At 34.6% G+C, this 288,358-nt stretch overlaps 23 protein-coding genes across 23 annotated transcripts; 16 read left to right on the top strand and 7 right to left on the bottom strand.

Moving 5' to 3' along the window:
- Positions 1 to 5,195: 5,195 nt before the first annotated feature.
- LOC133326902 (uncharacterized) lies at positions 5,196 to 5,878 on the bottom strand. The gene is made up of 3 exons (XM_061535514.1): positions 5,803 to 5,878; positions 5,394 to 5,505; positions 5,196 to 5,311 (listed from the first exon to the last, which is right to left on the bottom strand). Exons 1-3 carry the CDS (start codon positions 5,870 to 5,872, stop codon positions 5,206 to 5,208), a joined length of 288 nt encoding a protein of 95 aa, XP_061391498.1. The 5' UTR covers positions 5,873 to 5,878; the 3' UTR covers positions 5,196 to 5,205.
- Positions 5,879 to 35,003: 29,125 nt separating this feature from the next.
- On the bottom strand, positions 35,004 to 43,277 carry LOC133326899 (major facilitator superfamily domain-containing protein 6). Its single transcript, XM_061535512.1, has 4 exons — positions 43,217 to 43,277; positions 42,999 to 43,144; positions 38,298 to 38,459; positions 35,004 to 36,293 (listed from the first exon to the last, which is right to left on the bottom strand). Exons 1-4 carry the CDS (start codon positions 43,275 to 43,277, stop codon positions 35,004 to 35,006), a joined length of 1,659 nt encoding a protein of 552 aa, XP_061391496.1.
- A 14,621-nt stretch (positions 43,278 to 57,898) lies between these two features.
- LOC133326898 (transferrin) lies at positions 57,899 to 68,074 on the top strand. Its single transcript, XM_061535511.1, has 4 exons — positions 57,899 to 57,992; positions 65,894 to 66,261; positions 66,323 to 66,625; positions 66,692 to 68,074. Exons 1-4 carry the CDS (start codon positions 57,899 to 57,901, stop codon positions 68,072 to 68,074), a joined length of 2,148 nt encoding a protein of 715 aa, XP_061391495.1.
- Positions 68,075 to 71,558: 3,484 nt separating this feature from the next.
- On the top strand, positions 71,559 to 78,784 carry LOC133326897 (uncharacterized). Its single transcript, XM_061535510.1, has 3 exons — positions 71,559 to 71,576; positions 73,072 to 75,609; positions 77,678 to 78,784. Exons 1-3 carry the CDS (start codon positions 71,559 to 71,561, stop codon positions 78,782 to 78,784), a joined length of 3,663 nt encoding a protein of 1,220 aa, XP_061391494.1.
- Positions 78,785 to 86,539: 7,755 nt separating this feature from the next.
- Positions 86,540 to 86,972, top strand: LOC133326880 (lysozyme 2-like). Its single transcript, XM_061535492.1, has one exon. It carries the CDS (start codon positions 86,540 to 86,542, stop codon positions 86,966 to 86,968), a length of 429 nt encoding a protein of 142 aa, XP_061391476.1. The 3' UTR covers positions 86,969 to 86,972.
- An 18,969-nt stretch (positions 86,973 to 105,941) lies between these two features.
- LOC133326896 (thyrotroph embryonic factor) lies at positions 105,942 to 110,269 on the top strand. Its single transcript, XM_061535509.1, has 2 exons — positions 105,942 to 106,066; positions 109,494 to 110,269. The coding sequence occupies exons 1-2, from the start codon at positions 105,952 to 105,954 to the stop codon at positions 110,267 to 110,269; spliced, it is 891 nt and encodes a 296-aa protein (XP_061391493.1). The 5' UTR covers positions 105,942 to 105,951.
- A 6,365-nt stretch (positions 110,270 to 116,634) lies between these two features.
- On the top strand, positions 116,635 to 117,076 carry LOC133326878 (lysozyme 2-like). Its single transcript, XM_061535491.1, has one exon. The coding sequence runs from the start codon at positions 116,635 to 116,637 to the stop codon at positions 117,061 to 117,063; it is 429 nt and encodes a 142-aa protein (XP_061391475.1). The 3' UTR covers positions 117,064 to 117,076.
- Positions 117,077 to 119,137: 2,061 nt separating this feature from the next.
- LOC133326903 (lysozyme 2-like) lies at positions 119,138 to 119,575 on the top strand. Its single transcript, XM_061535515.1, has one exon. It carries the CDS (start codon positions 119,138 to 119,140, stop codon positions 119,573 to 119,575), a length of 438 nt encoding a protein of 145 aa, XP_061391499.1.
- A 5,954-nt stretch (positions 119,576 to 125,529) lies between these two features.
- On the top strand, positions 125,530 to 129,377 carry LOC133326895 (nuclear pore complex protein Nup75). The gene is made up of 7 exons (XM_061535508.1): positions 125,530 to 125,556; positions 125,713 to 126,420; positions 126,483 to 126,955; positions 127,013 to 127,358; positions 127,432 to 127,622; positions 129,016 to 129,172; positions 129,249 to 129,377. The coding sequence occupies exons 1-7, from the start codon at positions 125,530 to 125,532 to the stop codon at positions 129,375 to 129,377; spliced, it is 2,031 nt and encodes a 676-aa protein (XP_061391492.1).
- A 7,715-nt stretch (positions 129,378 to 137,092) lies between these two features.
- LOC133326894 (CTTNBP2 N-terminal-like protein) lies at positions 137,093 to 140,979 on the bottom strand. The gene is made up of 5 exons (XM_061535507.1): positions 140,148 to 140,979; positions 139,422 to 139,608; positions 139,211 to 139,344; positions 137,503 to 137,796; positions 137,093 to 137,451 (listed from the first exon to the last, which is right to left on the bottom strand). Exons 1-5 carry the CDS (start codon positions 140,977 to 140,979, stop codon positions 137,093 to 137,095), a joined length of 1,806 nt encoding a protein of 601 aa, XP_061391491.1.
- A 1,678-nt stretch (positions 140,980 to 142,657) lies between these two features.
- Positions 142,658 to 144,711, bottom strand: LOC133326893 (nitric oxide-associated protein 1). Its single transcript, XM_061535505.1, has 2 exons — positions 144,225 to 144,711; positions 142,658 to 144,163 (listed from the first exon to the last, which is right to left on the bottom strand). Exons 1-2 carry the CDS (start codon positions 144,709 to 144,711, stop codon positions 142,659 to 142,661), a joined length of 1,992 nt encoding a protein of 663 aa, XP_061391489.1. The 3' UTR covers position 142,658.
- An 8,313-nt stretch (positions 144,712 to 153,024) lies between these two features.
- On the top strand, positions 153,025 to 202,909 carry LOC133326901 (longitudinals lacking protein-like). Its single transcript, XM_061535513.1, has 4 exons — positions 153,025 to 153,144; positions 154,023 to 154,109; positions 154,180 to 154,379; positions 202,898 to 202,909. The coding sequence occupies exons 1-3, from the start codon at positions 153,043 to 153,045 to the stop codon at positions 154,372 to 154,374; spliced, it is 384 nt and encodes a 127-aa protein (XP_061391497.1). The 5' UTR covers positions 153,025 to 153,042; the 3' UTR covers positions 154,375 to 154,379; positions 202,898 to 202,909.
- LOC133326892 (uncharacterized) lies at positions 157,910 to 161,704 on the top strand. The gene is made up of 4 exons (XM_061535504.1): positions 157,910 to 157,955; positions 158,113 to 158,238; positions 158,525 to 158,717; positions 160,906 to 161,704. Exons 1-4 carry the CDS (start codon positions 157,910 to 157,912, stop codon positions 161,702 to 161,704), a joined length of 1,164 nt encoding a protein of 387 aa, XP_061391488.1.
- LOC133326891 (heat shock factor protein) lies at positions 170,361 to 193,848 on the bottom strand. The gene is made up of 10 exons (XM_061535503.1): positions 193,744 to 193,848; positions 182,062 to 182,170; positions 181,452 to 181,986; positions 180,490 to 181,372; positions 179,275 to 179,621; positions 179,064 to 179,169; positions 174,557 to 174,739; positions 173,958 to 174,027; positions 173,791 to 173,862; positions 170,361 to 170,476 (listed from the first exon to the last, which is right to left on the bottom strand). Exons 1-10 carry the CDS (start codon positions 193,846 to 193,848, stop codon positions 170,361 to 170,363), a joined length of 2,526 nt encoding a protein of 841 aa, XP_061391487.1.
- Positions 198,920 to 205,693, top strand: LOC133326889 (polycomb protein Pcl). The gene is made up of 6 exons (XM_061535502.1): positions 198,920 to 201,136; positions 201,209 to 201,381; positions 202,217 to 202,424; positions 202,498 to 203,157; positions 203,215 to 203,664; positions 204,854 to 205,693. Exons 1-6 carry the CDS (start codon positions 198,920 to 198,922, stop codon positions 205,691 to 205,693), a joined length of 4,548 nt encoding a protein of 1,515 aa, XP_061391486.1.
- A 3,843-nt stretch (positions 205,694 to 209,536) lies between these two features.
- Positions 209,537 to 212,939, top strand: LOC133326888 (golgin subfamily A member 6-like protein 6). The gene is made up of 6 exons (XM_061535501.1): positions 209,537 to 209,549; positions 209,673 to 209,860; positions 210,149 to 210,446; positions 210,517 to 210,652; positions 212,098 to 212,235; positions 212,603 to 212,939. Exons 1-6 carry the CDS (start codon positions 209,537 to 209,539, stop codon positions 212,937 to 212,939), a joined length of 1,110 nt encoding a protein of 369 aa, XP_061391485.1.
- Positions 212,940 to 216,744: 3,805 nt separating this feature from the next.
- LOC133326877 (polyadenylate-binding protein) lies at positions 216,745 to 228,207 on the top strand. The gene is made up of 3 exons (XM_061535490.1): positions 216,745 to 216,935; positions 226,293 to 227,795; positions 227,872 to 228,207. Exons 1-3 carry the CDS (start codon positions 216,770 to 216,772, stop codon positions 228,129 to 228,131), a joined length of 1,929 nt encoding a protein of 642 aa, XP_061391474.1. The 5' UTR covers positions 216,745 to 216,769; the 3' UTR covers positions 228,132 to 228,207.
- Positions 228,208 to 231,937: 3,730 nt separating this feature from the next.
- Positions 231,938 to 232,240, top strand: LOC133326887 (essential MCU regulator, mitochondrial). Its single transcript, XM_061535500.1, has one exon. It carries the CDS (start codon positions 231,938 to 231,940, stop codon positions 232,238 to 232,240), a length of 303 nt encoding a protein of 100 aa, XP_061391484.1.
- A 1,619-nt stretch (positions 232,241 to 233,859) lies between these two features.
- Positions 233,860 to 236,853, top strand: LOC133326886 (gustatory receptor 10a-like). The gene is made up of 2 exons (XM_061535499.1): positions 233,860 to 234,939; positions 236,670 to 236,853. Exons 1-2 carry the CDS (start codon positions 233,860 to 233,862, stop codon positions 236,829 to 236,831), a joined length of 1,242 nt encoding a protein of 413 aa, XP_061391483.1. The 3' UTR covers positions 236,832 to 236,853.
- A 610-nt stretch (positions 236,854 to 237,463) lies between these two features.
- LOC133326885 (glycerol kinase) lies at positions 237,464 to 242,070 on the bottom strand. Its single transcript, XM_061535498.1, has 8 exons — positions 241,989 to 242,070; positions 241,731 to 241,859; positions 241,522 to 241,651; positions 240,388 to 240,602; positions 240,091 to 240,303; positions 239,563 to 240,008; positions 237,744 to 238,108; positions 237,464 to 237,672 (listed from the first exon to the last, which is right to left on the bottom strand). The coding sequence occupies exons 1-8, from the start codon at positions 242,058 to 242,060 to the stop codon at positions 237,464 to 237,466; spliced, it is 1,779 nt and encodes a 592-aa protein (XP_061391482.1). The 5' UTR covers positions 242,061 to 242,070.
- Positions 242,071 to 251,652: 9,582 nt separating this feature from the next.
- LOC133326884 (ankyrin repeat domain-containing protein 13C) lies at positions 251,653 to 253,472 on the bottom strand. The gene is made up of 2 exons (XM_061535497.1): positions 253,275 to 253,472; positions 251,653 to 253,211 (listed from the first exon to the last, which is right to left on the bottom strand). The coding sequence occupies exons 1-2, from the start codon at positions 253,470 to 253,472 to the stop codon at positions 251,664 to 251,666; spliced, it is 1,746 nt and encodes a 581-aa protein (XP_061391481.1). The 3' UTR covers positions 251,653 to 251,663.
- A 1,374-nt stretch (positions 253,473 to 254,846) lies between these two features.
- On the top strand, positions 254,847 to 264,432 carry LOC133326883 (WD and tetratricopeptide repeats protein 1). The gene is made up of 4 exons (XM_061535496.1): positions 254,847 to 255,068; positions 261,350 to 261,843; positions 261,913 to 262,182; positions 263,196 to 264,432. The coding sequence occupies exons 1-4, from the start codon at positions 254,847 to 254,849 to the stop codon at positions 264,391 to 264,393; spliced, it is 2,184 nt and encodes a 727-aa protein (XP_061391480.1). The 3' UTR covers positions 264,394 to 264,432.
- Positions 264,433 to 276,704: 12,272 nt separating this feature from the next.
- LOC133326882 (gustatory receptor for bitter taste 22e) lies at positions 276,705 to 284,623 on the top strand. The gene is made up of 2 exons (XM_061535494.1): positions 276,705 to 277,649; positions 284,462 to 284,623. Exons 1-2 carry the CDS (start codon positions 276,705 to 276,707, stop codon positions 284,621 to 284,623), a joined length of 1,107 nt encoding a protein of 368 aa, XP_061391478.1.
- The last annotated feature ends 3,735 nt before the right edge of the window (positions 284,624 to 288,358 follow it).

Genomic DNA, 288,358 nt, shown 5'->3' with positions numbered 1-288,358 from the left:
AGATTTAAATGTCGCACACACACACAGAAAAAAAGGGTTAGGACTTCATGTGTCGCAACCGGAACCCCTTTCCATTGGACTGCCACTAACATCTCGGCATTCCGTCATTGCCATTACCATCCGCAGCAAATACTCAGTTTTGCGTTTGTTCACGGACTTCATTTGACTCACAAATCATGCTGTCACTTTGTTAATAGCCATCGTAAGTATTTTTCGTCATTGTCGTTGTTGTTGTTTTTGTTATTCTTGTTGTTGGCATTGGGTTTTGTCTAACAAAGCCAAAAAGTGACATTTATAATTAATGCGTTGTCATCTTTTTTGTTCGGGGTGCTTCCACGCCACGGCTTTTGTTGTTGCTGGGAAGTAACGTTACGCTTTTACTCTCAACCCTCCTCTCACCTCCCTTGGGGACAATGACTAAAGAATAAGACATTGAGAGTGTTGAGGGGCATTATGCGAACTTCCTGCAGCCTGTGATAGACTGATTGTCCACAGACTGTTGCTTTCTTTCTTCCTTTAGCCAAAAAAAGGATAGTTGTCAGATTACTTGTCAGCGAACAGTGTGGTGGCAGGCCGATGAAATCAATTTAGGAAAAACAATAAATGAATGAATGAACAGAAGTTGGGGTTTTTGATTTCAAGACGTCATTGTCATTGCCGCCACCACCTCTATTTGCTGGCAGAAGTTTGTTCCAAAAATACTTGTTGGGCAAATTTTTAGGAAGAATGAATTTTATTATTTTCTTCTTCTTCGAAATTGGATGCTCGTTTCCTTATTAGGCAAATGATGACTTTTAGTTTTTGTTTGTATCGCATTTCATGGAGGTTTTGAGAAAAGGAGACAAAAAAGCGATAATTACATCTTTAACCAGTAAGGAAAGTAGTAGAGTCGGAATGGGCCGACTATGTGATACCCATCACCACTTTGGGTATATTGTTCCCTCGAAGGAACATACTCATGTCTTTCTCCAACCTACATTTGGGCAGATTTAGGGTCGCCTGCGTACCATGAGATAAATTTATGGAAAACTATTTATAGCTACATTGATACACGCTATTCGGTACAGTTTCAATCAGACACCCGTTCGAAATATATATGGAAGCTATGGGTGGATCTGCTCCAATTTCAACAAATCTCAAAAAACGTTATTCACGTCTCAATTTGATACGTTGTCTACATTTCGTGTTCATCGGACAAACATTAGGAGTTTGATGCACCATTTATATAAAATCGTACGAAAATATATATGGGAGCTATATCTAAATCTGAACCGATTTTCACGAAACATAGCACACACCTTTCTAGGCTTAGTTCAGTAATCTGTGGCAAATTTCGTGCAAATCGTAAGATATTTAGGGACTTTGGTGAACCATTTACCTTAAATCGGACGAAAATATATATGGGAGCTATATCTAAATCTAAACCGATTTTCACGAAACTTGGCACACATCTTTATAGGCTTAATTCCGTACGCTGTACCAAATTTCGTGCAAATCGAAAGATATATAGGGACTTTGGTGCACCATTTACCTTAAATCGGACGAAAATATATATATGGGAGCTATAACTAAATCTAAACCGATTTTCACGAAACTTGGCACATATATTTCTAGGCTTAATTCAGTACGATATACCAAATTTCGTGCAAATCGAAAGATATACAGGGACTTTGGTGCACAATTTACCTAAAATCGGACGAATATATATATGGGAGCTATATCTAAATCTGAACCGATTTTCACGAAACTTAGCACACATTTTTCTAGGCTTAATTTAGTACACTGTGCCAAATTTCGTGCAAATCGAATGATTTTCAGAGATTTTACTGCACCAATTACCTAAAATCGGATGAAAATATATATGGTAGCTATATCTAAATCTGAACCGATTTACAGGAAACTTAACACACATTATTGTAGACCTAATTAATTACGCTGTGCCAAATTTCGTGCAGATCGAAAGATATTTAGGGACTTTGGCGCACCATTTACCTTAAATCGGACGAAAATATATATGGGAGCTATATCTAAATCTGAACCAATTTACAGGAAACTTAACACGCATCATTCTAGACATAATTCATTACGCTATGCCAAATTTCGTGCAAATCAAAAGATATATAGGGACTTTGGTGCACGATTTACCTAAAATCGGGAGAAAATATATAAGGGAGCTATATCTAAATCTGAACCGATTTTCACGAAAATTAACACACATTATTCTAGACATAATACAGTATGCTGTGCCAAATTTCGTGCAAATCGAAAGATATTTAGGGACTTTGGCGCACCATTTACATTAAATCGGATGAAAATATATATGGGAGCTATATCTAAATCTGAACCGATTTTCAGGAAACTTAACACACATTATTCTAGACCTAATTAATTACGCTGTGCCAAATTTCGTGCAGATCGAAAGATATTTAGGGACTTTGGCGCACCATTTACCTTAAATCGGACGAAAATATATATGGGAGCTATATGTAAATCTGGACCGATTTTTGCCAATTTCAATAGGGTTCGTCCTTGGGCCAAAAGGGTGACCTATGCCAAATTTTATCCAAATCGGATCATAAATGCGACCTGTACTTTGTTCACAAAAATACATGGTCAGACAGACAGACGGACGGACATGCATAAATCGACTTAGAACGTGATTCTGTGCATATTCTCAAAAGGAACCATGTGTCTATCTCGTTTCCTTTTGCCTGTTACAAACATATGCACAAAGACATGATAACCTGTACCACAGTGTGGTGAAGGGTATAAACATGTATCCATCTCGTAAATAATGATCGCCTATAAAGACTTACTCCAGGTCGTTTATAAGACCCAGCTCAAATAAAAAGTCCGACTAACCTCCGTAAGAAGAGATCCTTAGATCGCCTTTAAAGACATGCCTTAGCCCAATCACAAACACTCCCACCATCTTGTGTAAAAATACTATCTTCGTCCATAAGAAATTCTGTCTTTTTTTTTAACACGTCCAAAGATGCACCCTCCATCTATTCACTGAAGATACACCTTTTAGTTAGTATTTAAAGACTTTTTCCCGACTCGTATAAAAAGACCGCCATAGCTCTCTAAAGGGAAACCCTACAGATCGTCTATAAACACTCACTTCAGCTCATCTATTAAGAGACTTCCTTCCGCTCATCTATAATGATTCCCGTTTATAGAGATTCTCTTGCAAACGTTTTTTATACCCTCCACCATAGTATGGAGGGTATATTAATTTTGTCATTCCGTTTGTAACTCATCGAAATATTCATTTCCGATCCTATAAAGTATATATATTATTGATCAGGGTAAAATTCTAAGACGATCTTGCCATGTCCGTCCGTCCGACTGTTGTAATCACGCTATCTTCTGAAGGAATTGAGATAGGGTGCTGAAAATTTTGCATAGGTTTGTCTTTTGTCTGCAGGCAGGTCAAGTTCAAAGATGGGATATATCGGTCCTCGTTTAGGCATAGCTCCCATATAACAGTACCCCTCAAATTTTCGGTATTTTGGGGTTCTTGAGCGTGTTTTTCCACCGAATACCCTGAAATTTGGCACATTGAGTTATTATTGGGTACTAAATGTCTCCATAAAAAATTATAAATATTGGTCCACTATTTCTGGTAGCCCCCCGTATAATGGTACCTACTAATTTTCTGTATTTTGGGGGTCTTGATCGTATTTTTACACCAAATTGGCTGTAATTTAGCATTTTGAGTTCGTAATAGGTTTCAAATCGCTCCACAAAAAAATTATAAGTATAGGTCATTTTTTTCGGATAGCCCCCATATCAGGGTACCCCCAAATTTCGGTATTTTGGGGTTCTTGAGCGTGGTTTTCGACCGAATACGCTGAAATTTGGTACATTGAGTTCTTATCGAGTACTAAATGTCTCCACAAAAATTTATAAATATAGGTCCACTTTTTCTGGTAGCCCCCCGTATAATGGTACCTACTAATTTTCTGTATTTTGGGAGTCTTGATCGTATTTTTACACCAAATTGGCTGTAATTTAGTATTTTGAGTTCGTGATAGGTTTCAAATCGTTCCACAAAAAATTATTAGTATAGGTCCATTTTTTCGGATAGCCCCCACATAAGGGTATACCCAATTTTCGGTATTTTGGGGTTCTTGAGCGCGTTTTTCGACCGAATACGCTGAAATTTGGTACATTGAGTTCTTATTGAGTACTAAATGTCTCCACAAAAAATTATAAATATAGGTCCACTTTTTCTGGTAGCCCCCCGTATAATGGTACCTACTAATTTTCTGTATTTTGGGGGTCTTGATCGTATTTTTACACCAAATTGGCTGTAATTTAGTATTTTGAGTTCTTAGTAGGTACTAAACCTCTCCACAAAAAATTTTTAGTATAGGTCCACTTTTTTCGGATAGCCCCCATATAAGGGTACCTCCCAAATTTCGGTATTTTGGGATTCTTGATCGGGGTTTTCAATCGAATTCGCTGCACTAATTTCGTTAGAAATAATAAGATGGGCAAAGTGTGGATGAACTCAAAATTTTTTGGAAACAAATTTGGTCCAAAGAACCATGGGGTCTAGGACCAATATTTAGCACCATGACCGTAGAAACCGTTTGTAGAAATGTCTGTATAGGTACACTTTTTGGTATGTTCCCTATATTCTTATTTCAAGTACCTGTCATTATATCTATGGTGGAGGGTATCCAAAGTTCGGCCCGGCCGAACTTAAGGCTTTTTCACTTGTTAAACATAGTCTATGTATATGCTGCTCCTGCTTCCTTTAAAGACTCTAAGAACCTTGAAGTCGTCATCATATCGCCTATAAAGACATCTGCTTGTCTACAGGCATCATTGAATATCATTTGGTCTATATAACCCACATTGTCATTTTAAAGTCTCGGTGACCCTCACATCGTCTATAAACATTCGTTGATCTTTCAGCTGCCTTTTCGGAGCCTTTAGGGCTCCATAACCCACATAAGAGCTACATAGGCATTCAACCCTTGTCTAAAGTCTGGAAGGATCTTCATCTCCAAGCATTCTAGGTCGTATACAAAGTACACCTTTCACTTCACTTTTCAAGTCCCATTTTTTTTTTTTTGCAGGAAGTTTTTTTTCTGATTTCAAAATTAAATTTTCTTTTTATCTATATCACATTTTTGAGTTTATTATTATTTAAAAAAAAGTATGTATATAACAACAAGAACAACAAAAATTTTATTTTCGATCCGGACACTTCCAATGGGGACAACATCTTGGATATGGCTTTGTCAGGTCAACGGGTACAAATTCACAATCTTTGGGGGCATAGGCATTTGGGCAGCTACACAAATAAAATAATTAAAAAATATTACAATTGATTTGAAAATCTCTATAAATTTCCACCCCTCCAGCACATCACTTACCCCTCAATCTCGTATTCATCATAACGATTGCCCTGGCACACGACCTGACTACATTTGCCAGGTACAGTTTTTGCTTCGCCCTTTTTCAGCAGCAGACCAAAGACTTCACAGTCTGTGTGGGGGAAGAGGAGAAAGAGCAAGAGGAAATGAAATGACAACAAAGCACTTTATAAAAAACAAACAACAACAATAAATTAACACATTCACTTGTTGTAAATAAAATGACAACAACATCACAAATAATAAACAATTTAAAATTATTGATTTTTTTACAAGCAATGACATGTTCGTTTATGGAGTCATTTTTTATTTCAAATTTATTTTATTGTAGGGACTCCCCACACACATGCGAACACTTTCACACACACACACACATGAACACTTTCTTGTTGTTGTTTATTACACCTACCAGCCTCACAAATCTCCAATATGGATAAACAAATTAATAATAAACCGAACAATTTGAGTATTTTGAACATTCTAAGGCCGTTCTGCTTGGAGCTTTTCTGGTTCCGCCGTATGTGTATTTTGAACCCTTGGGGCTTCCCGTAACAAAAACAAATGATTTATTCGATCGCCAAGAAAGTCAATTTCCAACTATAGACAGCTTGCAAAAAACACAATTTCTAATCTATGGATCAAGGCAGGTGGTGGTGGTGCTGCTGCTGCTGTTGGTATTGGTTCGTCGGGTATCGTCCGGCTACAAAGCCACATTGGTGCTGCTCATTCTCCCAAAAAAATAAATAGGAAAATAGCAATGCCAACCTTACCCAAGCAGCAGCGGGAGAAGTACTGGAATGCCCCATGTTGTTTTTGTTTGTTGGTTTGACGATGATGATGTTGACGATGCTGCCGAGAAGATGAATGATGCCGGATGATAACCTTTTATATAAACACCGTATGGCATTCAATTGAATCGGAGTATTCCCCTCTAATTAGAAATTAAATAATATATATGGATGGTTGAATAGGCTGGCTGGCTGACCGGCAGATACAGTGCTGTTTGAATGGCTGGTCGGCTCAACGGTTTGATGAATGCCTAAGCAGAAGTTACCGAACAATATGTTTGGCGCTTCGACGTCAACGTTCTCGTTTAATGACTAGACATTATTTGTCCGCAAACATTTTTCTTTCGCAGAGAGAGATAATTGCTGAAGATAAGCCTCGGCGGGCATTAGCCGAGACATTCACCTTTAGCGATGGCGAGCATTAAAACAATAACAATAGGGTCGGTGTTACAAAAGTTCGTTAGGAGGGGATTTTTATACCCTTCACCACTCTATGGTACAGGGTATTATGTCTTTGTGCATATGTTTGTAACAGGCAATAGGAAACGATATAGACACATGGTTCCTTTTGAGAATATGCATAGAATCACTTTCTAAGTCGATTTATGCCTGTCCGTCCGTTTGTCTGTCCATGTTAAATTGTAAACAAAGTGCAGGTCGCATTTATTATTCGAATTGGATGAAATTTGGCACAGCTCATTCATTTGTCCCAAGAACGAACCCTATTGAAATTGGGAAAAATCGGTCCAGATTTAGATATAGCTCCAATATATGTTTTCGTCCGATTGAATGTAAACGGTCCCTATATATCTTTCGATTGGCACGAAATTTGGTACAGAGTACTGAATTAGGTGCAGATTAATGTGTGCCAAGTTTCGAGAAAATCGGTTCTGATTTAGATATAGCTCCCATATATATTTTCGTCCGATTTTAAGTAAATGGTATTCCAATGTCCCTATATATCTTTCGATTTGCACGAAATTTTGCATGGGGTACTGAATTACGTCTATAATGAAGTGTGCTAAGTTTGGTAAAAATCGGTTCAGATTTAGATATAGCTCCCATATATATTTTCGTCCGATTTTATGTAAATGGTGCACCCAAGACCCTATATATCTTTCGATTTGCACGAAATTTGGCATATGGTACTGAATTGGGTCCAGACTGATGTGTGTTAAGTTTCGTGAAAATCGGTTCAGATTTAGATATTGCTCCCATATATTTTCGTCCGATTTTAAGTAAATGATATACCAAGGTCCCTATATATCTTTCGATTTGCACGAAATTTGGCATAGGGTACTGAATTGGGTCCAGAATGATGTGTGTTAAGTTTCGTGAAAATCGGTTCAGATTTTGATATTGCTCCCATATATATTTTCGTCCGATTTTAAATAAATGGTATACCAAGGTCCCTATATATCTTTCGATTTGCACGAAATTTTGCATGGGGTACTGAATTAAGTCTAGAATGATTTGTGACAAGTTTCATGAAAATCGGTTCAGATTTAGATATAGCTCCCGTATATATTTTCGTCCGATTTAATGTAAATGGTCCACCAAAGTCCCTAAATATATTTCGATATGCACGAAATTTGGCACAGCGTAATGAATTACGTCTAGAATGATGTGTGCTAAGTTTCGTGAAAATCGGTTCAGATTTAGATATTGCTCCCATATATATTTTCGTCCGATTTTAAGTAAATGGTGTACCAAGGTCCCTATATATCTTTCGATTTTCATTAAATTGTGCATGGGGTACTGAATTGCGTCTAGAATGATGTGTGTTAAGTTTCGTGAAAATCGGTTAAGATTTAGATATAGCTACCATATATATTTTTTGTCCGATTTTAAGTAAATGGTATATCAAGGTCCCTATATATCTTTCGATTTGCACGAAATTTTGTATGGGGTACTAAATTAAGTCTAGACTGATGTGTGTTAAGTTTCATGAAAATCGGTTCAGATTTACATATAGCTCCCATATATATTTTCGTCCGATTTAATGTAAATGGTCCACCAAAGTCCCTATATATTTTCGATTTGCACGAAATTTTGCATTGGGTACTGAATTACGTCTAGAATGATGTGTGTTAAGTTTCGTGAAAATCGGTTCAGATTTAGATATACCTCCCATAATATTTTCGTCCGATTTTAAGTAAATGGTATACCAAGGTCCCTATATATCATTCGATTTGTACGAAATTTTGCATAGGGTACTGAATTACGTCTAGAATGATGTGTGCTAAGTTTCATGAAAATCGATTCAGATTTACATATTGCTGCCATATATATTTTCGTCCGATTTTAAGTAAATGGTATACCAAGGTCCCTATATATCTTTCGATTTGCACGAAATTTTGCATGGGGTACTGAATTAAGTCTAGAATTATTTTTGTCAAGTTTCATGAAAATCGGTTCAGATTTAGATATAGCTCCCATATATATTTTCGTCCGATTTAATGTAAATGGTCCACCAAAGTCCCTAAAAATCTTTCGATATGCACGAAATTTGGCACAGCGTAATGAATTACGTCTAGAATGATGTGTGTTAAGTTTCGTGAAAATCGGTTCAGATTTAGATATAGCTCCCATATATATATTCGTCCGATTTTAAGTAAATGGTATACCAAGGTCCCTATATATCTTTCGATTTTCACGAAATTTTGCTTGGGGTACTGAACTACGTCTAGAATTATGTGTGTTAAGTTTCGTGAAAATCGGTTCAGATTTAGATATAGCTCCCATATATATTTTCGTCCGATTTAAAGTAAATGGTATACCAAGGTCCCTATATATCTTTCGATTTTCACGAAATTTTGCTTGGGGTACTGAACTACGTCTATAATGATTTGTGTTAAGTTTCATGAAAATCGGTTCAAATTTAAATATAGCTCCCATATATATTTTCGTCCGATATAAGACAAATGGTGCACCAAAGTCCCCATTTATCTTTCGATTTGAATGGAATTTTGCACAGCATACTGAATTAAGTGTAGAATGATGGGTAATAAGTTTTGTGAAAATCGGTTCAGATTTAGATATAGTTCCTTAATAAAATAATTTTTTGTAAATGGTCCACCATATAAGGCGTGTATTTTTTAAGACCTACATAAGGCTTGGCTTTTTAAATATTTTTCCACAATTATACTTCTTTGTTTATTTGTAATGCATTTCCTCCCCTGTGTAATTAACATAAATCAAAAACCTCTAATCGACGCACATGTATTCTCGATGATAATTAAATTTTTTTTCTCAAAATGTATAAACAAATTTATTTGAGTTTTTTTTAATCAATAAACAAAATCCATTTGAATGTTAATAACAAAAAATGTATTTATGAAAACTAGTTTTTCGAATTTTTTTGGTGAGGTTTTGAGAAGATCGCATCGAAGCTAAAGCTTTGCTCAATGAAAGCTTTAAGCTGAGTTGTTAGCTATTCGTACTATGGATTAGTCTATGAGACAGTGACAAACAAGGTTGGCTTAAGAGAGTTTGTGGGGTTTTAAACTTAATGGTAAAAAAGAGATGCCAGATCTTTAGAAATATAATAGTGGGGGAGGGGACAAAATATAAAAAAAAAACTTAGAAATATATATTAAAATATTAATAAAATAAAATTATTATGAAAAATTAGCGCGGTGGGAGGGAGGCAGTAAGAATCTACAAAAAACCATCTAAAAAAATTTGCTGTAATATTGGCTTCAGAATCTGATGAATTTTGTCAATTTATTCGAAAAGTATTTATTTTTTAATTTTTTAATATTCCAACATTTCCAAAAAATTCTAAATCTATGAATCACCCCGAAATAAAATTCTCCAAAATTCCAAACTTGAATAATTAGATTTGCATAATCGACAATCATTGACGACGTTTCATTAGAATTTTATCCAATATTTTTTTTCTTGGATGATTCAAACCAAAACGTGTCTTAATTACGTCACAGTGTTAAAGGTGACATCCAAAAAAAAAATTAAATTATCTAAATTGAAAAGTATTCTTTAATAAATCCACGCCTTGTAGAGGTCGCTGAAAAATATTCTTTAATAAATCCACGCCTTGTAGAGGTCGCTGAAAAATATTCTTTAATAAATCCACGCCTTGTAGAGGTCGCTGAAAAATATTCTTTAATAAATCCACGCCTTGTAGAGGTCGCTGAAAAATATTCTTTAATAAATCCACGCCTTGTAGAGGTCGCTAAAAAATATTCTTTAATAAATCCACGCCTTGTAGAGGTCGCTGAAAAACATTCTTTAATAAATCCACGCCTTCTAGAGGTCGCTGAAAAATATTCTTTAATAAATCCACGCCTCAGTTGGCCCTTGAAAAATATTCTTTAATAAATCCACGCCTCAGTTGGCCCTTGAAAAATATTCTTTAATAAATCCACGCCTCAGTTGGCCCTTGAAAAATATTCTTTAATAAATCCACGCCTCAGTTGGCCCTTGAAAAATATTCTTTAATAAATCCACGCCTCAGTTGGCCCTTGAAAAATATTCTTTAATAAATCCACGCCTCAGTTGGCCCTTGAAAAATATTCTTTAATAAATCCACGCCTTGGCCCTTGAAAAATATTCTTTAATAAATCCAGCCTCAGTTGGCCCTTGAAAAATATTCTTTAATAAATCCACGCCTCAGTTGGCCCTTGAAAAATATTCTTTAATAAATCCACGCCTCAGTTGGCCCTTGAAAAATATTCTTTAATAAATCCACGCCTCAGTTGGCCCTTGAAAAATATTCTTTAATAAATCCACGCCTCAGTTGGCCCTTGAAAAATATTCTGGCCCTTGAAAATATTCTTTAATAAATCCACGCCTCAGTTGGCCCTTGAAAAATATTCTTTAATAAATCCACGCCTCAGTTGGCCCTTGAAAAATATTCTTTAATAAATCCACGCCTCAGTTGGCCCTTGAAAAATATTCTTTAATAAATCCACGCCTCAGTTGGCCCTTGAAAAATATTCTTTAATAAATCCACGCCTCAGTTGGCCCTTGAAAAATATTCTTTAATAAATCCACGCCTCAGTTGGCCCTTGAAAAATATTCTTTAATAAATCCACGCCTCAGTTGGCCCTTGAAAAATATTCTTTAATAAATCCACGCCTCAGTTGGCCCTTGAAAAATATTCTTTAATAAATCCACGCCTCAGTTGGCCCTTGAAAAATATTCTTTAATAAATCCACGCCTCAGTTGGCCCTTGAAAAATATTCTTTAATAAATCCACGCCTCAGTTGGCCCTTGAAAAATATTCTTTAATAAATCCACGCCTCAGTTGGCCCTTGAAAAATATTCTTTAACAAATCCACGCCTCAGTTGGCCCTTGAAAAATATTCTTTAATAAATCCACGCCTCAGTTGGCCCTTGAAAAATATTCTTTAATAAATCCACGCCTCAGTTGGCCCTTGAAAAATATTCTTTAATAAATCCACGCCTCAGTTGGCCCTTGAAAAATATTCTTTAATAAATCCACGCCTCAGTTGGCCCTTGAAAAATATTCTTTAATAAATCCACGCCTCAGTTGGCCCTTGAAAAATATTCTTTAATAAATCCACGCCTCAGTTGGCCCTTGAAAAATATTCTTTAATAAATCCACGCCTCAGTTGGCCCTTGAAAAATATTCTTTAATAAATCCACGCCTCAGTTGGCCCTTGAAAAATATTCTTTAATAAATCCACGCCTCAGTTGGCCCTTGAAAAATATTCTTTAATAAATCCACGCCTCAGTTGGCCCTTGAAAAATATTCTTTAATAAATCCACGCCTCAGTTGGCCCTTGAAAAATATTCTTTAATAAATCCACGCCTCAGTTGGCCCTTGAAAAATATTCTTTAATAAATCCACGCCTCAGTTGGCCCTTGAAAAATATTCTTTAATAAATCCACGCCTCAGTTGGCCCTTGAAAAATATTCTTTAATAAATCCACGCCTCAGTTGGCCCTTGAAAAATATTCTTTAATAAATCCACGCCTCAGTTGGCCCTTGAAAAATATTCTTTAATAAATCCACGCCTCAGTTGGCCCTTGAAAAATATTCTTTAATAAATCCACGCCTCAGTTGGCCCTTGAAAAATATTCTTTAATAAATCCACGCCTCAGTTGGCCCTTGAAAAATATTCTTTAATAAATCCACGCCTCAGTTGGCCCTTGAAAAATATTCTTTAATAAATCCACGCCTCAGTTGGCCCTTGAAAAATATTCTTTAATAAATCCACGCCTCAGTTGGCCCTTGAAAAATATTCTTTAATAAATCCACGCCTCAGTTGGCCCTTGAAAAATATTCTTTAATAAATCCACGCCTCAGTTGGCCCTTGAAAAATATTCTTTAATAAATCCACGCCTCAGTTGGCCCTTGAAAAATATTCTTTAATAAATCCACGCCTCAGTTGGCCCTTGAAAAATATTCTTTAATAAATCCACGCCTCAGTTGGCCCTTGAAAAATATTCTTTAATAAATCCACGCCTCAGTTGGCCCTTGAAAAATATTCTTTAATAAATCCACGCCTCAGTTGGCCCTTGAAAAATATTCTTTAATAAATCCACGCCTCAGTTGGCCCTTGAAAAATATTCTTTAATAAATCCACGCCTCAGTTGGCCCTTGAAAAATATTCTTTAATAAATCCACGCCTCAGTTGGCCCTTGAAAAATATTCTTTAATAAATCCACGCCTCAGTTGGCCCTTGAAAAATATTCTTTAATAAATCCACGCCTCAGTTGGCCCTTGAAAAATATTCTTTAATAAATCCACGCCTCAGTTGGCCCTTGAAAAATATTCTTTAATAAATCCACGCCTCAGTTGGCCCTTGAAAAATATTCTTTAATAAATCCACGCCTCAGTTGGCCCTTGAAAAATATTCTTTAATAAATCCACGCCTCAGTTGGCCCTTGAAAAATATTCTTTAATAAATCCACGCCTCAGTTGGCCCTTGAAAAATATTCTTTAATAAATCCACGCCTCAGTTGGCCCTTGAAAAATATTCTTTAATAAATCCACGCCTCAGTTGGCCCTTGAAAAATATTCTTAATAAATCCACGCCTCAGTTGGCCCTTGAAAAATATTCTTTAATAAATCCACGCCTCAGTTGGCCCTTGAAAAATATTCTTTAATAAATCCACGCCTCAGTTGGCCCTTGAAAAATATTCTTTAATAAATCCACGCCTCAGTTGGCCCTTGAAAAATATTCTTTAATAAATCCACGCCTCAGTTGGCCCTTGAAAAATATTCTTTAATAAATCCACGCCTCAGTTGGCCCTTGAAAAATATTCTTTAATAAATCCACGCCTCAGTTGGCCCTTGAAAAATATTCTTTAATAAATCCACGCCTCAGTTGGCCCTTGAAAAATATTCTTTAATAAATCCACGCCTCAGTTGGCCCTTGAAAAATATTCTTTAATAAATCCACGCCTCAGTTGGCCCTTGAAAAATATTCTTTAATAAATCCACGCCTCAGTTGGCCCTTGAAAAATATTCTTTAATAAATCCACGCCTCAGTTGGCCCTTGAAAAATATTCTTTAATAAATCCACGCCTCAGTTGGCCCTTGAAAAATATTCTTTAATAAATCCACGCCTCAGTTGGCCCTTGAAAAATATTCTTTAATAAATCCACGCCTCAGTTGGCCCTTGAAAAATATTCTTTAATAAATCCACGCCTCAGTTGGCCCTTGAAAAATATTCTTTAATAAATCCACGCCTCAGTTGGCCCTTGAAAAATATTCTTTAATAAATCCACGCCTCAGTTGGCCCTTGAAAAATATTCTTTAATAAATCCACGCCTCAGTTGGCCCTTGAAAAATATTCTTTAATAAATCCACGCCTCAGTTGGCCCTTGAAAAATATTCTTTAATAAATCCACGCCTCAGTTGGCCCTTGAAAAATATTCTTTAATAAATCCACGCCTCAGTTGGCCCTTGAAAAATATTCTTTAATAAATCCACGCCTCAGTTGGCCCTTGAAAAATATTCTTTAATAAATCCACGCCTCAGTTGGCCCTTGAAAAATATTCTTTAATAAATCCACGCCTAGTTGGCCCTTGAAAAATATTCTTTAATAAATCCACGCCTCAGTTGGCCCTTGAAAAATATTCTTTAATAAATCCACGCCTCAGTTGGCCCTTGAAAAATATTCTTTAATAAATCCACGCCTCAGTTGGCCCTTGAAAAATATTCTTTAATAAATCCACGCCTCAGTTGGCCCTTGAAAAATATTCTTTAATAAATCCACGCCTCAGTTGGCCCTTGAAAAATATTCTTTAATAAATCCACGCCTCAGTTGGCCCTTGAAAAATATTCTTTAATAAATCCACGCCTCAGTTGGCCCTTGAAAAATATTCTTTAATAAATCCACGCCTCAGTTGGCCCTTGAAAAATATTCTTTAATAAATCCACGCCTCAGTTGGCCCTTGAAAAATATTCTTTAATAAATCCACGCCTCAGTTGGCCCTTGAAAAATATTCTTTAATAAATCCACGCCTCAGTTGGCCCTTGAAAAATATTCTTTAATAAATCCACGCCTCAGTTGGCCCTTGAAAAATATTCTTTAATAAATCCACGCCTCAGTTGGCCCTTGAAAAATATTCTTTAATAAATCCACGCCTCAGTTGGCCCTTGAAAAATATTCTTTAATAAATCCACGCCTCAGTTGGCCCTTGAAAAATATTCTTTAATAAATCCACGCCTCAGTTGGCCCTTGAAAAATATTCTTTAATAAATCCACGCCTCAGTTGGCCCTTGAAAAATATTCTTTAATAAATCCACGCCTCAGTTGGCCCTTGAAAAATATTCTTTAATAAATCCACGCCTCAGTTGGCCCTTGAAAAATATTCTTTAATAAATCCACGCCTCAGTTGGCCCTTGAAAAATATTCTTTAATAAATCCACGCCTCAGTTGGCCCTTGAAAAATATTCTTTAATAAATCCACGCCTCAGTTGGCCCTTGAAAAATATTCTTTAATAAATCCACGCCTCAGTTGGCCCTTGAAAAATATTCTTTAATAAATCCACGCCTCAGTTGGCCCTTGAAAAATATTCTTTAATAAATCCACGCCTCAGTTGGCCCTTGAAAAATATTCTTTAATAAATCCACGCCTCAGTTGGCCCTTGAAAAATATTCTTTAATAAATCCACGCCTCAGTTGGCCCTTGAAAAATATTCTTTAATAAATCCACGCCTCAGTTGGCCCTTGAAAAATATTCTTAATAAATCCACGCCTCAGTTGGCCCTTGAAAAATATTCTTTAATAAATCCACGCCTCAGTTGGCCCTTGAAAAATATTCTTTAATAAATCCACGCCTCAGTTGGCCCTTGAAAAATATTCTTTAATAAATCCACGCCTCAGTTGGCCCTTGAAAAATATTCTTTAATAAATCCACGCCTCAGTTGGCCCTTGAAAAATATTCTTTAATAAATCCACGCCTCAGTTGGCCCTTGAAAAATATTCTTTAATAAATCCACGCCTCAGTTGGCCCTTGAAAAATATTCTTTAATAAATCCACGCCTCAGTTGGCCCTTGAAAAATATTCTTTAATAAATCCACGCCTCAGTTGGCCCTTGAAAAATATTCTTTAATAAATCCACGCCTCAGTTGGCCCTTGAAAAATATTCTTTAATAAATCCACGCCTCAGTTGGCCCTTGAAAAATATTCTTTAATAAATCCACGCCTCAGTTGGCCCTTGAAAAATATTCTTTAATAAATCCACGCCTCAGTTGGCCCTTGAAAAATATTCTTTAATAAATCCACGCCTCAGTTGGCCCTTGAAAAATATTCTTTAATAAATCCACGCCTCAGTTGGCCCTTGAAAAATATTCTTTAATAAATCCACGCCTCAGTTGGCCCTTGAAAAATATTCTTTAATAAATCCACGCCTCAGTTGGCCCTTGAAAAATATTCTTTAATAAATCCACGCCTCAGTTGGCCCTTGAAAAATATTCTTTAATAAATCCACGCCTCAGTTGGCCCTTGAAAAATATTCTTTAATAAATCCACGCCTCAGTTGGCCCTTGAAAAATATTCTTTAATAAATCCACGCCTCAGTTGGCCCTTGAAAAATATTCTTTAATAAATCCACGCCTCAGTTGGCCCTTGAAAAATATTCTTTAATAAATCCACGCCTCAGTTGGCCCTTGAAAAATATTCTTTAATAAATCCACGCCTCAGTTGGCCCTTGAAAAATATTCTTTAATAAATCCACGCCTCAGTTGGCCCTTGAAAAATATTCTTTAATAAATCCACGCCTCAGTTGGCCCTTGAAAAATATTCTTTAATAAATCCACGCCTCAGTTGGCCCTTGAAAAATATTCTTTAATAAATCCACGCCTCAGTTGGCCCTTGAAAAATATTCTTTAATAAATCCACGCCTCAGTTGGCCCTTGAAAAATATTCTTTAATAAATCCACGCCTCAGTTGGCCCTTGAAAAATATTCTTTAATAAATCCACGCCTCAGTTGGCCCTTGAAAAATATTCTTTAATAAATCCACGCCTCAGTTGGCCCTTGAAAAATATTCTTTAATAAATCCACGCCTCAGTTGGCCCTTGAAAATATTCTTTAATAAATCCACGCCTCAGTTGGCCCTTGAAAAATATTCTTTAATAAATCCACGCCTCAGTTGGCCCTTGAAAAATATTCTTTAATAAATCCACGCCTCAGTTGGCCCTTGAAAAATATTCTTTAATAAATCCACGCCTCAGTTGGCCCTTGAAAAATATTCTTTAATAAATCCACGCCTCAGTTGGCCCTTGAAAAATATTCTTTAATAAATCCACGCCTCAGTTGGCCCTTGAAAAATATTCTTTAATAAATCCACGCCTCAGTTGGCCCTTGAAAAATATTCTTTAATAAATCCACGCCTCAGTTGGCCCTTGAAAAATATTCTTTAATAAATCCACGCCTCAGTTGGCCCTTGAAAAATATTCTTTAATAAATCCACGCCTCAGTTGGCCCTTGAAAAATATTCTTTAATAAATCCACGCCTCAGTTGGCCCTTGAAAAATATTCTTTAATAAATCCACGCCTCAGTTGGCCCTTAAATATTCTTTAATAAATCCACGCCTCAGTTGGCCCTTGAAAAATATTCTTTAATAAATCCACGCCTCAGTTGGCCCTTGAAAAATATTCTTTAATAAATCCACGCCTCAGTTGGCCCTTGAAAAATATTCTTTAATAAATCCACGCCTCAGTTGGCCCTTGAAAAATATTCTTTAATAAATCCACGCCTCAGTTGGCCCTTGAAAAATATTCTTTAATAAATCCACGCCTCAGTTGGCCCTTGAAAAATATTCTTTAATAAATCCACGCCTCAGTTGGCCCTTGAAAAATATTCTTTAATAAATCCACGCCTCAGTTGGCCCTTGAAAAATATTCTTTAATAAATCCACGCCTCAGTTGGCCCTTGAAAAATATTCTTTAATAAATCCACGCCTCAGTTGGCCCTTGAAAAATATTCTTTAATAAATCCACGCCTCAGTTGGCCCTTGAAAAATATTCTTTAATAAATCCACGCCTCAGTTGGCCCTTGAAAAATATTCTTTAATAAATCCACGCCTCAGTTGGCCCTTGAAAAATATTCTTTAATAAATCCACGCCTCAGTTGGCCCTTGAAAAATATTCTTTAATAAATCCACGCCTCAGTTGGCCCTTGAAAAATATTCTTTAATAAATCCACGCCTCAGTTGGCCCTTGAAAAATATTCTTTAATAAATCCACGCCTCAGTTGGCCCTTGAAAAATATTCTTTAATAAATCCACGCCTCAGTTGGCCCTTGAAAAATATTCTTTAATAAATCCACGCCTCAGTTGGCCCTTGAAAAATATTCTTTAATAAATCCACGCCTCAGTTGGCCCTTGAAAAATATTCTTTAATAAATCCACGCCTCAGTTGGCCCTTGAAAAATATTCTTTAATAAATCCACGCCTCAGTTGGCCCTTGAAAAATATTCTTTAATAAATCCACGCCTCAGTTGGCCCTTGAAAAATATTCTTTAATAAATCCACGCCTCAGTTGGCCCTTGAAAAATATTCTTTAATAAATCCACGCCTCAGTTGGCCCTTGAAAAATATTCTTTAATAAATCCACGCCTCAGTTGGCCCTTGAAAAATATTCTTTAATAAATCCACGCCTCAGTTGGCCCTTGAAAAATATTCTTTAATAAATCCACGCCTCAGTTGGCCCTTGAAAAATATTCTTTAATAAATCCACGCCTCAGTTGGCCCTTGAAAAATATTCTTTAATAAATCCACGCCTCAGTTGGCCCTTGAAAAATATTCTTTAATAAATCCACGCCTCAGTTGGCCCTTGAAAAATATTCTTTAATAAATCCACGCCTCAGTTGGCCCTTGAAAAATATTCTTTAATAAATCCACGCCTCAGTTGGCCCTTGAAAAATATTCTTTAATAAATCCACGCCTCAGTTGGCCCTTGAAAAATATTCTTTAATAAATCCACGCCTCAGTTGGCCCTTGAAAAATATTCTTTAATAAATCCACGCCTCAGTTGGCCCTTGAAAAATATTCTTTAATAAATCCACGCCTCAGTTGGCCCTTGAAAAATATTCTTTAATAAATCCACGCCTCAGTTGGCCCTTGAAAAATATTCTTTAATAAATCCACGCCTCAGTTGGCCCTTGAAAAATATTCTTTAATAAATCCACGCCTCAGTTGGCCCTTGAAAAATATTCTTTAATAAATCCACGCCTCAGTTGGCCCTTGAAAAATATTCTTTAATAAATCCACGCCTCAGTTGGCCCTTGAAAAATATTCTTTAATAAATCCACGCCTCAGTTGGCCCTTGAAAAATATTCTTTAATAAATCCACGCCTCAGTTGGCCCTTGAAAAATATTCTTTAATAAATCCACGCCTTCAGTTGGCCCTTGAAAAATATTCTTTAATAAATCCACGCCTCAGTTGGCCCTTGAAAAATATTCTTTAATAAATCCACGCCTCAGTTGGCCCTTGAAAAATATTCTTTAATAAATCCACGCCTCAGTTGGCCCTTGAAAAATATTCTTTAATAAATCCACGCCTCAGTTGGCCCTTGAAAAATATTCTTTAATAAATCCACGCCTCAGTTGGCCCTTGAAAAATATTCTTTAATAAATCCACGCCTCAGTTGGCCCTTGAAAAATATTCTTTAATAAATCCACGCCTCAGTTGGCCCTTGAAAAATATTCTTTAATAAATCCACGCCTCAGTTGGCCCTTGAAAAATATTCTTTAATAAATCCACGCCTCAGTTGGCCCTTGAAAAATATTCTTTAATAAATCCACGCCTCAGTTGGCCCTTGAAAAATATTCTTTAATAAATCCACGCCTCAGTTGGCCCTTGAAAAATATTCTTTAATAAATCCACGCCTCAGTTGGCCCTTGAAAAATATTCTTTAATAAATCCACGCCTCAGTTGGCCCTTGAAAAATATTCTTCGTCGATAAATCCATTTTATGTTGGCCCTTGAAAAATATTAAAAAATCCACGCCTCAGTTGGCCCTTGAAAAATATTCTTTAATAAATCCACGCCTCAGTTGGCCCTTGAAAAATATTCTTTAATAAATCCACGCCTCAGTTGGATTTTTAATAAATCCACGCCTCAGTTGGCCCTTGAAAAATATTCTTTAATAAATCCACGCCTCAGTTGGCCCTTGAAAAATATTCTTTAATAAATCCACGCCTCAGTTGGCCCTTGAAAAATATTCTTTAATAAATCCACGCCTCAGTTGGCCCTTGAAAAATATTCTTTAATAAATCCACGCCTCAGTTGGCCCTTGAAAAATATTCTTTAATAAATCCACGCCTCAGTTGGCCCTTGAAAAATATTCTTTAATAAATCCCCGCCTGTTGGCCCTTGAAAAATATTCTTTAATAAATCCACGCCTCATGTGGCCCTTGAAAAATATTCTTTAATAAATCCACGCCTCGGTTGGCCCTTGAAAAATATTCTTTAATAAATCCACGCCTCGGTTGGCCCTTGGCCCTTGAAAAATATTCTTTAATAAATCCACGCATCAGTTGGCCCTTGAAAAATATTCTTTAATAAATCCACGCCTCAGTTGGCCCTTGAAAAATATTCTTTAATAAATCCACGCCTCAGTTGGCCCTTGAAAAATATTCTTTAATAAATCCACGCCTCAGTTGGCCCTTGAAAAATATTCTTTAATAAATCCACGCCTCAGTTGGCCCTTGAAAAATATTCTTTAATAAATCCACGCCTCAGTTGGCCCTTGAAAAATATTCTTTAATAAATCCACGCCTCAGTTGGCCCTTGAAAAATATTCTTTAATAAATCCACGCCTCAGTTGGCCCTTGAAAAATATTCTTTAATAAATCCACGCCTCAGTTGGCCCTTGAAAAATATTCTTTAATAAATCCACGCCTCAGTTGGCCCTTGAAAAATATTCTTTAATAAATCCACGCCTCAGTTGGCCCTTGAAAAATATTCTTTAATAAATCCACGCCTCAGTTGGCCCTTGAAAAATATTCTTTAATAAATCCACGCCTCAGTTGGCCCTTAAAAATATTCTTTAATAAATCCACGCCTCAGTTGGCCCTTGAAAAATATTCTTTAATAAATCCACGCCTCAGTTGGCCCTTGAAAAATATTCTTTAATAAATCCACGCCTCAGTTGGCCCTTGAAAAATATTCTTTAATAAATCCACGCCTCAGTTGGCCCTTGAAAAATATTCTTTAATAAATCCACGCCTCAGTTGGCCCTTGAAAAATATTCTTTAATAAATCCACGCCTCAGTTGGCCCTTGAAAAATATTCTTTAATAAATCCACGCCTCAGTTGGCCCTTGAAAAATATTCTTTAATAAATCCACGCCTCAGTTGGCCCTTGAAAAATATTCTTTAATAAATCCACGCCTCAGTTGGCCCTTGAAAAATATTCTTTAATAAATCCACGCCTCAGTTGGCCCTTGAAAAATATTCTTTAATAAATCCACGCCTCAGTTGGCCCTTGAAAAATATTCTTTAATAAATCCACGCCTCAGTTGGCCCTTGAAAAATATTCTTTAATAAATCCACGCCTCAGTTGGCCCTGAAAAATATTCTTTAATAAATCCACACATCAGTTGGCCCTTGAAAAATATTCTTTAATAAATCCACGCCTCAGTTGGCCCTTGAAAAATATTCTTTAATAAATCCACGCCTCAGTTGGCCCTTGAAAAATATTCTTTAATAAATCCACGCCTCAGTTGGCCCTTGAAAAATATTCTTTAATAAATCCACGCCTCAGTTGGCCCTTGAAAAATATTCTTTAATAAATCCACGCCTCAGTTGGCCCTTGAAAAATATTCTTTAATAAATCCACGCCTCAGTTGGCCCAGGTTGAAAAATATTCTTTAATAAATCACACGCCTCACGTTGGCCCTTGAAAAATATTTCTTTAATAAATCCACGCCTCAGTTGGCCCTTGAAAAATATTCTTTAATAAATCCACGCCTCAGTTGGCCCTTGAAAAATATTCTTTAATAAATCCACGCCTCAGTTGGCCCTTGAAAAATATTCTTTAATAAATCCACGCCTCAGTTGGCCCTTGAAAAATATTCTTTAATAAATCCACGCCTCAGTTGGCCCTTGAAAAATATTCTTTAATAAATCCACGCCTCAGTTGGCCCTTGAAAAATATTCTTTAATAAATCCACGCCTCAGTTGGCCCTTGAAAAATATTCTTTAATAAATCCACGCCTCAGTTGGCCCTTGAAAAATATTCTTTAATAAATCCACGCCTCAGTTGGCCCTTGAAAAATATTCTTTAATAAATCCACGCCTCAGTTGGCCCTTGAAAAATATTCTTTAATAAATCCACGCCTCAGTTGGCCCTTGAAAAATATTCTTTAATAAATCCACGCCTCAGTTGGCCCTTGAAAAATATTCTTTAATAAATCCACGCCTCAGTTGGCCCTTGAAAAATATTCTTTAATAAATCCACGCCTCAGTTGGCCCTTGAAAAATATTCTTTAATAAATCCACGCCTCAGTTGGCCCTTGAAAAATATTCTTAAATATATTCTTTAATAAATCCACGCCTCAGTTGGCCCTTGAAAAATATTCTTTAATAAATCCACGCCTCAGTTGGCCCTTGAAAAATATTCTTTAATAAATCCACGCCTCAGTTGGCCCTTGAAAAATATTCTTTAATAAATCCACGCCTCAGTTGGCCCTTGAAAAATATTCTTTAATAAATCCACGCCTCAGTTGGCCCTTGAAAAATATTCTTTAATAAATCCACGCCTCAGTTGGCCCTTGAAAAATATTCTTTAATAAATCCACGCCTCAGTTGGCCCTTGAAAAATATTCTTTAATAAATCCACGCCTCAGTTGGCCCTTGAAAAATATTCTTTAATAAATCCACGCCTCAGTTGGCCCTTGAAAAATATTCTTTAATAAATCCACGCCTCAGTTGGCCCTTGAAAAATATTCTTTAATAAATCCACGCCTCAGTTGGCCCTTGAAAAATATTCTTTAATAAATCCACGCCTCAGTTGGCCCTTGAAAAATATTCTTTAATAAATCCACGCCTCAGTTGGCCCTTAAAAATATTCTTTAATAAATCCACGCCTCAGTTGGCCCTTGAAAAATATTCTTTAATAAATCCACGCCTCAGTTGGCCCTTGAAAAATATTCTTTAATAAATCCACGCCTCAGTTGGCCCTTGAAAAATATTCTTTAATAAATCCACGCCTCAGTTGGCCCTTGAAAAATATTCTTTAATAAATCCACGCCTCAGTTGGCCCTTGAAAAATATTCTTTAATAAATCCACGCCTCAGTTGGCCCTTGAAAAATATTCTTTAATAAATCCACGCCTCAGTTGGCCCTTGAAAAATATTCTTTAATAAATCCACGCCTCAGTTGGCCCTTGAAAAATATTCTTTAATAAATCCACGCCTCAGTTGGCCCTTGAAAAATATTCTTTAATAAATCCACGCCTCAGTTGGCCCTTGAAAAATATTCTTTAATAAATCCACGCCTCAGTTGGCCCTTGAAAAATATTCTTAAATAAATCCACGCCTTCTAGTTGGCCCTTGAAAAATTCTTTAATAAATCCACGCCTCAGTTGGCCCTTGAAAAATATTCTTTAATAAATCCACGCCTCAGTTGGCCCTTGAAAAATATTCTTTAATAAATCCACGCCTCAGTTGGCCCTTGAAAAATATTCTTTAATAAATCCACGCCTCAGTTGGCCCTTGAAAAATATTCTTTAATAAATCCACGCCTCAGTTGGCCCTTGAAAAATATTCTTTAATAAATCCACGCCTCAGTTGGCCCTTGAAAAATATTCTTTAATAAATCCACGCCTCAGTTGGCCCTTGAAAAATATTCTTTAATAAATCCACGCCTCAGTTGGCCCTTGAAAAATATTCTTTAATAAATCCACGCCTCAGTTGGCCCTTGAAAAATATTCTTTAATAAATCCACGCCTCAGTTGGCCCTTGAAAAATATTCTTTAATAAATCCACGCCTCAGTTGGCCCTTGAAAAATATTCTTTAATAAATCCACGCCTCAGTTGGCCCTTGAAAAATATTCTTTAATAAATCCACGCCTCAGTTGGCCCTTGAAAAATATTCTTTAATAAATCCACGCCTCAGTTGGCCCTTGAAAAATATTCTAATAAATCCACGCCTCAGTTGGCCCTTGAAAAATATTCTTTAATAAATCCACGCCTCAGTTGGCCCTTGAAAAATATTCTTTAATAAATCCACGCCTCCAGTTGGCCCTTGAAAAATATTCTTTAATAAATCCACGCCTCAGTTGGCCCTTGAAAAATATTCTTTAATAAATCCACGCCTCAGTTGGCCCTTGAAAAATATTTTTTAATAAATCCACGCCTCAGTTGGCCCTTGAAAAATATTCTTTAATAAATCCACGCCTCAGTTGGCCCTTGAAAAATATTCTTTAATAAATCCACACCTCAGTTGGCCCTTGAAAAATATTCTTTAATAAATCCACGCCTCACTTGGCCCTTGAAAAATATTCTTTAATAAATCCAAGCCTCAGTTGGCCCTTGAAAAATATTCTTTAATAAATCCACGCCTCAGTTGGCCCTTGAAAAATATTCTTTAATAAATCCACGCCTCAGTTGGCCCTTGAAAAATATTATTTAATAAATCCACTCCTCAGTTGGCCCTTGAAAAATATTCTTTAATAAATCCACGCCTCAGTTGGCCCTTGAAAAATATTCTTTAATAAATCCACGCCTCAGTTGGCCCTTGAAAAATATTCTTTAATAAATCCACGCCTCATGTGGCCCTTGAAAAATATTCTTTAATAAATCCACGCCTCAGTTGGCCCTTGAAAAATATTCTTTAATAAATCCACGCCTCAGTTGGCCCTTGAAAAATATTCTGTCTTAAATCCACGCCTCTGTGGGCCCTTGAAAAATATTCTTTAATAAATCCACGCCTCAGATGGCCCTTGAAAAATATTCTTAATAAATCCACGCCTCAGTTGGCCCTTGAAAAATATTCAGAAATAAATCCAAACCAAACATGGCCCTTGAAAAATATTCTTTAATAAATCCACGCCTCAGTTGGCCCTTGAAAAATATTCTTTAATAAATCCACGCCTCAGTTGGCCCTTGAAAAATATTGTGGGTGGCTAAACGGAAATCCCTACGCCTTCCCTTGAAAAATATTCTTTAATAAATCCACGCCTCAGTTGGCCCTTGAAAAATATTCTTTAATAAATCCACGCCTCAGCATTGTTGTCAAATATTCTTTAATAAATCCACGCCTCAGTTGGCCCTTGAAAAATATTTTTAATAAATCCACGCCTCATTGGCCCTTGAAAAATATTCTTTAATAAATCCACGCCTCAGTTGGCCCTTGAAAAATATTCTTTAATAAATCCACGCCTTTGGCCCTTGAAAAATATTCTTTAATAAATCCACGCCTCAGTGGCCCTTGAAAAATATTCATTAATAAATCCACGCCTCAGTTGGCCCTTGAAAAATATTCTTTAATAAATCCACGCCTCAGTTGGCTCTTGAAAAATATTCTTTAATAAATCCACGCCTCAGTTGGCCCTTGAAAAATATTCTTTAATAAATCCACGCCTCATGTTGTGTGCCTTGAAAAATATTCTTTAATAAATCCACGCCTCAGTTGGCCCTTGAAAAATATTCTTTAATAAATCCACGCCTCAGTTGGCCCTTGAAAAATATTCTTTAATAAATCCACGCCTCAGTTGGCCCTTGAAAAATATTCTTTAATAAATCCACGCCTCAGTTGGCCCTTGAAAAATATTCTTTAATAAATCCACGCCTAAAACATATTCTTTAATAAATCCACGCCTCAGTTGGCCCTTGAAAAATATTCTTTAATAAATCCACGCCTCAGTTGGCCCTTGAAAAATATTCTTTAATAAATCCCCGCCTCAGTTGGCCCTTGAAAAATATTCTTTAATAAATCCACGCCTCAGTTGGCCCTTGAAAAATATTCATTTAATAAATCCACGCCTCAGATTTTGGGCCTTGAAAAATATTCTTTAATAAATCCACGCCTCAGTTGGCCCTTGAAAAATATTCTTTAATAAATCCACGCCTCAAATGGCCCTTGAAAAATATTCTTTAATAAATCCACGCCTCAGTTGGCCCTTGAAAAATATTCTTTTGATAAATCCACGCCTCAGTTGGCCCTTGAAAAATATTCTTTAATAAATCCACGCCTCAGTTGGCCCTTGAAAAATATTCTTTAATAAATCCACGCCTCAGTTGGCCCTTGAAAAATATTCTTTAATAAATCCACGCCTCAGTTGGCCCTTGAAAAATATTCTTTAATAAATCCACGCCTCAGTTGGCCCTTGAAAAATATTCTTTAATAAATCCACGCCTCAGTTGGCCCTTGAAAAATATTCTTTAATAAATCCACGCCTCAGTTGGCCCTTGAAAAATATTCTTTAATAAATCCACGCCTCAGTTGGCCCTTGAAAAATATTCTTTAATAAATCCACGCCTCAGTTGGCCCTTGAAAAATATTCTTTAATAAATCCACGCCTCAGTTGGCCCTTGAAAAATATTCTTTAATAAATCCACGCCTCAGTTGGCCCTTGAAAAATATTCTTTAATAAATCCACGCCTCAGTTGGCCCTTGAAAAATATTCTTTAATAAATCCACGCCTCAGTTGGCCCTTGAAAAATATTCTTTAATAAATCCACGCCTCAGTTGGCCCTTGAAAAATATTCTTTAATAAATCCACGCCTCAGTTGGCCCTTGAAAAATATTCTTTAATAAATCCACGCCTCAGTTGGCCCTTGAAAAATATTCTTTAATAAATCCACGCCTCAGTTGGCCCTTGAAAAATATTCTTTAATAAATCCACGCCTCAGTTGGCCCTTGAAAAATATTCTTTAATAAATCCACGCCTCAGTTGGCCCTTGAAAAATATTCTTTAATAAATCCACGCCTCAGTTGGCCCTTGAAAAATATTCTTTAATAAATCCACGCCTCAGTTGGCCCTTGAAAAATATTCTTTAATAAATCCACGCCTCAGTTGGCCCTTGAAAAATATTCTTTAATAAATCCACGCCTCAGTTGGCCCTTGAAAAATATTCTTTAATAAATCCACGCCTCAGTTGGCCCTTGAAAAATATTCTTTAATAAATCCACGCCTCAGTTGGCCCTTGAAAAATATTCTTTAATAAATCCACGCCTCAGTTGGCCCTTGAAAAATATTCTTTAATAAATCCACGCCTCAGTTGGCCCTTGAAAAATATTCTTTAATAAATCCACGCCTCAGTTGGCCCTTGAAAAATATTCTTTAATAAATCCACGCCTCAGTTGGCCCTTGAAAAATATTCTTTAATAAATCCACGCCTCAGTTGGCCCTTGAAAAATATTCTTTAATAAATCCACGCCTCAGTTGGCCCTTGAAAAATATTCTTTAATAAATCCACGCCTCAGTTGGCCCTTGAAAAATATTCTTTAATAAATCCACGCCTCAGTTGGCCCTTGAAAAATATTCTTTAATAAATCCACGCCTCAGTTGGCCCTTGAAAAATATTCTTTAATAAATCCACGCCTCAGTTGGCCCTTGAAAAATATTCTTTAATAAATCCACGCCTCAGTTGGCCCTTGAAAAATATTCTTTAATAAATCCACGCCTCAGTTGGCCCTTGAAAAATATTCTTTAATAAATCCACGCCTCAGTTGGCCCTTGAAAAATATTCTTTAATAAATCCACGCCTTGTAGAGGTCCCTTGAAAAATATTCTTTAATAAATCCACGCCTTATGGAGGCCCTTGAAAAATATTCTTTAATAAATCCACGCCTTATGGAGGCCCTTGAAAAATATTCTTTAATAAATCCACGCCTTATTTAATAAATCCACGCCTTCTGCTTGTCCTTGAAAAATATTCTTTAATAAATCCACGCCTTCAGTTGGCCCTTTAAAATATTCTTTAATAAATCCACGCCTCAGTTGGCCCTTGAAAAATATTCTTTAATAAATCCACACCTCAGATGGCCCTAGAAAAATATTCTTTAATAAATCCACGCCTTGTAGAGGTCACAGAAAAATATTCTTTAATAAATCCACGCCTTCTAGAGGTTCATAAAAAATATTTTTTAATAAATCCACGCCTTCTAGAGGTTCATAAAAAAATATTTTTTAATAAATCCACGCCTTCTAGAGGTTCATAAAAAAATATTTTTTAATAAATCCACGCCTTCTAGAGGTTCCTAAAAAAATATTCTTTAATAAATACACGCCTTGTAGAGGTCCCTGAAAAAATATTCTTTAATAAATCCACGCCTTCTAGAGGTTCCTAAAAAAATATTCTTTAATAAATACACGCCTTGTAGAGGTCCCTGAAAAATTATTCTTTAATAAATCCACGCCTTGTAAAAATATTCTTTAATAAATCCACGCCTCAGTAGAGGTAGCCAAAAATATTCTTTAATAAATCCACGCCTTCTAGAGGTCGCTGAAAAATATTCTTTAATAAATTACGATTATTTTGCATTCCAATATATCTTTAAACTGCCTTTTTTACTTTAAATTGAATTAATTTTGCTTCTCATTATTCCTTCTTTCTATTCCATCCGAATGACCGGCCGAATATTTCAGTTTAATTTCTTTCTTCTTTAACAAAGACACTTACCAATCGTCAAATAGGTGGCGGGCACTGCTACTTGAAGCTGAGGCCATCTGAAAATAAAAATTCATAAAAGTAATACAGAGGGCACTTCTAGAACAAAAATTGAAATATCCGAATAACCAAACTATGAATATTCGGTATCTAATTTTTTTTTGTTTTGGCTTTCGTAAACAAAACAGCTGATACAAAACAAATCTTGCAAAGGTAATGAAAATGCAGAAAATGCAAATTCTGCAAAGAATGTGATTTTGAAAATGTAATTATAAAGATAATTTTTAATTTATTAAAAATTAGTTTAATATTCAATTGCTTACCTTCTCCAATTAATGCAACAACACTACACTCTCTCTTGCTATGTCGCTGGGAAGGTATCTCTCTTCACTTTCACTCTCTTTGCAATTTCTTAAATAATTTCTTCGTTTGCAGGTTATTGTAGACTTTTTCACGGTTTATGATAACTTTTATTAATTGAAGACTCCCTAGAAACTAATTAATAAATATATGAAACCTTTTTTTACGAAAAATTAATAAAATTAAGGGATTTTTGTTCACTAATCTCTCTCTCTCTCTGCCAAACGTCAACTAATTAGTGATTTGTTAATCGACTTCAGTCCAACTAATTAGTGATTTGTAAATCGACCTTTGTCCAGCTTTGATTGTAGAGTAATGGTGTTTTTACACGATATGTATTTTACAAATGTGCTGTCATTTTTTTACATATGGAAATCGAACTCGTCATGTGAAACATACGGAAATTTCAATGTGTCAAAACGATATGCAATTACATATGTATTTTTTCCGAATAGGACGCGCTCTATTTTCGTATGTGAAACATAAAGAAATCAGCTGTTTGAATGAAAGACATTGTTGGAAGAAAATATTTCCATTGCAAGTCAAAGAAAAGGATGAAAAGGCAACAATTACAAATTATTATTTCGTTTGTAGGTGTTTAATAAAAAAAATTATGTTGATTTAAGAAAAAATAAAAGTGTTTTTTTTAAATGTTTTGTGTACGCTGCTAATTTTGACACACATACGGAATTACATATGGATGAAATAAGTGTCAGCACATATGTAAAATACATATCGTGTAAAAACACCATAATTTTGACACACATAAGGAATTACATATGGATGAAAAAGTGACAGCACATATGTAAAATACATATCATGTAAAAACACCATCAGCACGCATTGTACTACAAGCAATAATTGGGAGTCTGTCAATATCTGTACGCCATAGCAGCAGGTGGCTGTACAGATAGATTTCTCGTAGAGTTGGAAGGGTGACAGTTTTTCATTAACAAAGGTTTAAAAGGAGGAGGCCTTTACCCGAAACTGGCCATGAACACGTATAATAAGTTCCGTTCCAGAACATAAAATAATCTACTCATTTTACATGTTTTGCAACTTTTTACTCGAAAACCGTTCCCCAACCCACAAAACTGGCGTTTTCTTTGTAAACTTTTTACTCGAGAAATTCGATAGAGTAAAAATGGTAAACAGGAATGCCTACTTCCGATTGGCTGTTATATTGATTTTGAAATATTGCCATATAATTTTGGCATTTTTACTAGATTTGCGTTCCCGAACTTTTGAAATTATTTTGAAATCTGAGAGCGATTTTGAAATGTTTCCCTTTTACTAGCTTTACTATTAAAAAAGTACTGGAACAAACCAATAGTTTTATAAGAGCGAATGTTGAGTATGGCAGAACGACAACGGCCAATGCGCCGGCGTATATTAATAAAATGATTGAGCGTTTGCAGAATGAAATGACCAGAAGATCGTTGGTTGTAACGACCATTACACCGATTCATGTAGGGTATGCCCTAGCTGGCGAGCTACCCCCCAAATATCGAACAAAAGTCCTAACAGCTAAGGAAATTATAAGAAACATATACAGCAATGAGAGGTTATATGAGATAGTAGTGGAGAACCCACAGTTATAGTGCAATATTTGACGAGTTTGACATCTTCCAAACGATCAAAATAAGTTCATATACATATCAGGATAAATTGACTATCAGAACAAATCTTATACATTTTACGAAGCAGAACATATCTGTTGATTTCATACATGCCATATACGACTGTAAGGTGAAGTACTATAGATATAATGGCTTAACTATTTTTGCCAGTGATGCATCGGTTGGACGTGAGACCACAGAGTGTGGTGTATACAATGTATCCAATAAGGACAAGTTTCTCTTCAAGTTGGACATTAAGTCCTCGTTCATGTTCGGCGAACTTTATGTCATAAAAAAGACTCATGAAATTGAGGAGGAGGATGGTTATGGCAATCTGGCCATCTTTACAGACAGCCTTGCGGCTTGTAAGGCTCATTATCTGGTTGCTGAATGTAACAATTTTTTTGAGGAGGGCAAATGTGTACCAATCTCATGTGGTTTGGACTCCGAGTCATAAAGGCATATTTAGTGAAGTTGTGGACTTTCTGGCAAAACAAGCGGTGGATGCAGGAGTAACAATTTTGACGTATTGAACCAAGAAGGAAGCGATAAAACAGATAGAATGGAGAGTAAAGGACATGTGGAATGACGAGTTTCAAACAATTTCCTTGCCTGAAGGCAGATTCTTTTTCCAATTCTGTGCCGATGTGTGTAGTAAACCGTGGTATTACAAAATCAAGTTGAGCCCGGAGGACACAAAATTGATTAACAAGCTAATGACAGGACATTCGTATTGTCCTGGCAATACGATTTATGTGGCGTTTCTGAAGACATGGAACACTGCATTTTTAATTGCCCAAGATATAGGACCGTTTATTCCACCCTTTTTCCCATCACAACAATCTTATGACAATTCTTAAGTCACTGAGGAAGAGCTATGCAAGAATTTAATTCGCTTCATCAAAGAGGCGATAATACATCTTTGATCCTGACCCCTATCCCTGTGATACAACCTGTGACATTAGTTAAATTTTAACCTTTTCTGGATCGCTCACTAATTTTTGACATCTTTTCCCACTCCTAATTTTTTTCTATTTTTTACCTCTCCTCAGCAGCCTCGAAAGCGCCTAGAGGTCTTGGACAATCAACCTTGTGTGATATGAAGCAGCTTTGGTTCCGGAAATTCTTCGGCTGGGGTTTGCAGTTTTCGTCACTACATATAGAACTTTTTACCGGGTTAACCTACTTTATGAGGATTTATTTGGCACATATGCAAGGGAATTGACAATTGAACCCCCTTGGGTTAACGAAATCCGGTTAAATGTAAACGTACTATAAATGTGCTTTTTAAATTAGGAAAAAACAGCTGATCGTTTTACGTCAGCAACGCCGTCACACATTGCAATTCAGTATGACTCGGTTCTCTGACTGCAGCTGCTGTGTGAGTGTATGTGTTGTTTTTATTTAGTCTCCATCCCACCTCATTCGTAAACAACAGCGGTTCTCATTCAGTCTCCATCCCACCTCATTCGTAAACATTTGTTTATATCTTTTTGGGTTTATCTTTATCAGCCATTTTGTCTTCTCCCCCCATTCGTTAGCAAGTGTAACGTTTTTCAATGGCCTTTTCATAAAGTATCGATCAAACGATTTAAAAAAATTATTTTAATTATTTTGCCCGTTTTTTGTTTGGTGCATTCAGTAGTTGTAGGGTGTTCAAAATGGAAAAAACGGAAGTGAACAAAGAGGCAGTTCGGTACATTTTACAGTATTTCTTTAACAAAGGCGTCAATGCAAGTCAAGCGGCTAAAATGGTGAATGGCGTCTATGGTCCCGATACTGTAACAGCCAATTATGTCCAATTCTGGTTTCGTAGATTCCGTTCGGGAATTTTGGATGTTAAAGATGCACCTCGCAAAGGTAGACCGGTCGCCGAAAATGTCGATAAAATCGGAGAAATGATCAAAGTTGACCGGCACATTAGCAGTCGTAACATCGCCCAGGAGCTAAAAATCGACCATAAAACTGTTTTAAACCATTTACACAAAGCTGGATTCCAGAAGAAGCTCGATGTTTGGGTGCCACAGCAATTAACAGAAAAAAATAGGATGGATCGAATTTCCATCTGCGAAGCCTTGGCCAAACGGTATGAGATAGACCCCGCATTTCTTAAACGGATGGTGATTGGAGATGAGAAATGGATCACATACGATAACCCTAAGCGAAAACGAGCGTGTCCAGAGAACGGTGAAGCACCTCAAACGGTGGCCAAATCAGGACTAACGGCCAAGAAGGTTCTGCTATGTATTTGGTGGGACTGGAAGGGGATTATTTATTATGAGTTGCTTCCACATGGCCAAACCCTATCTTCTGATCTCTACTGTCAACAGCTGGACCGTTTGAAGATAGCAATTGACCAGAAACGGCCAGAATTGGCCAATGGGAGAGGTGTCGTGTTCCATCAGGACAACACTAGACCACACACATCTACAGAGACTCGTCAGAAACTTCGGGATCTGGGTTGGGAAGTTTTAATGCATCCTCCATACAGTCCAGACTTGGCACCAAGCGATTATCATCTTTTTCAGGCATTGCAAAATGTCTTTCATGATAAAAAATTGGCAACTAGGGAGGATTGTGAAAATCGACTACTACAGTTTGTGGCACATAGAGAGCAGGACTTCTATGAGAGAGGCATTATGAAGTTGCCTTTAAAATGGCAACAAATCATACAACAAAACGGTGCATATTTGGACATTCCGAAGCATGTTAAATAAAGTAGTCCTATAGTTCATATAAAAATAATGGATTTCTTTTTTCCCCAACCTAATATATTTAATATTAAGTTATGTAAGAATATAATATTAAATTAAATATTAAGTTATTCAAATAATTAATAATATATTTATTTATCAAGAAAAAACATAACAAATTTAAAAATGTAGTTTTCTTTCTTAAAGACGAAGGTCTATATAAGGTCGGACAGTAAGCGCAGGTGAGTATAAAGGCGAAACAATTAGTTTTCGCCCCTAGGTTCAATAAACGGGTAAATTTGTACATTTTTATACCCTTTACCACACTGTGGTACAGGGTATTATGTCTTTGTGCATATGTTTGTAACAGGCAAAAGGAAACGAGATAGACACATGGTTACTTTTGAGAATATGCATAGAATCACTTTCTGAGTCGATTTATGCATGTCCGTCTGTAGATGTTAAATTGTAAACAGAGTACAGGTTGCATTTATAATCCGATTTGAATGCAATTTGGCACAGCTCCCTTATTTGGAACCCTATTGAAATTGGGAAAAATCGGTTCAGATTTAGATTAGATTTCCATATATATTTTAAGGTAAATGGTGCACCAAAGTCCCTATATATCCTTTGATTTTCACGAAATTTGGTATAGCGTAATAAACTGAGTCTAGAATGATAAGTGGTAAGTTTCCTGAAAATCGGTTCAGATTTAGATATAGCTCCCATATACATTTCCGTCCGATTAATTGTAAATGGTGTACAAAAGTCCCTATATATCTTTCGATTTGCATGAAATTTGGCATAGAGTACTGAATTAGGTCTATAATGATGGGTGTTGTTTGCTGAAAATCGGGTCAGACTTTGATATAACTCCCATATAAAATTTTGTCCGATTTTATGTAAATGGTGCACGAAAGTCCCTGTATAACTTTCGATTTGCCCGAAATTTGACAAAGCATAGGTCTAGAATGATGTGTATAAAGTTTCGTGAAAATCGGTTCAGATTTCGATATAGCTCCCATATGTTTTTGATGTACCAAAGCCTCAATATATCTTTTGATTTGCACGAAATTTGGCATAGTGTACTGAATTAGGTGTAGAATGTTGTGTGTTAGGTACCTGAAAATCGGTTCAGATTTAGATATAGCTCCAATACATATTTTCGTCCTATTTAATGTAAATGGTTCACCAAAGTCCCTATATACCCTTCGATTTGCACGAAATTTGGCGTAGCGTACTGAATTAAGTCTAGAAAGATGTGTGAAAAGTTTCGTAAAAATCGGTTCAGATTTAGATATAGCTTCCATATATATTTTCGTCCGATTTTATGTAAATGGTGCACCAAAGTCCCTATATATCCTTCGATCTCCACGAAGTTTGGCATAGCGTAATGAATTGAGTCTAGAATGATGAGTGGTAAGTTTCGGAAAAATCGATTCGGTTCGGATGTGAACAACCATAGCTTCCATATGTATTTCAAACGAGTATCTGATTGAAATTAAATTTTTAACAGTGCGGCGTAACGAATAGCTTGTATCAATTTTGTTAGAAATCGTTTTCCATAATTTTGTCCCATGGTACGCAGACGGCACTAAGTCTGCCCCTATGAAATAAAATATATCATAGGTTGCAGAAAGACATGAGTAAGTTCCTTCGAGGAACATTGACATACAGTTGTAAGGATAGATATGTACAATATAACCAAAGTGGTGAAGAGTTTTTTAAAGAATATTTTTTCATATTACTCTTGATTTCAATTTCTATCTTTTTTTCCCAAACACAAAAAAAAGTAATTAATTAAATAACAACAACAATTCGTTCTTATATTCAATATATTTTTTCGTCATTTCTTTATAAAAATATACAATCATAAAAAAGTATTAACCATAAATTCTTAACTATTAGTAAAGCGATAAAAATCCTCAATAACAATATCTTATAATGCTAAAGATCTTACCAAAAAATATTCAATGATCATAATAATAGAAAATTGTCATTAACAAAAAGAAAAAACGTACATACATACAAACAAATTAACATATGTACATATTAACAATTTCATTTTGATCCAAACTTCTTTCTATGATACCGAATTTAACATCGATTTCTGTTCTTCCTCCTTTTTCTCTTTGATGGCTACCATTTCTTGTTCCATTGGTGCCTGATAACCGGTTTTTGGTAAATATTGCCGTTTCCTCGAAGCTGGCCTTAGGACAATGTGAGCCACACAAGTACAGATGGCCAAAATGGAGAAATACATAAAACTACGACGACCATGGAAACGTTTAAAGGCCAAACCGCCAATTAGAGAACCAATACTAAAACCCAAACCATCATCCATGCCGGCGATAAGACCCTGTATTGTGGCCGATGTGCCAGGTGGTGCCACCTCCGAAGCATATGCCACAATCACTGTATAACACAAGGCATAAGTACATCCCTGGAAAAATAATTCCACTCCGACAAGATACCAAGGATTTGGTATCCAGGAGATTAAAGCCAAACGTACAGCATAGAAAAAGAAACACATACTCATACAATGGACATAACCTAACTTTTTGATAATTTTCCCACTGTAGAAAAAGAAGGGCACCTCACCGGCTAAACATTCGGCAGCCACCACACAACCTTCAATGAGTTTAATTTGATCCATAAAACCCGTCTCCGCTGCCACCTCTTCCACATGCCAAAATAAAAAGAAAATAATAAAGGAATCAATAATGCCGGCAATTGTGGCAAATACCAAAAAAGTGGCCACCGAAGGTTGTTTTATACATTGCCAAACATCTTTGGTTATTGATTCGGAGGATGAGAGTTTTGGCAACTTCAGTTTGGAAACGCTTAACAAATCAAAAACGCCAAAGATCAACATAATAATAAGGGCGGGTGTAAAACTTTTCACTGCATCAACGGTCCAGAGATCAACCACAATTCCTGAAATTAAGGCGGTCAAACCAAAGCCAATGGTACCCCATACCCGTTGATTGCCATATTTATGTTCGGCATCATCACCCAGCATATCAAAACAAATGGCATCCGATATGGAATTGGTGACATTGAAACCGATCGTGCCACAGCACATGAGTATCACAAATATCCAAAAGGTGGCGGTAAGATATAACGAGGAGGATGATGTGGTGCTGGTGAGTGAGTCTTCAAATTTACAGCTTCCATTAAATTGTGGAGGTAAACTGCTGCTGTAGTTGCCTTCCAGGCACATAAAATATTGTTGAACATTTGAGGTTAGATTGAGTTCCAAAATTCCAGGACTTTGAGGGTCCACAAAATAGGCTGGGAAAGTTAAATTGCTGTTGTAGCCTTCGCATAAAGCTTTGTTTGAAAATGTGTTGAAATTTAATGCAGAGAATAACTGAAATTGAAAAAAAGAAGAAGAAGAGGCTGTAGAAATTATAGTGAATTAAAGAGAGAGACATTTAAAATGGCATTTACATTAGAAGAGGATTTATTTGACATACATATATGTCAAATAAATCCTCTTAGAACTGAACTGACAATCTAGATCAATTTAATAATTCCGGTACAATGTAAACGTACTATAAAGGTATAATTATAGGAATGAAAGTTGATGGTAATTTGGGGTATTTCTAAATGTAACAGATTCACATTTCGATATGGTATATAAGGGTATCTTCTATATAAATTTTATAACTGGAAAGTCTCATACACATTTCTTATAGTAACCAGTAAGGAAAGTAGTAAAGTCGGACGGGCCGACTATATGATACCCTTCACCACTATGGGTATATTAAACAGGACTATTAACATGAAATTGGATGAAATAAAATATGTGATATTTATCTAAATGTGAATCTACCTAGATCTATCCATAAAGTATGTAAATCGACTTCAAACAAATATACATAGGTCATCCGTTGGACTATGTCTGTACTTCTAGAAAACGCAACTACGTAATTCTATGCTCAATTTTGTACGTTGTGCAAAATTTGATGTCAATCTGACTAACATGAGGAGTATGATGCCCAATTTACTTGAAATCAATCTCTAATAAAAGGGAGCTATATCTTAATCTGGACCGATTTTCACGAAACAAGACAGACATCACTCTAGGCTCAATTCAGTACGTCATGCCAAATTTCGTGCAAATCGAAGGATATACAGGGACTTTGGTGCACCATTTACATGAAATCGGACGATACTATATATGGGAGCTATATCTAAATCAGGAACGATTTTCATGGAACTTGGCAGACATAAATCTATGCTCAATTAAAAACGTTATGCCAAATTTCGTGCAAATCGAAGGATATATAGGGACTTTGGGGCACCATTTACATGAAATCGGACGAAACTATATATGGGAGCTATATCTAAATCTTGACCTATTTTCACGAAACTTCGCAGACATCACTCTAGACCTAAATGATTAGGCTGTACCAAATTTCGTGCTAATCGAAAGATATATAGGGACTTTGGGGCACCATTTACATGAAATCGGACGAAACTATATATGGGAGCTATATCTAAATCTGGAACGATTTTCACGAAACTTCGCAGACATCATTCTAGACCTAAATGATTAGGCTGTACCAAATTTCGTGCAAATCAAAAGTTATATAGGGGTCGTTTACATTAAATCGGTTAAATATATATATGGGAGCTATATCTAAATCTGAACCGATTTTTCCCAATTTCAAAAGGGTTCGTCCTTGGGCCGAATAAGTGACCTATGCCAAATTTCATCCAATTTGGATCATAAATGCGACCTGTACTTTGTTTACAATTTAACACGGAGAGACAGACAGACGGACGGACATGCATAAATCGACTTAAAAAGTGATTCTATGCATATTCTCAAAAGGAACCATGTGTCTATCTCGTTTCCTTTTGCCTGTTACAAACATATGCAAAAAGACATAATACCCTGTACCACAGTGTGATGAAGGGTATAAAAATTTAAACCCCGAGGGAGAAAAGGTGGATTTTCATTACCTCATTTCTATTAACAATTATAGCACTAATAAAAAGAAAATCATATCATTCACGCCCTGAGTGTTTGGCTAAATTGGGGGGGGGGGGCCATAAACCACTTTATATCCAGACAATGAATATTTAATTTGTCTAGCTAATAATGATTTATTTAAAGATAATTGAGTTTTAGACATTTATATGAAACGAAATCTGATTGTTGCTAACAATAATTAATCGCCCTCTTCCCTACTAGCACTCTCCCCCCACACATTTTGTTTAATAAAATTTTTACTTTCCATATAATGTCTGATAAGATATCCGGGCGATCAATAAACAAAAAACGAATTGTCAGACCATTGTTTATAATTTGAGAGTTATCAAATGTTATTTATTCCCTCTTTCAGCCTCTTTATCTCCTACTTACCTTTTCATCACATTGGGTTATATTTCGCATATCCATGGTAATATTTTCCAAGGCGTTTGGCGTCATCTGTATTGTCGTTGAATTTTCGGGTATAAAATAGAAACCGGCATAGGACAAGATCATACCGACTATCAAGAAAATGAATATGCATTTTCGGAAATGCTGAAAGAAGAAGAGAAAGAGAAATATTATTATTAAAAAAGAAATATATTAAAAAAAAATAAAGAAAAAACTATTTCAAAGACCCTGTAAAAGGATTCCAAAGGTTTTCTATAGATAGAGGAACTGCTAGAGGTGGTCTATAAATATAGATTTTCTAGCGGACTTTTATTTAGACAACATTACAGAAAATAGTTGTGGCGAGAATTCTTTCAAAGGTATTCTATTTAAAAAATATCTCCCATAGTTATTCTGCATATAGAAGTCATCTAGAGATCGTTCTTACATTGGTCATTAAGAAACGCCTCTATAGAACACCAATCCATTTTATATACAATGGTCTGGTTATAGATGGACCTAATGACTTTCTTATTAAAGGTAAGAAAGGGGTTCAGATTGTTGTCAGAAAATAATTTTACAGCCTGTTTTTCTATTTCGAACGAAAATCAATGCGAAAGAAAGTAACTCACTCACTTTCGTTTAAAAAAGCGTTCATGTATTTCGAAAGCTATCGTTCGTTTGCCGTTACGTATACCATTCGAAAAACTACTAAATTAAATGTAAAGTTTTACAAAAATGTTCAATAAATGAGAGTCAAATGAGAAATGAGAACAAACTACACAAATACAATCACACATTTGAATATAAAAAAATGTCAAATGGAAATTTTCTGTATTTGTTAGAATTTTGTACAATTTTATTTTCCAAAAACATGAATAAAAAATACAAACCATACCTATAAAACATGTTCCAAAAATTTTTATTTTGTATAGAGATTGTGTTGTGTGAATGTGCTTCAAATTTTCGTACATAGTTCGCGATTTTGCAACTCATTCGAAAGCTATAAAGCAAGTGAGTGAATATGACATTCTCGTTCGCATAAAGACAGCTTTTTCGTCATACATAAACCCAATTTGTAAAGAAAAAATATACGTTTACGTTTTCTTTCGAGTTCTTTATCGTTCGACTTATTTTGCCTGTAAAAACTTTTTATATGAACCAAAATTGATTTTCATTCGCATTGAAAGCGAAAGAAACTTTTCTTTCGAAATACATAAACAGGCTGTTAATGTTAGAAATTGTATTAAAGATAGAAGATGTGGAAATTAACATAAAAGAAGACGGGGAAGAAGTATGTAGGACAAATATACTTTTTACAGAAGACGCCAAATGTGACATGAAACACCTGATAGAAGGTGTTATATTAGGAAAGAAATCCATTATTTGTATATAAACTATGAGACTTTATTTAACATGCTTCGGAATGGGCTTCGATTAGGCCCAAAGGTAAAGGTAACATCATAATGCCTCTCTCATAGAAGACCTGTTCTCTATTTGCCAAAAACTCTAGTAGTCGATTTTCACAATCCTCCCTAGATACCAATATTTTATCATTACCACTATAGAACACCAAGGCGTCTTTCTTATTAAAGGACAGAAAGGGGCTCCGATTGTTATCAGAAAATAATTTTAATGGTAAAAATTATATTAAAAATAGAAGATGTGGAAATTAACTTAAAAGAAGACGGGGAGGAAGTATGTAGGACATATACACTTTACACAGAAGACGCCAAATGTGACATGAAGCATCTGATAGAAGGACATAAATATATTTTTTTCAAGGAGATAAATGTCATTGTATTCTTATACATATATTAGGTTGGGGAAAAAGAAATCCATTATTTTTATATGAAGAATAGGATTTTATTATTTTATTTAAAGGTAACTTTATAATGCCTCTTTCATAGAAGTCGTCCTGTTCTCTATGTGCCAAAAACTCTAGTAGTCGATTTTCACAATCCTCCCTAGATACCAATTAAATGCATTTTGCAATGCATGAAAAATATGATAATCGCTTGGTGCCAAGTCCAGACTGTATGGCGAATGCATTAAAACTTCCCAACCAAGCTCCCGAAGTTTCTGGCGAGTTACTGTAGATGTGTGTGGCCTAGCGCTGTCTTGGTGGAACACAACACCTCTCCTCTTGGTCAATTCTGGCTGTTTCTGGTCAATTGCTATCTATAAACGGTCCAGTTGTTGACAGTAGAGATCAGAATTTAGCGTCTGACCATATGGAAGCAGCTCATAATAAATAATCCCATTCTAGTCCCACCAAATATATAGTAGAACCTTCCTAGCCGTTAGTTTTGGTTTGGCCACCGTTTGAGATGCTTCACCGTTCTTTGGACACGATCGTTTTCCCTTAGGGTTATTGTATGTAATCCAGTTACCATCTCCAATCACCATTCGTTTAAGAAATGGGGGGTCTATCTCATACCGTTTGGCCAAGGCTTCGCAGATGGAAATTCGATCCATCCTATTTTTTTCTGTTAATTGGTGTGGCACCCAAACATCGAGCTACTTTTTGAATCCAGCTTTGTGTAAAGGTTTTAAAACAGTTTTATGGTCGATTTTTAGCTCCTGGGCGACTGCTAACATGCCGGTCAACTTCGATCACTTCACTGATTTTATCGACATTTTCGATGAATGGGTGTCAGAGGTGGGAAACCTGGCGTAAAAAAAGGCCTTTAACAAAGATATGAGTTGCATAACCTTCTTTCTATTACATCGAACGAAATTATATATGGGAGCTACATCAAAATATGAACCGATTTTCACGAAAATTTTGCACACATCATTCTAGACGTAATTCATTACGCTGTGCCAAATTTCGTGGAAATTGAAATTTATATAGGGACTGTGGTGCACCACTTACATTAACTCGGACGAAAATATATATGGGAGCTATATTTAAATCTGAACCGATTTTCATGAAACCAAGCTCACATCATTCTATACTTAATTTAGTACGCTGTGCCAAATTTCGTGCATATCGAAAGATATTTAGGGACTTTGGCACACTATTTACCTTAAATAGGACGAAGCTATATATGGGAGCTATATCGAAATCTGAACCGATTTTCAGGAAATTTAGCACACATCATTCTAGACTTAATTTAGTACGGTATGCTAAATTTCGAACAAATCGAAAGATATATAGGGGCTTTGGTGAACCATTTAAATTAAATCGGTCGAACTTATATATGGGAGCTGTATCTAAATCTGAACCGATTTTCACGAAACTTTGCACACAACATTCTGGACCTAATTCATTACGCTGTGACAAATTTCGTGGAAATTCAAATTTATATAGGGACTGTGGTGAACCACTTACATTAAATCGGACGAAAATATTTATGGGAGCTATATCTAAATCTGAACCGATTTTCATGAAACCAAGCTCACATCATTCTATACTTAATTTAGTACGCTGTGCCAAATTTCGTGCATATCGAAAGATATTTAGGGACTTTGGCACACTATTTACCTTAAATAGGACGAAGCTATATATGGGAGCTATATCGAAATCTGAACCGATTTTCAGGAAATTTAGCACACATCATTCTAGACTTAATTTAGAACATTATGCTATATTTCGTGTAAATCGAAACATATATAGGGACTTTGGCGCACCATTTACCCTCAATCGGATAAAAATATACATGGGAGCCATATCTAAATCTGAACCGATTTTCATGAAACTTAACACATATCATTCTAGACTCAATCCAATACGCTATACCAAATTTGGTGCAAATCGAAGGATATATAGGGACTTTGGTGCATCATTTTCTAAAATCGGACAAAAATATATATAGGAGCTATATCTAAATCTGAACCGATTTCCACAAAATTTAGCACACATCATTATAGACTTAATTTAGTACGCTATGCCAAATTTTGTGCAAATCGAAAGATATATAGGGACTTTGGTGTACCATTTACCTTAAATCGTACGAAAATATATATGGGAGCTATATCTAAATCTGATCTGATTGTCTTTTCAATTTCAATAGGGTTTGTCCTTGGGCCAAATAAGTGACTTGTGCCAAATTTTATCCAATTCGAATAATAAATGTGACATGCACTTTGTTTACACTTTAACATGGACAGATGGACGGACGGATATGCATATATCGACTTCGAAAGTGATTCTATGCATATTCTCAAAAGGAACCATGTCTCTATCTCGTTTCCTTTTGCCGGTTACAAACATGTACACAACGACATAATACCCTGTACCACAGTGGAGTGAAGGGTATAAAAATCTTTGAGCAGTTTGCTACAGTTTGTGGCCATGAGGATGAAAACCACTTTGAAAGGCATTTAAAATCTATCATACGATCCTTGTTAGAAATAATATTTTATACAAGCCTTAAACATATTTGAATCCGACTATATGCATATAGTCGGATTCCAATCTGTTTAAGGCTTGTAAGGGGACATGTCCTTTACTAAGATACGACCTTCTAATAATCATTTTATATAGAAGTTCTTATATATATTCTTCTACTAGAACTTCGTGGGATCTTCTGCAAATAGAAGAGAAAAAACCTTTGGGGAAAAATATCTGCGTTAATATAAAATCCTTTTCTATTTATAATAAAGCTTTTAAAATAATTCCAGATCTCTTATAGGTCCCTTAAAAATATTTTTTAAAAATCCAGGCCTTATATATCGCCCACTTCATTTCCAACTTACCGAAAAATAATCAGCAATAAAACCAAACATCGGCTTAGCGATGACATACATTACCGGCAAAATGCAGGTAATATAGCCCATTACCTCCGGATCTATGCCAATTTGTTTGCCAATAACCGCTAATTGGGGTAAAATGGGACCCATGGCTGTGAAGAAAAAAAGGAAAAATATTAATTATAATTTTGAAATAAAAATTAAAAAAAACTCTAGCTACTTACACGCCATAAAAAAGAAATAGTGAGCCTTAATGGGCAACAAACGTTTATTGATCACGGCCATTGCTTCGATAATTTCAGTTTTTGTTTTTTCTTAAATTTTATATCACAGTTTTTGGATTAGATCTCAAAAAAACAAATCACTTTTTGTTCTTTTAGAATGTCGTTAATAATATTAAGAAAATCTCACAGTTTTGAATCTGCTGCATGGCATTTGAAAAAATTACATTGAAAAGTGTTTAGTTTTTCCTCCAACCACCATCAACCGCTGGAGGTAATTGCTTGCTAACAACTAACAACACCTGAGCCATGGGTAAAATTTTTTTTCCAAAGCATTTGATAGGCATACCACCCCACCACTCGATATCTTGTCGCTCCCTTCCTCACTCTCTCTCTCTCTCCTTTATGATAGATTTCCTCATCCACAACAAGCTGCCCTGCCCGAGTTGTAATCTTTGTTTTTTTGGAGAAAAATCGTAGATAAGCCGCTTGTACTCGCGGTTTATGATCTTGACAGGTCTTATTTGTTTGTTTTTTGTTATTTTCTTATTCTAAGGTGGTGGTTTGTCGATTTTATGACGATTCTATCCAGTCTGTCTGTGTGTGAGCAGAGTAGCAATCCGATTCAAATGTTATTGTTTGTTTGCCCGGCAATCGCTTGCCGTTGGCATTTTTCTTGATAGTGATCTAGCTAGTGCGCGATCACTGCTGTTCGCTCTCAATTTGTACTTTATGGGGGTGTTAATAGAGCCAGTTTTTTTGTTCTGTTTTTGCTTGCTGAAATGATAAGATGAGGGAGACATTTTTTTATTAACGATTTGCAATAATTATATAGTAATAATAATAACCATATGGCTTGATAAAATTCTATATGAGCAAACATGATGAAATGTTAATGACTCTTGGGGCCAACCTATTTTTTTAGTTCATACTATATTGCCCCAGGCACAGTGATTTGGAGTGAGACCATAAATGAATAATCGTTTCAGAGATTAACTTGAGTAATTCAGAAACACTGATGTCAATAAAGAGATTACACCTAAAAGTATGCAACACACTTTAAAAATTACTGCTACGCAGCAATATCTGAAATAAATGAAAGGAAAATCGAATACAGGCATTATAGGTTCCTAAAGAATTATTTAAAACCAGTAAGGAAAGTAGTAAAGTCGGATGGGACCGACTATATGATACCCTTCACCACTTTGGGTATATTCAACAGATGGAATCCTAACAGATGTCGAATTTTTGAAGGACCAGACCAAATATACTAAATGTGGACCGATTTTCCCGAAATTTAGCAAATTTGCAAATTTCGTGCAAATCAAAGAATATATAGGGTCTCTGGTGAACCATTTACATTAAAACGGACCAAAATATATATGGGAGCTATATCGAAATATGATCCGATTTTCACGAAACTAAGCACATAACATTCTAGGCTTTATTCAGTACGCTGTGCGAAAGTTCGTGCAAATCGAAAGATATATAGGGACTTTGGTACACCATTTACCTTAAATCGGATGATAATATATATGTGAGCTATATCTAAATCTGAATCGATTTTCACGGAACTTTGTACACATCATTCTAGACCTAATTCAGTACACTATACCAAATTTCGTGCAAATCGAAAGATATATAGGGACTTTGGTACACCATTTACCTTAAATCGGACGAAAATATATATGGGAGCTATATCAAAATCTGAACCGATTTTCAGGAAACTTAACACACATCATTCTAGAATTAATTTAGTATGCTATGCCAAATTTCGTGCAAATCGAAAGATATATAGGGACTTTGGTACACCATTTACCTTAAATCGGACGAAAATATATATGGGAGCTATATCAAAATCTGAACCGATTTTCAGGAAACTTAACACACATCATTCTAGAATTAATTTAGTATGCTATGCCAAATTTCGTGCAAATCGAAAGATATATAGGGACTTTGGTGCACCATTTACCTTAAATCGGACGAAAATATATATGGGAGCTATATCTTAAATCTTGACCGATTTTCACGAAACTTAACACATATCATTCTAGACCTAATTCAGTACACTATGCCAAATTTCGTGCAAATCGAAAGATATATAAGGACTTTGGTACACCATTTACCTTAAATCGGACGAAGATATATATGGGAGCTATATCTAAATCTGAACCGATTTTTCTCAATTTCAATAGGTTCGTCCCTGGGCCAAATAAATGAGCTGTGCCAAATTTCATCCAATTCGAATCATAAATGCGACCTGTACTTTGTTTACAATTTAACATGGACAGACAGACAGACAGACGGACGACGGACATGCATAAATCGACTCAGAAAGTGATTCTAGGCATATTCTCAAAAGGAACCATGTGTCTATCTTGTTTCCTTTTACCTGCTACAAACATATGCACAACGACATAATACCCTGTATGTATCCAGGCCTTGTTGGGGTCCTTTAAAATCCAGGCCTTGTTGAGGTCCCTTAAAAAATATTTTAAACCAGTGAGCGGTGCAGTATAGTTGGACGGGGCCGACTATGCGATACCCTAAACAGCTACCACGGAACTCTAACATTCTCCGCATGTTTATTCCGAGCCTGGACAATATTTCGTGATATCTGCACCCTCTTGCGCGATTAGAGTTCAACTGCACCTCTTCCTTACAATTACTTATTTTCCGAATATTACCAATATTCAGTACAGGCCTTCTAATTACTTGTCCATATTCCCTTCAAAGTGGGTTGTGTTGTGATGTTCGGCTTGTGGCCTATAGATCAACTCGAAAAACACAAACAAATAAGTTTTCGCACCACTTCATCCCAAAATTATTATCTGATCATCACCGAAAATTATAGGCGTTGTCCTTGACCATAACATGGAACCTCATGGAAAATTTCAAAGCGATCAGCGCTATATTTTCGACCTCTAGTGTGGTAATGGGTTACTAAATAATATCTGTAAACGTAATCACCTGTCAATAGTTAAGTGCAACTCCCACATCCAAGTACATACGGTAATATAATTGATATCAATTTAAAGGTCAACCACTTCTCTTGGATATACTATCAAGTTATAGGGTCTATGTCTTTCAGGAGTAAATATATTTTCACACAAAAGTCAGGGTCCATTTGACCTTTTAAACATTGACCGATCTCTATCAAATCCCCTTCTACATGTAAAAAATTCGAGATGTTTGGGCAATAATTGCGGCCTCTGGACCGACCAGAAAAACCGACAAAAATTCAGTATTTGGTCCATTTCATCCCCTAAATATTAACCGATCTTTACCAAAAACAATAGGGGCCTTCGTTGGCCAGAACCCATCCTACATGCAAAATTTCGTAAAGATTGGTCCATAACTGTGGCCTGTATCGTGTTTACAAATTATAATGGACTGACGGACGGACGGACACACATGTCTAGATCGACTCAGCTAATCGAGATATGACGATCGGTATACTTAAAGGTGGGTCAAGGACCAATATTTCGCGGCGTTACAAACTCTTGGGGCTGCACAAAGCTATAATTCCCTGACAACATAGTTGTGTGGGGTATAAAAAAACCACGCCTTGTGTATGTTCCTAAAAATGATTTTAAAAACTATTTTTAAAAAAAATTATAAACTGTCTGGAATTTTGATTTCAAATTATTTTATTGCTGCAATCAAAATTACGCAGACTTTTTTTGTTTCTTATTAAAATTTATAAATATCTTACAGCATAGTTCAAGATAGCATTGTTGTTTTTTATTTTCAGTCCCTTATCTTAGTTATTAGTACGATTTTACAAAAGAGATAATTAACCTGAAGCGTCATTTGTAGAGTTTTGTTAGCAGCTCTCCCTATTCGTATCTCCCGTTTTTTTTTTCTAAGCACTCAATAATTTATGAAAAATAAAAGCGAAAACCTTTTTTCCACCAGCTGTGATTAACTTGTTTTATCATATTGACAATGTAAACACGTGTTAACAAATAATAATAATTGGTCCCGGAGGTGGCAAAGGGGAATTTCGTAAATAAAAATGCATGTAATGCACACAATGAAACAGAAATTCCCAATAGACAATTGAAAAATGAAATATCTTTGTATTCAATATTATTGGATTTTTTATACCCTTCACCACACTGTGGTACAGGGTATTATGTCTTTGTGCATATGTTTGTAACAGGCAAAAGGAAACGAGATAGACCCATGGTTCCTTTGAGAATATGCATAGAATCACTTTCTGAGTCGATTTACGCATGTCCGTTTTGTGAACAAAGTACATGTCGCATTTATGATCCGATTTGAATGAAATTTGGCATAGGTCACTTATTTGGCCCAAGGACGAACCCTATTGAAATTGGGAAAAATCGGTTAAGATTTAGATATAGCTCCCATATATATTTTCGTCCGATTTAATGTAAATGGCGCACCGAAGTCCCTACATTTCTTTCGATTTGCACGATATTTGGCACAGCGTAATGAATTAGGCCTAGAATGATGTGTGCTGCGTTTCATGAAAATCGGTTCAGATTTAGATATAGCTCCCATATATAGTTTCGTCCGATTTTATGTAAATGGTGCACCAAAGTCCCTATATATCTTTCGATTTGCACGAAATTTGGCACAGCGTAAAGAAAGAAGTATAGAATGATGTGTGTTAAGTTTCCTGAAAATCGGTTCAGATTTAGATATAGCTCCCATATATATTTTCGTCCAATTTAAGGTAAATGGTCCACCAAAGTCCCTATATATCTTTCGATTTGCACGAAATTTGGCACAGCGTAATGAATGAAGTATAGAATGATGTGTGTTAAGTTTCCTGAAAATCGGTTCAGATTTAGATATAGCTCCCATATATAGTTTCGTCCGATTTTATGTAAATGGTGCACCAAAGTCCCTATATATCTTTCGATTTGCACGAAATTTGGCACAGCGTAATGAATGAAGTATAGAAAGATGTGTGTTAAGTTTCCTGAAAATCGGTTCAGATTTAGATATAGCTCCCATATATATTTTCGTCCGATTTAATGTAAATGGTCCACCAAAGTACCTATATATCTTTCGATTTGCACGAAATTTAGCATATCGTATTCAATTATGTCTAGAAGGATGTGTGCTAAGTTTCGTGAAAATCGGTTCAGATTTAGATATAGCTCCCATATATAGTTTCGTCCGATTTTACGTAAATGGTGCACCAAAATCCCTATATATCATTCGATTTGCACGAAGTTTGGCACAGCGTAATGAATTAGGTCTAGAATGATGTGTTTTAAGTTTCGTAAAAATCGGTTCAGATTTGGATATAGCTCCCATATATATTTTCGTCCAATTTAAGGTAATTGGTGTACCAAAGTCCCTGAATATCTTTCGGTTTGCGCGAAATATGGCACAGCGTAATGAATTAGGTCTAGAATGATGTTTGTTAAATTTCCTGAAATCGTTGAAATCGGTTCAGATTTAGATATAGCTTCTTTATCTGACCAAATGAAAAACATAGTATAGGTTGCAGAATGACATGTTTGTGGATCCAATTTCATTTTGCTGGTCATTTAAAAATGTGACGATTCCTTTAAAAATGTGACGATTGTTAGGATTCATTTGTTGAATATACCCAAAGTGGTGAAGGGTATCATATAGTCGGCCCCGTCCGACTTTCCTACTTTCCTTACTGGTTTTAAATGGAAAATAATTCGCCAAATGACTAAGGCTTTACGTTACAGTGTAATTAGTTATGAATATTAACAATTGTTAATAATTTATGAAAAAAAAAACAAAAATAATTACAATTGAAAGTGAGTGGTTGGAATTTTTTAATTTGGAAATTGTTTGGATTTTTTGCTACTCAAAATAAATATTATTATTTTAAAATAATTTTGATTTTATCAGCTGATTGGTATTCAAGCTCCTAAAAGTATGACGCATTTTACGTACATATGTTAAATTTACAGAAAATAAAATATTATATTTTATTGCATACTTTTAGGAGAGAAATTGTAATATTTTTATAGATTTTTAAAATTATGATTGAAATATTATTTTTTTTATTTTTAAAATATATTTTGTTAGTTATTAAAATTCCCATGTAACCTAAATAAATATTGAAAAGGGAAACACCTTTCATTTTCCCGTTTCTTAAACAATGGAAAGCATTTCCACTATTTAATAGCATAGTACGTTTATTTTAATTTTCTCACTCCCCGAAACACATGTGTTCCGATAAGATTTCACAGACGAGATATCGACATCTATAATATGAAAAAAATCGCGTGCCATTACAATACAGATTAATTGATATTAAAACAAAACAGAAAAAAAACATTGTCTCCATGCTGAATAAAATTACGAAAAAAAAAACAAACGAACAATGTATGCACAGGTAAATTAATTGTTTTAAATTCCCACTAAGTAATGCTAATTTAGTGATTTTTTTCAGGCAGACCTTAAAAAATTTTTAAAAAATGCACTCCTTATAGGGAGACCTTAAAAAAAATATTTTTTAAAAATCTACTCCTAATAGGTATACCATAACATATATTTTTCAAAATCTCCTCCACCCCTTATAGGCAGACCTTAAAAAATATTTTTAAAAAATTCACGCCTTGGTTAGGTCTTTTAAAAAATATTTTTAAACCAGTAAGGAAAGTAGTAAAGTCGGACTAGGCCGACTACATGATACCCTTCACCACTTTGGGTATATTGTACAAGTGTATCCTTGCAATTGTATGTCAATGTCCCCTCGAAGGAACATACTCATGTCCTTCTGCAACCTATGATAAATTTAATTTCATTCAGGCCGATTTAGAGTCGTCTGCGAACCATGGGACAAATTTATGGAAAACAATTTATGGCAAAATTGATACACGATTCGAAATACATATGGAAGCTATGGCTGCAAGTGCACCAATTTCAACAAATCCGAATATCGACATTCAAGTCTCAATTCGTGCAAAATTTCGTGTTAAAACATTAGAAGTTTGCTGCACCATTTATGTAAAATCGGACGAAAATATATATGGGAGCTATATCTAAATCTAAATCGATTTTCACGAAACTTAACACACATCATTCTAGACCTAATTCAGTTCACTATACCAAATTTCGTGCAAATCGAAAGATATATAGGGACGTTGGTGCACCATTTACCTTAAATCGGACGAAACTCTATATGGGAGCTATATCTAAATCTGAGCCGATTTCACCGAAATTTAACACACATCATTGTAGACTTTATTCAGTACGCTATGCCAAATTTCGTGCAAATCGAAAGATATATAGAGACTTTGTTACACAATTTACCTTAAATCGGACGAAAAAATATATGGGAGCTATATCGAAATCTGAACCGATTTTTACGAAACTTTGTACACATCAGTATAGGCTGAATTCAGTGCGTTATGCCAAATTTCGTGCAAATCGAAATATATATAGAGACTTTGGTGCACCTTTTACATAAAATCGGACGAAACTGTATATGGGAGATATATCTAAATCTAAACCGATTTTCAGGAAACTTAACACACATTATTTTAGACCTAATTTATTACGCTGTGCCAAATTTCGTGTAAATCGAAATATGTATAGAACCTTTGATGCACCATTTACATGAAATCGGACGAAAATATATATGGGAGCTATATCTAAATCTGAACCGATTTTCTCGAAACATAACACACATCATTCCAGACCTAATTCATAAGGGTAGGCCAAATTTCGTGCAAATCGAAGGATATATAGGTAGTATGATGCACCATTTACATTAAATCGGGCGAACATATATATGGGAGCTATTTCGAAATCTGAACCGATTTTCACGAAATTTATTTTGGGGTTCTTGGGCGCATTTTTCAACCGAATACCCACACCCCCCACCCCCCCACATAACGCTACCTCTTAAATTTTAAGTATTTTGGGGGGTTTTGATCATATTTTTCCACCGAAGTGGCAGTAATTTAGTATTTCGAGTTCTTAATAGGTACCAAATCTCTCCACATAAAATTATAAATATAGGTTAATTTTTTTCGGATATCCCCCATATACGGGTACCCCCCAATTTTCTGTATTTTGGGGTTCTTGAGCGCGTTTTTCAATCGAATTTGCTGCAATATGGTATTTTGTAGTCGTATATGGTGACAAATCTCCCTACCAAAAATTATTAATATTCGCCTCCTTTTTGGGGTAGTCCTCATATAACCCCCTTTTTATATTAAAATAGTTATCTGATTTGTTCCGCGTTTTGAGTTTGGTTCTAAGACTCTATTGTAATCATTTCACCTGCGGAGGACAGCGAGATAAAAAATTAGAACGTAAGCTTCGATAATGAACTATAGCCGCTTTTAGACCTAGTCCCTGTGTGGAGGTTTCAGAAGGAGTGGACCGATATTCGCCATCTTCGAATATGAATTATTAATTAAAAATTTCTGAAATTTGTATTATGGTTTACATAATCCGTTTTTAGACATGTCGGTATAGGTCCACTTTTTGGTATGTTCCCTATATTCTCATTTCTAGTACCTGTCAGTATATCTATGGTGGAGGGTATCCAAAGTTCGGCCCGGGCGAACTTAAGGCTTTTTCACTTGTTAAAAATTCACTTTGTTTTCAGTTGACGTTTTTTATTTAATTTTAAGTTGTTCTTTGAATATTTCAATGTGTGATTTTATGCTGACGTTTTTTTTTTTTTTTTTGAAAAAAAAAAACGGATACGCGTAAAAATCATTAAAACAAGTTGGTAATTTTTTTTCTGTTTCCATCGAACTGGGGATTACCCCTTGCGAAGTATTCATGTTAAATTTGTTCGGAAAGGTGCAATTTTTTTGGAAATTCCATTAATGTTTGAAACACCAACACACACTTACATACATATATTGAGGTTCTTTTTTGGATTTTTGAATATTTTTCAAAATTTATTTATTGACATAATTTGTTAATGTCAATAAAGAGAATTTACGAAGAAATTTATTACCACAACTAAACATGCTAATTATATTTTTTTAGATTTCAGAACTGACTGTGATGTAGATACGGAGATCCAGACAACAAGTTGTTGTTGCCTAAGGCGTTGTTGTTGCTTGACTGCCATTGAAAAAGGTGGGTAGGAGGGTTGGTTGGTTGTCTGATATTGATTTGCAATCAAATGCACCACAACACAAAACTGTTTGACTATCTTCGAGTTCGAATCGCCGGTTCTTGGCAATTGGAGATAAGAGTGTCTGGTTGATTACACAGTGGTGGGTAAAATTTGGGAATTAAAAGAAAATAATTATAATTAAAAAAAATTAATTTATGTAATTTTGAATTGAGCTGCCGGGTCACGAACCCCTTGATTGCAAATTTTTTGACAAGAATATGTGAAATATTGCACGTACTGTGTACAAAGTATAGCTCATAAAAACAGATAAAAACAAAAAAAATGGGAATACGTCATTATTAAAAAAATATATACAGTAGACCACGAATATAAGAACATCCCCAAAAAATCGAAAAATTTGTTCTTATAAGCGGGGTTTTCTTATATGAATGTATTTTATATAATAAACCGCATTCTTATATGGGTGTGACCATTCCTTATGTCCGTGTTCAGAGACCACATAAGGCATGGATTTGTATACCCTACACAACTATGTTGTCAGGGTATTATAGCGTTGTGCAGCCCCAAAAGTTTGTAACGCCGCGAAATATTGGTACTAGACCCACCTTTAAATATACCGATCGTCATATCTCGGCTAGCTGAGTCGATTTAGACATGTGTGTCCGTCCGTCCGTCTGTCCATTATATTTTTTAAACACGATACTGGTCACAGTTATGGACCAATCTTCACGACATTTTGCATGTAGGATGGGTTCTGGCCAAAATGAAGACCCCTATTGTTTTTGATAAAGATCGGTTAATATCTATGGGGATGAAATGGACCAAATACTTAATTTTTATCGGTTTTTCTGGTCGCTCTAGAGGCCGCAATTATAACCCAAACATCGCGAATTTTTACATAGAGAATGGGATCGGGCCAAAGAATAAGCATGCCTGTTTTGATAAGGATCGGTCAATATTTAGCGGGTAAAATGGACCCTGACTTTTATGTGAAAAGTGGCAAAATTTATATTCTATGGCGTGTATATTTACCTCTGATGGACATAGACCCGAAAAGTTGTTGGTATATCCAAGGGCTGTGGTTGACCTTTAAATTGATACCAATTATATGGTCGTATGTACTCGGATGTAGGATTTATACGTAAATATTTACAGGTGCTTATGTATTCAGATATTATTTAATAACCCTTTACCACACTAGAGGGCGGAAATATAGCCCTGATCGCTTTAACATGTTCCATGAAGTTCCAGTTATGGTCAAGGACAACGCCTATAATTTTCGGTGATAATCAGATAATAATTTTGTGATGAAGTGGACCGAAAACAATTTTTTTGTGTGGACCGAAAACTATTTTTTGTGTTCTTTTTTCGATTCATCAGTATAAGGAAGAGGTGTTGTAGACCTCTTATATAGAGTTCTGTGGTAGTTGTGTAGGGTATCGTATGGTCGGCTCCGTGCGATTATACTGCTCCGCTCACTGGGTTTAAAATATTTTTAAAAATACTTTTTAAAGGACCTATACAAGGCGTGTGTTTTACAAATATTTTAAAGGGACACACACAACTTGTGGATTTTTAAAAATAATTTAAACGTTATGCCTATAAGGCGTGCTTTTTTATACCCTTCAGTACACTGTGGTACAGGGTATTATGTATTTGTGTATATGTTTGTAACAGGCAAAAAAACGAGATAGACACAGGGTTCCTTTTGAGAATATGCATAGAATCACTAAGTCGATATATACATGTCCGTCCGTCTGTCTGTTAAATAAAAATGATTCAAATTGGATGAAAATTATGATTCGAATTGAACGAAATTTGGCACATCTAACTTTTTTGGCCCAAAGACAAACCCTATTGAAATTGGGAAAAATCGGTTCAGATTTAGATATAACTCCTATATATATTTTCGGCCGATTTTATGTAAATAGTGTACCAAAGCCCCTACTTTTCTTTTGATTTGCACGAAATTTGGCATAGTGTACTGAATTGAGTCTAGAGTGATGTGTGTTAAGTTTCCTGAAAATCGGTTCAGATTTAGATATAGCTCCCATATATATTTTCGTCCGATTTAATGGTGCACTAACGACCCATATCTACGCCGATTGACACAACATACTGAAATAAGTATTCGTTCGAAAAGTCGACGTCTGTTAGGGTACATATGTAGAATATATCCAAAGTGGTGAAGGGTATCTTATAGTCATATAATCCGCCCAATCCTACTTTACTGATTTCCTTACTGGTTTAAAATTTTTAATTTCCAAGGCTCTACGCGGCGTGGATTTTTAGAAAATATTTTTTCAAAAATCTACACAAGGCGTGGATTTTTTATTAATGTTTTTTAAGGGTAATTTTTTTATTTTTAATTTTATATACATGGTATAATAATTGTACCATGTTTTATATATAAGAAAAAATAATTAATTAAAACAATTGACAAACGAATTAGACATCAATCAATTTTTGTACATTTTTTTTTTAATTTTTAACAAATTTAATGACCCATTTTTTGTGTGTTGTGTGTTTTTGTGGAACATGACCTTAATTGTTAACAAAAGAAATAAAAATGTTAGGAAAGGTTGTAAGCCACACGACGTGGCTTTAAAACACGCTAAATTACCTTTCAAATATAAAAAGGCGTTACTAAATTATTATAGGTTTTTTAAAAATATGGGTTTTTAACAATACCATAAAATATCTCAACTGATCCAAAGATACGAAATAATAACCATTTAATTATTATTTTGAAAATTTTCTAATTCCGTAAAGCATTCAAACCTTTTAGTTGGCTATAAATAAAGCCCAATTTTAATACCTCATTTCAATTTTGTTAAATAGCAAATCGTAAGCATGTGTCAGATTTTTTTTCTTCACGCCATGTCAAAACCGGTAAGTACTCTTTTGAAGCTGAACAAGTTCCCACCACTGCAGTTCGGTTTATTTTTTTTTTTTATTTCAACTTCTTACTAAAATTCACAAAAATAAAAGCGTATCTGTCAACGTGTTTTGAATATAAAACTTAGTTTCAGATTATCTGATTGCCTTGTGATGATGATGTTAAAAAATAGCAGCAACAACAACAATAAGAACAGCAACAAAAATATAGTCTTTACACTATTTTTATCATGGACTTGATTTACTCGAACTGAACGTTAATTATCAATATTATACGAAATGCATTTTCAGTCAATATTCTTAAATAGAGAAGAATGAGGGTTGCCATTTCAAGAAAAAAAAATAAAAAACACGCTTTATGTCCCCGACAAATGTTTAAAAAAAAATACACCCTTCTCAGAGGTCCCTTAATATGAAGCTATATCTAAATTTGAACCGATTTTCACGAAACATTTCAGATTTAATTCAGTACGCCATGCCGAATTTCGTGCAAATCGAAGGATATAAAGAGACTTTGGTACACTATTTACGAAATTGGACGAAAATATATATGGGAGCTATATCTAAATCTGGACCGATTTTCAGGAAACTTGACACACATCATTCTAGGTTTAATTCATTACGCTGTCCCAAATTTCTTGCAAATCGAAGAATATATAGGGACTTTGGTGCACCATTTACCTTAAATCGGACGAAAATATATATGGGAGCTATATCTAAATCTGAACCGATTTTCACGAAACTTAACACACATTATTCTACTCTTAATTCAGTACGCTATGCCAAATTTCGTGCAAATCGGAAGATATTTAGGAACGTTGGTGCACCATTTATATTAAATCGGACGAAAATATATATGGGAGCTATATCTAAATCTGAACCGATTTTCACGAAATTTAGCACACATCACTCTTGGCCTTATTCAATACGATATGCCAAATTTCGTACGAATCGAAATATATATAAGGACTTTGGTGCCCCATTTACCTTAAATCGGATGAAAATATATATTGGATCTATATCGAAATCTGAACCGATTTTAACGAAACTTAACACACATCGTTCTAGACTTAATTCAGTACGCTATGCAAAATTTCGTGCAAATCGAGTAAATATAGGGACATTGGTGCACCATTTACCTTAAATCGGACGAAAATATATATGGGAGCTATATCTAAATCTGAACCGATTTTCTCGAAACTTGACACACTTCATTCTAGACACAATTCAGTACACTATGCCAAATTTCGTGCAAATCGAAAGATATATAGGGACTTTGGTGCCCCATTTACCTTAAATCGGACGAAAATATATATGGGAGCTATATCTAAATCTGGACCGATTTTCAGTAAACTTAGCACACATCGTTCTAGACCTTATTCAGTACGTTATGCCAAATTTCGTGCAAATCGAAAGGTTTATAGGGACCTTTGTACACCATTTACCTTAAATCGGACGAAAAATATATGGAAGCTATAGCTAAATCTGAACCGATTTTCACGAAACTTAACACGCACCATTCTAGATCTTATTCAGTACGTTATGCCAAATTTCGTGCAAATCGAAGTAAATATAGGGACTTTGGTGCACCATTTACCTTAAATCGGACGAAAATATATATGGGAGCTATATCTAAAACTGAACCGATTTTCATGAAATTTACCACACATCATTCTGGACTTAATCCGGACCTCTATGCCAAATTTCATGCAAATCGAAAGATATATAGGGACTTTGGTGCCCCATTTACCTTAAATCGGAAGAAACTATATACGGGAGCTATATAGTAATCTGAACCGATTTTCTTCAGTTTCAATAGGGTTCGTTCTTGGGCCATATAAGTGAGCTGTGCCAAATTTCATCTAAATCGGATCATAAATGCAACATGTACTTTTTTTTAAAATTCAACATGGACAGAAAGGCGGACGGACGGACGGCCGGACATGCATAAATCGACTCAGAAAGTGATTCTATGCATAATCTCAAAAGGAACCATATGCCTATCCAGCCTTATATAGGTCTATAAAAAATATTTTTAAAAAATCCACGCCTATCCGCACTCGAATAATATTTTTATTTAAATCAAGCCCCCTTGGTCCCCCTATTTGGCCACCCTATTTTTGCTGCGTTATTTTGTTCAGCTTCTCAATAAAACTGCAAACAAATGTAGTTCCCTTTTTTTCGAGCTGAGAATATAAGATTGCGTTTAGGCGGTTGTTATTTTTGTTGTTATATTTATATTTGTTTGTTTGTTGTTGTTGTCTTATTCAAACTGGCGTTTCGCATCCAAGCTCGCCCAGCAGCAGCAGTAACAGAAAATCTCGCTGTCATATGTAAACATTGACCAGCCAGTTAACCGTCGAAATATAAAATTCAGTTGAAGCTCGACTTTCAAGAGCATCACAACGAGCGGCACAAACGACTTATCGGAATTACGTTCAATGGCAGTTCAAAATATAAAAAATTAATATTCGATTTTGAAAAAATAAATATCATTACGTTCGAGAGGGAGAGATAGTAATTTTGATAATTAACATCAAGCCGCTGCAATTAAAAAATAAAAAAAAATCCATAAATATTAATCGTTAAAAAATTAAGTGAAGAAGACGTGCTTAAGAATATTTGAAAACAAGTTATTAAAAAAAATAATTAAATAATATTGAAAAGTGATAAAAGTCAAAATTAGATAAAGTGCTGAGTTCTGTCCATTAATTATCATGGGATTTAAAATATTTAATATTTTATTGCTGTTATCAGTATTATGGCAGCCACCACATGGAGAGGCTGTGGAAATACCCGATGATGGGAAATGTAAGTTGGGAATTTTTTTTTAATATTTGTTTTTCTGATACAAATATAAAATAGCTAACAAAATTGTTTGTAATGCAATTGCATCGATTAAAAAAATATTTTTGAAATAAAATATTAAAAACAAAATCAATAAGTAAATTAAAACCAGTAAGGAGAGTAGAAAATCGGACGGGGCCGACTATATGATACCCTTCACCACTTTGGGTATATTGTACATATTGTGGAACATACTCATGTCTTTCTACAACCTATGCTAAATTTAATGTTATTAGGGCAGATTAAGAGTCGTCTGCGTACCTTGGGACAAGTCTCAATGTGATACGTTGTGCAAAATTTCGTGTTAATCGAACAAACATTAGGAGTTTGGTGCACCATTTATGTAAAATCGTACGAATATATATGTTTATGTGGGAGCTATGAACCGATTTTCCCGAAACTTACCACACATCATTCTAGACTCAATTCAGTACGCTATGACAAATGTCGTGCAAATCGAAGGAAATGTAGGGACTTTGGTACACCATTTATATAATATCGGAGGAATATATAAATAGGAGCTATATCGAAATCTGAACCGATTTTCACGAAACTTAGCACACATCATTTTAGACCTAATTCAGTAGGATGTGCCAAATTTCGTGCAATTCGAAAGATATACAGGGACTTGGGTGCCCCATTTATCTAAAATCGAGCGAAACTATGTATGGGAGCTATATCTAAATCTGAACCGATTTCCACGAAACTTAGCACACAACATTCTAGACCTAATTCAGTAGGCTGTGCCAAATTTCGTGCAATTCGAATAATATATAGGGACTTTGGTGCATGATTTACCTAAAATCGGACGAATCTATATATGGGAGCTATATCGAAATCTGAACCGATTTTCACGAAACTTAGCACACGTCATTTTAGACCCAATTCGGTACGCTATGCCAAATTTCGTGCAAATCGAAAGATATTTAGGGACCGTGGTGCTCCATTTACATAAAATCGGACGAAAATATATATGGGACCTATATCTAAATCCAAACCGATTTTCACGAAACTTGGCAAACGTCATTATAGACCTAATTCAGTAGGATATGCCAAATTTCGTGCAAATCGAAAGATATATAGGGACTGTGGTGCGCCATTTACGTAAAATCGGACGAAAATATATATGGGAGCTATATCTAAATCTGAACCGATTTTCACGAAACTTAGCGCACATCATTCTAGACATAATTCAGTACGATATGCGAAAATTCGTGTGGATCAAACGATTTGCAGGGACTTTGGTGCACCATTTACCTAAAATCGGGCGAAACTATGTATGGGAGCTATATCTAAATCTGAACCGATTTTCGAAACTTAGCACACGTCATTCTAGACTTAATTCAGGAGGCTATGCCAAATTTCGTGCAAATCGAACAATTTTTAATTATCTTAAATCGGACGAAAATATATATGGGAGCTATATCTAAATCTGAACCGATTTTTTTCAATTTCAATAGGGTCCGTCCTTGGGCCAAATAAGTGAATTGTGCCACATTTCATCTAAATCGGATTATAAATGCGACCTGTACTTTGTTTACAATTTAACATAGACAGGCGGACGGACATGCATAAATTGATTCAGAAAGTGATTCTATGCATATTCTCAAAAGGAACCATGGGTCTATCTCGTTTTCTTTTGCCTGTTACATACATATGCACAAAGACGTAATACCCTGTACCACAGTGTGGTGAATATTTTTAAAAAAATATTTTCCATGTACCCATATACAGCCTGGATTTTTTAAAGTATTTTTCAGGAACCTTTAAATGTCGTGGATTTTTAAAATTATTTTTTTAAATTTATTTCAAAAACATTTATTTTATATTTATAAATAAAATATGACAAAATCACGTTTTTGCTGTCACATTGTCTTGTGACCCGTTTTGTTGAGATTTTTTTTTTAGTTTCAGACATCATCTTCAAGCCAGTTTAGAGTCTGCAAAAAGTTTTTGGCAAATTTGCATTTGAAATTTATTGAAGAATGTAGACTGGCTGTGTATAAAATTTTAATTTTTATTTCGAATATTTCGAAATTTGCAAATTTCATAGTTTATAGAACTACATTCTACCCAATTTTTTAAATAAGGTCACTAATAGAATGTCAATGAACTTAATTAAAAAAAAAAAAACAACCAAAACCAATTTTTTTAATATTTTTTAATAGAACCACGCCTTAATTTGTAGACATATTTTTAAAAAATCCCGCATTGTGTAGGACTTTGAAAATTTATTTTCTGTAATTCATGCCTTATATTTTTTAAAAATTCGCGGCCTTATATAGGTCCTTTGAAAATATTTTTTAAAAATCCACGCCTTATACGGGACACTGAAAACAATAATTTTAACAATCCAAGGCTTGTATAGGTCCCGGAAAAAATATGTTATTACATCCAAAATCTACACCTTTTATAGTCCCCAAATAATGTTGTTCCTAAAAACCTACGCCCTATTTAGGCCATTATAAATATTTTTTAATCCTCGCCTTTTTATAAGTTCCTAAAAATATTTGTATACCCTACAAAATTATGTAGGCAGTATATTATAGCTTTATGCAGCCCCAGGAGTTTGTAACGCCGAATTATTGATCCTAGACCCACCTTTAAGTATACCGATCATCATATCTCGACTAGCTGAATTGATTTAGACACGTATGTCCGTCCGTCTGCCTATTATAATTGGTAAACACGATACAGGCCACAGTTATGGACCAAACTTCATGAAATTTTGCATATAAGATGTTTTCTGTCCAATGAAGACCCCTATTGTTTTTGGTAGAAATCGGTTAATATTTAGGGGATGAAATGGACCAAATACTAAATTTTTGTGCGTTTTTTCTGGTCGCCCCCGAGGCCACAATTATGGCTCAAACATGGCGAATTTTTACATGGAGAAGGGGATCGGGACAAAGTATGAGCATGCCAGTTTTGATAAAGATAGGCCAATATTTGATTTGATAAAGATCGGTCAGTACTTAGCGGGTCCTGGACCCTGACTTTTGTGTGAAAAATTACAAAATATATATTCTATACCGTCCCCTGAAGGACATAGACCCAAAATGTTGATAGTGTATCGAAGGGAAGTGATTGACCTTTAAATCGATACCAATTATATTGTCGTATGTATGTACCCGGATGTGGGAGTTACACATAAATATTTACATGTGCTTACGTACTCAGATATTATTTAGTAACACATTACCACACTAGAGGCGGAAATATAGAGCGGATCGCTTTGAAAATTTCCGTGAGGATCCAGGTATGGTCAAGGATAACGTCTTTAATTTTCGGTGATGATCAGATAATAATATTGGGATGCAGTGGATCGAAAACATATTTTTGTGTGTGTTTTTTTTATACCCTTCACCACACTGTGGTACAGGGTATTATGTCTTTGTGCATATGTTTGTAACAGGCAAAAGGAATCGAGATGGACCCATAGTTCCTTTTGAGAATATGCATAGAATTACTTTCTGAGTCGATTTACGCATGTCCGTCTGTCCGTCCGTCCGTCCATGTATTTTTGTGAACAAAGTACAGCTCGCATTTATGATCCGATTTGGATGAAATTTGGCACAGTTCACTTATTTGGCCCAGGGACGAACCCTATTGAAATTGGTTCAGATTTAGATATAGCTCCCATATATATTTTCGTCCGATTTTATGTAAATGGTGCACCAAAGTCCCTAAATATCTTTCGATTTGCCCGAAACTTGACTTAACGTACTGAATTGAGCCTAGAGTGATGACTACTAAATTTCGTGAAAATCGGTCCAGATTTAGATATAGCTCCCATATATATTTTCGTCCGATTTTATGTAAATGGTGCACCAAAGTCCCTAAATATCTTTCGATTTGCACAAAATTTGGCATAACATACTGAATTGAGCCTAGAGTGATGTCTGCCAAGTTTCGTGAAAATCGGTCCAGATTTAGATAAAGCTCCCATATATAGTTTCGTCCGATTTTCACATTTCGATAAATGTCACATATTTTAGTTCATCCAATTTCATGTTAATTGTTCTGTTTAATATACACATAGTGGTGAAGGGTATAATATAGTCGGTCCCGTCCGACTTTACTACTTTCCTTACTGTTTTTTTTTTTTTGAGTCTATCTGTAGGCCACAATTGAAAGCCGTACATCACAACACAACCCACGGTGAAGGGAATTTGGACAAGAAATTAGAAGGGCCGGACTGGATATTAGTAATATTGGCTGACCTCTAGTCGGTCAAGAGGTTGCAAATATCGCGAAATATTGCCCAAGCTCAGAATAAAGTACGACACAACGTTACATTTCCTTGGGTGTTGTGTTGTTGTAGGGTATCATATGGTCGGCCCCGTCCGACTATACTGCTCCGCTCACTGGCTTTTAGTAGAAAAGGAAATATTCTAATAAAATCCTCAACCACTTTTTGTAGGATTATGAAGATTATGAAGAACATCTTGAAGAAATCCCACCATTTATAGGGGCATAAAAAAATTATATTCTCAAAAATATAGTGTTTAAAAAAAATTCACGCCTTATGGTAGTTCTTGGAAAAAATATTCTTCCACCTATCTGCAGGATAGGCCTGACGACAAATATATAAAAATCATCGCACTATGGCCGACGAAAAAAGTCTATAAAAATACACGCTTTAAATAGGAACCTTGAAAAATATTTTTTAAGAAATCTGCAAAAACATAATTTTGAAATCCTCGATTTTGGTAGATTCCTGGAAAAAACAATTCTTTAAAATATCCACGTCTTATATAGAACCCTAGACAAACATTGTTAACAAGTCCCGATTTTTGTAGGTTCTTCGAAAAATATATATTTTTTTAATTTTTGCCTTAGTCCCAAGAACATAAATTCTTAAAAATTCCACAAAAAATGCTATTCAGTCATCTTTTTTTAATTATTTCGATTTTTTTTTTTTCAAATACGCCCTTCAATCACTCAAATCACTTTTTTGTGTTTTATCTTAATAATAATCTTGTCACTTTAGTTTGCTAATAATAGATAAACATCAAAATGGAATAACATCATCATCATCTCTATGTAAATTGAATTTTTAATTAACCACCTAACAATAAAATATAAAAAAATAACAACAAAAAGTAATTTCCGAAACTATTGGTTATTCCGCTACCTATAAATAATGCACAAAATCCCCCTCGTCCGACGTCACAAAAATAATAGTTCAGTGACGTCGCAGTGACTCACATCTGTCTACATATACTTCGGCAATAAATTAAAGAAGATCCCCTCTATTCAAAGCATCTCCCCTTCCCTCGCTTAGCTAAAAAGCTACCCAAAAACGTGTTGACGTATTCTTCAAGGCCAATTCGCATAATTTTTATTTTCGGATGTAGTTATACTTGTCTTACAAGTCATAGCTTGGCCAAAATACAAAAAAACACAACAAATCTTGTTTTTATTTTAAGAGGGGGAAACTCCCCTCCTCAACATGCGATGTTGATGAAGCTGATGTGGAATCGCAACAGATTCATTAATCTTTAGAGGGCTTCTAGGTTGTAATTTCATTGTTGCCCCTCAGTCAGTAAGAAGGTCTCCTAATGAAGCATACAACAACAAAAATAAATAATAACAACAACAATAACAAAAACATTGTATACAAGTATTTGTTTAACACATCATTGTTGTCGATATTAATTGCAATGAAGCGTTTGGAAAAAAAACTAGCGATAAAAACAATTTTGATATGCATATGTGAATATGGTTGTCAATTAACGGGATTCGGAATCAAGACCCCTTTAAAATGTCCTCGAAAAAATTCTCATTGGACTCCGGTTTCTAAAACTGGTTCCATTTGTGGTCATGACAAGCAACATCCTTGACGAAAGCCTCAATAAATGTTGTGGTTTTTAGGGTGGAATGACTTCGTCAATGATCTGCGGCTGGATATTGTCCTTGAACTGCAGAAGCATCGAATTGAATATAGAGGGATTATTCATATTTTATTACAAGTTCACAGAATATTTTAAGGCATCTCTTGAAGGCGTGGATTTATTAAAGAATATTTTTAGAAACCTCCGGAAGGCGTGAATTTATTAAAGAATATTTTTAGGCATCCACATAAGGCGTGGATTTATTAAAGAATATTTTTAAAGGGCCAACTGAGGCGTGGATTTATTAAAGAATATTTTTAAAGGGCCAACTGAGGCGTGGATTTATTAAAGAATATTTTTAAAGGGCCAACTGAGGCGTGGATTTATTAAAGAATATTTTTAAAGGGCCAACTGAGGCGTGGATTTATTAAAGAATATTTTTAAAGGGCCAAACTGAGGCGTGGATTTATTAAAGAATATTTTTAAAGGGCCAACTGAGGCGTGGATTTATTAAAGAATATTTTTAAAGGGCCAACTGAGGCATGGATTTATTAAAGAATATTTTTAAAGGGCCAACTGAGGCGTGGATTTATTTAAGAATATTTTTCAAGGGCCAACTGAGGCGTGGATTTATTTAAGAATATTTTTAGGCACCTATCAAAGGCATGGATTTATTAAAGACTATTTTAGGCATCTCCGGAAGGCGTGGATTTATTAAAGACTATTTTTCAAGGGCCAACTGAGGCGTGGATTTATTAAAGAATATTTTTAGGCACCTATCAAAGGCGTGGATTTTTTAAAGACTATTTTTAGGCATTCACATAAGGCGTGGATTTTTTAAAGACTATTTTTAGGCATTCACATAAGGCGTGGATTTTTTAAAGACTATTTTTAGGCATCTATAAAAAGCGTGGATTTTTTATGGACTATTTTTAGGCATCTCCGGAAGGCGTGGATTTTTTAAAGACTATTTTAGGCATCTCCGGAAGGCGTGGATTTTGTAAAGACTATTTTTAGGCATCTATAAAAAGCGTGGATTTTTTAAGGACTATTTTTAGGCATCTCCGGAAGGCGTGGATTTTTTAAAGACTATTTTTAGGCATCTCCGGAAGACGTGGATTTTTTAAAGACTATTTTTAGGCATCTCCGGAAGACGTGGATTTTTTAAAGACTATTTTTAGGCATCTATAAAAGGCGTGGATTTATTAAAGAATATTTTCCTCCGCGGACCTGCTCTACTAAACAAAATTGTCTTTACTTTATTTATTTTTTCTGCGATTGTTAAAGAGTTGTGGGGGAGTCCGACTCCACGTGCTGAATAATTCAATGACCCATTATTTAACAAAACAATTGCAACAATGATTAATAATTCGCATTAATTTAAATAAATTGTTAAGCGGTAAGCTGAAAAGATTGTTTAAATCGTCCGGTAACCGCAACCATAAATAATTGAACAGATGTTTCGATTTGACTTCGAGATAAACGAATACAATGATTTTTGAGTTCAGAACCCGAAAATAATTATTTTTTCTATAGGTTCATCTGGTCTCTGAGAACTCTTTTTCCTATAGAAAAAAATCGTCAGGTACATGAGGACTCTTTTTTTTCTATAGAAAAAAAAATCGACCGATCCCTGAAGACTCTTTTTTTCTATAGAAAAAATCGTTAGGTCCCTGAAGTCTCTTTTTTCTTCATCATCAGGAACCTGAGGACTCTTTTTTCTATAGAAAAAATCAGGAACCTGGGGACTCTTTTTTCTATAGAAAAAATTCATCAGGTCCTTGAGGACAATTTTTTCTATAGAAAAAAAATCGTCAGTTCCTCAAAGGAGACTTTTTATAGAAAAAATCCTCAGTTCCCTGAGGACAATTTTTTATAAATTAGAAAAAAATCGAGGACTACCTTTTTCTATAGAAAAAAATCCGTCAGTTGCCTAAGGTCTTCAGACTCACTGAGGCATATTTGTCTAAAAAAATTCTGCATGACCAGAAGGATTATTTTCCTAATTTTATTTTCTTTCTTTTCCAGTACGCGTCTGTGTGGTTGAGTCCCGTGGTGCCTATCGCAAAACTCCCAAATTCTGTCCCATTCTGGAGGCCCAAACAAATATGGAATGTGTGGTGGGAGTTGATCGTTTAGATTGTGTTCGAAAAATCCACAAAGGCACGGCACATTTTGGTGTGTTAACCTCGGAAGATTTAGTGGCAGCCCGATGGGCCAGTGTAGAGATTTTAGTCACAAGTGAGCTGAGATCGCATAGTTCGCACTTCGAATATGAAGTTGTGGCGGTGGTCGATAATGAAGCGGAAATTCACACGGTACATGATTTGCGAGGCGCCAAATTGTGTCACCCCGGTTATGGCCTGGGCAGTCATTGGACTGAGGTGTTGGCTAATGTGAGTAGGACAGAGAATAATTTACTTGAGGACTTATATTAATATTTGGCTTTTCTTATAGTATTTTGAATCCGCCATGGTCACCAAATCCTGTGATCCCGATATCTCAATAACGGAGGATCGCATACGCTCTTCTGCCCATTTCTTTGGTCCCAGCTGTAAGGCTGGCCCTTGGGTCCCAGATCCCAAACAAGATCGCCAATTGAAGAACAGATACCCTTCCCTGTGTCAAATGTGTTATGACTCGTATAGATGTGATGTTGGTGATAAACATTGGGGTAGGCGGGGTGCCCTTTATTGCCTCACCAGTGGTGGCGGTAATGTGGCCTGGGCCAGGCTCGATGATGTGCGCAGTCATTTTGGAGTAAGTTGTGGATTTTCTTTTTGAAGAGAAAATATTTTTAATTCGAATTTTATTCCTTTCTTACAGCTTACAGGTCTCCCTAAGCAAGCAGAACCCTCAGAGTACAGCTACCTTTGTCCTGAAGGCCATTTGCAGCCCATCAACTCCACCAAACCCTGTGTTTGGGTTGCCAAACCCTGGCCGGTTATTGCCGCCCGCCGCACTCATGCTGCCCAGATACAAAATATCGTGACCGGCCTGAACCATGACTCACCGAATAGCTGGCAGAATGCCTTGCTCAGCCTGTTGGAAAATTTCCATGTCGATATCGTGCCGCTGGATAATGTCATACCCATTGATGATTATTTGGATCAAGCCCCAGCCTTCCAGAGCGCCTATAGCTTCCCCGAATGTAATCCACCCCGTTCGATTGTGTTCTGCACCACTTCGATTATACAACACGTTAAATGTTCTTGGATGCAGGAAGCTTCCCAGGTTTATGGAGTTCAACCCAACATCCAATGTGTCCGTTCAGCTAATCTTGATGCCTGTATGGATGACATAAAATTCCGTTCTGCCGATGTGGTCCTGGTCGATCATGAACATCGCCTGCAGGCTCAAAGGGATTATAACTTGAAACCGGTGCTCTTCGAATTTTCTCAGGATATGCATGAACGTTATGTGACCATTGCGGTGGTCCATAAGGATGCAAAATTTGAAACATTTGCCGATTTGAAGGGAGCCAAGGCATGTCTACCCTCTTTTGAGGGTCCGGCATATCTTTCGGTGTTGGAAACCCTACACAATCAGACCCGCACACCGCCATCCATGCACAAGTTTTTCCATCGTGAATCGTGTCTATGGGAGCCGCATTCCTCACACAAATGTCCCCAGATCTATCAGGGAGATGAGGGAGCCCTAAGATGCCTGGCCGAAAAGGGTGATGTGGCTTTCCTAAGCTCGGATGTATATAAGAAATACACCATCGGCAACCTGACCTCATCCTGGGTAAAACAATCCTCACACCAGAAATCCTTTAAGGTCCTTTGCCCCTATGGCGGCAATGTCCGAGGTTCAAAATTCGAATATTGTTATCTTCATTGGACCACCCGCGGTCACATAATGACCCATGACAGTTCTCCGACAAGGATAAATGAAATCCATAATTCTTTACGGGATATTGATGCTCTTTTTGGTAAAAATTATAAATCCGATACAAGGCCCTTCACGATGTATGGGATTTTCGATAAGAAAAATGATGTGATCTTTCGGGATCAAACGGATGGTTTAAAGGGTATCTATGATCTGAAAAGGGATTACAACAGTCGGCTAATGGAGGATATTTTCCACAATTACGTACAAGAAAAATATGTAAATCCTTTGGAAAGTTCAGCGGCTTATGTGGGTCCCCATAAGCTGTTGCGGGGTCTAATGGTCTTGAGTTTATTAATGATTTGGAATTTGAGATAATTTTTATTTTTTTTTTAGAACTTAAAATAAATTTTTGTATTAATTTTTTTATAAAATATAGTCATTAGTCAGTTCGTTTTGTATTTTTTTAAATTATTGTGATATTATTTTTTAAGTTTAAAGAATAAAAATTAAAAATAAATATATTTTTTGAAAAACAATATTATTTTTTAAAAAATTCCTGAGGAATTTTTTCTATATAAAATTGTAGTCCTCAGGGTCTTGAGGATTTTTTGTTTTTCTATAGAAAAAAGTAGTCATCAGGGTCCTGTGGATTTTTTTCTATAGAAAAAAGTAGTACTTAGGGACCTGAGGATTTGTTTCTATAGGAAAAAGTAGTCACCAAGGACCTGAAGACTTTCTTCCTATAAAAAAGAGTTCTTCATGAAAAAACATCCAAAAACGGCATGAGGTTGATTCGCGGCAGCAAAAAACATGGTAGTTAGCAGCACCAGATTCAAGCATCTCGATATACACAAGGCCACCTGAATTTTTCCTGATCAAGCAACGAGAAATCAAATTGACCATGTTGTGATAGACGGAAGACATTCATCCACTGTATTAGACGCTTGATCGATCCGAGGAGCGAATATCGATTCGGATCATTATCTTGTAGCAGCCAAGGTCCGCACTCGCCTTAATGTTGCAGCAAAGGTGCGATCTGACGCAACACGGAAACTCGACGTCGAAAAGCTGCAAACACAACTGGTAGCCGAGGCCTACGCCGGTCAACTTACCCATTTGATTGACGAAAGCACTTCTTGTTCCGATAATAGTATAGAAGCACAATGGCAAAGAATTGCCCACTCCCTAGAAACTGCAGCAAAAGCAAAAATTGGGTACCAAAAACAACCATCAAGAAATCCATGGTACGATCAGGCGTGTCGTAATGATACTGATGTGAAAAAACAGCGTATAGGGCAACCATGCAGACAGTAGCAACACCTAATGTGATGGAGAATTATAGGGAGAAAAGGGGAGAGGAGAAACGTATTTTCAGAAAAAGAAGAAAGAACAAGAAAAACCTGAGCGTGAGCAAATCGAGATGTACAGGAGTCAGAATGAAGTCCGAAAATTCTACCAACGGGTAAAAAAACATACCGAAGTCTTGGTGCAGGCACATACTCCTGTAGAGATGAAGAAGGAAACCTGGTGACAGTTGAGGATCTGGAAGGAGCATTTTGAAAAGCTTCTCGTATCAAATAGTGGCGGTGAAGAAGATACCTCAGAACCAATCAGAGATGATGGCATAGAGTGTATAGCACCTAGCCAAGATGAGGTCATAGAAGCAATTAATCGGCTCAGGAACAATAAAGCAGCAGGAGCAGACGGATTACCAGCCGAACTATTCTAGACTGGTGGTCAGATGCTGGTCAGGAGCATGCACCAGCTGATTAGTACAATTTGGCTAGAGAAATGCATGTCCAATGATTGGAACCTCAGCATCCTGTGTTCCGTGCACAAAAATGAGACAAGACGATATGCATATAAAGTGCTATCCAGCGTGCTGTGTAAACGACTGAAGCCAATGGTCAATGACATCAAAGGACCTATCAGAGCCCTTCACAGAACGAGGATTCAGACAAGGTGAGCAGCTCTTGGAGTGTTTGAAAGAAAAATTCTCCGAAAAATCTACGGGCCGATCAGCGTCGACGGTGAATATCGGCGTCGAATGAACCACATGCTTTACAATTTATACGCGGACATAGACATAGTCGCAGCAGCGACTACGAAGGCTAGGCCATGTTGTGCGAATAAATGAGAATGCCACAACTCAAAAGGCATATAAAAGCGAGCCAACTGATGGTTCCCGTAGAAGGGGAAGACCACGAATCAGATGGAAAGACCAAATAGAAAACATCTTAGAACGTGGTCTTTCAAATTGGCGGAGATGCGCACAAGACCGAAGCGCTTGGAAATCTTTTTTAAGCACGGCTTATGGAACAACCGTTCTGTAACAAGCCAGCTAAGTAAGTAATATTTTTAAATAATATTTAAAAATATTTTTAATAAATTCACGCCTCAATTTTTTTTAAATATTCACAATATCCATTTTTAAATTTAACGTTTTTTTTTAATACAACTCTGTTGTAACGTAGAAAACCACCACAACTCAGTTGTGTTTGATTTTTCTCTTATCAATTGTGTTGAGTTTTAGTTCTCTCTTTCTCTCTCCTACAACTAAAACAGCTGTTTTTACAACAACTGTACATGACATTTACTTACCTCCCCGCCTAAACGGCTTTGTTTGTTATCAAATGTCTTGTCTCCTTTGTTGAATGAAAAACAAAACAAAAAACAGTTGTTGCTTTTCGGTTTTTTTTTTTTTTGTTCTTCCGTCTTTGTTTTGCTATCAATTTTCCGTTGCCATGGTCAAAGCAACTACTACGTAAAATTATTTGTTGGACGTTGCTAGGGTACCAGCACCACCATTCACCAAAGGAAATGTCATGGCATGAATATATTGAGTGAAAAATTTTTCCTTCAATTAAGTGGACGGACGAACAGGAGCACTAAATAAAATTAATTAAATATATTTTTAAAATCCAATATTTTTATATCACAAGTGTTGTTGTGTTGTTCCAAGTGAGCCTCTTCTGAATCTCTTCGATGTCGAAAACCGCAAGTAATGTGAATATCAGCAGCAGTAAAACAAAAAGAGAAGTAAGGATTGTCTGTGTAGAATTTCCAAAACGCCTACAACAATTTTCATTTTCAATTTTTTTTCCTTCACACACGAACACACGGAATTTCATCACACAGCCCTAGGGCAATTTTGCACAGTTAGTTGTTTTTTCTTTTTTTATTTATTGAATAAATTATTATATATCTATATTTTAATTAACACAATTTCCACCACTGGTTTTTCTTTCATTATTTATTTTTTTCTTTCACTCTCCTCCACCATTCATCCGCAAAATGAATGAACGCACACAAAAATATTGGCAATTCAGCTGTTTTCTGTTTGATTGTGTCTCACTTTGCCATTTCATGTATTAAATTTTGTCACTTTGGTCTGCCTTTTTTGTTTTATTTTTTATTTAGTAATTAATTAATTATTGCTTTTATTCATCTTTATTGTGGGCTATTTGTTCTCTATGTTTTGATTTGTCTCATACGTTTACTGTGAATTGGACTGACCCAATAATCTGTGGACACTCAGCAAAGCAACAACAGCACGACCACTGCCGCCGCCACTTAACATCAATGGGCTAAACATTGAACTTTGATGAGTGAGTGCGCTGTTGTACTGAATGAGAGAGCATGGTAGTTAGAGAGAGAGAGTATGTGTGTGGGTATTTTCAAAAGGGGAGGCATATGCCGCCCCATTGTATTGATTAGCAGCAGCTGGACAATTCATGATCAGTGTGTTGTGAGAGCAAAACAAATGAGGGAGAGCGAGAGAATGTAAAAGTAGGAGAACTGTTAATGACATGATAAAAGACGGCTGTTATTCTTTGTGGTTTATAGAGGTGAAATATAGATGGCGTTGCTGTTGCTCGTAAGGAAAGATAGGCGAAAAAAGGCGTGTAATTACTAAAGAATATTTTTAGGGCCCTATAAAAGGCGTGGAATTATTAAAGAATATTTTTAGGGCACTATAAAAGGCGTGAAATTATTAAAGAATATTTTTCAACGACCTGTAGAAGGCGTGGATTTATTAAAGAATGTTTTTCAGGGACCTCTATAAGGCGTGGATTTATTAAAGAATATTTTTCAGGGACCTCTAGAAGGCGTGGATTTATTAAAGAATATTTTTCAGGGACCTCTAGAAGGCGTGGATTTATTAAAGAATATTTTTCAGGGACCTCTAGAAGGCGTGGATTTATTAAAGAATATTTTTCAGGGACCTCTAGAAGGCGTGGATTTATTAAAGAATATTTTTCAGGGACCTCTAGAAGGCGTGGATTTATTAAAGAATATTTTTCAGGGACCTCTAGAAGGCGTGGATTTATTAAAGAATATTTTTCAGGGACCTCTAGAAGGCGTGGATTTATTAAAGAATATTTTTCAGGACCTCTAGAAGGCGTGGATTTATTAAAGAATATTTTTCAGGGACCTCTAGAAGGCGTGGATTTATTAAAGAATATTTTTCAGGGACCTCTAGAAGGCGTGGATTTATTAAAGAATATTTTTCAGCGACCTCTAGAAGGCGTGGATTTATTAAAGAATATTTTTCAGCGACCTCTAGAAGGCGTGGATTTATTAAAGAATATTTTTCAGCGACCTCTAGAAGGCGTGGATTTATTAAAGAATATTTTTCAGGGACCTCTAGAAGGCGTGGATTTATTAAAGAATATTTTTCAGGGACCTCTAGAAGGCGTGGATTTATTAAAGAATATTTTTCAGGACCTCTAGAAGGCGTGGATTTATTAAAGAATATTTTTCAGGGACCTCTAGAAGGCGTGGATTTATTAAAGAATATTTTTCAGGGACCTCTAGAAGGCGTGGATTTATTAAAGAATATTTTTCAGGGACCTCTAGAAGGCGTGGATTTATTAAAGAATATTTTTCAGGGACCTCTAGAAGGCGTGGATTTATTAAAGAATATTTTTCAGGGACCTCTAGAAGGCGTGGATTTATTAAAGAATATTTTTCAGGGACCTCTAGAAGGCGTGGATTTATTAAAGAATATTTTTCAGGGACCTCTAGAAGGCGTGGATTTATTAAAGAATATTTTTAATAAAAGAATATTTTCAGCGACCTCTAGAAGGCGTGGATTTATTAAAGAATATTTTCAGCGACCTCTATAAGGCTTCATCGACCTCTAGAAGGCGTGGATTTATTAAAGAATATTTTCAGCGACCTCTAGAAGGCGTGGATTTATTAAAGAATATTTTTCAGGGACCTCTAGAAACCTTGCGTCCGAAAAATATTGTCTCTAGAAAAAAATGCCTTGGAACCTCTACGGATTCTAGGGTTTTTCTTTCGTAAAATGATGTCTGATTTTTAAAGTCTGCCCTCTAATGCTGTTTTTCCTATTTTTCCTATTCCAGGTAACGAAAATAAGCCGTGCCGCCGAAGTTCCCACCACAAATCGATCAACAACAAAGAAACCAACATCCACTCTTATTCGAAAGAAAAGTACCGATGAAAAAGAGAAGCTACGAACCACTAAGGTCACAATATCCAAAACAAATGAAGTCCGGAAGCCGGCCACAACAGTAAAATCTTCAACCAATGAGAAGACCACACCCCGAACCACCACCTCTAAGACAGCCACCACGAAAATTACGAATAACAGAACTCAGACAAAAATCAATAGTACGGGAGCTCCATCAAAGACAACGACAAGGGTTTCCGCCAGCCAACCACAGCAGCAGCGACTTACCAAGGTTTCAAAAAGTTCTACAGCGTCCCCTACCGCCACAACACCACGACAGCAGCCTTTACGTGCCAAACATACCCCTGAAATCAAGGAGGCTGTGAGGAGAAATGCCACAGCAAAGTCAAGCCCCTCTGCCGCCGTGATCTCACACAAACCAAATCCGGTATTAGATACTCATTCAAATGTCACCGTTGCCTCGCCACCGCCTAGAAGGAAAAGTGAGGTTAAGGAGGAAAATTATGAAACGGAACCGGAAACCAACCCCAAGGAAACCAAATTAAATCGTAAAGGTAGTCGGGTATTGGCGCCCGATGAAATTGTCGTACTCAAAAGAGAATCGGCGAAGAAACGAATTGAAGAACAAATAAGGCGGGATAGTGTGGTGCAATTGGCGCCCAATGGTGCTGCTTTGCCCCTAAAGGAACCCGTGGCCTTTGAGGTGCCGTTCACTGAACGACAAAAAACCGCCAAGGAGAGAAATAGACCAGAAAAACCCGAAGAGTTACAAAAGAAAAGAGAACGTTCCTCGTCACGGGTTCGGCAGGCCAGAGAGGCTAAAAAGGAGGATGAGGATATAAACTATTCCGATGATTTTGATTCCTATGAATCAGATTTTGAGACAGGATCCTCAAGGAAGTCTTCAACCCATGGCAGCAGCAGTAATCCCAGTGATGAGGAGGAAGGGGAGACTAATGAAGAAGAAGATGATGACGAGGACGAAGACTGTAGTTCTTCAAAAGAAACCTCTGAGGAGGAAGAAGACTCCCATGAATCTGAAAATTACGACGAAGAGCAAGAAAATTCAAAAAATCTAGATACCGAGGAGGATGAGGAATCCGAAATAACCCAAGACCCCATTACGGTATTACAACGAGATAAAGAGCGTAAACTTGACTCAGGCCACTATGAACTAAATTCTCGCCGCCACCCTAAGCTAGGGGAAGTTTCAAACCAATCGACTCAACATCTGACGGATAGTTTTGAAAACTTTAGCCTCAATACCTCGGATCAATTGGATTCGGGCATATCAGCATATGGTGGTCCTTCGACATTAACAAATTTCTCAAATTCAAACAACAGCAACAAAGGAAACTTTCAAATTTTCTATGGAGGCTATAAGGATTTCCTGAGGAATCCCATTCACAATAAAAGGGGAGCGGACCTTATGGCCAAAATCCAATTGGACACTTTGGAATTTAAACTGTTCGACATGAAACCCATATCCTATGATGTGTTCATGCAAAGTTTTGGCAAGCTAAATTCCTGTCAAATTGCCACCCAGACCCAGGATAATCTCATGAATGTGAAACAGCAAACAGAATCATGGGAATCGCGTTCAATGTGGACTCAACATCCGCCACAATATGATTGGGAAATGGTAAAACAGCTAACCCACCCACTGAAGGCTCCCCATGGAGGCGGGGTATTATCTCAAAATTGTTGTGGTGAATTAGAGGATGAAAATGACCCGAAACTCCCCTGCAATGATGAACTGGAAAATAGCCTTGAAGCTCTTAAACTGTGGGAGAATCAAAAATCCCAAAGGAAATTACAAAATCATGGCAGGGTCATCAGAAAACCCATTGACTATGAACGGCTCAATAGTTTCCTGCTGAAATCCTCCATGGTCATTAATCAAATACTGGGTTCCTCGGGAAGTAAAACATCCAACGAAGACCTACCCAAACATTTGGGCCACTTGGAACGTCTGGTGGATACAAGCTATGAATTGCAAGCAAATTTCCTAAACACCCTGCGGGTGGTGAAAATTTTCTCCAATGCCAAATACAATTTGGTAATTACAGTGCACGAATCACTACCGGAAACGGATGTTTATAAATCGGATTTTTCTCAACTGCTAATGGTTTGGTGTGTCAATGTCAACGATAAACCCAGTCGTTTATTGTCCACATGGAGCCAAGTCTCCAGGGTTGAGATATCTAACGATTGCCCCGACATTGTGGTGGCTGCTTTGCGAGATGGTTCTGTGGCCTTGTGGGATTTAAGGGAAACCTATTCATTTTGTTCGAAATTGGATGGTTATTTGACACATTTTGCTGCCACACAATCGATTGTCCCATCATCGGCTGGGGTGCAGGGTAGAGGGGAAATATTAATGGATAATGGTTCATGCTTGGATGTGAGAAGTTTTCAAACACCGACAAATAATTGGGCTTTGGCGAAGGGAACGCAAACGAAATCGCAGGTAAGTGAAGGGGACTTCAAAGGGAATCGCGGAGTTTTAGAAGTCGTATAAAGGAAGTGTATTAAATGTTGGGAGTCATTAACAAGTATTTAACATTTCAAATCCGTGGTATGGCCTCTGTATCTAATAGATACATTAAATAATCTCCATTATTATTTAGTAGGATAGATTTGGGAGGCCGTAAAAAAGTAACACTAAAATAGTTTAAACAGTTGCCGCTAGATGACGTAGTTCATATCTTACCGTAGTGTAGACACGCACAAACGGCGTAGGAATAAAAAATACACCCTGTGATGGATAGCAATCTTTGCTAGTAGCCACCCTGTGATTTTTAGCATTCTTTATTAGCAATCACAGGGTGTTCATGGCATTTTACCAATAGGAAATCTTCAATTCAGCCTTGCTGAAAAAGGGAAATTTGGAGTTCGGCTTGGATTAATAGAGCTTACAATAGAAAGTCTTGAATTCAACCTGACTGAATGGGCACTGAGGGTTTCTACTACTACTTAAGCCCGTTATTTAGAAGAATTTCTGAGAAGTTCTTCGAAGGTAACACTAAATTTACCAGAAAGCCTTCTAAACACAGAAACATTTCTGAGAACTTCTTCTGAGAGCCTTATTTACTTCGAGAATTTCTGAGACGTTTTATGAGGTTATTTTATACTTAGCAAAAATACGAAGAACTTTTCTAAGGGTATTTTATATTTTGGAGAAGGTCTTTTGTACTTAAAAGAATATCTGGCAGTCATATACACAAAGAAGAATTTCAGAGAAGTCCTTTTAAGCGCCATATATACTTCGAAGAATGTCTGAGGAGCTTCTACACAAAGAAGAATTTCTGAGAAGTCCTTTTGAGGACTTCTCTTAAGTCCTTTTATACTTAAAAAAGTTCGGAGAGCCTCTTCAAAGGTTCTTCTTCACTTTGAAGAATTCCTGAGAAATTTTCTGAGCCTATTTTACACATAAAATAATTTCGGAGAAGTTTTCAGTGGGTATTTTATATTTAGAAATCAATTGGAGAAGTTTTTCTGAAGGTTTTTGTACTTAGAAGATTATCAGAGAGCTTCCTTTGAAGGTTCATCTATACTTAGAAGAAGGGGGTATTTTTAAGACCTCCTATACATAAAATGCCTTTCGAGGAAGTATCTTTTATAATCAGAAAAAATCGGAAAAGTTTTCTAACGATCTTTTATAGGTAGGACAAATTGGAGAATTTCTTCTGAATGTCATAGAAGAATATCCGAGAGCCTTCTAAACTACGAAAAATGTCCGATAAGTCCTTTTGAGGATCTTCTAAACTTGAAGTAATTTCTATGGCCCTGCTATACATAAAATAACTTTCGAGGGTCTTTGTTGATGCCTTAGAAATATTTTTTAAAATTTTTATACCTAGAAAAAAATCGGAAACGTTTTCTGCACTTAAAAAATTTGAGAGCCTTCTAAACTTAAAAAAATTTCTGAGAAGTCCTTCTGAGGGTCTTCTATACTTAGACACTTTTCTCATAAGTCCTTCTGAGCATCTTCCATGCTTAAAAAATGTAGGGGCCTGCAGAAAATATTCGTTTAAGAAATAGCCGCATTATATAGTCATCGACAAGAATAATCATATGTCCCACAAAGGTAGTAGGTTCCATTTAGGGAGATGAATAGAAATTAAATAGTTCTGGTATTTGTCTATAGATAGTGCTGTTTATATCTAAACATAGCATAGATACAAACCAAATGTTGTGAAATTCATATATTACCCTGTGACGGACAGCAATCGAAACTGGCGATCACAAGCTGGTAACTTTCGTTCAAGAATTTTGGTATAGTGTAGATACGAACCAAATGAGGCGATATTCAGTTACTATCCTGTGATGACGACCACAGGGCGGTACCTTCAGTTCGAGTTTTTACCTCCCCAAATCGACCCTACTACCTTTAGACCCTAGATATTATCTACTCATTTAATTTGACAAAGACCTTTCTGGGTTTAAAAAAAATCTAAGAAACTTATCTGTAAATAATTGCTATATAAATATATTTTCATTTTTAACATCCTCTCCCTTGTTCTCCCCCCTTTCAGTTCGTTTCTCTGCACGATTCTGGCCTGCTGACCGTTTGGACTTTGGTGGATACCTCAGAGATGTCGTTTAATCCCCTGGAAATGAAAGTGAATGAAAAACAAAAACATTATTCAAAACTACAACAAAAATTCGGCTATAGTTCACCATGGGCTAGGGTTAAGCTAATACAAAGTTCAGTGGCCTACCTCAAGGATTATGTGGAGACAAAGAATCTACAATCATTATCGAGATTCGATAAAACCAAGGCACTATTTCAGAAAAATATTTACTCCGATGAAGCCCTTAAGGAGCTAAATGAGAACAGTGGCGCGGAAATGGGTTCCCAGGGTTTACGCTTCACGAGCATTGAATGTGGTACAGAGAATATTTTTATTTGCACGAATCGTAATTTTGTGCTTATGTGTTCGAAAACTTTGAAGCCCGAACGATTTCGGCGTATAATTTTACATGAAAGTCGGCTACTTTTCCCCACCGCCTTAAAGGTCTTGAGTAATGAAAACTTTGTGGCGGTAGGGTTATCCAATGGTGGTGTAATGATCCTGAATTGTGCTCTCAACAAACAAACACCTAAGACCCCGAAGACGGCATGTAAAACTCCTGGTACACCATTTCCCGGGCAGCCAAATGATAGAAATCCGCAAGGAGACTTTGATAATTTAACTGGAAAGTCGTGTGCTATACAAAACATTGTTTTGAATTCCCAGAAATCCTATGACAGCATGGATTTCACTAGCTCCTCAAATGATGTGGAATTTCGTCCAGACACGGCGGCATTTGTGGCCCTCATTGATACAAATCGTAAACCTTTTGAGTTGAGAATTTATGATCAACAGGTCATCTTGGCTGGTTCGGTGCTGCGTCGGAATTTGATACAAGCCTTGGAATTATCTTCGGATGGTTGGCGCCTATTTGCTTTGAGTAATGGTCATGTGCGTATCTATGATTTCTATTTGGAACAGGAAATCGTTCAAGGCGAAGGGCAGGAGGAGCAGAAGGCATGTGGTGTTACAGTGGATATTGGCTGCGCCCGAACAAATCAACATGAAATGAATTTGATCACCTTGGAACGGGAATCGAAAGTTCGTGTTTATGTTTTAAAGAAGTAGGAAAGAAGTTCCAGAAAAAATGTTAAGTTAGGTTTGAGGTTATGTTGTAGTTTTGATAACATGGTTAATGAAATATATAAAAGTTATTAATAAAAATAATATGAAATAATTATAATTGGATTTTTTTTTCTTATAAATAAATCGAATCTATGGCGGATCGTTTAGATCAAGGAAACTTTAGATTTAGATTAGATTTATTACACGAATATTTTTCAGGCCTTAATCCATAAAGCGTCGACACAAACCAAATGGAAATATTGTTTTTTTGGTATAAATAAATCGAATCTATGGCGGGTATATTTATAATTGCTTTTTGACAACTTCCCAAATCCTACCTACTTTGTGTCTGTTGCAGTACTACAAGAATCTGCTAATTTTTTACTACTTCTTTTTATGAATGTAGATTCACAAAAAGAAGCATAGGAGTCACACTCGATGTGTACTCAACATCCCCCACAATATGATTGAGTAATGGAAAAACAGCTAACCAACCCTCTGAGGGCTACTCGGTGCGGCGGGGTATTATTTCAAAATTGTTGTAGTGAATTAGAATAAGAAAATTACCTCAACGTGACCTACAGACGTGAAGTCCGGAAGCTCTCAATCGCTGGTAGGATCAAAAATTCCAAAGAAGATTTCAAAATTGAGGCAGGATCATACGTAAACCCATTAGAAGACTTAATAGTTTCCCGCTGAAAGCCTCCATGCCGCATAATCAAATACTGGGTTCTTCGGGAAATAAGACATCCAATGAAAGCCTTTCCAAACATTCGGGTCACTTGGAACGCCTTGTTGTGGCAAGCTATGATTTGGAAAAAAAATGTCCTTAACAAACCTGCAGGTGGTGAAAATCTTTTCCAATTCCAAACACAATTTGTTAATTGCGGTCTTTACCAGAAATGGATGAGTATCACTCCGATTTTTTTACAACTCTTGATGGTTTGATGTGTAAATGATTAACGACAAACCCAGTGGTTTATTAAATGCATGTCACCAGGGTGGAGATATCTAAAGACAGACCCGACATTGTGATGGATGTTTTGAGAAATTTTTCCATGGCTATGTGGGATTTAAGGAAATCCGATTCAATTTGTTTCAAATTTGATGGTTATTTAACACATTTTGCAGATACGATTGTCCCGTCATCGCCTGGTGGAAGGGAAATATTAATGGATTATGATTCATGTTTGAATGTGAGAAGTTTTCAAACGCCCACCAATAATTAGGATTTACGTAGGGAACACAAACGAAATCGCAGGTAATTTAAGGCATTTAAGAAGGAATCCATGATTTTAGGAAGGGGGGTAGGTTAAATTGGGGAAGCCATTAAAAAAGTAATTGAAAATAATACACCTGTTGGAGGTCTTCTGTTTTAATAGAGAGTGAAGATATTACAAATATTTTGCTATTCTTTAGTAGAATAGATTTTGGGAGTCATGAACAAGTAATACAAAAATAGTTTAAACAGTTGCCTCTAGATGGCGAAGTTCCTATCATACCCTAGTGTTGACACGCACCAATGGTGTTGAAATGTGACTGCACCCTGTAATGTATGACAATCTTTGCTAGTTGCCACACTGTGATTGGCAGTATACTTAATTAGAAATCACAAGGTGGTAATGTCATTTTTTCAATAGGAAATCTTCAACCTAGGCTGTCTAAATAAGGCTTTCAATGTGTAATTTTCATTGCAGCCTGATTTAATAGATCTTTCAATAGAAAAATCTTGAATTCAGCCTGACTGAGTGTACTTAGAAGGTTTCTATACATAAAAGACCTTCTGAGAGGGTGTTCTTTACTTAGAAGAGACGTCCTTCTTAAGTCCTTTATTTAGAAGAATTTCTCAGAAGTACTTCTAAGGGAATTCTAAACATAGAAGAATTTCCGAGAAGGGTTTGTGGAAATTTTATATTTAGAAACAATTTGAGAAGTGATTTTGTACATAGAATAATATCTGAAAGCCCACTAAGCATAGAAACATTTTTGAAAAGTTCTTGTGAAGATCCTTAGAAGTTTTCTGGGGATTTTTTATTTTTAGAAGAAATCCGTACAAGTTTTCTGAGGGTCTTTTATATATAAACAAATTGGAGTTGATCTTCTGCACTTAGAAGAATGTCTGAAAGACTTCTATATAAAGAAGAATTTCTAAGAATTCCTTCCATGGGTCTTCTACGCATAAAAGATTTTCTGAGAAGTCCATCGAAGGGTCTTCTACACTCAGAATAACTTCTGAAAAGTTTTCTGAGCACCTCTTATACTAAAAAATACAGAAGTTCTTCGAAAGGCCTTTTACACTCTGAATAATTTGTTGTAGGTTAAAATTGGGAAGTCATTAGGTCAGTAGGTCCTCTGTCTCTAATAGAGAATGGAGGTATTAGAAAATCTCCATTCTTTTGGTAATCTTTAGTAGGGTAGATTTGAGAAAATTGTGAAACGGTTATACCATAATAGTTTAAAAATTTGCCGGCATAGGGCGCAGTTCATATCTTAATGTAGTGTAGATACACACCAAAGGTGTTTAAATGCAGTTACACCCTGTGACGGATGACAATCTTTGCTAGTTGCCATCCTGTGATTGCTAGAAATTTTAATTGACAATCACAGGGTGGTAATGGCATTTTAAAGAGAGGAAATCTTCAATCCAGTACTGAACAAGGAATTCCATAGGAAATCTCCAGTTCAGCCTGGCTTTATAGGTCTTTCAATAGGATATCTTGAATTCATGATTTATATGCATAAAAAACCTTCTGAGGGGTCTAGAAGAGTGTCTGTGTTTAATAGTCTTCTACACTTAGAAGAATTTTTATATATCTTTTACACATACACAAAATTGGAGAAGATTTCCTAGGGTTTTTTATACTTAGAAACAAAAATGGGTAAAGTTTTTTATACTTCGAAGAATATCTGAGGAGCTTCTACACAAAGAAGAATTTCTGAGAAGTCCTTTTAGAGGTTATCTGTACTTCTGAGAGCTTCTTCTAAAATTATTCTTCACTTCGAAAAATGTGTAAGAAAGTTTCTGAGCATCTTATACACTTAGAAGAAGAGGGAAAGCTTCCAGAGAAAGCAATTGGAGAAGTTCCCCTGAAGGGTTTTATGCTTAGAAGATGATCTGAGAGTCCTCTAAACTTGAAAGAATTTTTGATAAGTCCTTCAGTGGGTCTTCTATAAAAAGAAAAAAATTCTGAAAAGTAGTTTTGAGGCTCATCTATAGAAATTGCAACAAATCCTCATCCCCCAAAAAATATTCTTCTTTATATCCTTCATTGCAGGTGGGGAAGCAGGTGGTCGATTTTTTTGTAATATTACATTGATATGTAATATTCATTAATAATCTTAACCCATCGCAACCCTTTGTTTTATTGTTGTTGTTGCCATTTGCTGTGACATTATTATTGTCATCATCAAAACGTTCGTTTAACCCTTTCTCCCCCTTTTGAACCATAAGACCCATCACAACAGCAACAAAAAACACGCATGAGATTTCGAACAGGTGCTATTTATGGTTCGCTGTAGTTTTTTCAGCTAAGTTCAGTTGCACCAAACTAATCATTGCAGAATAATCTATTGCCGGTAGTTATTAACATGCTAAAACAAAAAGTTACTGTATTTCGAATTCTGACAGGGTGGGGATAAAATGTTAATCGAAAACTTCAAATACTATATAAGGGATTCCATGTAATTTAGTAAAGAATGTACAAAATTTAAGGTCTAATGAGCTGAAGGTGTCATTTGATGTTGTATCGCTCTTTTAAAGAATATCTGTAGACCTAGACTAGAAATAACAGAGGAAAGATGGAATGAGGTCGAGGAATAAGCCTAATGTAACTGGACTTCTGCATTGAAGATAACCGTTATTTTTAGTATGAGAAAAAGATATATAAACAAAAGAAATGCATGTTAAAGGGTGCACCTACTTCTCAGATTGTTGCCGATGTAACGATGAAGAAACTACTTGCCACCCATATGAAAAAACTTAAGACCAAACCTGCGATATTGACGAAATTTTTACACGATTTATTTCCAGTTCTTCGGGAAATTTCTATAGTAGATACTTTGACGATTTTCTATAATTTCAACAACAACATCACATTTATCGCTGAAGAAGAGAACAATTGTTCCATTCCGTATCTGGATACACTTGTAATGAGAAATTATGGATACATTAAAATTTACTGGTACCATTTTGTCTGAAAAAAAGTAATAATCTGTAACGAGGCCTGCAGCCTCTATCATTCACATCCAGTAACCTAGAGGCAATTATCTTCATGTTTAAGAAGCTTGCTACACTTCCAATCACATTCCCCAGTTGATAATCCTACTACGCTACTAATGGGGAATCATACCGCCCGATTTATATTTTAGAATCCTTCTTAATTTCATCTCTGAAACGGATAAGCAAGAAATAACTTATATGATTGTGAATGGTCATGTTCCAGAACGACATGCAACTGAACGGACCATTGTGGCTGCCTTAGATCTATCCAAGCCGTCCGACACGGTCGATTATTCCGAGTTGATATCTGAATTCCATCCTTCCGACTTATGTCAAGCTTAAGCTTCCCTTAATGATTGGCAAGTCTTCGTTGAGTTCCCTGGTCAAGACGGCGTCACATCACCTATTTTGTTCAATATGTATATTGTGTAACCAAATCTTTCCGACAACTCTACTATTTCGTTCGCTAATATTGACGACGTAAGTACTAGAATTTCCAGCTATTTAGTCACAATCGGCAGGAGCGCAATCTTAAATTATCCACTGCAACCATATCAATTTTCGCTTCCTTTTAGAACAAAGTTCTAAAAGCTAGACTTATCTCTACCATCCGTAATCCCAAAATCCTTGAGGTGGTTTTCAATAACCTCCTTTACTTCTCACACCCCAATAACATGAAAGCCGGTAACAAAACTACAAAAGCTCTGGCTGTCACTTCCTAGAGCCAAAGGTAATGAATACAAGGCCGTCGTTCGTTCCATCCTTAATTATTCAGCTCGAGTCTGGACATCTTTCCTTTGTTAAGCGACAACAGTGGAGATCCAATTAATGTCCGGCTATATACATGTTCTTAGTTCGTATCGAGAACTCATTCCCTGGAATCCAAAGTAGATGTACTTCATGCCAGCAAAGCTCTCACAATAAACATCACCTATTCAATTGCCCGTCAGAGCCAACAAATCTATCATTCATAGATTACGTATCATAGATACGGGTACTAAAAATTTAAAATTCAGATTGAATGTGACATTGAATCGAGGAGGATCTGTTGAAGGCTTGGTATTTCAATTCCTGATTTTAACTTTTCCGGAATCATGTCTTTGGCCTTACCAACAAAAGGTCGATATAGGAAGGTGTGGCATGGTATGGCTGCAAATAGTGTTAAAGAATTGCTGAGGGCATAATGGAAAACAATGCTGCAATTGTGAGGTCACATAACCGTCAGGGTGCCCCTCGATGTATTTGTAATTGTGACGTCGCAATAGTCTAGTCATTTAAAAAAGGTGATTTCGTAGTAATACGGAATGTGGATACCACGATATGGTTTAACAAGAAGTTATGACGAAATATAAAAGGGCGTTATGGAGTGAGTAAAGTACTTCCGAATGACCGATATGTAATTAAAGATATTGAAAACTGCCAGTTCACAACGATACCTTATTGTGAAATAATAGAAGCCTGTAATATAAGACGTTGGAAATCTGAAGACTCAGGTAAGGGTCACCTAGAACTGCTCTTGTCAGTATTGTACCATATTTTATAAAGTAGAATGTAAATATTATAATTAGAAGGTGACCGGGATGGTCAGGTGGCCCTAGCTGTAGTAGAATTTTTTAGATTGGCATCATTGTCAAACAAATACAACTATGGAAACGATTACCGATTATCAACTAGATTTTAAGATTTAAATGTAACGATGGAAGGATGAACATATAGTTAATGCCAAAATATAGAGATTCTGATAAGATACTCCCGAATGATCGATATATGATAAAAAGATATTGAAAACTACCAAATACCTTATTGTGGAGTAATTGAAGCCGGGTGGGAGCACATGAAGCTGTTCTTGCTAGTGTTGTATTATTTATTTATTATGTTATTTATTATTATACTGATCGGATTGGTTTCAATTGTCAGTTTGTCTGAGCTGTAGTAGAATTGTTTAGATTGACATTATTGTCAAAAAATACAACTATGTAAATGATTACCGACTATCAACTACATTTTTTAGATTTAAATGTAATCGAATGAAGGATGAGGGAATGAATTAGTAATGCGGATGTGGATACTACAATGGGGAGTAATAAAAAGTTAATGCCGAATTAAAAAAGGGCCTTATGTTCTGAGTAAAGTACTTCCGAATGATCGATATTGAAAACTGATAGATCACAAAAATACCATATGATGGAGTAATTAAAGCCGGTGTTGGGAATTTCAAGTTGTGGACCAGTTCGAATTTAATGATGTATACATTATATTAATGGCCTTTATTTTGGTCTCTATTGGCCATATAGAAGTTGATTTATTTGCCTTTTAAGGCCAAAACATGCTGCAGGGTATCGTCAAAGGCTTCTAATGGCTTTGATGAAGCCTGAGAATAATTTTCCTACATTTTCAATTTCTACCCTCACTTTTAGCTCACCCTGTTGATATCACACACACGAAAAAACCTAACGAAAATGTCAACAACACTATGTCACTCCATAGTAGGAGAAAAAACTACAAGCCAAAAACCATGTCAAGCTAATCTCAGCACAGGTGGTATGGAGTGAAGGGGTGGGTAATTTCCCTATAATGAATTATGTGGACTGTAAAACATTAGTGGCATAATTTTATATTTCATGTCATATTTTATTTACGATTCTCAGCCACAATCATGTCTCCTTCCTCAAAACCATCCGGGTGTTGAGGAGTTTGGGTGATAGTTTTTCTCTTCATTTTTTGCCAACAATTAATTTTTATGGATTTTGTTGTTCAACATTTATTTGACAATGGCGTGTTGGAGATTATTTTTTATTTTCTTTGATTTCCCTTTGGAAAAAGTGGAGGGGACGTAGGAAAACTATAATTTTCCTCAAAATATTGCAAGGAAGTTATTATTCCCTTTTTCCGAAAATCGCATAGATAATGTGCGTATGTGTGAAATTATAACAATTTCCGTGGAGATAACCAATTAAATAATTAGCAGGCAAACCTAAGTTTTACACGAGGCCTTGAAGGGTATATATTAATAAAAATTGGGGGGCTATTACTACCCACACCATAAACAAATAATATTTTGTTTTCAATATTCTTAAAATTTTATTCAAAAAAATCCACTTTAAATCCCCTTAACACCTTTCCCATTTCAGAAACAATCATCAATGCTGGGCAATCAACCATCACAGTATTTCCAGGTGGACCAGCAGGTCAGCCTTGTTATTTCAACACCAATTGGGCACCCTTGACGATGGGTTCAATACTGTTGACCAATAAATCTTCACATTTTATCTTGAATTCGTTATAGGAAAAATTTCCGAATAGTTTGGAACTATTTATTATCGATATCGATGTACAGTAGATATCTATTTACTAACCACCCACAATACAATAAAGATTTCACGAAGCTTATAAAATACTTACCTTTGTGAAAATAGTAATCATCCATCATAATTAGCAATCTCTTATCTATAGTTCGGACCCCCTGAAATTTACTATAAAACCGCAAACAAATTTCCATGTAGGCATAGTTTGTCTTCAAGCTTTCTCCTTAAATCACAATGTTGAAATTCACTTTCGCTATTTTGGCTGTTGTCCTCTTGGTCGCACCCACCATGGGTGAGGTCTATAACCGTTGTTCGCTGGCCCGGGAAATGTACAAATTGGGTGTACCCAAAAATCAATTGGCCCGTTGGACTTGCATTGCTCAACACGAATCGAGCTACAACACCAAGGCTGTTGGCAGCCTGAACCACAATGGCTCTCGCGACTATGGTATCTTCCAAATCAATAACTACTACTGGTGTTCCCCACCCTCCGGCGCTTTCTCCTACAACGAATGCAAAATCAAGTGTGAAGATTTCTTGGTCGACAGCATTGAACCCGCCGTCAAGTGTGCCCAATTGGTGTTGAAACAACAAGGCTGGACTGCCTGGTCCACCTGGAAATACTGTGATGGTACATTGCCCAGCATTGATGATTGTTTTTAAACTGGGGGGAAATGTGTTGACATCGGATTGGAATAAAAATAAATGGAATTAAACGAAAAATTTGTAGAGTGTTTTTTAATTGTCCTTATATAATCGGATCAAATTCCACGCCTTGTATAGACCCCTGAAAAATATTCTTTAATAAATCCACGCCTTGTATAGACCCCTGAAAAATATTCTTTAATAAATCCACGCCTTGTATAGACCCCTGAAAAATATTCTTTAATAAATCCACGCCTTGTGCCCTGAAAAATATTCTTTAATAAATCCACGCCTTGGATAGGTCCTAAAAAATATTCTTTAATAAATCCACGCCTTGGATAGGTCCTAAAAAATATTCTTTAATAAATCCACGCCTTGGATAGGTCCTAAAAAATATTCTTTAATAAATCCACGCCTTGGATAGGTCCTAAAAAATATTCTTTAATAAATCCACGCCTTGTTAGGGGCTCCTAAAAATATTCTTTAATAAATCCACGCCTCAGTTGGCCCCTGAAAAATATTCTTTAATAAATCCACGCCTCAGTTGGCCCCTGAAAAATATTCTTTAATAAATCCACGCCTTGTATAGACCCCTGAAAAATATTCTTTAATAAATCCACGCCTTGTATAGACCCTTGAAAAATATTCTTTAATAAATCCACGCCTTGTATAGACCCTTGAAAAATATTCTTTAATAAATCCACGCCTTGTATAGACCCCTGAAAAATATTCTTTAATAAATCCACGCCTCAGTTGGCCCTTGAAAAATATTCTTTAATAAATCCACGCCTCAGTTGGCCCTAGAAAAATATTCTTTAATAAATCCACGCCTCAGTTGGCCCTTGAAAAATATTCTTTAATAAATCAACGCATCAGTTGGCCCTTGAAAAATATTCTTTAATAAATCCACGCCTCAGTTGGCCCTAGAAAAATATTCTTTAATAAATCCACGCCTCGGATATGTCCCTGAAAAAATATTCTTTAATAAATCCACGCCTTGGATAGGTCCTGAAAAATATTCTTTAATAAATCCACGCCTCAGTTGGCCCTAGAAAAATATTCTTTAATAAATCCACGCCTCAGTTGGCCCTTGAAAAATATTATTTAATAAATCCACGCCTCAGTTGGCCCTTGAAAAATATTCTTTAATAAATCCACGCCTCAGTTGGCCCTTGAAAAATATTATTTAATAAATCCACGCCTCAGTTGGCCCTTTAAAAATATTATTTAATAAATCCACGCCTCAGTTGGCCCTTGAAAAATATTATTTAATAAATCCACGCCTCAGTTGGCCCTTGAAAAATATTCTTTAATAAATCCACGCCTCAGTTGGCCCTGAAAAATATTCTTTAATAAATCCACGCCTCAGTTGGCCCTTGAAAAATATTCTTTAATAAATCCACGCCTCAGTTGGCCCTTGAAAAATATTATTTAATAAATCCACGCCTCAGTTGGCCCTTGAAAAATATTATTTAATAAATCCACGCCTCAGTTGGCCCTTGAAAAATATTATTTAATAAATCCACGCCTCAGTTGGCCCTTGAAAAATATTATTTAATAAATCCACGCCTCAGTTGGCCCTTGAAAAATATTATTTAATAAATCCACGCCTCAGTTGGCCCTTGAAAAATATTATTTAATAAATCCACGCCTCAGTTGGCCCTTGAAAAATATTATTTAATAAATCCACGCCTTCAGTTGGCCCTTGAAAAATATTCTTTAATAAATCCACGCCTCAGTTGGCCCTTGAAAAATATTCTTTAATAAATCCACGCCTCAGTTGGCCCTTGAAAAATATTCTTTAATAAATCCACGCCTCAGTTGGCCCTTGAAAAATATTCTTTAATAAATCCACGCCTCAGTTGGCCCTTGAAAAATATTCTTTAATAAATCCACGCCTCAGTTGGCCCTTGAAAAATATTCTTTAATAAATCCACGCCTCAGTTGGCCCTTGAAAAATATTCTTTAATAAATCCACGCCTCAGTTGGCCCTTGAAAAATATTCTTTAATAAATCCACGCCTCAGTTGGCCCTTGAAAAATATTCTTTAATAAATCCACGCCTCAGTTGGCCCTTGAAAAATATTCTTTAATAAATCCACGCCTCAGTTGGCCCTTGAAAAATATTCTTTAATAAATCCACGCCTCAGTTGGCCCTTGAAAAATATTCTTTAATAAATCCACGCCTCAGTTGGCCCTTGAAAAATATTCTTTAATAAATCCACGCCTCAGTTGGCCCTTGAAAAATATTCTTTAATAAATCCACGCCTCAGTTGGCCCTTGAAAAATATTCTTTAATAAATCCACGCCTCAGTTGGCCCTTGAAAAATATTCTTTAATAAATCCACGCCTCAGTTGGCCCTTGAAAAATATTCTTTAATAAATCCACGCCTCAGTTGGCCCTTGAAAAATATTCTTTAATAAATCCACGCCTCAGTTGGCCCTTGAAAAATATTCTTTAATAAATCCACGCCTCAGTTGGCCCTTGAAAAATATTCTTTAATAAATCCACGCCTCAGTTGGCCCTTGAAAAATATTCTTTAATAAATCCACGCCTCAGTTGGCCCTTGAAAAATATTCTTTAATAAATCCACGCCTCAGTTGGCCCTTGAAAAATATTCTTTAATAAATCCACGCCTCAGTTGGCCCTTGAAAAATATTCTTTAATAAATCCACGCCTCAGTTGGCCCTTGAAAAATATTCTTTAATAAATCCACGCCTCAGTTGGCCCTTGAAAAATATTCTTTAATAAATCCACGCCTCAGTTGGCCCTTGAAAAATATTCTTTAATAAATCCACGCCTCAGTTGGCCCTTGAAAAATATTCTTTAATAAATCCACGCCTCAGTTGGCCCTTGAAAAATATTCTTTAATAAATCCACGCCTCAGTTGGCCCTTGAAAAATATTCTTTAATAAATCCACGCCTCAGTTGGCCCTTGAAAAATATTCTTTAATAAATCCACGCCTCAGTTGGCCCTTGAAAAATATTCTTTAATAAATCCACGCCTCAGTTGGCCCTTGAAAAATATTCTTTAATAAATCCACGCCTCAGTTGGCCCTTGAAAAATATTCTTTAATAAATCCACGCCTCAGTTGGCCCTTGAAAAATATTCTTTAATAAATCCACGCCTCAGTTGGCCCTTGAAAAATATTCTTTAATAAATCCACGCCTCAGTTGGCCCTTGAAAAATATTCTTTAATAAATCCACGCCTCAGTTGGCCCTTGAAAAATATTCTTTAATAAATCCACGCCTCAGTTGGCCCTTGAAAAATATTCTTTAATAAATCCACGCCTCAGTTGGCCCTTGAAAAATATTCTTTAATAAATCCACGCCTCAGTTGGCCCTTGAAAAATATTCTTTAATAAATCCACGCCTCAGTTGGCCCTTGAAAAATATTCTTTAATAAATCCACGCCTCAGTTGGCCCTTGAAAAATATTCTTTAATAAATCCACGCCTCAGTTGGCCCTTGAAAAATATTCTTTAATAAATCCACGCCTCAGTTGGCCCTTGAAAAATATTCTTTAATAAATCCACGCCTCAGTTGGCCCTTGAAAAATATTCTTTAATAAATCCACGCCTCAGTTGGCCCTTGAAAAATATTCTTTAATAAATCCACGCCTCAGTTGGCCCTTGAAAAATATTCTTTAATAAATCCACGCCTCAGTTGGCCCTTGAAAAATATTCTTTAATAAATCCACGCCTCAGTTGGCCCTTGAAAAATATTCTTTAATAAATCCACGCCTCAGTTGGCCCTTGAAAAATATTCTTTAATAAATCCACGCCTCAGTTGGCCCTTGAAAAATATTCTTTAATAAATCCACGCCTCAGTTGGCCCTTGAAAAATATTCTTTAATAAATCCACGCCTCAGTTGGCCCTTGAAAAATATTCTTTAATAAATCCACGCCTCAGTTGGCCCTTGAAAAATATTCTTTAATAAATCCACGCCTCAGTTGGCCCTTGAAAAATATTCTTTAATAAATCCACGCCTCAGTTGGCCCTTGAAAAATATTCTTTAATAAATCCACGCCTCAGTTGGCCCTTGAAAAATATTCTTTAATAAATCCACGCCTCAGTTGGCCCTTGAAAAATATTCTTTAATAAATCCACGCCTCAGTTGGCCCTTGAAAAATATTCTTTAATAAATCCACGCCTCAGTTGGCCCTTGAAAAATATTCTTTAATAAATCCACGCCTCAGTTGGCCCTTGAAAAATATTCTTTAATAAATCCACGCCTCAGTTGGCCCTTGAAAAATATTCTTTAATAAATCCACGCCTCAGTTGGCCCTTGAAAAATATTCTTTAATAAATCCACGCCTCAGTTGGCCCTTGAAAAATATTCTTTAATAAATCCACGCCTCAGTTGGCCCTTGAAAAATATTCTTTAATAAATCCACGCCTCAGTTGGCCCTTGAAAAATATTCTTTAATAAATCCACGCCTCAGTTGGCCCTTGAAAAATATTCTTTAATAAATCCACGCCTCAGTTGGCCCTTGAAAAATATTCTTTAATAAATCCACGCCTCAGTTGGCCCTTGAAAAATATTCTTTAATAAATCCACGCCTCAGTTGGCCCTTGAAAAATATTCTTTAATAAATCCACGCCTCAGTTGGCCCTTGAAAAATATTCTTTAATAAATCCACGCCTCAGTTGGCCCTTGAAAAATATTCTTTAATAAATCCACGCCTCAGTTGGCCCTTGAAAAATATTCTTTAATAAATCCACGCCTCAGTTGGCCCTTGAAAAATATTCTTTAATAAATCCACGCCTCAGTTGGCCCCTGAAAAATATTCTTTAATAAATCCACGCCTCAGTTGGCCCTTGAAAAATATTCTTTAATAAATCCACGCCTCATTTGGCCCTTGAAAAATATTCTTTAATAAATCCACGCCTCAGTTGGCCCTTGAAAAATATTCTTTAATAAATCCACGCCTCAGTTGGCCCTTGAAAAATTTTCTTTAATAAATCCACGCCTCAGTTGGCCCTTGAAAAATATTCTTTAATAAATCCACGCCTCTGTTGGCCCTTGAAAAATATTCTTTAATAAATCCACGCCTCAGTTGGCCAATATTTTTCAGGGGCCAACTGAGGCGTGGATTTATTAAAGAATATTTTTCAAGGGCCAACTGAGGCGTGGATTTATTAAAGAATATTTTTCAAGGGCCAACTGAGGCGTGGATTTATTAAAGAATATTTTTCAAGGGCCAACTGAGGCGTGGATTTATTAAAGAATATTTTTCAAGGGCACTGAGGCGTGGATTTATTAAAGAATATTTTTCAAGGGCCAACTGAGGCGTGGATTTATTAAAGAATATTTTTCAAGGGCCAACTGAGGCGTGGATTTATTAAAGAATATTTTTCAAGGGCCAACTGAGGCGTGGATTTATTAAAGAATATTTTTCAAGGGCCAACTGAGGCGTGGATTTATTAAAGAATATTTTTCAAGGGCCAACTGAGGCGTGGATTTATTAAAGAATATTTTTCAAGGGCCAACTGAGGCGTGGATTTATTAAAGAATATTTTTCAAGGGCCAACTGAGGCGTGGATTTATTAAAGAATATTTTTCAAGGGCCAACTGAGGCGTGGATTTATTAAAGAATATTTTTCAAGGGCCAACTGAGGCGTGGATTTATTAAAGAATATTTTTCAAGGGCCAACTGAGGCGTGGATTTATTAAAGAATATTTTTCAAGGGCCAACTGAGGCGTGGATTTATTAAAGAATATTTTTCAAGGGCCAACTGAGGCGTGGATTTATTAAAGAATATTTTTCAAGGGCCAACTGAGGCGTGGATTTATTAAAGAATATTTTTCAAGGGCCAACTGAGGCGTGGATTTATTAAAGAATATTTTTCAAGGGCCAACTGAGGCGTGGATTTATTAAAGAATATTTTTCAAGGGCCAACTGAGGCGTGGATTTATTAAAGAATATTTTTCAAGGGCCAACTGAGGCGTGGATTTATTAAAGAATATTTTTCAAGGGCCAACTGAGGCGTGGATTTATTAAAGAATATTTTTCAAGGGCCAACTGAGGCGTGGATTTATTAAAGAATATTTTTCAAGGGCCAACTGAGGCGTGGATTTATTAAAGAATATTTTTCAAGGGCCAACTGAGGCGTGGATTTATTAAAGAATATTTTTCAAGGGCCAACTGAGGCGTGGATTTATTAAAGAATATTTTTCAAGGGCCAACTGAGGCGTGGATTTATTAAAGAATATTTTTCAAGGGCCAACTGAGGCGTGGATTTATTTATTAAAGAATATTTTTCAAGGGCCAACTGAGGCGTGGATTTATTAAAGAATATTTTTCAAGGGCCAACTGAGGCGTGGATTTATTAAAGAATATTTTTCAAGGGCCAACTGAGGCGTGGATTTATTAAAGAATATTTTTCAAGGGCCAACTGAGGCGTGGATTTATTAAAGAATATTTTTCAAGGGCCAACTGAGGCGTGGATTTATTAAAATATTTTTCAAGGGCCAACTGAGGCGTGGATTTATTAAAGAATATTTTTCAAGGGCCAACTGAGGCGTGGATTTATTAAAGAATATTTTTCAAGGGCCAACTGAGGCGTGGATTTATTAAAGAATATTTTTCAAGGGCCAACTGAGGCGTGGATTTATTAAAGAATATTTTTCAAGGGCCAACTGAGGCGTGGATTTATTAAAGAATATTTTTCAAGGGCCAACTGAGGCGTGGATTTATTAAAGAATATTTTTCAAGGGCCAACTGAGGCGTGGATTTATTAAAGAATATTTTTCAAGCAACTGAGGCGTGGATTTATTAAAGAATATTTTTCAAGGGCCAACTGAGGCGTGGATTTATTAAAGAATATTTTTCAAGGGCCAACTGAGGCGTGGATTTATTAAAGAATATTTTTCAAGGGCCAACTGAGGCGTGGATTTATTAAAGAATATTTTTCAAGGGCCAACTGAGGCGTGGATTTATTAAAGAATATTTTTCAAGGGCCAACTGAGGCGTGGATTTATTAAAGAATATTTTTCAAGGGCCAACTGAGGCGTGGATTTATTAAAGAATATTTTTCAAGGGCCAACTGAGGCGTGGATTTATTAAAGAATATTTTTCAAGGGCCAACTGAGGCGTGGATTTATTAAAGAATATTTTTCAAGGGCCAACTGAGGCGTGGATTTATTAAAGAATATTTTTCAAGGGCCAACTGAGGCGTGGATTTATTAAAGAATATTTTTCAAGGGCCAACTGAGGCGTGGATTTATTAAAGAATATTTTTCAAGGGCCAACTGAGGCGTGGATTTATTAAAGAATATTTTTCAAGGGCCAACTGAGGCGTGGATTTATTAAAGAATATTTTTCAAGGGCCAACTGAGGCGTGGATTTATTAAAGAATATTTTTCAAGGGCCAACTGAGGCGTGGATTTATTAAAGAATATTTTTCAAGGGCCAACTGAGGCGTGGATTTATTAAAGAATATTTTTCAAGGGCCAACTGAGGCGTGGATTTATTAAAGAATATTTTTCAAGGGCCAACTGAGGCGTGGATTTATTAAAGAATATTTTTCAAGGGCCAACTGAGGCGTGGATTTATTAAAGAATATTTTTCAAGGGCCAACTGAGGCGTGGATTTATTAAAGAATATTTTTCAAGGGCCAACTGAGGCGTGGATTTATTAAAGAATATTTTTCAAGGGCCAACTGAGGCGTGGATTTATTAAAGAATATTTTTCAAGGGCCAACTGAGGCGTGGATTTATTAAAGAATATTTTTCAAGGGCCAACTGAGGCGTGGATTTATTAAAGAATATTTTTCAAGGGCCAACTGAGGCGTGGATTTTTATTAAAGAATATTTTTCAAGGGCCAACTGAGGCGTGGATTTATTAAAGAATATTTTTCAAGGGCCAACTGAGGCGTGGATTTATTAAAGAATATTTTTCAAGGGCCAACTGAGGCGTGGATTTATTAAAGAATATTTTTCAAGGGCCAACTGAGGCGTGGATTTATTAAAGAATATTTTTCAAGGGCCAACTGAGGCGTGGATTTATTAAAGAATATTTTTCAAGGGCCAACTGAGGCGTGGATTTATTAAAGAATATTTTTCAGGGCCAACTGAGGCGTGGATTTATTAAAGAATATTTTTCAAGGGACAACTGAGGCGTGGATTTATTAAAGAATATTTTTCAAGGGCCAACTGAGGCGTGGATTTATTAAAGAATATTTTTCAAGGGCCAACTGAGGCGTGGATTTATTAAAGAATATTTTTCAAGGGCCAACTGAGGCGTGGATTTATTAAAGAATATTTTTCAAGGGCCAACTGAGGCGTGGATTTATTAAAGAATATTTTTCAAGGGCCAACTGAGGCGTGGATTTATTAAAGAATATTTTTCAAGGGCCAACTGAGGCGTGGATTTATTAAAGAATATTTTTCAAGGGCCAACTGAGGCGTGGATTTATTAAAGAATATTTTTCAAGGGCCAACTGAGGCGTGGATTTATTAAAGAATATTTTTCAAGGGCCAACTGAGGCGTGGATTTATTAAAGAATATTTTTCAAGGGCCAACTGAGGCGTGGATTTATTAAAGAATATTTTTCAAGGGCCAACTGAGGCGTGGATTTATTAAAGAATATTTTTCAAGGGCCAACTGAGGCGTGGATTTATTAAAGAATATTTTTCAAGGGCCAACTGAGGCGTGGATTTATTAAAGAATATTTTTCAAGGGCCAACTGAGGCGTGGATTTATTAAAGAATATTTTTCAAGGGCCAACTGAGGCGTGGATTTATTAAAGAATATTTTTCAAGGGCCAACTGAGGCGTGGATTTATTAAAGAATATTTTTCAAGGGCCAACTGAGGCGTGGATTTATTAAAGAATATTTTTCAAGGGCCAACTGAGGCGTGGATTTATTAAAGAATATTTTTCAAGGGCCAACTGAGGCGTGGATTTATTAAAGAATATTTTTCAAGGGCCAACTGAGGCGTGGATTTATTAAAGAATATTTTTCAAGGGCCAACTGAGGCGTGGATTTATTAAAGAATATTTTTCAAGGGCCAACTGAGGCGTGGATTTATTAAAGAATATTTTTCAAGGGCCAACTGAGGCGTGGATTTATTAAAGAATATTTTTCAAGGGCCAACTGAGGCGTGGATTTATTAAAGAATATTTTTCAAGGGCCAACTGAGGCGTGGATTTATTAAAGAATATTTTTCAAGGGCCAACTGAGGCGTGGATTTATTAAAGAATATTTTTCAAGGGCCAACTGAGGCGTGGATTTATTAAAGAATATTTTTCAAGGGCCAACTGAGGCGTGGATTTATTAAAAATATTTTTTTCAAGGCCCAACTGAGGCGTGGATTTATTAAAGAATATTTTTCAAGGGCCAACTGAGGCGTGGATTTATTAAAGAATATTTTTCAAGGGCCAACTGAGGCGTGGATTTATTAAAGAATATTTTTCAAGGGCCAACTGAGGCGTGGATTTATTAAAGAATATTTTTCAAGGGCCAACTGAGGCGTGGATTTATTAAAGAATATTTTTCAAGGGCCAACTGAGGCGTGGATTTATTAAAGAATATTTTTCAAGGGCCAACTGAGGCGTGGATTTATTAAAGAATATTTTTCAAGGGCCAACTGAGGCGTGGATTTATTAAAGAATATTTTTCAAGGGCCAACTGAGGCGTGGATTTATTAAAGAATATTTTTCAAGGGCCAACTGAGGCGTGGATTTATTAAAGAATATTTTTCAAGGGCCAACTGAGGCGTGGATTTATTAAAGAATATTTTTCAAGGGCCAACTGAGGCGTGGATTTATTAAAGAATATTTTTCAAGGGCCAACTGAGGCGTGGATTTATTAAAGAATATTTTTCAAGGGCCAACTGAGGCGTGGATTTATTAAAGAATATTTTTCAAGGGCCAACTGAGGCGTGGATTTATTAAAGAATATTTTTCAAGGGCCAACTGAGGCGTGGATTTATTAAAGAATATTTTTCAAGGGCCAACTGAGGCGTGGATTTATTAAAGAATATTTTTCAAGGGCCAACTGAGGCGTGGATTTATTAAAGAATATTTTTCAAGGGCCAACTGAGGCGTGGATTTATTAAAGAATATTTTTCAAGGGCCAACTGAGGCGTGGATTTATTAAAGAATATTTTTCAAGGGCCAACTGAGGCGTGGATTTATTAAAGAATATTTTTCAAGGGCCAACTGAGGCGTGGATTTATTAAAGAATATTTTTCAAGGGCCAACTGAGGCGTGGATTTATTAAAGAATATTTTTCAAGGGCCAACTGAGGCGTGGATTTATTAAAGAATATTTTTCAAGGGCCAACTGAGGCGTGGATTTATTAAAGAATATTTTTCAAGGGCCAACTGAGGCGTGGATTTATTAAAGAATATTTTTCAAGGGCCAACTGAGGCGTGGATTTATTAAAGAATATTTTTCAAGGGCCAACTGAGGCGTGGATTTATTAAAGAATATTTTTCAAGGGCCAACTGAGGCGTGGATTTATTAAAGAATATTTTTCAAGGGCCAACTGAGGCGTGGATTTATTAAAGAATATTTTTCAAGGGCCAACTGAGGCGTGGATTTATTAAAGAATATTTTTCAAGGGCCAACTGAGGCGTGGATTTATTAAAGAATATTTTTCAAGGGCCAACTGAGGCGTGGATTTATTAAAGAATATTTTTCAAGGGCCAACTGAGGCGTGGATTTATTAAAGAATATTTTTCAAGGGCCAACTGAGGCGTGGATTTATTAAAGAATATTTTTCAAGGGCCAACTGAGGCGTGGATTTATTAAAGAATATTTTTCAAGGGCCAACTGAGGCGTGGATTTATTAAAGAATATTTTTCAAGGGCCACTGAGGCGTGGATTTATTAAAGAATATTTTTCAAGGGCCAACTGAGGCGTGGATTTATTAAAGAATATTTTTCAAGGGCCAACTGAGGCGTGGATTTATTAAAGAATATTTTTCAAGGGCCAACTGAGGCGTGGATTTATTAAAGAATATTTTTCAAGGGCCAACTGAGGCGTGGATTTATTAAAGAATATTTTTCAAGGGCCAACTGAGGCGTGGATTTATTAAAGAATATTTTTCAAGGGCCAACTGAGGCGTGGATTTATTAAAGAATATTTTTCAAGGGCCAACTGAGGCGTGGATTTATTAAAGAATATTTTTCAAGGGCCAACTGAGGCGTGGATTTATTAAAGAATATTTTTCAAGGGCCAACTGAGGCGTGGATTTATTAAAGAATATTTTTCAAGGGCCAACTGAGGCGTGGATTTATTAAAGAATATTTTTCAAGGGCCAACTGAGGCGTGGATTTATTAAAGAATATTTTTCAAGGGCCAACTGAGGCGTGGATTTATTAAAGAATATTTTTCAAGGGCCAACTGAGGCGTGGATTTATTAAAGAATATTTTTCAAGGGCCAACTGAGGCGTGGATTTATTAAAGAATATTTTTCAAGGGCCAACTGAGGCGTGGATTTATTAAAGAATATTTTTCAAGGGCCAACTGAGGCGTGGATTTATTAAAGAATATTTTTCAAGGGCCAACTGAGGCGTGGATTTATTAAAGAATATTTTTCAAGGGCCAACTGAGGCGTGGATTTATTAAAGAATATTTTTCAAGGGCCAACTGAGGCGTGGATTTATTAAAGAATATTTTTCAAGGGCCAACTGAGGCGTGGATTTATTAAAGAATATTTTTCAAGGGCCAACTGAGGCGTGGATTTATTAAAGAATATTTTTCAAGGGCCAACTGAGGCGTGGATTTATTAAAGAATATTTTTCAAGGGCCAACTGAGGCGTGGATTTATTAAAGAATATTTTTCAAGGGCCAACTGAGGCGTGGATTTATTAAAGAATATATTTTTCAAGGGCCAACTGAGGCGTGGATTTATTAAAGAATATTTTTCAAGGGCCAACTGAGGCGTGGATTTATTAAAGAATATTTTTCAAGGGCCAACTGAGGCGTGGATTTATTAAAGAATATTTTTCAAGGGCCAACTGAGGCGTGGATTTATTAAAGAATATTTTTCAAGGGCCAACTGAGGCGTGGATTTATTAAAGAATATTTTTCAAGGGCCAACTGAGGCGTGGATTTATTAAAGAATATTTTTCAAGGGCCAACTGAGGCGTGGATTTATTAAAGAATATTTTTCAAGGGCCAACTGAGGCGTGGATTTATTAAAGAATATTTTTCAAGGGCCAACTGAGGCGTGGATTTATTAAAGAATATTTTTCAAGGGCCAACTGAGGCGTGGATTTATTAAAGAATATTTTTCAAGGGCCAACTGAGGCGTGGATTTATTAAAGAATATTTTTCAAGGGCCAACTGAGGGGCGTGGATTTATTAAAGAATATTTTTCAAGGGCCAACTGAGGCGTGGATTTATTAAAGAATATTTTTCAAGGGCCAACTGAGGCGTGGATTTATTAAAGAATATTTTTCAAGGGCCAACTGAGGCGTGGATTTATTAAAGAATATTTTTCAAGGGCCAACTGAGGCGTGGATTTATTAAAGAATATTTTTCAAGGGCCAACTGAGGCGTGGATTTATTAAAGAATATTTTTCAAGGGCCAACTGAGGCGTGGATTTATTAAAGAATATTTTTCAAGGGCCAACTGAGGCGTGGATTTATTAAAGAATATTTTTCAAGGGCCAACTGAGGCGTGGATTTATTAAAGAATATTTTTCAAGGGCCAACTGAGGCGTGGATTTATTAAAGAATATTTTTCAAGGGCCAACTGAGGCGTGGATTTATTAAAGAATATTTTTCAAGGGCCAACTGAGGCGTGGATTTATTAAAGAATATTTTTCAAGGGCCAACTGAGGCGTGGATTTATTAAAGAATATTTTTCAAGGGCCAACTGAGGCGTGGATTTATTAAAGAATATTTTTCAAGGGCCAACTGAGGCGTGGATTTATTAAAGAATATTTTTCAAGGGCCAACTGAGGCGTGGATTTATTAAAGAATATTTTTCAAGGGCCAACTGAGGCGTGGATTTATTAAAGAATATTTTTCAAGGGCCAACTGAGGCGTGGATTTATTAAAGAATATTTTTCAAGGGCCAACTGAGGCGTGGATTTATTAAAGAATATTTTTCAAGGGCCAACTGAGGCGTGGATTTATTAAAGAATATTTTTCAAGGGCCAACTGAGGCGTGGATTTATTAAAGAATATTTTTCAAGGGCCAACTGAGGCGTGGATTTATTAAAGAATATTTTTCAAGGGCCAACTGAGGCGTGGATTTATTAAAGAATATTTTTCAAGGGCCAACTGAGGCGTGGATTTATTAAAGAATATTTTTCAAGGGCCAACTGAGGCGTGGATTTATTAAAGAATATTTTTCAAGGGCCAACTGAGGCGTGGATTTATTAAAGAATATTTTTCAAGGGCCAACTGAGGCGTGGATTTATTAAAGAATATTTTTCAAGGGCCAACTGAGGCGTGGATTTATTAAAGAATATTTTTCAAGGGCCAACTGAGGCGTGGATTTATTAAAGAATATTTTTCAAGGGCCAACTGAGGCGTGGATTTATTAAAGAATATTTTTCAAGGGCCAACTGAGGCGTGGATTTATTAAAGAATATTTTTCAAGGGCCAACTGAGGCGTGGATTTATTAAAGAATATTTTTCAAGGGCCAACTGAGGCGTGGATTTATTAAAGAATATTTTTCAAGGGCCAACTGAGGCGTGGATTTATTAAAGAATATTTTTCAAGGGCCAACTGAGGCGTGGATTTATTAAAGAATATTTTTCAAGGGCCAACTGAGGCGTGGATTTATTAAAGAATATTTTTCAAGGGCCAACTGAGGCGTGGATTTATTAAAGAATATTTTTCAAGGGCCAACTGAGGCGTGGATTTATTAAAGAATATTTTTCAGGGCCAACTGAGGCGTGGATTTATTAAAGAATATTTTTCAAGGGCCAACTGAGGCGTGGATTTATTAAAGAATATTTTTCAAGGGCCAACTGAGGCGTGGATTTATTAAAGAATATTTTTCAAGGGCCAACTGAGGCGTGGATTTATTAAAGAATATTTTTCAAGGGCCAACTGAGGCGTGGATTTATTAAAGAATATTTTTCAAGGGCCAACTGAGGCGTGGATTTATTAAAGAATATTTTTCAAGGGCCAACTGAGGCGTGGATTTATTAAAGAATATTTTTCAAGGGCCAACTGAGGCGTGGATTTATTAAAGAATATTTTTCAAGGGCCAACTGAGGCGTGGATTTATTAAAGAATATTTTTCAAGGGCCAACTGAGGCGTGGATTTATTAAAGAATATTTTTCAAGGGCCAACTGAGGCGTGGATTTATTAAAGAATATTTTTCAAGGGCCAACTGAGGCGTGGATTTATTAAAGAATATTTTTCAAGGGCCAACTGAGGCGTGGATTTATTAAAGAATATTTTTCAAGGGCCAACTGAGGCGTGGATTTATTAAAGAATATTTTTCAAGGGCCAACTGAGGCGTGGATTTATTAAAGAATATTTTTCAAGGGCCAACTGAGGCGTGGATTTATTAAAGAATATTTTTCAAGGGCCAACTGAGGCGTGGATTTATTAAAGAATATTTTTCAAGGGCCAACTGAGGCGTGGATTTATTAAAGAATATTTTTCAAGGGCCAACTGAGGCGTGGATTTATTAAAGAATATTTTTCAAGGGCCAACTGAGGCGTGGATTTATTAAAGAATATTTTTCAAGGGCCAACTGAGGCGTGGATTTATTAAAGAATATTTTTCAAGGGCCAACTGAGGCGTGGATTTATTAAAGAATATTTTTCAAGGGCCAACTGAGGCGTGGATTTATTAAAGAATATTTTTCAAGGGCCAACTGAGGCGTGGATTTATTAAAGAATATTTTTCAAGGGCCAACTGAGGCGTGGATTTATTAAAGAATATTTTTCAAGGGCCAACTGAGGCGTGGATTTATTAAAGAATATTTTTCAAGGGCCAACTGAGGCGTGGATTTATTAAAGAATATTTTTCAAGGGCCAACTGAGGCGTGGATTTATTAAAGAATATTTTTCAAGGGCCAACTGAGGCGTGGATTTATTAAAGAATATTTTTCAAGGGCCAACTGAGGCGTGGATTTATTAAAGAATATTTTTCAAGGGCCAACTGAGGCGTGGATTTATTAAAGAATATTTTTCAAGGGCCAACTGAGGCGTGGATTTATTAAAGAATATTTTTCAAGGGCCAACTGAGGCGTGGATTTATTAAAGAATATTTTTCAAGGGCCAACTGAGGCGTGGATTTATTAAAGAATATTTTTCAAGGGCCAACTGAGGCGTGGATTTATTAAAGAATATTTTTCAAGGGCCAACTGAGGCGTGGATTTATTAAAGAATATTTTTCAAGGGCCAACTGAGGCGGGGGTTTTATTAAAGAATATTTTTCAAGGGCCATTTATTAAAGAATATTTTTCAAGGGCCAACTGAGGCGTGGATTTATTAAAGAATATTTTTCAAGGGCCAACTGAGGCGTGGATTTATTAAAGAATATTTTTCAAGGGCCAACTGAGGCGTGGATTTATTAAAGAATATTTTTCAAGGGCCAACTGAGGCGTGGATTTATTAAAGAATATTTTTCAAGGGCCAACTGAGGCGTGGATTTATTAAAGAATATTTTTCAAGGGCCAACTGAGGCGTGGATTTATTAAAGAATATTTTTCAAGGGCCAACTGAGGCGTGGATTTATTAAAGAATATTTTTCAAGGGCCAACTGAGGCGTGGATTTATTAAAGAATATTTTTCAAGGGCCAACTGAGGCGTGGATTTATTAAAGAATATTTTTCAAGGGCCAACTGAGGCGTGGATTTATTAAAGAATATTTTTCAAGGGCCAACTGAGGCGTGGATTTATTAAAGAATATTTTTCAAGGGCCAACTGAGGCGTGGATTTTTTAAAGAATATTTTTCAAGGGCCAACTGAGGCGTGGATTTATTAAAGAATATTTTTCAAGGGCCAACTGAGGCGTGGATTTATTAAAGAATATTTTTCAAGGGCCAACTGAGGCGTGGATTTATTAAAGAATATTTTTCAAGGGCCAACTGAGGCGTGGATTTATTAAAGAATATTTTTCAAGGGCCAACTGAGGCGTGGATTTATTAAAGAATATTTTTCAAGGGCCAACTGAGGCGTGGATTTATTAAAGAATATTTTTCAAGGGCCAACTGAGGCGTGGATTTATTAAAGAATATTTTTCAAGGGCCAACTGAGGCGTGGATTTATTAAAGAATATTTTTCAAGGGCCAACTGAGGCGTGGATTTATTAAAGAATATTTTTCAAGGGCCAACTGAGGCGTGGATTTATTAAAGAATATTTTTCAAGGGCCAACTGAGGCGTGGATTTATTAAAGAATATTTTTCAAGGGCCAACTGCGGCGTGGATTTGAGGCGTGGATTTATTAAAGAATATTTTTCAAGGGCCAACTGAGGCGTGGATTTATTAAAGAATATTTTTCAAGGGCCAACTGAGGCGTGGATTTATTAAAGAATATTTTTCAAGGGCCAACTGAGGCGTGGATTTATTAAAGAATATTTTTCAAGGGCCAACTGAGGCGTGGATTTATTAAAGAATATTTTTCAAGGGCCAACTGAGGCGTGGATTTATTAAAGAATATTTTTCAAGGGCCAACTGAGGCGTGGATTTATTAAAGAATATTTTTCAAGGGCCAACTGAGGCGTGGATTTATTAAAGAATATTTTTCAAGGGCCAACTGAGGCGTGGATTTATTAAAGAATATTTTTCAAGGGCCAACTGAGGCGTGGATTTATTAAAGAATATTTTTCAAGGGCCAACTGAGGCGTGGATTTATTAAAGAATATTTTTCAAGGGCCAACTGAGGCGTGGATTTATTAAAGAATATTTTTCAAGGGCCAACTGAGGCGTGGATTTATTAAGAATATTTTTCAAGGGCCAACTGAGGCGTGGATTTATTAAAGAATATTTTTCAAGGGCCAACTGAGGCGTGGATTTATTAAAGAATATTTTTCAAGGGCCAACTGAGGCGTGGATTTATTAAAGAATATTTTTCAAGGGCCAACTGAGGCGTGGATTTATTAAAGAATATTTTTCAAGGGCCAACTGAGGCGTGGATTTATTAAAGAATATTTTTCAAGGGCCAACTGAGGCGTGGATTTATTAAAGAATATTTTTCAAGGGCCAACTGAGGCGTGGATTTATTAAAGAATATTTTTCAAGGGCCAACTGAGGCGTGGATTTATTAAAGAATATTTTTCAAGGGCCAACTGAGGCGTGGATTTATTAAAGAATATTTTTCAAGGGCCAACTGAGGCGTGGATTTATTAAAGAATATTTTTCAAGGGCCAACTGAGGCGTGGATTTATTAAAGAATATTTTTCAAGGGCCAACTGAGGCGTGGATTTATTAAAGAATATTTTTCAAGGGCCAACTGAGGCGTGGATTTATTAAAGAATATTTTTCAAGGGCCAACTGAGGCGTGGATTTATTAAAGAATATTTTTCAAGGGCCAACTGAGGCGTGGATTTATTAAAGAATATTTTTCAAGGGCCAACTGAGGCGTGGATTTATTAAAGAATATTTTTCAAGGGCCAACTGAGGCGTGGATTTATTAAAGAATATTTTTCAAGGGCCAACTGAGGCGTGGATTTATTAAAGAATATTTTTCAAGGGCCAACTGAGGCGTGGATTTATTAAAGAATATTTTTCAAGGGCCAACTGAGGCGTGGATTTATTAAAGAATATTTTTCAAGGGCCAACTGAGGCGTGGATTTATTAAAGAATATTTTTCAAGGGCCAACTGAGGCGTGGATTTATTAAAGAATATTTTTCAAGGGCCAACTGAGGCGTGGATTTATTAAAGAATATTTTTCAAGGGCCAACTGAGGCGTGGATTTATTAAAGAATATTTTTCAAGGGCCAACTGAGGCGTGGATTTATTAAAGAATATTTTTCTAGGGCCTACTGAGGCGTGGTTTTATTAAAGAATATTTTTCAAGGGCCAACTGAGGCGTGGATTTATTAAAGAATATTTTTCAAGGGCCAACTGAGGCGTGGATTTATTAAAGAATATTTTTCAAGGGCCAACTGAGGCGTGGATTTATTAAAGAATATTTTTCAAGGGCCAACTGAGGCGTGGATTTATTAAAGAATATTTTTCAAGGGCCAACTGAGGCGTGGATTTATTAAAGAATATTTTTCAAGGGCCAACTGAGGCGTGGATTTATTAAAGAATATTTTTTTCAAGGGCCAACTGAGGCGTGGATTTATTAAAGAATATTTTTCAAGGGCCAACTGAGGCGTGGATTTATTAAAGAATATTTTTCAAGGGCCAACTGAGGCGTGGATTTATTAAAGAATATTTTTCAAGGGCCAACTGAGGCGTGGATTTATTAAAGAATATTTTTCAAGGGCCAACTGAGGCGTGGATTTATTAAAGAATATTTTTCAAGGGCCAACTGAGGCGTGGATTTATTAAAGAATATTTTTCAAGGGCCAACTGAGGCGTGGATTTATTAAAGAATATTTTTCAAGGGCCAACTGAGGCGTGGATTTATTAAAGAATATTTTTCAAGGGCCAACTGAGGCGTGGATTTATTAAAGAATATTTTTCAAGGGCCAACTGAGGCGTGGATTTATTAAAGAATATTTAATATTTTTCAAGGGCCAACTGAGGCGTGGATTTATTAAAGAATATTTTTCAAGGGCCAACTGAGGCGTGGATTTATTGTGGTAGAGACCGTGGAAAGGGGTGAGAGACCCACGTACAAAAACCTATATTGGAAATATGTATGGTGTCAACTACGCAACGTATAACCCTCCCACATGTATGAATGGTGGAGGATTTTTTTGTGTCCTAGTATATCCTTTTGTACTGCGTAGATATGTAAAGGTTTCCGAAGTTTTTGGAACACTAACAGTTATGATTGAGACGTGATTTGTAACGGTAATAGAAAACAAGTTTTTGGCGGTTAATAAAAATATAATTTTCAAATTATAACGGTTTTATTTTGAAGTGAAGAAGTATAGAAAAAAATATTACAATTATGTGCAATACATCTTTACATCAGAGGAATTTTAATAATCTAGTGGAACCATTCTCCTTTTCGACATTTCATTTTTTGCGTACCCGAAATCGTTTAATGCTGCCACCGAATGCAGGTAAAAATTACAAAAGAAAGGATACAGAGGATCGTATGAAAATACTTGTTTTTTTATGTATTAGATAAAAAGTGGAAAATTTTGGAACGTTAACACCTATTTGTGAAAAATTTGTAAAAAATAAAATTAAGTGCCTTTGAAAATTGTGTCATGCCTCTGGTGTTATAAAATCTATAAGAAAACAATAATTACGAATTTTAGACAAAGTGTTTCTCTTTCGAACGCAGTTTATTTCAGAGTTGTGTAAAGATGTGCCCAAGTTATGACCTGCAGAACATTGCTACCCAAAATATGTCGATTTTTTATTTTTTTTTTTTTTTTTTTTTTTTTTTTTTGGGTATTGACCCACTTTGGATATAACTCTGGTGTTATGGGAATTATATCAACGCTTCAATTTTTATTTAAAGCTGAAGAGTTCAGCTTTCAAATCCACTTTATTTCATTTCGATCGGTTCAGATGTGCCAAAGTTATGGCTTTCGGAATCCTGTTACTGGAAATAAGCACGAAAATTCAAATTTTTGACCACTTTGGCTATATATTGGACCACTTTGGCTATAACTCTGGTGTTATGGGAATTATATCAACACTATAATTTTTATTTTAAGCTGATGAGTTCAGCTTTCAAATCCACTTTATTTCATTTCGATCGGTTCAGATGTGCCAAAGTTATGGACTTCGGAATCCTGTTACTGAAAATATGCAAGGAAATTAAAATGTTTGACTATAAGAAATGTTGGAATATAACTCTGGTGTTATGGAAGTTATATGAACATCTTAATTTTTATTTTTACATAAGGTATTCAGCATTCGATTCCACTTTATTTCATTTCGATCGGTTCAGATTTGCCAAAGTTATGGCCCTCGGAATCCTTTTACTGTAAATAAGCAAGAAAATTAATATGTTTGATTATTGGAAATTTTGGAATATAACTCTGGTGTTATGAAAATTATAAAAACATCTTAATTTTTATTTTTAGATAAAGTATTCAGCTTTCACCTTCACTTTATTTCATTAAGATCCGTTAAGTAGTTTCAAAGTTATGACCTCCGGAAGCATGTAACGCAAAATATGCAAACTAATGACAATTTTTGAGTATTGAAAATATTTTCCTATAACTCCGGTGTTACGGAAGTTATATGAAATATATAATTTTTTATTTTTCCATAAAGTATTTAACTTTCGAATACACTTTATTTCATTTCGATCCGCTGAGAAGTGTCAATGTTATGGCCTTCAGAAACATGTTACGTAAAATAAGCAAAGAAATTACCATTTTTGAGTATTGGAAATTTTGGGATATAACTCTGGTGTTATGGAAGTTATATCAAAAATTTAATTTTCATTTTAAGATAAATTATAGAGCTTTCGACACCATTTTATTTCAATAAGATCCATTGAGAAGTAACAAGGTTATGGCCTCCGGAAACCAGTTACTGAAAACATGCAAAGAAAAGACAATTTTTGAGTATTGAAAATATTTGGCTATAATTCTGGTGTTACGGAAGTTACAACAACAACCTATTTTTTATTTTTCCATAAAGAACCCAGCTTTCGAACCCACCTTATTTCATAAGGATCTCTTGACAATTGTCAAAGTTATGGCACCAAGAATCATGTTACTAAAAGAAGAAGAAGAAATAACAATTTTTGATTATTTTTTACCATAACTTTACGGAAGTTATGTTATATAACTGTTACGGAAGTTATGCCAAAACCTTAATTTTTATTTTAATATAGAGTCTAGAACTTCCGATTCCACTTTATTTCATTAAGATCCATTAAGTGGTTCCAAAATCAAGGCCTCCAGAAATATGTTACTAAAAAAATGCAAAGAAAATACAACATTTTAGTATTAAAAATATTTGGCTATAACTCTGGTGTTACACAAGTTATTACCAAGCCTTAATTTTTATTTTAAGATAGAGTACTTAGCTTTCTATTCCAATTTATTTCATTCAGATCTGTTGAGAAGTGTTAATGTTATGATCAGCGAAAGCTTGTTACCGAAAACATGCAAGCATATGCAAATTTTTGAGCAATAGAAAGAGGTGGCTATAACTCTGATATTACTGAAGTTATATCAAAACATTAATTTTTGTTTTAAGTTAGAATATTTAGCTTTCCATTTCAATTTATTTCATTCAGATCCATTTTGAAGTGCCGATGTTATGACCTCCAGAAGAGTGTTACGCAAAAATATACCAAAAGTAACAAATTTTTGAGTATAGCTAAATTTTTAGCTATAACTCTGTTATTTCAACATCTATATCCACAAATTTGATATATATTATAAATCTCAGATGTTACTTCTTCGAAATAAGTTCAGTTTATGGAGATATCATGCCTAATTCAAAAGTTATGCTCTCTTGAACTTGAGTATGAAAACATTTAGCAAATCAAAAATATAGACCTATTTTAGTAATTTACCCATATCTATGGTATTATAGGTGATAATTCCAAAAATTAATTTTTATTTTTAGGTAGAACACACATCTATTAAAATCAATTTATTTTATTAAGATCCGCTAAGAATTACCATAGTTATGATCCCCAGAAGATCGTTACGCAAAATATAGCAAGATCTACAAATTTTTGAGTATTGTAAATTTTTTAACCATAACTCCGGAATTTCATCAGCTACATCAAAAAAATTCACATATATTTTAAAAATAAGAAACTCCTCTTACCAAATAAATTTATTTCATACCGATACCACGCCTACTTAAAAAGTTATGAACTCTTGAATACGAGTATTAAAAATTTCTATAAACTAAAAATGTTCCGTTCCTTTGGTAAATTCCCCGTATCTTTGGTATTACAAATGTTTAATCTAAATTATAATTTTTATTTTTAGATTAGGTCCTCTCCTTTCGATATCCATTGATTTTGTTTAAATCGCATGTATTTTGAAAAAGTTATGGTCCACAGAGTGTGGTTACTGAAAAAATTATACAAATTTCTAGTTTATGAATTTTGCAAATATTTGGTGAAATCTATTGAATATGGCTAATTTAATGCCAATAATTATGTATTTATTTGAATTTTAAATATTTTACTATCGAGAAATTTTTATTTCATTAAAATATACCGAGTAGTTTGGAAATTATGGCTCACTGAACATTGTTACCATTAAAGTTACTAAGTAACCGAAAGAGAGAATTTTTGGCTATAACTTAAGCAACATGCATGTGATTTTGTTTAATATTTGATAGTGTATAAACCTCCGACGGTGTTAAATTATCAGTTCAGATTCTGGTTTTAATATTTTTTCTTCAAAATATGGCCTCATAATAAAGTGGCGCCCAACATATTCCCTTCCAACTGTTATTAACAATATTACTTTTCGCCTTGTAAACGATGTATTAATTTTAAATGTTTATCGAATTTTTAATATTTTTTTTTATGTTTCTCTTCCCCCCTTTCAGAACCCTCCCCCTACTATAATCTACTCAAGGATGGACCACAAGTAAATCCCTCGCAATTGGATACAATTTTACATCACAACTATGAGACGGCAAAGACACCACCAACATCACCGATATTAGATGTTATCGATAATTCTACCTTGGAGCATATACCTGCCGAATTGGAGAATTCGCTGGCTGCATGTTTGCAACAAAATGAAACCACAAGTTCCGAAAAATCTCTAACAAAAACTCAAGATTCGCCGAGGGATAATGGAGCCAACCTTTTACAACAGTCATCAACAGCAATTCCCGGCGGCCTTGGCTTACCAAACATCAATATTTTGCCACTACCCGGATCCACGGGAAGTATGCAGCCTTCATTGCCAGCCTTTGAGTACTTAACCCCAGCAGCACGTAATCTAAGTCCCGTTGATTTCCCTCTCATGGAACTGAATCGTGGCGGTATATTTCCATCCTTCTTACATCGGCGACCGCGTGGTGAAAAACGCCCAATACCAGATGAACAAAAGGATGACAAATACTATGAACGGCGTAAGCGTAATAATGAAGCGGCTAAGAAATCGCGGGATGCCCGAAAAATCCGTGAAGATCGTATTGCATTTCGTGCTGCATTTTTGGAACAGGAAAACTCGCTGCTAAGAGCCCAGGTTATGGCAATGCGTGACGAATTGCAAACAATGCGTCAAATATTGAGTCGTAATAATTTGAATCAAGCAACGTTGGGCGCCGCTGCTGTTGCGGCTGCCTCAGCGGGAAGTACGGGTTTATTGTAGTTAGTTGAAATGGATGTTTTTTTTAATTAGTCGTTGTATGCTAAATTTTAGCTTTATTTAATGAAATTTGTTAATTTGTTTAAATCTTTTCTTGTAAATATGAAATAAAATAAAAAAATTGATTTCTTGAATAAATCGGGTTTTTCCTGAATCTGATGTGTGGACCGGTACCTATATATTATATCAAAAAATATAATTTATATCCTATATTTATTTATATCCTATTTTTATCCACTTATTATATATATTTCCAATGAAAAGTGTCAAAGTTATGACCTCCTGAAGATTGTTAAGGAAATTATGCCCGAAACTACAAATTTTTGGGTAATGGGAATTTTTTTATCAATAATTCTAATATTTTACCAATTATATCTACAAATTGTACATGCATCTGAAAGATCAGATGTTCCTCTCTCAACACCAACACATTTCATCAATATGGTTCTCCTACTTCGGAAGTTATAGCATTTTGAAAATGACTAAGAGAAAAATCAAAAATTTAAAAATATCGAGTAATGTTCGCAATTTTTCCATATCTCTGGTATTATAGAAGTTATATCCAAGAATTAATTTTTATTTTTAGATCAAGTATTCCTCTATAGAAATCAATTTATTTTATTCAAATACACTGAGTGGTTCCAAAATTATGATAATCAGAAGATTGTTACGCAAAATTTGCCAAAAATGGCAACATTTTTGAGCAATGCGGAATTTTAGCTATAACTCTGATATTACGCCAGCTATATCCATAAACTGTGTATGCATTTCAAAGATCAGATGTTCTCTTCTTAAAATTAATTTATTTTATGGAGATATCGCGAATAATTTAAAAGTTATTGGCTCGTGAAAATGAGTATTACAAAATAGAACAAAATTAAGAATATCGAGTACTTTTGGTAATGTTGCCATATCTCTGGTATTAGAAAAGTTATATCCAAAAATTAATTTCTATTTTTAGATAAGGTATTCCTTTATAGAAATCAATTTATTTCATTGAGAACCGTCGAGAAGTGCCAAAATTATGGCCATCAGAACATTGATACGCAAAATTGGCCCAAAATAACCAATTTTTGAGTAATACAGAATTTTTACCATAACTCTGATATTTTACCAGTTATATCCACAAATTGCATATTAATTTCAAAGATCAGACATTTATTTCGCTAAATCAATATAGTTTATGGAAATCCCTTGCCCACATCAGAAGCTATGGCATTTTGAAAATGATTATAACAAAAATTAGCAAATTAATAATATCGAGTTATTTTGATAATTTTCCCCATATCTCAGGTATTATAAAAGTTATATACAGAAATTAATGTATATTTCTTGAATAATCTTTTTTAAGTATTCTTCTATTAAAATCAGTTTATTTTATTAAAATCCGTTGATAAATGCCAAAGTTATGGCCCTCAGAACATTGTTACGCAAAATATACCAAAAATTTCAGAATTTTTTGCGTATCGGGAATTTCTTGCGATAACTCTGGTATTACACAAAATATATCGATAAATTTTACATATATTATAAAAATACGATATTTATTAATAAAAATCAATTGATTTTATAAAGATACCATGCCTAATCAAAAAGTTATAGCCTCTGGAAAACAAGTATGAGAAATTTTTACAAATTATAAATATTTCGTTTCTTTGTTAATTTTCCCATATCTTCGGTAATACAAAAGATATATTAAAAATATAATTTTTATTTTTAAATTAAATGTTATCCATTCGATATCCATTGATTTTATTTAAATACAATGCATTTTCGAAACGTTAGGGTCCTCGGAAGATAGTTACTGAGAAATTGACCAAATTTGGCAATTTAAGCGTTTTGTGTACATTTGGCGATAACTCTCGAATTTGATTATTTTGCAAGCTGTATTTTTATATTGATTTCAAGTATGAACATTTAACTACCGATAACTTTTTGTTTCATTAAAATCCAAAGAGTAGTTTAAAAGTTATAGCTCACTGAATATTGTTACCTATGAAGTTGCCAGTTGCTGAGAAAAATGAGTCTTGCTAGCTTTTGGCTGTAACTTGGGTATTTTAGCAGCTATGTTAGTATACAATATTTTGTTTTAAACGTCAGATATTTTGTTTTAAAGGTTAGATTGCCGTCTATCACGATTGTTTTATTAAATTAGCATTCCAATGTTCAAATTAATAGATATACTCTCCTGAATGAAAGTAGCTTACAATTATTGTAGTTTTTAAAAAAAATTGAGTCTTGGAAACTTTTGGCCAAAACTTGGGTATTTTAGCAGTTTTGTAAGCATAAAAAATCTCGTTTTAAAGGTCAAACTGTCATCTATCAAGATTCCAATATTAAATTAAAATTCCGATGTGCACAGCAAAAGTTATTCCCTCTTGAATGAAAGAAGTTCAAAATTCGCTACAATTGCATTTGTTTGGTAATTGTGGAAATTTCCAAATTTCTCAGCTATTGTGAAAGCTATGTCAAAAATTTAATTTTTATTTTTAGATGAATGCTTTATCTTTCGAAATCAATCGATTTTATTCCAATCCGTGTACTATTGCCAATGTTATGGTTGTCAGAATAGGGTTACTGAGAATATGTCATGAATCGTAAAAAGTTTAGTTATGTAACATTTTGGGCAATATCTCAGCTATTATGAAAGCTATGCCAAAAAATTAATTTTTATTTTCAGATGAATGTGTTATCTTCCAAAATCAATTGATTTTATTTCAATCCGTTCACTATTGAGGAAGTTATGGTTATCAGAACATGGTTACTTAAAATATGTCTTGAATCGTAAAAAGTTTCGTCATGTTACATTTTGGGCAATATCTCAGCTATTATGAAAGCTATGTCAAAAATTTAATTTTTATTTTTAGACTAAGGTGTTATCTTCCAAATTCAATTGATTTTATTCCAATCCGTGTACTATTGCTTATGTTATGGTTGTCAGAATATGGTTACCGGAAAATATCGTGCATCGTAAAAAATTCAGTCATGCTACATTTTGGGCAATATCTCAGAGATGTGTTGAGTTATATTCTCATAATTTTCAGTGATTTAAGGTTAGATATTTTGTTGTCCAGTACATTTTATTTATTTAAGATCTACAGATTACTCTGAAAGTTAGAGTACCCACAACATGGTTACCCAAAAAAATGGTACATAATTCAAATGGTTTGTGTCTAGGGAACATGCCGGATATCGTTGGTGGTAGGAACGTTATGACAAAATCTGAATTTCTATTTTTGGATGAGGATGTCTTCTTTCGAAATCAATTGATTTTATTCCCATCCGTGTACTATTGCCAAAGTTATGGTTGGCAGAATATGGTTACTGAGAATATGTCATGAATCGTAAAAAGTTTAGTCATGTTACATTTTGGGCAATATATCAGCTATTATGAAAGCTAAGTCAAAAATTTAATTTTTATTTTTAGATGAATGTGTTATTTTTCAAAATCAATTGATTTTATTTCAATCCGTTCACTATTGACAAAGTTATGGTTGTCAGAACATGGTTACTTAAAATATGTCTTGAATCGAAAAAAGTTTAGTCATGTTACATTTTGGGCAATATCTCAGATATGTGATGAGATATATTCTCATAATTTTGAGGGAATAAAGATTAGATGTTTCACTGTCAAAAACAATTTATTTCATTAAGATCTACCGATTACTTTGAAAGTTAGAGTACCCACAACATGGTTACCCAAAAAAATGGTACATAATTGAAATGGTTTGTGTCTAGGGAACATGCCGGATATCGTTGGTGGTAGGAACATTATGACAAAATCTGAATTTCTATTTTTGGATGAGGATGTCTTCTTTCGAAATCAATTGATTTTATTCCCATCCGTGTACTATTGCCAAAGTTGTGGTTGGCAGAATATGGTTACTGAGAATATGTCATGAATCGTAAAAAGTTTAGTCATGTTACATTTTGAGCAATATCTCAACTATTATGAAAACTATGTCAAAAATGTAATTTTTATTTTTAGATGAATGTGTTATTTTCCAAAATCAATTGATTTAATTCCAATCCGTTCACTATTGAGAAAGTTATGGTTGTCGGAATATAGTTACCGCAAAATATCATGAATCGAAGAAAAGTTTAGTCATGTTACATTTTGGGCAATATCTCAGATATGTGTTGAGATATATTCTCATAAATTTCAGTGATTTAAGGTTAGATATTTTGTTGTCCAAAACAATTTATTTCATTAAGTTCTACCGATTACTTTAAAAGTTAGACTACCCATAATATGGTTACCAAAAAAGAATGGTACATAATTGAAAAAGGTTTGTGTCTAGGGAACATTTCCGATATCGTTGGTGGTAGGAACATTGTGTCAAAATCAGAATTTCTATTTTTAGATCAAGTATTCTTCTTCCAAAATCCATTGATTTTATGAAAATCCAGTGATAATTGGTTACGTTATGGCTCCCAGAAAATTGTTACGCAAAATGAAAAGCATCAAAATGGATCATGTTTTAAATTCTACAGAAAAGGTAATTTGGAACAACTCTAGTTTAGTAAAAACGATCAAATTTTTCTGAAATTTTTTCCAGAGGTAGGTATTTTTACCCTAATTATGGGGATATATTTTTTTCTTGGGGGACGTACCCGGTTACCCGGTTATTTGACCCGGAAGTTCGGGTACGGGTACCCGGTTATATCCGGTTCTACGGATCCGGTTAATATAATATGGGTATCATTTTAAAGGTTATAAAAATACCTTTCCATTGAGTGGTAATATGATGGGGTTATCTCAAACCATTTTGGGGATATAGTCAAAAAACTGGGTTTTGGTCCCCGATTTTTTTGAAAAACTCCCTGAAAGTCGAACTTGGGTCCATTATAGTCCCTCTCTAAACAGTACCCAAATGATAGACCACAATTTGCCCTTTCCAAAATGGTGCGATATGTGGCTGTATCTGTTGTGGATCAAAAGATATGGGCCTTAGAACCCTATAAAACAAGGAAAATCTTTCTACATGACAGAATCTCCTTTTAAATAGCATGGTGTTTTTTGGGTGACCGGCCTTCGGCCGGGGATTTAAGACTTTCTCCTATGGACAGATGCCAACACCGGCTAACGCGGCAGAAAATCCTTCTAAATAGAATAATTTTTTGTGTAGCCGGCCTTCGGCCGGGGATTTAAAACTTTCTCCTATGGACAGCTACCAACACCGGCTACGCGACAGAATCTCTTGTTAAATGGAATATTTTTTTGGGTGACCGGCCTTCGGCCGGGGATTTAAGACTTTCTCCTATGGACAGATGCCAACACCGGCTAACGCGGCAGAAAATCCTTCTAAATAGAATATTTTTTGTGTAGCCGGCCTTCGGCCGGGGATTTAAGACTTTCTCCTGTGGACAGATACCAACACCGGCTACGCGACAGAATTTTCTTGTTTTTGTAGGGTTCTAAGGCCCATATCTTTTGATCCACAACAGATACAGCCACATATCGCACCATTTTGGAAAGGGCAAATTGTGATCTATCATTTGAGTTTGGGTTAGAGAGGTACTATAATGGGCCCAAGTTCGACTTTTAGGGAGTTTTTCAAAAAAATCGGGGACCAAAACACAGTTTTTTGACTATATCTCCAAAATGGTTTGAGATAACCTCATCATATTACCACTCAATGGAAAGGTATTTTTATAACCTTTAAAATGATACCCATATTATATTAACCGGATCCGTAGAACCGGATATAACCGGGTACCCGTACCCGAACTTCCGGGTCAAATAACCGGGTAACCGGGTACGTCCCCCAAGAAAAAAAGATATCCCCATAATTAGGGTAAAAATACCTACCTCTGGAAAAATTTTCAGAAAAATCTGATCGTTTTTACTAAACTAGAGTTAAGCCGGTAATTTGTAATTCACAACAATAACAAAAAGTGTGCTTGCAGATTTTATTTAAATATAATTTCTATTTTCAGATCAGAGTTTATTCTTTCAAAATCCATTAATTTTATTAAAATCCGATAATTATTGGCAGAGTTATGGCCCCTGGAAAATTGTTACACAAAATATGATAAAATTGGGTAAATTTTGAAATTCTGTGAAAAAATTTTTTGTTATTGTTGTGGACCAAAATAACAAAAAATTCCTTGCAAAATCTTTTTTAAATTATCAATCTATTATAATTAATATTAATTAAGATAATCAGATAAAGGAATAGGTAATTTATCATTTTTTTTAAATACCCAAATTTCGTATTCTTATCACATTCAACAAAGATATGCGAACATTTGTCGATAAATTCAGACCAATATCTACCTAAGGGAAATAATGATATAAAAACCCCATGTATGCTGTTTGAAAAGCATAGTCGTTTTCCGAACTTCTAACACAAAAAATTAGAAAAATGTTCAAATTAACCTTTGCTGTTTTGGCTGCTGTCCTTTTGGTCGGCCCCGCCTTGGGTGAGGTTTACAACCGCTGCTCTTTGGCCCGGGAAATGTACAAATTGGGTGTACCCAAGGATCAATTGGCCCGTTGGACCTGCATTGCCAAACATGAATCTGATTACAATACCAAAGCTGTTGGCTCTTTGAATTCGAATGGCTCCCGCGACTATGGTATCTTCCAGATTAATAACAAATACTGGTGTCAGCCACCCAATGGTGCCTTCTCCTATGATGAATGTAAAATTAAGTGTGATAGCCTTTTGGTCGATAGCATTGAACCCTCCGTTAAGTGTGCCCAATTGGTGTTGAAACAACAAGGCTGGACTGCCTGGTCCACCTGGAAATACTGTGATGGTACTTTGCCCAGCATTGATGATTGTTTCTAAACTGGAAAAGTGTTGAATAAATTTTGAATAAATGAATGGAATTAAACGATATTTTTTTAATGGGGTTAATTGTTTTCAATATAATTAAATATAAATATGGGATATGATATTTTGGGGAAGTATTTAAAATAACAATGCTTTTGGGGGTCTTGGAAGGAATATTCTTTAAAAAATTGCATCTCTGCAGATCTAGGAAGATATATTCTTTAATAAATTGGATCTCTGGGGGTTTAGGGAATAGTATTATTTAATAAATCTGAGTTCTGCGGATTGGATCTCTGCAGGATTTGGAAAAACTATTTAATAAATCTGAGCTCTGGAGGTCTTGGAAAAACTATTCTTTAATAAATCTGAGCTCTGGAGGTCTTGGAAAAACTATTCTTTAATAAATCTGAGCTCTGGAGGTCTTGGAAAAAATATTCTTTAATAAATTGGATCTCTGCAGGTCTCTGAAAAAATATTTTTTAATAAATCCTCGCCTCTTGTGGTCTTTGAAAAATATTTTTTAATAAATCTGAGTTCTGCAGATTGGATCTCTGCAGGTCTTGGAAAAACTATTTTTTAATAAATCTGAGTTCTGCAGATTGGATCTCTGCAGGTCTTGGAAAAACTATTTTTTAATAAATCTGAGTTCTGCAGATTGGATCTCTGCAGGTCTTGGAAAAACTATTTTTTAATAAATCTGAGTTCTGCAGATTGGATCTCTGCAGGTCTTGGAAAAACTATTTTTTAATAAATCTGAGTTCTGCAGATTGGATCTCTGCAGGTCTTGGAAAAACTATTTTTTAATAAATCTGAGTTCTGCAGATTGGATCTCTGCAGGTCTTGGAAAAACTATTTTTTAATAAATCTGAGTTCTGCAGATTGGATCTCTGCAGGTCTTGGAAAAACTATTTTTTAATAAATCTGAGTTCTGCAGATTGGATCTCTGCAGGTCTTGGAAAAACTATTTTTTAATAAATCCACGCCTCTTATGGTCTTTGAAAAATATTTTTTAATAAATCCACGCCTCTTATGGTCTTGGAAAAACTATTTTTTAATAAATCCACGCCTCTTGTGGTCTTTGAAAAATATTTTTTAATAAATCCACGCCTCTTGTGATCTTTGAAAACTATTTTTTAATAAATCCACGCCTCTTATGGTCTTTGAAAAATATTTTTTAATAAATCCACGCCTCTTATGGTCTTTGAAAAAATATTCTTTAAAAAATCCACGCCTCTTATGGTCCTTGAAAAATATTTTTTAATAAATCCACGCCTTAGTTGATCCTTGAAAACTATTTTTTAATAAATCCACGCCTTAGTTGATCCTTGAAAACTATTTTTTAATAAATCCACGCCTTAGTTGATCCTTGAAAAATATTTTTTAATAAATCCACGCCTCTTGTGGTCCCTGAAAAATATTTTTTAATAAATCCACGCCTCTTGTGGTCCCTGAAAAATATTTTTTAATAAATCCACGCCTCTTGTGGTCCCTGAAAAATATTTTTTAATAAATCCACGCCTTTTGTGGTCTTTAAAAATATTTTTTTAATAAATCCACGCCTCTTGAGGCCTTTGAAAAATATTTTTTTAATAAATCCACGCCTCTTGTGGTCTTTGAAAAATATTTTTTTAATAAATCCACGCCTCTTGTGGTCTTGGGAAAAATATTCTTTAATAAATCTGAGTTATGCAGGTCTTGGAAAAAATAGTCTTTAATAAATCCACGGCTCTTGTGGTCTTTGAAAAATATTTTTTGGGAAACTTGGCAAATAAACTATGCCCCTCAGAAGTCATTGTGCCCTGAACATAGACTAGAGTTTAACATAACAATGTTTTCATGCTGGGTCGTGCACTGTTGGAAACTATGCTACACAAAAATTGATAAGCTAGTGGGAGTTTATTTTTTGGGATTTCCTCCCACCACCCACATAAAAACCAAAAAAAAATACAAACAATAAAAAAATTACCCAGTACCACCAAGCATAGCAATTTTTTGCTATAAAAAAGCCTGCAGGCCAAAGAGCTACAACATAAACCCCCAGTCAGCAATCGGAAACAGCAACACATCACACATCAATCGGAAAAAAATGATGTGGAAATCGCCAATAGCCTTCCTTCTAATTGCAGCCGCCATTGGCCTGGCTCCTATTGCCGAAGCAAGAATCTACGATCGCTGTTCATTGGCCAGAGAACTACAGATCTTGGGTGTACCCCGTTATGAGCTGTCCAGCTGGATTTGTATTGCCGAGCGAGAATCGACCTATAATAGTTATGCTGTTGGTCCGCCCAATTGGGATGGTTCTCATGATTATGGTATCTTTCAAATAAACGATAAATATTGGTGTGCACCACCCAGTGGCGCCTTCAGTCATAATTTGTGTAAAATCAACTGTAATGACCTGCTGTCGGATAGCATTGCTGCAGATTTACAATGTGCCCGCTTAATCTTAAGGGAGCAGGGTTGGAAGGCATGGTCGGTGTGGCAATATTGCAATAATGCATTGCCATATATTGATGATTGTTTTTAAATGTGTATTTTAAAGAAAGAAATTGGAAATATTCAATTCAATAAATAATATGGGGTTTACACGAAACTTAAATATGCCCAAAAATACCGAATATTCTGGGGTACCTTTATATGCGGGCTGCTTAAGAAGTAAAAAGATATGGATAATTTTTAGTGTGGATATGGGAACTCTAAATATGAAATTACAAAAATCCGAACAATAGAGCTATTCGCAATATGGGGGCTATCCGCAAAAGTAGACCAATGTCGATCATTTTTTGTAGGTAGATTTGTTACCCAATGGTAACTCAAAGTACAAAATTACAGCCAATTCGGTTGAAAAATCCCCAAAATTCCGAATAACGGAGTTACTGTTATATGAGGGCTATCCTTAAAAGTGGGCCGATATCTATAAATTTTAGTGAGGAGATTTGCTACCCAATAGACACTCAAAATACCAAATTACAGCCAATTCGGTTGAAAAACTTGCCAAACTCCCCAAAATTCGGAATAATAGAGTGTACCGTTATATGGGAGCTATCCTCAAAAGTGGACCGATGTAGATCATTTTTGTAGAGGAGATTTGCTACCCAATTGGAACTCGGAATTTCAAATTACATCCAAATCGGTTAAAAAAGTACCAAAAATTGCCAAAATACCGAACAATTTGGAGTACCTTTATATGGGGATTACCCTCAAAAGTGTACCGATATCGATAATTTTTGGTAGGGAGCTTTACCACCCAATGGGAACTCAAAATACCACATTACAGCCAATTCGATTGAAAAACATGACAGAAACCCCCAAAATTCCGAAAAATTTAGGGTATTGTTATGTGGGGCTATACTCAAAGTGAACCGATATCGTAAATTTTTTGTAGATTGGAACTCGGAATATCAAATTACAGCCAAATCGGTAGAAAAAAGTGCCAAAATTCCCCAAAAGACCGAATATTTGGGGGTACGGTTATATGGGAGCTATCCTCAAAAGTGGTCCGATATCGTAAATGTTTGATAGGAAGATTTGCTAGCCAATGGGAAACCATATTACATCCAATTCGGTTGAAAAACATGACAATAATCCCCAAAATCCAGAAAATTTTAGAGTATCGTCATGTGGAGGCTATCCTCAAAAGTGAACCGATATAGTAAATTTTTGGTAGGTAGATTTGCTGGCCAATGAGAACCCAAAAAAGTACCAAAATTCCCTATAATACAGAATATTTGGGGGTACTGTTATATGGGGGCTATCCTCAAAAGTAGACCGATGTCGATTTGGTAAGGAGATTTGCTATCCAATGGGAACTTAAATTATCAAGAGCGTTTTTTTATACCCTTCACCACACTGTGGTACAGGGTATTATGTCTTTGTGCATATGTTTGTAACAGGCAAAAGGAAACGAGATAGACACATGGTTCCTTTTGAGAATATGCATAGAATCACTTTCTAAGTCGATTTAAGCATGTCCGTCCGTCCGTCCGTCTGTCCGTCCGTCCGTCTGTCTGTCCATGTTAAATTGTAAACAAAGTACAGGTCGCATTTATGATCCGAATTGGATGAAATTTGGCATAGGTCACTTATTCGGCCCAATGACGAACCCTATTGAAATTGGGAAAAATCGGTTCAGATTTAGATATAGCTCCCATATATATATTTAACCGATTTAATGTAAACGGTCCCTATATATCTTTCGATTTGCACGAAATTTGGTACAGCGTAATCATTTAAGTCTAGAATGATGTCTGCCAAGTTTCGTGAAAATCGGTCCAGATTTAGATATAGCTCCCATATATAGTTTCGTCCGATTTCATGTAAATGGTGCCCCAAAGTCCCTATATATATTTCGATTTGCACGAAAATTGGCATAACGTATTAAATTAAGCCTAGAGTGATGTCTGCCAAGTTTCGAGAAAATCGGTTCAGATTTAGATATAGCTCCCATATATAGTTTCGTCCGATTTCATGTAAATGGTGCCCCAAAGTCCCTATATATCTTTCGATTTGCACGAAATTTGGCATAACGTATTAAATTAAGCCTAGAGTGATGTCTGCCAAGTTTCGAGAAAATCGGTTCAGATTTAGATATAGCTCCCATATATAGTTTCGTCCGATTTCATGTAAATGGTGCCCCAAATTCCCTATATATCTTTCGATTTGCACGAAATTTGGCATAACGTATTAAATTAAGCCTTGAGTGATGTTTGCGAAGTTTCGAGAAAATCGGTTCAGATTTAGATATAGCTCCATATATAGTTTCGTCCGATTTGATGTAAATGGTGCCCCAAAGTCCCTATATATCCTTCGATTTGCTCGAAATTTGGCATAGCGAAATGGATTAGGTCTAGATTTATGTGTGTTAAGTTTGCTGAAAATCGGTTCAGATTTAGATATAGCTCCCATATATATTTTCGTCCGATTTAAGGTAAATGGTGTACCAAAGTCCCTATATATCCTTCGATTTGCACGAAATTTGGCATATCGTACTTAATTAAGTCTAGAATAGTGCACGTTAAGTTTCTCGAAAATCGGTTTGGATTTAAATATAGCTCCTATATAAATTTTCGTCCGATTTAATGTAAATAGTGTACCGAAGTCCCTATACATATTTCGATTTGCACAAAATTTGGCATAGTGTACTAAAATGAGTCTGGAGATTTAAGTGAAATGAGATTTATATATAGCTCCTATATATTTTTGCTTCCGATTTTATGTAAATTGTGCACTAAAGACCCAAAGTTTGTCCGATTGCCACACAATTAAGTACAATACAGAAGTTAATATAAGATAATCTCTGCCATTCTCATTGAAATCGGTTCAGATTTTGATATAGCTTCTACATATATATTTTCGTCCAATTTTACACAAAATTGACACAAATTTTGCACAACGTACTAAAGTTTTGAAATTTGGAAAGTGTAGAAATCGGTTCAGATTTTGATAGAGCTTCTATATATATTTTCTGCCGAGTTTTGGTAATTTTGTCCCATTGTAAGAAGCAACCGTATATCTGAACAAATGAAAAATTTAGTATAGGTTGCAGAATTCGACGTCTATTAGCATTCATCTGTTGAATATACCCAAAGTGGTGAAGGGTATCATATAGTCGGCCCCGCCCGACTTTTCTACTTTCCTTACTGGTTTTAATATAAATATGTGAATATTTTCCATTTAAATTCGAATTGTTTATTAAAATAAACTAAAATTAAATACATACATGAAAAGTGTTTTGATAAATAAAATTAAAAAAATTATAATTCATTAATAACTTAAAAAAACTAATCAAAAAGATAATCAGTCAAGACAATAAAAATATTGAATGTAAAAATCTATGTAAATTCAATTAAAATAAAAATTTTCCATTCTACTGAACCTCCACATAACCCTCTACCTTAAGCCAATCCAACAAACATAAATATGTGTCATCGAGAAATTCGATAAATAAATCCTCATGATGCGCGATTACCCTTACATCCAATGTTTGATTTAGCAGAGCACCACACAACTTTTCAATGGCTGGCTTTTTCTGTTGTGCTGGCATTTGAATTTCCCTAACATTGGCTAGCCGACAGATAATCGCTTGAAATGGTATTTGAGCCATACCCGTATCACACTTTGCCAAATTCCTTAAATGCACCAACTGATGATTGCCATAGTCCACATAGAAGACCTTAAACATTTTATAATCATCATCATGGGATATTATTTTCGCCCGATACCAATTACCATCATCATAGCGGGCCAGAACCAATTCATAGATATGTGGTGGCCTTTCCAAACGTTTCCATGCCGGAATATCTTCATCATTCCAAATGAGCGGGGTGTTATTATGATGAACATCATTGATTTGACAATAAAATGAGGATATTTGGCCAATGTGGGTGGGTGTAATACTAATTATGGCATCTTTGGGATATACTACCATGGCGGTACGTGTATCAACAAATGAGGTGGCGGGTATTAGATCTTTGGTATAGCCTTCGGGATTCAGGGGTTGATGTTCCTGTTTACACGTTGAGCCCTTAAAGCAGGCGCCCGTTTTGGGATCATAGAAACGACACAGACGTTGCTCATCTTTGGGATTATAACCCATAACCGCGGTTAAGGCATTACTGGTACACAACAATGGATCATCGTAGAGAATTTGCAGTTCTTCGCGGGTAAGCTCCTTTGTTTTTTGAGTTTGTTCCTCTGCCGCCACCTTGGTTTGTTGGCGAAAGGGATTGGTTTCCGTTATTTGTAAATTTTGTAATTTGTTCGATGCATTTGTTATTGTTGCTTTTGTCTCATCATTTGTGCTGAATTCAACAATAAGTTTATTCTCCTTAATCTCAATTATTTTCAAATCACATTGTTGATATTCTAAATGTTTGAGTTTTTCTGGAAGCTTGGAAGAGTCTCGGGCCATTTGACATAATATACCCAATGCGGGTACATTTTGTTGTTCTTCATTGAGTTGATATTTAATATCATGCATTTTCATATTTTCAATTTCTCCAAAATCCAATAGATAGCAAGGGTATATCTGTTCTTCCAGCTCTTGGTCATAGAGGATTTTCGGGGAACGCACAGCTCTCAAAATACGTTTGTCCAGTACCAAACCAAATACCTCATTGACCGGGGGTAGATGGTGGTATTGCCGCAAATCCAAGGCATGAGCTACTTCATTAATAATACCCACATATTTTGATTGAAAATCGAAAATATAAAATTCTAAATTTTCCACATCCTTAAGATAGGTTACAAAAGCTTTAATGGTTTGGCCAGGGGTATAAATAGTTGAGAGATTTTCTTGAGGATAAAGAAATTCTCCTTCTTCATCGGCATTAGTGTTGTTATTGTTGTTGCATATCTCCTCAGCCGGATATATCGATTTATTGTAATTTTGTATAAAATCTATGCGTTTCAATTCAGATTCCCTGTCTGATTTCGATATTTCGTATTTGGTATTACTATTTTCCACCACCACCTCCTCCTCCACCACCAACTCATCCTTGCGGTCATCTGGTTTAATTCCAAACATTTCCATCATTTTATGTTTGTCTTCGCCATGATTTAGCTGCAATTGCAAATTAAATTTTCTTGCCAAATTCATAACATTTGTTATACTCGTTAGGAAATTGTCATAGATCATCAACGCCAAACCACCACCTCGCTCAACTTCTGACCAATGGTTCTCCACCATTCGGACCATGTTCGAGCTGGATTGCAAATAGTGTTCCACATTCGTTTTTAATTGGAATAACTCTTGCCGGCACATTTTGTGTAGTTGTTGTAACTGATCCAGGCGCTCTTGCATATTTGTCGAGGTGTGTGACATGTTTTGTTTTATTATGTTATTTGTTTATTAGTTTAATTTATTTTAGAAATTAATTGCCGGCTTAGATACCAAAACTCCCCAAACAATCAAAAAATAATTCAGTGACCATTCACAATAACGTTACTCATGTTAACTTTGTCAGCTGTTGTTATTCTCTCTCTCTCTCCCTGTTTCATTGATTTCGTTAATGGCTCCTTTATTAAGAATGTATGGCAGTTTTCATACATATGTTGCTCTGGATATTGCAAATACATATATTCTTGCATGTGACATTTATTTTTATTTTTTTTATTTTATTTATATATTTATTAATATCATTATCGCCTTTAATTCCAAAACTTCCCAAACAAACGAAAAACCTAATTGAATAATCATTCACAATAGCATCGCTTATGTTATATTTGTCAGCTGTTATCATTCTCTCCCCTTGTCTCATTGATTTCTTTGATGGCTCCTTTATTTAGAATGCGTGGCAATAGTGATATATTGTGAATAGCGGAGATAGCTCAAAATAGATCTAGTGAACTCTTACACACATTGACCGGTAAGAGCAAAATCGATCTATAGATCACTATAACAGTAAACAAGAAAAAGGCATTTTGCAGCAACTTTTTTATCGCAAATTATATTTAAATATTAAACAATTAATAAAAAATACAATGGAAGACGAGCAGGTTGCAGTATTTGTAAGTAAATATGCACGGAAATAAGGACATGTTTCAACAAATATGACAAATTTTAAGGATTGCTATAAATTTGGCGGGATAATGCCAAATGGCATGAGGGGCTATCATATTTTTTAATATATTCCAAAGGAAACTAATAAATTTCCCTAATTTCAGGGCATTGTTGATCCACTCAGCACTCGATATGGCAACACATTGGCGGGACAATTTGTGTGTGGCAGTAAAATTGCCGTACACGCCTATCGCCCAATCACTGCCAGTACACGAGACAAGCCCACAGATTATGCCGGTAAAGACACAGTACAAATTCATCTGCTACAACCCGAGTTCATATTCGATGATCCCATACTGCGTAGCCTTATAGCAGAAGCCAATTCCACATTCGTTGCTCTACAGTCCCTTAAAAGGAAAGGTTCCAAGGCAGATTATACAAAAATATCACGAACATATCGTAGTATTATACGAGCTTGTTTGGAAAAACTGCAAGATGCTGCTGGTTTGGCGGAGGAGGGCACCAAAGAACATGATATGTATCAACAATATATTTCCATATTCTATTCCATTGAATGTGTTTGGCATCTAAGTGAAATCTTGTTTTTGGATCAGACACCATCAAATGTTATTGTACCACAGCTGTTGGAATGGGTACGTTTTCATTTTCCCGCTGCCGAACGTATGGCAACGGATTTGCTGCTAATGGGTCGTGATGCCAGTGATAGTGAAGAATATTGGCCAGCATTGAAGGGTTTAATTCTGCAGGGGCAAGTTGATGTGGCGCGAGCCATATTACAGTCACATCCGCAGGCGGAAAGTGCAGCCTTTAAAATGGCCGAACAGATTTTGAAGGCAATGCCAACTTTTAATGTAAGTAATGCAAATGATATGCTTATATAATTCAATTATTAACATCTAAATTTTTGTTACAGGTCTATGGTGGTTTTTCCATACAAAAATTCCGCTCACAATGGCAGTATTGGTTAACCGATACCGAACGTAAATTGTCAGCCAATATCTTGGCAATTGAACCCAATCTAGAAGAATTGGTGCAATTGATAATTGGTGATACACAAACCTGGAATGCACACATAGATAATTCTGATTATTGGTATGAATACTTACCGGGATATTTATTCTATACCAATCCGGCGTGTAAACATTTTGAATTGGGTACAGCAGCCAATTCATGGCTGGATCGTTGGGCTCGCATGAAAACCCAGCAGGGCAACGAACCACAATTAAAACATTTGGATAAGGTCATATTGAGTCTAATGGAAAATGATATGCATCAGGTTATCCATGCCATACAGCTGATGGCCGATAATCAATGGTTTGTCACACATTTAACGGATTTGCTATACAATTGTGGTCAGCTGCAGGTTGTGGGAGAACATCAAATGAAGTAAATTCCTATTTAATTTTCTTTTTTGGAATTGTAATATATTGTTTTTATTTTTAGTGATTGCATAAAGTTACGAGATTCGTTGCTTTATGAATTCGGTAGCACTTTAATGACACGCAATTCTTTGTGGCAATTGGGTATGGATTATTTACAATTTTGTTCGGAAGAAGGTTTGCCAGCATTGGAATTATGTCTTACGAAAATCCCAATTAAAACGGAAAAACAAGCAATGAAAATTTTGGAAATTTGTCATAAAATGGGTTTCCCTAATGCCGAACAGGAAATATGTAAAATACAAGCCAAACAGTCATTGGATGATGAACGTTATGGTAATGCTTTGGAATGGGCTATACGTTCAAAGGATACACTATATGTAACATCGATTGCTGATTTTCTTTTGAAGGTAGGTAAACATAATTTCAAGTTTGTTTTTTTTTTTTGTTATTTAATTTTTGATACCTTGTTTTCGTTTGCAGCATTATGCCAAAACCGGTGATATGCTTTGTCCAGATATCATTGCAAATATTGGTGCCAAAATGTTTATCTCCCCCCGATTGGTATTCTTGGTAAAATATTTCGATTTTTATCAATTCTATAGGAAACGTGATTTCCTACCCGCTGCCGAGTTGTTGGTGAATTTATTGGATTCGAAAATAACCCCAGAATAGTAAGTAGAGGTCTTTAAGGATAATATTTTATTTTGACGACCAGAAGAGGCTTGGATTTATTAGAGAACATTTTTAGGTATCCACATGAGGCGTGGGTGCATTCAAGAATATTTTCAGGGCTTGGGTATATTAAAGAATATCTTCAGGAACCTCTAAAAGACGTGGATTTATTAAAGAATATTTTTATGCATGGATTTATTAAAGAATATTTTTATGGGTCTATATAAGGCGTGGATTTATTAAAGAATATTTTTTATGCATAGATTTATTAAAGAATATTTTTAGGGGTCTATATAAGGCGTGGATTTATTAAAGCATATTTTTATTGGTCTATACAAGACTTGGATTTATTATAGAATTTCTTTAGGGGTCTATATAAGGCGTGGATTTCTTAAAGAATATTTTCATGGGTCAATACAAGACGTGGATTTATTAAAGCATATTTTTAGGGGTCTATACAAGACGTCGATTTATTATAGAATATTTTTACGGGTCTATACAAGACGTGGATTTATTAAAGTTTATTTTTAGGGGTCTATATAAGACGTAGATTTATTAAAGCATATTTTTAGGGATCTATATAAGGCGTAGATTTATTATAGAACATTTTTAGGGGTCCCTACAAAACGTCGATTTATTAAAGAAGATTTTTCAGATGTCTATACAGGGCATGGATTTATTAAAGAATATTTTAGGAGTCTAAATGAGGCGTGAATTTATTAATGAATATATTCAGGGCCCATACAAGGCTTGAATTTATTAAAGAATATTTTTAGGGTTCTATATGTAAAGCATAGATTTATTAGAGCATATTTTTAGGGGTCTATATGTAAAGCATAGATTTATTAGAGCATATTTTTAGGGGTCTATACAAAGTGTGGATTTATTAAAGAATATTTTTAGGGGTCTATATAAGACGAGGATTTATTGAAGAATATTTTAGGGGTCTATGTAAGGCGTGGATTTATTAAAGAATATTCTTTTAGGGGTCCATGTAAGGCGTGGATTTATTAGAGAATATTTTTTTATTGTAGAATATTTTTAGGGGTCTATACAATGTGTAAATTTATTAAAGAATAATTTTAGGGGCCTACACAAGGCGTCGATTTATTATAGAATATTTTTAGTGGTCTATACAAGACGTGTATTTATTAAAGCATATTTTTAGGGGTCCATCATCGTTGATTTATTATAGAATATTTTTAGGGGTCTATACAAGACGTTTATTTATTAAAGCATATTTTTAGGGGTCTATACAAGACGTGTATTTATTAAAGCATATTTTTAGGGGTCCATCCAAGGCGTGGATTTATTATAGAATATTTTTAAGGGTCTGGCCCATTTTTCAACTTATTTTTTTTAATTTATTTTTGCTTTTCTTTTTTTTCTTAGCTTTTGGCCCTCTCTGCTAATCGATACCATTCCCCTTTTGGAATCCAAAGATCCCAAAATACTTTCCAAGGAAACCACAGCCATTTTACATCACCTGGAATCGGAATTGGTGCCGCTGATTGAAAAGAAAAAGAAACGCCTAGAGAAATTTCCAGATGTAAGTAGAGGCTGATCCACTCAATTTAGTTTTCTAGAAAAATCCCTTTCTAATTTTTCGATCTTTTTTATTACAGGAACCTGTTAATATCCTGAAAGATTATCGCATCGAAAATATTGAAGAAATCATTAATTTATTACGTTTAGCCTGTGCCCGCAACTTATCAAGGGCCCTGATAATTGAAAACACCTTAATGGCGGCTTAATATAATTAATTTTTCAATTTCAATTTTATTTTTCTTTTTTTAGTTATTATAAGGTTCTTTTTTATATTATTATTATTATTAATTTAGGTATTTCAATTTTTTCTTTCATTATAGTAATGTAATATTTTTCCCCCGTTACGGCTAATAATAAATTGTCCCAAGTTTATTTTTTTTTTCTTTATGTGAAGTGGTTTATTTTTGTATACAACTACTTTTTTAAGAAAAAAAAATTGTTTCCAAATTGTTGAGAATTGAATCAAATATTGTACTTTAGCATAAAACACTTTGTTTATTATTATTTGCCTAATCTCAGTATGCTTTGGTATCAATATGTTTTACTCGAGTGTGTATTCTCATTTTCTGTTTTAGTTCAATAAACGAATTCAATCATAATAGGTTATGGGCCTTAGTCACGTTAGGAAAAAATATTCTGAAAAATAGATACATACACATTTTTTTCATATTGAAAATTTGTGACGTTGGAATTCGATTTATAATGGCTGGTAATAACGTAGCTTTTCCGCTAGAAAAATTGCGTGGACGTGAAAACTTTGACGTTTGGAAGAGGCAAGCGCAATCATATCTGGTAATTAAAGGATGCTGGAAAGCCTGTGTTGATAATGCGGCTGATGCTGATTTGAATGCGAGGGCATTGGCCGAAATTACACTGATGATTGAACCAGACAACTATGGTCACATTGCAACTGCAACTACCGCGAAAGATGCCTGGGGTGCATTGATGAATGCATACGAAGATACGGGGCTAACCAGAAAAGTTGAACTGCTGAAGCAATTCGTGAACATCAAGTTACAGAACTATGGATCCATTCAAGAATACGTCAATGACATCGTAATAGTGGCTCTTAAAGTCAAAAATGCTGGTTTGAACATTGACGATGAGTTGACCGCATCTCTAATGTTAGCAGGATTAACGGACGACTTTAAACCGCTTGTGATGGCTGTGGAAAATACCAAGGAGAAATTGACGGTGGATAAGGTGAAAAATGTTCTACTTCAAGATGCGAAATTTGATCGGGCTTCAGAAAAAGAATCGGCGTTACAATCTAAAGGTTTCAAGAAAGGTAAGAAGCAAATAAAATGCTACAATTGCAGTGGACTAGGACACATCTCTAGAAATTGTCCTACTAAATCGAAGTCAAATGGTAATGGAGCTACAATGAAACATGAAAAGAAATCGGATGTTTTGTTTGCTTCAAGTGCTGATGCGAGCACATGTGCAAAAGCTACAAGTTCAGACTGCTCGAATGCCTGGTACTTTGATAGTGGAGCAAGCAACCACATGACGAACGAGAAGAACCGCATGTACAACATTCGCGATGCTGTAAATAAAAAGGTAATTATTGCGGATAAAAATGAACTTGCAGTAGACTCCATTGGCGATGTTGACATTGAAGTTGGTTCTGGAAAAAATAAGAAGTGTGTTACAATCAAAGACGTGGAGTATGTTCCAGGTTTGTGTACCAACTTACTTTCTGTTCGGCAAATGGCTAAGAATGGCAAAAAGGTAACTTTTGAAGGTGACAAATGCTGCATTTCTGATAAAAATGGACGTGTTATAGCAACGGCAAGTACACAAAATCAATTGTACCGGTTAGATTGCAAATCCAACGAGGAAAAGGGTAAGGCGTTTACTCTGGTCAACGACTTCAATATATGGCATCGAAGGATGGGTCATATTTGTAATGCGAAATTAGGTAATGTCAAGACCGCAAATGTTGGCATAAATTTCGGAAAAGAATGTTCAGAACCATGTGTTGTCTGCGTTAAGGGAAAGCAAACACGAAAAGTAAGCAGAGAAGTCGGTACTCGAGCCAAAGAGTTATTGGAAATTGTTCATACGGATGTGGTTGGTCCATTAAAAGAATGCTCGTTCTCGGGAGCTCGTTTTTTGTTGACTTTTGTGGATGATTATTCAAGAAAGTTGTTTGTTTATCCAATCAAGAAAAAGTCAGATGTATTTCCAAAATTTTTGGAATTCAAAGCATTAGTGGAAAACCAGTGTTCTAAGAAAATCAAGATTCTACGATCGGATAATGGAGGCGAGTATACCGGCAAACATTTTTCTGAATTTTTGGAAAAAAGTGGAATAATACACCAAAAAACATGTCCATACACTCCCGAGCAAAATGGCGTAGGCGAGCGAATAAATAGAACGATTATAGAACGGGTAAGATGTATGCTTATTGACTGTGGATTAGATCAACGTTTTTGGGCAGAAGCTGCTTCTACCGCATCGTACTTGATAAATAGAGTTCCATGCCGGGGAAATGAAATTTGTCCCGAAGAATTATGGTCGGGCCGAAAACCAAATTTAAAGCATCTCAGAGTTTTCGGATGCCCAGCTATGGTTCATGTACCAAAACAACGGAGGTCTAAGATTGATCCAAAGTCATCAGAATGTATCATGGTTGGATACAGCACGGAAAGTAAAGCGTATCGATTATTTGACCCAAGTGACAATAAAATAATAGTCAGCCGTGACGTAGTATTTCTTGAAAATTGCCACGCAAATATTGAAAATTCTTCATTTAATTCATACTATCCTTTGCTAATTCAATCTCCGAATGAAGAAAGTCATAATGTATTGGACCAAACAGTAAATACTGTATCAACGAATATGGAGTCAAGCGAATTGAATGGCAATAATGAAATTCAAAATGAGCCTCGTAGTGATTCTGAGACTGATAGTGAGTTTTTGGACTCAGAATGCCAAGAGAACAACGGCTACGTGGACACAAATGATGAAGAGTGGGAACCAAACCGACCAATACAAATATCTGATAATATTCGAAGATCAGAAAGGATTGCAAACCGAAATCAGTCATCAACGGCGTTTTCTGCAATAGAGTATGTTTCTTCAGACCCTCAGAATATAAAACAGGCAATGTCATCTAAAGATTCTGAAAATTGGAAAATAGCTATGAAAGAAGAAATTAATTCATTGAAAGTCAATAATACTTGGACTTTGGTTGAACTTCCTGAAGGATGCAAAGCTGTGAAATCAAAATGGGTTTTTAAGTCAAAGCTGGATTCCAATGGAAACACGTTGCGATGGAAAGCAAGATTAGTCGCAAAGGGCTTCACACAGACTGAAGGTATCGATTATATGGAAACATTCTCTCCAGTTGTTCGGTATGAATCAATACGATATTTAACAGCGTTGGCAGTAAAATATGATATGAAGATTCATCAGATGGATGCTGTTAGCGCTTACTTAAATGGGATTTTAAAAGAAATCATATACATGGAACAACCCGAAGGCTTCCGTGATGGTTCTAATAAAGTCTGTAAGCTTAATAGATCCATATACGGCTTGAAACAATCTGGTAGAGTATGGAATGAGACTATAAACAAGGAACTTGTCGATATGGGTTTTGTACGAGGTGAAGTGGATCAATGCGTATACTCTAAGATGACGGAAGAAAAGAAGATTTATATTGCAATATACGTCGACGACGTTCTTATATTTTCCAATGATGTTAATGAAATAAATTCTGTTAAGGACGCTCTTTCGAATAAATTTAAAATGAAAGACATGGGGGAAGTATGTACTGTGCTTGGTATGACAATATCACGATTTGGAGAAGGAATCAAAATTGATCAGTCTAAGTATATATCAGATGTTCTGACACGTTTCGGAATGAATGAGTGTAACCCTTCGTCAACACCGATGGACTATAATCAGAAGTTGTCCGAAATTATGTCCCCTAAAACCGAGGCTGAAAAGGAAAAAATGTCGAATACTCCTTATATGGAAGCTATTGGGTGCTTGTTGTACGCTGCACAGGTTTCGCGCCCTGATATATACTACGCTGTGAATATGCTGAGCAGATTTGGAATTAATCCTGGCAGAGCGCATTGGGAAGCTGTAAAAAGAATAATGCGTTATCTAAAAGGAACTATTGAACAAGGGCTCATCTATAAGAGAGATGTCGAAGGAGATATTACTGGATATTGCGATGCAGATTGGGCTGGAAATTTGGACGACCGTCATTCGACAACTGGCTACGTATTCATTTTTCAATCAGCAGCAATATCGTGGTCTACAAAAAGGCAAAAAACGGTGGCACTATCTTCAACGGAAGCTGAGTTCATGGCAATTACAGCAGCTATACAGGAATCTGTTTGGTTAAAACGACTCGAAAAAGAACTCAATCCAAACAGCAAAGTCAACATGGTTCTGTACTGTGATAACAAAGGAGCTATACAAGTGGCCACAAATAATAAATACTCGTCAAGGACCAAACATGTGGACATTAAAGCTAAATTTATTAAACAGAAAATTGACAATAATGAAATATCCTTGAAGTATCTATCAACAAAAGAAATGGTTGCTGATGTTTTTACCAAGGCGGCAACCCCACAAAAGTTGGAATATTTTAAAGGATTTTTTGGCATAGATTAATTATGTATTAGTATTATTTGTAATTATATATTGGAAATGGTAATATTTAATTCAGGTAGAGTGTTGAGAATTGAATCAAATATTGTACTTTAGCATAAAACACTTTGTTTATTATTATTTGCCTAATCTCAGTATGCTTTGGTATCAATATGTTTTACTCGAGTGTGTATTCTCATTTTCTGTTTTAGTTCAATAAACGAATTCAATCATAATACAAATATATTTCTTGTTTCAAAACGACATGTTATACATTCTAGTTTCTTTCATTTTTTGTTTTTCTTTGAAGGACTTTTTTTTGGGGGTTATGTTTTATTTATTTCTTTTTCAATTTCTTTTCTTCTTTTTATTCTGCTGTCTCTTGTAACACTTGTTTTTTTTTTTAAATACTACCTCAAACTGTTTATATTATTGTTATAAAGGATTTTCTTTTCCTTAATAAAATTCTATACATTTATGTATTGTTTTTTTTTTTTTTTTTGTTGTTCTTCTTGTGTTTGTTTTTATAGTCTTTCTCATTCAATACTCTGTTTTTTATTTTTGTTTTTTTTTATTTAGGAAATAGCTGAAGATGTTTAATCATTGTCAAAAATTATTTATATATTGGCGTTTTTTTCTCATTTCATATATTACCATTTTTGTGTTGATTGCAAGAAACGCAAAATTTAGAAAATTAAAAAAAAACTGTGCGCAAAACTTTTTAAAGGATTGAATAAAAAAGTAGTAAAGAAAAAAATCTCTATTTTTTTAAATTGTTTTCCATTGTTTCAAAAAAGAAATTAAATAAATGAGACCCACGGCAAGGGTGTAATGGAGTAGGGTTTCAACATTACAACAACAAAAAAAGAAAAACAAATAAATAATAATTATTGGTTGTCAAACCATAGGTTGCTTGGTTTATTTTATTTGTAATAATTACATACTTATTATTTTCACTTATGCTTCAAAACTATATACTTAAACAAAAAAAACACAATAGCGTTCACATAGGCAGCTTATGGCTAAATTAAATTATAGATATATAAAAAATAAATGATTCTAAAAGAAAGCTGCTTATCTATTATTAACTTTCGCAAAAAAATCAATACATATAGAATAATATAATACTTAAAGAATGGAGTTATAAATTAGCAATTCTTAATACCGTTTTTTCGTGTCATATGTGTAAAAAAACAAAAAAAATACAATTAGATAAATAAGAAAAAAATATATATTTTAAAAAAATATACATAAATACAAATTAATAACTAGGTACTGTGATGATATATAACATTTGGAAGAGAAGAAAAATGTAATTTTTTATTATTATTATGAGATTCATATTTTAATGTTTTTTTTAATTTTTTAAGGTTAGGTTGAATTTTGCAAAAAGAAAAACCAACATTTTTGTCAAATATGAGACAAATAGACAAATTTGTATTGAAAATTTTATCAAAATTAAATGTTTAAAAAATCTATTTTTGAAACATATATAGAAAAAAACTGAAAAAATATAAAAAATTTTTGGAGGTTAGGTTACGTTTTTTTCGAAAACCAGAAAGATAAGTATTTTAAGCAAATGATATTGGCTTCAAAAAATATTATAGGTTTTTTTGGGGTTATGTTGTATTTGAGGTTAGGTTAAATTCCAACGATACAATTTTTTAGGGAAACCAAAGGGATAATTCTAAACCATCACATTTTTTATATTATAAAGTAATTTATAGCATTTCAGTAAAAAAAATTGAATTTTAAAAAAATCGGAAATTTTGTGAGGTTATGTAAGATGGAATTTTTCAAGCTACTCATGATGTGATAAATACAGTAGGCACACAAAAAACCTTGTTATTTAATTTTTACCTATAAACTGCTTCAAATGATTTTAAACAAAAAATATTGACTTCAAATTGTTTATAGGATTTTTTGAGGTTAGGTTAAATTCTCATTATAAGATTTTTTTAATAAAACCAGAAGGATAAGTCAGATGGAAATTTTCCAGCTGCGGATAATGTGGCAAATACTTTTACCTATAAACTGATTCAAATGCTTTTAACCAAACATTTTTTAATTAAAATTAAAAATTTTGTAATTTTTGTGAGGTTATGTTAAAGACACATTTTTCTGTATAGATACCACGGATCTTTATATACAGTATAAACTTGATAATCCGAACCTCGACAATCCGGATTATTCGGTAATCCGGACTGCATTTCACAACCCATTGCGTATCCTATAATCCGGATTGATTGACCTATTTGACTCAAAAATCCGGATTGTAAAGATACGTTACTTTTTATTTTAATAAAAAAATCGTTGCAAATTTAATAGAAAATGGTACCTATTATATTCAAAGTTCATATTTTTTGAAATGAATAATTTTCATTTTTAATGAAAGCATAAAAATAATTAAATTATCACCAAATTAATATAAATTTAAACCAATTAGTAAAACTCGATAATCCGGAAATCTCGGTAATCCGGATTGGGGTCTGCAATCAATTATCCGGATTAGCGAGTTTTTACTGTAGTCTTACTGGTCTGTATAGAGACTACATGTGTTTTTTAAAGGTGAATTAGTCTACAAAGAGACCAAATTACTTTTGTAAAGGCTATAAATACCAATTGATCTGTAAAGAGATCGCAGATCTATATAAAGATCATTGGGTTTTAAAGAAGACCACAGATCTTTATGGGGACCACATATATATTTATAAAGACCACCGGTCTCTGTATCAAGAAAAATTGTTCTTTGAATTTAATTCATTGAGATTGGTTTAAAAGGAATTCTTTTTTTAATTTCTAAATTATATTTTAATATAATTTTTTTTCTTCCAATTCCAAATGTTATAATTCAAGAAAAAAAAAGAAAAAAATTCAAGTACTTCTAGTTAAAATAATGTATTTTTTGAGATTACTTTTTTTAAAAGGAGAATTTAGGGAGGTTTTTGAATGATATTCATGGATTTCATTTTTTGTAAATTTTGGAATAATTTTCAAGATCTAAATTTGTTTGTTTATATAGTATATGTATGTATACGTAACGTATTTCATCATCAAATATTTATATATTTATATTTATATGTTGTATTTTTTTATGTATAAAGTAATTTTTGTTTTGTTGTTGTTGTTGAGAGAGAGTATTATTGTATTTGTTGTTTCCTTAAATTTTTGTTTTTTGTTACTATTCAAAAAAACCTTGCTATATTACTAATTTGTTTTTGTTGTTGTTCGGTTGTTCTTGATAATGACGAGGATGATAATGATGTTGTTGTTTTTGTTGTTGCAGAGTGTGTATGTTTTTCTATTTACCTAATTAATTAATTTTTGCATTGGCAGCTGCAGCGGCCGCAGCAGCAGCACCCGTAATGGAACCCAAACGTGATAATGATGGCTCACGTTTTGGTGGTACTATGGGCTTATTGGGAGGTATAGGTGGTGGTGCACCTCGGGCCCCCGATGGTGGCACTGTCACCGGTGGCACAGCTATGGGCACCGGATGCGGTGGAGGAGCTTGATCCAGCGAATGACCGGCAGCAGCTGCAGCTGCCAATGCTGAATATTTACCACCAGGTGCCCTTTGTATTGTGGCTGTGGGTTGCATTTTGGGTGAGGGTGATGGTGGCGCCACGGCAGCTGTAGCCACAACACCCGGTGCGGAGGATGGCGAGGCTGCTAAAACAGGATTTAATGTCAATGGTGAGGAGGGTAAAATCGCCTCACCACTTGTTGTTGCCGCTAATGATGATAAGGGTGCTACTGCAGCGGCGGCGGCAGCTTGTGTTGCTGATGCTGCGGTTGCTGGTGAGGCCGTTTGTTGTTGTTGGGACACCACCACAGTGGCCATTTGAGGTAAAGGTGTTATAGTAGGAGCTGTTGCTACACCCGTACGTAAATTTTGTCCTGGGGCAAGTGAGCGAGCTATACCTGTGGTAGGACCTGATACAGGGACACTAGATACTGTAGCTGTGGGTTGTACAATTTTTGCTATATTAACCATAGATGTGGCACATCCATCTTCTGCTACACGATACGACACACGAACATGTACATGTACAAATTTACATGGAATACACAAGAAGAGAAAACAAAGAGGAGAGAGAGAAAAACAAATAACACATAAATATATTAATTAATTAGTTATCATTTACACTATGTTATAAAAAAAGTATGATACAAAATTGATTTTGTTTAATGAGAACAACAGATAAACATTAGATTGTTTTTTTTTTGTGTTCAAAAAGGATCTCTAAAGAATTAAGGGAACAAGGAAGACAGAGAGTGAAGTAGAGATAGATAGAGAGAGCAATTTATTTTACAAACAACAAACAAATAATATAAACAGTGCAATTGATTACTAGCTGTTCGTATATAAAATTTGTTGACACAACACGTACTTTAAATTATAGTTAAAAAATACAAAGTGAGGTTATGTTCTAAATGGGCAATTTTTTTCCTATAGAAAAAATATTCCCCAGTGGGATGGGCAAACTTTTTCATATAGAAAAAATATTCCCCAGTAGGCTGAGCAATTTTTTTTCTATAAAGAAAAAATATTCTCCAGTGGGCTGAGCAATTTTTTTCTATAGAGAAAAAATATTCCCCTGTGGGATGGGCAATTTTTTTCCTAAAGAAAAAATATTCCCCAATGGGATGGGCAATTTTTTTCTATAGAGAAAAAATATTCCCAGTGGGCAATTAGAATATTTTTTTGTAAAATATTTAAATTTATAAAAAATTTTCAAAAAAAATTTGTAGAACACAACCTTAAAAATATTGTGAAAAAGGGAATAAATAATAATAATAGGTGCAGTTGGTGTTTTTTCAACAATTTTGATAAGACATTGAAAGAAGAAAGAAAAACAAAAACCAAATTCACAAATTCAAAGGACAGAAAAATAGTAAAAACAAAATCAAACTAAATTAAATGAAGATGAGAAAATGAAAAATGAAGAAGAAAATTAAAAAATCACCTTGTTTTTTATACAATTTTCAGATATCTTTGGAATTTGTATAAATTTGTAGATAGAATTAAAAAAAATTAAACGGTTTATATTGGTTGTGGTTTATTTTTTGGGAAGGTTTCGGTACGTCGTTTTTGGTTTTGTTTCGGTTTTTTTGTTTTTCAAAGGAAAAAAAGAAGGTGAAGAAGCAATAAAAAAGGAATTTCGTTTAATAAAATATTTGATTTTTATTAATTTAGTTAGGTATTTCGATTTTTGCAGGTTTTGTTTTTTTGTACTAAATTTAAAACTAAATAACTTTCAGGTATTTTGTTTTGATTTTCAACTATTCTCTTTTTTGTTTTTTGTTAACAAAATATTTCTGTATTAAAGAAAATTAAAAAAGTTTTTATAAAATTAAAGTAAATTCACTTAAAGGAAATATTGTTTTGTATAGCTTTGTCATCATTTGGATTAAACTCTAAACTTACCACTAAAAGCCCGTGATTTGGCAGCAGTACTGCCAGCAGCTAAAGCTGCATTTTGTTGCAATTGTTGTTGGTGTTTTTTCAAAGCCTCATTTTCGGCCCGTAATGCCAGCAGCTCTTGTTCCAATTCTTTGACCCTAAATAAATGATAATTCACAATAATGAAATATAATTGTATTGGGGCAACATTTTCACATTTTCTTTGATAGCTCACCTCAATTCTTCTTTGGCCAAATTACTTTTAAGTATTTTCCTTTCTTGTTCAAAAGCTGCCTGTTGCTTCTCCAATTCCTCTTCCATGCGTAGAGATTTTTTACTTTCCTCTTCGAGGCCCTCGGCTATAGTATCGGAACGTTGTTTTTCTTCGGCCAATATTTGGGCAAGATCTTCAGAACGTTTGCCTAAAGGAAGATTTTGTTTATAAACAAAAACAATATTTTGGATTAGAAACTAATTTGAGGTTAGAAACAAAAAAAAATATTGTTCTATAGAAAAAATATTCCCCAGTAGGCTGGGGAATATATAGAAAAAAAACCCCAGTGGGCTGGCCATTTTTTTTTTATAGAAAAAATTCCCCAGTTCCCCACTTTTTTATAGAAAAAATATTCCCAAGTTGGATGGTCAATTTTTTCTATAGAAAAAATATTCTCCAGTAGGCTGGGCAATTTTTTTCTATAGAAAAAAATATTCCCCAGTAGGATGGGAAATTTTTTCTGTAGAAAAAGTATTCCCCAGTAGGCTGGGCATTTTTTTTCTATAAAATTGCCTAGTAGCCTACTGGGCATTTTTTTTCTATAGGCTGGGCAATTTTTTTCTGTAGAAAAAAAATTCCCCAATGGGCTGGGAAATTTTTTTTCTATAGAAAATTGTTTTCCTTTGGGACAAGGTATGTCAAAAGAAGACCCTTTTACACCCGCTTATCACCCCCGCGTTGACTCACCCTCTTCAATATATTTCATCATGATTTTCTTGCGTTCGGCAATCAACAGCAACACAATTTGTTTCTGACGATTCCTCTCGAAATCCAATGTTTCCTGCAGCTTCTTCAAGTCCTTCTCAAGCTTTTTCACCTTCTCACGTTCCTCTTCCAGCTCCTGCCGCAACTTTGTACGTTCCAGCTCTAAACCGTATGTTATATCATCGCCCTGAGCGGTGTCATGTTCATGTTTACGTTTCTCCTCCTCCAACTCTTGGAGCATACGTTGATTATTTTCCAACGATTCGGTGAGGATGCTAACCATTCGCAAATGTGTTGCCCGTTGTTTGCTGACCATTTGATATTGCTGTTCCATTTGTTGTTCGATTATTTGTCGCACCTCCATTTCAGCTTGTGCCGCCTGGGTCGAGGATTCGCGTGATATTAGGTTGCCGGAGAGGGCAATTTTATCACGAAATATTGCTGCATGAGGATCGTTCGGTTGCAGACGTTTCACTTTTAGCTGGGAGATATATTGTTTGACGCGTTCATTGCGCAATGCGGCTATAACGACATCGCGGGCCTGCAGCTCTCCCTCCAAATAGTATAACATCTTGACCAATTCACTGTGTGGAATTTCCGTTCGTCCGGCTGGTTTTAGGCCACTGCTTAGGCCGGGTTTTATTGTTTGAAATTCATGTGAGGCGCTTACAGTACCAGCTGTATTGGCGCCCAGGCCTCCGGAACTTCCAGGCAAGCCATTGTCTAGGGAGTGGTCTGTGGCCGCACCGCCGCCTATAAAACGGGCCGTACCACTATTTTCCGAGGCGAAGGGATCATTGGCATTTTGTTCCATTTTTTGCGCTGCGTTGGGTTGTAGGAAAAATCCTTTTTCCTCGTTTTCTTTATAGAACGGCTCTGTTACAAAGCCCCTTTTCAGTCAATTACATGAATATGGGCTGGCTGGCTGTAACTGGCTGCTGCAGAATGCTTGCCTGCCTTCCGATAGTCGGTATTTTTTTCTGCTGTTCTTCTTCCTTGTCTTCTTGTGTGCCTGCCTGCTGTTGAAATGTATGTACGAGAGTGCGAGTGTATTTGTATGAGTGTGTCTGTGTGTGCACAACCCAGTTCCGAAAGTTGTAAGTGCAGAAATCCACAAAATAAACCTAAATAAATAGTTTCTCTTAACTATGATTGCAACATTTCCGTTAATCGCGTTCGCTTTGCTTTCTTTCAAATTGTTATTTTTATTAATTTCTAAAAATAAAATTCAATTGAAAACTGCAAAAATATCCCGAAAAACTTCGTTCGTTCTTTGTTATTTTTTTCCTCTGCTCGAACTGTCAAAAGTTTTTTTTTTCGTGGAATGTGTACACACAAAGAGTTATTTGGTATTCTGTAACCATTTTTTTTTCTTTTTGTAAAGATGATAAATTATCGATAATATATTAATCGAAATGAGAAGATAGGCTTGTAAAGCCAGACTTTTATGAAATTTTAATTAAAGATGTGTTTGTTTGTTTTTCGAGTAAAATTGACATAGGAATTTTGAAGGTTTATTAATAAAGTCACCAATGTTAGCATGATGCAATAATAAGGTGAGTTATAAAAACAAAAATCTTTGTTTTTGTCTCGACCAGCTGTGAAATTTTTCCTTATAATATTTCACATGGTTGGCAATATTGCACATAGAATTCAAATAGAAATTAAGCACTTTGACCAGTTGATCGAGTCATCAGCTGAGCAAAATGGACTACCTATTTACTGTGCCATGAATGTGAGGAAACAGCTGTTTTACTGTTACATTTGTTTTTTTATAATCATGAGAAAAAAAAAAACAAAATATAAAAATATATTACAAAATAAAACAACATAATAATTTTTGATCAAATCCTATCCAAAGTATAAAAACACATTGATTGAAAAATTGCCACAGAAATAGAATATTACAAAAAAATCTTTATATAATTTTAATACAAGCCTAAACAGTTGGGAGTGTTTTTTTTAAAGTCATTATGTACTTCCAAAGAAGTTCTTAGATAACCGGAAGGCTTTCTGGAAAATCTTTATCAGAAGGAATACATTTTCTTTTTTTAACAGTGGATCCTGAACATTTTCCTTAAACAGGGGATTTAGTAAATATATTAAGTGATAACATAATTTAAAGGTCTGTTAAAGCGAATTTACATATAACATTTAATCATTATTAAAGGCTGAATCAGGGTTTATTTTCTTAATCAGGCTAAATTTACCATGTAATAAATTTACCTTCTAATAAAAAGAAGACATTTCAAATGTGTTTGACGGACTCAAAACTTCCTAGATGTCTTCATTAAAAAGTGGACTTTCCAGCCGTTTTCCAAATGCCAAATTGGCTTTAAGGCCAAAAATGTAATACATATTTATTTATGTAATACATACTTATAGGGTACCTTTACCCAGGGCATTTCAAATATTGTATGAACCTCATACTAATTCTCCCCGCCTCAAATAAATACCACAATAATTGAAAAAAATAATTAACAAATAACGTCTTTATTTCTTAAAAATAAACGGTTTCGATGTGTTATATGCTAATGAATTGCGTATCTTTTTACCAATTAAACGCTCTGCGTATGGTATTAATGATAAATTTCTACAATAGATTCCTTTCGCACCGGGCGTCCAGGCCTTAAACCAACATTCAGTGTCGACGGGAATGCGTAGGCCAACCCAACCAACCGATGACAGTGTTATATCTGCCGAACAATTTAATTCGTTTATTTTAGGCTTTAAAATATAACCTTTGACTTTGATCTCATCGGGATGGCATTGTAAACCGGGCCAATCACATGGACGTTTCGTATTTTCATTTATATTGGGTACATGCATTAATGGACTATTCAAATATTGCTTATATACCTCTTCGGCTCCCTCGGTTTTTACAATCAATGTGGGTAAATTAAATGAAGCAAACAGGAATGCCTGAATCCAATCCAAATCTTTGGAACTGCATTCGATAAAATCTAAACGTGCCAAACCAGCCACAAACAGACTCATTCCCGGTTTCAAACGATACGCTCTGGGTGATATCATTTGTTTGGGTTGTAATTCCATTAGTTCCTGAGGTGTAAGCAGATTTGTTATCTGATCGGGATGCATAACGCCGGGTGTATCATACAGCCATCTGGCTTGTTGGAACTCTTTGCTTTTTTCGTTTAAGCTGGTTATGGGTTGGGTGCCACCACCCAAGGCAAATGGATCTGCCACTTCTACAGCACTATTATCGATATATGTCCTACCAATGGTACCCATGGGTACAACATCTTCAATATTTCCCGTTTTGCGGGCCTTTTCCAAACGCAACTTTGCCATTTCAGCTTTTGCAAATTTCTCTGATTGCAAACGTTTAAATCGTTGGAATATCCTAATTTCCGACGGCCTATAAATGGGGAATTTCAACATTTGCAACGTGGTACCCGGCCATGGACATGTCGTGGCTTTTGGTATCAAATCCGAAACTTGTGGTCTACTATAGTCCGAATTAAGGAGAATATTAAACAGAGAACTTTTACCAACATTTGTACAACCAACCAGATAGACATCTCCCTTGTAGGCCCATATTTTCTGTAGCTGGGTTATAAGTTCCTCTACGCCATAGCCCGTTTTGGCTGATATCAGACTGACATGTTTGATATTCAACCTATCGAATCCGGTTTTTATGATTTCCTCTTTCAGACACTGTTTTACATGATCCAAATAGCCATTGCTATCGCGTGGTAGCAGATCTACCTTATTCCCCACCACAAAAATTGGTCGTTTGGGGCCCAAAACTTCATGCATACCTGGCCAAATTGAACAGGGGAAATCCAGAAGATCCACAATAACAATGGCCAAAGCGAATTCGTTTTTAATGCGGGATATGGTATCAACATATGATTCCGCAGTCACTTCTATGTCTAAGGCAATATTGTAGTTCTTTAGGAAATGGCAACGTTGGCATATAATGGTCTTTAGTTCTTTGGTGGTGCGACCTTTGAAAATCTCCACCGGCAGGAAACCTAAAAAAAAAAAAAATAATTTAATTATTTTCAAGTCAAATATGGAGTCTCTCCAACTTACCCGGTCTTGTGTGATGATTACAATGCAAATATGCCCCACAGCCGTTACAAGGCACATTAGATGCTGGTATTGTACTATCCGCTTTTCCCAAGGTGTTTTCAACCTCATTACCATTTATTGTCGTATCATTTTCATCCGCCGCACCACTGTAATGCTCATATTCTTCCATCCAGTCGTTTGGAATTTGTGATCCAGTACTAAGGCCCCCTTGTTTGGATTCATTTTGTTGCCGTTTTCTATCCCGTCTTATTTTATTTATCAGGGATCTCTTCAGGCCATAGCTCATATGTTCCTCCTGCGTTTCCAAATATGAACTATAGATGATATTTTGATAGTTCTTGTAACGTTCCTGGGTTTCTAACCATGTCTTTTGGCGAGAACTTAATTTCGGCAATTGTTCTTCGGTTTTTGCAGAAAAATTACGACATACAATGGCGGGGAATTTCAGCTTATTTATGTTACGTAGTAAACTATTTAATTTTAACATTTTAATTCACAATATTTCAATTTAAGATAGTTATGTTTTCATAACCTTTGAAGTAGACGATGATGATGATGATTCTCCGTCTCGTCGTCTGCTGCTGTGGCTTTTTATTTAGAATCACCGCTGCTGCTGCTGCCGATTCTGCTGCTGTTGATGATAATTATGTTTGCTGCTGTGATTCCGTCCTCGTTGCGTTGGTGTTGCCGTTTACCCGGCGAATATACACAATATACAATACTTACAATACATAATAATTTTAATTTTTTAAGGCGTAGAATTATTAATCCTCTCTTATCTGTTGAATTTATTTTTATTTTTTTATTTTGTCGTGGCGTGCTTTCGAATGAAAAAAAGTTAGTTAAAAAGTACAATGCCGCTTCTAAAGTTTTGACGGCGTTGTGGAATTTGACGAAATTGAGTCAAAACGTAACTGATAAAAGCCAGAATCAAAATAAACACCGATTAGGAAAATCGGGCCGAATAGGGGAATCAAAACAAATTGACCGATTAGGCTATTCACTGAATGGAATTGTGTGAACCAGTGCACAAAGTTGCATGATAAAATGCTACAAATATCTAAATATATGAAAAATTAAATATTATAATAACGATTTTGATGTATTTTTGAGTAACCCACCTGTAATTGTATTAATATTTATAATTTTTGGTTCGTTTTGAAAATATAAGTTTCAAAAGGCCATTTCTTTACCTCTTAAATGACGACGTGTGGCTACAGTTGATGAAATAAAGGGCTAAGCAGAATGCTCGCGTTGAGCCATCCGTCGCGTTATATGTTATCGAAAATACAACAACCACAAGGAAACGATATGCGTTTGTGTTATCGTTTCCTTGTGGTTGTTGTATTTTCGATAACATATAACGCGACGGATGGCTCAACGCGAGCATTCTGCTTAGCCCTTAAACGTCTGTTTAAAATGTCAATTTCATTGTAAATCCCTATATAAAAAGCTTCTAGAGCACTAGTATAGACAGAAGAATATCAAGAGATCTTTTATAGGAGAGAATTACGTACAGAGATGCTTTTAGAGACATTTCAAAGGACATTCTAATCATGGTGTTCTTTAGAAAGTAGCAAGGTAAAATTATTTAAGGTAGGGCATAGCAACTTATAACTTACAATTTTTTCATACTGTGGCTTGTCATGTCAAAGTCATATACAAAATGTGTGACTGTGTGTGTGTAATGTTTGGAAAAATAATGTAATGTAAAATAATAATGTAATTTTTTTTACTACGATAACAAATGTTTCTTTATGATATCGAATAAATTTTAGAAATTACTAGATACTTACAGTACATTTACTTTTAACCGGATTTCGTTAACCCAGTGGGTTTCAATTGTCAATTCCTTTGCATATATGTCAAATAAATCCTCATAAAGTAGGTTAACCCGGTAAAAAGTTCTAATGTATACGCCGTTTTACAGTACGGGAATAGACAAGAGGTCTTATTTACATTGTACCGGATTAAGTTAACCCAGTGGGTTTTTTTATTAATTACTTACTTACATATTCTATTGCTTAAATCATTTTAAAGTAGGCTAACACTGAAAAAAGTTCTAATGTAAATATCGCTTTCTCATACATTTTCTAAAATATTTCTTTACAAAAATATATTTTATATGACTTCTAAAGGCCAAAAGACCTCCTAATTGACTTCTATATAAGTTAAGACCTTCCAAGGGCCACCTACACAATTGAATGCATGTCAATTAAATCACAATTTCCTTAAAATGGGTCTGCTACGTGTAAATGTTTCATTAGACTCTCTAATTCACTGTCGAATGACAACACGACCTTATTGACGGCGTCATTTACCAAACGACGTTGTCCAGGCATTTTTAACACGGCTCAGTTCTTTCACAGCAGCGGTAGACTTTTCAATACAAAAAGTCGATTAATCGATTAGTCGAAAGTAGATTTACTTATCCCTAGTTCTTTCACAGCAGCGGTAGAAAAAAATCAAGCAAGTGCATTAAAATACGGAGCTCTTAAAAAAATAAAGCATCTATATAAATCGGAAATAAATAAAATTGTAAATTCTCTTGAAAGTGTGGTAAAAAAATTACACAAAAAGAAATAAAATTACAAGCGAGCCACATAAATAAAGAACGTGGATAGAAAGTTCAGTGAAATTTGTGGTTTTTTTTTTTGAGGCAACAAAAAAGAAAGAAGAAAGAATCAGAGAAAGAAAGAAAAAAATTGTGTGAAAGGGAGAAGTATTGCTGAAAAGAAATTAAAAAGGGTTCATCCGCTACACACGGCTAAATAAAAGGTAAGAAGACAAAATTAATACATTTTTATACGTATATAACAAAAGACAAAAAGAACGACATGGAAAAAGAAAACTTCATGGCTCGTCGTTATTGCGAAATCAAGCGTTGGTTAGTTGGCGATGGTTGATGGTGATGGATTTTTCTTGGTTGTTTGTGCTGCTCTTCATGTTGTTGTTTAAGAAAAAAGAAGAGTGAGTGGCTTGTGTTTATGCATGTGTGTGTGTGTGCTTGTATGTTTTTTGTTGTAAATAGGAGTCGTACGCTGAAAAAAATGTTTTATTTTTCATTTATCCGTCCAACCATCGGCTGGCAGAGAAAGAGAGAATAGAGATCTTACGGGAGTTACCAGACAAATTTCAGACAGAGATGTATTTGTTGTGAATAATGTAAGAGCAAAAATAATAAAGGTGAAAGGTGAAATATTAATATTTCTGTTCGGTGATATTAAAAAAATAGAATTGATATTTAAAACCTGTTGTGTATATTTGATGCTTAAGCAAAGCCATTTTGTTTACGAAAAAATATATGTATATGTATGTAGGATTTATGCTACTACATATGCCTATGCCCTAACAATTTAGTGATCTAGTAATTTCTTGGGAATTTTATTTCTACATTTCTATGATTTAATAAAAAAAATCATATTAATTTAAATGCTTAATATTTGGAATATACAAAAAAACCAATTCTATACTTTATACAATGTTGCATTCCCACGCTTTTATTTTCCCTACAATTTCATTTTTGATATGTCATTTCCTTTATGAGTTGTCTAATCCATGCTTGCTGCTTTCTTTGTGTTGTGGCATTCTCTCGTGTACACCGCCGCCACACAGTTACACTTTATTTTGTTATTGCTTGGCTGTCTTTACTTGCATTTTGTCTTCTATTCGTTGACGTCGTCGTCGCCACCGTCCCTTTGACTACTTTCATTGTTATGTTTTCTTCTTCACAATCTTCAATAATCAAACATACTCTTCCAACTTATGATACAACATGGGTTTCTTTCTCTTTCTTTTTCCCTCCGTTAGTTCTACTAGTGGGTCGGTCTTGTAGAAAATAAAGAAAATAACAAGCCAGCCGACCAAGTCATCTTCAATGTTTTAGTTTTCATTTATTTTTTAGTAATTTTAATTTCCAAAAATTACACAAACTCTCTAAGGTCAACGTCCATTTGTAACATTAAACCGTTCTAATTCATTTCATTGAATGCGCCATTCAGAATAATTTAATGCCGCCGTTAACATTTTTGCAGCAACTTTGTATTTCCTTATGGTGAACAAAATAAAGGTGCATTTGTTTTTGTTGTTGTTTCCTTTTCTACAAATCTAATGAAATTTCTTTTGTTTTTCCTTTCCGCTGTTTGTTTTGTTATTGTTGGAGCATTTTTTTTCTCTATTCTTTTCAATTGTGCTCTTCTCTCCACTGCAATAGTTGTCAAATCTCATGTTATGTTATTGTAAGGATGTATTAGTGACTGTATGTGTGATTGCATTTGGCATTTGTTTTGTTTACTTGGTTGCGCGACACCCCATCATCGTCATACACTCAACAAGATTGTTTTTGCTGACTGACTGCCTGCTACCCATACTTCATTTTGGTTTCTTTCTTGGTAATTTGTCTGTTTTGCTTACTTCTTTTTTTCCTTTTTTGTAAGGTTAATCGTAACGAGAAGAAGGTGATTAATATTTTTTACATAGATTTATTAGATGTAGTGTAAAAATTAAAAGTGAAGTGAATGTTTTTAATTTAATGTGTAGTTTGCTTCTTGTATTGTGAAAGAGAGAGGCGGGCACTTTGACAGCTGAGTAATAAAGAAGAGGGAGGAGAATATTGTACAGCTGATTTAGCCGTTGTGAAGTGCGGCCTTTTTTGTGAAAAAATTAATTGCGAAGATAATTTTTGTTAAAAAATGTTAAGTATTTAATTAATTGAATACATAAAATACCAAAATTGTTTAAAATAAATGTCCAGTGATGATCTGAAGTAATAGAATGTGGCAAATGAAGAAAACAAATGTGCCAAAATTGCTAGTAAACGAGGGAGTGTGATGATGTCTGCTGCAGTAGGTAAATTAAATTTTATTCTAAATCATAAAGGTTTAAATTGGTTTTATTTATTAAAAATTCTATTAACATAATCTTAGAAAGGAAAAAAATTGCTGGCATTTTCCAAATTTAATACCATGTGGATAATCTTAAATAAATGTCTCAAAGGAACTGTGTAGAAGATGTCTGGCCGGTAAAGATATCAATTTTATTATAAATTATTTCATAATTTTTTTTTTACTTGCTATTAATTTTCTATATTTTCTTAGATATGCAAAATAACAAATCTTATAACATTACGAAAACTTCGAAAAAAAGAGGTGAAACACCTGAAAAAATAATGAAAAAGAAAACAACATAATAAATACACATCGCCCTCCGCCAATAGAAGATTAGACCACCGAAAAAATGCAAACATTTTGCAAATAGGGGGGATACGCCATCGTTGTTGGTGGCAACGGCACGACTATATAGCACAAACACCAGCAACCTTACAAAAAACAAATCAGTTCCTCCCAATACAAATTCCAAGGCATAGTTCCCAATTTTTTTTCTTCTCCATCTTTTTTTGAAGACAAGATTTCACAAACAAACCAATGAAGGATGGAGAAATATATTTACAAACAGCCATCACATCCACATTGTCTGTCTGGCTATCAGTCAGTCGTCGCCAGCCAAACAGAATCGGTCGACGGCACAAACATTCATTTACGTGCCATTATGATGACGACGAAGATGGTGAAGATGATGAGGGCGATGACGAAAACAAAACCTAAACAACAACAATACCACCAAATACCATAACTGCTGACTGTGCTTCTTCTGTTGTTGCTAGATGACTGGCTGGCTGGCGGTTTGTCTATCTCTATACCCCTCTAGTATTTGTATTTCTTTTCGAAATTCCATTTTAAATTCAACTATGACGATGGTATTCTAGGAAACTTCAAATGTTTTTCTAGATTAGTAGGAGTGTAGAGAAGAAGTTGTAGTTTGCCTGATTGACGCTGCTCGCTGTTGCTGCTGCTTTGCAAATGTTTTGTGTATACGTTTTACGTTAACTTCTATTTTTTTCACTATTGTTGTTTTGTGTTGTGTGAGGAGTCTTTTTCTTCTAGTCCCCCCAAAGCCATATGCTTTGGTTGGTGCCTCTATGGTCGCCCGTCTGTGTAATTTTTCCAATAATGTTAAAGTTCAATGAAGCCGCAGACAGACACGAATAGATATAGAGATTTGTAATTTATAAGAAAGCTTTGGATAAATTTTGTATTTCTTTTAATTTGCAATTTGTATTTCTTGTAGATATTGGAAATAGAAGTAAAATGTAAATTGAGTTAAAGATTTAGGGATAAATTCAAATCGAATTATTACATTAATTTGAAACTGTACCGATTATGTGGTCTTATTTACGATATTCATTGATTACCATTACAAGTATGTCTATATGATTGCATTTATTTATCGAAACTTCTTTAAAGTGGAGTATACGACCGGAAAAATTAGAAACTGGGCCCATGAGTTTCGAAATGCAAATTTGTATATTCACATAAAAGCTTACCTCAGTAGTATTGGCGGGTTACTTGGGATACCATTAGTATTTTGTTTTTGCAAAATAGTCAGACTGAATCCCAGCTTATCTTTATATATTGATAATATTATTTAATATTAATACTTTTCCTTTGGCATTGTGACCCCACTGTTCTGACCATGGGGTTATGTGAAGATATAATTTTGTTTATGGTTTTTTCTCCTCTTCACAATGTGCAGAATTTCAACAGCCAACAGCGTTTACCCCCAAACTACTGCTGACAATACTTGCTTTATATGTGTAATTGTGTATTCTTCTCGTACATATTACACACAAACCTATGTAAAATAAATAAAACACACTCATTTCTATAGCATGAGGTAAATTTTATTATTACTTCTGTTTAAATAAACAAAAAAATGAAATGAAATAAAATAAAAATTGTGTGCAGAAATTGCCTTGAAAAGTGAAAGGCAGGCAGGCGGCAATGTTATTGTTGGTGTTGTGCTGCTATACGTTGTTGTTGCTGTTATTATTGTTGCTTTTATTATTGTTACTGTTACTTATTTCTTCTCTCGTATTATACTACGTAATGATGATGATGAAGTTTCTCTGTGTGTGTGTTGCTGTTTGCATTTTGTATGACATTTCGTTTATTTTGTATTTTTTTTTATACCCTGTAGGAAATGTGTACCGTAAATCACTACTGACTTACTATTGACATTGTCCCCAATACTATTAACCGACTATACCCAACACAATGCATTTTTGTATTGACATTTAACATGTGCTTGTCATTTAGAATGAACTAGTGACATGGTCAGTAGGAAGTCAATAGTTTGTAGATGTAGACACAAGGTCACATATATCACTGGTAAATCTTTTATAATTAGATTTTATAATATAGATGCAAATTGAGCTGAAATCCTGAAATTTGAAATTAGCATTATCGTCGAAGTGTAGGATTAGGATATGTACGTAGTTTTGGAAATTTGTTACTTATGTGTGCGAAAAGTACTAAATCGTGCTATAATTGATAGAGCGGGAACAGTGAAATTCGGAGTCAGGATCACTGTATGGGTGTAGATTTGGGGTCAGGATTCAGTTTAAGAAATTAATACTTATGGGTACTAAATGGTACTAAATTTGGTACAATTTGAATTTTAGGTGAACCAATTGAGCTTGAATCATGAAATTTGGTGTCAGGATCACTGTTGAGGTGTAAGATTGAAATATGTAGGAAGTTTTAGAATTTGTACTAATGTGTACTAAATTTGGTACAATTTAAATTGTGGATGAAGCGATATAGTTGAAATCATGGAATTTTGATTTAGGATCAATGTGGAATAATCGGATTGGGGTATATAGGAAGTTTTGAAAATTTGTACTACTGTGTAATAAATTTGGTACAAATTGAATTGTGGGTGAACCGATAGAGTTAGAATCCTGAAACTTGTATTTAGGATCACTGTGGGGGTGAAGGTTTAAGTTAACTAGGACGTTTTGGAAATACGTACTACTGTGTACTAAATTTGGTACAATTTGTATTGTGGGTGAACCGATACAGTTGGAATTCTGAAACTTGGATTTAGGATCAATGTGCTGGTGTAGGATCGGGGTATGCAGGAAGTTTTGTTGGATTTTTGAGAACTTGTGTAAAATTTGTTTTTGGGTGAAGCTTGTAGCTCGAATCATGAAATTTGTTAATAATTTATTAATGTGCGGATTCTTAAGTTTTTCGGACATGCAGTTATATATAAAATTATATGTTAATACATGTTCAAATAGCATATACTAGTAGAATTGTAAATGTATACTTTGTCAAATTTTCGAGCAATTTTAAAGCATTCGTATATATATATATATATATATATATATTTATATACTTGTTTGAAATAAAGTTGAATAAATATTAATATTTAAATCATAATTTATTTTCTTTCTTCTTTTTCACTTTTTTAGCATTTTCCATTGGTGACTAATAATCAGAACAACCAAAAACCCAAAACCAAAGAACAGCAGCAACAACAAGAACAATATTTCACTACAATTTTCAATTTGTTGTTTTGTTTTTGTGAACACCTGATGAAGACGACGTAGACTTTTCTGGACAAAACAAAGTGAAGTGAAAAAAGTGCTGAGACGACAACACCATAACCACCACACAAGTGTGTACTCTGGCCTTGTTTTTCCGCAATAATTGACATACAAAAAAGGGCTAACACATTTCGGTTTGTTTCGTTTTTGTTCATCATCTTCTACGTTTTTGGCCAAATTCAATTCGGGAACAAAAAACCAACAACATCACAGATCAGAGAGTCACCGTAACACTTTCTCCCACCGATATTCACTAACACAAACACAGGCGGCGTCTTAGACAAAAAAAATTGACAACAAAAAAGCGCGTGCGCAAATCTCACACTCACCAACACCACCACCACAGCGACCAATCTATACGGCTTTTTAATGATGTCGTCCGATCAACAGTTCTTTTTAAAATGGAACGATTTTCAAACGAACATGGTGACGTCATTTCGACACCTAAGGGATGAGAAAAGTTTTACAGATGTAAGTATGCAACGTGTAATTATAAATAGCCCTCCTCTTAGGGGTTTGATATTCAAAAGCATTATAAAAAGCTTTTTCAGTTGGTCTGCTATAGGATGCCCTAAAAGAAACCCTTCAAGGGGTTCCATAGAAAGATCTCCTAAAAGAAAACCAAGAAGGTTTTCTTTTAGTAGGTCAATATTAGATCTTCCTATGGAAGACAATTTGATATCTTCTCTTCTATGAAGAAGATCTTCTCCTCACCTTGTATGGACCCCTATAAATATTCTTTAATAAATCCAGGCCTTTGATGGGTGCCTAAAAATATTCTTTAATAAATCCAGGCCTCAGTTGGCCCTTGAAAAATATTCTTTAATAAATCCAGGCCTCAGTTGGCCCTTGAAAAATATTCTTTAATAAATCCAGGCCTCAGTTGGCCCTTGAAAAATATTCTTTAATAAATCCAGGCCTCAGTTGGCCCTTGAAAAATATTCTTTAATAAATCCACGCCTCATATAGATTGAAAAATATTCCCACACCTTGTATGGAACCCTAAAAATATTCTTTAATAAATCCACGCCTCAGTTGGCCCTTGAAAAATATTCTTTAATAAATCCACGCCTCAGTTGGCCCTTGAAAAATATTCTTAAATAAATCCACGCCTTGTTTGGACCCCTAAAAATATTCTTAAATAAATCCAAGTCTGTGATGGGTGCCTAAAAATATTCTTTTATAAATCCACGTCTTTGATGGATGTCTAAAAATATTCCTTAATAAATCTGCGCCTTGTATGGACCCCCCAAAAATATTCTGTAATATCTACGCCTTTGATGGGTGCCTAAAAATGAATTTGAATTTGCCACTTGAAATAACATTTTTGTTTTTTAATTTATTTCTAGGTAACCCTAGCCTGTGAAGGACAAACATGTAAAGCACACAAAATGGTACTATCGGCCTGTAGTCCGTATTTCAAGGCATTGTTAGAGGTATGTTTGTTTGTGTGTGTGGGTTTTTGCAAAAATTCCTTACTATAATTTTTTTGTTGTATTTTTACAGGAAAATCCTTCCAAACATCCCATCATCATATTAAAGGACGTTTCCTATATACATCTGCAGGCTATATTAGAATTCATGTATGCCGGTGAAGTGAATGTATCACAAGAGCAATTACCTGCATTCCTAAAGACAGCTGATCGCCTAAAAGTGAAAGGCCTGGCAGAGACACCCAGTTCTATAAAGCGAGAGGGTTGATGGTGGTAAACTAAGTAAAAAAAAACAACAAATCATACAAACAAACATACATACAACATAAAAAACAAACTCTTACAAAATACACAAAAACCCCTATTTTTTATAACTTCATTTGTCGCGTAACTCTTTGGAGCAAAAAAAAAAATATTAAACTATGTTTGTGTGTGCTGCTATGTATTAAATAAAAAATAATACCCTCAATGGTCAACATACCCCTCTCAGCTATACAGACGACACACTCACACACAAACAAATGTAGTTTTAACGAAAACAGAAAAACCAATATTTTTTCATAATCCTCAATATTTCTCAAAACCACCTCCACCATCTTCATATAAGTATGTAATGTAAACATTCTTTTTTTTTACTATTTTTCTATACAAAATCCAAGAGGAAGGCAACTAAATTTTAATTTAATTTTTTTTTTAATCTCTAACATGACAAAGATATTGTTATTTCACAATGCCAATTTTCTTCGATGCAATAAAAAATAGCAATTTCTTTCAATTAAAGAAAAGTGTATTTTTTGCTTTAGTTATTTTTTGTTCCATAGAGAAAATACTTCCTCCCTAAAAAATTTTTTTGCAATCTAAAAAAATATATCATCATTTCCTATAATATTTAATATATATATTTTTTTATTTTTGGTTCTCAATTAATCTCTGAAGTATTTAATTTACTTTACAACAAAATCGAAAGAAAAAACCTAATAATTTACATTTATTTTAAAATAATTCCCCTTTTCTATATTTAATTTGTATTCATCATAGTTCATTAAACTACTACGTATATAAAAAAAAAATATTGGAGATATTTCATTTTCTATAATTTAATTTATTTATAAAACAAAAAGCATATACCGTTTTTTTTTTATTTTTTTCTCATTTGTTATTTTCAAATTATCCACCACCCCGCTTTTTTCTTCATTAAATAATCATCATCCAATTCGTAACAGAGAACAACAACTACAAAAATACACAAACACATACACACACGACAAAACAATATAATAAACAAAATGATACTTGAAATAATATCATTTAATTATTAAAAAAATATAAACATAAATATTAATTTTAATTATATATAATAATAATGATATGTGAAAAATAATACAAACAAAAATCTTAGTTTTTAAAAGAAATAATGGAAAAATAAAAATGATAAAAATTTATAAAAAAACAACATTGTTTGTTTTGTATTTGGTGGAAGAACACCGACCATATTACACACAAAAGGCAGCATGATCTACTATAACAAAAAAATACCTTTTATTAATCTGTACAGAAAATCTCCTATTAAAGTGGCATCCATGCTTTAAAAAAAACTCGGCTCTTTTATGCAAAAGAAAATCTCTCTCTGATTAATAGAGGAAATGTATTGCTTTTCCAAAAATCTCCCGTTTTCCATCTTTTTAAAATATTGTGTTTTAAATTTTTTGTTTAAAATTACAACGAATTTTTGCTGCTACCTTATTAAATCTGCTTTGGAACATTTTTTTCCAACATGGAACGCTTTTAGTTTAGGTTTATTTAAGGTAAAGTCATCGATAACAATTATCGTTTTTTCTCAATCAATTTATGACATGTTCACAGTGCGAACAATAAATGAGACATTTTTAGAAAATATACATTTATTTGCAGAACCTATTCATTAAATTGTTGTAATTTTTCTATTCATTTTTCAAATTGCCAACAAGAATTTTTTTTGGCGAAAATTAATAATTTTGTATGTATACTATAACAAATATCAGCTGATTGACACTTACTTAGCTGGCTTGTGACAAAACAGTTGTTCCAAAAAATGATAAATATTCAGTGGGATTGACAGTTAAAACCCATAGGGTTAACTTAATCCGGTACAATGTAAACGTACTATAAGTCGAGCTTAAAAAAGACTTACAGGCACGTCGGTCTTGCGCGCAGTTTTTTCATGCTCAGACATGTTGTCTTCCTGGTCATTACTGGTCCCATTTACTGGCCTTTACCAGAAAATGGGAACATGATGTTACTGATTACAGCAGACTCTGTGCTGACGAGGAGGAAACGGGGACAATTGAGCTTCTCCTGTGTCGTTGTTCAGTTCTGGCCTGCAGACGGCACAGACTAGTGGGTGCTCACTTTCCACCGCCTCTAAGCTTCATTTCAACTATGGAATCTGATTTAATCTACAGCTTCATTAGAAACCTAAAGTGTTTTCTGTCCAATTTCTACACCCATCGAAACTATTCCCAACTAGTTCCTAATACTTCTGGTTAGGTTCTTATCCTTTCTTAGACCAGCATTATTCTCCTTCGAATTTCAAAACTGATGTCAATCGTTTAATTTATGGCGGTACTAGGGTATATAAAATCTTTGACTGCCTCGAAGCCGTAGTTCTCCAGTTTCAGAGTTGATTCGAGTCTACTGGACGTCATGCACGTTGATACCATCAGCTTGGTCTTCTCGCCATTTATTGTCGATGTACAGAGAGCCATTTCTCTTCACCTTTGCCTCTCGTAAGATCTTTTCCAGCAGGACGTTAAAAAGTTCACCCGACAAACTGTTAGCATGTCTGAATCCATTTTCGGTTTTAAAGGGCTCCGAGAGATCCTTTCTGAATTTAACTGTTGACCTTGTGCCAGTTATCCTGCATAGCCGTATTTATTTTGCAGGAATGACAAACGCAGACATGGTTGTAAACACCTCTGAACGGATAGGGTTGTCGAATGCGGTTTTATAGTCGACGAATAGGTGGAATGTATCGATGTGAAAATCTGGTCAATGGTGGATTTGCCAGGCCTGAAGCCGCATTGGTATAGTCCAATAATTTCATTGACCATTTATTGAAGTCGTGCACTATAAACTCATTGGGCAAAATCTGCTTGTTCTACGGCAAGGTATTCGGTCGAGAAAAACTGGTTGCAGAATCTCGAAAGCTATCTGGCCTGAATTCTCTCGCCGAAGAAATGTATATACAAAAATTAAAAGAATTAATTATTTTGTACATTAATTGGTTGATATATTTAACAACTAATGTTTTATTAATTGATTTTTAATACTTTTTTCTTACAAATTAATATTTATATATTTAATTTTTACGGTTTTAATTTATATAACAAATTTTAAAAGATATAACAGATTTTATAAATAATATTGTACAAATAAAATATTAAATGTGGACTTTGCATATAATTTGATTAAAATAATTATTTTTTATATAAAAAATAATAAAATTCTGATATTAAATAAGGATTGTGTATATAATTTGATTTAAATAATTTTGTTTATATCAAAACTAATAAAATGCTGCTATGTGGCCAGGCTACTTAATGTTTGTTATACTTGTTATCGGTGTTATCAATTATCGGACATGCGCAAAGGAAGAAGAAGCAATCCAAAAGGGGAAGAAGCAGCATACGAGCAAAGAAGGAGCAAAAGGAAGTGAGCCTGGCCGAAGAAGGAAGCCTTCTTTTGATTCTTTCGAAAGGATCAATTAATAAAAATTTAAATCCCCTGCAAACCAAATAATAAATAAATAACGTATAAAAGTAAACATGGCACGTCATGATGAGAGTGGACCCGATTTTGGTAAGATTACGAGTAAGATATTGGAACAACACAATTTGAAACTCCCTTTTCCGGCTCACCAGCAGCACCAACATGGGGAAGGGGGCAAAGATTGCAAACTAACTTGGCTTCTGTTTTTTTTTCTTTTTTCCCCATTATTTTCAATACGTTTGTGTTTTGTTGTGTTTAGATGATCGTTTAATACAACTGGTGCGGGCAAATCCAGCTATTTATGATGTTATGCATCCACATTATCGCCGGACTCCGGTACGTATGGCAATATGGGATAATATTGCCAGAGAATTGGGAGCACCATGTAAGTTTAATATGTGATGAAAAAAATGAAGCTTTGGCGTTTCTTCTACGTTTTGTGTGTGTATCTTCAGAATGCTCTATTCTTTCTCTATAAGAAGAGGGTGGTTGGTTTAGTTGCACAGCCAACCAACCAGCCTGCCTGCCTGCTCATATTGCAACTTGTTTTGTTTGTGTGTGTGTGTGTACGTGCGTTGTATACTGTCTATTGAAGTTGAAGAAACGACCATTCTTTGTTAGCCATTTGTAGATTTTTTTGTGTAGCTCTGTCCTAATTTTATTTTTTCTAGCTCGGTTTCTTCAAACAAAATGGAAAAATATCCGTTACAATTATCTGCAGGAGCAAAAGTGTTTGGAAACCGGAACCTTTAATACAAATATACGCAAAAGAAGATTTACCGAAGATTTATCCTTTTTGAAATATACAGCATATCGTAGAGATAGTCTGAATACTGGTGCCACGACAGAGTATAAAGCTGGAACGTAAGTATATATATGTATATTAAAATAGCACGAAAAGTAACGTATTTTTGATATTCAATTGTAGTTGAGAGAAAAAGGGAAAATGTGGACATTTAAATAGTTTATATTCCCCATATGATTTTCTTCGAAATTTGAGATTTTTGAAGATTTGTTATATTGAAATGTCCCCAATTTGATATTTTGTATAATAAGAGTGTGAGTGATCAGTGTGCAAAAAATATTCATCCTAGGTCCAAGTTTTTATATAGCGCCCATATGAACTTATTTAAAAAAATGATGTTTATTTAGGTTATTTGCTTTCAATTTGGTTGTAACTAGGTACTTAGAATACTTAGTGAGTAAGTGACCTGCTTGCCAAAAATTAGGGTCCCCATATAAGGTTATTTCAAAACTTGAGGTATCTCAAAGATTTTATTCATCGAAACGTTTATAATTTGGTATTTAGGTTACTTACGTAAAAAGAGACCATTGTGCAAAATAATTTTCAATCTAGGTCCATGTTTTAGTATAGCCCCCATATGAGGCAATTTAAAAATTTGAAATTTTGTTAAGTTTCTTATGCATTGAAATGTGTAGAACTTAATATTATGAATACTTAGAATGTAAGGGATCAGTGTGCAAAAAATATTCATCCCAGGTCCATGTTCTGGTATGGCGCCCAAATGGGGTATTTGATAGGGTCCCCATATAAGGTTAATTTTCATAATTTGAGGTATCTCAAAGATTTTATGCACCGACATTTTATAATTTGTTATTTAGGATACTTAGGTAATAAGGGTGCAAAATAATTTTCAATCTAGGTTCATGTTTTGGTATAGCGCCCAAATCGGTTAACTTGAAAATTTGATGTTTATTATCGTTTTTCGTCTCCTATTTGGTTGTAACTTAGTGAGTAAGTGATTGGCTTGCCAAAACTTTTCAATCCCGTTGATGAAAAGTTGATGATAAATATTTTAAAAATGTTTATAATTAAATTTTAGACGTGCAAAAACACGTTTCCCCTTTAAAAAACAATAAAAATATAATTTTTTTTGGAAAATGTTGAAAGTTCAACATATTGTAATATGCCAAAAAACAGCAAGAAAAATTACCACAATCATTTTGTAGCAATTGTTTAAACATATAATAACTTTTTGCACTATCAATATGGTAAAAAACTTGTTTTTCAAATATAGTTGAATTTTCAACATTTTTTAAAAAAACTTCAAAACATGAAGTATGCTGTTGCAAGAATATTTATACTTGTAATTTAGGAGCTACAAAAACCTTAAAAATAATATATATTTTAAAATATGTTCAAATTTTAACAAAATGCCAAAAAATATGTTGAAATTTCAACAAAATGCCATAAAAGCACAATAAAAGGATTTGAATCATTGCATATTTATTGTTTAGGTTTATAAATACAACTTCAAAAATGTAAATCAAATATTTTTTTTAAATTTTGTTGAATTTTCAACACTTTCTATTATACCACAAAATATTTAAAACAAGTTATATAATTGTATGTTAAGTATTGTCTAAATATTATAAAATCGTGTGCAAATTGCAAATTGCATAAAATTACAAAAAACAAAAAATTTTTGGAATTCTGTTGAATTTTCAACATATGTCAAAAAAAACATGAAGTAAAAATGTGCAAAAATGCTTTTTAATTATTGTTTAGAAGCAACAAATGGTTGCAATGCTAAAATATTAAAAAAAATGTTTTTCATTTCATTCAACATTTTCAAAAATTATGGGGTTATGTTGAATATTCAACAATTAAAAAAAATCAAAAAAAAAATGTAATTTTTTTTCAATGTAAAATTTGTTTCAGATTTTATTTTCAAAGTTTTTATTTCGAAAATTTTTTTAAGCTTATGTTGAAATTTCAACATTTTTAAAAATGTCACAAAAACAACTGAATTCAAAAAGAAAATGTTTATATTTTTCGAAAAATAAAATAAATTTTTTATTTTTTTTAAAATTTAACATATTCCCAAATTTCAGCACAAATGAGCAAATATGATCAAAAAATGTTTACCATTTTATATTTAATGTTAATTAGATTCAAATAGCAATTCTCAAAATTTAATTTTTGGAGTTATGTTGAAAATTCAACATTTCCAAAATATCAGAAAAAAATCTGAAATTAAAAAAAAACATGATGAAGAAGTATTTTTTAATAATTTTTTGTTTGTTGCAGTGACACCGATTCCAATAGTTATATGTATCCCGACAATTTATCTACTACCGTTTCAAGTACCTTCGAAGTAATTGAATTGGATCAAAGCGATGATGATGAAGGTGGCAATAGTGAGTATATGCCAGATGTTTCGGCCTTCTTGGCACCCATGAATGATATTACCACCGATCCCGAAGATCCCTATGCCCGACCAGATAATGCGGACGATAATGTGAAAAATGAAATACGCAACAGTCCGACAACAACAACAGCCAGCAATAATGATGGGGATTTTAAGATGACAATAACACCGGAAATTCATATACACGACGAAAACCAAAATAGCCCACATCAATCAAAACTCGGTTCAAATTCACCGGATTCACAACGTTCATCACCGCTGCTGACACCCATGTCGGATGGGCGTGGTGTTGGTATAAAAAGAAATACAAATGGCGATGGCGGCGACTATAAGACAACAGCCGTTTCGAAATTAAGCAATGGTATCGGTGGTAATACGCCCACCCTCTCATCTGAAATTACCATAAAACCATTATCAGCTGCCACCTCATCTTCATCCTCCTCGTCGTTGAAGAAACGGCCCTCTTCAACGCGACCCGATGAATTAGTGACGAATGTTGTTCTCAAACGAAAGCCCAGCGGCAGCAGTTCGCTGATACAAACTCCCAACGATCCCATTGAATTGTATTGCCTTTCGCTGGTGGATTGCCTACGGGCCATGTCACGTTCCGAACGTGAACGGGTTAAATTTGAATTTTCCAAAATTCTTAAAGATGCCCGTTATGTTGATCAATCATAAAATCAAGCAATATTTTTTATTTTGCCCACAGCTTTTGTCAGTATTTTTTCCCCTAGTGTGTAGTCAGTCTCAAAACAAACAAACACATTTTTTGTGTGTGTATAAATTTACATATATGTAGTGTATAATATTGTAATTTTGTAAAAAAACCATACATACATTTTAAGGTTATGTTAAGGGACTTTCAATTCATCGTTTTAAGCACTTGATTATATGGTCATGCCATATTTTTTTTCATTATTAATAATTTAGATTTTTTTAGTATTAAAGTTATATATGTATGACTATAACAAATGCCGATAATTACAGCCATAGTATAAGTGTAAGAAATAAACTAATAAATTTATTTATTTTATAATAAATAACAATTTTATTTTCATTTTTAAAATGTAGATGAGTTTCATTTTTCATAATACATACTGGAGCTTGGCCTATAAATAAGGTCGTCCAGGGAGACCAGCTGACTTACATTATGAAAACGTAAACAAAGTCGACATTTTTGACATTAGGCTTGAGAAAAAACAGCTGTTTTCCGATTTCGATTGCTACTAATGTCAATTTTGAACTTTGTTTACGTTTCGCAAAGATGTGACACAAATAATAATTTATAATTATCCCAATAAAACAACAAATTTTCTTTTTTTTTTTTTGTAAATAATAAATATTGCCTTTATTATTTCATTTCCAAAAAGATATATGTATAGTATATATATTTTTAAAATTTTTATAAATCTAGTAATAATAATTGATATTAAAAAATGTTTTTTTTATCGGATTTATCATTTCATTTTTATTTTAATATAATAATTATTTTTTAATAATAATTTAATTTATTTTAATGTAATATTTTTTTGTTTATTTCATTGTTTTATCCGTTTTTCTTTTGCTTGTTTGGTTAATCTATTATTAAAATATTTACGTTTATATTGTTCGTAGATGTATATCAAGTTAGATGTATCAGAGCAATCTGTTGCAGAGTTGTATATATTTGAAAAATTACATATTTTCACAACTATAAATACATTAGAAATTGTATTTTCAAAAATATTTATCAAATTTCATGCATTTGAAAAGATTTAAAATTTTTGGACAGCTCACTGCTCGAACAGAACAGCTGATGCATCTACCTTGATGTAATATATGGTTTTGTGCAAGGTCTATTAATAAGGCCATCCAAGGAGACCAGCAGCCTTTCAAGTTTATTGTCAAAATCCATTATTGTGAATTGACTTCCATTATGAAAACGTAAACAAAGTCAATTTTTTTGACATTAGACTTGAGTAAAACAGCTGACTTTCGCCAGCTGGGTGTCCTTATTAATAGATCTTGGTTTAAATGATTGATTTTTTTTTCTTTGATTAGGTATTTTTTGGACCTAACATTTAAATGACATGAATTGTCATTTTCATTTTATTTACATATTATATTTTATTTTTATTTACAAAAACAAAAAAACTTTTATCAGTTTTTTTTTCAACTATCTTTTTTTAATAAAACAATTTATGAATGACAGATTGGATTATGATCAATCAGTTATTAATACATATATTTATATTATCGTCAATTATTGTTTGTCAGTCGATAAATGTTTTTTTCTAACCATATGACATCAATTTTTATTTTCAATACAAAATAATATTGAAAAAATTGTTTAATTCGGATCATTATTGGAAAGAGAAAACATAATGTTTATGTGTCGTTTCATGTACATACAAAATTTATAAGCAAAAATCGAAAATAATTTAATTATGACCAAGGCCTATAAATAAGGTCATCCAAGGAGGCCAGCTGGATATCATCTGCTACCCAAGTTTGCTGTCAGAATTCATTATTGTGAATTGACTTTCATTATGTAAAAGTAAACAAAGTCCAAATTTTTGACATTAGGATTTAGAAAAAATTGGCTATTTTACGAATTCGATTGCTACCTAGGTGACCGTTTTAATAGATCTTGATTATTATATATCTGATTATACATAGTTGTGTTCCAAAACTGCAACATATTAATATTCGTATTTTTTATTTATAGTGCACGGTGCTTAAGTATATACTTGACAGATATTTAAAAGGGAATCACAACAATAAATAACTAATTGTACGTTTAGACTACCAAAAAAAGAACACGAGATTTCAAATGTCAATTCCAACGAATCGTTTTTATTTGACATATACGCTATTGAGTTCACAAAAGGCCTATTAATAAGGTCATATCAGCTGCCTCTCCAGTTACCTGCCAAAATCTGTTATTGTGAATTATGAAAACGTAAACAAAGGCCAAATTTTTGACATTCCACGTGAGAAAAAACAGCTGACTTTCGCTAGCTGGGTAACCTTGATCTTGACGCTATTGAGTTCATCTAGGCCTATTAATAAGGTCATCCAGGGAGACCAGCTGGATATGTCTCTCAAGTTCACTGTCAAAATCCGTTATTGCGATTTGACTTTCATCATAAAAACGTAAATAAAGTCAAATTTTTGACATTAGACGGGAGAAACATTTTCGCATGCAGTCTGACCTTATTAATAGCATTCACATTTGAAATAAAGTTGATTTCGTTAATCTAAACGTACTTTAAACATAAAAGTGTAATTTTATTTGATATTTATCTGTCAAATTTGCCAAACAATTTAGATATGTCAATAGGTTCATACTCTTTTCAATTTTTTTGTAAACAAAAATACTTTTTTAAGGTTATGTGTGAAAAAAATTTGAATAATTGTACATACATTTATTTTTTTTTATTTCACATCTATATCAAATAAGAAATTTTGAAAGGTTTTACAAAAGTATAATTTTTTTTTTTTAATTTTTTTTTAATATACATGTTAATAAATATATAATTTTTAATAATAATAATAATAAGAAAAAAAAACACAAATAAAAAATATTCTCATATTTGACAGTCTTTTGTGTGTGTGTTTTGGGGGATTTAAATTTTCATTGGTTCCAACCAATATACATATATAAATATATAACAAAAAGAAATATTTATAAAAAATAAATCTATTCTTTCATTTTTAAAATTAACAATTTCGAAATATATCTTTGGGAATTTTTTAAGGAATACAATATTAAATCTTATAGAAAATAAAAAAAAAGAATGTGGCAAAAATTTTTAAGGCAATATTACTACAATCGAATTTGGTCTTTAGTTAGTTTTAATGTTTTTTTTTTTTTTTTTGATTTCGTTCGAATGGGTTTTTTGTCTTTTGTGAAACAGGGAATACACAATACTTCTTCATATAATTATATACGAAAAATAACAATAAAAAGAATTTGTGTTATTTTTTCAAACATCGAATAATAATAAACAATTTGGAGACATATTAAAGTTTTCATTTCACATTTTAATAAAATATTGAGCTATGCGAATATTGTAGATCGTATTAGAATTTTAATTAAATAAAGATTATTTTTATTTAAATTTGTTCATCAAATGTCATGAAGTAATTTTTTTAATATTAAAAATAAAACCAATAATAAAAAGAGATTCGAGTAACACTGTACTTTGTACTATGTTTTCCCATTCCCTAAACTAGTAAGTATATATTATGTAAGTAGATATTTGTTATTAAAAAAATTAGCTGAAAGGTCAACATATAACACATATCGGTAAAATATTTATTTCACCAATATTTTTTATAAATTCTTGTTGAAATTAATTAATGTTTTTATTTCATTTAGCACAAGGACTATTAGTAAGGTCATCCAGGGAGACCAGCTGGATATCAGCTGCTTCTCAGGTTTGTTGTCAAAATCCATTATTGTGATTTGCCTTCCATTACCAATAAAAAAGTAAACAAAATTAAAATTTTTGTCATTAAACTTGATAAAAAAATAGCTGATAATAAGGGTGGCCTTATTAATGGATATTGATTTAACGAGAGTTTACATTATTGGTCTGTTCCCGTACTGCAAGAATCTACTATTTTTTACTACGATAACACTTTTTTCCTTTATGATATCACCCAACATGTTTTATGAATAAATTACTAATTCCATAAAACACTTTCGGTGTCAATGTAAATGGTAAATATCGTTAAAGGCTGTACAGACTATCACATTTCATTTTATATTGAATGTCTGATGACAGTCAAACCTCACTGTCAGACAAGTAAATTTTTAGCATAACAGTCATTCAAAAGCCATATTCTATATCGAAGCATTTCAGTTATTATATAGACCACGTTTAGACTAAATCCACTCGATCTCAAACGTCAATTCCATAGCGTATATGTCACGTTAATCCTGTTCACAAATCCAGTAGATTATAATTGACGTATACGCTATGGAATTGACTAGGGCTTATACATAAGATCATCCTGGATATCAGCTGCTTTTCAAGTTTGCTGTCAAAATTCATTATTGTGAATTGACTTCCATTGTGAAAATGTAAAAAAAGTCAAAAATTTTGACATTAGACTTGAGAAAAAAGCAGCTGTTTTCCGATTTCGATTGCTACCTGGATGATTTTATTAATAGATCTTGGAATTGACATTTGAGATCATATGGATTTCGTAAATATAAACAAGCATTTAGCGCACACTTTGCCCAATAAATTACAGAATGACAGTTATTTGTCATTATTTTTTCATATATGTATATGTCAAGTGATACGTGTTCTATTATGAGAGTTTAGAAAATATATTGACCTTTCATAATTAACTCAATACATATTGTATATACTCCTTAATAACAATTATATCGCATTGGACACCTAATCGCTTTTACTGGGGTGGGGGAAGAAACACTTAAGGGTATTACATGCAAGATCTGTTAATAATGTCACTCAGTATGCGAAAATCAGCTGTTTTTCTCAAGTAATGTAAGTCAATTCACAATAATGGATTTTGAAAGCAAACTTGAGAAGCAGCTGATAACCTTATTAATAGGCCATGCAACAAACCTACTTTAATATATATGAATATTCGGTAAAAAATCAAATCGGTAGAACAGGAATATATACCCATGCACATTAATATATTGGTACATGGCAATTTATATTTATTTATTTTTTTATTTTTTGAATTTTATTTGTAAACTGGCATGCATTTTTCGAACTTTTGTAACCTTTCTCCCTCTCTCTAATTCAAGATCTATTAACAAGGTTACCCAGCTAGCGAAGTCAACTGTTTTCTCTCAAGTCGAATGTCAAAAAATTGTACTTTGTTTACAACATGTATGCGATAGCTGGTCTTCATGGATGAAGTAAATAATAGTCCTTGGAACAAACCTAGAGCGACATATAGGTTTAAATAGTTTGAATTTTGGGTGGTAGTTTAATATTTATGAATATTCGGTTCTAAAACAAATCGGTCGAACAGGAATAGCGGCCGATGGACATTAATATATAGGTCCATGACAGTTTATAGCCTTTATTTATTTTAAATTGTAAAGAAACTGACATGCTTTTTTGATCTTGTGTAACCTGGCTCCCTCTCTCTTTAGGGCAACATATAGGTTTCACTAGTTTGAATTTTGGCTGGTAGTTTAATATTTATGTATATTCGGTTATGAAACAAATCGGTAGAATAGGTATGGACTTTAAAATATGGGTCCAAGGCACATTATATCCTTTATTTCTTAATAAAAATGATTTTAAATCGCAAATAAACTGGCATGCATTTTTCGATCTTGTGTAACCTTGCTCTCTCTCGTTTTCTGAGTGTTTCTTTCTAGTTTTTTCCACGAAAATTTGTTAATCAAAAAATTTTGTCCAAGTCGCTCAACAACAACAAAGAAAAATCTAAATAAATTCAATTTTCTGAATAGAAAACTTTCCATGACAATTTCAGTGAACGAAGGGAAGGCTAACAAATAGGTTTCTCTAGATCGAAATATGGCTTGTGCTAGTGAATGATCTATTGGAAACCAATTCATTTCCAAAGTGGTGGCCATTGTTAGTAATCTTCAAATTTCAATGTGAAAAAATATACCCTGGAATACATTATATATTCTAAAGTGTCCACTAGGCTTAAGTTCCAGATAATGGCTATATGGAAATATACCTGTGTAAGTGTATGCAATTTTTATATAGATATAAAAATGGGATTTTGGGTAATGGAATTTTTTCTATATTTTTATAAAGTTTCTACAGTGTTACTGATTTATTGACGAGGTGTCTTAGATTATGAATTATGATGTGTACATAACCTAACAACTAGCATTAGGGCTATAAGGGCATAACCATAATGACTGGCCCAAAAAAAGTGTGCGGGTTTTTGGTTTAGAGTCTTTGCGATTTGGCTAGACGACAGTGACTAACATCATGGGGAGAAAGAAAAATTAATACGTGGAGATTTAGAGGCAAACGTGGACTACTCAATTCAAATTGACTGATAGACAACAATTTTGAATTTTTGTACAAAATAGAAGTAGATTACTTCAAATCCATTATAACCACATTTTTGTAAATGTTGATTGAAAAAATATTACATGAAAATTTTCGAAATGTAAAAGTGCTCTTCAAAAAACAATAAATTTTAATTAACATTTGCCAATTGCCAAAATGTTTATGGTAATTAATGTTTATTAGAAACAGCAATGGTAGGAATCCACAATGAAATTAAATTTTCAACCAATGTAAATATATAAATAATTTTGGCAAGAAGTTAAATTAAAATACTAAAACAGTTGATTTTTGGTATTTTTCTTAAAATTATTTTTTTATGAAATTGATATATCCCTCTACCATCTTTAGAATATTTGAAATTTTGATTTAGGCATGCAAGTAACAATAGGTCTCTCATCTTCCCTCATTTTGTATATTAGAAATACACAATACGAGAAATACTCATAAGAAATGGTGTATGTTATATACACAAATTTGAGATTAGGTGTCCAAAATTGTTTTTCGTAATAGATTTTAAAATACAAAATTTATACTTTATAAAATGTTATATATAACAACATACTTTTCCTAACTGGTCTTGTCCAAAATAAAAATACTCGTTTTATATGATAATATTTATTATTAAAAATAAAGTCAATGTATATATAGAATATATACGAACTAAAACAATATACAATGTAGGCATAAGAAAAATTAAAAATAAAAATATTTATATAAATAGAAAATATACTTATATATTTGTATTTATGTATGTAAATGTGATATTTTTTGTTCACAACAATTTGTGTTTTTATTTCACAATAAAAAAAGGCATAACTGGAGGAGACAAATTTGTTTGCTTGTTAAATATTATTAAGGAAATAGAAAACAACTTTAAATTATATGGACCAAAAAAGAAACCCAAAACAATTCTTTCTTTCTTTTGCGTTAATTTTAAATAAAAAATCTATTTATTTTTTTGAAATTAAAAAAAATAAATTAGTAATCGTTTTTATTTTATTTCATATTAAAAGTTGATTTTGTTTAGTTTTAAAACTGTAAAATTATACTCTTATACTTTGTTAACTCTTTGCAAAAAAAGTTTTAAAAAGAACTACATCTTTATTAATATATATAAAAAAATCAAATCCATAACCCATTTCTAAACATTAACTATAAGAGAAAGGGGATTTGGATATTAGCTTTAAAATATAAATTGAGAGAAAAAGATTAACTTTTTGTAAAAAGAAGACAAAAAAGAAGCAAGGGATTACTGTGCAGCAAGAAAACCAATTTCTCGAATGGAATTTTAATATAAAAATTTCAATATTCAATATTTATTTGGAAACTTTAGTTCGTTTTTTGTTTTTTTTTTTTTTTTTAGAGCAAATTTTAAGTATTGGGAAATAGGAATTCCAAAAAAAAATCAAATTCAGCATTATACTAAAATTAAATCCAAAATATATATTTTTTTAAGTTTATATAATTTTAGATATTTTTAAAAAATATTTTTTAAATTTTTACAGTCATATGTATCGTAGACTTTTAAAAACATTTTTTATTTAAAATCTATTAAGGGATTTCTTTTTATACGGTATTGAAAACAAAATACGAACTCAAATTCCAATATTTTTTTAATAAAAAAATTCATAGCTCAAAAAAACCTTCTTGCACAGTGTTCTTTGTTAAAAGAAAAAACAAAAAAACAAAAAATGATATTCTCAATTAATCAATTCAATTGGGGGCGGGTGAAAATATTGTGATTCAAAAAATAATGACATTTAAATTTCTTGTATTTAAAAATTAATGTGTTGTATTGTTATTTATAAACTTAAAACAATGTTATATATATATTAAACATTCTACTTTTACTTTTATACATTAAAAAAACAAAAATTAATATTTATATATATATATATATATATATATATATATATATGGATTGTAAAAACTTTTTTCTGTATTATTTAAAAAATATATGCCTGTTTCCACATGTTGTCATTATTATTATTTTTTTTTTTTTTTTTTTTTTGTATTAATATTAAATATTTTTTTTTTTTTAAAATCTGTTTTTTTTAAATATCCACATAATTAGTTATGTTTAATTTTTATGTTTGTAATATATTATTATTTTTTTTTATATAATATGTCTTATGAATAATATACATATATGTGGGAGGGAAACGTCCCTGATGATCACCAATCATCCGCGTCCCGCCTTTTAGATGACAATTCTCAACCAAAGAATTATAGATGTGTTTAGTTTCTATTCTTCTTTTTCTTCATAGTTGTTTTTTTCATTTCATTTTTCATTATTCTTTTTTTCATTCATGATTCGGCGTATTCAAAACTGAACTAGGTGGCTGAGCAGCATCGTTCTGTTTTGTTGAACTATCTGGTTCTTGGGTTATTTGCGGCCTCATCATTGAATAGTTACCGGCTGAGAAAGAAAATAATGGGTGTTTTTCAATTTTGTATTTACTCTAATGTAAGGGGGGTGGGGCGAGAAAAGTGAAAGGTGTGTGTGAGCGAGTGGGTGAGCGGTCGGTCGGTAGGTCGAGCATTAGAATCGTACAACGAACAACAGGAGATGAGAGAGAAGAATAAAAAATTATATTACAAACATTTTTTTTGAAACAAATTTTGGGGTAAATGAAAGGGGGTGTTGTTTTGGGAGGTATTTATATCTATTTACATAATGTAGGTTATTTGTATATACACATTTTCTTATTATGACAACAATGTAGGAGTTTTGTTTTTTTTTCTAAATATAATTAAACTTAATAGTAATAGAGCTGCATATCCATTGAGAGCAGCAGTAACTCATACTAAACGAGGATAGAATTGGATGAGAAAATAATTATTATTAGAGAGAGAGAGATATAGAAGTGTATCAATAAATATAGGAAAAATTATAATTTTTTAATGGCCATGAGCATTGGATAAATGAATTGCACTAAATTGTCAAATAACAGAAATTTAAATCTTCAAAATATGCCTTGTCATATATAGATGTAAAATATATCACGAATTCCATGTCACGCACTGTTACAACGTGCGAAATATAATCGTTTGTTTAGTCAAGAATAATTTGTTTCCGAAATTTTTATTAAATAGTGTTACGCGTTTTACAATACCTGCTAATTTTTTTATGAATATGTTTATAAATTTCGGAGATATTAAGCAAAATTTAGCGTACGCACGCGCTACAAATTTTCCCTTTAAAAATTGGATATCAGTTTCGATAGGATATTTCTGCGAATTGGCTGTAGATAAAATTGCGGCTTTATTGACAGCTATATATATATATATATATATATATATATTTTTTTCTGACATATACTTTTTTAACTTTGAATACCGTCACGCACATGTTACACTCGTAACGCATACATGTACTAAAAAAATTAAATTAAAAACAGAATATTTTAAAATTGCTAATTTTTATACCCCACACAACTATGTTGTAGGGGTATGATAGCTTTGTGTGGCCCCAAGACCTTTAGTAAATCATTATGCAGTTATGAACGAAATTTTTGCCTGTAAATCCGGTTCTAAATCAACTTATTGAGGATGGAGATAGAAGACAAACTTTGTTTTTTTATTTGAGTTTGTCATCTCAAGATCCACACATAACAGCATTATCAATTTTTTTTAGGAAAAGATATTTTTATTAAGAAATAATTATTTTTATGTATTTTTTTTTAAGAAATAATTATTTTTATAATTTTTTTTTAAGAAATAATTGTTTTTATAATTGTTTTAAGATAAAAAATATATATTCATAATTTTTAAAACCCAACAATTTTTTAAGAAAAAATATTTTTTATAATTTTTTTAAGAAAAAAAAATTATTTTTTGTTTATAATTTTTTTTAAGAAAAAAAATTATTTTTTGTTTTTTAAAAAAAATATTTTTATTTTATTATTTTTTTTTTTTAAGAAAAAATTATTTTTATAATTTTTTAAGAAAAAAAATATTTTTAAATTTTTTATTATTTTTATAATTTTTTAAGAACAAATATATTTTTATAATTTTTTTTATGTGTTTTTTTAAAAAAAAAATATTTTTAAAATTTTTTTTAAGAAAATATATTTTTTTTAAAACCAAATATATATTTTTATATTTTTTCCAAACAAAATTTTTTTTGAAAATTTTTACTTTTTAAAACAATTTTTTTTATTTTTTAAAAAAAAATATTTTATTTTTTATTTTTTTATAATTTTTTAAGAACAAATTATTTTTTTTTGTTTAAGAAAAAAAAATATTTTAAATTTTTTTTTTTAAAAAAATAATTTTTATATTTTTTAAATTTTTATTTTTTTATAAATTTTTTCCAAAAAAATTTTTTAAAACTTTTTAAAACAATTTTTTTTTTATTTTTTTTTAAGATATTTTATATTTTTTTCTGAAAAGTATTTTTTTTTTTTGTTTAATTTTTAAAAATTTTTAAATCAAAAAATTTTTTTTTAACAAAATTTTTTATAAGAAATGTTCATTTTTTAAGAGAAGATTTTTTTTGTTATATTTAAAAATTATATTTTTTTTTAAACATTTTAAAAAAACCATTTTTAAGAAAGCAAATTTTAATATTTCATCTTAAAAACTATTTTTTTAAAGACATTTTTTCGAAAACAATTATACTCTTTATGCTTTACATTTTTTTAAACAAAAAATTGTTATATTCTTTATGAAAAGGATTTGTGTTTTTAAGAAAGATTTTTGAATAACATTTTTTAAGAAAAATATTATTTAATTTTTTTTAACAAAAAATTTAAAAAATAAATAAAAAAATTTGTTAAAAAAGTATTTTTATAAGAAACACTTATTTTTATACATTTTTAAGAAATTAGTTTTTTAAGGAAATTATTTTTTTTTTTCATGAAAATAGATATTTTTAATTTTTATATATCAAGCCATATATTTTTATAAAAAGCAATATATATTTTTTTTTTATAATTAAAAAAATATATATTTCATTATAAAAAATTTCTTTATAATTAAAAATATTTTTTAATTAAAAAAAATTTAACATTTTTAAATCAAAAATGTTTTTAAAACAATTATTTTTATTTTATAAATTTGTTAGGAAAAATATTTTTTTTTAATTTTTATATGTTTTTTTTTTAAGAAAAGCTACTCAATTTTTTTATATTTAAAAAAATATATATTTCATTTTAAAAAAATATTTTTATAATTAAACAAATTTAAAAACAATTATAATTTAGTTTTTTTTGGAAAAAAATATTTTGTTAATTATTTTGGAAAAATATATTTTAATCACTATATTATTTATATTTCAATATTAAGATTTAAGTTCCTAACAATTTGTGGGTTTTATTTAATATGGACAGATGATGGTGTCAAGTCCTCGATTCTATATAGAGATTGCCCGAAAAATACAACAGATAGGGTTCGCAAGAGAGACGAAAAAAAACTTAAGTGGGGAGGAACTGTATTTTGTTTACGTGTACAGACAGACAGACAAATGAACGGACAATCAAACGTCAGTCAAAGTAAGTTGATGCTCTTCCATTTCTTTTTATTAAAAGCCTCTTTTTTGATTAGAATGAGTTCTGCTCTTAGAATATTTAGCCCTAATACAAAAGTTATAGTTAGGTTGTGCAATAAACTACGCGAAAATAAAAACAAAAATAAAAAAGTTAAGGTAAAAGTTAAAAATAATATCAAAATAATAATATTATACAAATAACAATTGAAATAGAAAAATATTCAATTTTCAATTACACTTACCATCTAAATCACTTTGTTCATTGATAATATCTGACAGATCATACATTGGTTGGTAGGCCATTAATTCCGAACCTGCCAAAAAAAGAAGAAGAAGGAGAAGAGAAAACATGTGGTTTTTAGTACAAAAAGTAAAACAACAAATATGTAAGTCAATGACAACAACATACCATTACGATCATTGCCATCCTTGGGTAAATGTAGGCCATATGTGCCCAATATTTCTGAATCATTAAACAGCTGTTAGGGGGGAGGGGAGAGAAAAACAAAAATAAATGTTAATGATATTTCTTTAAAACAATTTTACCAATGGGGAATTTTCTTTGATTTTATTTTTTTAATTGTTATTGTAATTTTGTGGTTTAATTAAAAATGAATTGCTATTTTATTTTTTTCTATAGACAAGAGAATACGAGAAAACAATGATTTAGAGATGTTGTTGTTGTTTTTTTAATTAGCTAAACACAAAAACAAAAGGGAGAATGCCGGGAAGAAAAATAAAAGACTCCGTAAGGGAATTTGGAAGAAATACCGTTTTTTGATAAACTACCGTTTTGGAGAGTGAGAGATTTTTTAAATAACTTTGGCAATTGCTCTCTTTATTTAGTGAAGATATTTATTAATTTAATGTTTTTTTTGTGATCGTTTTGAACTACCCAGATTGTTTGAATATTTAAAACGGTCCACAGTTTAAAAAAATTGAATTGGTTACCGTCGTTCTTTCTTTTCTTTTTATTTTATTTTAAATTTTTTTTGTTCTCTCTCTTGCGCGCAAGACTAAATTCATTGTTTTTTCGTTAGAGCTGACCTTTTGTAGAATTTCTGCTTCCATAGATGGCGGCAAAAATATATTATTGTTATTATTGTTCTCTAATATATTTAACTTCTTATTTGCATTTGAGGCCGTCATGGTTGCCGTTGCCGGAGTGCTGGTGTCGCATCCTTTCAAAGACTTCATTTGCGAAGGAGGTGGAGTTTGGGGGTATATTTTGATTTGTTTTTTTTTTTTTCGAAATTAAGGCATGTTTTTTTGAGCGATTGTGTTGTGTTGTTGTATCATATATGTATATACGTATATAATTAATATAAATTAAGGATACGAATTACGCAAATACGAATTTTTTTGTTAAACAATTTCAAACAATTATGTATATAGTATTTAAATATATATAGTTTTTTTATAAACAATTTTTTGAATACGTTTTAGAGAAGAAGAAGAAAAAAACAATAAGAGGTAGTTATGTTGATCGCAAATTTTTGTTGTATCCATCGAGTGTTTGTTTCGTTGGTGGGGGGAAGAGTTGTTTCAAAACACACACAGACACACACAAACAAGTGGGTTGAAACGTAGATTATATAGAATGAAAAATATGGGGTATTTTTTGTTATGTTATGTATCAATTTTGGAATTAGAAGTAGAAGAAGAAAAACTTGATTCCACTAGTATCCATATATAGTTTCGTTTTTGAAATGAAAACAAAAATAATGTTGAAAGAACAATGACCTGAATAATATTGTGATTTTCCACAACACCCCAAAGAGATAATTTGGGGGATATTTGTAATATATAAAAAAAATATTTTTGTTTCCAAAACCATGTTGGAAAATTGCAAAATCCTAATATCTTAGTGTGGTTTCATTTACAGTTGCAGAAAATATTTTTTTTTTTTTTTTTTGTAAAAAAAATCTCAAACCTAACAAAAGTTTAAATTTTGAAAATTATGAATTTAAAATTATACATACGTAAACTACATTTGTTCGGTGATAACCTCAAAATATATTCTAAACTATATTGCCTCAGTATGGACTTTTAATGAAATATTTTTAAATACAAAAATAATTCTGAATAACCTAAAAAGTTTGTTACAAAAAATAAAAGTTTTAAAACATAGATCAAAAAGATCACCACATTTGAATGAAAAATTCAAATAAATAAATGTTTTAATTTCACAATCATAACCTCAAAAATTTTATATAAAGGCTATTTATGGGAACAATTGTGAAACATGGATTGATGTCGATATCGTTTTGCTTAGGAGATTTTATACAACCTAGGAATCCATTATATTCAATTAGAAAAAAAATGCGATTATATCCTCAAAAATTGGTTTCAGGTTATATGGGAGCTATGTGGAAAATATAGTCACACCTTTATTAAATTTTTTATGGAATAGTAGGATGCTTAGATCACATCCCAAATTTTTAAATTAGAAGAAAATCCATTCGGAATTGAGGTCATGGCCTCAAAAATTGGTTTCGGGTTATATGGGTGCTATGGGAAAATATAGTCCAACCTTTATAAAATTTTATATGGAGGTAGTATAGGACCTTAGCATCACAAATTTTAAATTAGAAAAAAAAATCGCTTGAGAATTGATGTCATAACCTCAAAAATTGGGTTGAGGTTATATGGGAGCTGTGGAAAAATATGATCCGATCTTAATAAAATTTTATATGGAGGTAGTATATGATCTAAGCATTTCAGATTTTAAATTAGAAGAAAATCGCTTGAGAATTCTAGGTCAGAACTTCAAAAATTGTTTTCAGGTTATATGGGAGCTTAATAAAATTTTGTATGGAAGTAATATATGATGTAAGCATTCAAAATTAGAAGAAAATCGCTTGGGAATTGAGTTCATAACCTCAAAAATTGGTTTCAGGTTATATGAGGGCTATGGGAAAATCTGGACCGATTTCTCGAAAGCTTTTTGGTGGCTGGTTGCGCACCGCCTAAGAATCCCAAATTACGAATTATAAAAAGAAATCACTTGAAAATGAGGTTATAACCTCAAATTTTGATTTGCGGTTATTAGGGGGACTACAATAAAATGTGGACCTAACTCGACAAAATGTTGCATGGAGGTAGTATATTATGTAGGAATCCAAAATATTTAATTATTGAAAAATCGATTAAAAAATAAGGGTTATAACCTCTAATTTTTATTTGAGGTGTGTTTATAACCTCAAATTTTGGTTTGTTGTTATATGGCGGCTATATCGTAATATGGTCTTGATAAAAAAAATCTATAATGGAAGTAGAAATTAACTAAAAACCCAAGTTATCCAATTATAGGCAAATCGTTTGTAAAATGTGGTTATAACATCCATCCATCCAAAATTTGGACCTAACTCGACAAAAAGTTTCATGGAGGTAGTATAATATGTAAGAATCCAAAATATTTAATTATAAGAATCGATTGCAAACAGTTTGGAAAATAGGGTATGACCACAAATTTTGATTTGAGGTTATGTGCGACCTTTATGAAAACCGGGACCGACGTTTTTTTTTTTGTATGAAGGTATTATATGATGTAAGAATCTCAAATACTGAATTACAAAATAAAAAACGATTGAAAAGTGAGGTCATAGCTTTAAATATTGGTTTGGGGTTATGTGGCTACGATTTGAGGTTATGTGCGACCTTTATGAAAATCCGAACCTATGTCGACAATTTTTTGTATAGAGGTATTATTTGATGTAAGAATCTCAAATTCTGAATTACAGGAAATTCGCTTGAAAAATAAGGTCATAACCTTAAATATTGATTTGAGGTTATGTGGAGACCAAAAGAAAGTGTGGATGAATCCACGACTTCCATAAATATTATAATTTTTACAAATTAATCGTTGAAGTTACGGGTATTATTATAAGATTATTTCGAAAAATATTTTTATAGGTTATGTAGAGAAATAATTTTTTTTGGTTATGTAAATAAATTTAAAGAAAAAAAATACTCGAACTAAATATAAAAATGCTAATATAGAAGAATTGTAAAAAAGTTACATCGAAAAATTGAAGTTACGAAAAATATTTTTTTAGGTTATGTAGAAAAATTATTGTTTTAGGTTATGTAAATAAATTTAATAAAAAAATACTATAACAAAATATAAAAATGCTAATGTTGAAAAAGTTACATCGAAATATTACCTATGAATGCCAAAAAAAAAAAATGTTTACTAATGACCTAACCAAAAATAGTACATTTTTTTGAGGTTATGTTGTCATCTGAAGCTTTGTCATTTGTTATTACAATATTGAAAAGAATATTTTGCTTTCTTAAGAAAATGATTTCTAACGTGTTATTTAACGTAGAGGACTGCTCGAAGCTTTGTCAGACTATTTTGGCTGAAAAGGTAGGTAGGTTGGCTAACGAAGATTTACGAAGTCATCTGGCTATTTTTTTGATCTTGTGCTCTTTCTCTCTCTCTGTGTTATTGGTAACCATATGTGGCATCTTTCACACTTTTGTCTGTTTTTCTCTCTCTCACTCTCTGGCTGAAAATATACTCAAAAACGGTAGATTAATGTATTTTTTTGTAAAATACGTAGATGTTCATCGTGACCTCGTAGGTGGTTTTGTTAGATTTTTTGTTCTCTGATTTCTTTATATACCCTCTCCCAAGAATTTGTATGGCTGTTTTTTTAACCCTCCTCCGTTCTAATACATAGGAAACCAAACATTTAAAAAATCATAAAATTTAAATTAAAAAAATGAGATAGCCATATTTTTTTCTTGTTGAACTTAAAACTATCTGTAGCTGTAAATGAAATTGTTTTTTTTTCCAAATTGTTGATATTTTCCCACTTGCATAAAATTATTATATTGTTGTTGTTGTTTTTGTTATTAATAATCATTCTAATGTTGTTTTTCCCTTCTAAAGGAAAGGAGGAGAAATATCTAAAATTTCCCCGTTAATCTTTTTTTTTGTAATAGAGAAAATATTTTGTTTTGATTTTTTCTGTGTTTAATGGATAAAGAAGAAAAGCATTTTACAAACTAACTACAAACATATTTTGTAAAAAAACATAGCAACATTATTTTCTCAATAATTCCACATAAAATTTTCAAATTTTGTTGTTTTTTTCTGGATTAGAGGAGTTAAGATTAATTAAAAAAAAAATAAATAAAAATCTTAAAGATGCATTTCATCTCATTTTTTTTTCTTCTCTTTTTCTCACTCTTCTCTTTAGAGACTCTCTCTGTCTCTCTTCTAGTCTAAATCATTAAATATGGAGTCATTAAGAAATTGTAGTATTTTGTAACGAGTTTGATCAATATCTTCATCTTCACCATTCACATTTAGGCGACTGCTACAGTCACCTTCTCCATTATAGTTATGATTAACGTTAATATGATTATCAATAATATTATTATTTGGATATGCATTAGGAGGGACGACTTGGTTTAGATTTATTTTCTCAATATTCAAGTTTTGTTTACTGCCAGCAGTTAGATTTGCTTCATCTTGACCATTAATAATAGGCAAAGAACTTACGCCCAACAATGTATTGTGATCCAATGAATAGACATCGCTGCGCAACAGATCCTTCAACGATTCCAATTCGTCTTGCATGATTTCCAAATGGCCGCTAACTTCCGAGCTATACAAAAGAAACAAAAAAACACACACAACACAATGTTTAGTTATTTTCAATATTCCATGGGAGTGCAACTAAGAATTTTGTTTCCATTTCTCAGTTACTAACGCTGTACTCAACCGCATAATGTCCTCGTTGGATGGCAGCTTGCTATTGTATTTTGTCAAGGTCATATTGCCATTTGATGATGATGATGACGACGATAATTTTGAGGTTGATGGTTTGGTATCCGTGGTGGTATTGTTGCCGTTTTGTGGATTTTGTGTCAATAAGCCAACTGAGGCAGCTGATGTCGAGGGTCCAGCAGCTGTAGCCACTGTGCCACCACCATTGCCAGCCATATATGAAGAGAATTTCCCGCTATTAACGGTGGAGCGTCCGAATTGTTGTTGTTGACTCAATTTGAAATTATCTTCGAAATTGCTGTTATCTCCAGTCGACATAATGGTGTTATCCTGGAATATTCATAAATAAAAAAAAATGTGAATTGAAGATCAAATTTTGGTTTAGGGTTATATGGGAGAACCACGAAAAAATGGACCGATCTTGATAATTTTTTATAGAGATCTTATGCATCTCCTAAACAAGCAAAATGCCAAATTATAGGAAAATCGAATGAAAAATGTGGATTTAACCTCAAATTTTGTTTTAGGGTTATGTGGGAGCTACACGGAAAAATGGAACGATCTTGATAATTTTTTGTAGAGAGCTTATACATCTCCTAAACAAGCAAAATACCAAATTATAGCAAAATCGAATGAAAAATGTGGATTTAACCTCAAATTTTGATTTTGGGTTATATGGGAGCTACACGAAAAAATTGACCGATCTTAATATCTTTTGATAGGGAGCTTTTACATTTTCAAATAAACAAAAATACCAAATTTTAGGAAAATCGAATGAAAAATGTGGATTTAACCTCAAATTTCAATTTAGGCTTATATTTTTTGGGAGCAAATTATACGAAAATCGAATGAAAAATGTGGATTTAACCTCAAATTTCAATTTAGGCTTATATGGGAGCTACACGAAAAATGCACCGATCTTGATAATTTTTTTGTAGGGAGCTCACACATCTCCTAAAAAAACCAAAATACCAAATTATATGGAAATAGAATGAAAAATGTGGATTTAACCTCAAATTTTGGTTTTTCGGATTATATGAGAGCTATACGAAAATAGGGTCCGATCTTCATGTTTTTTTGTGGGGAGCTTTTACACCTCCTAATAAACCAAAATACCAAATTATAGGAAAATCGAGTGAAAAATGTGGATTTTTTTTTTGTATAACCTCAAATTTTTCAAAAATCAGAAAAAACTAACCTCAAATAATTCAGCTGGCATATCACTGGTAATAAAATTAGATGGATTATATAAATCATTATTGCTGCCAGTTAATAGGTTTGGTTCAGTGGGTGAGACACGTGTAGAATTTGATCCACCACTACCTCCGGCAGCAGCAGCCTGATTTATTGATGGACTCGGTAGCATATACTTTCCGCCGCCCAAACCATTTGTCGATGTCGATTGGCGTGAATCTTCACTGAGATTGGGTGAGATTAAATTTGGATCTGGAGTCATGCCACTGTTGCTGTCGGGATAAACATTTAAAAATATCATGGGATCCATGGGTTCATCTTCCGATTTTATTTGTATGGGTTGAGGCAATTCTTGGGCCTGTGTTAACTGTCGCTGCTGCTGTTGTTGTTGTGTTAGTAAACGTTGTTGTTTGGGTTTTGTGACATCGCTGCTGTTACTGCTGCCCGAACTCTTGGGTGAGGAAAATGTCGAATCCGTCATGGTGCCATCCTTGTTGTTACGTCTTTGACGATTTTTCTGCTTCAGCATTTGGGTTCGGGCCATTTCTTCCCTGACCATGGGTGTGGTCAAAACATTGTCATCATTGTAATTGATTGGTGGCTGTGGGGGTTCCTGGGGATGGGCATCGGGTACCTCGGTGATGTGATAGAAAATATTTGCACCATCTCCGGAATTGACCTTTTGTGTTGAGGTCGAATTTAATGCGGGACTGATGTAACCCAAATTCACATCCTCATCACTTTGATTGGAATAATCATAGTTTTGGGATGATAGCAAGCTGACACTTGAATGGGGACGTTCAATGTTCTGGGGCGAGGCCGTGGCATTGTCTGGCTCGGTGGTGGTTGGTGTCGATGAATTTTGACGAAATGGGCTATTGGCCGTCCTGGAAAAAAAAATAGCGAGAGAGAGAGAGAGAAAAGGAAATCAGCAAACATTTTTTTAATGCATGTCTTCGAACTTACATAAGATCCGGCTCGACTTCGGACACCTCATCCAATAGCTCTTCGCCCAGTTCATGTATGACTGGACCACAATCCGATTCCGATTCACTGGCCTTGCGCAATTTCATTTTATCAGGTGTATCGTTGATCATCAGCTGCATGTGACGTTTGACACCTGTCATGTTCCGTTGCGGCTGGACAATGGTTATTAGAAACTGTATTAGCTTATTGACAATTTGCTGCTGTTTGGCATGTTTCTGACGCAGCGATGCAATTTCACGCCACAATGCCTCATTTTCCTGTTTCATAACCGAAAATCGCGAATCCAATGAATCTTGACGGCCGCGCATTGCCTTGACATCTTGCAGAACTTTATTGACGGCTTCGGGTTTCATTGCCGATTTATCATCGACGGATTTGGTCGAGGCAATTTTACGTTTAATATGCTCCAACAAATATGGACAGTTGCGTTTGAAACATGGATGGGTAAATTCCATTTCATCACGATCGAATTTAAGGCCGCCATTATCGATGGAGGTGATTTTATGGAAACCATCTGTGGAAATTAAGAAGAAGAGTTGGGAGATATTAATGAATTGCGCGAGATGCATATTACTCTGATATCACTTACACATATTCAGCTGCCTAATAAATGATGCCATGTTGTTGTGTTTGTAATTAAGTGGCAAAAGTTCCCGGGCAAATTGGGCCTGATTTTGAATAATGAAACTTCGACCATCCTGAAAAAAAAATGATAAAAAAATAAATTATTAGAAAATTGTGAAGAGGTTTATATATTGAAGAAGCCAAAAATAGCAAATTATAGGAAAAAATCAGACGAAAATTTTTACTATAACCTCAAAATTTGGAAAACTTGAAAATATGGACCTATCTTCATAATTTTTTGTAGAGAGCTTTTACATCTCCTAAGAAACCAAAATACAAAATTATAAAAAAAAAAAAATCGTATGAAAAATGTGATTTTAACCTCAAATTTTGGTTTAGGGTTATGTGGGAGCTACACGAAATTATGGACCTATCTTGATAATTTTTTGTAGGGAGCTTTTCGATCTCCTAAGAAACCAAAATACAAAATTACAGGAAAATCGAATGAAAAATGTGATTTTAACCTTAAATTTTGGTTTAGGGTTACATTGGGGCTACACCAAAATATGGACCTATCTTGATATTTTTGTGTAGGGAGGTTGTAGATTTTCAAAGAAACCAAAATACCGAATTACAGGAAAATCGAATGAAAAATGTGGTTTTAACCTCAAATTTTGATTTAGGGTTATATGAGAGCTACACGAAAATATGGACCTATCCTAGTAATATTTTGTGGAGAGGTTGTACGTGGTATAACAAATCAAAATACCAAATTACAGGAAAATCGAATGAAAAATGTGATTTTAACCTCAAATTTTGGTTTAGGGTTATGTGGGAGCTACACGAAAATATGGATCTATCTTGATAATTTTTGGTAGGGAGGTTATACATTTTCTAATAAACCAAAATACCAAATTGCAGGAAAATCGAATGAAAAATACGATTTTAACCTCAAATTTTGGTTTAGGGTTATGTGGGAGATACACGAAATTATGAGAGCTCACACATCTAATAATAAATAAAAATATCAAATTATAGGAAAATCGAATGAAAAATGTGATTTTAACCTCAAATTTTGGTCTAGAAGAAGAACCCATTCCCATTCCAAATTCTCTTCTTAAAATTGTAATTATTTCTTTTTTCCGAGTCTTCTAGGAAAATTAACTTGTTGTTGTTTTTCGTTTCTTTTCAGATAAATACAAATTTACTATCTTCCGGCTAATGACAAAAATATGTTTGTTCGTCCATTCTTTTTTTTTCATTTACCGGCTCAATGGAAAAATACAAACCAATTGGCAAACAAATGTTTGACGCTTCCATGGAAGAGAGGGAGAGAGCATGAGTGGCAGGAGGATGAAGAGAAATAAAAATTATTTTTGGACTTTGGCAATATATTTTGTTGCTATGCTGGTTGATTGGTTGTTTGTTTGGGTCTGTGAGTTGGCATGGATTGCGCTGTTGTTAGTTTGTGAGGCTAATAAAAACACCGACAAAAATCCGAAGTGAAGATGACAGTGGAGTTTGTGGCACGACAGATACATTACAGAAAATTCAAAAAATGGGTAAGAGGAAATTCAGTATTGTTTTACAAAAAAGGATTTAAGATTTTTAAATAAATTATTTTTTTATTTTAGAACCCCAGGAGGAGGACCCACTGTAATTTGAAAGCTAACCTAACAAAACAAATTTTTGCAAATTAATAATAAAAAAAACTGGAATTTTTTGCAAACAATTTTTTATATAATCTACCAGAGACCCAACAAAACAAGATAACACACAAACAAAATAATAAAAAAAATTGGAAAAAATAGGCTAGCTTTGTGGTGCGTGCGCGTGTTGGTCGAGTCGATCGCCATAAAACTATAATATTAAATTCCGATTTGGAATTGTATTCACCACAGCAGTAGTAAACGCTGATGACTGGCTGGCGGGCTGGTTGATGTGATGTGAATAAACGTAATTGACCTTTCGTGGTAGTTGTGTAGTCCCCCCTAGCCCCAAACTAACACACATTTTACGAAGGAAGGCCGAAACGAAAAGACAAAGACGCGCCATCATTTTTTGTTTACCAGGCCCCGTCGGAAAACGACGAGAGTAATTGCGAAGCAAATAAAAGTAAAAGTGTAAAAAACTTACGCTCACGTTCACCACACATTTGTAAAGGCTCATATCAGTAAAATATATATAATATACAATATATATAGCAAATAGTGTACACACACACACTCAATAATAGATGACGATATTTTGAAGTAGTAACCAACAACAACAACCAACCTTGTTAGGGGCAAACACCCAGATTATATTACATTATACACAGAAAATTTTGTCATCTATCAGCCATAGGTAGGTCGGTCGGTGACTGTCACGTACACACACACACACAAAGCATTACAGCTAAACGCCGACGGACCCACTGCCGGCCACCCACCACTCTAGCTTTGAGAACAATGTTTTTTTTAATATTATTTTGATGAGACATCACAATTGGGGTTCGGTACTTTGTTGTAATTTTTTCTAAGAGTCGGCTGAGATTTCTAATCAAAACGATTAAATAAAAATAACAAAAGGAAAATTACAACAATAGTATTATATTTTGTGTTACATGCTTACTGCTGGTCGCTCATTGCACAAATAAATATACATTTTTGTTGTTGTTGTTGTTGTTGAGTAATCAATAATTGGATTTTCTTTTAGTTGTTGTATTACTAGGTTCGTAATAGTAAACTGTATACAATTAAAAGTATAATCATTGGATTGCATTGTAATATAAACATATGTTGATAATATTCAATACATCCCCTAAGAACCCAAAATACAAAAATATAGAAAAATTAATTTAAAAAAATGGGGTTTTAACCTCAAATTTTGATGGATTTTATGGGAGGTACAAGAAAATATGGACCTATCTTGTTAATCTTTGGTATTTCGGTTTATTAGGAGATATGTGAGCTCCCTACAAAAAATTTTAAGATAGGTCCATATTTTTTTGTAGCTCCCATATAACCCTAAATCAAAAATTGAGGTTAAAACCACATTTCACATCCGATTTTCCTATAATTTGGTAATATGGACCGATCTTGATAATTTTTTGTAGGAAGCTCACACGTCTCCCAAGAATCCAAAATACCAAATTATAGGAAAATCGGATAGAAAATGTGGATTTAACCTAAAATTTTGATTTAGGGTTATATGGGAGCTACAAGAAAATATGGACCGATCTTGGTAATTTTTTGTAGGGAGCTGGTACATCTTCTAATAAACTAAAATACCAATTTATAGAAAAATCTTATGAAAAATGTGGATTTAACCTCAAATTTTGATTTAGGGTTATATGAGAGCTACACGTAAATATGGACCCATCTTGATCAATTTTTGCAGTGAGGTTGTATATCTCCTAATAAACCATGTTACAAAATTATAGGAAAATCGAATGAAAAATGTGATTTAACCTCAAATTTTTATTAAGGGTTATGAGGGAGCTGCACGAAAAAAATCTTCTAATAAACCAAAATACCAAAATATAGGAAAATCGAATGGAAAGTGTGATTTTAACCTCAAATTTTGTTTTAGGGTTATGTGGGAGCTACACGTAAATATGGACCCATCCTGATAATTTTTTGCAGTGAGGAAGTAGTATATTCCCCAAGAACACGATATAACAAATACGAAAATATAGAAGCTAATCAAAATCGTTTTACCAATTTCAATTGATTTCTTCCTTGGGCTACGCTACATACCCATGCTCACGTGATCGAATTAAGCCAGGCCTTTTTCTGTTGTCTAATTCTGTTTGCATAGCAGTTCCCAAAAAAACTATGTCATTCTGTATTATTCTCTTTTATATTCGCTTTCAATAGGCTAGAGATCAAAAGCTTTGACAGTACCTGCTGTCTCGATTAGGTTTTGTAGTGTAACCGGAGGATAACCTAGAGTTGTATTTTTTAAAAAGATTGTCAGCTACAAAATAGGGTGCTCTGCCATTGATATTGATATTCATATTTAGAAATTTATTTTAGCAGTGGTATCCCAAATAAACCGCCAACACTACTGAAGTTGTAGACGCAAGCACGGTTAAACTGTTTGGTTTGTTGCTGTATACTAGCAACACCAACAAAGTCGTTGTGTGCATTTGTCGCGATGTGACAACACACAACAGTGGGAAAGGTGTGGTATTGTTTGTAAATGCCTGGTTAACCTCGAAGTGAGGCTCCAGCGAAATTCTCATGCAGTTTATGTCGTTGGTCAGCTAAGTACTTCGCTTTGTTACAAGAGACATTTGGGTATGAAAGGTTTTTTGTATAGAAGCAATAGCTTCCGGGGAGAATATCCCAACAAAAAACTAAGGGAACTGATGAGGATCAGTGGCGTGATCCGAAACTATAGTCTTCCCTGCCTTACCCCTCGGCAAACAATGCCATACATTCCCCACTAATAAATAGTTGTTTTTTTTATAAAAACAACAAACTGGGATTCAGCCTGACTATTTATTTTAGCGATATGTCCATTGAAGTGACTTGGCTGGCCGGGTATTGGCTGACTTTCATTGCGTTAGTGTCTTCAATTTGGCCCCATCTAATAATTGAGGCAATTGTCCCTGATTTATGCCTCTCGATTGAAACTGAAAATCCGTGAAAACAAATATTCAATTCAACAGGCCTCAAAATATTCACACAAAAAAAGTATTCAAAAAATACGCCTAAAAGTATGCTGCACTTATAATTTGATTAACGTAACAATAGAAGATAACCTTTTAGCACACATTCGGATAATTGATCGTGCTGAAGTATGAAATCATGTACCGCAGGTAAAAAAAGTCAACAGAGGTACACTTCGGAGTGGGCAAGAGATGGGACTCATTAGTCAACTCCTTCTGGTACCTCCCCCACAAATAGTCAAAATGTTTAATATATATATAAACCCAATTTTGATGCGAATGGAATGTTCGATTTGAACCAAACTTTGTACAACCTTTCATCTTTACCTAGCCTAGATTAAGTCCGAAGATAGGACCCATTGGTCCACTCCTTCAGCTAACTCCCCCACGAGGGGTAAAAAATTTCAATATTTATAAATCTTATTTTTATGCTAATGGAATGTTCGAGTTGAACCAAACTTTGCACAACCTTTTACCAACCGAAAATGGGACCCATCGACTACTCCTTCAGGTACCTACCCCTCGAAGGGTTCAATATTTATAAATCCAATTTATAAATCCGATTTGGACCAAACTTTGTACAACCTTTTATCTTCACCAAGCCTAGATCAAGTTTGAAGATGGTAATCATGGGTCCACTCCTTCTGGTACCTCCCACACACAAAGGGTCAAAAATTTATATATTTATTAATCTAATTTTGATGCGTATATTTTAATATTAATATTAAATCTGAAACCTATTTGAAAAAAAACCACCATATATAAAGCGAATAATAAAACCTGTGTGGGGTATGAAGCGATAGGCTGAGGATATAAAACCGACTGTCACTCTTTTTTTACTTGTTGTCTTTAAATTCCAATTCCATTCATGGTTTACCTTCCACATATCAAATCACGAAGGCTCTGTTCTCCACGAAATTGTACTTTCTTACAATGCCAAGAAACTCAATCTTGACAATCGATTTATTCTGTTCATCAATTCTGAGAACTTCTAGGTCATGTAACGGTGTTATCCACAATTGTGTTATTAAAATAGTGTTTCGTAATTATCCCAACGAATAATAATAATATCATTTGCTTGCTTAGAAAATATTGTGATTCAATCAAACTGTCTCGATTGCCTGTCTGCCTGCTAGCCTCTGGTCGGGCAAGAGAAAATAATCCACCATTACGAATACACACATTTATATTGCACCACAATTAGAATGAAGAATTAATTGTAATACATTTTTATATTTAATTAAAGAAATTGTTAGCAAATACTTCAATGATTATTTAATAATAAATTATTGAAATTGTATTTTGTCAACAAATAGTCTGGCAGCGCAAAAAGTGCATAAGGGAAAATATTCACACACTTATCAAAAACATAAAAAACTACATTTTGAATATCATGTAAAATGTAAATGAGTGAGTGAAACCCCCGGTGTTATCTTTGAATTAAACCAATAGGGCCCCCATTACCACCGCTCAACGACGCCTTGTGGGGCAGATAAAATGTTTGCGGTTTAAAATTTGTTTTACAATCCTCTACAAAATGGTTTTGCAAAGTCACTCAGTATTTTTTGTTTTATTTCTTGAATAAATCCAGACATAATGTTTTCATTTCATTTCAAAAAAAGAAGAAAAAATAACAATAATAATTTAGATTGTTTGTTTGCTTTCCAACAACATGTTGGGGTTTTTATAACTTGTTTTTTTTTTTTTTGGGTGATAAGACGCGCGCGGATAGCAGTCGCAAATTCAATTCAAATCTTTGTTAAAGTCCGGCATTATGAATGAGAAATTTTTCCACCGCCAAGAACCAAAAAAAAAAACAACAAAAAAAGAAGAATGGTCAAAAACCAAAACAACAACTAACTGTGGTTATTTGTTGCGCTAATAAATTTCAGAGGTTAAAAAAACAATTTGTTTTTAATGGTAGATATTCCAAACAAAATGGAACATGTCTTTTATGGGGGGCGTGTCTACGGAAGAAAATATAGGTTAAAACGTGGGGACCTATTTATTTAGGTTAGATTCAATGTATGCATCTGAGACAAACCAATTGGTTGTTAAAAAGCCCAATATGGCCTCTAAAACCAGTGTCCCCGTACAGATCAAATCCAGAAGACCATAAAGAGGAATTAGTTGTTCTATAAAAAAAAATCCGAAAAATTGCTGTTACTAAAAATAATCTTAGGCCCCTCTATAAGTCTGGGATTATACATGCAACTTTCGTAAGCAACTCTGCTGAGTTCTTAAAAGTGAGAGGTATAAAAAGTGACAATGGGGAAAATTCATAAGAGAATCGAAGAGAAGTTTGATCAACATTAAATCTGAAACATATTGCATACTTTTAGGTGTGTATTGGAAGATTGAATATCTCCGCAAAAGGACATAAATTGAACTCATATTAAACGAGATCCTATTATTAAACATTATTTAAAATCTACGCCTTACAGAGGTCTTATCAACAATTATTTAAACAAGTAAAAAAGTGTCAGTTGGTGTTGCCGACAGATTGACCCTTTGTGTGAGAGGTACCAGAAGGACCAATGGGACCCTAGGCTTGATCTAGGCTTGATAATGATGATAGGTTGTTGTAATGTTTAATGTTTACCATTAAAAAATGTTTACCATTAGTTAGGGGCAGGTACAAGAAAGAGTGAACCAATGGGTCCCATCTTAAAAAATGATATATTCTTGGTAAAGATAAAAGGTTGTGCAAAGTTTGGTTCAAATACGACATTCCATTCGCCTAATATTGTATTTATTAATATTGAAAATTTTGACCATTTGTGGGGGAGGTACCAGAAGGAGGAGGAGATCCCCTCTTCGGACATAATCTAGACTTCGTGAGGATAATGGGTTGTGCAAAGTTAGGTTCACATCGGACCTTCCATTCGCCTGATATTGGATTTACAAATATTGAAAATGTTGACTACTTGTGGGGGAGGTACTAGAAGGAGTTGACCAATGGTTCCAATCTTCCTACTTGATCTAAGCTTGGTGAAGATAATAGGTTGTACAGCGTTTTAGCACAATTTTGGCCATATTGAGGGGGAGGTACCAGAAGGAGTGGACAAATGGGTCCCATATTCGAACTTAAACTAAGTTTGGACGAAATATTAAGATGTGTAAAGTTTGAATGAAATCGGTAGCAGGGTACTCATTAAAAATTATTTCAAAAAAAAAAAAAACTACACCATATAAAGACCTGAAAAAACAAAATATTTAATAAATGTATGCCTCAGGGTCCTTATTAAAAAATTTTAAAATATATATATACGGCTCATTTAAGTTTTTGCAAAATTATTTTAAAAATCTACACCTTATAAAGACCTGAGAAAAATTATTTAAAAAAATACCACACAGATTATCGTCATCACAATAAATATAAAATATAAAAAACAAAAATTGTCCAATATTATTTAACTACATTGTTTTGATTGAATACAACAACAACAGCAATAATAAAACAACACCCACATAAAATTAAATTTGAAAATTTCAAATAATAAGGGCATAATGCAATTTCTTTGTAGTTATAGAGACGGGGGTGGTAGAAAGAAGAAAGAAACGGTGGGAAGATGACAAAAATAAAATGATGATTCATTTTCGATTTTTGAAAATGTAATACAAATCTTATTTGAATTATGAAAAATAAGAATAAACAAATGAAATATAATAGATGTCCATAAATGCCGCTGCTGCTGTTGCTGCTAGACAAATTAAAGTAACAAAACAAGAGTACGTGACTAGCAATATCAATGCAGGCAGGCTGGCTGGCAGGCATTTAACCGAATCATTACCTTAGACAATATAATTTGAATTTGGAATTTTTGAACAATAATTGAGATAAAATATCAGAGATTACAAAATAATATTATATCCTCTCTCATTAAGGAAGGAAAGAGAGAGAAGTAATGTGAAGGATTCAAACAAGTTTTGCAAAAAAAAAATTCTTCTAAATTGACGATATTTTTTCATTCTCAGGTTTTGATTTCGATCAGGTTTTGATAATTTCAAGTGTCTGGAGCATGTTATTGTTTAGGTGAAATACCATTATAATCTCCTCACAGACTATCGATATTTATAAAAGAAATGCAAGAAAACACAAAAGTAAAAAAAAAATTAAAAAAATTACACACACATGGAGGAACCTAACCTAATTTTTTGTTAAATTGAGTTGTATTTTAAACCCCAATTTCATATTCCCTTGGCTTCATACGAAAATTTCCTAATTTGGAACCTATGTGGAGGTGGGGAGTGGACCGATAAGGCCCGTCTTCAAACATAATAAAGGTCAACGGTTAAAACGTAGCACACTTTTGTTCAGATGGGATAAAATTGGATAATAAACACCCACCTCCATTATGAGACAAATTCCGACGGTTGGAAGAGCAGGCCAAACATAAATTTAATAAAAACAGATTTTATTATTAGCTTTATATAAGTAATATGTTTTTATCAAAGAGGTTTCCGATTTAATGTTGACAAAAATTTTATGAAATATTGACCATTTGTGAGGGAGGTACCAGAAGAAGGGGACCAATGGGTCCCATCTTCGAATTTAAACAAAGTTTGGAAAAAATATGAAGTTGTGCAAAGTTTGAATGAAATTGGTTGTTGCATTCGAGAGTGCGCATCAACCTGCCAGACAGACAGACGGACAACGGACGGACGGACATGTGTAAATCGACTGCAAATTTTCTGAAACGGATTTGACCAAAGAAATATGGGGTCTAAAACCAATATTTCGATGAGGCATATTTTCACCGTATCAAAGTGTATATACCCTCATCAGCCTTAAGGCTGAGGGAGGGTATAAATATTAAAAAATTATGCTAATATAAAACACCCCGCCTAAAAGTATGCTTTAAATAATTTGTCCATATCATGCAAAGGATAAACGACATAAAATGTTTTTTTTTTTAATTAAATCCAATTATCGTTCAATAAAGGCATTCACTGACCAGGCATATCTAGAAGAATTTTCACGATCTAAACATGATTCAGATTATACAAAGGGGGGAGAGCGGCCTCTAAATATTGTCTTGTTGTCCATACCTTTTTTTAATAAAAATTTTATCTTTGGGGCATTCACCGTCCCGGTAGGTCTGGAATAGTTTTTAAAATCTAGCCATGATCCAGATGATGCAAAAGACAGCAGCCTCTAAATCAACAGACTTGTATGGAATTTTATTCGCAATAGATGTGCTGGAAGAAACAATTCCAACATATCACATCTTTTATTATGGATATGGTTCGCAAGTTTCGAAAATGAAATTAGCAGCAGATCCCGATAGAGAAAGAGGAAAGCTCAGAAGTCTAACAGAGCGAAGAGGAAAACCAAGGCCCCTAACAAGGCGACGGTGGGGGAAACTCGCTGTAAAGCATGAAAGCATGGGGTAAACACGGGACCAAAGTCAGAAGTTCTGACAGTGACTCATGCAGAAGCTGTATGGACTAAGATGAAATCTCCTTAAACACCTGTGACAATGAAGATGTTGACAACAAGAGCTCAGCCTTTGGTCTCGCGTGTTCCGGTAGGTGTCAAAAAAATAGTGGGATGGCAGGAGAAGACGGAAGCCGAACGTATTGTTGAGTCTTCACAGGAACCTTCAGGTTTCGCATTAAAGACTGTTTCGGGGGCAGTGACCAAGAAGGATTGTGGAAAACCTGCCATGAGGAAGGCGAAAGTCAGAACTATTAGTAAGTCTTCACAGCAACCTTTAAGGTCTTCTGCGGATTCCACAACTCTAGTTTAGTAAAAAAACAAACAGAATTTTTTGAATTTGTTTATCCTAGAGTTAGATATTATTAGCCAATTTGTGGGGAAGACGATTCTAAAGTCCATATTTTTCAAAAAAGAATACAGCCACAAATGACACCATTTTGGCAAGCTCAACGTGTAGTCTATATGTAGGATATGATTGGTGAGAGGCTATAATGGACCCTTATTTGAATTTTATGGGGAGTTTATATTTTCCGAAAAAGAATACAGCCAAAAATGGCAACACTTTGGAAAGCAAAAAGTTTTAAATTTTTTAAAATTTGTTAATTCAATACCAAGCGAATGGAATGTCCGATTTGATCCAAACTTTGCAAATCGTAATACTTTTACCAAATCTAGATCGTGTCCGAAGATGGGACACTTACGTCCACCACTCCTTCTGGTACCTCCCCCATTAATTGTGAAGGTTTTGAAATATTATTAATTCAATATCAAACGAATAAAATGTCAGATTTGATCGAAATCACATAATGTTTAATTCGAGACTACCTCAATTCCGAAGATGGGACCCATTGAACCACACCTTGTGGTAACTCCCACACAAAGTGAAACGATTTTAAAATTTTGTTAATTCGAACGAAAAAAAATTTCCGATTTGATCCAAACTTTGCAAATCGTAATACTTTTACCAAATCTAGATCATGTCCGAAGATGGTATGTATCCGTCGACTTCTTCTGGTACCTTCCACCCAAATTGTGAAGATGTTACTTCAATACCAAATGAATGGAATGTCCGATTTGATCGAAACAATGCAAATCTCGTAATACTGTGTCCATATCTTGCTCATGTCCGAAGATGGGACTCGTCGGTCCACTACTTCTGATATATCTCCATAAAAGTATATTCAAAATCTTAATAAAAGTATCAAGCCAATGAAATGTCCGATTTGATCCAAATTATAATATTTTTACCTCGACAACATCAATTCCGAATATGGGACCCATTGATCCACAATCACTTCTGGTAGTTCCTTTACATAGTGTGAAGAGCGCAACCTCTTCTGGTAAAACGATCCTAAACTAGACTTGTTCCGGATGCCTTAACATTCGGAACCCTGGGTATGTTAATCATAAAATAGAATCCTTTTTAAATATCGTGACAAAATATTTATCCCTAGATCTTCGGATCACTGGGTATGTTAATCATAAAATAGAATTCATTGTCCTATTACAGTATCCTGACGAAAAGGTTTGTCCCTACTTCTTCATATATTCTAAAATTATATAATTCATATATTTCGAAAAAAAAAAAATCTGCACTTTGGACTCACCTTACTCCAGCAAATGAGATTATTGGTTTCCGGATCTTCAACCAAACGCCAGAGTTTGGCTAAGAAGGCCGGCACCCCGGCCCCTGTCTCACCAAAGGTGTGCATATTTTTTTGAGATTTTGTTGTTGTTATTTTCTCCAGGTTAATGCTTTTGGTATCCAACTTGAATGAATTTTTTTTTCAGATTTTTAAAGAAATTCTCTTTCTCTTTCTTCTTCTTATTTTGTTTTATAGATTTGTTTGAAATAGCACTTCGAAATCTATGATAGCATTCAATTAAAATTTTTTGCTTCTTCGCAATTATGTGGGTTGTTGTTGTAATTTCTGTAAGCAAAAGAATTGTTGTTGTAATGGGGGCTCTTTTTTTGGATATTTATATGTTTTGTTTTTTTGTTTTTCTTCCTTTTATTTTACATTTAATTACAATTTTCGTGTGCGTGTTTCTTCTTGCTTCTTTGGATTTCTTCTTGTTGTTGTTCTTATTTTTTGTTGAAAACTGAAATATGTATAAAAACAATTTTAAATATATATTTTTTTGTTTTCAATTCCAATAATAAATAAAATTGAATTTCACTTTTTTCAATTCCAATAATAATAAAAAATTGAATACTGGTAATTGCTTAAAAAATGAGGATTTCACTTTTTTCAATTCTAATAATAAAAAATCGAATGCTGATAATTGTAGTGGAATTTTTTTTAATTTTTTTTTTATTTTATTTTATTTTTTTTTTTTTTTGAAAAAAATTTAATTTTTTTTTTTTAAATTTTGTCAAGAATGGGCAGGGTATATGTATATATTCACAACGAAGCACCCGGACAATTGTTTGTTTGTTGATTCGTTGGTGGGTTGCTCTTGGCTTCGTGTCGTCCATTCGTCGTTGTCGTCTTGGGTTGCTTGGCATCAAAAAGTAACATTGCTGGTTTCCAGTTATTGTTGACTGTCTGGCTGACTGCCTTGTTTGCAAAGCGCTATGTACGATACACGTCATTCAACATTCATTTGTTGTTGTTTTTTTCCTTGGAGATTTTTTCATTTTCCTCATTACACATTTTTTCTTGTAAGCAACTTTTCCAAAAAAGAAAAAAATTGTGCACCTTATTTCTTTAATTTCAACATAACCTCAGAATCTTCATCATCACCATAACACATTGACACACACACACACACACACCCACCAACATGAAAACATACAACGAAAATAATTCATAAAAAAATGTTTCATTTTTTCAAAAAATTTCCACTACACTTTTTTTCTTAAATAAAAAGAAATTGATTAATTTTCATTTTGTTGTTGTTATTGCAAACAATTATCATCAGCCATTTTCTTTAACAATTGGGGTTTTCAACATGAATGCGTACATCTCATCTCTTCGTTGTGGCAGTAGTCAAACAAAATCAAATGCGTTGCGGCAGGCCGAGTAGGCATGAATGCATGCAAGCAGGCCAACAAACAAGACAAAACACGAAAAAAAACACAGTAGGAAAAGTACCAACAACAACAGCACAAATTAACACACAATCATTTAATTTTGTTTTTTTTTTCTTTTTTTATTTTGTAGTAGTTTTTTCACATTTTGTTTTTTTTGGTGTTCTCTTTTTTATTCAATGGTTGTTTTGTGTGGAATGGTTATTTTTTTATTATGGTTGCTTGTTATTGGTTAAACTGGCTGGCTGGCACATTCACTAATACCACCTGAATAACAGCTACACAACAGCAACAAAAAAAATCAAATCACAAAAAAAACTTCGTTGCTCGTCGTCGTCGTAAAACAACAACAACAAAAAGCAATGATGGTGTGTTGTTTGCTTGGCTTCTACACAATACGTGCGTGTGTGTGTCCGTGTCTGAAGGAAAAAAGTAATCTTGAAAAAGAATGAATAAAACGAACGAATGAACGAACGACATACAACCGCACCGTACCGAAACGACAACGAATAAACGAACGAACGGAGGAATATTGGAACCGATTGATAAATCTACAACACATAAGAAACGGCCAAAGGGAAAATTTCAATACAATCATATGTAAATTTCTCAGCAATTATCTTACATCAAATCAAATCGTTTTACGCACACACATTCACAATCGAAACAAAACTTTTGTTAGATTATTTTTGGCTGTAATTAAGAATATTTCATCAAATTTCTCAACTTATTTAGTTTTCTTCTTCAATTCTTTTCTTTTTTTAGCTGCAAAAAAAACACTGAACTTCTGCTGTCTTCTATTCACTCTTGGTATAAAAAAACACTGTTGATTAAATTAGGTCGCATGAGGGAAAACGCCAGCCAACCAACCAGTAACCAGTGTTGAGTAATTTGACAAGTAAAAAAGTAGTTGGGTAGTCGGTAATTGAGAGAGAGGCAGACAGAGTGAGTACTTGTTTTATGAAACACAAGAAGAGAAGAAAGGGAAACGTTTACATTAGAAAATCACACAATAAATTAATTTTTTATAGTATTATTTAATTAAAAAAAATTAATTAAACAACAAAAAAAAACAAACAAAAACTCTAACATAATGTTTACACTTAGTAACCTATATTAAATACTCAAATAAAGTTAGAGCGCGTTTAGACTACTAAATCCACTTGATCTCAAACGTCAATTCCATAGCGTGTACGTCACGTTAATCCTGTGCACAAATCCAGTGGATTATATTTGACGTATACGTAATGAAATTGACATTTGATATCGAGTGGATTTTGTAAATCTAAACGTGCCTTAACAGTAGTGATTTATGTTTCTTATGGCGCATTTACACTGAACACGTTTAAGGGCGCATTTACACTGAACGAGTTTTTTTTTTTTGATAAATGATCATTGGTATCAAGTATTACGTAAGCAGATTTACTGCAATTATTTGTGTCACCTCCCCCTTGTCATAAATTGTAAGCATAGCTTTTAACCAAAAATAAGCAAAAGCGATCAAAAATAAGCAAAGCCATGACCTCCCTAATGGTTTAATGGTTGTTTAAGTTGCCATTCCCATTGTGTGAATGTAAAAAAACGGAAGACAAAAATGAAACCAGACCAAAGACATATTTTACGAGCGCCTAGAAACTGCATATGACCGCTGCCCTGGCCATGACATTAAAATTCGGCTGGGATATTTTAATGCAAAAATCGGAAGGGAAAATATTTTTGGTCCCACCGTCGGAATATTCAGCATCCATTTAGAAACATTCGACAACGCCATGAGGTTAACTGACTTCGCGGCAGAAAAAACGCATAGTATTTAGCAGCACCACATTCAAGCATCTCGATATGCACAAGGCTACCTCGATTTCTCTCGATTCCGAAACAACGAGAAATCAAATCGATCTTGTTGTGATAGACGGAAGGCATTCGGACCACTACCTTGGAACTTCAGAACTACAGCTTCGAGGTAGTCAAAGATTGAATATAACTTGGTAACGTCATAATTAAAACTGGCCAACAGAGGCCAACTCCCGCCAGACAAAACTCGCACTCTACAAGACGCTGATACTATCCGTGCTGTTACATGGGTACTTGCGCAAGAAGATGAGACAGCTCTTTGAATGTTTGAGAAAAAAATTCTCCGAAAGATCTATGGACCGATCTGCGTTGATGGTGAATATCGCCGTCGAATGAACCATAAGTAGTACCACCTATTCTCGGACATCGGCATTGTCTGACGTATCGAGCTGCATTGACTACGTTGGCTAGATCATTTTGTGAGAATGGATGAAGATGCCGCAGCTAAAAAGGCATATAAAAGCGAACCAGCTGATATTTCACACAGAAGGGGAAGGCCACGAATTAGATGGAAAGATCAAGTGAAAGAGAACATTTCGAGACATGATCTTTTAAATCGGAAGGGCTGCGCACTATACCGGCTCGTCTGGAATTTTTTTTTAAGCTCGGCTTATGGAACAAATTTTTCTGTCACAAGCCAGCTAAGTGAGTAAGTACAATTTGACAGTACATACGGCATTGATGGCTCGCGTGAAGTCCTCTTATGTGTTTTCCCCTTTTAACCTATTTACTTGGTTTACAAACAAACGACTAAACAATCTCGTAGAACGTTTACATTGCACCGAATTTCATTAACCCATTGCGTTTCAATTGTCGGTTCCATTGTGTACATGTCATATAAATCATCATAGAGTAGGTTAACCCTGTAGAAAGTTGTAATGTAAATGACCTTAAATAATGTATTTTATTAAAACATACATGTAATGTAAACATAGCTTAAATTTAAAATACCCCACATATATTAAAGGATTTATATAAAATAAACAAAAAAAAAACAACACATATATTTGCAACTAGGTGGCCACTCACCAATATCCAAAATAAAACAGCTGATATGCGTGTTACGTTACGTTTTTGACTAAGCACCACAACAGTTGCCGCAGCAGACAACAGCGGCACGAATAACCGCCGCCAGCCATCAAGTAATCGATGTCAGTTGAAAAGAAGAATATATTTGGAAAAAATGGCTGACTGTTTTAAGATTTTTTGGTTTCAATTGTTGAATTAACTTTAGAATATGTTTCCACTTTTGTTTTCAATTAATAATAATTAACAACAAACCATATATCAAGCAATGTCAATGAATTAAAAAAGCCAGCCAGCAAACTTATGCTGAAAAGGAGAAGAAAAAAGTGTTTGAACAAGAATATTCATGCAGAGACGAGACACCTAAATGAAGCATTAATATATACAAAAAGATTGTAAGTGTGCAGAAGAATACATACGGCGACGACGACGATAATGGTGGTACATAGGTGTTGTTGTTGTGGTTTTGTTTGCCCACCAAGAATGGTGAAGCTGCCTAGGGACTCAGACAACAATTTAGGAACTATTTTGAATAAAAAAATGGGAACAATTGGAAACTCCATTAAAAAAATTTGTATTTTTTTCAATGCTGTGATGTCTTTAAGAACTTTAAGTGGATAGAAAAAGTAGTTGGGTTTTGTGGACGCCACCGCAGTCGCCGGCTTTATATACTTTATGTACCACATAACGTAATACATATGTACATACATGCATTTTTTGTATAGTATGTGATCGATCAACGAAGTTTGTATAATAGCAAAATTGATTTGTTTTAATTTTTTCTCAAACAATTTTTAATAAAATTTATATTTCTATTTTTTTTTTTTCTAGGTTTGGATTGAAAAACCATAGGAAAGAAAAACCAAACCAAAATGATGAACAATCAATTTAATCCCAATAACATAACTGGAGTTCAGGGCCAATTGCCACCACCACCACATGGCCAATTGGCACAACATGTTACAGTTTCTCCCCCCACACAAAATAATGCTCATGTCTTGAATACATTTTATAATGCTCCACAACACCAACACCATTTGGCGCAGCATCATCCAGCACTACCACCTCAACAACAACATCATCATCATCCACAGCAACAGTTGGCAACAGCGGCCGGTCTATATGCTGATCCCAGGCAATTACAATTGGCGGCGGCAGCCGCAGCATTGGGTGCATCGCCACAACGATTTTATACCACAACGTCTGGACAAAGTTTGACAACAAGTCCACCGTCGGGACATGCCACCACACATCCCAACACCATATTGATAACCAATAATTTTACACACCAACAACCATCATTGCCACAAAATCCGGCAGAACAGCAAAGAATATCAGCTGCCTTGCAACAAGGTGGCAATATACGTATTGTAAGCTCTTCGACGGCACCAGCAAATGTAGCCTCGTCGGGGGGTTATATACCACAACAAACGTCGTCACAGCATGTTTTCAATTTGAACAATTCAAAAACATTGCAGCACATTTTCCCCCAACATTTGTTGCAGCAGCAACAACAGCAACACAATTTCCATCATACTCCAACGGAATTGTTGAGTCAACATCATTTTACAACATCGGCAGCCGCTGGGCAGCAGCATCAGCATTTTATAGGGGCTGCACCCTCGACCACAACACAAAATATCTCAAATATTGCAACAACACCACTGCACATGCCACAGTATTATGTACCGGCTGGTGGTAATGGTAATTCCAAACAAATATTGGCCACAAATTCTCCTCTACAATCCGCCAATGCCGGTGGAGCAGTAGCTGGTAGCCATAATCTCAATAATCCTTCCCCAGGTAATAGTGGTGGTGGCGGCGGCGTCGGCGGGTCATCAACTGTTGTCTTGGATCGCATTAATATTTGCATCAACAACCTATACACCGACACCACCAGCACCACTTCATCATCATCGGCATCAAATTCTTTGGCCTCCACACCGGCCCAACAACCCTCGCCCATTATACCAGCCATACAGCATAAGGCCATTATTGAGACCGGACCACCACTAGGAAATAACGGCAACAACAACGATCCATTTGAATCATCCTCTTCCTCCTCGCATGCTTTGGTCATTGATGAGCCGGATTCAACAACAACGGCCACAACGCCGCATACACCACCCACAACACCGGAAAATACACCACCCACGCCCTCCTCAACGAGTGTTGTTAATAAAACGAATGCAAATAGCATTTCGACAACAACAAAAAATATATCGAGTCCCATGGAGTTGCAGAATTTGCCATCGACCACCAAAACAAAATTTGCAAATGTGGCAGAAAATATTGAAAAAATGGCCCAAGAGGAGACGAAGGCACCGAATAATAAAAATAACATCAACACCTCAACAATATCGTCAAGTAATGTTGGGAACACCAACACCACCACGGTCAATACACCTCTAACACCACCCACACCCCCCTCGCCGGAATCTGTTGTAACAACTAACAGCAATAAAGGCGGAAGTGGCACACCAACAGGACCCACGACAACAACAGCCTCCGTCTCAGTCGCTTCACCCCCACCCCCGCCAACACCACCTCCTCCCTTTAATAATGGTGAAGATGTTTTCATCAAACGACAAGATGGTCGTTTCTACTTGGGCACCGTAATTGATATGGCCCGCCAACAATTTCTTGTACGTTTCGATGATAAAACCGAACAGTGGTGTAATCCAGGGGAAATGCGAAAACTTGGTGGTGGCGGCTCCGGCACTAATTCTTCTTGCAACAACAACAATAATTCCAATTCATCCTCTACCAATTCCAATGATAGCCAACATGCGAATCAACCACAACAACAACCTATGTGTGTATCATGTAAACAACAGCAACCTGATTCCAAGGTCGAAATCTGTGAACGTTGTGGTCGTGGCTATCATCGTAAATGTACTATGGAAACGTCAAAAAATAGTGGAATATGGTATTGTAAACGTTGTGATAAGCCCATGAAATTATCCGCCCATCCGGACGATGAAGATATGGATGTGGAGGATGACGACGATGATGAGGAGGAGCCGGAGGAAGAGGAGGATATGGAGCCATTGCAGGTGGGAGATGTTTGTCATCAATTACCATATGATGTGAGTTGTTTTTTTTATTCTTTTTTTGGTTTTTGAAAATGAATTTCAATTTTTTTTCTCATCTTCTTCCAGCTCAATTCCCTAACCTGGGACAACAAACACCGTGTCAATGAACAACAAATATATTGTTATTGTGGAAAATCGGGAAAATTTGATCAGAATATGTTACAGTGTTGGCATTGTTTAAATTGGTATCACATTGATTGTACCCAGAAATTCAAGGGCAATCTTTTAAGGGGTGATGTGTAAGTTGGAAAAAATATTTTGAATTTTTTTGGAGGACAAAATTATTTTCTTTAAAAAAAAATTCTCAGATACTGTGGGAAAAGACCTCAACAATTTCTGAGAAACTAAAGACCAATTTTTTTCTATAGAAAAACAAATTCTGAGGATCAACTTCTTCTACAAAAAAAAAATCCTGAGAAATTAGGAAAAAATTTTTAAAGAAAAAAATTCTCAAAATCGATGGAAACAAATTTTTCTGTAGAAAAAACATCGGACATTGTGGATCCAATTTTTGTTTTAGAAAAAAAACCATGAGAAAGTAAGGACTATTTTTTCCTATGAAAAAAATCCTGAGAAGCTGAAGACCTTTTTTTCAAAAAAAAAAAAAGGCCTGAGGAGATCAGGATCAGAAAATAATTTTCAAAAAAAAAAGATCCACAAAAAAAAACTGATAAAATTAGGATCAAATTTTTTTGTAGAAAAAAATTTTCAAAATCTGAGACCAATTTTTTCTATAAAAAAATCGCAGAAACTGAAATTGTTTTAAGGCCTCAGCTTCACAGGATTTTTTTAAAAAAAAACCAGTCTTCAGTTTCTCAGGATTTTTTTCTGTGCACAGCTCTAAACTGAGGGCCATTTTTTTTACAGAAAAAAAAATCCTAAGATACTTAGCAAAAAATTTTTGCTATGAAATAAAATTCTCACAAGTTTCTGAGGTGTTTCTTTTTTCTGTAGAAAACATTTGGTTCTGTTCTCCTCAGCTTCTGAGGACTTTGGATACTCATCAGCTGCAGTATATTTTTCCCTAGAGTCTCAGGAAGAGTTTTTTAATGTTTATTATTTTCTTTTTTTCAGGTTCTTTGTGTTCTGCTGTACTGTATGCAATAATGGTGAGGAATACTTAAGACGTCTACAAGTCGATTGGGTGGATTTATTGCATCTGATTATCTACAATCTATCGACCATGAAGAAACATCAAAATCATAAATATCATCATTTGTTAAAAGACATTTATCCATTTGCATTGGAGAAACGTAAAAGTAGTTTACCCATGCCAAAGGAGGTAAGTAAATAAATTGCACGTTAATTTTAAAAAATATGTATTTAAATTAATCCTCTCTTTTCATTCCCTTCAGTGGAAAATGATGCCAGAAAATGAATTTCTCGATAAACTCAGATGCACGCTCAAAGATAACCCGGACCGATTTGTCGGTGGCAAAGAGTTAAAACGGGATCACTATTTCTTTGCATTGCGGACAAATGGGCCACCATTTGTTCAACCACCGCCGAGTCTTAAAAGACGACGACAACACCATCAGCTAATTAATGATGATTTCGTGATGAATAAATTGAAATTGAAACTATTGCCAGAGGCCCCAGAAAATTTAGATATTCAATTTAATCCAGTGCTAGAAAATCTAAATCAAACGCCAACATCAAAACCGAAAACAACGTCCGACGAGAATAAATGTCCGAGGGATATTTATGCATTCGATGATACCTCAGATGATGAAATACCTATAAAAATTATTTTAGATAAAGCTAAGAAGAAAACTAAAAGCACAGATCATCAGGAGGAGCAGGTGGAACATGACATGAAATCGTCATCATCAACAACAACAACTTTAGGAAAATTTGATGTTGAAGATGATAATGCCAATGATGCCATCATACCCAGTAGTAGTAGTAGTATCCAAACACAAAAGGATCAACAAAATGCATCCTCGTCACCCAAAAAAGAACAAAAAATCCTAAACGAAATCAATGGCAATAGCTTGGATGAAAAACCACAAACCGCAACCGAAACAACAACAACCAATGCAATAAATGCCAACAACAAAAATGTTGAAAAAAGTTCGAGAAAACGCAAAGCCTTCTCGCTAACCAAAAGCTATGTTGAAAAACAACGTTTAATCGATTCATCGTCCGATGAGAATTCTAGCAGTAGCTCCCGTTGCACTTCGCTAGATCTGATTATACCGCCACCAAAAAACTTTTTGGGACAAAATAATCCATTCCGTCAGATAACACCCAAAAAGAAAAGCCCCTCATCTGCACAATCGTTGTCGAGTGGTGGTGGCAGGAAATCCGTTAGTTTTGGTCTGGTTAATGGTTTGGATTTTAGTTCGAAATTGGCAGGACTAAAGACATCTGGACTATTTCCGAAATTAAATTCCAAGGCTGCCGGTCAGCCGCGGACAGTAAGGACAATTAAGCGAAGACTGAGTGCCAAAGATATAACAATCGGGCCAAATCAAGAAGTGCGCAGAAGGCGTATAAGAAGACTGTCAGCAAATGTTGAGGTAAGCGGAAATTTGAAATTTAAAAAAAAAAAATAAAAAAATTTCTATTAAAAATTCTTAAATGCTAGGGAACTATTTTCGGTCCTCAGCTTCTGAAGACAATTTTTTTTTTCAAAGAAAAAATTCAGCTTGTTAAGCGATTTTTTTAAAGAAAAAAAAAATGACTTCAAAACCTAAGTACCGCAGCAGATTTGAGTATTTTTTTAACAGAAAAAAAAAAAAAATCCTGAGAATAAATTTCTTCTGAAAAAATTTCCTCAGAAGCTGAGAACCGATATGTTTCTATAAAAATATGCTTAGAAAAAAATCCTTATAGAAAAAATGGCTTCAAAAGCTAAGTCCGAATTTTTTCTATAGAAAAAATCTGCAGATTCTGATGAGTAATTTTTTATTAGAAAAAAAATTGTTTTGAAAAAATTTCCTCAGAAGCTAAACAACGATTTGTTTCTGTAAAAGCTAAGGGCTGATTTTTTCTATTGAAACCAATTTTTTTTCTATAAAATGGGCTCACATAATGACGAAATTTCGTCTGCAAAAAAAATGGATTTTGTATAAGCTGACGACAAATTTTTTCTATAGAAAAATACTCAGAAGCTGAAGAACAATTTTTATAGAAAAAAACTGAGGAACGATTTTTTTTATAAAAACATCTTAACCTGAGGACCAAATTTTTTCTATAGAAAAAGTGACCAGAGAACAATTTTTTTTATATAAAAAAAATTTATCTGAGGACCAAATTTTTTTTCTACAGAAAAACGTGACCTCGATCAAATTTATCCATATTTTTCTTTAGAAAAAATTGGCCCGAGGACAAAATTTTTTCTTTAGAAAATAAATCCTTAGAAAGTTTTTTATTTATCTATGGGAATGAAGCCACTTTTTTCTAGAGGAAAATATTGAAAAATTTGATCCTCAGGCCACTTTTTTTTCTGTAGCGAAAATTTTGGTCCTCAGACCAATTTTTTGATAGAAAAATTTGGTCCTCGGGCCACATTTTATAGAAAAAATGTAATCTTCAGATCACTTTTTTTCTATAGAAAAAAATAAATCCTCAAACCAGTTTTTTTATAGAAAAAAATTTTTTTTTAATTTGGAAAAATTTGATCCTCAGGCAATTTTTTTCTAAATTTATTTTTATAACTTTTTTAATTCTAAAATATTTTTTTTTTAATTTCCCCCTCTCTTCCAGGTTATAAGTACAACCACCATAAATCCAATACCCACAAATTATTATCCCATACATGCCAAAGATTTATTAGCTGCGGCTGCAGCCTCCACCACAACAGCTGCTTCCCTGTTCAATACACAAAGCACAACAACTAATGCAAAATTATCATCCTCATCGAATGCAATAAATTCCTTGAACATCAATAATAGTAACTCCTCGCCAACATCATCATCAAGCAACGCCACCAGCACCAACACCACTGCCAACGAAGTTAAGGAACCCGAAACTAAACCCTTGCTACCAGCCCATGGTCGTCGCTTAAGACAGCGGCCACCAAAAAGTTCGCCCAACACAAGTCGCCGTAATTCGGTATCCTCAAATCAATCATCTGCCTCATCGACAACGACCGCCGGGTCCTCGTCGTTGTCATCCGCATTATCACACACCCAACAACAACAGCATCAGCATCAACACAATTCACAAAACGCACAGCAATCTCATGAAGATTTAAAACAAACTGTTAATAAATATTTTGGTATTGTTAATCGCATAGAATCAGGAGAACAATTCTCAATACGTGCCAAACGTAAGCTACCCAATGGCCAAATGCAGTATTTAATAGAATGGGGGGGAGGTGGTGAACAGCCGCTGCCGCAGTCACAGCCACCGGCGGACACAAAATTATCCCAGGAAGAAGAACAGAATAGCCAAAATCATAAAATGGATGTGGTGGAAAAGGAAACAGCAGCAGCAACAACAACAGGAACATCCACAGTCCCAACCGCCACCACAACCACCGCCACTGACGACAAAGAAAATGAATTACAACCAAATGCTGAAATAAAAACTGGAGGGGATTAGAAAAAAGACGAAAAAAAAATAATTTGTTTGGAACAAATCATTTTGAAAAAAAGGTTGTAAACACATTTCTTTTTTTGTAATTAGGTTTCTTCTTTGTGAAAATGTTGGCTTTAACAGAAACAGAAAAAAAAACAAATTGTTCTTGTAATTCTTGGTGAGTTTTGTTGTTTTTTAGAAGATAGTTAAATATATGTATCCTCTATTCCATATATATACATCGTATTTAATATGCCCCAATTTATTTAAATTTTCTAATTTTGAATTCCAATTACCTTAATTTTTATTTAATAATTTCATTTTATAGTCTCGTTTTTTTTTTTTTTTCATTTTGATGTTTGTTTTTTTTTTCATTACCCCCACTTCTTCTTTAGTACAAAACAACAATAAAATCAAATATGCAATAGATAATAAAAAAAGAAGAACAATTTTTTACAAAATAAAGGAAAAAAATTAGTCCTCAGTTTATGGGGATTTTTTTTTCTTTTTTTAGTCCTCAGGCCACTTTTTTTCTATATAGAAAAAAATTTCGACCTCAGTCCACTTTTTTCTATAGAAAAAAATTTGGTACTCAGGCCACTTTTTTTCTATTTGGACCTCAGGCCACTTTTTTTCTAAAAAAAATTTGGTTCTCAGACCACTTTTTTCTATAAAAAAAAATTGGTACTCAGATCACTTTTTTTCTGGCCAATTTTTTTCTATAGAAAAAATACTGATGTACCATTTTTTTTTTCTATAGAAAAAATTTCGACCTCAGTCCACTTTTTTTCTATAGAAAAAATTTCGACCTCAGTCCACTTTTTTCCTATAGAAAAAAAATTAGGTTCTCAATCCACTTCTCTCGAATATTATGACTGAATTTAAATATTGAATCAATTGATGTTTTTCGTCGCAGCAACATTCAACTTTTATTCCAAACACCACTGCCTTGTTTTTGACTATTATTTCCAATTATTGTTTTTTTTTCATAGACTGCCTGATTTTTTTTAAATTAAATTTCTTTATATAAAATATTTTTAATAATATAGATTTTTTTTTTGAAAAATAAACATAAACATATTACAGGATTTTAAGTGTGCAATTGGCAGAAGTTTTTTCTTTATAAAATTAATATATAAAAATATTACAGAAAAAAATATTTCTTATAATAAAAAAATATCTTTAAAAAATAATTAAACATTTGTGTTATTAACTATTTAGCAGAAAAATAAGTAATATTAAAAAAATCCCCACACAAAAAAAAATAAATATTATTTCATATGAATTTTCAAAATCTTAAAGATTACAAATTTTTTAGGCAAAATTTAAGAACAAAAAAAAACATAAAATCAACTCTGGGTGTTATCCATTCATTTCTTGTTTGTTTCATCTTCTTCTTTGTAAAAAAAACATGTCAATTTTGTTATATAAAATTAATGTTTAAAATTAGGTTTAGTAAATACATTTAGTTTTTTTTTATTTTTTTATTAAAAAATATATATCACATATTAAAATCGACAACACCCTAGCATTATATATCTATAATATAAGTGTTTAGATTTAACTCAAAAATATAATCTTAACACAAAAAAAAAATACTTTTTGTAAATTAAATAACTTTAATTACTTTTTTTTTAATTTTCAAAATTTCCTTGTAAAATATTTTTTTTATATATTTTTTTCAGATTTTATAGTTAATGTTTTTTTATTTTATTTTCAAATTTATTTAATTTTTTTCCACTACAACATATTGCAGACATACACACATGTATATGTGGTTTTGGTGGTAAAATTACAATAGGATTACTCTCTACATATATACAAAAAAAAAATAATACAAAAAGAAATAAACAATAAAAAAAATATGAATAAACATTTTTGTGTACCGAAATGTACTGTAAACTAAATATTGTTGTTTAAATTTTTTATAAAGGGAAATAGAAAAATATAGCGACAGATGCTGAGGTGAAATTGTTTTCATAAAAAAATGTGGGCTCAGAAACGGAGCAGCACATTTTTTCTATAGAAAAAAGATTAAATTTAAATTTAGGCGATTGCGATCAAAACAATTATTTATTGTGTTATCACTTCATAGTGAATGCCGTTATTTGACGTTTACAATCTAAACCGCTACTTTTGCGTGTTCCTCTTTTTCCGCAAGCAAATCAACGGTCTACAATGTAAACCATAAAATGACGATATTCACTAAGAAGTGATAACACTTATTGTGTTGTCACTTCTTAGACAACGTATATAAAATAATGACGTATGGGCACTGATCGTTCTACAGCATAATTTTCTTCTATAGAAAAAAGATCAAATTTAAAATGAGACGATTGCGATCAGAACAATTATTTATTGACTTATTGTGTTATCACTTCGTAGTAAATATCGTTATTTGACGTTAACAATGTAAACCACTACTTTTGCGTGTCCCTCTTTGTTCACACGCAAAATAACGGTCTACATTGTAAACATTAAATGATATTCACTTTGAAGTGATAACACAATAAATCGGTACAACATATATGAATTAATGACACATGGTCACTGATCGTTCTACAGCAAAAGCCATGGTATAATAATAGAAGGTAACAGCAAGTGTTGTTGTACAAAAAACGATACAACAACCACATGGAAATTTGTTGTTGTAAGTTCTACTAGTGTCAACTCATTTGACAGAAAAATGTAAACAAACAAACAAATTATCATCAAATTATTTTTATTTTCAAAATGAAATATTTTCGAATCCTCAAAATAAAAATTGAAAAACATGAATGAAAATATATCAAATTTATATTTCTATCGCTTCCACATCTTTCCTATAATTGAGCCATTGCCATATATATGTGTAACACATATGAAAATGCTGGGAATAGCGAGTTATTCCTCGAAGAAAGATTCGCTTCCTCAAACTTTCCCAGCAGGCAGATTAAGTAAATTGAATACGAGAGCACATTTAATAAATAACAATTTCAAATTGTATGCTTTCCCAATTTTGGGTGATTTTAAAAAACATAATTTGTCAAATTTATATTGACACTAGTATTACGTTGGAATCAAATCAGCTGGGATTTGCTGTTACCTTTTATAATTGTACCATGAGCAAAAGCTGAAAACCAAATTTTTGTCTATAGGAAAAAAACCTCAGGAGTTGGGGACCTTGTGTATTTATTTTTATTAAAAAATCGCCTCAGAAGCTGAGGACCGATTTTTTCTTTCAAAAATATAGCCTCAGAAGCCAAATTCTTCTTTCAATTGTAACAGATGATTTCAGTTGCCTACGCCACAATATACAAAAACAACAATAATAGCCTAGACAGACGACAGCCTTAATTTGCATTAACAGCCTTAATTCAAATGAACTTGTACATTATCCTCATTTTTATGTGTTGTTAATGCACAAAATCAAACTGAATTTATACTGAATTAAGCAATTTCAATATGGCAATGCTGTAGAAAATAAATAGATTGCTGTCAAATTTGTTTACGTTTACGAAAATAAAAATTAAAAATAAAGACAAAATTCAACATTTTTTCAAATTTGGAGCTGTTTTATCTTCATTATAGCTGTTAGTTTTCCTTCCTGCCATGTATCAATTTCAAAAAGATGTAATCCTAAAAAATATTGTAAAGAAATTTTTATACACAGACAAACAATAGTTTTGAAACAAAAAACTGGTTCATAAATGAAATTTTATTTTTAATGCAAATTAAGGCTGTCGTCTGTCTATGGTATAAGAAAGCCATAGTAACCACATTTCATACCAACATACCTTGACTTGTTTTTATATTGTTTGAAATATTTTTTAAGATACGTGACAGACGATATCCTGGAAAACAAATTTTCCAACTTGCATCGAAAAAATGGATAATGATGGTAAGTAATTTTGAAATAGCAAAAAAAAAAATAACAAGACTTTTTGTATCATTGAGGAATGGGATAATTTGTTCCCATTAATTTAAATTTTCAAAATATTGATGTGTCTTGTTTTTTCATTAGAATTATCTTTGGAACGTATGACCCAGGTCAATAGTGTTTTAAGAATTCTCACCGAATCCATAGAAAAACTGAAAATTGCCCTGATTTTACCGCATCTTTTTGAGAATCCGATTATGTTAGAACAATATTTGGATGAGACGGGTTATGGTGTCTGTCAAAAACTTATTCAGCAATACATTAAGGAAAGGGTAAGCAAAGAAAAAGAGAAGATGAAACTTTAAATACCAAAGGAGTTAAAGTCCTTATCATGGACCTATATTCTATTTTTGTTTGTTAAAAAGCGTTTAGACTACAAAACCCACTCGATTTTTAATGCCAATTCCTTAGCCTATACATCACAAATCCAGTGAATTATATTTGACCTATACGCTATATAGAATTGACATTTGAGATCGAGTGGATTTCGTAAATCTATACACACTTTAGGTAGTGTGTACCGACAAAATACTCAATCCTCTCCCTTATCCCATTTGCAGAAATTGAAAATCTCTACTTTGCCATCCAATAACGCCACCGGCGGCGCACCTTATTTAGATTATCGTCTCATTAAAATTATCGATTACTGTCATGAAAATTACAATATTCTGGATTACTTATTACCCCACATGCAAAATGATCTGTCGCCCCAAGATAAATCTCTACTCGATGCATTCCAGTTACTACGCGATATAAGTGAGCAACGTTTAAAAAAATACGCCATTGCGGAATTAAATAAAGAGAAGCGAATTCATGAAATATTTCATGAAAATGAAATGGTAAAAAAGAATATTCAAGGTATGTTAAGATCACTAATGATGTTGCTTGAAAGTTATTAACGGATTTATTGTTTTTTTTTAACTTCCAGTTACCCAACGCCAATTAAAAAAGCAACGTATCAATCTGCAATGGAAACTGGCCGCCAAAGAGGCAATGATACAAAAATACGAAGAGAGTCTGTCTTTTCGCAAATATGATAATAATGTGAAAATTAAACAGGAAATGTAAGTTGAATGAAATCGCCTCAGAAGCTGAGGTACGATTTCTTTTTTTAATTTTTTTCATAAAGAAAAATTCGGCTCAGTAGCTAAGGGAACACCACATTTTTTTCTATAAAAAAAACAAATCTGAAATGAGACGATTACGATCAGAACAATTATTTATTGTGTTATCCCTTTTTAGTTAATATCGTCATTTGATGTTTACAATGTAACCTGCCAATTTTGAAAAAATGAGGGCATTTTATGTCATATACAAATAACAATGATGTGTTTATTTCACTGTTACGTTACAAAAACAACAACAATATATGACAATGCCACTTTTGTGCGCCTCCTTCTTCAACAAGATCAAATTTCAAATGAGACGATTGCGATCAGAACAATTATTTATTGTGTTATCACTTCATAGTGAATAACGTCAATTGACGTTTACAATGTAAGCCGCTATTTTGCGTGTTTTTCTCTTTCTTCACACGCAAAATAGCGCTTTAAATTGTAAACGTCAAATAATGATATTCACTAAGAAGTGATAACACATATATATCAATTACTCACGGTCACTGAAGCTGATGGCCAATTTTTTCTGTAGAAAAAAAATGTCTCAGAAGCTTTTTTCTATAGAAAAAAATGCTACAGAAGCAGAGGACGAAATTGTTGACTATTAAAAATCCTCTGAAGATAAACGTCGTATGACGACATTAAATAAGAAGTGATGGTAGTGGTCACTGCTCGTTCTGGAACAGAAACTTGTACCTAAATTTTCTTCTAAAGAAAAAAAATGTTCTCAGAAGCTCAAATATTTTTTCTTGAAAAAGAGCCTTTGAGGACAAAATGTTTTCTATAGAAAAAATATGTTCTCAGAAGTTGAAGACCAAATTTTTTCTATAGAAAAAAAATGTCCTCAGAAGCTGAAGACCAAATTTTTTCTATAGAAAAAAATGTCCTCAGAAGCTGAAGACCAATTTTTTCTATAGAAAAAAATGTCCTCAGAAGCTGAAGACCAAATTTTTTCTATAGAAAAAAATTTCCTCAGAAGCTGAGGACCACATTTTTCTATAGAAAAAACATTACCAATTTATTTTCTATAGCAAACAAATCGACTCAGAAACTGAAGACCAATTTTGTTTTCCTTTGAAATATATGACCTTCCAAACTAAGGACACATTTTTTCTATAAAATGTCTTCAGAAGTTAGAGACCAAATTTTTTTCTGGCCTCAGAAGCTGAGGACCAATTTTTTTAGAAGAAATGTCGCCTCTGAGGCTGGTAATCAATTTTTTCTATCGAAAAAAAAACCTGTAAAGCTGAGGACAAATTTTTTCTATAGATAAAAATGACGGCAGAGGCTGATAACCAAAATTTTTTTCAATAGAAAAAAATTCTAATAAGTTGGAGGGTAGTTCTATCCGATACTCATCATATATATTTTTTTAATAGCATAAAATCTAGTCGCAGTATTCGACAAATTCATGCTGCCAGTGCTGTCAAACAAAAGGAACTGCAAGAGGAATTGGAGCAGATCAATGCGAATTATGAAAAGGTGCTCAAAGAGAATTTGAAGCAGGAAAAAATTGCCCGAGATGAAAAGTAAGTAGATATGTAAACGGGTGAAATTTGAACAAAAGCTTCGATACCATATATATGTCCAAAAGTCAAGGTTTGTTGAGGCCTTTCTGTCCAATTCGATACACTTAGAATATGCAAAAGGCCAGTTGAGAGCTTTTTGTCGACTTCAGATACTCAGAGAAGCTTCGGAATGAGGTCTGGTAGGTAAAGTGAAACCCAAGTTCTCGATTTAGTCGTAAGTCTGTCTGCCTGGGTTCGAACATATACACTCATCGATAGTTTCCTTCGAGCCTTTTGCCCCCCAAAAGCACCTGCTGACAGTCCGCTGACAGTCATTTAAATATTGACAATTTTCCAACCTAACCTCTAATCTTGTTTTCCTTCACAGAAACAAACTCCTCATCCAGCTACAATCGTTAATTAAAAAATTCGATCAAACAATTGGTGATAAAATTATCGAAAATATGAATTTACAAGAGGAATATGAGCGACAAAAGCAGCTCTACGATGAATTTATGCTCGAATATAGACGCGAAGAAGAGGAATATAATCGGATTGTACGCACCAAAGAAGAGGAGGAAAAACGTAAACAGGAAGAGAAAATCTTGCTATTTATGATGAATCGGGCCGCGAGAACTATACAGCGTCGATGGTTACGTTTTCGCAAGCAGCGTAGCCGTAAACAGGCGAAAAAGGGTAAAGGTAAAAAGGGCAAAAAGAAATAAAATTCTAGAATCGTTTTGGAAATTACTACTTTGTATTTGCCAGTAAATAAAAAATATATATTTTTTCGAAATCATAAACATTGATTTTTATTTCACATTTTATCGGCTGCCATTTGGAAAAAAATTACATTTCGCTCGCTCGCCTTCAAAAGTCGGAAAAGAAAATTTTTGAAAAAAATATTTCACATTTTTTTGGTGCTATTTATTGTCTCGCAAAAAAGAAATGTTTTGATGATTAAGAATAAAAAGAAAGAACGCTGATAATTTCGCCTCCAGATGAAATTACAATAATTTTTACTTCGAATATTTTTCGAAGAGAAATTCCCAAATGACTTGAAGCAAAAATATTCAAATTTGTGTTCGGTTTTTTGTTGTTCTGTGTTGTGCTGGAAAATTTCTAGAGATTTCTATTTTACAAAAAAAAGACTACAATTTATCTCTCATTTGGAAACTGTGGAAGGTAATGTATTCTTTTTTTTAATATTTTCAAAAATTTATTGCCAATATATTTTGTAAAATAATGAAAAATGCTATGCTAAAATATCGAATTTTATTTCTAAAATATTTTTCTATTTATTTTATAAAAATATGTTATCTAAAAAATCCATCAATTGATAAAAAACACGTCTAATGTGAGTAATATGGTTGAAAGTAATCGGTATTTGATCACTGTTTTAATCAGTGTTGGCACAATATTAGTTGTGTTGCTGAACGTACAAAATAGTACTATATTGTACAACTTTTACAAAATAGTACTATATTGTACTATTTTTGCTAGAAAAGTCATTCGAAAAAGTATTTAGTTTTCAACTTCTGAGAACATTTTTTTCTATAGAAAAACATTTGGTCTTTGAGCTTCTGAGAAATTTTTTCTGTTGAAAAAAATTTGATCCCCAGTATATTAGGACAATTTTTAAATATAAACCAGTGAGCGGAGCAGTATCGTCGGACGGGGCCGACCATACGATACCCTACACAACTACCACGGAACTCAAATTTTCTGCGGATGTTTATTCCGAGCCTGAGCAATATTTTGAGATATTAGCATCCTCTTGCCCGATTAGAGGTAAACAGCACATCTTCTTTACACTGACATATTTTCCGTGGGTTGTGTTGTGATGTTCGGCTTTCATTTCGACTCGAAAATAACACAAAAAATTAAGTTTTCGGTCCACTTCAATCCAAAATTATCATCTGATCATCACCGAAAATTATAGGCGTTGTCCTTGACCATAACTGGAACATTTCAAAGCGATCAGCGCTATAGTTCCGCGCTTTAGAGTGATAATGGGTTACTAAATAATATACGGATATGGAGATACCTGTAAATATTTAGGTGTAACTCCCATATCCGAGCACATACAACAATATAATTGGTATTAATTTAAAGGTCAACCACTCCTCTTGGATATAATATCAACTTTTCGGGTCTATGTCATTCAGGGGTAAATATATACGCCCCAGAATAAAAATTTTGTAATTTTTCACACAAAAGTCAGGGCCAGCAGGCATGCTTTGATAAAGATTCTTTGGCCGGATCCCCTTCTCCATGCAAAATTTCACGATGTTCGGACCATTATTGCGGCCTCTGGAGCGACCAGAAAAACCGACAAAAATTTAGTATTTGGTCAATTTCATCCCCTAAATATTAACCGATCTTTCCCAAAAACAATAGGGGTCTTCATTGGCCAGAACCCATCCTACATGCAAAATTTCGTGAAGATTGGTCCATAACTGTGGCCTGTATCGTGTTTACAAATTATAATGGACAGACGGACGGACGGACACACATGTCTAGATCGACTCAGCTAGTTGAGATATGACGATGAAGTATACCCATCGTCATATCTCAACTAGGACCAATATTTCGCGGCGTTACAAACTTTAGGGGCTGCACAAAGCTATAATACCCAGACAACATAGTTGTGTAGGGTATAAAAAGGGTCCTCAGATTTTGAGGCCATTTTTTTCAATAGAAACAAGTTTAGTCCTCAGCTTCTGCCATTTTTCTATAAAAAAAAATGGTCTCAGCTTCAGAAGAATTATTTATTGTTTTATCACTTCATAGTGAATAACGTCCATTGACGTTTACAATTTAAACAGCTATTTTGCATGTGAAGAAAGAGAAACACGCAAAATAGCGGGTTATATGATATTCTCTAAGAAGTGATAACACAATGAATCGATAACTCATGAAATAAGTGTACATGTCACTGCTTGTTGTGGAACAGAAGTTGGTGACCAATTTTTTTGTATAGAAAAAAAATGCCCCAGAAGCAAATTTTTTCTATAGCAAAAATGCCACAGAAGCAGAGGACCAAATTGTAGACTATTAAAAATCCTCTGAAGATAAACGTCGTATAACGATATTCACTAAGAAGTGATAACACATATATGAATTAATAATGACACACTGCTCGTACTGGAACAGAAACTGGTAACCAAATGTTCTTCTAAAGAAAGAAAAAAAAATTGGTCCTCAGCTATTGAGGCCATTTTTCCTATAGAAATGACCCTTTTTTTCTATATAAAACAAAATCAATTATTTTTTATTAATATTAATTTATTATAATTAATTTAAGTTTTTATTATTTCGTTATAATTTATTTTTGTTTTTCTTTATTATTTTTTCTAATAAACACCCGCCCGTTTCATTTTAATTACCATCATCATACGTACCATGAGTTTACCAACACTGTTTGGCTCGTGCCAGCACTAGTACCCACATAGAGGTAATCAAGTACTTGCATTGCACAGTCTCTTTCTTTTCAATCCGACTACAAACGAGTCGAGTCCGTTTTGGTGAGCGGTCGTGGAGTTTGTAGCACACGGCTTGTCGTCATCACATTTTTTGTGAAAAATTAAAAAAAAAATATAAAAAAACAAAAAAAAATTATAAAAATAAAAAAACAAAAAAAATTGTAAAAAGTAGCAAAAAAATCGAAAGAGTTAAAAACGTAAGTGCACAACGACAAGGAAGAAGAAAAAGATCATGAACAGACAAAAAAATTCCAACAAAATTAAGTTGTTACCAGACATTCTTTGAAAAAAAAAAACGAAAAAAATTATGATGAAAGAAGCAAAAAGACAAAAAAACGTGGTGTGGTCGTCGTGCCAGCAGTGGCAGTAGCTTTAAAATGGAAAAAGAAATGAGTGAGCGTGAAAGATGTATGGAAATTTGCTTTGTGCTAGAAAGAGATGGAAAAATCGATTCAAAATAAAAATGTGTGGTGTTGCAGCAGTTAGAAGAAGAAAAAATCGAATGTTTATTGTTTTGCCAATAATTTAATGTTTTTTGATGGAGTTTTTCTTTTTCCAACTTCCTTGCCATTAAAATTGTGAATTGCATAGAAATTGTAGTGGTTTTCTTGTGCCCCCGTTCATAACCATGGCAATTCATGTTCTTTCTCATCATCGTCGTCTACCAAAGAGAAATGAAGAGTGAGTGTGCTGTGCCTGCCTGCCCTTGTTTACGTGTGTGTATGAGAGAGTGTATTTGTGATTGCGACAGGAAATCAACTCACTCATTTCTTTTAGCAGCACAGCTACCAAAAACATAACTAGGGTTGCCATTGCAGCATTTTATTTGTGACAACGGCCACCCGCCCGCCACTTTTGTAAAATATCTTATCATCAAACGTAGCTGTTTTTTTTTCTTAATTTTTTCCCCAGAGATATATTAAAAAATTAATGTTATCTTTTTTTTCTTATCTCTCGTTACAGTTTCTTTTAAGTTTTTCCTTTGTGTAGATTTTTGTTTATACTTTTTTCATCACCTTATCTCTTTTTACATCATCAACAAAAGTAAATAAACGGACTTGAAATAAAAAATGGCTTCTCTATATGTGGGTGATTTACATCATGACATCAATGAGGCTGGACTTTTTGATAAGTTCTCCTTGGCTGGCCCAGTGATGTCCATTCGTGTTTGCCGTGACATCATAACTCGTCGTTCATTGGGCTATGCCTATGTTAATTTCCAACAACCAGCTGATGGTAAGTGTATTTGTTGTTGCTTTGTTTTTTTTTTATTATTTTCATACATTGTTTATGTGTGTGTGTGTAGTTGTAAGTATGTAATTACCCAACAAACCAAAAGTATTGAGAATAATATTATATTAAGCTTACCAACACAAGCATAAGCTTGAAAAAGTCTTGAGATAATCTTGATAAATGTTTATTAATAATTGTAGAAAAATCAAAACGGAACCCTTATGATACAATTACTTGTGTAATATTACTATAAGCTTATTCTTGCAATTGTAGAATAAGCTTACAAATGTAATTTTATCTTAACTAGTATGTATAAAGGTTACTCATCTCAATATACAACTCTTGAGAAACATTTGTGTACAACAATAGTTTATCAAGCATAGTTGAAAACTGTTTGTGAAGTCAAATTTTAACAACATTTTTGTAATATTACTAAAAAAAGCTTAAGAACAACTATTATTATAAGCTTGTTCTCAAGTGGTATTGAGATTTGATTACTGAATGGTATGTTGGGTAAGTTTTCCCCCATTTGGGATTTTTTTGCAATTTTTTCCATGGAATTTGCAATGTTATCGCTTTTGTGTGTTTACAATATTGAAAGCAAGAAAAAAATGTATTCGTGTCGTCCACCACAAATTGTGAATCATCCAAAACCTCGCCTTTATGACGACGATGATGTGTAAAATCTAGAAATAGGGATTTTTTTTTGTTTACAAAAATTAAAGAAAGAAAAAAAAATGTGATGAACTCGGAATTTTGTATTTAGGAAAAAATGAAAATTTTCACATGGAAATTTATAAGATTTTTATACATTTTTATACATACATAATACTCAGGGAAGGTTATTATTTTTCATTGAAAAATACACGCACTTTAATAGATTCTGAACTATTTTTTTAATCCAAACTTGCTAGTAGACTCTGAAGAAATTTTTCAAAAAATCCAAACCTCTTATTTGATCGTTTTTTTGTTTTTAAATCCAAACTGTTAATAGACCCTGAAATAGTTTTTCAAAAAATTCAAACTTGTTATTTGGCCATGAAATCATTTTTTTTTTTTAAATCCAACCTGTTTTTTATTTCTTTAATTGTCTGTTTATATAGACTGAAAATTTTAAATTCGAACTGGTTAATAGACCCTGAAAAGTATTTTTTTTTTTTATAGTCACGCCTGTTATTAGACCCTGAAATGATTTTGTAAAAAATTCACGCACGGTATTAGACACTGAAAAAAATGCATTTTTCATTATAATTTCATAGTTCGGATTCTTATTATTTGTTGTGTATAGGGCCTCTGGGCTTCTGCCCATCCATTGTTTTTTTTAATATGGCAGAAATTATAATTTTTTAAGCATTTTCTATATAATTATTCCTTTGAAACAAAAATTGCGCGTTAATTCATTAACAGCCAGCCAGCTCTCATATTAAACAGCTGATGATCAGGGTTATATAGTTTGAATTATGAACAAACATAGAAATTATGGAAATGCTGAGAATTGATGTGTATTATGTATAATGTTAGTTGGGGAGAGGAAATTATATTTTCTATCACTCCTCTTCTCCCTTCTAGCTATTAACCCTTTCTCTGAAACCTTCTTTGTCTTACCTTAATTAATAAAATTCTTTCAAGATGTTGATAAAAGTGACAAATATGTTTTCTTCTCTCTCTGTAATTGTTGACATTCGGATATAGTCCTCATATAACGGTACCCCCAGTATTTTCATACATGTTTTACAATAGAATTGGCTCATATTTCATTTTTTTGGTTCCCATTCGGTGGCAAATCCTCCTATCAAAAATTTTACACAAACATTTCTTCACAACAAAAAATTTAAATTAAAAACATTTTAACTAATTTTTAGCCAATCACGTTCTCTTTCCGCTTAACCAAAACTATTTCCATAATATTAAAGTTGATATTTCGAAAGAGCAGACCGCCAACCACCACCTCTCTACACCTCTTTTTATTTTTGTTGTTTTGCATATGGTAGAAAAACCTACATTTTTTTTTAAATTCAAACCGTGACTTAAAAGTGCAATTAAATAGTCATTACCTTGTTTGTTTTAATGTTGTTTTTTTTTTTCGAAACCAGTAATGGAGAAAAAATTGCGACTGACACTGGCCACAGCAACAAAATTGCAATGCAAAACAAAATGAGTTTTGTTACCATTCAACCATTACTAACAACAACTATAGCGTTGTTGTTTTTTAATTCGGTTTAACTGTGATTTGAATACGATTAAGGTTGAATATTTTAAATATGTCTGTCGCAAGTGTCGTACATATATATGAGGGTTGACAACAGACATTTTTGTTTTTAATAAAAATGCCATTATTTTGAAAATAACAGTAAATGTATACTAGGGTTGGTTTCTCCCTCCATGGGTTTTAATTTTCTTAAGTATTGTTTCTAAATTCAAACCATTTCGTTGTTATGAATTGTACCGCCTTTTTCTGATTATCAATTTTGCAAAACATCATGTCTTTTTTTTAATTCCATTATCCTAACAATGGAGATGAGCTACATTTCAAATTCTCACACATTTGTTTTTTTTTTCTCCTAAATTGATCTTTTTTTGAATTCCAAGAGAACCACCACCAACCATCAATTCAAACATTCATATGAATTGGGGTGATTAGGTTTCGTTACTCGTTCATATTCCATCACAAGTAATTTTTTTCTTTTACTTTTGTTTACCCAGTTGGAATTTCTTCTATGGAAATATTTGTTGTTTTATTTTAATTTGTTCCAGTGTATGTGTGCTGCTTTCGGATTCATTTCTTTTTTTGCACACGTTAACATTATTCTTTGTATGTGCAGCTATTTAGAAAAAAGAGAGGGGGGCTATTATTTTTTCAAAAGATGAAAATATGTTGTTCTTTTGTTCGGTTGTCATGCAATTCCGCCTTGTTGTTTGCTGGCACTTCTTCTACCTTCTTTTCATTTTCAGTTCACAAAACTGAAATGAAAACCGAAATGAAACTGGTTTCGCTTTTATTTATCATACAAAGCCAAAATAACCCGACCAGCATTACTGCCTTTTTTATATATTAACGTCGTGGCATAGTTTTAATTTGTTTTTTTTTCTGGCAATATTTTTTATTTGTTACCTTAATATGTGTGTGCTCCCAGTGCGTTTGGATGATGACACCACTTTTTGTTGTTATTGTTGCGGATTTCTTCACTTGCATTTTCTATGCTGGAAAAAACGTGATTTTTTTTTTTAATATTTAAACCTTTTGGGTATTTATGATTAAATATTCATGAGCTATACATACCTTTGGTGTTGTTGCCAACCATTGTTATTGTTGTTTTTGCTTTTGTTTTGTTGTTACTGGCCCACCTCTTAATTGAGTTTAAATACCATCACATTCTGGCTGTGAATAATTTTTAATTTGTGACTGGGCCATTCAGATCATCCATACACACAATAGATTGTGAAGAAGAATAAGCAGCATAGCATCGCTAATTGTGCGATATATATTTCAATTTATTTATTTTTTTCATAGTTCCAGATTAGTTTGGAATGTATGGCGGCACATGTATACATACATACAAAAAAAAAAAAAAACACATGTGTTGTATGTGGCCATAAGGAAGTGGCATTGAATATATAGGTATAGGAGGTAGTTTTTTTCAGTTGCTGTTGATGATATAGTCTACCAATCGTTCGAGTAGTATTGTAACCACCTAATTAAAGGGCTTATTAAGGATCCACACGTTTGAAAAAAAATCTATAATTACCAAAGATTTTCTATTTAGGAATTGTTGTGTGTAGGGCCGCCCCTGATCTGGCCCATTCATTGTTTTTTTATTGTTAAATATGGTCGAAATGTTAGCGCCTTTTTTAAGCCATTCCTTTGAAACAAAAATTGCGCCATAATTCATTGGCAGCCAGCCGCCACCTCTCAGTACTAAACAGCTGATGTATGTTTAGCAGGGTTCTATAGTCTGAATTATGAACTAACATAGGAACTATGAAAATGCTAATAATTAAAGTGTATAGGAATAGGTGGAAGAGAAAATTATCGTTTTCTTTATTCAATTTCCCCTTTGCAAGATTATTGGGTACTGGATCAATGTTCTAGATAAAACCTACAAAACAATGGTAAATGTATAATCCTCCAGGTTTTAGAAACGGAGTTCCCTTACTTCGCACAAATATGAATATCTTCGCACAAATTCGAATGTTTTATGACATGCATTCTAGATGTCCACATAAATATGAATGCCCTTAAAAGGTCCAAATACATTATAAGGGATCTTCTATAGTTTGGAAAATTTATTTAAAGACTTGCTTGCAATCTAGAAGTCACACTAAATTACTAGGAGTCGGTATATATACCGAGGAACTTTCTAGAAAATTACGGAGCCTTCTAAAGATGTCCGAATACGCAACAAGAATATCTCATTTAGATCCAAATACACCATAAGTACTTCTCTATTGTTCCAAAAACACATTCAGGAACTTGCTTACTATCTTATTATTATGAAGAGCTGCCCATAGAAGTCTGAATATCTTATATGAAAATCTCTAGAAGTGAAAGATAACGGTTCGAATATATTTTGAGGAACTTTTTAGATGTCCTAATACATAATGATCTCTAATATGCCGAAAGTTCGAATAAAAAATCCCAGTAAACCATCAGACGCTCTCTACTCACCCAAATACCTTACAAGTAGTGTTCGGAAAGTCAAACTAAGTTATGAGGAGCTTCCTAGTGGTTGACATACATTATGAGGAAACCTCCAATAGAGGTTTTGATCGATTATTTTTATTTTGATCTCTATAGATGTTCTTTTAGATGCTGTAATAGTAAAAAGGGACATTTTTAATTATGTAAAATTATGTATGAGAAGGAGAGCTATAGGAAATTCGGTTTATTGTAAATTCCTCACATCAATATCACCGTTGTTTTATATTGGTTACACATTTTTATTATTTTAAACGATTTTCTATTTTTTCTATGGTTGAATTTATTTTAATTAATTTTTACTACATATATTGTTGTTGTTTAGGTTAGTTGTTATTTTTTTACATATTTCCAAGGCCATTCATTCGTCGCGAGTTAGGCGTTTAATAGATGATGATAGTCCAGTCCAGTTGCTGCTGATGATGTGTGCAGTATATTAAAATATTTCTTCATAGCTATTTTGTTGCTCCAATGAATTTATTTTTTTTTTTCAGTTGACATGAAAAACACAAAAAATCAAACTGCGCAGTTATTTAAAGTCTGTGTTTTTTGTCCAATCGAAACTACGTCTACAGTTTTTTTGGTCTTTTGTTATTCGGTTAAAGATATTGAACAAGTCAGGGGGCAGCAATTGTATATTTTGGTTTATTGGTGGGTAACTTTCACCATTATCTGCTGTTGTGAGTGACCGACCGACCCCCTCCCTCCCGTATTTTTTCTTTTTTTTTTGTAAACATGTGAATGGATTTTTTCATGTCATTGGTAATTTTGGTTGGTTAAATTTCGTTGTTTTCTGTTTTTAACATCAAGACACACACAACTTGTCTACAAAATGCGCGGAGGTCATTGTCCCCTCAGTCAGTAAAAACCAGCAGAAGCAGTCGCCATCAGCAGCAGCTACTATTATAACTTGATATATTTCATATGATAAAACAGCCAAGCCAATGTAAAACATAACCTCCTTAATGAAAAGTGAATGTACTTTTGACGTTTCTTTTTGTTGTTGTCTGCCTGCCTGCCCCCTCCCCTCATACAATTTGTTTTCTTATTTTATTACATTTGCTTTTGTTGTTGCTTTGTGCTCTGTCTCTTTTGTTGTCTACGCAATACGGTCTTTGTTGGAAAGTCTTCGATTTCTATAAAAAAAATTGTTTTGATAACGACCAAGAAATAAAGAAAAATTCCAACATGTGCTTGTTGGAGCAGCAATGCATGAGTTTCGTTTTCATACACAAAACAAAATGTTAATTTATTATTGATGATAGTACACTTTTATTTTCAACCAATTTTTATAAAAACCTGTATTGTCTTTATTCTGTTCATTTGTTTTTTATAAACCTTTTATGGTCTCTACATTTAATTTTTAATAAGGGAGCAAATTTGATTAGGTTTTTTTTGGGTCTCGATCTTTCTACAACACAAGGTAGGCACATCAGACTAATTTGCTTCCGACCTGCAGTCTATATTCAGACCATTTTATATAAAAACCTGTGTAGTCTTTATACCGATCAATTGGTCTTTATAAACCCTTTATGGTCTCTACACAGCCCAATTTGTCCTTTTTATAGGTATGGTTTCTATGCAGACCAATTGGTCTTTATGAAGAACTGTATGGTCTCAGTGTGTGTAGTAAACTCGTAGATGCCATCCTTGCTGCTTTTAAACGTTTCCACGTCTTCCGAGTCTTACTCGGCCAACGTCTATCACCTCAGACCTTTGTGTAAAAGCAATAGGTCTGCTACAATAACTGATTTTAATATAATGGAATAAGACGACAGACGTTGCCCGGGTACCAATCGGGGTACATTCGGATTATATATCCTTTTGTGTTCCTGAAACCATGTGGTTTTCCAGGTGCTCATTGTTCGACCTTCGGTGTAGCATCAAAGCCTTTAAAGAGAAGCCATTAATGGTAGCCCTTTTTGGATAGATATTTTCAATACTTGCCGGGAGCTATATCTTGATATAAATACAATACACAATTTTTTCATAAAGTAGGACGTCGCTATGGAAATTGGCTATGCGGGAGATGCATTGTCACAAAACCAAAAACCTTTCTTTACCAAAATCCTCTAAAAATGCGCGCCAAACTTGAGACATGATAACTAAACAGGTGTCATATTGTTAGGGCTCCATAGGTTGGTTTTTGATCCTTTGCATTGTGTGTTTTTTCTTGTTTTAGTCAAACTGATGATGACGTATATATATTTATATGTTATATGCCAGAATTTCTTTAATTATCCAATTATCCAATTATTAGGGCTCCTTAGAGCGAAAAAGGGCAAGTGTCACGTACTATTTAAAACATTTAAGAAATTCGTTAGGAATCGCATCATTTCTCTTTTACCCTATAAAAAATGTGTAATTTTATTATTAATTGTTTAATTTAGTTTGTAATTAGCCAAAATATGTATTTTTTGCTTCATTTTGCTTAAACAAATCGCACTTCTTAAGATCGACAATGCTAATTGATGTTATGGCTCATTAGATCGAAAAAGTTAAGCTCTATAGTAAAATAAAAAAAAACATGTTAGGACATTATAGAAATTAAAATTCCATTTGTTTTCTCCTTTACTAAGGCGAGGACAAATTATTTTCTTCCGATTTATTTGCTTTTGCAACTTATACCCATTGATTGGTTGGATATTATATTCACTTTCAACCAATTAAGATTCATAGTTGCTAGATAAATTTATTGACTTGACTTACCATGTTGTAGTCCAGCTTCTCAAGGACACAACAGAAGTAGAAGAGTTACATTATAGGAAAAATATATATACATATTTAGTATTTCTTGTGCAATTTATACCCATTGATCGGTTGATTTCTATATTTCCATTTCAAACGATTAAGATTCACAATTGCTAGAGAAATTTTATTAGCTTGACTTACCATGTTGTAATCCACTTGAACCCGGACACAACAGAAGTAGAAGAGTTACATTTTTTCGGAAGGGACCATTTTGAGTATTTGTTATGCAATTTATACCCATTGATCGGTTGATTTTTATACTTCCATTTCAAACGATTAAGATTCACAATTGCTAGAGAAATTTTATTAGCTTGACTTACCATGTTGTATTCCACTTGCACCCGGACACAACAGAAGTAGAAGAGTTACATTTGTTTATGGAAGACATTATTTTGAGTATTTTTTATGCAATTTATACCCATTGATCGATTGATCTGTATTCAATTTTCAATCGATTAAGATTCACAATTGCTAGAGAAATTTTATTGACTTGACTTACCATGTCATATCCTATATTTTTTGCTGGATATAACAGAAGTAGAAAAGTTACATTTTAGGAATATAAAATTTTTTATAATAAATTTTTTATATTAATAGGTTCGTTCGTTTACTTTCCCAGTAATATTTACTCAGTAAGAATTTGCAGAGAGTAAATACGAATTTTTCCTTTTCAAGAGAGAAAACTGCAAAAAGTAAACGAACAACATCCAGTAAAAAGATTGTTTCGACACAGCTGATTAAAACAACAAACAAATTGGCGCAAACTAAAAAACAGCATTTTTATTAGAAAAGTGGATAACAAGCGGAAAATTGATGTTGTTTGTTCCCCACCAACATTTAAAAGGGTTGTGACCTGTTATTCCTGTATCTGCAATTGATATTGGGGTGGACATAACCGATGGTGTTCCAGACATGTTAGGGATGCACACTTTTTTGTTTGGATTTGGAACCTAAAAAAGCGTTCGCCAATTACTCTTGTATTACCTTATTTTTAAATACTTGCGTTTTCTTCATCCATTTTGGAATTTAATGATACAAAATCAAAATAAAATTCACAAAACAATCAAATTTCTTGAGAACAATTTTTTGTTTGTTTACAAAACATAACAAAACAACTGATTTAATATCTGATGATGGTGCAAGAAAATTCATACTGAGTAAATTTTTCCTTGTAAGAATTTGCAAATGCTCTGTAACACAACAATCAATCTGCTCTCTCAACTCACTCTCTTTTGGGTAAACGAACAACATTTTGTAATGATTTATACAAATATTGAGTAAACGAACGAACCTAATAAGAGCAAATCAATGAGTAGGGTACTTTAGATCGATAATGGAAATTGCTATTAGGGCTTTTTAGAGCGAAAAATAGCAAAGGATTATCCACTTTTATCCGTATCCAATTGTTGAAAATTTATAATTTTGAGTATTTTTTATGCAATTTTATACCCATTGATCGATTGATCTGTATTCAATTGTCAATCGATTAAGATTCACAATTGCTAGAAAAATTTATTGACTTGACTTACCATGTCATATCCTATATTTTTCTGGATATAACAGAAGTAGAAGAGTTACATTTTCTAAAGAAGGGACAGAAATAAAGTATAGATATGAATTTGCAATTTATACCCATTGATCGATTGATCTGTATTCTATTTTCAATCGATTAAGATTCACAATTGCTAGAAAAAATATATTAGCTTGACTTACCATGTCATATCCTATCTCTCCTGGATATAACAGAAGTAGAAAAGTTACAGAATTTATTTTTATATTTTTTTTTCTTAAATCTTAGGTAATTTGATTTTATATAGTTTTATAATTATTTTAAAATAAAATAATAAAATATTCTTTGAAATTAAATTTACTAATTTGTCTCCCATTTTTTGTTTTTCGTCTTCTCCTTTTAGCTGAACGTGCTTTGGACACCATGAATTTCGATTTGATCCGCAACAAACCCATTCGCATTATGTGGTCTCAACGTGATCCCTCATTGCGCCGTTCCGGCATTGGCAATGTTTTCATCAAAAACTTGGACAAGAGTATCGACAACAAAGCCATCTACGATACATTTTCCGCCTTTGGCAACATTTTAAGTTGCAAGGTGGCCACCGATGATAAGGGCTCGTCCAAGGGTTACGGTTTTGTACACTTCGAAACTGAAGAGGCCGCCAACAGTGCCATCGAAAAGGTCAATGGTATGTTGTTGAACGGCAAAAAGGTGTACGTTGGCAAATTCATTCCCCGCAAGGAACGCGAGAAGGAATTGGGCGAAAAGGCCAAGCTCTTCACCAATGTCTATGTCAAGAACTTTGCCGAAGATGTTGATGATGAAAAACTAAAGGAAATGTTTGAACCATATGGTAAAATTACCAGCTACAAGGTAATGACCAAGGATGATGGTAAAAGCAAATGCTTTGGTTTTGTGGCCTTTGAGACCACCGAGGCGGCCGAGGCTGCCGTTGAGGCCCTTAACGGCAAGGAGGTTAGCGAGGGTAAGACCTTGTATGTGGCTCGTGCCCAAAAGAAGGCTGAACGCCAACAGGAACTCAAGCGTAAATTCGAAGAATTGAAGAAGAAACGCCAAGAGTCGGTATTCGGCGTCAACTTGTACGTCAAGAATTTGGATGACACCATCGATGATGAACGTTTGCGCAAGGAATTCTCCTTGTACGGTACCATCACCTCGGCCAAGGTTATGACCGATGAGGAAGGCCGTTCCAAGGGCTTTGGTTTCGTGTGCTTTGTTGCTCCCAATGAGGCCACCTGTGCCGTCACCGAATTGAATGGCCGCGTCATTGGTTCCAAGCCATTGTATGTTGCTTTGGCCCAACGCAAGGAAGTGCGCAAGGCCCATTTGGCCACCCAATATATGCGTCACATGGGTGGTATGCGTATGCAAACCTTGGGACAGATTTTCCAACCTGCCTCGGCTGGCAGTTACTTTGTCCCCACCATGGGTCCAGCTCAACGTTTCTTCGGCCCTCAGGTACCCACCGCTATGCGCAACACCCCACGCTGGGCTGGTCAGGTACCACGTCCCGTTGCCGGTGCCCAAGGTGTGGCACAGGCAGCCCCCGCTGCCGGTGGTTTCCAAAACCCCGCCATTCCCGGTGCTGCCGGTACCCAATATCGTCCACCAAATGCTGCAGCTGCTGCTGCTCGCGGTCAACAACAAGGCGTACAGGGCGCACACGCTGGTGCGGCTAATAGCATGCGTAATACTGGCGCTCGTGCCATTACCGGACAACAGACCATCCCAGCTGCCAATATGCCAATGGCTGGTGCCCCAATGCCCGCCGGTGGTGGACAGCAGAGAGCTGCCAACTACAAATACAACACCAATGTGCGCAATCCAGCTGTACAACAGGTTCCTGCTCAGCCTCAGGTTCAACAAATGCATCAAAAGGGTGGTAAGTTAGGCACAACAACAACACAATAGCTGTAACAACAATGTTAATTTTTTGCCTTGTCTTTGTTTTCTTTTAGGTCAAGAAAAGCTGTTGGCCTCCATGTTGGCCAATGCCAAGCCCCAAGAACAAAAACAAATCTTGGGTGAACGTTTGTATCCCATGATTGAACGCATGCACCCCAGCATGGCTGGCAAGATCACCGGCATGTTGTTGGAAATCGAAAACTCCGAGCTGTTGCACATGATCGAGGATCATGAAGCCCTCAAGGCCAAGGTTGAAGAAGCTGTTGCCGTTTTGCAGGTTCACAATGTGCGCGAAACTGTGCCTACCAACTAAACAAAGGAAAAATTTGCAAGAAACCAAAAAAAAAACTAAAACAAAAAATATTTTGAAAACAAAAAAATAAGCACTACAAAAAGCAAAAACAACAACAACAAGAAAAACTTTAGTAGCAAACTCTTCACAAAATGGAAAACAAAACCAATCAACAAATCCTCTTACCTATAAAAACAAAGCTCAGCAAAACAAAACCTCCTCTTTCAACGGATAAATTTTTAATGGAATTAAAATTCCTATTCTTTTTTTTTAATTATTCATTTTTTTCTTTTTGTTTTATAAAAATAAGCATTTTCTAGATTTTGTCTTAACAAACATTGAAAATCTACTATTTACTTTTTTCGCTATGTTTTTGATTTTTTTTCCAAAACACCATCCCTTTTTCCCGCTTTCATCTAATACTTTAGGCAAGTGAAGAAGAAGAAAACAATATGCAAGCGCTATCAGAAAAAAGAAACCAATCACCAAACGGCGGAATTTTTTGTTGTACTACTGGAAGAAAAAAATGTGTAACAACAACTTGAGATTCGTTCAAACCAACTTCGAACCTTTTTTCTTCTTCTCCTCCCCTCTTCCATGTTAAAAAAATAAATAAATTCATTTAAAAAACTTGCTGAGAAATATATATTTTTTGTTGAAAGCCCACACTTTGAAAAATTAAAAAAAAACCAAACAAAAAAATTGCAAAAAAATCGAAAAAATTAAAAACTAAAAATTGAAAACAGTTACAAAATGAAAATGCATAAAAAATATTGAAAAACAACAACAAGAAAAAACCTAAAAAACAACACAAGGAAAAAAAGATGATGAAGAAGAAGAACGATTGATTTTTTGCTACTTGAAACAAGAAAACATTGAAAAAAAATTCAATACAAAACAAAAAAAATAACTTTGAAAAAATCCACAAAAAAATCGTAAAATGCCATTAAAAACCTTAAAAAAGTAACCACAACAACAACCAACCAATACAAGGTTAAAATATACATTTTTTGAAAAAATAAAACAAAAAACAAGAAAAATCCAAATAAAAAAATCGCAAAAAATTTGCAAAAAAATTTATTGAAAAAATACAACAAAAAAAAAACAAGTGTTTTAAAACAAAGCAAAAGAGCCTAAACTACAACAACAACACCCTATTGGCTTGAAAATGTTTTATAAAAAACAACAACAACAAAAATGTGTGAAATATTGCTTTAATTTTTGATGAAAAAAAAACACCAATTTGTTTTTGGCATTTCCTCCACCAACTACCAACCATTCTGGGAACAAAAAGGCTGTTAAAAAAGGTGGACAACTCCTTCACACACACACTGCTCCCAGAAGTAAACGATTTGGAATTTTATGTTCATCCAACCAAACAACCAATTTTTTATTACAATCCCCCCTCCAAGTTTCTTTCCATTTTTTATCTTTTAAATATTAAAAAAAATACAAACAATGAATTATTATTTTTATGTTTTCCCCCCAATTTTTTTATATATATACTTATGCGCATATATTTATCTTTATCAGTAAATAAATAAACACACATCTTATATATTAAAAAAATATCTCTTGAAATATTTATGTAAAACAAAAGAAATCTATTGAAAATCCATACACACACATTTTTTTAAATAAAAACAAAAATAATAAAAAATATGTAAAATTCCACTTCGGCAAAAAAAAAGAAATGTTGTTTTTATTTGGAATATATACAAACAAAGGTTAAGAGTATTGTATTCAAAATATATAAAATAAAAAATACTTTTTATAGGACCATGAATGTTATAAAAAATATTTTTTCAAGGACTTGGATTTCATAAATGATATATTTTTTCAAAGGACCCAAAAGTCGTGGATTTTATAAAAAATATTTTTGTCAAAGAACCAACACGACGAGAACTAAAAAAAATTAAGAAACAGCAAGGCTTGGATTTTATAAAAATTATGTTTAAAGGCCCCATAAGGCGTTCATCTGCGTGTTGCAGCAGGACCAGGAGTCTTATAACATTGAGAACTATTTATCGCCCATACCAGTTTTGGGTAGTCCTTACAATACTCAGGAAAGCGGGTTGACGATAGAAAATAAAGAGTCTCTCTGCTAGAGTTTGTATTCGTTCCATCACTTCGTTTAATACTACCTTTAAGATTTTGGATAGTACTGTGCGAAATCTGGACGCTTCGTTGACTCCTTCGATTGACTCACCATAGCAGACCCAAGACTCACGTTTAGCCTTCTTGATTTTGCGCTTGTACCTATTGAATTGTCTTTTATAGACATCCCAATCTGTACGCTTTTAAGCTCTTTTGACATGCTTTCCTTGCAGCCTTCTCTCCAAGGTTTTGTGAGGCAGTCAAAACCGTGCATCATATCTTTAGAAGAGTAGCCGTCACATTGTTCACAGTCACCTTATCTTTATAATGGTAAGGCTCCTGGATGAGCGCGATATCAGTATTTGAAGAAGAGAGGGTGAGTAGCAGTTCAGTTCAGCAGTGATGCAGATTAATCTGCACTACGATTAGCACTTGCTGCTGTCTGCTTACTGTTTTGGAGGTGGGAAGCTCACCCTTATTCTTTCTCAAATATTGCTCTTGAGAAGAATCGGTAGCGAACTTCGCGACTACACCGCCGTTTCTTTCAAATGAGGCCAGGATTATCCACCTCCTCACATGAAGGCAGTCATTTTTCTGCTTTTCCACTGACCTTAGTTTGTTCTTCAGCCCCTTAAAAGGTGGTGGGATAAACACAGAGGTTACCATACCGCTTGGTATCTCTTAGACCGCTCTACTACCTTCCCAAAGACGGTCCAGGTTGTTAATTGGCTTCTTAAGGAAGTCCGCAATCTTTATAGTACGACAATTAACATCCTTGACCCCTTTGTATAAGGAGGTCTGGCCAAACCGTAGGCTCTGCTTATTAACCTCGTCGGATAGGAAGAGGTCCTTCAGATAGCTGTTGGACAGCAACCATTTATCCTCGCTGATGATCCCGTCAGGGTCAGCTCGGTCCATAATTACTACTCGCAGATCGTCCGGAACCTCAAATCCCTGGGGATCGACTTTGGCAATTCGACATACAGTGAGGGATTAAGATCGACCATGACATAGCCTCTTACCATCGCAAGGACTTGGACCCTGACTGGGACCCTGACTGCAAACCGTAGAACGCTGATAGGCACGAGGTCGCATGCCACCCCAGTGTTAGGAGGGTCACTTTAAAAGGTAGTGACCCAGACCTTTGAGATGGTTATTTAGATTAGATTTATTAAAAAAGAGGATTTTTTTAAAAAATCTAAACACCTTAGGACTTTCGCCATTCTCAAGGCTTAGATTTATTAAAAAAGAGGATTTTTTAAAAAATCTAAACACCTTAGGACTTTCCCTTACATTTAATTTACCCTAATTTTAGTCGCTTGACGCACAAACGCAAATTAAAAGGTATTTATTGGAAATAAAATTTAAAAACATTAAAAGAATTTATTAAAAAAAAATATTTCATCTCTGAAAAATTCCAAAATTGACGCTTAATTTGAAATTTTAACGTCTTACCTCAATTTTAACGCAGTCTTCAGGCGCCCGACGCTCAAACGCTTTTATTGGATGCTACAAAAAGTTCTTTCGAGTGAAGTTGGCTGCAGTTGCCATTTAACATTCAATCAGTTGTCACCTATATTTACACTTGACACTATTATTTTTGCATTATTTTTGGAAATTTGGGGTAAAATCTAGAAAAAAATCGTCGAAAATATATAATAAATAACTGTGTTTTTCTCGTATTTTATATAGTCCACAAAGAAGTAATAAAAAAATAAAACGACAGCACAATGTTAGTAACACGCATCGCACAAATACGAGCCGCAGCTACAACTTTGACATCTTCATCGCCCGTTATGAGACAACTATTGGGTAGAGCCATTAGCGAGACGACACAAAGGAGACAATCTACACATTTTCGTAGTGGAGCTTTAAAACCCAAACCGGAGGAGACACCATTCGGTATGGTGGGTGTGTTGTGTTCCGTGCTGCCTGGACTATTCATTGGTGCAGCCATTAGTAAATCGGTGGCCAATTTCTTGGAGGAAAATGATCTGTTTGTACCCGAAGACGACGATGATGATGAGGATTAAATGATTACAAATCGTTTGTCGATTTTGTATTGCCATACCAGAGACGACAATAGCACATTTTTTGTAATGGATTGGAGCACAACAAAACACCACACACACTAAAACTAGTCAAAAATAAAATATGTACTAATTGTTATATAGTGAATCTTAAGGAACGATACAAAAGAAACAAGTTAACAAAAACACCACAAAATACTACGCAAAAAAGAAAGAAAATTTCAGAACAAGGTGGTTGTCCAGCTGACGGGAATGCAAAACCACCTAATGGCATACTTATACATTTCAAGGTTATGTTATGTTGACCGTGGAGAATACAATAACCAACAAAAAAATGTTATTGTTCATATTCCTAGTTTTTTGTTAATAGCGCACAAGTTTCAGTTTTCTTATTCTGCTTCGTATACGCTACCTTTTTGAACTACAATCATGGACCTAGTATTGATTTCCTCCTTCTCTCTCTCTCTCTCTCTCTCTAAAAAAAATTTTCTCTAAATCTCTTTATTAAATATAAGATTTTTTAAATCGTCTTTTTTATTGATGATATATACTCCTATATGATGTATAACTATTGTTCTTAAGCTTACATTATTTCTCGAAAAATAACAAAAAACATTTTATTGTTTACCCGACAATTGATTATATCTTTTAAAATTGTAATTTAAAAGATAAACTTATAATCAACGAAATAAAATAGAATATAAAAATTATGTTAATATTATGTACCTAAAATAACAGGAAAATTTATTGCTGTGTGTTTCTGTGTGTGTGTGTGTGCGTTTTTTATTTATAAACAATTGAATCATTTCCAAATAATTTGGAATACGAATTATGTAGCCTTATGACGCAGTAGATAAAAAAGAACAAGAAATGAATTTTGCCATGTTATCAATAGGCTCGTAGATGTTTATGGGGGAGTGGTTTGGGGTCTCTACAATGGAATTGAAAAAATATATATTTTTAATTCACGTCTTGGTGGTCATTGAATTTTTTTTAATTCATACCTTGTGTAGATCCTTAAAAATATATACTATATTTTTAAAATCCATGCCTTCTGTATGTCCTGAAAAGTATTTTTTAATCCAAGCCTTCTTTAGGTCCTTAAAAATATTTTTTACAAAATCCACGCCTTGTGCACATCCATAAAAATGTTTAAAAAAACACGCCTTATTGGAGGTTCTTAAAAATATTTTTTTTTTAAATCCACGCCTTGTGTACATCCTTAAAAATATTTTTTAACAAATCCACGACTTGTGTACATCTTAAGTAGGTCTGTATGTCCTTAAAAATATATTTTTTTAAATCCACGCCTTGTGTAAATCCTTAAGTAGGTCTTTAGGTCCTTCAAAATATTTTTTAAAAAATCCACTTTTTTTTAAAATGAAATAAATGGCGTTGCATCCATTTTATTTAGATATATTTTTTTGGAAAAAATATTCTCTATTTTTTATCCATAAATCGTGCCCAAACTTTGCGTGCACTCGAACTTGAGATAAGAAACATGTAAGGTACCCCTCCCTTTCCAATGGGCATGTCGACACGAAACATTAAGGATTTCTTTATCCAATTTGTGTTTCAATTTCACTTTGATTTAGTTGAGCTTACAGTCCACAGTGAAAAGAATGTCCAGCGAAATAAGTTTTTGGGAAAAATACAAAGATAAAATTTATATTTTCGGCCATGTCTATGCCAATTTGTATGGCCTGGTGGTCATCAATTATATTCCAACAATACCAACCAAATCATTTAAGCATTATTTAGCTGTTGTCTATAGTCACGTTGTGAGTTTTGTTGTGATTCTGATATTACCCCTGTATTTCGTGTACTCTATACACGATTTGGTGGAGACCAAAGATCGTCGTTGGCAGCTGCAGCTGGTGGTGAACTTCTCCAATACCTTGATTAAATACTGTATGGTCGTGATAACTTATATTGCCAATTTTGTTCACTACAAGGATATACGCCAGATAACCCAACATCGCCAATGGCTGGAGGACGAATTCAATCGTTCCAGTGTCGGAATGGATGAGGTGCCACGCAAACGTTTTGAATTTATGCTGCTATTCAAATTCGGCCTTATTAATGCCATGATGTTGGTACAAGTCGCACAGATATTGAATGAATATTTCCTCGGTGGCCATCCGGTCAGGGTGTATTTTCAAATTTACACTTTCTTTTTGTGGAATTACACCGAAAATATGGCCGATTATTTTTATTTCATTAATTGTTCCGCATTGAAATTCTATCGTCAACTGCATCAGAAGTTGCAACAAATGGTGGAGGAGAATCGAAGTTTTGTTGTCTACTGTAGACGTAGAAAAAGGGCAGGGTTGTTGGGCCAACTATGCTGTGTGTTGAGTGATCGTTTACAGGAGTTTGGAAAATGTTATTGGCAAATTTATGATTTATATAAGGATTCGATTCGACTACATCAATTTCAAATATTGGGTTTGATTTTCACCACCTTGATAAGTAATTTAACGAATTTATTTACATTGTTTAATTTGCTCTTTAAACACCATAGTGAATACAATACGTTGACGGGTATTTTTTTACATTTTATTTTTGCCATAATATTCTATATTGACACCTATATTGTGACCATGATCAGCGATCAGATTGAAAATGAAGTGAAGGCGATAAAGAAGACGTTAAAGGAATTTGCCGAAATTCCGGGGTTAGATTGGCGTTTGGAAGAAACGGTAAGTATTCAATTTGGTTTAATATTTTTTAAAAAATATTTTTTAATAATTCCAAAACTGTTGGAAAAATTCACGACATGTGAGTACACCCTTAAAAATATATTTTTTAAAAAAATCCACGTAGGTCCTTAAAAATATTTATTTTTTAAATCAACGCCTTGTGTACATCCTTAAGGAGGTCTGTAGGTCCTTAAAAATATTTATTTTTTAAATCAACGACTTGTGTACAGCCTTAAGGAGGTCTGTAGGTCCTTAAAAATATTTTTTTTTTAAATCCACGCCTTGTGTACATCCTTAAGGAGGTCTGTAGGTCCTTAAACATATTTTTTAAAAAATCCACGCCTTGTGTACAGCCTTAAGTAGGTCTGTGGGTCCTTACAAATATTTAAAAAAAAAATCAACCCTTAAGTAGGTCTGTAGCAGGTCCTTAAAAAGATTTTGTAAAAAATTCACGCCTTGTGTACATCCTTAAGTAGATCTGTAGGTCCTTAAAAATATATATTTTTTTAAAAATCCACGCCTTGTGTACATTCTTAAGTAGGTCTGTAGGTCCTTAAAAATAGTTTTTTAAAAAATCTACGCCTTGTGTACATCCTTAAGTAGGTCTGTAGGTCCTTAAAAAATATTTTTTTTAAATCCACGCCTTGTGTACATCCTTAAGGTGGTCTGTAGGTCCTTAAAAATATTTTTTGAAAAATACACGTCTTGTGTACATCCTTAAGTAAGTCTATAGGTCCATAAAAATATATATATTTTTTTTTAAATTCACGTCTTTTGTACATCCTTAAGGAGGTCTGTGGGTCCTTGTACATTCTTAAGTAGGTCTGTAGGTCCTTAAAAATATTTTTTTTTAAATCCACGCCTTGTGTACATCCTTAAGGAGGTCTGTAGGTCCTTAAAAATATTTTTTAAAAAATCCACGCCTTGTGTACAGCCTTAAGTAGGTCTGTGGGTCCTTACAAATATTTTTAAAAAAAATCAACCCTTAAGTAGGTCTGTAGCAGGTCCTTAAAAATATTTTTTAAAAAATCCACGCCTTGTGTACATCCTTAATCAGATCTGTAGGTCCTTAAAAATATATATATATTTTTTTTTTAAATCCACGCCTTGTGTACATTCTTAAGTAGGTCTGTAGGTCCTTAAAAATATTTTTTTAAAATATCTACGCCTTGTGTACATCCTTAAGTAGGTCTGTAGGTCATTAAAAAATATATTTTTTTTAAATCCACGCCTTGTGTACATCCTTAAGGTGGTCTGTAGGTCCTTAAAAATATTTTTTAAAAAATACACGTCTTGTGTACATCCTTAAGTAAGTCTGTAGGTCCATAAAAATATATATTTTTTTTAAATTCACGTCTTGTGTACATCCTTAAGGAGGTCTGTGGGCCCTTGTACATTCTTAAGTAGGTCCTTAAAAATATTTTTTTTTTTTTAAATCCACGCCTTGTGCACATCTTTAAGTAGGTCTGTGGGTCCTTGTACATTCTTAAGTAGATCTGTAGGTCCTTCAAAATATTTTTTAAAAAATCCACGCATTGTGTATATCCTTAAGGAGGTCTGCACGTCCTTAAAAAATATTTTTTTTAAATCCACGCCTTGTGTACATTCTTGAAAATATTTTTTAAAAAATCCACACCGTCCTTAAAAATAATTTCTGAAAAAATTCTCGCCTTCCGTAGGTCCTTAAAATATTTTGTATTTCTTTTCTTTTTTATTAAAATTTCTTCCAGCTCGAAAATCTCTCCCTCGCATTAATAACATTTGATGGTCGTTTTCGCATATGCGGCTTATTTTATTTGGATCGACATTTAACATTTCTAACTGCAGCCACTGGCTTATCGTATTTTATTACTTTAGTACAATTCGATATTAATTGGAATAATTTAAAATAAGTTATTGTTTTTTTTGTAATTGTATATATATGCATATAAGTAATTAAATATTTTACCAATTGTCTTTTCGTTTTTTTTTTCTATGCTTAAATATTTAAATGGAATTTTGTTAAATATAATAAAAAAAGATGAGAGAAAACAAATCAAAGCAAATAAATTAATTAATTCAAACTAGTAAAATTACTTAAAAAATTAGCAGACTAACAACAATAAAGAAAAAAGGAACCTAGTTTTGTTTTCATTTGTTCTTGTTTTGCGGAGTTCTAACAAATGCCATTAAAATAGTTATATAATATTTAAATAATTTACAAAATATTCCTATATAGTTTACAGTTTTAAAATATATGACTAGATTTTATAACTACTATATAATTAATAATATTAATAATATTTGAACTTAAAAAATAAAACTTAAAAATAAATTAGTTAAAAAATAATCAAGTTTGCATTTCACATTCATTTGTTCTTGTTGTTGTTATTACAATAAAAAAACTAACATTTTGTACGCATTTTTTTGGTTAAAAATTAAAAACTAAATTTAAAAAAAGAAAACTTAAAAAATTATTTAACACAATTTGTTGTTGTTATCTATACACATTATCTAACATATATCTTGAGTTGAAGATAAATTATTATTTTTGATTTAGAAACTTGGCTACGATTAGGAATACAAATGCACTGGTCAAAAATATACTACCGGGCAGGGAGCGACGTATGGGCAGATTTGTATCACGTTCACGTTGGGCAAACAAGGCAATGTCCTCCTCAAAGGTTTCATAGTTATTCCAGCTGAGGCATTTCTTCACAGCATATTCCCAGCGTTTGTATAATAATGCCCGTCCTTAAAAAGGAAAAGGAGAAAACCATAATTAACTACGTATACCAAAATTTTCCTCAGAAAATGAAACTTACGATTTGGTGTTGTGGTTGGACTTATGGCATCGGCCGGTGGCATATAGGCAATTTGTGCATAGTTTTTATCCACAACTTTCATAGTGATGCCGGCTGCAATCATGGCACCCAATGCACATGGCGCTGTGGTTTGTGGTCGTTCCAAAACAAAACCCACAATATCGGCAATAAACTGTACAAACGAAGTATTCTCGGCATAATCGCCACCGAATATTAAACGCTCCTTTATGTCCTTCCAATTCCAATTGGCAGCGGTATCACGTTTGAATGCCTCTAATACTTCATGAATTTGAAAACCGGTAGCTTCATAGGCGGCCTGAGTGACATTTTCGGCTGTTGTTTGACTGGTCAAACCGAGAATAATGCTAGGGGAGAGAAAATTGAAAAAATGAGGTTATGTTTAAAAGTAAAAATAAATAAAAAAATGAGGTTAACATTAATAGCAAAACAATTAAAAATAGGTTATGTTTAATAGTAAAAAAAATAAAATCCTTAAAAATATTTTTTTAAAAAATCCACGCCTTGAAATTAATTTTGAGATTAAAATGCAATATTTTTAAAACAATTAACAAAGTTCAAATAATCGAAAATTGTTGGGTATGATTATGTGGAAGCTATACATGTCATAATATGGTCCTATATTTTAAATTTGCAGACAAAAACTTCAAAATAGCAAAAATCGGAGGGAACTTTTATGTGGGGGCTATACCTAAATGTGGACCAATATTGATAATTTTTGGCATGATGATTTCCAATCTAGTGAGAAACCAAAATCTAAAATTACAACCAATTCGCGAGAAAAAACGTATCCAAAATTCCCAAAAATTCAAAATCGGAGGCATATTTATATGGGGGTGCTATACCCAAACGTTGACCGATTTAGATAATTTTTGGTAAGGTGATCTTCAACCCAAAGAGAACCCCAAATATCGAATTATAAACAATTCGCTTGAAAAACGTGTTGAAAATCCTAAAAATATCGATAATTGAAGGTATCTTTATATGGGTGCTATATTTAAATGTGAACCGATTTAGATAATTTTTTGTAAGACGATCTTAAACCTAAAGAGAACCCCAAATATCAAATTACAGCCAATTCGGTTGAAAAAAGTGCCGAAAATGCTCAAAATACCGAAATTTGCAAGTACATTTATATAGGGGCTATACCCAAAAATGGACCAATATGGATAATTTTTGGGAAAAACAATTTTGCATCTAGTGAGAACCCCAAATATCAAATTACAATCAATTCGTTTGAAAAGAGTTTTGAAAATGTGGAAAAAATCGAAACCGGAAGAATCTTTATATGGGGGATATACCTAAATGTGGACCGATATTGATAATTTTTTGTAAGGATTTTTTTCCACCTAATGAGAATCCTAAATATCAATTTACAGTCAGTTCGCTTGAAAAACGTGGTGAAAATCCTAAAAATGACGAAATTTTAACCAATATTTATATGGGGGCTATACCATTTTTGGTGAAATGATTTCCCACCTAGGGAGAGCCCTAAATATCAAATTACAACCAATTCGGTTGAAAAACGTGCCGAAATTCTTGAAAATGCCGAAATTGGAAGGTACCCTTATATGGGGGCTATACTTAAATGTGGATCAATTTTTATAATTTTTGGTAGGAAGTTTTCTCACCTAATAACACACCAAAAAATATCAAATTACAGTCAATTCGTTTGAAAAAAGGCTCTAAAATCATCAACAAATCGGAGAGATTTTTATATATTTCTTTTAAATCCACGCCTTATTTGTGGTCCTTTTAATATATTTTATAAAAATCTTAAAATTTCACATTTCACACTTACCCCCTGGCATCATATCTCCAATAGGGTGCATATAGTCCATGAAAAGCAGGTACAAATGTTATTTCCGAACGACGTGCCGCCACACCACATTCAGCATTTAAGATGCTCGAGGAACACGATGATGAGATCATAGATGATTCACCCAAAAATGTATTCAATACCTCAACGACATTATCATTGGAATTAATTTCGGTATTTATGCGTAGGCCCTCCTTAAGCCATTGTACCGTAGAACCGGCATTACTAATGGCACCCTCCAAAGCATGGCATGCTTTGGCTTTGGGACCCAATTTATATGAGACAATTGAGAGCAGCCCGTTTTCCGACTCAATTAATTCTTCACCCGTATTTAATAGAACAAAACAGCTGTCGTCTATGTTACAAACATTTTGACCAACATTCAGCGAAAGTTGACCCAATAATGCTGCCGGTTGATCACCAATAACCTAAAGAGAAAAAAGAAAAAGGAGGAAAGTTTTTAGTTATAAAAATGTTGAATATATTTTTGTTGTTGTTGTCATTACTCACACCGGCAATTGGTGTATTGTTAAGGGGTCCTTCTATAATATAACCATAAATCTCCGAATTGGAACGTATTTTTGGCAGTATTTGCATTGGTATTCGATAAAAATTACATAGTTTTTCATCCCATTGCATGGTGTGTATATTCATAAGGCCAGTATATTGTGCATTTGTTACATCAGTTGAGTGCACACCGCAGGTTTCGGAACCGGTAAGATTCTGCAATTAAAATAAAATTGAATAATAAATTGATTAATTTTTTTTTTATTTATTTATTTTTTTTTAATTGATTTCTTTACTCACCCACATTATCCACGAATCCAAGGTCCCAAAACATAATGTATCACTAGCTAAAGCCTCTTTCACAGCCGTTACATTTTCAAGTAACCATTTAATTTTCAAAGCACTAAAACACGTGCTCAATGGCAGGCCACTCAGCGGCCTCAAATAATCAACATTTTGTTTAACATTGTTGAGCAATGTCTTCAGCAGCGAAGTACAGCGGCAATCCGTCCAACCTTAAAGCAGAAAAAAAGAACAACATTGAAAGCATGACAACATCAAAACATAAATAAACAAAAACAAGTGATGATAACATCATAACAAATACACATAGAAGTTCGGGATGAATGAAATTAATTTTGAGATTAAAATAAAATATTTTTGAAACAATTAAAAAATTTCAAAGTTCAAAACATTGAGAAATCGTTAGGTATGGAACTGTGTATATCATAACATGGTCCTACATTTTAAATTTGCGGGTGAAACCTTCAAAATAGCAAACATCGAGGGGAACTTTAAAGTGGGGGCTATACCTAAATGTGGACCGATATTGTTAATTTTTGACATAATGATTTCCAACCTAGTGAGAAACCAAAATATAAAATTATAAGGAATTCGCTTGAAAAAACCTGTCCAAAATCCCCAAAAATCGAAAATCGGAGGCATCTTTATGGGGGTGCTATACCAAATCGTTGACCGATTTAGTTAATTTTTGGTAAGACGAAAATCGGAGGCATATTTATAGGGATGCTATACCAAAACGTTGACCGATTTAGTTAATTTTTTGTAAGACGATCTTCAACCTAAAGAGAATCCCAAATATTAAACTACAACCAATTCGCTTGAAAAACGCGTTGAAAATACTCAAAATGCCGAAATTTTAAACTACCTTTTTATGGGGGCTATATCCAAAAGTGGAACAATATTGATCATTTTTGGTGAAATGATTTCCCACCTAGGGAGAACTCTAAATATCAAATTACAACCAATTCGGTTTAAATCGAAATCCGGAGGCATTTTTTATATGAGCGCTATACGTAAAAGTGAACTGATATTAATAATTTTTTATAAAAACTTGTGGGTGACATGAGAAGATTTTTAAATACTTCGATGAGATACCCCACTGCGATATATAAAAATATACACAGTACTTACCAATGGCATTGTGTAGAGCATTTCCAGTTTCTTTGTCCCACATGACTGTGGTGCCTCGCATATTACAAATACCCACTGCGATGATGTCATGCGGACTGATCTCCAATATGACCAGATTTTTGTAGGCAACCTATAATAGATTGAAAACAACAAAATAAAGACAATTAATATCCCCATCCATTTGCTGATTAAATTTTGCAATAACTCACCTCAATACATTCCTGGGTATATTTCCATATTTCATTGGGATCATATTCCAGCCAACCGGCATTGTGTACAATTTGCTTGAGTTTCAATTCATGAAAAGTCAATACTTCGGCATTTTTGGTTGAGAAAATCTAGCAAAAAAAATTAATAAATGACTAATCTATGAGGCCAAGGTACTCTATTTCCAAAATAAAATCTCTATATGCTACCACTGCAGCATCATGTTTATTTTTATTCTAAATAGATATATTTATATTTACCATAAATTTACAATGTGTATTGCTTAGATAGATGACACCAATCAATGGTCCAAAATTTCCATACTGAGCCATAGTAAATTTAACGATTTTTTTGCCAATGTTTTAATTACAACAAATTATGACACAATTCGACGCCGCCTTAGCTTCTTTTATTGGTATTATTAATTTATTTATGTTATATTTCTATTATTTATTATTTGGGATTTGTTTGTTTTGCCTGCCGTTGGTTCATTTGACGGATCAATTGGTTGGTCGGTTTGCTTCTTGATTGCGTAAAAAAGTGTCTGCGAAAAAAAAACAACCAACCAGCCAGCCAGACGTCAAAATATGCGTGTGTGTGTGCGTGTATGCACATGCCATGCATGGGGTTTGTTTACCATCCGCCTTAAATGATGGCGTACAGATGTTTGACAAATTGTTGCAATTTTTGTAAATGTTTTGTTGTTGTTTTAGATGGGTAAGAAAAAGGAATAGAGATAAATAATGAGTTATAAGGGAGGGAGCAAATTATTTGTTGTGGTTTTATTAAGGAGAAATGTTGTAATTGTAGTTTTATTGGTTATACGTTTTATTTTAAGGTTCACCTTTAGTAACAGGGTTGCAAATTTTGGCAATGCTTCAATGGCACAATGGGTAGTTTTGTGAGGGGGGTTGTTTTTTTTAAATGAATACAGAATATTCAAAATGTGATATTTTCGGCAGGGATTTTTATGGGGATCTTATATTTTAACAATTTTCGCCCCATTTTATGTAGGGTTTTAATTAAATATTTTTTTTTGTGCTATTTGTCCCTGTAGAGGGTAATCGATCTTTGAGGTCTTCTATAAAATGACTTTTTGAATTTTAATATGAAAACCATTTTAGTCTTTTAATAAAATACATGCTGAAAAAACAATTTTGGTCATCTAAAAAATTTTGGGCCTATAAAATAAAACACCGGTTCCGATCTTTTTTTGGTGAAAACATATATACTTTTTATTTATTTTTTCATTGGTTTTAATACAAGCATTTTGTTTTTGAATGTATGTTGTGGATGTGGTACATTGGGGGGATTTTTTGGTTGTTGTTTTTGTATTTTTATTTATTTAATTGCTAAACATTTAAAACATTTAAAACATTTGATATAATTTGTTTTTTTCATTTGTTTCTTTGATTAAATAATTGATTTTATGTTTTTATGATTTTTTTTCTTAATAATAAAAATTAAGCTACAGAAAAAACCTTAAATAATTAAAAAAAAAACGAAAAAGAAATAAAAAATAATAATAAAAATCTGCTAGAATTTTTAATATATATTTTCAATTAGTTAATAATAATAATGATAACATTTTTTGTTTGTTGTGATATAAATAAGTTTTAAATATGTTTTAGTTTTTTTTTTGTTTTATGGCAGCAGTTTAATATGTGTAGGATAAAATATGTTTGTATGTATGTAATAATAATGTATAATTGTTTAAATGTTTTTTATTTTGTTTTATATGTTGTCTTAATATAAAAGTGCTTTTGAAATGTTTTGCAAACACAAAATCAAACGAAAATCAAATTTGAAATCACAGCATAATAGAAAAAATTAGAGGAAAAAAAACTTAAGTATGAAAAAAACATATATAATAAATAAAAATAAATTACATGTACATAATTATAACTATTAAATAAAAAATATTACAATTAATTATAATAATTAATAAAAGTAATAATAATAATTGTAATTAATAAAAGTAATAATAATAATAATTGTAATTACAAAAAAAAAAAAAAAATAAAAAAGACTGGCAATAAAATATCTTTCCTATACTGTTAAGAAAATATAATGCAAAATTTTATATTTAATAAATATTAATTAGGGGATGGAAGGTGGGGTGTGGTGGTCAAGATACCTTGAATTAAAAAGAAAACTTCAGAAAACGATACTGAATTAAATATTAATAAAAAAGAATGAGAACGCATTGTGGTCTTCTACAAGAAAGCCTTTATTTCTTGCGAACCCTATGTGACCTTTAAAAAATATTCTTTAAGGATTCCGAACTCCATGGGAGTTAAAGAAATAGTCTTTAAGAATTCCATGTACTATGGGACATTGAAAAAGTTTTCTTTAAAAATTTCGAACACTATGAAAATTTGAAAAAAATATATATTCCTTCAAGATTTCGAACCCTATGGGACTTGAAAAAATATATTTTAAGGATTCCGATTCCTAGGAACCTTGAAAAAAGTGGGACCTTAAAAAAAAACTTCTTTGAGAATTATGAACCCTATGTGAGCTTAAAAAATATTCTTTAAGAATTCCGTGCACTATGGGACCTTGAAAGAAATTTTCTTTAAGAATTTTGGAATCCAATGGGAATTTGTAAAAAATATTCCTTAAAGATTTCGAAACCTATTCTTCAAAACCCCATGGTACAGTGGAAAAATATTCAATTTAGGATTCGGAACCCTTGGAAAAATATTCTTTAAATATTCCGAACACTATGCCACATTGAAAATAAAATTATATAAATAATCTAGGACTTGTGGAACGTTGAAAAATATTTGTTAATTAATTCACGCCTTAATGGAGACTCGAAAAAATATTTATTAAATAATAAAATCTAATCCTTGAAAAATATTTTCTTTAAATAATTCATGCCTTGAGTAGGCTAGAAACAATTTTCTCAGACTATTTTTTCAAGTATCCACCAGGAGCCAGGAAAATTGTATTTAAATATTATTAATATTATAAAATATTATTAATATATAAATATTCCAAAGGCCTCCACCTCCACCCAACAATGTTAGGATTTGGATTTCATTCTTTTTTTAAGTACTCAATATAAATTATATAAATACATATTTAGGCAGCAGTTGTATAATTTTTTTTTAGATTTTTTTTAAATAATAAATAAACACTATATAATATTTTTATATATTTATGTAGACACAATTTTCTTGTACATAGTGTAATTTTTATTTTGTTGTTGCGGTAAAGAATTAATAAATATAATTTTTTTGCAAACAATAGGAGTTTTTTTGTTTTGTTTTAACAGCAAATAAATGACTACACAATAAAAATATTTTTTCTATATTTTTAACACTGTATTTTTTTTATAAATTATTGTATATTTTGTTAAAATAGGTTATCGAATGGACAGATTTTATTTTTTATTTTTTTTTTTTAAATTAAAAGGTTTTGCAGAGTCACACTGCTAATCGATGGCTTTGAGAAAAATCAGAAGAAGAAAAATGAAGAAGAACTTTTTCAGGAAATAAGTTATTGGTTCGAAAGATATTACGGAACTTCTAAACGATCCTTTAGTGGACTTGGACCAGAAATACATAACAGAAGTTTTTTTTGAAGAAGAACATTTTCGGACGGACTTTGAAGAAGGTGCAGAAAGGCTTGATTATGTTTGGGACCTAAAATGTTTTTAAATATAATTTCCACTTTTATGGAACCTGAAAATTATTAACAAACCCTCCACTCTAAAAAATAGTTTTGGTTGCCGATAGTGAAAATGGGTAGCTGCGAATCAAACAATTTTTAACCAAGGACTCGGATATCAGATATCGTAAATAAACTTGCATTTATGGTTGATCCGACCATCTATTAAAATATTGTTTGATCGTGTATTAGAAGAGCTTTATGGCCGCCCATAAACATTTTCTTTTGATATTACCGAGCCCAATGGGACCTTAAGAAAATCTTTTTTAAGGATTCCAAGTCTTATGGAAACATTGCTTAAGGGTTCCATACCCTATGGAACCTTGAAAAAATATTCTTTAAGTATTCCAAACCCTATGGGACTGCAAAAAATATTCTGACAGGATTCCGAGCTTTTCGGAGCCCTATGGGACATTGAATAAATTGTCTTTAAATAATCCAACGCTTGTGGAGCTTTAAAAACATTTTTATTTACATAATCTTCTGAACCCAATGAGACCTTGTAGTCTTTAATGATTATGAACCCTTAAAAAATTCCTTAAATATTATTAAACAAATATTCTTTAAGGATTTCGAGACTTTTGGGACTACGATCTAGGAATTTTCATAGGAACGAGACCATGAAGACCATGTGGGTCTTCATGGTGGGCCCTTAAAAAATATTATTTAAGGATTTCGAACCATATGGCACCCTGAAAATATATTCTCAAAAGATTCTAAACCCAATGGGACCTTGAAAAAATATTCTTTAATGATTATGAACCCTATGGAACCTGGAAAAAAGTATTCCTTAAATATTCCGAACCCTAAGGGACATTAAACAAATATTCTTTAAGGATTTCGAGACTTTTGGGACCGCGAATTAAGAATTTTCATAGGAACGAGACCATGAAGAAATATTCTTTATGATTCCGAACCCTTTGGGACCTTCAACAAATATTCTGTATATAATCGACGCCTTTAAAAAATATTTTTAAAGGTTTCCGAGAACTACGGAAACCTAAAAAAAGACATTGTGGGTTATTGAAAAAATATTCTCTAAAAAATTCAGGCCTTGTGTAGCCTTTGTTGGGTTCTTCAAAAAAAAAATCTTAAAACAATCCAGACCTTGTGGGTAATTAAAAAAATATTCTCTAAATAATCAAGGGCTTGTGTAGCCTTGAAAAAATATTCATTATATAATCCAGGTCTTGTGGAGCCGAAATACTTCAAGGATTTCTGACTTAAACATATTCTTTAAATAAACCAGTCCTTGGTGAGAATTGAAATTTTTTTTAATAATATAGGCCTTTTGGAGCCCTAATAAATAATCCATGCCTATTCTTTAAATGATGTACGCTTTTGCGGATCCTTGGGAGCTTGGGAAAAATATTCTTTAAAAAAATCCTGCCTTTTGGTTGGTCCTAAGAAAAATATGAAATATAGTTGCCAAGAAAATTTTTTTTTAAAGTAGGAAGAGTTTTTTTAAGTGGAAAGTTGTGTCTGGCTACGTTAGATTTTGCCATCTTCCTACCGGCGCGTAGGAATCCACCCTCGCTTTAACGAGTAGCGTCATCCACAAACGCCCCATTAACAGAAAATGTCTTGCTAAATTCAACAAGAGGAGAACCTGGAAAATTTTCGACCGATTGGCCAGCGAAAAAAAACCCTGCACATGGTTTGCCAAGGCTTTCAGCCTTTTCACTGTCGTCCGCCAAAAGTCGCCCGGAAAGATTGATTAGTTGACCTACAGGTTTTATTATTTTCCAGTCCTGCAACATTTTTGACTTGGTTTAACTGTCGTCCGTGAAAGATCGATTTACTGACCTACAGGTTCTTTATTTTCCAGTCTTGCAGACCTTTTGATTTTGCCAACAGTTTTACCATCAACTCGAGATCTCCCTAAATAATTTTTGAGTCTTTCTTGTTCGAATAGTCGAACAGAATCAATTATTTTGTGTTAAAATATTTTCTTAATAAATAATAGTTTTTTTATATAGGATAAATAAGATTTCTTAATACTTAAAAAACTAAAGAGCAAAAAAAATATGTAGGAATAAAATATTTTGTGACTTAAATAGAAGATATAAATAGTATATAGAGAAACTTACTTAAGATTAAATATATAGTAATAATTTAATCGATAATAAATATGTATGTAAGTATAGTGATAATGTAGTTTTGAATGTGAAGAGATGCGTCGTGATATTTATGATGTGTGTAGAAGTGAATTAAGGAAAATTTTTTTGATTTCAGTGAAAATTAAATTTGTTGTGAAAAGGCAATTGATAATAACAGCTTATGAAAAGTTTCAAAGTTAAGAAAGAACAAATTTAAAATGTAAATTAAAAAAAGTAACAATAAGGTCCTTAAAAACAGAGATTGTTTTTTGAGGTTATACATTTTTATGGGTCATAATGAGAAAAATAAATTTAAAATGAATATTCCCAATACAAAAAAATAAAAAATAAATAAATAAAATATATAACAAATATTATATAAAAAAATTAAGTTAACAATATTTAAGTTGTATTTTTAGGGAATAAAATAAAAAATGTAAATAAAAAATTATAAAAAAATATTAGAAACAAACATAATTTTTTTCTGAACAATTATCACATACACCTTATTTAAATATATATATATATATATATATATATATAATTAAATAAATACATTTTTTTACAATTAAAAAAAATTTTGAAACTTTTCATGCCTGCTATTCTTAGTTTTTTGTTTTTAATTTGTGTTCGAGGAGTATGTAAAGGTGAAGGTGTTATTATAATGTATTTTTTTTTTTGAAAAAATCAAGATCAGTTTTGAGATGCAGGATGATGATACGTTACATTTAATTGTTGTTGTTTTTTTGTTTTTTTTTATCAAATACAAACTATTTACGAAAGAAATGCCTCAATTGTTTTTTTTTCGGTTTTCCATGGGGTTGTTGTTTTTGTTACTGTAAAGAAATAAAAGAATGGATACAAATTAATAAAATAACAAAAAACTTTAATAAAAATAAGAAATAATTAAAAAAATTAAAGGTCCCATAGGGTTCGGAATCTTGCATAATATTTTGTAAATTCCCTTAGGGTTCGAAATCCTTAAAGAATATTTTTTTGGAGGCTCCATATTTTTTAAAAAGCTAAAATATTTTTCAAAGTTCCAATCCTTAAAGAAAATCCTTAAATTTTTTTTCACGACTTCAAAAGGCTTCGAATGCTTCGGAATACTTAATGAATATTTTTTTCAGGTTTGAAATCTTTAAAAAATGTTCGTGGTGCCATAATGCTCGTAATCCTTAAAGATCCTTAAAGTGACCTTGAAAATCACATAAATCTTTAAACATGGTGCAACAAGGCTCGGAATCTTTAAAATATAATAGACAGAAGGCTTCAAATCCAATTTTTTCAAATCGTCGATTATTTAAACAATATTTTTACAGGACCCATAAGATTTTGAACTTCTGGCATCAAATAGTAGCAATGATCAAATCAAATGCATGCCCAAAGATTGGAACCTTAGCATCCTATGTCCCGTGCACAAAAAAAGGAGACAAGACGATATGTGTCAACTATAGAGCAATAAGTCTCCTTCCCATCGCATATAAAGTGCTATCCAGCGTACTGTGTGAACGACAGAAGCCAATGTTCAATGACATTATTGGACCATACCAATGCGGCTTCAGACCTGACAAATCCACCATTGACCAGATTTTCAATCGGCGCTAAATCCTGGAAAAGACACACGAAAAACACATCAACACATACCAACTATTCGTCGACTATAAAGCCGCATTCGACAGCCCTATCCGTTCAGAGGTGTTTAAAACCATTCCTGCAAAATTAATTCGGCTATGCAGGATAACTTTAACAGGCACAAGGTCAGCAGTTAAAGTCGGAAAGCACCTCTCGGGGCCCTTCAATACCGAACGAGGATTTAGACAAGATGACAGTTTGTCGTGTGACCTTTTTAACATCCTGCTGGAAAAGGTCATACGAGAGGCAAAAGTGAACAGAAATGGCACTCTGTACACCAAACAACACATGTTACTCGCCTACGCCGATGACATCGATATAATGGGTCGAACATTGAGAGCGGTAACAGTCACCTTTGAACAAATTGAGAAGGAGTCTGCCAAAGTGGGTCTGACATTAAAAAGGCGAGAAGACCAAGCTGATGGAATCAACGCGCAAGACGTCCAGTAGACTCGGACCAATTGTAGAACTCGAGAATTTCAGCTTAGAGGTAGTCAAAGATTTTATATACCTTGGTACCGCCATAAATAAAACGAATGACATCAGTTTTGAAATTCGGATAAGGATAGTGATGGCCAATCGATGCTACTATGGCCTGAGGAAACAACTCAAACCGCCAGACCAAATTCACACTTTACAAGACGCTGATACTACCCGTGCTGTTATATGGATCTGAAGCATGGGTACTTACGCAAGTAGATGAGTTCTGTCACAAGCCAGCTAAGAAGAAGAAGAATAAAATTTGGAATCATTAAAGAATATTTTTTCATTGTGCCATAAGGCTAGAAAGTCTTAAAGAAAAATTTGTTAAGGTCTCACAGGGTTTGGAATCCTTAAAGAAAATTTTTTCAAGATCCCATAAGTCTTCGAATGCTTAAAGAAATTTTTTTCATGGTGTCATAATCCTTGGAATTTTCCAAAATTTGTTTTCAAGGACCCAAATGGCTTTGAATCCACAAAGAATATGTTTCTAGGTTCGAAATCTTTAAAGAATTTTTCTTCAAGATCCCATAAGGTTCGAAGAACTTAATGATTTCTTTCAAAGGGGTTTGGTATCATTAAAAAATGTATTTTTCCAAGGTCGAAATGTCTAAATATTAAAGGGCCCTTAATGGACACATACGTCTCGGAATCCATAAACAATTTTTTTCAAGGTCTCATAAGTCTTGGAATCCTTAAAGAATTTTGTTTCCAAGGACTTATAAGGTTCGGAATCTTAAAAAAAAATATTTAAAGGTTTCATAGGGATCGGAAACCTCAAAGAAATTTGTTTAGGACCCCAAAAGGTTCGGAATCATACAAGATTTTTTTTTTCAAGGCCAGAATCCTCAGGCTCGGAATCTTTAAACAAATTTTTTAAGGTCTCATAGTGCTCGGAATCCTCCAAGAAAATTATTTTAAGGTTCCATAAAACTCGGAATCCTCAAAGAATATTTTTTAGGTCCCAAATTCATAAATTTAAGTTCCCAAAAGGTTCGGAATCATAAAAGATTTTTTTTTTAAGTTCAGAAGGGTCCCATAAGTCCCGAAATCCTCAAAGAATATTTTTTTTCAATGATCCCCAAGAAGTGATTGTGTTAACGAATATTTTTTTCAAGGCCTCATAGGGCCCAAATTCGTAATGAATATTTTTTCAAGATCCCATAAGGTTTCATAGGGCTCAGAATTCTCAAAGAACATTTTTGTAGGGTGCCATAAGACGCGAAATCCTTAAAGGATATTGTTCTAATGTTCTACAAGAAGGGATTTATTAAAAAGATATTTTGTCAAGGTCTCATAAGGCTCGGAATCCATAAAGAAAATATTTTTTTTTTTCAAAATTTTATAGGGCTCAATATCATAAAAAATATTTGTTCCAGGTCCCATAAGGACCCACAAAGTCTGGATTACCATTACCAAAATGGCAAAATAGGGTACCCTAAAAATCAAAGAAAATAGGGTACCCTAAAAATTTTGTGCACCGCCCCTTCGAAAACCAACAAAATGTATGCATATTAAATAAATAATAAAATAAAACAATTCTTCATAAATAAGGATGAATAATTGGCCAAGTGATAAGAATAAACAAAAAAATCAAAAAGCAAAGGCTGATAATAAAGATAAGGGGTCTGGCTAATAACTGACAAACAATAAAAAAGTTATTGATAAATAACCATTGTTTTTGTAGAATTGAGGGGGATAAACCTTTAACGTCACATAAGGCCCAAAAGAAAAAGTTGGTTAAAAAAGGTGGTCATTATAGTACTTACATGTTGTTGTTGATATTTTTTGCGAAAAAATCCCTGTTTGGGTTTTTTCTTCTTCTTTTTTACAAAATAAAAGGATTATTATTGTTGTTGTTTTTGTGTAAATTAATTTTCCCACTCGGCTTGTTGTAGATTGTCTTTTGAAAAATCGTTAATTTTTATTACGATTAACATCGGCCACCACATTTCCAGCAGAATTGTGAGTCTGACCTGATGACTGTTGCTGCTGCCCTTGTTGTTGCTGTGGTTGTGATTGCGCTTGTCCCTCACCATTAGGTCATAAATCGGGAAAACGCCTTGTATCCTCAACATAATTTTTGGGAATTTCGAAAAGTGACGGCGAGATGTTATCACGAAATTCAAATTTCTGAAATGTTATCTTGGCGGTGACGGTGTGCAACACCGGTATCTCCACCTTCACGGGAAAACCGGGTGGCAACTTCAAATTGACAAATTCTCGCAGCTTGTTGATGTGTTTAAACGGCGCAATGACCTCCAAAATATTCAGCAACATTTCCACGGACAGGGGAAAATCTTTGGACATGGCAACAGTGGCTTTCAGCGATTTATTCGATTGTTTATGGACGGGTGGTCGTCCCAGTTGGGGACATTTACCGGTCTCGGCATTTATATATTGTTCCCAAGATATGGAGGGTTTTGGTGGGGGTGGTAGGGAGGAGCGGCGTACCACCTCAATGGTTTGGTGATTTGCGGAGCCATTGGTGGTGGACGTGGTGGTGGTGGAACTGGCATCGGTTGAATTGCTATTGCTGTTCGTAAGACTAGAACGACGTCCCCCTCCACCGCCCTGGGACATGGTGGCCAACATGGTTTTGTTTTTTTGTATATCATCCTGGGTCAAATGTTCACGACGTTTACGTTGCTTTAACACCAAACCCTGTACAGAATATAGCTCCGATTGGTATTGCCCCCCAACCATTTCTTTGCGATCCTCACGAAATATCCAGCCCGTCTGGGCTCGAGCAAATTGTATACTCTTTGTGGACATGTGGGCTGCCAAAATGTCACTAGACATTAAAATATCCACCTCATCATCGATATCGGAATCCTCATAGTGGATGTGCTGATAACATTGATATTCATTGTCGAGCACCGTAATGGAATGATTCATGGGATGGTCACCACGAAATATGAACGAAATATCACCTCGCTCCCAACGCATATCATTGAAGTCGACCAAAGTGGTGTCGAGGCGCAGCGAGGTGCCACATTTGTGTATGCGACACACATCGGAGGGTAGCATGCGTGACACCAACGGCACCCATGATGTAAAATCCCATTTCAATTCCATATAGAAATCCTGGATTTGCTTAAGGCCCTTTATCATCGACGAACGTCGTGATTCCAAGTGGGCACGGGATTGTTGTCGTAACTTCTTCAACAGCAAACCGATTGTATCGCGATCTCCGTAAGAAATTGCCTCTGCCAGTACTGTCCAACCTTCGTTATTTTTTATTTTCACTGTGGCATTGTGATCCAATAGCAATTTAATGCATTCCTTGCGGCCGAGCATAACGGCCAAATGCAATGGGGTATTACCATGTTTATCTTTCAGTGAAAGGTTTTCTTTTTTACTTTCCAAAAGTTTTCGCAATGCTGCGATGTCATTTTGGAATATGCATTTATGCAGGGGCAAACCTTCACTGGAACTGGACTTATTGGTAGGTTCTTTTTCCTGGGTCGATTTTGGTTGCGATTGCTGTTGTTGATTGCAAAAATCCTTTAACGAACTATTTGAGGATTTGGTAGGTGTGGTGGGGGCTGAATGAAATTGATCACTACCTTCATCGTCATCATCATCATCCTCCTCCTCATCGTCGTCGTTGTCGTCGCAATCTTCATCCTCATCTTTGGCAAATTCTATAACATTTTCACATTTTTCCAATTTGTTATCAGTTGCATCCGATTTGAGGGGATTCTTGGTTACGGCCCTCGTAGTCGTCGTCGTTTCCATCGTTTCTTGGCCATTAACACTTTGTTTCATTGTGCTGCTGCTGCTATTGTTGGTGGTTGCTGCTGCTGTCGTATTCGATTTATTCTTTTTCGACTCCTTTGCCTTAGACATAGGAATCTACACATATATATCTTTCAATTTTCGCAAATTTAATGAACAAATTAAATAAAATTGTAATAAATTAACAACGCACACAACAAATTTTCTGATTTTTTCCAATTTTTTTTTCACATGCGTCCGATTTTATCGAAAACCCCACCGTTCCTTTTAATTACAATGCCGCTTCTTAAAGTTTTGACGGCGCTCCACTTTTGCCAAGAATGGGGGGACATACGAGATAATGGCTGATAAAGTATAAATTCAAAACAAAATCTTCAAGAATTTCTATTGTTTACGAATGAATGGGCGAGATACAATGGCTAGATAATTGTGTGTATAGAAAACGAAATGGAAGAAAGGCAAATCAGCTGATTGTGGTTGTGGCATTCAAATGAAATGAGTAAAGGGTTCAGTGGTAACTGGTTCTTTTAGTTCATTTTAGTGAACACATACAATGATATTGGGGGAAATTATAAGGGAATATTAAAGAAAGTCGAAGATTTTTTGAAGAGGACATTAAAAGTAGTTAGAAATTATTAAAAATATATTTTTTTTAGCAATTGGGGCATAGCGTTTGTAGCCATAACAGAGGCGTTTATACTACCAAATATATCTATCATGAAAAAGGCGGATATAAAAATATAAAAATATTTTATTAAAAAAATAAATAAAAAATTATTTTTTTTTAATTAAAAATGAGTCTTTGGAGCCTTAAGGGGGAAACACATACGAGGATTCAGGCGAGGATTCATGGCATGTTAATTCGGCTTTGAATGAAATGTGATTTGTATAGGGAATATCAGAGTCGTATTTGGGTATGGTTCTCTATTATTCTTTTACAATAACAGAAGCCAACTTAACATCCCAATGCTGAAGTCCCCCTTATTTTTTCCCCCATTTAAGGTGAAAATACATAAGAGAATTTGTGCCATGGCATATGAAGTTGAGACTATTTAATGTTAAAGAATAAAGGAGAGTGGCGCCCAAATTTAAGAGGAAAACACAAAAGAGGGCGTCAGTAGCCCAAGCATTTGCTCAAATAATAATTCCAGGAATTTCTGATTAATCAGGACCTTCGAGGGGGTCCTTGACGATATCAGAAATCCTTGACACCGCCTACATGGAAAAGTTAAACCTAGCAACAGGTTCAACGAGCGGTATAGTAACGCAGTTACCAATAAGGAATTCATTCAGATCAAGAGAAAACTGAAATTTCATCGGTAGTTCCCAAAGAGTGGGAAAATGATGCCAGGGATCTCTTAATAATCAGGACCTTTGGGGGGGGGGGGTGGGGGGTGTCCCTGATGAGATGAGAAATTCTTGATAAAACCTACCATTACGAATGAAGGCAAGAAAGTGTCTAAGTCGGATAGAAGGAGAGCCAGTATGATTGTCTCCAGAAAGGTTCCCCCTTCCGAATACGCGTCTGGCGAAACTCCAACAAAAACTGTGGCTTTGAAAAGATTGCAATCTTCGGATGAGCATCAAACAGCAGCGAAAAGACCCACGCTTGCAGGTGGCCAAAATGCTTCGTATCCGTCGATTACGTCGACCCCTTCAAAAGTCGATAGGGTCCTTCACATTATCGCTCTTCGCAGAGCAGAGGACGTAAGTTAAAACTTCGTAGAGAACGTAAGCTAAAACTTCGCAAAGGACGTAAACTGAAACTTACGTCTGGATGCAAGCGTCTCGGAGATAGGATCCGGAGCGTAGCGACACTGCTGTTCAACTTGGAGTTTAAATGTCTACTATTAACCGAGCTGATCACGATATGTACTCATCGATCTGAAGGACCTCTTTCTGCCGGTGAAGTTTGATAGTCCGAACTTTCGATTTGTCCACGTTAGGGAAGAGATTGTGACTAAGGAGTCTTCGGACATCATTGAGAAAACTTATTTATACCCTTTAGAAAGTAAGTAAACTGGCGGCCGTTATGGTCCACGAGATACCGCTGCGGATGCCACCACCTCTTATAGGACTAAAAATAAACACTGAAGTTGGCTGAAAATCCGAAATTCATGTTTGACTTTGATATTCCATTATAAATTGAAATTTCATACAAAGCTAACTTAGCATGCGAGGCATGAATTCTAATTCTCGTATGTGTTCCCCCTTAAACCGCACAATGAACATTTAATTTTTTTATAAGTCCCGCATTGAGGTTATTTTATATAATTATTTTTTTATTTATATCTGTTGCTTTTTTGTTATTTGCCACAAAATATCCTACCTTGGATTATTGTATCACGTTTACTACGAAATAGGGTAAATTTTTCTTAAATAATTTTAACAGGGCCTGGGTTTTTTAAAATAAATTTTAAAGGCGATCTACTATAATGCATTGATTTTATCAAATTACGTTTAAAATTTATTTTTAAATTATTTTTTATTGTTTAGTCAAAATACGATCTACTTATCCCTATTATCTTGATTATCTACAGAATGCCGTTAGAATGTCAATAACAACAAAAACCGATTTCCCCTATTCACATTAATCGATAAGTCAAAAGTCGATCTACATAACCCTGGTTTGCGAAACCAACAAATGAAAAACCAAAAATAACCTTTGTTTGTTTTGATTCTGGCTTTATCAGTTACGTTTCAAAGCTATTTCGTCCAATTCCGCAACGCCGTCAAAACTTTAAGAAACGGCATTGTAATTAAAAGGAACATTTAATCAATTTCAATACAAAAATTCGATTAATCGCTTAGTCGAAAGTCGATTTACTTATCCCTAATTTAATCACTTCAGTTTTTTTGCAATCATCTCAATCTTATCAAATTATAAAAACAAACCTATTGCAACAAAAGAAGACTTGTTTTTTAATAAAAGAAAAATTACAAGAAATAAAGCGGAGTTTTCCTTTGCCACTCACGGAAATTGAGCAAAAATCAGGGACCGCAAAACTCCCAAACAAAGAGAAATAAAAAATGTCAATAATTTTTCTACTATTAAATAATGTAAAAAATCGAAGATTTAAAAACTTCTGGAAGATTGAGTGAAAAAAAGTAAATTATCACAATAAAAAATAAGAACGAAGTAATAATCAAAAAGGGGTCAGAAGAACGTAGAAGTCGGCAATACCACCGAAGAAAAATTACAATTGACTATCAGTCGGATTGCAAGAAGGAAGATTGCTGCTGCTGCAGTGCAGTAATTTGTTGCAACGTCAAATAGTTTGTGGTGACGAGATAAGACAACGACAACGGGGTAAATAAACCCAAAAAGCAATTAAAGAAACAAGGCATTCAATTTCTGGTCGATGTCTGCATAAATAAACAAGTGCCAGCACGTAAGATCTGTTATAGATTTTAAATAACAATAAGAAAAATATTGATATTTATTATATTCCAGATGAAGACACAGAATTGGGGTTTAACATTTTAGGGTTTGGAGGAATACAACGGCTGGGAAGTTCGAGGATTTTTTAAATATTTTTTCTGGGGTCTATACAAGGCGTGGATTTATAAAATGATTCCTTCTGGGGTCTATAGAAGGCGTGGATTTTTAAAATGATTCTTTCTGGGGTCTACAGAAGGCGTGGATTTTTAAAATGATTCTTTCTAGGGTCTATAGAAGGCGTGAATTTTTAAAATGATTCTTTCTAGGGTCTATAGAAGGCGTGAATTTTTAAAATGATTCTTTCTAGGGTCTATAGAAGGCGTGAATTTTTAAAATGATTCTTTTTGGGGTCTATACAAGGCGTGGATTTATTAAATGATTCTTTCTGGTGTCTATACAAGGCGTGGATTTATAAAATGATTCTTTCTGGGGTCTATACAAGGCATGGATTTATAAAATGATTCTTTCTGGGGTCTATACAAGGCATTGATTTATAAAATGATTCTTTCTGGGGTCTATCAAAGGCGTGGATTTTTAAAATGATTCCTTCTGGGGTCTATCAAAGGCGTGGATTTTTAAAATGATTCCTTCTGGGGTCTATCAAAGGCGTGGATTTTTAAAATGATTCCTTCTGGGGTCTATCAAAGGCGTGGATTTTTAAAATGATTCCTTCTGGGGTCTATCAAAGGCGTGGATTTTTAAAATGATTCTTTCTGGGGTCTATAGAAGGCGTGGATTTTTAAAATGATTCCTTCTGGGGTCTATAGAAGGCGTGGATTTTTAAAATGATTCTTTCTGGGGTCTATAGAAGGCGTGGATTTTTAAAATGATTCTTTCTGGGGTGTATACAAGGCGTGGATTTTTAAAATGATTCCTTCTGGGGTCTATCAAAGGCGTGGATTTTTAAAATGATTCCTTCTGGGGTCTATCAAAGGCGTGGAGTTTTAAAATGATTCCTTCTGGGGTCTATCAAAGGCGTGGATTTTTAAAATGATTCCTTCTGGGGTCTATCAAAAGCGTGGATTTTTAAAATGATTCCTTCTGGGGTCTATCAAAAGCGTGGATTTTTAAAATGATTCCTTCTGGGGTCTATCAAAGGTGTGGATTTATAAAATGATTCTTTCTGGGGTCTATACAAGGCGTGGATTTATAAAATTATTCTTTCTGGGGTCTATCAAAGGCGTGGATTTTTAAAATGATTCCTTCTGGGGTCTATAGAAGGCGTGGATTTTTAAAATGATTCTTTCTGGGGTCTATCAAAGGCGTGGATTTTTAAAATGATTCCTTCTGGGGTCTATCAAAGGCGTGGATTTTTAAAATGATTCCTTCTGGGGTCTATCAAAGGCGTGGATTTTTAAAATGATTCCTTCTGGGGTCTATCAAAGGCGTGGATTTTTAAAATGATTCTTTCTGGGGTCTATAGAAGGCGTGGATTTTTAAAATGATTCCTTCTGGGTTCTATAGAAGGCGTGGATTTTTAAAATGATTCTTTCTGGGGTCTATAGAAGGCGTGGATTTTTAAAATGATTCTTTCTGGGGTGTATACAAGGCGTGGATTTTTAAAATGATTCCTTCTGGGGTCTATCAAAGGCGTGGATTTTTAAAATGATTCCTTCTGGGGTCTATCAAAGGCGTGGAGTTTTAAAATGATTCCTTCTGGGGTCTATTAAAGGCGTGGATTTTTAAAATGATTCCTTCTGGGGTCTATCAAAAGCGTGGATTTTTAAAATGATTCCTTCTGGGGTCTATCAAAAGCGTGGATTTTTAAAATGATTCCTTCTGGGGTCTATCAAAGGTGTGGATTTATAAAATGATTCTTTCTGGGGTCTATACAAGGCGTGGATTTATAAAATTATTCTTTCTGGGGTCTATCAAAGGCGTGGATTTTTAAAATGATTCCTTCTGGGGTCTATAGAAGGCGTGGATTTTTAAAATGATTCTTTCTGGGGTCTATCAAAGGCGTGGATTTTTAAAATGATTCCTTCTGGGGTCTATCAAAGGCGTGGATTTTTAAAATGATTCCTTCTGGGGTCTATCAAAGGCGTGGAGTTTTAAAATGATTCCTTCTGGGGTCTATCAAAGGCGTGGATTTTTAAAATGATTCCTTCTGGGGTCTATCAAAAGCGTGGATTTTTAAAATGATTCCTTCTGGGGTCTATCAAAAGCGTGGATTTTTAAAATGATTCCTTCTGGGGTCTATCAAAGGTGTGGATTTATAAAATGATTCTTTCTGGGGTCTATACAAGGCGTGGATTTATAAAATTATTCTTTCTGGGGTCTATCAAAGGCGTGGATTTTTAAAATGATTCCTTCTGGGGTCTATAGAAGGCGTGGATTTTTAAAATGATTCTTTCTGGGGTCTATCAAAGGCGTGGATTTTTAAAATGATTCCTTCTGGGGTCTATCAAAGGCGTGGATTTTTAAAATGATTCCTTCTGGGGTCTATCAAAGGCGTGGATTTTTAAAATGATTCCTTCTGGGGTCTATCAAAGGCGTGGATTTTTAAAATGATTCTTTCTGGGGTCTATAGAAGGCGTGGATTTTTAAAATGATTCCTTCTGGGGTCTATAGAAGGCGTGGATTTTTAAAATGATTCTTTCTGGGGTCTATAGAAGGCGTGGATTTTTAAAATGATTCTTTCTGGGGTGTATACAAGGCGTGGATTTTTAAAATGATTCCTTCTGGGGTCTATCAAAGGCGTGGATTTTTAAAATGATTCCTTCTGGGGTCTATCAAAGGCGTGGAGTTTTAAAATGATTCCTTCTGGGGTCTATCAAAAATGATTCCTTCTGGGGTCTATCAAAAGCGTGGATTTTTAAAATGATTCCTTCTGGGGTCTATCAAAGGTGTGGATTTATAAAATGATTCTTTCTGGGGTCTATACAAGGCGTGGATTTATAAAATTATTCTTTCTGGGGTCTATACAAGGCGTGGATTTATAAAATGATTCTTTCTGGGGTCTATACAAGGCGTGGATTTATAAAATGATTCTTTCTGGGGTCTATACAAGGCGTGGATTTATAAAATGATTCTTTCTGGGGTCTATACAAGGCGTGGATTTATAAAATGATTCTTTCTGGGGTCTATACAAGGCGTGGATTTTTAAAATGATTCTTTCTGGGGTCTATAGAAGGCGTGGATTTTTAAAATGATTCTTTCTGGGGTCTATACAAGGCGTGGATTTTTAAAATGATTCTTTCTGGGGTCTATAGAAGGCGTGGATTTTTAAAATGATTCTTTCTGGGGTCTATAGAAGGCGTGGATTTTTAAAATGATTCTTTCTGGGGTCTATAGAAGGCGTGGATTTTTAAAATGATTCTTTCTGGGGTCTATAGAAGGCGTGGATTTTTAAAATGATTCTTTCTGGGGTCTATAGAAGGCGTGGATTTTTAAAATGATTCTTTCTGGGGTCTATAGAAGGCGTGGATTTTTAAAATGATTCTTTCTGGTGTCTATAGAAGGCGTGGATTTTTAAAATGATTCTTTCTGGGGTCTATAGAAGGCGTGGATTTTTAAAATGATTCTTTCTGGGGTCTATAGAAGGCGTGGATTTTTAAAATGATTCTTTCTGGGGTCTATAGAAGGCGTGGATTTTTAAAATGATTTTTAAAATGATTCTTTCTGGGGTCTATAGAAGGCGTGGATTTTTAAAATGATTCTTTCTGGGGTCTATAGAAGGCGTGGATTTTTAAAATGATTCTTTCTGGGGTCTATAGAAGGCGTGGATTTTTAAAATGATTCTTTCTGGGGTCTATAGAAGGCGTGGATTTTTAAAATGATTCTTTCTGGGGTCTATAGAAGGCGTGGATTTTTAAAATGATTCTTTCTGGGGTCTATAGAAGGCGTGGATTTTTAAAATGATTCTTTCTGGGGTCTATAGAAGGCGTGGATTTTTAAAATGATTCTTTCTGGGGTCTATAGAAGGCGTGGATTTTTAAAATGATTCTTTCTGGGGTCTATAGAAGGCGTGGATTTTTAAAATGATTCTTTCTGGGGTCTATAGAAGGCGTGGATTTTTAAAATGATTCTTTCTGGGGTCTATAGAAGGCGTGGATTTTTAAAATGATTCTTTCTGGGGTCTATAGAAGGCGTGGATTTTTAAAATGATTCTTTCTGGGGTCTATAGAAGGCGTGGATTTTTAAAATGATTCTTTCTGGGGTCTATAGAAGGCGTGGATTTTTAAAATGATTCTTTCTGGGGTCTATAGAAGGCGTGGATTTTTAAAATAATTTTTTTCCAGACGCTTAGAAGGCGTGGATTTTTAAAATGATTCTTTCTGGGGTCTATAGAAGGCGTGGATTTTTAAAATGATTCTTTCTGGGGTCTATAGAAGGCGTGGATTTTTAAAATGATTCTTTCTGGGGTCTATAGAAGGCGTGGATTTTTAAAATGATTCTTTCTGGGGTCTATAGAAGGCGTGGATTTTTAAAATGATTCTTTCTGGGGTCTATAGAAGGCGTGGATTTTTAAAATGATTCTTTTTTAATTTTTCTTTTTTTTAATGATTTACAAAGTCTTATCTCTCTCTCTCTCTCTTCCTTACAGATCACCACAATGAGAAACTCGAAAAGTTATGATTATCAAAGCAATAATATTGCTCATCTCCTCAATAATCGTATGCTCTATACGGATTTCGGGACGCAAGTGCGTAGACGTCTGCATGCCTCACCGCCTTTTATACAACGTCTGGAACAGGATTGCATACTCAAGGGTCATGAAGGTTGTGTCAATTGTCTAGAATGGAGTAGTGATGGTCGTATTTTAGCCTCTGGGTCCGATGATTTTCAATTGATTCTATGGAACCCCTTTAAACAGAAACGTTTACAGACGATACACACGAAACATTTGGGGAATATGTTTTCGGTTAAATTTCTACCCAAATCCAATGATAGTTTAATTGCCACAGCGGCTGCTGATAAGACCATAATGCTGTTTGATATTAACTCATCGTCGCCCTATGAATCGTTGTTTAAATGTCAATGTCATGGTTCGAGGGTGAAACGTTTAGCCACCGCTCCCGATTCGCCATTTATATTTTGGTAAGAGATATAAACCTTCTAACATCCACCTTCTATCCACTAATGTACTCTGTTTTGTATTTATTTCAGGTCCGCTGGTGAAGATGGCTGTGTCTTACAATTGGATCATCGTGAGAAGCATGTCTGTCGTTCGCCCAGCAATAGTGTTAGCCTTATTAATTTGACAGCCTATATTGATCCTAATGCTGAGGCCAAATGTATTGCTGTTAATCCCATACGCACCGAGTATATTGCTGTGGGTGCCAATGATCCATATGCCCGGATTTATGATAGACGTATGCTAAAGACGTTTTCATCGTCTTTGAATGGTAAGGGGCTCAACAGGGCATGGATTAAAAAATATTTTAGAGTGTCCCTATAAGGCGTAAATTTTTAAAACAAATCCTATAGAAGGTGTGGATATTTAAAAGAATTTTGTTAGGGGTCTATTGAAGGGGTAGATTTTTAAAAGATTTTTTTTTGGTCTACGGAAGGCGTAGATTTCTAAAATAATCTTTTCCGAGATCTATCAGAGGCGTAGATTTTTAAAATATTTTTTCTCTGGTCTATCGAATGCGTGGATTTTTAAAATAATCTTTTCCGAGATCTATCAGAGGCGTAGATTTTTAAAATAATCTTTTCCGAGATCTATCAGAGGCGTAGATTTTTAAAATAATCTTTTCCGAGATCTATCAGAGGCGTAGATTTTTAAAATAATCTTTTCCGAGATCTATCAGAGGCGTAGATTTTTAAAATAATCTTTTCCGAGATCTATCAGAGGCGTAGATTTTTAAAATAATCTTTTTCGGGATCTATCAGAGGCGTAGATTTTTAAAATAATCTTTTCCGAGATCTATCAGAAGCGTAGATTTTTAAAATAATCTTTTCCGAGAACTATCAGAGCCGTCGATTTTTAAAATAATCTTTTTTTAAAATATTTTTTTCTCTGGTATATCGAATGCGTGGATTTTTAAAATAATCTTTACCGAGATCTACCAGAGGCGTAGATTTTTAAAATATTTTTTCTCTGGTCTATCGAAGGCGTGGATTTTTAAAATAATCTTTTCCGAGATCTATCAGAGGCGTAGATTTTTAAAATAATCTTTTCCGATATCTATCAGAGGCGTAGATTTTTAAAATAATCTTTTCCGAGATCTATCAGAGGCGTAGATTTTTAAAATAATCTTTTCCGAGATCTATCAGAGGCGTAGATTTTTAAAATAATCCTTTCCGAGATCTATCAGAGGCGTAGATTTTTAAAATAATCTTTTCCGAGATCTATCAGAGGCGCAGATTTTTAAAATAATTTTTTATTGGACCTTCCAAACCTTTCTAATCGGTTTTCTTTTTTGACTTTCAGATGCCCTGGAAACTGGCGATATACCCAAAGAATGTGTCACCTATTATTGCCCGGGACATATTAGTAAAAACAACAGCAAACGTATTGAACACGAATCGCGAGCAATAACATATCTAACGTTCAATGCCACCGGTACCGAACTGCTAGTCAATATGGGAGCTGAACATATTTACATTTACGATCTGTACAATGCTGAGCAACCGGTATTTTTAAATTTACCCGAATTCAAGGCACCCCCAACACCGCCACCATCTTCAAATGAAACAGATTCCTCGGATACAACAACAACAACTTCAAAGGACCAACAGCAGCAGTCGGCAGCAAGTCATAATCGCCGCAAACTGCCCGAACAAATTGAGGAGTATAAAAAATGGGGTAATGAATTTTTGGAAAATGAAAAATATTATCTGGCGATACGCACCTATTCCGATGCCATACGTTTGGCTTCGTTTGCCTCACCGGTGTTGTATTTAAATCGGGCCACAGCCTATATGCGCAGGCAGTGGTTTGGTGATATCTATGCTGCGTTAAGGGATTGCCATACGGCACTGCGTCTGGATCCCTACTATGTCAAAGCGCATTTTCGTTTGGCCCGTTCGCTGTTGGAATTGGGCCGGCCGCAGGATGCTGATGAGTGCCTAAAGGAATTGATACGTCGCTTCCCCAGCTATGCCAATAATCATGGGGTACTAATGTTGAATAAGGATATTAAAGAGAATCGTCAAACAACACCGTCCCATCAACAGCAACAACAACAATCGGCTGTGGCAGATTTGCTGGCTCGTGGCGAAATGTCCGATGAGGAATTCTATTGGCGTTGTAAGGCCAAAGACTACAAGGAGCGATTTGTGGGCCATTGTAACACTACAACAGATATAAAGGAGGCAAACTATTTTGGCTATGATGGTCAGTACATTGTGGCCGGTTCGGATGATGGTAACTTTTTTATATGGGAACGGAAATCGGGTAACATCCATAGTATCTATAAGGCTGATAGTGCCATTGTCAATTGTGTTTTGCCGCACCCGGAGCTGTGTCTAATGGCCACATCGGGTATTGATCATGACATTAAGATATGGACACCCATGAAGGATGATGACAAACCGAATTATGTCGATCCGTTGGGGCGTTGTGTCGAGGAGAATCAAATGAAAATGAAAACCGATCCATTTGCCATTAATAATCGGGCGACATTTTGTTGGAATGGATAATGTTGGAATATATGTAGTATTTAGGGGTCTATTTTTTGTTTTTTTAGTTATTATTTATTTATAAATCTTCAAGGAGTAGCTGTTGTTTTTTTTCCAAAATTTTTTTGTGAAATATTTTTTTGTTTTGTTTATTTTTCTTGAATTTGAAATAGTATAGAATTAAAAAAAAACCTGCGTTTGTGCAATCACACACCCACACCAACATCTTTTTGCAAATTTATATCTCAACAAAAAAATCATATTAACACACCCTCCTTCCCTCCCTCCTACCCAGTGAAATTTTTAGCATTTCTAAATGAAGAGAAAAAAACTAAAATAATTCTGACACTATATATGAGATATTAATTAAATAAGAAATGGTATTTTAGTAACTACTATATATGTTAAAAAAATAAAATTAAAAAAAATATATATTCGAATATTTTTGTGAAATCAATAATTATCTATTAATAATAATTTTCTTTTTTCTTTTTGAAATAAATGTTATATTCTGTTATAAAAAAAATTGATAAATTTATTTTTTAAAAATATAATCAAATTGTATAACAATAATGCCATGCATTACCACAGTGGCCAACACCAGGAAGGCTAGGTTTTTCCTTAAATCAAACATGCCATAAATGTTGAAAGAGAATTTATAAACGGAGAGTTTCCAGAGGAAAGTGAGGAGCTGGAAAAGAAAAAAAAATCATAATTAAAAAAAAATGTTGAGGATGTAGTTCAAGTCTGCAATGTCGATGTGAAGTGAATTGAAATGGCACTGCAAGCAGCGGAAATTGAGAATGATATTTTAAGGAGGCGCCTCAATAGGTCTAAAGGCAACTGAGAGTATCCCAATGCAAAATGTCACCCATAAGCATGATCAACGTGCGGAGGGTTCTGTCTCAAAGCCCGATTCTGCGCCTAATGACAGAGGTGAGGCAAAAGCTGTGATGGATCCAAAAGTGGTCGAAACAGGATGAAGGGGAAGTCAGTCAAGGAACAATCGTCTTCTAGGGGAAGCAGATATCGCCCCACAGAATAAATCTGTGAAGCGCATCCGCTTTTCTGACGGTCCGCAACCCTCACCCAAGAAGACGATGACTTCTCGTCTGGTAGATCTTTCTACCTTTTATGCGGCCTGCGCTGGACAACAAACGGCGGAGAAACGGCCAAGTACGGAAAAGGCTTCAAACTCTTCTGGAAAGGCGACCTCCAAGGTTCATAGTCGACGACAGCGTTAGCCGTATGATAGACCAACAAAGGTAGACGCTGAAGAACACCTTCTAGTGGCAATCATTGACAAAACTGATCCTCGTGGCAGAATCAGTTGTTGTTGTTGTAACAGGTTGGCTGTTGACGAAAGTTATTTCCTGAAAAATGTTGATAGAAGAAAACTGAAGAAGGAAAAGGAAAATAAATTAATTAATTAGGAATTCGGATTTGAAGAGGGTAGCCGGAGAAATTGTGGCACCTCTATTGGCTTTAGCCATAAGTCTATGAGCAATAGACTCGTAGGCTCGGACGGACAATTGAATAAATGGTGTGTGTCGTGAGGGCTTTGCTGGCAGGAAGGACACCTGTTTAGGGTTCCGGGGACAATGCGCTCTCGATACGAATTGAGTACATTGCTGTATCCGGACCTTAGTTGTGCCAGAATTGAACGGGTTTGCCTAGGAAGAAGCCTCTCACTCTCCGAAATTGCAGGAGGATGTTGTTGTAGGACTTTATTGCATCTGTTGCACATTTATGGCATCGGAGACCGCCAGTTGATGCACGGATTTCATCGCGTTCGCTATCGACAATCTGTTGACGTCCGATGGCGGAGTGTGTCGCGGAGGTGGATCTGCCATCACAGTGTGATGGTTAGGATGACACGGCAGATAGCATGCCAGCAGGAACTGTCTAGTCAACAACACATTATGTTGCTTGACTGACAGCATCATGGTCTTCTCAAGCAGGTGATCGACGCTCGTCATCTGGACACACCCGGTTGCAATTCGGAGTGCATTATTTTGGGATGTTTGCAATGATCTCCATTGTGTGTCGCTAAGGAAAGAAGTCCAGACTGGGGCAGCATAATTCAGGATGGAACGACCTATAGCCTTATAAGTCGTTACCAACGTTTCTTTATCCTTGTCCCAGGAGGTGCCAGCCAAAGCTTTCAGAACTTTATTCCTAGCGTTCACCTTCTGGTTGATGTAATTGGAATGCGAGGAGAAATAAAGGAGGCTATCGAAGACCACCCCAAGGATTTACGGATTATGGACGGTGGGGATGCGCCTACCTTCAACGGAAATGTCAAGTTCTAGGCAGAATCAGTGATAGTCATTGGTTGCTATTTGAAGGAGCCCTTCGGTCGGCTATCGTCTGTGGGCCGGACCAAGGGGATCGACAGTTTGGTAGTGCCTTCATGCAGAAGGGTGCCAATGTCATTAACTGTTTAAACAAGAAATCAAAGGATTTCCTTGTGAAAACCGTTAGTGGCTTTGGCGCGCACTATCAGAAATCCCAACAAGACGGGTCCTTTCAGCCTGGGTTCCCCCTCCTTCAGTGGACAATGAGCTCTTGCTGCAGATGCTGGCGCTACAAAACCCCAGCCTCACTACATCGAGCTGGACAGTTGTCAGTCCAACTCCCTGTAACGAGGATGGTGGTATGGTGGCGAAAGTTGCGGTTGACCCATCAGGGGAGAGGTACCTTAGGGAGCGTGAGGGGAAACTGAACTTCGGTAGAGACCGCATTGTGGCAAATTTTTAAGGAACGTCGTGGGCCATTGTGTTCTTCTACATCAGTCTCATTTGCGCCAATGCTCCGACCGAAGATAAAGATGAGCAGACCAAAGACATATTTTAGGAGCGCCAAGAAACAGCATATGACCGCTGCCCTAGCCATGACATTAAAGTTGTGCTAGGAGATTTTAATGCAAAAATCGTAGGGAAATCGTTTTGATGGAACGTCAGAAAATTCAGCCTCCATGAAAAAACAACCGACAATGGCATGAAGTTGATTGACTTCGCGGCAGCAAAAACACATGGTAGTTAGCAGCATCAGATTCAATCATCTCGATATACACAAGGCCACCTGGATTTCTCCCGATCCCGAAAAAACGAGAAATCTAATCGATCATGTTGTGATAGACGGAAGGCATTCATCCAGTGTTTTAGACGTCCGATCGATCCGAGGAGCGAATATCGACTCGGACCATTACCTTGTGGCAGCCAAGGTACGCACCCGTCTTAATGTAGCAGCAAAGGTACGATCTAATGTAACACGGAAATTTGACGTCGAAAAGCTGCAAACACAACAGATAGCAGAAGCCTACTCCGCTCAACTTACCCAACTGCTTGACGAAAGCACCCCTTGTCCCGATAATAATATAGAAGCACAGAGTTGCAGATAATTGACCACTCCCTACAAAATGCAGCAAAAGCCAAACTTGGGTACCAAAGACCACCATCAAGAAATCTGTGGTAAGATCAGGAGTGCCGTAATGCTACCGATGTGAAAAACGCAGCGTACAGGGCAACCCTGCGGACAGTAGCAACACGTAATGCGATGGAGAACTATTGGGAGAAAAGGAGAAACGTATTTTCAGGAAAATGAAGAAAGAACAAGAAAAACATGAGCGTGAGCAAATCGAGATGTACAGGAGTCACAATGAAGTCCGGAAATTTTACCAACGAGTAAAATACCAAATCGAAGGTTTTGGTGCAGGCACATCCCCCTGTAGAGATGAAGAAGGAAACCTGGTGACAGATACAGACAGCGTGCTGAGGATCTGGAAGGAGCATTTTGAAAAGCTTCTGGTATCAAATAGTGGTGGTAAAGAAGATACCCCGGAACCAATAAGAGATGATGGTATAGAGTGTATACCACCTAGCCAAGATGAGGTCAGAATAGCAATCAATCGGCTGAAGAATAATAAAGGAGCAGGAGTCAATGGGCTACCAACCGAATTATTCAAGACTGGTGGTCAGATGCTGGTCAGGAGCATGCACCAGCTGATTAGTACAATTTGGCTAGAGGAATGCATGTCCAATGATTGGAACCTCAGGCCTACCATAAGGTGTGGATTTTTTAACTAATTTTCAGTTTTTTAAAGACTTTTTTTCCTACTTACCACCCTTGACTCCCTTTGATAATCCTTTAAATGCTGAATGAATTCCGCTCGTCTCCTTTCAATGCCCTCACAGCATATCAGCGACAAATAAATATCAAAATATCGTAAGAATGCCATGCACACCGTAAATAGGGTTACAACATTTTTATGCGTTCGCCTTTGGGCCTCCAGGAAGACCATATAAATAAAAATGGTATTCGTTATAAAGAAATTTATCAAAAAGGCCATAAAATAGAACTGATAATACTGCATTAAGGCTGGACAGATACGATCCAGGGTGGATAATTGCTGAAGAAGCTGAAATAATTGTCTTTCATTTAATGGCTCCTCTTTGGAAAGTAGCTCCTCCAACTGCCGCTGCAAATCATCAAATTTCCCTTGGATTTTTATTAACAAATAAAAAAATTCAAACAGACGAACTTGCAGGATATATTGGACAATGGTGAAATAGGTTAGGAGGAATATATCCAAAAGGGTATGCTGACGTTTTTCCATGCCATATTTCACCCCCATTAGGATGATGAAAAAATGGGAGAGGGAACAAATTGATTTCCCACACAAAAGCGATTTATAGCGACTGCTAGAGTTGCAGGTTATTTCCAACTGCCTTAATTGTCGGCACAGTTCGTGATGGGCATGCTGAGATGTTTTCAGTTTATCGACCAGGGTCATTACGACCAGCAGACTCTGTATTTGAACATTCAGGCGATTCAATAATGGCAGCAATGGCTTCTCCATATATCCATCCATATAACCATATCCATAAATATTGTAGATGGGCATTAGGGCAATGGCCAGAACGGCGAGGAGATTTTTGTAAATTCGATAAACACGATTTTGGGTTATCCAGTGATTTTCGGTACTTTGAACTAAATTGAAATTTATGCCAAAGCATAAATTCCATAATTCGAAATATTTTATTAAATTCATTTTGTGTTCGGAATTTTAGTCTGTTTTCCTTTGCAATTGGTTTGGCTGTTGACCGTGGACTAAGGTGACGAACATGGCAAAATTATTCAACATTTTCATTGAACATTCAGATAAAAATCTATTAGATGGGATAGTTAGGTGGGTCGCACACTGGACAATTTGTTTCTATTTTTAAAATAATTTTTCTCTGGGGTTTATAGATGACGTGGATTACCCTCACCGTCCTATTACCCTCGGCGTCTACCATAGTTTCGGGTTGGGTGTGGGTCTTAGATAGAAATTTCTTGATTTTTGAAACGTGGTTGATGCTGTCTACCTGTTGGGAAAACAGCTTCCAGGAGTTGCGTGTAGCGGTTCTTGTCGATTTATTGCATTCTTTCCGTTTATCGTAGAAGTTGTCCCAGAATACTGTAGATTTTTTTCGGCGTGCTCTGTTGTAAAGCTATCGGACCTCTTTTCCCTTTTTTCCGAATCTCCCCTGTCATCTAGGGTTTTTCAAAGGCAGATCTCCTTTCTCAAAGAGGACAAGTTTCTTCGAAAGACTTTACAATTATTTCCGTTAATTTGTTGACTTTCCTGTCTATGTCATTCGTGTCTAGGCATCCATACATTCCAGGAGTTGGGTTTGGCGGTTCTTGTCAATTTATTGTATTCTTTCCGTATATCGTAGAAGTTGTCCCAGAATACTGTAGATTTTTTTTCGGCGTGCTCTGTTGTAAAGTTTTCGGACCTCTTTTCGCTTTTTTCCGAATCTCCCCTGTCATCTTGGGTTTTTTCAAAGGCAGATCTCCTTTCTCAAAGAGGACAAATTTCCTCGAAAGACTTTACAATTATGTCTGTTAATTTGTTGACTTTCCTGTCCATGTCATTCGTGTCTAGGCATTCATAATTTGGTTGCCCTAAACCCTCCTTGACAAGTTTCCCCAAAATTTATCCAGTTAGCTTTGGAAGTGTATGGGTTTCGGCGGTGGCCGTAGGATTTTGAACATAATATATTTGTGGTCAGAAAAGTAGTGCTCTTCTGAGACTCTCCATTCCTGGACCTCATCTATTAAGTTTGCTGAACATATTGTTATATCTAATACCTCCTCTCTAATTCTGTTAACAAAGGTAGGTTTATTGCCTATGTTAAGGGTTATCAGATCGTTAGTATTCAAAAAAATCTAGAAGGGCCTGGCCTCTCTTGTTAGTATTTGCACTGCCCCACGCAATATTATGTGAGTTAGCATTAGTACTTCGTTACCCGCTTCCTGTGCATTCTTCACCAGTCGCTGACGCTCCGCCGTTGGTGGTGGCGTCCGATCTTGAACACTCTGGGGAGAAATGAAAGCAAACATTTTTGTGACATACAGATTCTCGGACGAGAACCCGCAGTTGCATAAAAGAGTTGGTAATTTATATGGTTTAATCCAGAGACCTTGTTTTTAATTGTCCAAAGTTCCTGGATAAGTCCGATGTGTATTTTACCTTTTATAATTTTGTCCATCAGGGCCAGGGTTGCCGTCTCGCTCCGATGTTGGTTAATCTGGATGACTTCAATCAGTTGTTCTCCAGTAACCGCTTTTCTTGGGATTCTGTGATATTCACATCGGTTCCCTCCTCTTTGTAGCTATGTATTTTCCCCTGTTTTCCTTGGCTTCATCGTCTCCATTCCTTTACTTCCCGATTTTGAGGTACACGGCATTGGACACGTAGTGCGCCTTGCACTTGGTCATAGCCAGACTTGTCATTGAAGACCTGTCCAAGTATAACACAAGGAGAGTTCCTTCCTCTTTCTCCTTCCTGTGGTCGACTTCCCATTTCTTCACGTGCAGTGTCTTGTTTTGTAGGCTGAAGACCTCGAGCATGCGTTCCGTGTCGAAATCGCTGAGGAATGCCTTTTTTCCTCACCAGCATGAGTTTCATTGTTCCATCTATGGGTCCAATGCTTGCCACTACCTTCCTCGGTGCTTCTATGCTTTTTGGATTTTCAAATTCCAACATTATATAGTCCCCCTTTGAAAGCGCAGTTATCCAGTTCAATAGAGTCCCCTCCTTGTCGTAGGTACTCCATAATCTTGATGATGACCGCATTTAACACTTCTGGTTTGACTCAGCTATCTCTTATTATCGGTCGACGGTAAGCTCTTTTTCTTTTTGGCCGATTTGACAGTCGCCTGCTCATTCCGAGACCTTATCCTCTTCGCCGCTTCCGCCGAGGTGGAGGGAAGGTCAGGCCTTGAGCCTCTGTCTGTATCTCGTTATTTTTGTTCATCCGGTTCATTCTGGGCAACTTCCGCCGTTGTGCCCCAGACAACTGTTTCTTCCTAGTTGTGAGTTTGGCGATATCTTTACTCACCTCCTCTATCATCTTGTAAGCCTCTTCTCTCTTCCGGCTCTCCAAGACGGTTATGTTTGTCTGATTATCATGATCACACTCAGAGTTCGAAGTTGAGTCCCCTCCAGTCTCGCCTTTGTGCCCCAGACAACTCTTTCTTCCTGGTTGTGAGTTTGGCGATATCTTTACTCACCTCCTCTATCATCTTGTCAGCCTCTTCTCTCTTCCGGCTCTCCAAGACGGTTATGTTTGTCTGATTATCATGATCAGACTCAGAGTTCGAAGTTGAGTCTCCTCCAGACTCTGAAGGCTGGGTTTAGATAGCTCTTCCCCTGTGGTTCTTCAACTTCGAGTTGGTGTTGCCCGAAGGTTGAGTGCTTGTAGCTGTATCTTCGACTACAGATGCCAAGACACCCATATCTGTAGGAGATTGTTGCTCACGATCGCAGGTTGACGACGGGGCGTGACTCGTGACAGATCAACGACACCCGCCGGTACTGAGTTATTTAGGCTCTGCACCATAACTTTAATTCTTCTACCTTCTTTATCCATCTTTCGTTTTTTTGTTTTTGAGGGGAACACCGCCATAGTTAGTTATGGTCCGCGGGAACAGAAGCCCTGGAGGTGGATGATCAAACAATGAACAGCATACATTGGTTGTAATAGATTAGTATGATCGTCCACCTCCAGGGCTTCTGTCCCCGCGGACCCCCTGGACGCGCCCGGTCTATAAAAAGCGTGGATTTTTAAAATAATTGTTTGCTAACAGTCCCTCAACGGGTTAATCAACTATTTTACAAGTCACTAATGAATTGTGAGCACGAACATTCAGTACTAGCCGAGTCCTCGATACGTTCGCATCGTAACGGAAATTTCAATTCGTAACTTTGTTTACCATGTATTTTCTGGCCATTACAAAATATTGCCGATATTTATCAATACTACAGGGCCTAAGCTCATATTGGTATGATGCCGAACGGGGCCTTTATTGCCGCAACAAATTCTCCCGCTTCGTACATTTGCTAATCAACATTCTCGAACTGATTTTAATGTTTCATACAATTCTGAAATATCTCATGGGCATTTCGAAAGCGGGATTTTTACACCCCTTGATGGTTCTGATGTCAACCAGCAATTTTAAATTTCTAGCTGTCTTGGCCATATATACCATAGGTCATATATGGACCAATGAAAATAATTATATTAAATTAAAATCGAAAATACGCACATTGGAGAATGGATGTGCTTTGAAATTTAAGAATTGTGGAAAAATGGAAATCGAACTCAAAATTTTGTTATGGCTGGAATATTTTTTATTGGCCTATGTCTACATGATAGCATTCCTGTCAAATCTTCACATCTATATCGATCAAATAAATGTGTGGACCATTGCATTGCTGGTTCTCTATGTCAATGTAATAACGCTCAGTAATTTTGTGCTTTTTCAATATTTCGAATTGAATTGGCGTTTGTGTTGGATATTTTATGGAATTAATGGATATTTGAAAATATTAATCGGAAGGACCAACTTTAAAAATCGCGAGAAAAATTTGCGTCGAGAACTTGTCTGGGTGTTGAGCCTGCATTCCCAGCTATGTGGCTACTTGAAGGATTTGCAGAAGATATTCAAGGGACAAATTTTCCTGAGTCGTTTTTACACAATTTTTGCAACTATTTTAATGATATATTCGAACTTTGTTTTTGCCGAACACATCTGGAAATCCCTGCTATTATCGGGAATATTTGTATTTACCTATTTTATGAATATTTTATATTTATATATAACCGATTATGTGTGTGATATGATGGCGCATAGTTTTGAGGATTTGGAAATGGAGTTAAGGGAGTTCAATGGCGTGATGGAGATAAGCGGCAGGATGGAACGGCAGGTAAGGCATACATTAAATATTTTTTTCTGGGGCCCATAGGAGACGTGGATTTTTTAAATAATTTTTTTCTGTGGTCTGTAGAAGGCGTGGATTTTTAAAATATTTTTTTCCGCGGTCTATAGAAAGGCAGCAAAAAATATGGTAGTTAGCAGCACCAGATTCAAGCATCTCGATATATACAAGGCCACTTGCATTTCTACCGATCGAACAACGAGACATCAAATCGATCATATTGTGATAGACGCAAGGCATTCATCCAGTGTTCTAGACGTCCGATCGATCCGAGGAGCGAATATCGATTCGGACCATTATCGTGTGGCAGCCAAGGTACGCACCCGTCTTAATGTAGCAGCAGAGGTGCGATCTAATGTAACACGGAAATTTGACGTCGAAAAGCTGCAAACACAACAGATAGCAGAAGCCTACTCCGCTCAACTTACCCAACTGCTTGACGAAAGCACCCCTTGTCCCGATAATAATATAGAAGCACAGTGGCAGAGAATTGCAAACTCTCTACAAACTGCAGCAAAAGCAACACTTGGCCAAAGACTACCATCAAGAAACCCTTGGTACGATCAGGAGTGTCGTAATGCTACCGATGTGAAAAACGCAGCGTATAGGGCAACCCTGCGGACACGAACACGTAATGCGATGGAGAATTATCGGTAGAAAAAGGGAGAGGAGAAATGCATTTTCAGAAAAAAGAAGAAAGAACAAGAAAAACGTGAGCGTGAGCAAATCGAGATGTACAGGAGTCTGAATAAAGTCCGGAAATTTTACCAACGAGTAAAACACCAAATCGAAGGTTTTGGTGCAGGCACATCCTCCTGTAGAGATGAAGAAGGAAACCTGGTGACACATACAGACAGCGTGCTGAGGATTTGGAAGGAGCATTTTGAATAACTTCTGGTATCAAATAGTAGCGGTGAAGAGGATACCCCAGAACCAATAATAGATGACGGTGTAAACCTCCTAGCCAAGATGAGGTCATAAAAGCAATTAATCGGCTGAAGAATAATAAAGCAGCATGGTTTACAAGCCGAACTATTCAAGATACTGGAAAGGAGTATGCACCAGCTGATTAGTAAAATTCGGCGAGAGGAACCTCAGCATCCTGTGTCCCGTGCACAAAAAAGGAGACAAGACGATATGTGCCAACTATAGAGGAATAAGTCTCCTTCCCATCGCATATAAAGTGCTATCCAGTGTACTGTGTGAACGACTGAATCCAATGGTCAATGACATTATTGGACCATACCAATGCGGCTTCAGAACTGGAAAATCCACCATTGATCAGATTGTCACTCTGCGCCAAATCCTGGAAAAAAGCTATGAAAACCACATCGTCACATTCAACCTATTCGTCGATTATAAAGCCGCATTCGACAGCCCTATCCGTTCAGAGGGATGTCAGAGGGAGCCATGTCTACGTTTGGCATTCCTGCAAAATTAATACGGCTATGCAGGATAACTTTAACTGGCACAAGGTCAGCAGTTAAAGTCGAAAAGGACCTATCGGAGCCCTTCAATAGCGAACGAGGATTCAGACAAGGTGACAGTTTGTCGTGTGACCTTTTTAACATCCTGCTGGACAAGGTCATACGAGAGGCAAAAGTGAACAGAAATGGCACTCTGTACACCAAACAACACATGTTACTCGCTTACGCCGATGACATCGATAAAATGGGTCGAACATTGAGAACGGTAACATCCACCTTTGAACAAATTGAGAGGGAGTCTGCCAAAGAGGGTCTGACAGTAAGCGGGGAGAAGACCAAGCTGATGGTATCAACGCGCAAGACGTCCAGTAGACTCGGACCAATTGTGGAACTTGAGAACTACAGCTTCGAGGTAGTCAAAGATTTTATATACCTTGGTGGTATCGCCATAAACAAAACGAATGACATCAGTTTTGAAATTCGGAGAAGGATTGTGATGGCCAACAGATGCTACTATGGTCTGAGCAAACAACTCAAAGGCAAGGCCACCTCCAGACTAATTTCACACTCTACAAGACGCTGCTACTACCCTTGCTGTTATATGGATCTGAAGCATGGGTACAAACTACTCACACTATACAAGACGCTGATACTACCCGTGCTGTTATATGGATCTGAAGCATGGGTACTTGCGCAAGCAGATGAGGCATCTCTTGGAGTGTTTGAGTGAAAATTTCTCCGAAAAATCTATGTGCCGATCTGCGTTGACGGTGAATATCGCCGTCGAATGAACTATGAGTTGTACCAGCTATTCTCGGACATCGACATTGTTAGACATATTGAGCTGCAGCGTCTACGTTGGCTAGGACATGTTGTGAGAATGGATGAAGATGCCCCAGCCCAGAAGGCATATACAAGCGAACCAGCTGATGGTTCACGCAGAAGGGGAAGGTCACGAATAAGATGGAAAGATCAAGTGAAAGACAGCATTGCCGAATAGGGTCTTTCAAATTGGAAAAACTGCGCAAAAGACCGACGAGCCTGGAAATCGTTTTTAAGCTCGGCTTATGGAACAAAAGTTCCTTCTAGATTTTTAAAATATTTTTTTTTTTCCAAATAATTTTTTTAAAATTAATTTTCAAAGGTTTTACATAAGGCGTGGATTTTTAAAATAATTTTTAGTTTTTAAAAATTATTTTTTTAAATTAATTTCCAAAGGCCTTCCATAAGGCGTGGATTTTTTTAAATTAATTTCCAAAGGCCTTCCATAAGGCCGGGATATTTTTTTTCAATTATTTTTCTAAGGCCTACCATATTGGGGGCCTTCTATAAGACGTGTATTCCTGTGAATGGACAATGCACACAGAAACTGTAGAAGATTTTTAGAGGGTCATGCGTACAAATTTCTGTTTACCTTTAGATTTCCTTAAAGATATCGATTTATTTACCGAATAAATAGTTCCGTATGTGTGTAATGACAACAAAAAAAGGAACTCCCAAAAATTAATTTCAGTATTAATTAAATTCTTCGTTAAGTTATTTCTACGGAGCGGAAGAAAAAAATTGGAATGAAAAATCTCTTACGAAATGTTAAGAAAAATTATCGAAATATTCCGCAGTACCTCCTAATAATAATGGGCCTGACATCCTATTGGTATAACGAAGACAAAGGAATATATCAAAGAAGTATCGCATCCTGCACAGTGGTTATTAGTGTGAACATTTTGGCCTCCATCGTTTTAATTGAGGTTCTAATTGATTATTCGGAAATCTACGAGAATGTGGAGGAACGTCATCGCCTTATGGTCATTATGTCTTCATTTAAATATCTTCAAGGTGTGTTGTTGTTAAATACCGTTTGGCATCTGTTGCGACAGGATAAAAAATATACCGATTTGAAATGGCATATTGAGCGGTTGGAGGAGCAAAGCCGCAAACACTTTTCTAAATCTCAAGATATTGAAAAGAAATTTAAATTCCTAGCCTATTTGAAATATTCGATTATGTTGTACCTCTATGGATCGGTGTTGATAACCAGTTATACCCTTATGTCGCCACAAAGGAATTTGTGGATGTGGGTCATCCTCAAGACATTCCTGCATACGAATCAGCAATATCTCACCTATTTGATACTCTATCAATATTTTCAATTATTTTGGAAATCGAATCGGATGTATGCCTATATTGAACGGCAAGTAGGCCTTCTAGCAAATGAAGCCTCAGATGAGCTGCCATCCTTGATACGTGTGAAATTATCCTGGCTAATGGAATTGCATTCAAAATTCGGTTCAGATTTGAGAGATTTGGAACTCCTATTCAAATCTGCAATTTTTCAATGCCGCTACAATATCAACCTGTATAATATCATTGCGGTATATTATGTATATCTATTTTCGGTATATATAAAGGATGCCGTGGCCTTTCTAGGCCTGGTGGTTGCCACATATTTCTGCAATCATTTGGATTTATATCTGAATGATAATATGACGGATATAACAAAGCAACATTTTGAAAATTTAAATATTAATCTGAGGCTTTTCAATGGCGTTCGAAATTCCGCAGCTAAACTTAATAGAGAGGTAAGTCCTTTGAAAAAAAAAAATATTTAATGGTACATCTTAAAAATAGTTTAAAAAACTGTTCGACAATGGTAGACCTTAGAAAAATATTTTTAAAAAATCCACGCCAAATGGTAGGCCTTGGAAAAATAATTTTAAAAAATCCACGTCTTATGATACGACCAGCAACATTTTTTTTGTTACTTACTTAGCTGGCTTGTGACAGAACTTTCGTTCCATAAGCCGAGCTCAGAAAAGATTTCCAGGCGCGTTGGTCTTTTGCGCAGTTTTTCCAATTTGAAATACCATTTTCGGCGATGTTGTCTTCGGCTTGATCTTTCCATCTTATTCGTGACCTTCCCCTTCTGCGTGAACCATCAGCTGATTCGCTTGTATATACCTTCAAGGCTGGGGCATCTTCATCCATTCTCACAACATGACCTAGCCAACGTAGTCGTTGCAGCTCAATACGTCTAACAATGTCGATGTCCGAGAATAGCTGGTACAACTCATGGTTCATTCGACGGCCAACGCAGATCGGCCCATAGATCTGCCGGAGAAATTTTCTCTCAAACACCCTTAAGAGCTGCATCATCTGTTTGCGTAAGTACCCATGCTTCAGATCCGTATAACAGCACGGATAGTATCAGCGTCTTGTACAGTGTGAGTTTGTTCTGGCGGGAGGTGGCCTTGATTTTAAGTTTTTTGCTCGGACCATAGTAACATCGGTTGGCCATCACTATCCTTCGCCGAATTTCAAAACTGATGTCATTCGTTTTATTTATGGCGGTACCAAGGTATATAAAATCGTTGACTACCTCGAAGCTGTAGTTCTCAAGTTCCACAATTGGTCTGAGTCTACTGGACGTCTTGCGCATTGATACCATCAGCTTGGTCTTCTCGCCGTTTACTGGCAGACTCCTTCTCAATGTGTTCAAAGGTGGCTGTTACCGCTCTCAATGTTCGACCCATTATATCGATGTCATCGGCGTAGGCGAGTAACATGTGTTGTTTGGTGTACAGAGTGTCATTTCTGTTCACTTTTGCCTCTCGTATGACCTTTTCCAGCAGGATGTTAAAAAGGTCACACGACAAACAAACTAAATGCTCGTTCGGTATGGGAGGGCTCCGATAGGTCATTTCCGACTTCAAATGGTGATCTTGTGCCAGTTAAAGTTATCCTGCATAGCCGAATTAATTTTGCAGAAATGCCAAATGCAGACATGGCTTTATACACCTCTGAACGGATAGGGCTGTCGAATGCCGCTTTATATTTAGTAGACGAATAGGTGGTATGTGTCGATGTGTTTTTCGTGGGTCTTTTCCAGGATTTGGCGCAGAGTGAAAATCTGGTCAATGGTGGATTTGCCAGGTCTGAAGCCGCATTGGTATGGTCCAATGATGTCATTGACCATTGGCTTCAATCGTTCACACAGCACTTTTTATGCGATGGGTAGGAGACTTATTCCTCTATAGTTGGTACATATCGTCTTGTCTCCTTTTTTTGTGCACGGGACACAGGATGCTGAGGTTCCAATCCAATCATTGGGCATGCATTCTTCTAGCCAAATTGTAAAAATTAGCTGGTGCATGCTTCTTACCAGCATCTGACCACCAGTCTTGAATAGTTCGGCTTGTAACCTATCGGCACCTGCTGCTTTATTATTCTTCAGCCTTCATTGATTGCTATTCTGACTTGCTCTGATCTTGACTAAGTGGTATACACTCTATACCGTCATCTATTATTGGTTCTGGGGTATCCACTGCACTGCTACTATTCGATACCAGAAGTTTTTCAAAATGCTCCTTCCAGATCCTCAGCACGCTGACTGTATCTGTCACCAGGTTTCCTTCTTTATCTCTACAGGAGGATGTGCCTGCACTCAAGCCTTCCTTTTGGTGTTTTATTCGTAGATAAAATTTCCGGACTTCATTCTGACTCCTGTACATCTCGATTTGCTCACGCTCACGTTTTTCTTGTTCTTCTCTCTTTTTTCTGAACATATGTTTCTCCTCTCCCCTTTTCTCCCGATAGTTTTCCATCGCATTACGTGTTCCTACTGTCCGCAGGGTTGCCCTATACGCTGTGTTTTTCATATCAGTAGCATTACGACACTCCTGATCGCACCACGGATTTCTTGATTGTGGTCTCCGGTACCCAAGTGTTGCTATTGCTGTAGTTTGTAGAGAGTGGGCAATACTCTCCCACTCTGTGCTTCTATATTATTATCGGGACAAGGGATGCTTTCGTCAAGCAGTTGGGTAAGTTGAGCGGAGTAGGCTTCTGCTATCTGTTGCGTTCGCAGCGGTCATATGATGTTTCTAGGCGCTCGTAAAATATGTCTCTGCCATTGTACTTCTATATTATTATCGGGAAAAAGGGGTGCTTTCGCCAAGCAGTTGGGTAAGTTGAGCGGAGTAGGCTTCTGCTATCTGTTGTGTTTGCAGCTTTTCGACGTCAAATTTCCGTGTTGTAATAGATCGCACCTTTGCTGCCAAATTAAGACGGGTGCGTACCTTGGCTGGCACAAGGTAATGGTCCGAATCGATATTCACTTCCCGGATCGGTTTGAAGGCATTCATCCAGTGTCTATCACAATATGATCGATTTGATTTCTCGTTGTTCGATCGGGAGAAATCAAAGTGGCCTTGTGTATATCGAGATGCTTGAATCTGATGCTGCTAACTACCATGAAGTCAATCAACCTCATGCCGTTGTCTGATATTTCTTCAGGCTGAATTTTCCGACGGTGGGGCCAAAGATATTTTCCCTTCCGATTTTTGCATTAAAATCTCCTAGCAGAATTTTTATGTCATGGCCAGGGCAGCGGTCATATGATGTTTCTAGGCGCTCGTAAAATATGTCTCTGCCATTGATAATAATATAGAATTATTATCGGGACAAAGGGGTGCTTTCGCCAAGCAGTTGGGTAAGTTGAGCGGAGTAGGCTTCTGCTATCTGTTGTGTTTGCAGCTTTTCGACGTCAAATTTCCGTGTTGTAATAGATCGTACCTTTGCTGCCAAATTAAGACGGGTGCGTACCTTTGGCTGCCACAAGGTAATGGTCCGAATCGATATTCACTTCCCGGATCGATCGGACGTCCAGAACACTGGATGAAGGCATTCATCCAGTGTCTATCACAATATGATCGATTTGATTTCTCGTTGTTCGATCGGGAGAAATCAAAGTGGCCTTGTGTATATCGAAATGCTTGAATCATGAATCATCATGTTTTTTGCTGCCGCGAAGTCAATCAACCTCATGCCGTTGTCGGATGTTTCTTCATGGAGGCGCTGAATTTTCCGACGGTGGGGCCAAAGATATTTTCCCTTCCGTTTTTTCCATTAAAATCTCCTAGCAGAATTTTAATGTCATGGCCAGGGCAGCAGTCATATGCTGTTTTTAGGCGCTCGTAAAATATGTCTTTGGTCTGCTTATCTTTATCTTCGGTCGGATCATGGGCTCAAATGAGACTGATGTAGAAGAAGTTCGCTTTTATACGGATTATAGAAATTCGCTCATCTACTGGAGTGAATCTGTAGACGAGGTCTTTTATTCTCCTGTTAACCATAAATCCGCAGTCAAATTCATGTCTCGTTTCATGGCAGCTATAATACAGGGCGTATCATCTGATTTACTTACGCCAATCCCTTTCCATTGCATTTCCTGTAAGGCAATAATATCGGCTTTGTACTTCTTGAGTACATCCGCCAGAGCGACGAACACTGCGCCTGTTCTGTACAACGTGCACACTCGCATGTCGTGGTCCTTTATAAGTTTGCGGGGGTCGTCAAAAAAAAAAAAACTATTTTTAAAAAATACATGCTTACCTTAATATCCCGTACCTAGAGTACCCTATCTCCCCCCACGTGTCATATATCGTTATTATTCTTATCCTTTGATCTAAAATAAAACATTCGTTCGGAAGGACATTCTCAATTACTCAAATTAATTGACGGCAGTTGCAAAACCGGACTGGAAAGTGTCAATTGAATTAGAAATGTTCCGCAAATTTCACCATCGAAATATTTGTCCGCATTACGTTAAACTTGCCGGCGGATATTTTCAACATTATTTTCAATATTTTGCCATTCTGCAAGGCCTAACCGGATATTGGTATAACCCTAACCATGGCCGTTTCCAACGAAATACCCTAAGCCGTGGGGTGCTTTTTGTGGTCCACTGTGTGGGTTTGGGCCTTTTGCTCTACGTCTTAGTCGACGGCTTGGAACTGTTTGATGAATTGCGTAATATGAATCCTTTAATAAGTATTATGTCCTGTTATAAATATGTTCAAGGCATAATGGTTGTGTGCACCATAATACACATTTGGCGAAGTGATGAAAGGTTCAACGAATTAAAGGGTCAAATTTGGGCCTTGGAAAAGAAGAATTTTTATCCCGATAAGAGATTGAAATGGAATTTTCAAAATTTAATATATTTGAAATATGTTATACTCGTCTATCTATATTTTCTGAATTTATTGTGGAGCCATGGATCACTGGCCTGTGATTGTTATATCTGGAATGTCGGGTTCATTGTGTGCTATGCCAATTTGCAGATGTTACCCTATTTGGTATTGCATCGATATTTTCAAATTATCACGAAATTATATCGAGGTTTTCATTACCTGGAAATGACTATGGATTGCATGGCCCAGGAAGCCATAAAATCGGAAATGCAGCAGCCTAACTTATCTTTCCAACTTTCCGCCTTACTTCAATTGCACACCAAATTATGTGGTTTTTTAATGGACCTGCAGAGGATTTTCAAATGGCAAATGTTCATTTGCCGCTCAAATATAATTTTGTATAATTTAATAGCTGCCTATTCGATATTTCTATTTGTGGAATATATTCGACATGCTTTGGAGCTATTGGGTTTCATTGGTGTGACATATATTTGCCATATTTTGGATTTATATATCAACGATTATATGTGTGATCAGACTTCGTATAGTTTTACCGATTTAAATTTTAGCCTTAGGCAATTTTATGTTGGGCGCCATTTTAATGCGATGGTGGATAAAATGGTAAGTTTGGGGATTTTAAACGAAGACTTAACTGGCTCAGGTATATATCCAGAATATTAAGGCACTAATTTTTATGGTAAAATATTTATCCTTAGGTACTACTTAAACTACTCTTGCTTAGCTTAATTTCAAACACAAAGTACTTATCAGTAAACTATTTGTTCTAATAATAGAATTTGATCTGTGGAGATCAACAACAGTCTTATCAGCGTTGCATGTGGAATTTTAGACTCTTATCTTAAAACACTTCAACGATCAAATCTTCTGTAACATAAAATTCAGGGCAAACTTCTTTTTTCTTCCAATTTTAGCTTCTTGATTTTTAAACGGCACTCTCCGAAGAATCCAAACCTTAAACTACTCTGGCTTAGCCTAATTTCAAACACAAAGTACTTATCAGTAAACTATTTGTTCTAATAATAGAATTTGATCTGTGGAGATCAACAACAGTCTTATCAGCGTTGCATGTGGGATTTTAGACTCTTATCTTAAAACACTCCAACGATCAAATCTTCTGTAACATAAAATTCAGGGTAAACTTCTTTTTTCTTCCAATTTTAGCTTCTTGATTGATTTAAATGGCACTCTCCGAAGAATCCAAACCTTCATATTCCTGCAATACTTAGCTCCCAAAGACTTCATGGTGCTACAGTACTCCAATACTTGATGGCTATACTTATTCCTAAGCTGTCACAAATACGAACTGAAGTGTGGAATCTGTGGGCCTCGTTGAAAATCAACGTGTAATGACTGCAACCTTCTATCAGGACAAACTTTGGCATTTTTAGCTGTTGCAACACTTTCCGCCTGTGGTTTCTCCCAAGTTGCCATCAATACCAATTCGAGTTTGAGACTGAATCTGTATTGACTTTAACCTTCCTTCAAGACCATCTTCAGATGCTCCAATACTTTCCGCCTGTGTTATCTCCTCAGTTGCCACTAATTCGGACTGAAATTCGAGACCTTCAAGACTCTTGGAAACTGAGTGTGAGATGACTGCAACCTTCCTTCTGTAAAAACATACAGACAGCTTCAGCTAGCCGGTACAAGAAATTCAGACACGGTGCTCCCGACCGTTCTTTGTGAGTGGTTGTAAGGGCACTGATTTTATTGTAAAATATTTATCCTTAGGTACTACTTAAACTACTCTGGCTTAGCCTAATTTCAAACACCAAGTACTTATCAGTAAACTATTTGTTCAAATAATAGAATTTGATCTGTGGAAATTTTTTTTCATCGTATGCGTCATAAAATCTCAACACCAACAACAGTCTTTCGGTAAAAGCAATAGGGCTGCTACAACAACAACAGTCTTATAGGATTTAGGTATGCCATACAGAGATTTTAAGTAGGGGTTGCCGAGTGTGACATATCGATATTAAATATTGAAATTAAAAACAAACGAAGTCAGGGTGCTCTAACTCAACTGGCTACTTTCGCCTTCAGGAGTTCCACAAAAAAAAAACTCCAATTAATTTAAATGAATACCTCATAACACAAACGGGATATAAGTGGACGATTTTTTAAAAATTTTGAAATTCTATACCCGATTTGCCTTCCAAAATGCATATCGTATCGGAAAACAAGTTTCTCTATTTCAAATGAATTTAATCAATATCGCATTCTAGGCACTTAAGGAAATAAACAAAAGATATTCAAGAAAAATTCTGCAATAAATCCACATTCAAGATAAAAAAACAGGGTTTCTACATATCGAACTTCCTTCTCTTTTTCGTAATGCACTTTTCAGCACGCTAAAAATTAATAATCTCCTATTTTTCTATTCATTTTCATTGCAGTGTGAAGAATTTGCCATATACCTTTGTAATCGTAAGCTGAATTTGAAGCTGTCTGGAGCCCTTAATATGGATCGAAAATCATGGTTCAACATGATGTCCCGTTTGGTTATGTATTCGATAATATTAATACAGAGTCATATAAATATAGATCGGCATAAATAAAAAAATAATTTCTAGACAAGAGTCAATTTATTGAAATTTTTGGAAATAGAGGAGTTTAAAAAATATTTTGTAGGAATCATTGAGGTGAGGGATTTTTTTAAATCACACACTTAGTACCGCCATAAATAAAACTAATGACATCAGTTTTGAAATTCGGAGAAGCAAAGTATTGGCCAACAGATGCTACTACGGTCTGAGTAAGCAACTTATAAGCAAGGCCACCTAACGCCAGACCAAACTCACACTCTACAAGACGCTGATAGTACCCGTGCTATTATATCGGATCTGAAGCATGGGTACTTACGCAGATGTAGATGAGACAGCTCTGCGATCAGCGTTGACGGTGAATATCGCCGTCGAATGAACCATGAGCTGTACCAGCTATTCTCGGACATCGACATTTTTAGACGTATTGAGCTGCAGCGACTACGTTTGCCAGGTTATGTTGTGAGAATGGATGAAGATGCCCCAGTCCAAAAGGCATCTAAAAGCGAACCAGCTGATGGTTCACGTAGAAGGGGAAGGTCACGAATAAGATGGAAAGATCAAGTTGCCGAATATGATCTTTCAAACTGGAAAAACTGCGCAAAAGACCGATGCGCCTGGAAATCTTTTCTAAGCTCGGCTTATGGAACGAAAGTTCTGGCACATGCCAGCTAAGTAAGTAAGTACTTAGAAGACGTCAAGACTTAAGTTTTGACTTCTTTCGAAAGATTCGACGGTGTCATTTCTTGTTCTTTCTTCCCAACAACCATCCTTCAAGACAAACTATGGTATTTTCAGGTTCAAGCTTCTTGGTTTTTAAAACAGTACGTTCCGATGAATTTAAACCTTAAACCTTAAAACCTTAAACCTTAAATTAGCATCCAAAGTCTTCACAGTGCGATCTTCGGCAATACTTGCTGCATGTGATTCCTCCCCAGTTGCCACCAATACGGATTGAAAATCTAGACCTTAAGGTCCCGTTGAAACTGAGCGTGTAATGACAGCAACCTTCCTTCAAGGCAAACTTTGGTATCCTCAAACACTAACTTCTTGATTTTTTAAACGACACTCTCCGAAGAATCCAAACCAAAATAGCTACATTAACTCAGCTTCCAAAGGAATCATAGTGCGATAGTGCTGCAATACTTGATGCCTGTGGTTTCTCATAACACATGGAGTGGACATACATATTTCTTTATCTCACATGTGGCAAGCACGCTACACATGCTTATCAGTCTGTAGTTATGATTACTCCCCGTAATCTGACCCAAACATACCACATGTGACAGTACAAAACTTATTGAGGTGTACAAATATTCGGTATACGAAAATAGATTCCTGTTTAACTAAATATTCTCTCCTTTACACACAAGAAACCCACAGCAAGACATTCACTATCTTTATTAAACGAAACCCACGTTCGATAGGTGAACAACAATATGGACTTATCGGAGGTAAATGACGGACATAAGGCCATATACACACAAATACGAACTGAAGTTCCAAACAATAAGGTTTCGTTCAAAAACTCAACGTTTAATGACTGCAACCTTCCATCAGGACAATCATTGGCATCTTTAGCTGCTGCAACACTTTCCGCATGTGGTTTCTCTCCAGTTGCCATTAATACCGATTCGAATTCAAGACTGAATCTGTAATGACATTAACCTTCCTTCAAGACAGTGGTCGGCACATATACATATGCATTTGTTTGGTCACCCAGACACAAAGTGTGCGAGAGTAACTTTCGTTCTCTCGACAAACTTCGCCTGCAATAATACATTGCTACGATCAAAATCATAAAAACAAGCGACAACACAACCACCTTCATCAACAGCTCAAACGAGACTGATTGGTGGTTGTTTACGCTCGCGCTTTCTGTGAGTGCACATGTGCGGTCCAATGCCGAGACATGCTTCAAGACCACATTCAGTTGCTCCAATACTTTCCGGTTGTGTTATCTCCTCAGTTGCCACTAATTCGGACTGAAATTCTAGAACTTCAAGATTCATAGAAACCGATTGGGTAAGGACTGTAACCTTCTTTGAAGAACATAGAATAATAGAATTTGATCTGTGGAGAGTTTTCCCATCGTGTGAGTCATAAATTCTCAACACCAACAACAACAGTCTTATCAGCGTTGCATGTGGGGTTTTATACTTACTTAGCTGGCTTGTTACAGAACTGTTGTTCCATAAGCCGAGCTTAAAAAAGTTTTCCAAGCGCGTCAGTCTTGTGCACAAATCCACCAATTTGGAAGACCACGTTCCAAGATGTTGTTTTCTACTTGGTCTTTCCATCTAATTCGTGGCCTTCTCCTTCTACGGTAATCATCAGTAGGCTCGCTTTTATATGCCTTTTGAGCTGCGGCATTCTCATTCATTCGCACAACATGGCCTAGCCACCATAGTCACTGCAGCTCAATACGACTGACTATGTCGATGTCCGCGTATAAATTGTAAAGCTCGTTGTTCATTCGAGGCCGATATTCACCGTCGAAGCAGATCGGCCCGTAGATCTGTCGTAGAATTTTTCTTTCAAGCACTTCAAGAGCTGTCTCATCTGCTTGAGCAAGTACCCATGCTTCAGATCCATATAATAGCACGGGTAGTATGAGCGTCTTGTAAAATGTGAGTTTGGTCTGGCGGGAAGTGTCCTTGTTTCTAAACTGCCTACTTAGACCATAGTAGCATCTGTTGGCCATCACAATCCTTCTCCGAATTTCAAAACTGATGTCATTCGTTTATTTATGGCGGTATCAAGGTATATAAAATATTTAACTACCTCGAAGCTGTAGTTCTCAAGTTCCACAGTTGGTCCGAGTCTACTGGACGTCTGGCGCGTTGATACCATCAGCTTGGTCTTCTCGCCGTTTACTGCTAGACCCACGTTGGCAGACTCCTTTTCAATTTGTTCAAAGGTTGTTGTTACCGTTCGCAATGTTCGACCCATTATGTCCATGTCATCGGCGTAGGCGAGTAACATGTGTTGTGTACAGAGTGCCATTTCTGTTCACCTTTGCGTCTCGTATGACCTTTTCCAGCAGGATGTTAAAAAGATCACACGACAAACGGTCACCTTGTCTGAATCCTCGTATTGAAGGGCTCCGATAGGTGGGATTTTAAAACACTTCAACGATCAAATCTTCTGTAACATAAAATTCTGTTCAAAGTATTTTGAACTCCATCTTTAGCAGCTCCAATACATTCCGCCTAAGTTATCTCATCAGTTGCAACTAATTCAGACTGAAAATCGAGACGTTTAAGACTCTTTGAAACTGAGTGTCTAATGACTGCATCAAGACAAACTTTGGCATCTTTAGTTGCTGAAATATTTTACGCCTGTGCTATCTCCTTAGTAGTCTCAAATTCGGACTGATGTTAGAGACTTTTAGGACTAGTTGAATTGCATCCTTCAAGGCAAACTTCGACAACTTAATCTTGCTGGCTGTTGCCACCAACACGGACTCAATCCGGCAGCTATAGGTCTCTTTTTTGAAACTTGCCGAGACTGCAACCTTCCATCAAGACCAATTTTAGCATCTTCAGCTGCTGTAAAATTACTACCTGTGCTATCTACTCGTTTGTCGTCAACACGGGCTAAAGTTCGAGACCTTGTAATGTAATGGCTGCAACCTTCCTTCAAGGCAAACTTTAGTATCTTTAGCTGATGAGCCGACTCCTATGCTCATCACGAGGTGTGGCGGGAAAAAGCTATGAAAAAAGAAACATATGGTGTTGATGCTTCTGC

This window comes from Musca vetustissima, unplaced genomic scaffold (genome assembly GCF_032173495.1).
Source record: "Musca vetustissima isolate MV318-11 ecotype Yass unplaced genomic scaffold, APGP_CSIRO_Mvet_v1 utg6219, whole genome shotgun sequence".
In the NCBI taxonomy this organism is placed as follows: Eukaryota; Metazoa; Arthropoda; class Insecta; order Diptera; family Muscidae; genus Musca; species Musca vetustissima.
The sequence above is the reverse complement of the archived record's forward strand: the minus strand, read 5'-3'. Positions and strand labels throughout refer to the sequence as shown.

Bases quoted from the DNA above. Each gene is read 5' to 3' on its own strand.
- LOC133326883 (XM_061535496.1), top strand. From the start codon at position 254,847: ATGATTGTCTCCAGAAAGGTTCCCCCTTCCGAATACGCGTCTGGCGAA. The intron at 255,069-261,349 runs GTAAGTTAAAAC...TCTTCCTTACAG, and splicing joins CTCTTCGCAGAGCAGAGGAC to ATCACCACAATGAGAAACTC. The intron at 261,844-261,912 runs GTAAGAGATATA...TATTTATTTCAG, and splicing joins GATTCGCCATTTATATTTTG to GTCCGCTGGTGAAGATGGCT.
- LOC133326886 (XM_061535499.1), top strand. From the start codon at position 233,860: ATGTCCAGCGAAATAAGTTTTTGGGAAAAATACAAAGATAAAATTTAT. The intron at 234,940-236,669 runs GTAAGTATTCAA...AATTTCTTCCAG, and splicing joins ATTGGCGTTTGGAAGAAACG to CTCGAAAATCTCTCCCTCGC.
- LOC133326891 (XM_061535503.1), bottom strand. From the start codon at position 193,848: ATGCACACCTTTGGTGAGACAGGGGCCGGGGTGCCGGCCTTCTTAGCC. The intron at 173,863-173,957 runs GTATGTTGTTGT...TTTTTTTGGCAG, and splicing joins GGATGGCAATGATCGTAATG to GTTCGGAATTAATGGCCTAC. The intron at 170,477-173,790 runs GTAAGTGTAATT...TTTCTTTCTCAG, and splicing joins TGAACAAAGTGATTTAGATG to CCGGTAACTATTCAATGATG.
- LOC133326897 (XM_061535510.1), top strand. The intron at 75,610-77,677 runs GTAAGTGAAGGG...CCCCCCTTTCAG, and splicing joins GAACGCAAACGAAATCGCAG to TTCGTTTCTCTGCACGATTC.
- LOC133326902 (XM_061535514.1), bottom strand. From the start codon at position 5,872: ATGTTCAAAATACTCAAATTGTTCGGTTTATTATTAATTTGTTTATCC. The intron at 5,506-5,802 runs GTAGGTGTAATA...TCCCCCACACAG, and splicing joins ATTGGAGATTTGTGAGGCTG to ACTGTGAAGTCTTTGGTCTG. The intron at 5,312-5,393 runs GTAAGTGATGTG...TTATTTGTGTAG, and splicing joins GATGAATACGAGATTGAGGG to CTGCCCAAATGCCTATGCCC.
- LOC133326878 (XM_061535491.1), top strand. From the start codon at position 116,635: ATGTTCAAATTAACCTTTGCTGTTTTGGCTGCTGTCCTTTTGGTCGGC.
- LOC133326899 (XM_061535512.1), bottom strand. From the start codon at position 43,277: ATGGCCGTGATCAATAAACGTTTGTTGCCCATTAAGGCTCACTATTTC. The intron at 38,460-42,998 runs GTAAGTTGGAAA...TTCTTCTTTCAG, and splicing joins TTATTGCTGATTATTTTTCG to CATTTCCGAAAATGCATATT. The intron at 36,294-38,297 runs GTAAGTAGGAGA...TTTCAATTTCAG, and splicing joins TAACCCAATGTGATGAAAAG to TTATTCTCTGCATTAAATTT.
- LOC133326901 (XM_061535513.1), top strand. From the start codon at position 153,043: ATGATGTCGTCCGATCAACAGTTCTTTTTAAAATGGAACGATTTTCAA. The intron at 153,145-154,022 runs GTAAGTATGCAA...ATTTATTTCTAG, and splicing joins ATGAGAAAAGTTTTACAGAT to GTAACCCTAGCCTGTGAAGG. The intron at 154,110-154,179 runs GTATGTTTGTTT...GTATTTTTACAG, and splicing joins ATTTCAAGGCATTGTTAGAG to GAAAATCCTTCCAAACATCC.
- LOC133326898 (XM_061535511.1), top strand. From the start codon at position 57,899: ATGGGATTTAAAATATTTAATATTTTATTGCTGTTATCAGTATTATGG. The intron at 57,993-65,893 runs GTAAGTTGGGAA...TTTCTTTTCCAG, and splicing joins AATACCCGATGATGGGAAAT to TACGCGTCTGTGTGGTTGAG. The intron at 66,262-66,322 runs GTGAGTAGGACA...CTTTTCTTATAG, and splicing joins GGACTGAGGTGTTGGCTAAT to TATTTTGAATCCGCCATGGT.
- LOC133326893 (XM_061535505.1), bottom strand. From the start codon at position 144,711: ATGTTAAAATTAAATAGTTTACTACGTAACATAAATAAGCTGAAATTC. The intron at 144,164-144,224 runs GTAAGTTGGAGA...TTTTTTTTTTAG, and splicing joins TAATCATCACACAAGACCGG to GTTTCCTGCCGGTGGAGATT.
- LOC133326880 (XM_061535492.1), top strand. From the start codon at position 86,540: ATGTTGAAATTCACTTTCGCTATTTTGGCTGTTGTCCTCTTGGTCGCA.
- LOC133326896 (XM_061535509.1), top strand. From the start codon at position 105,952: ATGTGCAATACATCTTTACATCAGAGGAATTTTAATAATCTAGTGGAA. The intron at 106,067-109,493 runs GTAAAAATTACA...CCCCCCTTTCAG, and splicing joins AATGCTGCCACCGAATGCAG to AACCCTCCCCCTACTATAAT.
- LOC133326885 (XM_061535498.1), bottom strand. From the start codon at position 242,060: ATGGCTCAGTATGGAAATTTTGGACCATTGATTGGTGTCATCTATCTA. The intron at 240,304-240,387 runs GTGAGTAAAGAA...TTTTAATTGCAG, and splicing joins TGGATTCGTGGATAATGTGG to AATCTTACCGGTTCCGAAAC. The intron at 238,109-239,562 runs GTAAGTGTGAAA...TCTCTCCCCTAG, and splicing joins TGGAGATATGATGCCAGGGG to CATTATTCTCGGTTTGACCA.
- LOC133326887 (XM_061535500.1), top strand. From the start codon at position 231,938: ATGTTAGTAACACGCATCGCACAAATACGAGCCGCAGCTACAACTTTG.
- LOC133326888 (XM_061535501.1), top strand. The intron at 210,447-210,516 runs GTATGTTAAGAT...TTTAACTTCCAG, and splicing joins GGTAAAAAAGAATATTCAAG to TTACCCAACGCCAATTAAAA. The intron at 212,236-212,602 runs GTAAGTAGATAT...TTTCCTTCACAG, and splicing joins AAAATTGCCCGAGATGAAAA to AAACAAACTCCTCATCCAGC.
- LOC133326884 (XM_061535497.1), bottom strand. From the start codon at position 253,472: ATGTCTAAGGCAAAGGAGTCGAAAAAGAATAAATCGAATACGACAGCA. The intron at 253,212-253,274 runs GTTATAGAATTT...GATGAGGAGGAG, and splicing joins AATTGGAAAAATGTGAAAAT to GATGATGATGATGACGATGA.
- LOC133326889 (XM_061535502.1), top strand. From the start codon at position 198,920: ATGATGAACAATCAATTTAATCCCAATAACATAACTGGAGTTCAGGGC. The intron at 201,382-202,216 runs GTAAGTTGGAAA...TCTTTTTTTCAG, and splicing joins AATCTTTTAAGGGGTGATGT to GTTCTTTGTGTTCTGCTGTA. The intron at 202,425-202,497 runs GTAAGTAAATAA...CATTCCCTTCAG, and splicing joins GTTTACCCATGCCAAAGGAG to TGGAAAATGATGCCAGAAAA.
- LOC133326894 (XM_061535507.1), bottom strand. From the start codon at position 140,979: ATGGAACAAAATGCCAATGATCCCTTCGCCTCGGAAAATAGTGGTACG. The intron at 139,609-140,147 runs GTGAGTCAACGC...ATCTTCCTTTAG, and splicing joins GATGAAATATATTGAAGAGG to GCAAACGTTCTGAAGATCTT. The intron at 137,452-137,502 runs GTGGTGAGGCGA...ATCCTGTTTTAG, and splicing joins ATCATTAGCGGCAACAACAA to CAGCCTCGCCATCCTCCGCA.
- LOC133326895 (XM_061535508.1), top strand. From the start codon at position 125,530: ATGGAAGACGAGCAGGTTGCAGTATTT. The intron at 126,956-127,012 runs GTAAATTCCTAT...TTTTATTTTTAG, and splicing joins GTGGGAGAACATCAAATGAA to TGATTGCATAAAGTTACGAG. The intron at 127,623-129,015 runs GTAAGTAGAGGT...TTTTTTTCTTAG, and splicing joins TCGAAAATAACCCCAGAATA to CTTTTGGCCCTCTCTGCTAA.
- LOC133326882 (XM_061535494.1), top strand. From the start codon at position 276,705: ATGGGCCTGACATCCTATTGGTATAACGAAGACAAAGGAATATATCAA. The intron at 277,650-284,461 runs GTAAGTCCTTTG...TTTTCATTGCAG, and splicing joins CAGCTAAACTTAATAGAGAG to TGTGAAGAATTTGCCATATA.
- LOC133326903 (XM_061535515.1), top strand. From the start codon at position 119,138: ATGTGGAAATCGCCAATAGCCTTCCTTCTAATTGCAGCCGCCATTGGC.
- LOC133326877 (XM_061535490.1), top strand. From the start codon at position 216,770: ATGGCTTCTCTATATGTGGGTGATTTACATCATGACATCAATGAGGCT. The intron at 216,936-226,292 runs GTAAGTGTATTT...TTCTCCTTTTAG, and splicing joins TTTCCAACAACCAGCTGATG to CTGAACGTGCTTTGGACACC. The intron at 227,796-227,871 runs GTAAGTTAGGCA...GTTTTCTTTTAG, and splicing joins ACAAATGCATCAAAAGGGTG to GTCAAGAAAAGCTGTTGGCC.
- LOC133326892 (XM_061535504.1), top strand. From the start codon at position 157,910: ATGGCACGTCATGATGAGAGTGGACCCGATTTTGGTAAGATTACGA. The intron at 157,956-158,112 runs GTAAGATATTGG...TGTTGTGTTTAG, and splicing joins CGATTTTGGTAAGATTACGA to ATGATCGTTTAATACAACTG. The intron at 158,718-160,905 runs GTAAGTATATAT...TGTTTGTTGCAG, and splicing joins ACAGAGTATAAAGCTGGAAC to TGACACCGATTCCAATAGTT.